Genomic DNA, 288358 nt, shown 5'->3' on the forward strand with positions numbered 1-288358 from the left:
TGTTTTCCTGGACTCTTAGCCTTCCTTCTATCAATCGTGGCATTCCATATTTTCTCCCCCATATTTCTTTCCATAGGTTTGTGCCTCCCTGAATCCATCTCCACCATAGCTTGGCCCCCATGACCTAGTTTAGAATATAGGGGTCTCTAAGGCCCAACCCTCCTGCTTTGATCGGTTTTCTTAGTCAATTCCAAGATAGAAGTGCCCATTTTTTTGATGTGTTTGGCCCCTGCCACAGGAATTTCTTGAAGATGTCTATCATCCCTAACATAATTTTTTAGGGACAGCTTGACTTGATAATTGGTATATCGGGATTGACTGAAGCAATGCTTTCAGCAATATTACCCTACTCACCATGTTCAGAGTCCTGAAAGTCCATTTCTGCAGCCTCCCTTGGATTTTCACCAGAAGAGTCTTCTAGTTTGCCACTCTGATTGGGTGAAGACTTAACGGGATCCCTAAGTATTTCGAGGGTATATTACCTATGCGGAAGCCCATGATTCTCTCTAGGAAATCTTGGGATTGGGTTGTTGTATTGAAAAAGAAGATGCCTAACTTCTCTTTATTAATATTCATCCCTGAGGCACTCATGAAATCATTTAAGATTTCCATCGGGGCTCTGACTTCCTTGATGGTTTCTTGCCTAAACATCATTATTTCATCAAAAAATTGTTGATGTGTTAACGACAAATCATTACCCCACATTCGCAGACTTGTAAATTGATCGCCTTGCACTTTTTCTTTTACATATTTTCCTATTCCTTCAGAATCCAATATCAACAGGAACGGGGACATTGGATCGCCTTATCTTTGCCCCCTTATTTCATTAAAAGCCTCCGTCGGAGCTCCATTGAGAAGGATTGAGAACACAGGGGTGGATATCATCGAATAGATCTAGTTTATCCATTTAGGATCGAAGTTGAACACTTTTAGGATTCCTTGCAGGTAATTCCAGCTCAGTCGATCATAAGATTTTGATAGATCTAATTTTATCATCATTCCTTTAGCTTTTTTTCTTTTTAGGGAGTGAATCGCCTCTTGGGCCATGACTATTCCATCCACGATTTACCTCCCTTTGGCAAAGTCAGTATGCTCTTGAGACATTAATCCAGGTAGGATAGGTTTGAGGCGGTTTACCTTGATAGTGGCCATAATTTTAAATATTACATTGCAGATATCTATTGGTCTAAACCCTCGAGGCTCTTCTGAGTGGTCTGTTTTGGGGATAAGAGCTAGGAAGGTGGAGTTCAGGGCCAGATGCATCCTTTTATTGCGTCGTGACTCCTCCACTACCACCATGATATCTTCTCCTATAATCAACCAAGTTTCCTGAAAGAACTCTGTTGTAAAACCATTCGACCTCGGAGCTTTATTCTTCGCTAAGCCTTTGATTACTTCTTCCATCAGAGACTTAGTGATTTCCCTTAATAGGGCCAGGTTCTGATCCCTACTCACTAGTTGAGGAATATGCAGAGTTATTCTGTTTATGTTTTCTGTCCTGTCTATATTAGGTTTTGTCAATAATTTTTGGAAGGGTTGGACCAGAAGATTCTTCATATCTTCCTTTTGAGTGAGGCGATTTCCTTCTTGGTCCACTAGGGAGAAGATCCTATTATTCTGACGATGTTGAATCATCGCTTTATGAAAAAATCTAGTGTTTCTTTCCCCCTCTCTCAGCCACTGAATTCATGATTTTTGTTTCCACAGGATCTCTTCCTGTTGCCTCCTTTCCTCCAATCTATTTAGCAGTTGTCCTCCTTCCTTCACTAGGGTTTCAGTTCTTCCGTCATTTATTCTTTTGTTGCACCTTTTTCATCTTTACCTGTAGCAGTTCCTATTCCCGTTGGATATTACCAAACTCTTCCTTGTTCCATTTTTTTAATTTTCTCTTTGAGTTATTTAAGACGGAGTTGGAATGTATGCATTAGGTTTCTTCCTTCTTTCTCACTTTCTTTCCACCATTCCTTCATTTTTCCTAGGAAAGTCGGATCTCTTAGCCAAAATGCTTCAAACCTAAAGGGTCTCTTAGTTTTCCCTTATTTCATATCCACTTCTAGTCTAATTAGCCAATGGTTTGAACCCATACATGGCAATATGGATGCCTCATAGTATACATCTATTTTGATTAAGTTTTCAGTTGCCAATAATCTGTCTAGGTTAGATGTTATTTTCCTGTTCCTCCTCTTCTATTGTTCCACATGTACACTTCATTGATTGTCAGCATATCAACCAGTTATAGCTCTTCTTGGATGTCCCTAAATTGTTCCATTTCGGGTTCCTCCCTTCTAATCCCTCATTTTTTCTACTCCAAAGTTGTTATCAAATTAAAGTCCCCTACAATCAGCCAAATCTTTTCATCATGCATTTCGTTTAGGGTCCTTATGTTTTGTATGAAATTTTCCTTTTCTATTGGAATATGTGGTCCATAGATTGTTGAGAACATAAACCATTCTTTGGACCCTATGTTTCAGGAGTGACCTGTGAGGATTCGTTGCATCCATATCCAATAATTTTCCTTTACCTCTGCTAGGTTCTAGATTATTGTTATGCCTCCTACACTTCCTTTCACATCCACTACTACTACCTCGTACCTTGGTTTCATCTTCCTTAGAATCTCTTCTAGCTTTTCTCCTGTTATCTTGGTTTGTTGAAGAAGCATTATTTGAGGCTTTTCTTTTTTCAAACGATCGATTAAATGTCTTTGTTTTCCCTATCTGTTTAGGCCTCTTATGTTCCAGGATATTAATATCATTAGGTAACTTTGTTGAGTTGTTGGTAGATCGTTGATAGCAGTACCACTCTCCGTGTGTTTACCAACATCTCTCCCATTATCTGGATCGATTCTTGTAGATTTCTCCTTCCTCTTTTCTTTCCTCTTTTTGTTTTGTTTTGAAATTCCTATGGGTTTTCTTGTTGCATACCCAGTTGTTCTGCAATCTCTACTTGTCTCTGTCCTTGGTTGGCCTTATATTGTTGGCAGGTCTGTTTGTACAGTTTCTTTTCATCATCTGGGACAAATCTTTCGTCTAGGTGCCTCCATTCATTTAACAATTTTTTTAGAACTTTGACTTCCATGCTTAGCTCTTCCCCCTTGCTTGGGTCGATTTCCATTATAGTGGTTTCCATCCCTGCCTGTTCTTCTTTATCTGTGAGATCTATTTGAGCTTTCATTTTTGGTGTTGTTTTTGCATGGATTGAACTACTTTCTTTTCCTTTTTCCTGGTAATCCATGAGTTGGGTTTCATTTTCTGTTTCTTCTTCCTCTTACAGTACCTCATATCTATTTTTACTGCTCGTCTGAGATTTGTTTACTGTTTCTGGGTTGTGGGTTCCCTTTGGTGGCCTTCTCTTGTTCTTCACTTCTTGGAACCCCTCATTTCCTTCCTGTGGGGGTTTTGGTTGTTTTTCCTTTAGCTCCAAGCCTCCCTGGTTCAATGGGAATTCTCTGAATAAGTGGCCATATTCATGGCACCTTTGGCATCAAAATGAGATATGCTCGTAGTCCAGGGTCTGTTACGAGATGTCTTCATGGTATTCTAGCTCTATCGATTCAAATATGGGCTCTTTTATATTCATATACACGCAAATTCTAGCTTATGAACTATAGTGGTCTCCTCTTGTGGATTCAGCTATTTTAACAAACTTTCCTATTATGTTCACAGTTCCTTCCAATATTTCTAGATCCTAGAAGTCCATTGGGAGCCCAAAGAGTCGTACCCAGACTGGGGTTGCCAGGAATTTCTCTTTATCTAGGTTGTAACATTCTTCCCAATATCGCATGAACATGCCTGCATTATAATGAAAATAGGGACCATTTTCAAATACTCTTTTCTTTTCTTACAGGTTTGAGAAGATTACCGTGAAGAATCCTCTGGCTCCCAGCTTGAGTTCGATATGGCCTTTGAGTTTCCATTTCTGTTGTATCCACTTGATCAGGTCCTTCTCTGTTGGCCACACACCTATGAACTTGCAGATCATTGCATGGTCCTTCATGAAGTTGCGGTATCTTTCCAGTTTGTTCATCGGGATTACAAATATGGGTTTCCCTGTTGCACATGGCAGACACTGCCCTCTGCTTCTTCCCAGATATCATGCTCCGAGGACTGGGCCATTTGTCGGATTTGTCGTTTCTTGGGAACTGTGCTGGTTTTTGGTTTTCCGTCTTGATTCTCCAACTGCTGCGTCCCAGTAGGAGGGGATCTCTCGCCCCTCATTTGCCTCTGTCATCTCATTCTATCTAACGGTTTGTTGTCTGTTGTTCCTACTATGTTTTTCAGAAAATGCAGGTTTCAGACCTTAGGGTTTGGACATTCCAATAGGGTGGAGCTCCTAGGGTTTTTCAAAATCCTATGCCAATCAACTGAATTTCTCAATTTCTTAGGAAACTCAATTTACAAAGATAAACCTTAGACAATCCAAAATTAATTATGATTGCATATATATGTGTTAGTTAAATGTAGTTGTATGCATTAATTAAATATAGTTTATGTGTTTTGGGAAAATGTTGTTTTGCTCTCTACCTAAGTTTAATTCACACATTCAAAAAATTACATTTAGTTTTAAAATTAAATTTGTGAGATTCAATTCACACATGGAACTAAAAGTCTTGGTTAGTAGACCTTTTGGTTAATATGTTAACATTTAGGATAAAAAAATTTAAAATTTTCAAATTATCTAGTAGATCATGGCAAAAGGATTTTGATATTATATAATCTGGCATTACTTTAATAGAAAGAAGCTTATTTACAAAAGAAAACACATATATAAGTTAATGTTCCAATAAAAAATAATAAGCATACTTTATAATTTCAAATATAACTTTTTGATATGATTTATATACATTATTATTAATAATAATTCATAATCATTAATTTATTTTTACGAATGTGAAGATGTTAAAATTAATAATATAAAATTTATATTTAAAAATTAAACATTTATGTGAACACCAATAATAAAGTAAATAATTTATGTACCCACATAATGCAAGATCACTACATCTTATATTCATATTTTGACCATACCCCATCCTACTTAACCATGAACTTCATGTTCGTTCTAGATTTTATTATAAAATAATAAATTGTAATTTATTTTAAGGCTTTTATTGAAGGGTGATAATTCTACTATAAAATATTATAAAGACAATGTAAAGACCCTACTTGTATTTTAGGCCTCTAGGAACATCACTACATCTATCACTTATTATTTAAGTTAAGATGCTTGTGATTTAGAGATGTCCGATATCACTGGAAACATGAAACTAAATAAAATTACTCACTAAGAACATAAATATATTGTTGTTATTGATAATTTATTTTACCTCTCAAAACATGCAAAAATACATGAAAAAATAAAATGTTTAAAACAATATCAATAATCTAAAGTTTAATGATAATAATAATTATGTTACCTTTTTCCTACATTTCATTAAAATTCCATCTAACTTCAAAAATGTCATTTTAGGAATTAATGCTACAAAGATATCTCTCCTTGATGTGGGGCTTGAGATCATGTTGTTGGGGGGATAGATATGTGGGGCATTCTTTAAAAAAAATTCCAAACTATCATTATAATAATATCAATGTTATTAGAAATAAGAAGAATAATGTAAAGCTATGCATTATTTTTATTACGATCTTCACCAAACTTGTAAGAAATTGTTGGATTCTTGAGGGATTATATTCAATTCTTAATTGCGTTTCATTATCATTATCTATTCTATCCGTGGAAATTTGATGAATGATAGAGAATAAATTCTTGCTAAACAGATTTAGTATTTTAAATTTATATAGTTTTAGATTCTGTCTATGTATTTCTCATCTATTTGTAATATAAAACTAATATGAATGTAGCTTTGTGATTTCCTAAATTAAATGATAGTTGAGATATTCATGGAGATAATTAAGATATTTTCTCTCATAATTTCTTAGATCTTAAGAACATATTTATCTTATATATTGAATTCGTTTTTTCAGTAAAAACAAACCTTCAACTCAATAAAAAAAAATAAAAAAAATAATTTTCTTACAATACTCAAACAACTATAAATCAACCATTTCGATATCATCTATTCATTTGAAATAATCTTACTAATAAACCTCTGGTCCAATATTATTATGATAAATATCTAAAACAAATATGAACAATCAAATAGCATTATAGTATATATAAGATTTAAAAACATAAAATATATAAACTCAATGCATTTAACTATTTTTATCACATGTAAAATAGTAATATTGCTTATTAAATGATACATCATGTAGTAATCAAATCAATAAAATGGGAATAAATAAAATAAACCTATATTTAAAAATTTCCATGTATCACACCACCCATGTTCACTAACCAACCAAAACAAATTTAAGCCTTTAGCTTTTTTATTATTTTCATAAATAAATGAACATAAATTCCAAAAAATTACCTTGTAACAAGGGTTTTTAAAATTATCATTTTAAAATGAGCCATTTAATCCAGTACATGAGTCTTTCAACCCGATGAGAAATGATTTATTGGACTCTAGATTGCGAATAATAAATATGAAAGCCGCTTCTCCAAAATATGCCTGTACAAGTTTAAGGCATTAACATCCTCCCATAGATATTGCATGCATGGATGTCCATACATTATTGACTATGTTGCGGGGGCAGAGAAATCCTGAGTGGGGGTTTATACACTTCGTTAGAGTGAACTGGATCGTCGTGCAGATGCAGATCTGGTAGCCCCTTCTCTCCTTCCAGCATCTGCAGTACGTCCCTCATCGAAGGTCGAGAATGGGGATCCTCGTGTATGCACAGAAGACCGATCTTCAATACTCTGATCGCTTCATTTCTATCAAAATCATAATCGCCAGCAATTCTCGAATCAATCACATCTGTCTCTCTACCATTAACAGCCATCGAGAACGCCCAGGCAGGGAAATAAGACTTACCGGACTCACCCATCTCAATGTAGTTCTTGCGCCCTCCGATAATCTCGAGAACCACCATGCCGAAACTGTACACATCGCTTTTCTCAGTGATGGCGCATTCCATAAGCCACTCCGGAGCTATGTACCCGGGAGTGCCGCGCATCGTTGTCACAATGCCGCTATCTTTTCGGCTCATGAGAGTCGCTAACCCGAAGTCGGAGACCTTGGCCACGAAATTCTCGTCGAGAAGAATGTTCTGAGGCTTTACATCCAGATGAATGATCTTATACCTGCATTCGTGATGTAAGTAGATCAGGCCGCGTGCAGTTCCCAATATGATATTGAATCTAATGGGCCAAGTCAAGAAGCTTATCTTACTCTCGTCGAAGAGCCATTCGTCCAAGGAACCATTGGGCATGTATTCGTAGACAAGCATTTTATTATTACCCTGCGCACAGAAACCCAGGAGTTGCACCAGATTCCAGTGATGGATTGTGCCCAATATTGCAATCTCTGAGTAAAATTCCTTCTCGCCTTGCTTTGCGATGTCCAGCCTCTTCACAGCTACGATTCGCCCATCTTCAAGCACGCCCTCGTACACTGTTCCGAACCCGCCGTATCCCAACACCTTATCAAAATTGTTTGCCAGCTTCCGAATTTCCTTGAACGAGAATTTCCTCGCCGTTACTTCCGGAATATTGTACTTCGATGGTCTTAAACCTTGTGACGGTGACTCGTCTGATTCTGGTTTCGAATTTCGGCAAACCTTCAAAGAACAAAATACAATCAAAACCAGAACTGCCACGAGCAAGCTCACTCCGACCCAAATAGCTTTTATGTAGGCATTGCTGCGCCTTTCCTTTGAAGGATTTGAATTCTTGATTATATCTCTGCTTAGCACTTTGATAAAAACACCATTTTTCTTGTTCAAGCTCTCTGCAACTGTCCCGAGCTGAGACGAAACGACGAAACAAGATTTGGATTCGTCCACATAAAAGGAAGCCTTGCACGAACAATTGTTAAGACAGTAGTCTGAACATTTTTCCACTGTGGGCATATTAAGAGGAACGGCATACCGGTTACGATAATATTCAATTCCTGCTAGAGCAAACATCTGCCAGCTTCCATTAACATTGGTACAGCTGGGTTTCTCGGATAATTCACAGCTTGATTCATTAAATTTGTATTCACTTCCTAAGTGATGTGTACCATTGTTGGGACATTTACAATGTCGATTCTTCAGAGAGCAAACCCCATAGTTACCACAAGAGTTCGGCAATTGACATTTACTCATCGCTTCAGACAAGAGTTGGAAGGGATCTGCAAGTCCGGATGCATATCCTCTCAGATTTCCATCGTAATCCAGTCTTATGTACACGGTATCCGACGATGAATTGGGCTTGGCTTTGACAGTGCGAGAGAAATAATAATTCGGGGTAAAAGATGAAATATTGGATGCACTGGTTGTCGTAGATTGTACAAACTTCAAACCGAGACTTGAATCCGGCCATGAAATAGACACGTTGAAGGAAATACCTGTGCAGTTTGGGTTGAGAGTGAGGGCTCTCTTTTGCAGATATTCCACATCCAGTAAAGCTCGGAGGACGCAGGATCAGATCCGCCGACATAGAGTCCTATACTCCCGGGATTCACTTGCAGTCTATAGTTTCCCGATGACAGATTATGAGCGGACGATCGGCTAACGAGCACTTCGTGTACGCGGAGGAATTGACCAAGCAGAAGCGTATCGGTGGGATAATTGCTGCTTTGCCAGACAGTCGCGTTTTCCTCGCCGACAATTTGGAGCACACCGCCACCGAACAGTCTCATCGCCGTTACCCCCTTCCCGCCCGTGTTCGTCGACCATATGATTATCCTACCAGAATTAACCGATGACCCGCCATTAATGGAGTCGGATAGAACCAAATTCCCATCACCCTGCAACTCTAGGATCCCGTTCCGCGAAACGGGCTTATCTCGATTTGCAGTCCACACAACCTCACCAGTTTGCTGCAAAGACGATCCGCATACCACGATGGAAACAACAAACTCGTTCTCCCTGGTTTCCACGAAACTCAAGAAAGACCACGATGTGATTAGAGAAGAGAGATTCTGATGAAGAATATGCGTGATCAGAATTGCATTGGCGTTGTCTTCGTTCTCGAGAATCAAGGAAGCTACCGTCGTGCCGACGTCGGAAATAGACCAACTTGTGTCATTGCTGGGGAATCCATCAAACTCCTGGGCATTTACAGAGCAGTGGACCAGCAAAAGCATGAACGAGACAGTAACGAGCAAGCTGCGATAGAACCTAAGGGATCCCTCCATCATCTTCATCTTCAGACAACTCAACAGACGGAAAAAGCTGCCAAATCGCCGATGCGCCGCTGACACAGCGCCTTGAGAACCAGAAAGGAACGCCGTTATAACGCAGAAGGCGTTAGGGTTCTGGTCCAAGCTCTGTCCAGTGCCAAAGGCATATGGTAGTATGCCACATGTTCACCACAGTACAAATTTCTGGTCCGTCAAAAATGTATAGCAATATGCCACATGTCCACTCCAATACAGCTATCCATGATCAAATTTCACGGATATTTATTCGTTTTCCACTCTATCCAATTGGCAACTTATTTCAAAACCTTCAAATTAACGAGTCAACTGGATGTCATCAAATATGGGCTTCATTTCTAAAACCGTTCAAAAAATTAGACATAATTTTTTCAAGCTCAGTATAATTTAACTTCCTAAAAAGATAAAAAAAATCAATATTGCAACAAAAATTATGAAACTGAAATTTAATATACTAATAATTTGTTTCATAAATTTAATATAATTCTAATCCTCGCACTCTGAGGAAAAATATTTTTAATCTTCAAAATTCATATATATATTTTATAAATATTTTACATATTGAAAATTTAACAAAAAAATTTTGAAGTCACCAAATAAATTAATCGAGAGACTTTACCTTACCTTCGCTCTGGTAAGACCTAGACCACCGTAGCGAAGGAAAGGCAAGATGTATAGTTACAAAATTACGGCACTATGGATCGATCGTTGTTGCCGTAACAAATTGACACATGATTTTTAGATAGTGCCGAATTTAGAGCCTTGCGGAGGGACCGTAGCTCCGGGAATATTTGGGGATCTGCCGAACAACCAACTCGCTAATCCTTTTGCTTGCAAATGCGCTTTTATTCACAGTGAAAGGAGGCAACCAACCACATGACTAGTTTGCTCAAATGCCCCACCAATTGCTTGCCTCCCTCCGGATGCCGAGATAAAGCTAATGGTACTAAATTTATTAGGTTGTATTTTATAAAGTATGATTAAATTTATTAAATGGTATTTCATAAATTATTAAAAAGTTTATTTAAATATATAGATAATTTTCAATTTTAATATTTAATTTTATCAATTTATATACCATAATTATCATTTTTTTTCCCATAAACTTTATTAATATTAGTAAGTCATTTAACGTGTATAACTAAGCTAATGTAACTAAAAAATCAAATAAAAAAAATAGTAAAAAACTTGTGAAATTTTCTATAAATTTAAACTATATATTCAATTTAAATTATTTCATATTTTATAAAAACAATCTTTTTAAAAGGTAAAAGTACAAAACAGTTTTGTGGAATAAATTAGTGAGGCCTCAAATTATTTGTAAGTCATTTGTTCAAACAAGTATTGACTTTACACGTTTTTCCCTAATATTTATATAATGGAAAAAGATGAAAACATTAAATATAAAATATTATAAATGATTAGTTTAAAAACATTATTACTTTTATTAGAGATATGTAAAAATTGTGTTTTGATGGTGTATTATTTTATTTTGGATCAAATATTTTTATTATTTATTCATAATTTAATACTAGGAATTGAATTTTTGCATTTATTATTATTATTTAAATTTATTTATTTGCAAAGTGAGAGGTAGAGATTTTATTATGGGTTGTTTTACTAACTTTCATTTCTATTAGTTGTTAATTTTTCGTTTTTTGTTTTATTCCTTCCTTATTTAATGTTTTTATTTTTCTTTTTTTTCTTTTTTTCTATTATTTCTGTTGAAAAGTATGCAACAAGAAATGCTTGTTGAGAATGCAACAAGATGATGGAGCTTAGTGGAAAGGAGTCGCCTTTACTAAGTGGACCCGCAGGCAAATTATGGCGCAAGTTCTATTTTTGGATCCCAGCAAGGATGATCACAGCAAGAGTGACCACAATAGGGATGATGACAGTAGGAGTGACCACAGTATGGGTGACCACAGTATGGGTAATCACAGTATGGGTGATCACAATATGAGTGATCAAAGTCTATTTTTAGACTCACTGTCAAAAATAGAAAAGTCAAATATCATTGTCTCATAATAATATTTGGACTATAAACTTGATCTTATTCTCTTGGAGCACTTCAGGATGAGCTACAGATGTGGTACATGCAGATCCCAGAAGGAAATACGTGGTTACCTATGGGATGAATAATATTTACATGCATGACTTCAGTTAGAACTCAAGTGAGTTGAGTTTAGTGGACTAGAGGTGCAGTTGATGGAGTTGTGTTCAATTTAACTTTGTTAAACTAGTTGTATTTAGTCTAACTGATCAATAGACTAGAGATGAGTTAGGTGAATTAGTTATTAATTAATTCACAAGTTATTAACTCATAATGCAACTATAGAATACATCAGTTAACTCAGTTGCATGTCAGTGCATGTTCATTTCAGCAGGGACACGTGTTAGAGGATCAGATTGATATCAGTTCTGACTATAGCTATGCATGATGATTTGCACAATCAGAGGGATTGAGTATGCCAATGAATTGGCCAATACCAAGAATTGTAGCCTGTGCTCATGTCCAACACAGTGTGAGTGATTATTTGTGGTCAAATACGAGTTTGGTAAACCATTCTCATCAATTCTTGAGCAAGTATTGAGCAGTGGAGGCAGGCAAGCAGCGGGGGAGATTTGGAGATCAAATCTGAGCTGTATTCTGTGTAGCATGTGGAGATAGTACTGAGTACTTGTGAGGAGTATTGTGCTATGTATCGTTACATGATTCAATCACTATAATATAAAGATAGTTGGGGTTTTTAGCGAGATGTTTTTAGGGAAAATACTGTGTTGACATGTGTGATTGATGTTTCTATGTACGCCTGTGAATGTTTCTGCTTCTGTAAATTGATGATCAACGTAGAGGAGGTTATGTATTATGCATGTTCCGCTTATAAGTGTATAATTAGGATAATCTTTGTGAATATGTGTCATATTATTCAAAATTTCTACATGGTATCAGAGCTGCTTGATTTGTAGAAGAGATTTTTACAGGATATCAAGCGAGGATTGATCATCGGATCTATTATTCAGAAAGTGTTTACATTTTATTTCTTCAAGCAGAGTCTGTAATCGGGCCAGGTAGCCTCTGGATTCATCCTTCTTTTGGAAGGTGAGATATTCGGTGAATGCCCAGACAGTCAATCTCTGTACAAGAAATACTTTGTTCTTACGAATTCTAGATCGGAAGCGGTTGAGTTTTGAGCTGGTGGAATTCGAATTTAATTCCAAAGCAAGAGCGAAACTCAGAAACATTAAGTGTGAGAATGGAGACAGTATGCCCCAGTATCTCACGAAGTTCACCCAATGCTGGGATGAGCTGGGAAGTGTGGCGGTGACTGTCAGATGAGGATGGTGAGTCTAGGACTCCTTGACCTTCCTAAGAGTTGGCATAGCTACCAGGACTCGGTGAATGGAAGGGAGAAACTGCCAGGATGGGAGAGACTTTAGTCGGATCTTGTGCAGGAGGAGATTAGACGGAGCACCAGAGACAGTTCTTCATCTATGCATGATGAGGAGAACTGTGACTTAGCGAGTAAGGCGAAGAAGGGGAAGGGGCAGGTTTCTCTTTCCGAATCAAGTTCTTCCAGTGATGGGAAGAAGGTTGACAAGTCGAAGGTGAGATGCTTTCGTTGTCATGAGATTGGTTCACGGGTCAAGAACCTGTATGCTCTTGAGGTTCAAGATGCATGCGAAGCCTTGAGTAACAAGGCAATTGATGGAGACTTGGTGGTTGAGAGGGAAGGTATGTTACCTTTCAACATGCAGAGCCAGAAGAAGTTTGAGACAATTGTGGAGGAGCCACGATTGGTGCAGTAGCTTCGGGAGGTTGTGGAGGAGCCACAACAATGGAAGCTGAGAGGAGATCGAGTAGAGACATCTACTAATGCAGATACCTCCAGTAGGGGGAAACTTCGAGCCAGGTGGGCTGAGGGATCGCATGCAGCCATGCCTCCAGGTAGGAGGTGGGGTGATGTGGATTGATTGTCCCAAGGAGGAGGGGCAGGATCCTTGAGGTACCAAACCTCTTGGATGAGACCTTGCTACGGAAACCCCAATGTGTAGTAGCAAGAATTGACTGATTGGGTAGAGATAGATGCGGATGGAGCGGTAGAGAGAGTGACAGTGTAGGGAATCCCAGGACAGTGCATAGCTAGAAGGCTGCAGCAATGCGAGAGGCACAAGTGTTTTGCACAGTGCTAGGTGGCACAGAGAGGTGTTCAATGGTGCGAGATGCATGAAGATGTTGCAATAGCGCAGATGTCAGAGAGGGAGCACTTGTCAGCAGCCGGTAGAGCTTCAGCATCAGAGGGTGTTTCTAGCCCAACAAGGAGGTCAGTTGGGAGGTGCAGTGCAGATGCAATGCTGGGAGATAGAACTAGCAGCAGCACAGATGCAGTCAGAGATCAAAGTGACAGAGGCTAGAGCAGTCAGATACTGAAGAGCACAGAGATGCAGAGTTTTCAGTCGACAGAGACAATAGCAGTCAGAGATTTTGATGACAGAGCAAGTGGACCGGCCAGATGTGTTGCATGGAGAACATTCCAGAGTTACAGGATTAGGTTTGAGAGGAAGCCTGTTATGCTCTTAACCTGCAAAGCAATACCCAAACATAGAATTTGCGAAGAAAAGATACCGAGAACACAGAATATGCGAAAAAAATATACCCAGAACACAGAATAGCAATGATTTTATTATTCAGAGAGAAATGTTCACAGGCCTCTTCGAGGGGGCAACCTCCAATAGAGCAGAGCTCGATTACAAAACAAGACACGATGCTCCTCGCAGGGAGTCTCTATCCTTTATATATGATTCATACATGCAATACCACGGGCCAATATCGTGGGTTTTATTAATACCATCTATCTAATACTACCGCCCATTTGCAACTAACTGTGGTCCCGTCATTAATTGCGGGTTAACCACTTACAAATATTAATATGGGCTTTATTGACTCTTGACTATGACGTGATCCCATGACATAAATAAGGGGGTTAGGGTGGGACCCTAACATGCCCTCCCCCTTAAGACTAGCCTTGTCCTCAAGGCTGAAGCTGCGGAAAGTGCTGAAGAATAGTGGTTGGTTCCCAAGTTGCATCTTCCGGAGAGGTGTCTTTCCATTTGACGAGGACCTCCTTAAGCATGCGGCTGCGCAGGTGCTTGTCTCGTGTGTCTAGAACCTGTTCAGGTTGAAACCAGATTGACCCTTCTTCGTCCAATTCAGGTAGACTGGTTTGAACTCGGCAATTGTTCCCAATCACTTTCTTGAGGCACGATACATGGAAAGCTGGGTGGATTTTTGCTGTAGGTGGCAAAGCCAACTTGTAAGCCACTTCTCCAATGCGCTGAAGTACTTGGTATGGTCCGTAGAATTTTGGAGAGAGCTTTTGACAACCCTTGTCTTTGAGTGATGTTTGCTTATATGGTTGCAGCCTCAAAAAATCCTGATCCCCTTCTTGAAATTGGCGCTTTGAGCGATGTTGGTCAGCCTGTTGCTTCATATGGTTCTGAGCTTGATGAAGATTCATGCGCAGATGGGCAAGCATGGTTGCACGGTGTTGTAGGAGTTGATCCACAGCTTGTACTTTGGAGCACCCCGTGAGATAAGAAGTAGGGGAAGGTGGAAGTTGTCCATAGACTGCTTCATAGGGAGTCATTTTGGTGGTGGCATGATAGTTGGTGTTATACCACCATTCCGCCAGAGGTAACCACTGTACCCAAAGGTGTTGTTTTTCTGAAGTGAAACACCTAAGGTAGGTTTCTAGACATTTGTTGACGGCTTCGGTTTGACCATCTGTTTACGGATGATATGAAGTGTTGAGTTTGAGTTGAGTGCCTTGTATTCTGAAGAGCTCCTGCCAAAAATTACTAGTGAAGATTGGGTCGCGATCGGACACAATAGAAGTGGGCATGCCATGCAATTTGAAGATCTGATCCATGAAAGTTTGAGCAACCAAAGTGGGTGTGAATGGTTGGGGTAGGGCGCAGAAATGAGCATACTTCGACAGTCGGTCCACAACCACCATGATGACTGACTTGTTCCCAGACTTTGGAAGACCTGTAATGAAATCTATGGAGACCTCCGTCCAAATTGACGCTGGAATGGGCAATGGTTGTAATGTGCCTGGTGTGTTGACGGTTTCCCCTTTGTGGCGTTGACAGATGTCACATTCTGCTACGAAAGTAAGGATGTCCTGTTTCATGCCGGCCCAAAAAAATGATCTTCTGGTGCGAGCATATGTCTTCTGAAAGCCCGAATGTCCTGCAATGGGAGATGAGTGCAATTCTGCCAAAATGCGACTTTTGAGGGTGGATGTTGGTGATATGACGACTCTGTCCTTGTAGCGAAGAATATCATTCTGCCACGAGTAGCCCTTGGTGGAATTAGGATCTACCTGCAATTGAGAAATGAGTTGGGAGAGCCCAGGATGTGAAAACCATTCCCTGCGAGCCTCTTCAATCCAGTCTGGAATGGGGAGGGAAATTGCGAGCAGAGTACTTTCCTCCTCAAATTGGCGCGACAATGCATCTACTACCCTGTTGTCTTTCCCTTTCTTGTAAATGATCTCATAATCATATCCCAGCATTTTGGCTAACCATTTATTTTGTTGTGGGGAAGATAGGCGTTGCTCCAAAAAATATTTAAGACTGTGATGATCTGTGCGGATTTGGAAACGTCGCCCCAACAAGTAAGGTCGCCAGGTCTCGACTGCATGTAAGATGGCCATCATTTCCTTCTCGTAGGTAGATTGGCCCAGATTCCTCCCACTTAGTTGTTGGCTGGTGAAGGCCAATGGTCACCCTTCCTGCATTAAGACCGCTCCAATACCTGTTCCCGAAGAATCACATTCAATGACAAATGATTTGGTGAAGTCCGGTAGTGCTAAGACAGGAGTGGAACACATGGCGGTTTTGAGAGCGGTAAATGCCAGTTGTGCTTCTTCGTTCCAGAAGAAGGAATTTTTCTTTAGGATTTGCGTTAGGGGCTTCGCTATGCGGCCATAGTTGCGGACAAATTTACGATAATAGCCTGTGAGACCCAAAAATCCTCTCAAGCTTTTCAAGGTCTTAGGTTGAGGCCATTCTTGCATTGCCTGGATCTTTTTTGGGTCCACCTTGACACCTTCACGCCCCACAATGTGGCCCAAATACTCAACTTCTTCCATGCCAAATGAACACTTAGACATCTTGGCAAATAATTTATGCGTGCGGAGCAGTTGCAAGAGTAGATCTACATGCTGAAGATGTGCCGCCCAAGTGCCACTATAGATGAGGATGTCATCGAAGAAGACAAGGACAAATTTTCTGAGATATGGTTTGAGGAGGTGATTCATAAGGCTCTGAAAAGTAGAGGGGGCATTACAGAGACCAAATGGCATGACCAAGAACTCATAATGACCTTCATGAGTTCTGAAAGCTGTCTTGGGAATGTCGACTTCCTTCATGCGAATTTGGTGGTAGCCTGAGCGAAGATCCAACTTAGTGAAGAATTGAGCCCCATTGAGTTCGTCCAACAAATCGTCAACCACTGGGATGGGAAATTTATCTTTGACTGTTAACTTATTGAGGGCCCTGAAGTCGGGACACATCCGCCACTCCCCATCTTTCTTGAGGACCATGACCACTGGAGATGAATAAGGACTAATGCTGGGACGAATGACACCTGCTTCCAACAATTCCTTGATGATTTTTTCTATTTCATTCTTTTGGGTGAACGGATATCTGTATGGCCGCACATTTGGGGGTTGGGCCCCTGGAACCAATGTGATGCTATGATCATGTTCCCCTCGCGAGGGTGGAAGCTCATGAGGCTTGTCAAAGACCGTCCGATGTTTATTTAAAATCTGTTGCATCTTAGGATGAATTGGCGAAGACATGGTGTCTACTACCTGGATGGCATTAAATTGAGCTACCACTCCATGATGGCCCTTTTTTAACAATTTTTCCATCCTATGCGAGATGATGATAGAGGGGGCTCCCGCCTGTAGTCCACGGAGGGTATGTGTGGAGTTGTTCTGCTTAAAACTAATATATAACTCCTGGAAATCCATTGTGATTGGCCCAAGAGTGCGGAGCCATTCCGCGCTTAGGACAATGTCGCAACCCCCCATGTGTATTGCAAACATGTGGGTTTTCAATTGATAATCCCCCATTTGAATTTTGACATTTTCACAGCGACCTTCACATTTCATTGTGCCCCCATCTGCAATCTAGACTTGGAAGTTAGAAACTACCCAGACGAAACAATGTGCTGCTTCAGCGATCTTTTGGTGGATGAAATTATGGGTACTTCCACTATCAATCAAGACTACTACTGGGCGATGTTTAAGAAAACCCCTGATTTTGAGAGTTTGAGGGGAAGAAATTCCTGCCAATGCATTTAGCGAAATAATTGCTTCATCAGATACAATCTCCTTTTGGTTATATTCTTCGATCGCCTCCGGTTCCTCAAGTGGTGGATCTTCCTCGGTGGAGCTGTAGTCAGTGGCATCTATTTGAAAGAACTTGTGCTCTTTGCATTTATGACCCGGGGAATATTTTTCATCACAGTAGTAACATAGTCCTTGCTTCCTTCTTTCGGTCATTTCCGCAGGTGACACCTTTTGAATCTTAAGTGTCTGAGTCATATTGGGAGCCTGTGAGGGACGACCTTTAGCGGGGAAGTTGGGGCGGCTGGATTGGGCTGTTAATGCAAGTTCCACCTTACGGGCTACCTGGCAAGCCTCTGTCCATGTGGGAGGGTGGTGGAGTAGAACCTGAGCTTTGATGGCTTCTTTAAGACCGCTGATAAAGCATTCCATGTAGAACTCATCTGTGAGACCCTTAGTGCGGAAGGCTAAGGCTTCAAAAGCAGTAATATATTCCTCCACTGTACCCGTCTGTCGGAGCTTAGTGAGATGCCCCAAAAAAGAGTCTTCCTGTTCAAAGCGACTGCAAAGAGTTTTGGCAAATTGGGCCCAATTCTGAAAATGTCCATTGCAACGCTAATGCCATTCCTTCCATTGCCATCGTTCATTGTCCAAGTACATGGTGCCCACCATAAGCTTAGTCCCCTCATCTGTGATATGATTCAATTGGAAATACTGCTCCATTTGTGCTAGCCATGCGGACGTGTGAGAACCGTCAAATTTATGCATATCCAACTTGGGAGGTCACTGACTGGGTGGTGGATGGGAGTGCCAGACGTGATGAGAGTGGCTAGACTCACCCTCATGGTATTCATGGCCATTATACGCCTCCTCGTGGGCTGGCTCCTTGCCCTTTGGGAGTGCATCCTGTATCTGGTTACTTATTCCTTTAAGCTCAAGTTGTATCTGGTTACTCATTCCTTTAAGCTCAAGTTCGATATTGTTCACCGCAGTTTGGAGGGAGTGCACATGGTTTTCAATTTTGTCGATCCTTTCATTGGCCATCGCTTGAGCGCGAGTTTCTACCATACACCAACCTGATGAAAAATTGGGACCGCCTAAAAATTTTTACTAAGAAATTGAATGGTACCACCTTGCTCAGCTCGTCGTCCTGATACTGATGGGCTAGGTCACCAATAAGCACCCCGGAAGATCTCCGACTCTTTTTTTTTTTTTTGGAAAACTCCTAACGGAGTTTTACTCCTTCCTGATCAATACTGCAGTTGCCAAATCCTCAAAATGTCAATGCCGCCCAAAGTCCTGTGAAAATTATATCCAGGTACAGGAACCCTTCACAACTACTCCAATCTGGTGGATCTGAGAGATCTGAATGGTGGAACAACTGCTGCTGCTGATCTGGAATATCCGATCTGGTGGGTCTGAGAGATCTGAATGGTGGAACAACTGCTGCTGCTGATCTGGAATAGATGATGTGTGATCCCCCGATAGAAAGGGAACTATGGTCTTGGGGAGTGTCAGGTGCTACAGATCGTAATATACATAAGGGTCTGACAGTAGTACTCGGCCCAATGTTTCAGGGCTCTAACTAAGGAGGATCGACCGTACCCTTAGCCGTACAACCCGACTACCCTATCGTACGGGCGAGTAATCTCTCCGAGTGCTGTTCTCGGTGTACTGTAGCCACAAGACGGCCGAAGGTTTATCTATGGCGAGGTTTCAAGGGAGCTAGGGGGCTTCCTATATACCCAGAGGGTACGTGGAAGACAGTCCGTGCGCGGTTCTGTCTAATGCGCTACTACTCGAAGGGGTACCCACAGGGGTTACAAGGGAGTCCAACAGATGTGACCACCTCTTGTATTTCCTGCGTGCATGCCTCCCCAAATCCGCAGGTTTATGCGCTTAACGACAGATCCCGTGGTTTAAAGACGCCGGAACACGTCTCTAGCCAAAAATTTTTTTGCTAAAATTTGGAGATCCCACCGAGCCCTGGAAAGTGCTCTGATACCACTTGTTATGCTCTTAACTTGCAAAGCAATACCCAAACATAGAATTTGCGAAGAAAAGATACAGAGAACACAGAATATGCGAAGAAAATATACCCAGAACACAGAATAGCAATGATTTTATTATTCAGAGAGAAATGTTCACAGGCCTCTTCGAGGGGGCAACCTCCAATAGAGCAGAGCTCGATTACAAAACAAGACACGATGCTCCTCACAGGGAGTCTCTATCCTTTATATATGACTCATACATGCAATACCACGGGCCAATATCGTGGGTTTTATTAATACCATCTATCTAATACTACCGCCCATTTACCATCTATCTAATACTACCGCCCATTTGCAACTAACTGTGGTCCCGTCATTAATTGCGGGTTAACCACTTACAAATATTAATATGGGCTTTATTGACTCTTGACTATGACGTGATCCCATGACATAAATAAGGGGGTTAGGGTGGGACCCTAACAAAGCCTTTCTTGTTGAGAGGGAGTGTTGAAAAGTGTGCAACAAGAAATACTTGTTGAGAATGCAACAAGATGATGGAGCTTAGTGGAAAGGAGTCGCCTTCACTAAGTGGGCCTGCAGGCAAATTATGGCGCAAGTTCTATTTTTGGATCACAGCAGGGATGATCACAACAGGAGTGACCACAACAGGGATGATCACAGCAGGAGTGACCACAACAGGAGTGATCACAGTATGGGTGATCACAGTATGAGTGATCAAAGTCTATTTTTAGACTGGCTGTCAAAAATAGAAAAGTCAAATATTATTGTCTCATAATAATATTTGGACTACAAACTTGATCTTATTCTCTTGGAGCACTTCAAGATGAGCTACGGATGTGTTACATGAAGATCCCAGAAGGAAATACGTGGTTACATATGGGATGACTAATATTTGCATGCAGGACTTCAGTTAGAACTTAAGTGAGTTGAGTTTAGTGGATTGGAGGTGCAGTTGATGGAGTTGTGTTCAGTTTAACTTTGTTAAACTAGTTGTATTTAGTCTAACTGATCAATAGACTAGAAATGAGTTGGGTGAATTAGTTATTAATTAATTCACAAGTTATTGACTCATAATGCAACTATAGAATACATCAGTTAACTCAGTTGCATGTCAAGTTCAGCAGGGACAGGTGTTAGAGGATCAGATTGCTATCAGTTGTAACTATAGCCGTGCATGATGATTTGCACAATCAGAGGGATTGAGTATGCCAATGAATTGGCCAATACCAAGAATTGTAGCTTGTGCTCACGTCCAACACAGTGAGTGATTATTTTCAGATCAAATACGAGTTTGGTAAACCATTCTCATCAATTCTTGAGCAGGTATTGAGCAGTGGAGGCAGGCAAGCAGCGGGGGAGATTTGGAGATCAAATCTGAGCTGTATTATGTGTAGCATGTGGAGATAGTACTGAGTACTTGAGAGGAGTATTGTACTATGTATTGTTACATGATTCAATCACTATAATATACAGATAGTTGGGGTTTTTAGCGAGATGCTTTCCCCAGGAAAATATTGTGTTGACATGTGTGATTGATGCTTCTATGTACGCCTGTGAATGTTTCTGCTTTTGTAAATTGATGATCAACGTAGAGGAGGTTATGTATTATGCATGTTCCGCTTATAAGTGTATAATCAGGATAATCTCTGTGAATATGTGTCATATTATTCAAAATTTCTACAATTTCTATTTTCATGACTTTTAATTTTTCTCTTTATTTTCAATTTAAGATGACTTATTATTATATTAATAAGATATTCTAATAAATTTAATTATAAAAGATTATACATATTAATAAAGAATAAAACACACACACACATATATAAACAATATTAGTTAATCATATTTCTTTTTTAATTTTTGGTGATAACATTTAACAATATTTTATTTTATTAGTTGTTTTGTTTGTGTGATGAAATTTTTATGTCTCTATTGTTTTTTAATTTAATAAAGCTATATTTAAGCTAAGCGACAAGTATTAGTTACTATGTAACCTTTGTTTTATATATATATGATAAATAGGAGTTCTTGTCAAATTCATATCTTGCTCTCAGTTTATAACATGTATCACATCCACTTTTAGACTAATTATTAGTTTTTTCATTTCTAAAACTATTGCATTAACATAAACTCCAAAGTCCATCATTATTTCTAGACCTTATTGGTCTTGAAATTTCAAACATCAGTGAACTCTCTCAATTTAAATTTTATATAAATTAGGAATTTTCATGTAGATTCAAGTGTTTAGTTCTAAAAAAAAATCTAAGTGATTAGAGAAGTTAGATGAGTTAGCATTATTATGCATGTGGCACATTGTAGAAAAATCAAATAATTCGACTAAGATATTTTGTAACTTGTAACTTCTAATTGGAGCATAGTTGGCGAACCACCTCCCTCAAGTAACATATATTTTTGATTTGTTAAGGAATAGTGCACGAGTTGGTTGAGTAAGAATAGAGGATAATAGAGAAAGCAACCTAGAGTGGCTAAGGTCTCAAAGAGAGGTTCGAGAGAGGGAGCGGGCCAATGACTATGTAGTCTAGCTTATTTGTATAGATCAATGTGTTAATGAATTTTGTGTGAAATTATCCTCCAATCTAGTTTGATATTTGATTGATATTTGTTCAATCACTATGTATTATAGCTTATTTGTATAGATCTATGTGTTAATGAATTTTGTGTGAAATTATCCTCGAATTTAGTTTGATATTTGTTCATTGAAACTGGTAAAGTGTTCCCCCTAAATGTTGTCCATGTGTAAATCATGATTCTAGCGCTAGTGTATGTTCTAGACTCTATGTGGAGATAGTTGAGCCCCCACACCCACACCCATCCAAAAGTATGCATGAATGCTTTGTGAGTGAACTATATCGATCATGAGATAAATTATAGCCAAAGTAGCTCACCTTGTTATCAACTTATAGGATAATCCTTTGCTATCAACACCAAAGATTGTAGTAGGACGCGGCTTTAAGTCTTGATTAACAGAGAAATCTGGGATTAGAGCGATTGAAATTTGGCGCAAGAGAATCCTTTCGAAAGAGTCCAAGATCCAATGAGAATGGATCGCTACGAAAATTAACAGAGCTGAGATAACGAAGAGAACCCCATCCTGTGTATGTCTATTGGCTTTCAGCCAACCTGGGGAAGCAACGTAAAATTGTGAGACTTGGTGACGGGCGAAGGGTTGGTACAGTCAATTAAAGGATTGGTACACAGAAATATCCATGTTGGTAGACATTCTTTCTAGTATCGGGACCGTGTGGTGATTCAAGTAGTGGAGCCCACAAGTCATGATCATGGGGAGGTTGGAGTAGTGGAACTCGAAAGTTGGGAGCATAGGGAGATTGAAGTAGTAGAACCAGGGAGTCAAGACCATGAGGAAATTAAAGTAGTGCAGCCAAGAACCCATTGTCGGACTGAGACCCGAGATCCCTCCATTGCGATCTGTTAAGCGTGAACGGGAAAGTGGTTGTTAACTAATAGTAAGCGGCATCAAGAAGGATTGTAAGGGTGATTCCAGGTAGCAAAACGATTTCCAACTGATGAGTGACCGATAGGCACTCAGTTCTTAGCACAACTATGTAGCGGAAGCGTGATAAAACCTAGGTGCTTAAGGGATGTCGAAGTTAGGGATTGTGTGGGGAGATCACATTTGTAGCATTAAAACTCCCTTAAGCTTTGACCAGGCGTGTTATCAAGGTAAATAACAATAATGTTGTGTGTTGAACAAAGTAAAACCGACCCATAAAGCTTGGTTTGGACGAAGAAATAAGCCTGGGTCGTACTTGTAAATGTGGGTGAATAGTGGAGTTAAGGGGAGAATCATAAGCCTAAGTCGTTTATTCCCTATCAAGTGGTATGAGAGCATATAGTGGGGTTCATGAAGGATTAAAAATTTGAGAAGGATATCACAGCGAGAGATTAGAGAAATAAATCAAAACAAATTGTAATCGAAGGAAGATATGAGAATGAGAAATCAAAGCAAGAGATCAGAGCATAATGGTGCTCTTTAAGGAATGAAAGGAAATTAGGGCATAGTTAAAGAAATGATTGAGATAACTGGAAGGAAACTAACACAAGAGGTTAGAATTGCATAAGACATCAATGGAATGTTTGAAACATTGAATGGGAGCATACAAGTATAAAAGTGTTGAAGGAAGAATATAGATAATGGGTTTATTCTGCTTAATAATAAATTTCAGTGTGTGTTGATTGGTGAAAGCACAAAGCTATGGAGGTTTGGTGACGAGATGTCACATAGAGGATCTAGCACAGGTGAGAGGAAAATTCTAGCCAAGGAGAATTGTCAAAGGAAGTCACATAAGAGCGATAACAAAAAATCCTTGCAGCGGTGTCAAGAAAGAACTTAAAAAGGTTCTTGAAAAAGCTGATCCAAAGAGATTTGATAGGTAAATGGTCTTAAAATTGTCTTTGAAATTAATTAATGTGCAACTAGAAATAGAGAGAGAATGAAGTTTATGGTAATCGTTTCAGCAAAGGGAGGAGAACAACCTCCACCTGAGATTGGGTAGAAGTCGTTGAGATAGCTCCATAGTTGTGAATGTGGGTAGATTTTTCTAGAGGAGGTGAGTAGAGTGAAGAACCCTAAGAGGAGAAGAGCAAGCTTAGAAGGTTCTAGAGGAGAGAACTAGTGATACAAAAAGACTAGGTTAAGGAGAATCTTGGGTCTCATATATCAAGGTGAAATATACCTTTTGTTGCAAAGGCTTGTTTCGAGCTCATAGTTGACCATGGAGAATATCATAGAAAAGGAGAGAGAGATTATTACTATTGATGGTAATGACAAGGGTTCAAGTGGAATCCATCACATAATAAGGGATGGTGCTAAACTAGATGACATAATGAGAAGAAGGATGAGTCAAGAAGAAATTGACAAAGATGTTGTCGAGTTGAATGCACAACTTAGTGTGTTAAGGATGTTGCTACATGAAAGTAGAGAAGACCAGAAATGTGGATGGAGAATGAAGAAGTAGGTTAAATGGCATGTTAAGAAGATATTTGCAAGAAAGTTGAGAAAGAAGGTGAGGTACATGATGAGAGCCTAGTTGAAGGGAGAAGATACTTAGAGTAGCTAAGTATGATTACGAGGAAGAGGAAGAGAAAATTCAATACTATGAACTTGACCAAGGAAGTATCCTTGGAGAGGATGATGATGAGGATGAGGATGCGAGACTCCATGAGAGTCTCATAGTATGTTTGGAAATTTTATACCAACATCATGAGATGATGCCCGAAGCATCAACAAAGACCGAAGAGTCTTGCGTTTTTAAAATTGATATTTCATGTATGGTTGTAGTTCACGAGAATGATTAACCATCCATAACTATTATGAATATGGAGACTTTTGAAGGAGAAGAATAAAATCTAAATTATTTTTTGATGGGAGATGAGGCAACATTGCCTCATAAATGTGATCAAAGGGAGGCCCATATAGAGTCAATAAATGTAGCTATTGGAGAGTAGTTGCAAGGACCTATTAGTGGAGAGAGAAGGAACTCATGAAGACAACCAAATGAAGCATGAAGGAGAAAAAGGAAAACATTTAGATGCAATGTTGAATGGATTTTATGTGGGAATCAAATTAATGAAGATGTTGTTGAAAGAACCTAAGAATGGAATATTTTTTACTCAAAGGAAGGGGATGCCGAAATGTATGAGCATATTCCAACACACGAAATGAAGTATGACATCCTTATAAGTGAAAATTTTAGAAATGGAAAGAAAATTGCTACTACTGATGAATTCGAACTGAATATAAGAGATACAAATTTCTTCTAAAATCTATGGAATAGAAAATAACAAATCACATGTAATTACATGCAACTATCAAAACACAAGGAATAAAACGATTTTACAAGGGAAGAAAGCTAAGAATAACCCCTCCACTACTTTTCATTAATCAGATGAGAATGAGAAATTATTACAATGTCTTTCTTCAACTCTGAAGCACACCCTGCACTATTAACATGTTCTCCTGCTAACTCACTATTTCTAGCCAACACGTAGCCTATTCAAGCCCCTAGCTTCCTCTTATTTCCTTGTGCAATCTAGGAGAAGTTTAGCTCCTAAATAATAGGGGAATTCCCAATTTACTTGTTCAATTCCAAGGGAATTGATTACCTGCTTAATTACCAAGACTATTCACTCAACTAGTATACAATTGATAATTACAATATGCTTTTTCCTAAACTCCAACTAGGCAATTCAAATTCCAAGCATGTCTGGGCTAGTTTTGGTTGATTGATTAGTAAAACTGAGATATCAATAAGTTAACAACAACCATAACTACTCAACTGACCTTCAACTAACTTAATTAATGACTAGAGCTTAGTTAATTGAGTTCAAATGAAAATAATTGAACTAGATTGCTAAATTTTAGCAATCACATGTACAACTCTACTCCAAGCCTACAAACTTGAATTTCTTGATCTAACTAAGTGACAAGGACATGTCACTCAAGCTAACTACAATCCAAGTCATCCTATTGGTGTGCAAAATCAAATTTCTCCATTTGACTAAGGAAAAAGTATGGAGGCTTTTCTTGCTACATTTCTAACACTCCCTCTTAGCAATAAAAGGGTTTGGCACCACCCTTATCTTGCACCTGTGGAACTCGAATTTTCCTCTTGACGATGATTTTATCAAAATATCTACATCTTGCTCTTCAGTGGGAATGCAATGCAACATCATGATTCTCCTTTCCACACAATCTCTCAAGTGATGGTACCTGATATCAATATGCTTGTATCTATCATCAAATACTAGATTCTCAAATAGTTGGATATAACTTTTATTATCACAATAAATCATTATCGGATCCATCACCTGTTTGAAAAGAACAAAAATAATTTTCCTCATCCATATGGCCTTGCATGTTACTTGACTTGCAGCCATATGCTCAACCTCTACTGAGTTGAGTGCCAAAATCCTATGTTTCATGCTAAACTAGGAAATAGTTGTAGACCCAACGCTGAATATTGTTCCTGAAGTAATCTCTGTGTCTGATGGAATCCCTGCCCAATTTACATCAGTGAAGCCTTGGAGCTTCACACCATCTATCCTCATGTACCATAACCCATCATTAGTTGTGCCTTTGAGGTATATGAGCACATGCTTTATTGCTTTTGAGTGAATCTTGGCAGGCTTCTCTATAAACTAACTTAGGTGATTAACTTCTTAACATATGTCGACCTTTGTGTTCACCATATACATCAAGGACCCCACTAACTATCTATAAATGGTAGCATCTACTTCCTCTCTAGAAGAAGCACCCTCCTTCCTCTAGGTTGTATCTTGAAGAGTGTCTATAGGCTTGCAATCTTACATATGAAATCTATGAATTATTTCAGAGGAATACTTCCCCTAAATAATAAACAACTCTCCATATCCCTGCCATACCTCCAACCCAAGGAAGTAATGCATCAAGCCCATACCCTTCATCTCAAATTCTCTTGCAAGGTCCTCCTTGCAAGAGTGGATCAACTTCTCATCCCTTGTAAGTATGAAGTCATCAACACACAATACGAAGATAAAAAACTTGTCATCTACCACAATGTGATAGATATTGGCATATGCTTCACTTTTGGTGAAGCCCAATCCACTGAGATATGTGTCAGTTATAGTGTACCATTCTCGAGGTGCATGTTTGAGACCATAGATGGTTCTCTTGAGTCTGCATGTCATATGTCTCAAACCCCTATGGTTTCTCTATGTAAATCTCTTCGTCAACCACTGTACTGACGAAGGAAGTGTTCAAATCCATCTGGTGGATCTTCCACCCCATCTGCATAACTAATGCTATAATGGTTCTGATTGAGGAATATCTTGGCACAGAGGCAAATGTTTCCTCATAGTCAACTCCCTTTACCTGTGAGAAGCCTTTGGCCATAAATATAGCCTTGTACTTCTCAATACTCACATCAGTTGCATGATTCACTTTGTAAATCCATATAGAACTAACCATTGACTTATTCTCTAGCCTTGACACCACCTTTGATACATTTTTCCTCATGATGGAGTCATAATCCTCCACCATGGAAAGAATCCACACTAGTTGAGAAACTACTTCCTAAAATTAGGAAGGCTCTCACTCAATGAGTTCTATCATGAGAGCCATATAATCAGTGTATCTATCTGGTGACATCCTCTGCTTGCACAATTATTTAGGAGCTCCCACATACTCCCTAGAATCTTTCACTAACCTGTCATCCTCTTTGCTTCTCTTCCTCCCCTCTCTAGAATATTTTGGTTGAGTGGGTGTCTGCACTCGGCCTCCTCTTTTCTCCTTCATATGTGGCTGCTCCACAACATCTTGAACCTTTATCTGAGGCTCCTCCTATGGAGCTAAAATCTCCTCCTCTAGTGGGATACTCAACTCTCGCTCTAGAGATCATATGTTAGCCTTCTCCTCATCAAATCCGACATGTCTCCTCAACACTATCACCCTGAGTGGGAAAATACACCCAATAATTATGCGATGTCTTTGTGTATCCTACAAAGACTTCCATCTCAGTTGTAGGCTCCATTTTCTTCCTGCTATCCTCAGACACATGATAATACACAGTAGCTCTATAAATTTGAAAATGGGATGCATACGATTTTCTCCTAGAGTAAGCTTCTTCGGTTGTTATTATGCCAAGTATTATGTGAGGGATCTTGTTTTGCAAATAAACTATGGTGTTGCATGATTTTTCCAATAGATGTAATGGCAACCCTTGATCATGTAACATAGCTCGTGCTGCTACCACTATGTTTATGTTTATCCTTTCATCCACCCCATTTTTTTTTGGTTACGAGCTATTATCAATACTCGTCTAATACCCTCTTTGGCAAAAAATTCCTTGAAGGTGTTAGATACAAATTCTCCCCCATTATCACTCATGGGCCTCCAAATTAGACACAAATTCAGGGCCATATAACCTTTATTAGGCACATAAATCCTATATTAAATCTCTTCTTCTACACTTAATGATGTTTTTTTTTTATCTTTAATACGTTCTTAGGAAGGTTTAGATATAATTGCATATTATGTGCCTAATAACATTTATTTTTTCATAATATTGAGATAATATTGAGTAAATCATGAATGATATAATATAGGGACTTTCTCCCAACTATAGAATGGACCAAGATTGGATAATAAATGAGCAGGATATCATGGAATTATTGAAAAGTTCTAGAGCTCCACTAATTGAGAAAATCTATGGATGTGTTGCATGTCATTTAATGAAGATTCCTAGTGATGGGAACTATATCCACTTTTTGAGGGATTTTGGAGGGGAAAGTTTCCTCCTTTCAAGGAGAATGCTTCCTCATTTATTTGTATATGTACCAATTTTAATTTTCATCAAGAGGCATGTATTTCTTAGTCTTCTTGTGGAGAAAACTTGTTATTTAGCAGGTCCACTTTCATTTCTAGCAGGGATGTACTTAGATTGATTTAAATAATGAATTTTGGTGCCATTTTTAGCTTCTAAAGCTTGGTTTCCTTCATAGGACTTTGATTTTCCTTGGGCTTTTTGCATCCTATGAGCCTCAAATTCCACTTGTGCAATTCCTGTATGTCCTTTGAATATCTTTTTCACTTGCATCTCTTATTTCTGCATTTAATATTCATGCTTTTTGTTGTAGGTCTTATTGGTTAAATTATTGAAGTTAGTTATTTTGTAGGTTATTTATAGATTCAAACGAATTATTTATCCATAGAACAAATTTGGAAATACATATTCATCATTGAGCTACTTGGATTGGTTTACTAGTTCACAAATCTAGAATTTTTGGAAGTCCCTTATAGAAAAATAGTAGTAATTTTATGCTATTTTTTAGAACATGTTAATGAGATTCATTTGAGTTTATTACACTTGCATTGGGTCATAAAAACCTTCAATTTAATAAAAAAAATTACCCCATATAATTTTCACTTAATGAGGTTGGGCATTTGGCAGGTTAACTAGCTCAATAGTTATTGAATTTCTAATTTTTAGAGTAGTAATTGTTTGCTACTTTTAGCACATGTTAACAAGGGTATTTTGGAGTGATTCCAATTGGAATGGAGTCCTAATACATGCTACTTAATAACAAAATTTATACCATTCCATTTTCATTTGATTTACTTGGTCATTCAGCAAGTTATCTCCTCCTATAGCGAAACAAGGCCTCCTATGGTACTCATATAGCCCTCCTGTAACACATGTAAACTTAACCATATCTGCTCCAAAATCTTGGGTTTTGTCCCTTAGGCTTGAATAATGACCCCTAAGCTCTAAATCCATGATTGAGGAAGAATAAGCACCACTTAGGACTTGCCTTTTGATGAAGTAGATTAGGCCTATTTATTAGAATTCATGCTCTTAGGATTTCAATTACAAATTGTTGTACTTGCATAGGATTAATTTCTTTCCAAGGTAACTTTTCACATTCTGCAATTAGACTAATAGTTCATATTGTTGCCAGTAGAATAAGGCTTACATTTTGAAAGTAGACAAGTACCTTTCATTCCTGCAAATAACACAGCCTTTACCTTCTTGCAATTAGGATTAGTCTTTACATTTGAGCAAGTATCATTTCCATTTCTGCAATTAGATTAGTCTAGTGTTTGGTTTCATGATATTCACTTCAATACATTAGACCAACGAAAATACACATTGCATGTTGTACATATAGTGTCGAAACCTCTTAAGTTTGTATGAACTCCAAGTTGATAATTCAGGTTGGTAGCCTTGGGAGTTGTAGCATTCTTGTTGCAATACTAGGGCTCATCACTTTTTGGAAGCACCGCGGGGGAGGTGTCAAATTATGCATTGTTATCTTACCTAGTTGATTGATTTATTTTACATTCTGCAAGAAAAAAATCATTAGGAATATTTCATTTCAAAGACAGGAAAAATGCCTTTCAATAAAATTCTTATGCAATTTTTTTTATATAAAAAATACTTCTCTAACACCAAACCCCTCCATTTTATCACGTGGTGTAGTAAGAACCACATCACCATCAACTTTTGTAGGTAGAAGAACAAGAAGTGGAAGAGAAGGTAGAATAAATGAATGGAGATGATGAAAATGAAGAATATCCTCTTGGATTTCCCATTCAAGATACTAATATCAGTGTTCATATGAATAAATCCCTCCCTTCCCAACTTCCATGGTATGAAGCCAGAGGATCTGGAAACCTTTCTCTTTCTATTTGAAATCCTTTGTATATCTTATGGTTACTTACTAAAAACTCGGAAGTTGAGATTGTTTCCAGAAAGATTGAAGGATAGAGCTCTTAAATGGTTCAAAATTCAATAAGATCATGGAATGAGATAAAAAATACATTTCTAGAAAAATATAAATATCATGATCTTAGAGAAGAAATATTTAGAATGACTCAAAAATTAGATGAGAGATTTGAGGATCTAAAAGAGAGGTTCATGTATAATTTTAAGAGGGAAAAATTACATCATTTAGGATCTGACACACTAAAAACCCTCTTACTTAGAACAATCAGACATGAGCAGATTGATCTCCTTGATCACATGAGTAGAGGTGATGTATACCAATTATCATTTGAAGAAATTTGTGAAACATGCAAGCAAAAATCAAGAGGAAGGGAAAGAGTAATTAAATCAGCATCAAGATTGGTAAGTCAAGCTAGACGTGGAAATTTGCTTGATAACTTAAAAAAAAAAATCCTTGCAATCTAAGTGAACGAGTAGAAAGGTTAAGAATTCAAAATGAGAAAAAATAAGATGATGATATTTGTGTTGTCCATGCAGAATAACATGTTATTAAATATTGTCCATCATTACTGAGGTTGAAGGAAGTTTACCAAGAGGACAATGGAGAAAGTCATTCACCAAAGAATTTATGTTATTTAACTCCAATTCACAATTTGAAGCTTATGCACATCCATCTCAAAGTAATTGGAGTACACTCCTTCCTTGCCTACCTTGGCCATCTCAACCCCAAAACCAATCTTGGAAAAAAAGTTGGAAAGGAACTTATTGGACAAATCCACAATATCCTCAATATCCTCCATACCCAACTCCATGTTATCCCTATCGTCCACCTCCACCACAACCACAACCTAAACCACATCCATATCAAAGGTCCACTCCATCTCAACTACGTGTACCACCATTTCCAAACCCACAAAATGAAGTAGCTCAGCCACTTACAGTGTTGAGGTACAACACTTCCAAACATCTCCTCTTGATCTAAATGATATTCATCTTAACTTAGGAAAGAGTATTGCAAAAATGATATTCTCTTGATGTCATTGAATGAAAAAATTCAGAACAAGAAGATTCAAATGAGAAGACCAAGGAATCATGGGTTGCACTTGATGAAGTGCAGACACCAGAATCAGAGATTGAGAAATTTCCCTCATGTTTACCATCATATCATCCATGTGTTTAAGAGAATAACCAATAAAAATAGTAAGCGAACAAAGGGCATAAAAACTATATTGAGGTTTGGTTCTAGAAAATCAACAAGATGGAGCATCACTCTCTTCTTCAACAGTGTTTTATATTCATCAAAGTCAAAGCATTTGGTCTCTAATATTCAGGTACATGTCATAGCATATGTTTTGATCCTACACATGAGCTTGAAAGTATTCCTACACTTGAAGGAGAAATTTTTTTCAAGTAGAGTATGATAGAAAAATTAAATAAATAAAATGGAAAAAAAAGAGAAAAGGAATAAAATCTTAGGTGAAAACCTCTTTTTAGGCACCCGAGATTGGTTTGTTGATTGAAAACCTCCAAGAGGTCGTTAATGGGTTGGGAAAGAAAAAAGAAAAAAAAAATATCTCAGGTGAAAACCTCCTTTGAGGTGCCTAGGCAAACATAATAGTTGAAAACCTCATTGAGGCGGCTAGTAGGTCTAAGAAAAAAGAGAAAAATTGAAAAACTAAAAACAAAAATTATTTTCTCCATGTATCTCTCTCTGATGAATGAAAGTGCTCTCCAACCTTTGCAAGCAACAAAAACAAGTTAGCTACCAAAAGAAAAGTTGATCAAAAACCTAGTCAAAGAAAATCAAATTTGGGATTTTTCCTCCTTTGCTCAAATGCTCCAATAGGAAAAAGGACATGTCAATCTATCACCCTCATCCATTTACAACATCTGCCCATCATTTCCAAGAATTTCCCATTCATTTTCCTCGCGGTCCTAAAATGCTACAAGAGGGTTTTGTTTTACTGCAAGAGGCCAAAATACATAGAGCATATAATTATTTTTACCATATCTCAAAAAATATGTATCCATTGGCCAAGTTGTTTCATGGGGAGATGCATATGAATGATGATAACATGCTCAAACAATTTCAGCAAATTCCAGCACACAATTTTCACGAAATTGACCTCCATCACCTACAACCATTTTTTATTTTTCTCGCGATTCGTGCATCCATTGGCCAAGATTGTTTATGGGGAGGTGCATAAAGATGATGAAAACATGCTCAAAATTGTTCATGTCAATCCAATCTACCGTGTGATAGATATGGATAAAATAATTCTACTACAGGAGACTCTCCTGAAATGCTACAGGAGCAACCATAATTGCTATAGGAGGGACCATAATTGTTAGAAGAGTGTGATTGACATGGAAAATCGGTTGATAGCTTATGTTTTTCATATAGGAACAAGAGGAGGGGTCCACCATAGCCTCATCATTCATTTTACACACCACTTGACCTCATCTCCACTCTCATTTTCATCTTTGTCCATGAAAAGAACCCATTTTTAGCCCTTCTTCCATGCCTTACACCACAAAAAGGGTTTGTGATCCTTGTCAACATATTACTCATGAATTATAAGTATTTATAAAGGAAAAACCTAAAGGAAATTATGACCTTAGCAGTATACACATCCCCTGCCATACCATATCTAGAGTACCAAATCTAGAAGTCAGCCCCCATGGAGAATTTGGAGATGATAACTTTGATCCTCAAGCAGCTACAAGACCTTCTGTTAGATGCTACAAGATTCTTGATCACTCAGCAAGTAACAACATTTGGTCCAAAGAACATATGCATGAAGGACATACTTGCATCATCAAACATAACCAGGAAGAGAACATAAAAAAAATTATACATATTTCTCAAGAAATTGCAGAAGACATGCACAACAATGTTGCCTCTATTTAGAAATCACATATGATCAACTGCAACACTCACATCAAGATTGTCTCAGGAGAAGAGCCGTAGAAACAACAAGGAAACCTCGAGGACCTCTAGTAGATTATCACATGCGGCTTCAATATCATCAAAGGAAACCTCCACAACTACAACAACATCATGAGCTAAAAAACACTCATGGTAAGGCAGAGGTATGCAAATCTCTAACCTCGCCCTTTCGAACCTATTCTAGCTTGAGAAAACAGTAAATGTGTGAGAAGGAAAGTTCTTGATAACAAAAAAAACATTAATTTTATTTTTCATGCATGAAAAAGAGAGAAAAATAATTGAAAAAAATAATAATAAAAAACCAAAAATATAAAATAAAAGGTGGATCCACCCTCTCTTGGCATGCAAATATGAGTTGCTACGGGAAGGGAAAAATTTGCTACAAGAAGAACATAACTAATACAAGAGGAACAAAACTGCTACAGGAAGAAAAAATTACTACAGGAAGAACATATTTGCTACAAGAAGCTAAAAGAGTGCTACAGGAAGGAAAATTTCAGCCAGAACAACCACTAGAGCCTTGGGAAGCAAGGAAATATTCAAAGGAAATTTAAATAAAAATTCCTTCTCTCCAACGGTTGGCATAAGGATTTCAAAAGCACCTCAATAAACAAGAAAAAGTACACTGCAAATTTACAGTTTGGAGTCTAGTAGGAGAAAATAGTTGAATTGAGAATATGATGTGTTAAAAAGGGAAAGGGTGCATGTTGCAATTTTTCTTTCCTAAACCTTGAAACAAGACCATCAAAAACTTATTTTTCTACAACAATCTCCACTGCATAGGAATTTACCGAGTATGCAAAAAGTGCTACAGGAAAGTCACAGGCTACTACTGGAAGCTTGGTAGTAGAAAAAATTTCCCTCAAACCCTAAGAAGGAGGAAAAAATCATGAGGGAAATCGAAAGTACAAACTTTCAGCACCAATACTTGGCATGAAAACACTTAAAAATCTCTCATTTTAAAAAAAAAATACTTTGTAGTTGCCACATATTTAAATTTGAGTAAGAAAGATCGGTGAATTTGTGTCACTGAGGATAAAGTGTCTTGGGTTGCACGTTGAATTCTCCCTTCTCCTCAAAATAAAAAAAAAAGAACATTTATTCTACCTCTTTTTCCATAAAAACTCTCACTCTTGTAGAAGAAAAAAGAAAATCCTTGTTCTTATTGAAGTCATGAGAGGAGGAGAATCGACATATACTTTTGAAATACTAAAACTAAGAGGGAGAATCAAAGGAATGATGGGAAATTGAGATAAACACAAATATTATCCAACAGGGGAAACTAAATCCACATCAGTATGAGACATTATAAATGTCATTTGAGGCATAATTGAAGAACAATAGGAACAAGAAGATGGATAGGTTTCTCAGAGGATGAACAATAGTTTCAATAGGGGGTATGATGGGCCTCCAAATTAGAAAACAATTAAGGTCCATCTAACCTTTATTAGGCACATAAATCTTATATTAAACCCCTCCTTCTACACTTAATGATGTTTTTTAAGCTTTAATATGTTCTTAGGAAGGTTTAGGATAATTTCATATTATGTGCCTAATATTACTTATATTTGAAGAATATTGAGTAAATTCTAAATGAGATAATATAGATAATTTCCCCCTACTACAAGATGGAAGAAGATAAGATAATAAATGAATAGGATACCATGAAATTATTGACAAATCCTGGAGCTCCATTGATTGGGAAAATCTATGGATGTGTTCCCTATCATTTAATGAAGATTCCTAGTGATGGGAACCAGATCCACTTTTTGAGGTATTTTGGAGGGGAAAGTTGCCTCCTTTCAAGGAGATTGCTTCCTGATCTATTTTTGTGAGTACCAATTCGAATTTTCCTCTAGAGGCATGTATTTCTTAGTCTTTTTGTGGAGAAAACTTGTTATTTAGTAGCTTCACTTTCATTTCTAGCAGAGATGTACTTGGATTGATTCAAATAATGAAGTTTGGTGCCATTTTTAGCTTCTAAAGATTGGTTTCTGATGCAAGAGCATGAGGCTTGATGACAAAAGGCTTTGAATTTATTTCAAAAATACAAAAAAAGTTTATAAGAAAAGGAGTGGGATCCTTTAACTGTCAATTTACAGAGTCTCCTAGATAGGACTTGAGCTAGAATTTAGGGATTGAGTGATTTTATAATTAATTCAATCTGTTTAGATTCAGTTGAGATTCTCAAGGAAAATATCAACCAGATTAGATATCATCTAAGATTAGGTAGATTCAATCCATTGATTGATGATCTGATTGTTAGAATGAAATGGTATTTATGTAAGTTTTGAATGATTGTAAAGGGATTTTGACTGATTTGGCTTGATTAGGCCGTATAAGATTAAGTTACAAAAATTGTATCTTTGTGTATTTGTGTATATTTGGTCAATCCCAGAGGCATTTTATTCCTTCAAAATATCTCTTAGTTTTGTTGATTTACAATTTGGTTTTTGAATTAGAGTATGCAAAATTTGTATTGTATCGCACAATCTTGCGTTTTCCCGTGTTTTGAAATAATTTGCTTATGTTCTAAAAACATCGGAGAATATGGTTTGAGACAAGTTAAATGTAGTGGAGATGTTAAGGTTGGTAGAACAGAGAAAGAAAACCTAAAAAAAATCATGTTAACCAAAGAAGTCTAGAACCGTCTGACCTACAGATCCAATAGATCTAACGGTCATATCATGCCAATAAGCTCATGTGTTAGTCAAGGAAGAAAAGTGGTTTTATCAGTAAAGTTGTTTATCAGGTGAAGAAAAGGTGGTAAGCTATCTTTTGAAATTCCAAGAAATTCCATTTATCGACCGGCACGGAGCACTCGGGTGGAGAGAGAAAACCACTTTATCGGGTGGGTAAACATTGTGCAAGATCTCTGTCTGATATCACTGCTAACCGTTGGAACAAGTGTGCTTTAATTAATAGTGGAGGATCACTGATTAGTTTTGTTGAGTGAGTGAACCAACAACCATCAGATTGAAAGGTAAGATCAACAGTGGAGAATTAGTGTGATAATGTTTAAGAAAAAGTTGGACATGATAAGGAAATAACCCAAAGTTTGAACTCCTTTTTTATTCCATGGCAATTGAAAGTTTTGTCATATTGCGGTTAAAATTAAGTAGTTCTGCTAATTTAGCAAAATAGACAAGTTTGGAGGTAGATGATTGATACTCCAAGGGAAATCCAAGAAGAAGTTCCAGCTGAACTTGTAGAAATCGTTTATGGATTTGAACGATTATCCATTACACCTACACCCAGACCACCATTTGTGGTATTAGAGCCACCTACTGACACTGAACAGGATCTCAAGGATCAGAAAAAGAAATCCAACATGGTTTTCAGAGTTGGAAGAGGACGCGGTAGAAGAGGAAGACCAATTGCAAATGTGGAAGTGTTGGAAGCTATGCAACAGATGCAAGCTAGATTGGAAGCAATGGAAATGGGAAGAGATGAAAATGTTGGAGATGTCAGTGAACCTGAAGTTGGAGTTGCAGAAGATGAGGAACCTACAGATGTAACTCCTGAAATGAGATTCTTTAAGTCAGTATTGAGATCCACATCCAAGCCTAGACTTGAAGTTTCAATCTACACAGGAAGCCTAAGCCCTGAGGAATTGATAGACTGGACAAATGACATGGAGAAATTCTTTGATTATGAAGAAACATATGAAGGAAAGAAGGTGAAGTTTGCTGTCACAAAATTGAAAGGACATGCAACACTTCGGTGGGATGGAGTGCAGGCAGAAACAAAAAGACTTGGCAAACAACCAATTAAGAATTGGAAAAGGATGGTGGAAAAACTGAAAAGTAAGTTTTTACCAAGTGATTCTCAACAAACATTATTTAGACAGATGCAAAATATTAGACAGAGGTCTATGATAGTAAAGGAGTACATAAAGGAATTCTACAAAGTGAGTATAAGAGCAAGAAAAATCCAAGATACAGATGAGAAGGTTGCAAGATATGTGAATGTTCTTAGAATGGACATTCAAGATGAAATAAGTGTACTGTCTCCTAAAATAGTAGAAGAGGCTTATCAGATGGTATTGAAGGCTGAAGAAAAACTCATGAGGAAGCAGTCTGCCAGAATAGGGTACTTTCCGAGGAAGGGCAAGTCAAGGTGGTAGAGGAAGATATACATCACCTAGAGATGGAGCTAGCATCAGATCAAGTCAGCATTCACCCACAGGAGGTGATGCAAGTGGGAGAGGGAGTTTTTATAGAGGAAGAGGAGGTAAAGGTAGAGGAAGAGAAATCAGATGTTACAGATGCAAAAAGCTGGGACACAGAGCTTATGAGTGCCCAGAAAATATAGGAATGAATCAGAGGAATGAAATTGTTGCAAAAAATGAAGAGGAAACAACAAAGGTAATAGAAGAAGAGAATGTACTAGAGAAAGGGGAATATTTGGTAGTCAACAAAATTTTGTTAAAGCCAGCTAAGGAAATTGTTGAACCAGCACAGAGAAAAACCTTGTTCAGGACTGTGTGTAAGGTTCAAGGGAAGTGTTTTCAGATGATAATAGATAGCGGTAGTACACATAATTTTGTCTCCACAGAAGTGGTGGAGAAGTTGAAGTTGAAAACAAAGAAACTTCCAACACCTTACAAGGTATCATGGCTTCAAAAGGGATATCAGTTGGTAATGAATGAGAAATGTGAAGTGGGGGTGTAGTTGGGTAAATACAGAGACAAAATTATGTGTGATGTGATGCCTATGGATTTGTGTCATATATTTTCGGGTAGACCTTGGCAGTATGACAGAGGAGCTATGCATGATGGAAAGAAGAACACATACAAATTTAGCAAAGATGGTGTCAATCATACATTGCTGCCAATGGAAGAAGAGGATACATCAAAGGAGCCTGATCCAAAGACCCTTTTGCTAAGAGGAAAGGAGTACTTGCAGCAGATGGAAGAAGATGAGGTAAGTTTTGCATTGGTTTGCAAACCCAAGGTAATAATTACTTCCATAAGAGTTTCTGATTTACCAATTGAAATTCAAGAGATGCTGGATAGTTATTGTGATATCATTTTAGATGATTTGCCTCATGGGTTACCACCCATTAGAAAAGTTAGTCATCACATAGATTTGATTCTAGGAGCAAATCTACCTAACAAAGCAGCTTATAGGATGACTCCCACAGAGAATGAAGAGACTAGGAAATAGGTTTAGGAACTGTTAGACAAGGGACTAAATTAGAGAGAGTTTGAGTCCTTGTGCAGTGCCAACAATGTTAAGTCCAAAGAAAGATGGAGGCTGGAGAATGTGCACTAGTTCAAGAGAAATCAATAAGAAAACAATCAAGTACAGATTTCCTTTACCTAGAATCGAAGATTTGATGGATTGTTTGAGTGGAGATAGATATTTTACAAAGTTAGATTTAAAAAGTGATTATCGTCAAATCAGAATTAGAGAGGGAGATGAGTGGAAAATTGCTTTTAAGACCAATGAAGGGTTGTATGAATGGATGATAATGCCTTTTGGACTATTGAATGCCCCTAGTACATTTATGAGACTTATGAATGAAGTTCTCAAGGAATTTATTGGTAAATTTGTAATAGTTTATCTAGACGATATATTAGTTTACAACAGATCTAAGGAGGAACATATGGGACATATGAATTATGTCTTACGAAGCTACAACAAGAAACATTACTGATAAATTTAAAGAAATTTTAATTCATGAAGAAGGAGTTGGTGTATTTGGGCTTTGTTGTTTTTGTTGAGGGGTTAAATATGGATCCAGAGAAGATCAAGGCTATCATGGAGTGGCCTTCACCAAAAGGTGCCATTAAGGTAAGACGTTTTCACAGTCTTGCTAGCTTTTACAGGAAATTCATAAGCAATTTTAGTAAGATTAATGCTTCAATTATTGACAAAATAAAGAAGGACAGACAACCATTTAAATGGATTGCTGAAGCAGAAAAGAACTTCCAACTGTTGAAAAGGAAGATTACTGAGAAGCCTATTTTGATTTTACTTGATTTTAGTAAACCTTTTCAAGTGAAGTGTGATGCCAGTGGAGAAGCCATTGGAGCTGTTTTGAGTCAGGAGGATAGGCCTGTAGCTTATTTTACTGAAAAGTTGAATGAGTCAAAGAAGAAATATTCTTCTTATGACAAGGATTTTTATGTAGTAGTGCAATCTTTGAAGAAGTGGAGACATTACTTGATGTCCAAGGAGTTCGTACTATATTTAGATAACCATGAATTACAGTACATTATGCAACAACCAAAGCTTAACCAGAAGCATGCAAAATGGGTAGAATACCTTCAAAGTTTTAATTTTGTGTTAAAACATAGAACTGGTCAATCAAAAAAAGTAGCAAATGCCTTAAGTAGAAAAAGAATTTTTGTTCAAGAAAGTCAATTTCAAGTGTTGGGTTTTGATTTTCTTAAAGAGTTATATAAGAAAGATTCATATTTTAAAGAGGCATTTGAAGCTTGTAGAAATCCTATTTTGTTAGACAGAAGCAAGTGGCTGGATTATTTCCTGCAAGAGGGACCGTTGTTTAAAAGAAATCAATTGTGCATAACAAGTTGTTCTATGAGGTGGGATTTAATCAACAAGAAACATAGTGGAGGACTTGGAGGAGATTTTGGTGCAGACAAGACTTATGAACAGTTGAACAAGTTTTATTTCTGGCCAAAAATGAGGTCTGAAGTGGAAAAGTATGTGAAAAATTGTAAAGTCTGTCAGTATGCAAAGGGAAGGAGCCAAAACATAGGTTTGTATGTTCCATTACCTATTCCAGATAGGCCTTGGGATATGGTAAGTATGGACTTTGTTTTGGGTTTATTGAAAACTCAAAGGGGACATGATTCAATTTATGTAGTAGTTGACATATTTTCAAAACTAGCACATTTTATTCCATGTTATAATACCAGTGATGCTACTCACATTACTAATTTGTTTTTTAAGGAGATTGTAAGATTACATGGGTTACCTAAGAGCATTGTTTTAGACAGAGACAACAGATTTTTCGGACATTTCTAAAGGACATTGTGGAAGAAGCTTGGAACTAAATTGAGTTTCAATTTTTCTTATCATCCTCAGACTGATGGACAGACTAAAGTTGTAAACAGAAGCTTGGGTAATCTTCTAATAAGTCTTGCAGGTGAACACCCAAAATAGTGGGATCAAATATTGGCACATGCAGAATATGCTTATAATGATTCTCCTAATAGGAGTACAGGGTAGAGTCCATTCCGTATAGTTTATGGAATGCACCCAAGGGGAGTGTCTGAATTGAGAGACTTGGGAAAAGCTGAAATGAGAAGTGCTAAAGGAGAAGATTTTGCTACAGAAGCTCAAGCAATACATGAACAGGTAAAACAACAATTACAGGACAACAACATAAAATACAAGAGCAGAGTAGATTTGAATAAGAGAGAAGTTAATTTTGAAGTTGGAGATTTGGTTTTAGCACACCTGAGGAAGGAAAGATTTCCAAAAAGGGAGTATAACAAGCTAAAGTTTAAGAAAATTGGACCATGCAAAGTTTTGAGGAAATTTTCTGCAAATGCATATGAAATTGAATTACCCCTTGATATTGGAATATCTCCAACTTTCAATGTTGCTAATTTTTATAGGTATGAAAGTGGAAATGCAGATGACACAACAGAGGATCAAGAATAACAAGAGATTGATTGGGTAAAACAATTACCTATAGCAAAGGAATTGAAGCCAGAGAGTATTTTGGACAAGAAATTGTTGAAGAAGACAAGAGGACAGGAGTACTTTCAGTATTTGGTCAAATGGAAGGATCAACCAATTCCTTATGCTACTTGAATGACAGGTGCCATGCTACAGAAGATGGGCATTTCTGTAGAAGAGATCATGGACAGGAGCCCATGAAGAGTTTTGTCCTCAGGAGTTTGATGCAAGAGCATGAGGCTTGAAGACAAAAGGCTTCAAATTGATTCCAAAAACACAAAAAAAAATTACAAGCAAAGGAGTGGGATCCTTTAGCTGTCAATTTACAAAGTTTCCCAGATAGGACTTGAGCTAGAATTTAGGGATTGAGTAATTTTATAATTAATTCAAGCTGTTTAGATTCAGTTGAGATTCTCAAGGAGAATATCAACCAGATTAGATATCATCAAAGATTAGGCAGATTCGATCCATTGATTGAGGATCTGATTATTAGAAAGAAATGGTATTTATGTAAGTTTTGAATGATTGTAAAGGGATTTTGACTGATTTGGATTGATTAGGCCGTATAACATTAAGTTACAGAAATTGTATCTCTGTGTATTTGTGTATAATTGGTCAATCCCAGAGGCATTTTATTCCTTCGAAATTTCTCTAAGTTCTGTTGATTTATAGTTTGATTTTTGAATTAGAGTTTGCAAAATCTGTATTGTATCGCACAATCTTTTGTTTTCCTGTGTTTTGAAATAATTTTCTTATGTTATAAAAACGTCAGAGAATATGGTTTGAGACAAGTTAAATGTAGTGGAGGTGTTAAGGTTGGCATAGCAGAGAAAGAAAACCTAATAAATTCGTGTTAACCAAAGGATTCTAGAACCGTCCGATCTACATATCCAATAGATCTAACAGTCATTGTGGGCCAATAAGCTCATGCGTTAGTCAAGGAAGAAAAGTGGTTTTATCAGTAAATTTGTTTATTGGGTAAAGAAAAGGTGGTAAGCTGTCTTTTGAAATTCCATGCGATTCCATTTATCGACCGATAGGTAGCAGGTGGATGGGTGGGTAAACTTCGTGCAAGATCTTCGTCCAATATCACTGTTAACCATTCAATCAAGTGTTCTTTTATTAATGGTGGAGGATCGTCGATTAGTTTTGTTGAGCAAGTGAACCAACAATCGTTGTTGTTGGGAAAAGTATCCAATACGGAATGACCCTATCCCACTCTAAGGGTGATAGTACCTCAGCAACAACTGAATGCAAAGCTATTCAAGATTACTTCTTTATGAGATGTAAGAGAGAGGAGAAAGGGATCCACTAACCGTTATCTTCCGCTAATGGTTGATCCAATCTTCCCTCTTTGCTGCTTGCTCCCAGCTCCTTGCTCTTTCACTGGCCCAGCTACACGAAGATCCTACAAAAGCACAAGAAAGGGAAACTACAAGAAGCATACATCCATAACTGATTCAAGGATTAGAATAAATCAAATATACAAGTATCAATACGCCACAGAGACACATGCATATAGAAGAACCTCAAATTCTTTATTAATGGAAGAAGTAAAGTTCTGAGAGTGTTACAACCATAATAGGCCCAATCCAGCAACACCTCCCAGCAGAAAGAAATCTCCTCTTCACCTCCTTCAAGCAAATCACCCAATAGTTCTATGCACAAACCAACAACACTTCCTTACATTCACAAGATTCCAGCCTCCATAGACCTCATGAGAGAGCTCTATATATAGGAGTTTTGGAGAAAGGATGAGTCAGCTTGAGGCTGGCATAAAGCTGACTAGTGTCCTCTCCCACTTCAGTTATACTTCAGTTCTTGAGTCCACTTGGAGGTTCTTGCTTCCACTTGGAGATCTAGATCCTCTTACTCATCACAAGGCGAATTCCTTGATCCAAGTGTCATTTTGGAAGCTTCCTGGGCATTTGACACCTTGCAGAATGACTGTGCCACTTGGCCAATCTCGCCCAGCGCAGGTAGCCTTCATTACTATTGAAATTAAGCGCAGGTACAGAGTGGAGCAGTTGACATTCAGCGCAGATGCTCAGTGGAGCAGCTGACATGATCCAAAATTAGCTTATTTTTGAGTGTTTTCAGGTGGAGAACTGATATTTAGTGTTGTGGTTTGCTGACCTTGTTCCTCTAGGGGTAGGAACAACATGTTTAGGGACTTTGGATCCCTTAGATTATTGAAATTTCATGCTTCATGCTGTAAGGCACAAAAATGTCTATAACAATCGTCAGATTGAAGGACAAGATCAATGATGGAGAGTTAGTGTGATAATGTTTAAGGAAAAGGCGGACGCGATAAGGAAATAACCCAAAGTTTGAACTCCTTTTTGATTCCGTGGAAATTGAAAGGTTTGTGATATTGCGGTGAAAATTAAGAATTTCTTCTAATTTAGTAGAATAGCCAAGTTTGGAGGTAGATGACTCATACTCCAAAGGAAATCCAAGAAGAAGTTCCACCTGAACTTGCAGAAATCGTTTCTGGATTTGAACGATTATCCATCACACCTACACCCAGGCCACCAATTTCTTTCATAGGAATCTGAGTTTCCTTGGGCTTGGACATCCGAGGAGCCTCAAATCCCTCTTGTATAATTTCTTTATGTCCTTTGAATGTATTTTCGACTTGCATCTCTTATTTCTACATTTATTATTCATTCTTCTTTTGTTCTATGTCTTGTTGGTTGCATTATTGAAGTGAGTTATTTTACATGTTATTTATAGAGTAACAATCATGATTCATCCTTAGAACAATTTTTGAAATTTATATTCATCATTGAGCTACTTGGATTGGTTTACTAGTTCACAAATCTAGAAATACTGGAAGTCCCTTGTTGCAAAAAAGTGGTAATTTTCTACTATCTTTTAGAACATGTTAATGAGATTCATTTGAGTTGATTCCAATTAAAATGGGTCATAAAAAGATTAAGGTTAATAAAAAAACTAAGCCATATAATTTTCACTTAATTAGGCTAGTCATTTGGTAGGTTAACTAGCTCACTAGTTCTTGAATTTCCAGTTTTTAGAGTAGTAATTTTCTGCTATTGTTTATCATGTGTTAACATGGGTAGTTTGGAATGATTCCACTTCTAATGGAGTCCTAAGACATCCCACTTAATAAAACAAAAATATCATCCCATTTTCATTTGGTTTACTTGGTTATTCGACAAGTTATATCCTCCTGTAGCAAAACAAAGCCTCCTGTAGCACATGTAAACTTGACCAAATCTACTCCAAAATCTTGGTTTTTGTCCCTTATGCTTGAATATTGAACCCTAGTCTCTATATCCATGATTTAGGAAGAATAAACATTTCTTAGGACATTCCACTTTACAAGGTATATTAGGCCTATTTATTTAATTCATGCTCTTCGGATTTCAAATACAAATTATTGTTCTTGCATAGGATTAACTTATTTTTAAGGAAAATTTTCACATTCTACAATTAGACTAATGATTCACATTATTACAAGTAGCACAAGGTTTATAGTCTACAAATAGAAAAGTACTTTTCATTCCTGCAAATAGCATAACATACCTTCTTGCAATTAGGATTAGTGTTTACATTTGAGCAAGTAACATTTCCATTTATGCAATTAGTTTAGGCTAGTGTTTGATTTCATGATATTCATTTCAATGTAATAGATCAATGAAAGAATGACACATTGTATGTTTTACATATAGTGTAGATACCTATAAATTTTGTATGAACCTCAGGTTGATAATTTAAGTTGGTAGCCTTGGGAGCTGCAACATTCTTGTTGTAATACTAGGATTCATTAATCACTTCTTGAGGTTTTTAATTTCTAACAAATATTTTTTTTAACCAATGCTTTGAATTCAAAAAAAATTGAAAAAACTTCATCCTTTTTCCTCATGAAGAATATCTAGCATTTTTGAGAAAAGTCACAAACAAAAATCACACAGTACTTGTGTTTTTCCATAGAGGCTTTAGAAAATGTCGACATACATCAGAGTGGACTCACTCCAAGATTTCTCTAACTCTACTATCTCAGCCTTGGAAGGTGGATTTGACATATTTCCCTAGTGTGTATCCCTTGCAGACATCATGATGGTCAAGGGTACATTTCGAGAGACCGGTGGTAATTTGTTGCATGATTTTTAAGGCCCAGGGTGTAACTGTCCCATGCATCTGTGCCATATTTATCCAACATCTTGATTTTACACATATTCTATCTTTCTACTCATTGTAGGGTGTTATAGGCCATTTTTATGCATCTGGTCAATAAGACTATGAATCGGATCAATCCACATCCATGAACATGATGTCATCATCCCTACACAAATCCCTAAGCATGACCTTTCTAAAAAGTTTGCATTTTTGGGATTAACTGCTCAAAATCAATGATTTTAGCCCTAGCGCACCCTTCTCCTTAGTCACCTATGTTCAACATTGGTTTCTCCTTTCTGTACCAGTGCTGAAAAGAGTTGGTTGCTCCCTTTTACAGGTGCACTGATTGTAGAAATTCAGGAAAATTAAAAATATTTCCAAAGCTTCCTCTTATAAAATCTTCCATGGGTTGTTTTAACCATTTAACATGGATAAGAATCTCAAGTCCTATCTGATCCTACCTTGGAGACTTCACCTCTTATCCCTTGAGCTCATCCTCCCATCATAAGGGGATCTCAAACTCATTATGGTAAATCCTAAACTCTCATCTCCTATAAATTTATTTCCATCCATAACATCAAGGTTGGTTTTTGGAGACTGATCACGCCCTCATGTTGTTGCTTTGAATCTAAAGGAGTCTTCATATTCATGCATTAGGGTAACATTGAGGTGTGCTTTTTGATAAGGAAAGACAAGTCAAACTACAAAGATCTCTACAAGATCAGCTACTACTCTTTATTGTAAACTCTCTATTATTTCTATCAATACAAAGAGTATCTCGTTTTCCTATATGTGTTGTGTTACATTTACATTCATGTATTTCCATGCCTTGTTTGTTCATTGAATAAAGTAATTGAATTGTGTTATGTAGATGTTGTGGATCCTTAATTTGTCTTAGTTGTATGTGTAGGTTCTAATTACAACACTCGGATCTAATATTGGAGGTTACAAGCAAGGAGGAAAGTAAAGCTTGTGATGGATTCCAAGTAGGATTCTTTCCCATTCTTCAATTTCTCTAACGAAAACTCTATATTCATTTCCTTTTGTTGTTATAGGCCACTCCACTATGTTTAGGGGAATTACTTTTTTCTGAAATCGTAAATTCCACATGACAAATTGGGGACTCCACTAGGGAATGTTTTATTACCTTAGTGGTTTCCTTGACCTTAGCACCTTTTTCACCTTTTTAACTGACCTTGATTGCCTCACTTAGGCCTTGATTGACCCTAGGAAAAACCTTCTCTGAGCTTGATTTTATTTTTTGTGTTGTAAGTTGGCTAGATCCACTTTATTGCACCTGTTTGTCTGGAGATAGAGTGCTCTGGTGCACCTCCTCCTTCTGCACCTATGTTGAAAAGCACTAGTGCTTGTTATACACCTGTGTTGATCCCTGTAAGATGCAAAAAATTTTCCTCTCTTGCCTTGCTCTCTGATCTTCTTTGTTCTAGTTGGTTTTCCTTCTGTCCATAAGTGTGTCTTGGTCTCTTGAAAACCTTCACTTTGTTTTATTTTGATTTTAATACCCTTTGATAAGATTCTTTTTGGATTTTTTCTTTATCTTGTCAATTATGTCATCGTAAAACTTTTGTTTGATCTTTGATTTCTTGAAAATACTGATATTCCAGTCATGATTCTATATTGTTTCTCATATCAGTGATTTAACAAGCATCTTAGTTTTTCATTTCATTTGGAAATTAAGAGGATTGAAAAGAAAAATTTGATCATTTGGCATTTTGCATTAAATTTAGTTTTTTGTGTGTGAAATTAGAAATTGGAACAATTGCATTACGAGAATATTGTTTTTTTTTGCATTTTGTATGCTGCATTACTCCTTTTTTTTTCTCCCTCCTGTACATAGATTTTCATTGAAAATCAAACTTCATTTTATCATGCTAGACTGCATTCTTAGGATATTCAAGTGAAATTCGTGGTGAGCCTTGAAAATTGAAACACAATTCAAGGTAAACTTTAAAACTTGTTGAATCAATCTTAAGGAGCATTTGAAACATTAATGTAAACATCTAGAGGTCTAGGATAGAGACGTGTTCCAATGTCTATAAACATAGGAGTTGTCGTTTTTTACCGGTGTTGCATTCTATGGATGATATCTTGTTCCACATAGGTAAGTGTATTAGACCGTTCTCCATGTACCTTTGGTTATATCAGATGATGCTCCACGCATGAAAATTATATGGGAACACTCTCATCATATGGTTATGCGTTAAAAAATAGTAACACAGACGGTGCTTCCACGTACCTTCGGGTATATTTTGGAAGTCCAAACTAGGTTTCTATGTTCACCTTAGGTAACTGAGTCAACCGCCCTATATACTATGATACACCAAACACAACATTCAGGGAGATTGCTTGCCCATACGTAAATCCTTGGCTCTTAAAGGTGGTATATTGAAGCTCATAGTTGTTTGGTAAACCCTTTTTCCTAGATTATCCTTTTTTGATTTATTTTTTGTTGTTAATTCAAAATGTATTAAACCAACATGGAAGAACAACCTCCTCAACCCCAACATTCACGTAGGATGCAAATATTTCCTTCTCTTCCCACTAAGGAAATTCTTGGATGTCGTCGGAAGAATAAAGAAACATAGACTACCAAATCTAGTACTTTATGAGCTACTCCTTCTCATCCTCCATATGAGATCGATCCCCCAGGATCAGCTCTCCCAATGAGTACTAAATCCGAGATTACTTCTTCATTTTCTAGTGAGTCTCACACATTCAAAACAAAAGCACCTGAAATTTTATTACCCGAGGTTATTGAACCTACGTATCTTTAATTAGATACATTACAACTCGAGGTTATATAACCTAAGGCACCTCAGTTAACTACACCTGTTACATTAGGAACTTATTCTTCTCTTCCTTTTTCTCATACCTAACCACAACCTATATATCATGGATCTGGTAGTGAACTAGTTCCACCTGGTCTTGTGAGCATTGAGGAGATTGCTAAAAATAACCTTGACCCTCCTCTCCAATCCATTTGAGGGGGACACCTCTTTACCAACCCCATCCTTTTCCTTCTCCTGATTATACTACATCACAACCTCCTTTATTTGGTTCATCTCCTTTCAACTCACCCTTGAATTTCACAAGACAATTCTTTTTGGGAAAATGAACCATGAATAAGTCTGCTATGGTTCCTCAACCTACATCTACCACTATGACCGAGACAACCCATGTTGCATCTTCATCCATGTTTGCTTCATCCATGTGTTATTGCTGTTACAACCACCCTCCAAAATTTCGGCCTGCACCAATTTTAGAGCCTCCCTTGAAGAGTTTCACTTGATGACTACACACACTCGGGTTCACTCTGTGAGCTCATGTGAGTCTTTACATCTGCCTTGCTTGTTCATTGCATTCAAGTCTCTGCATGCTGATGTCTAAGTCATGCTTGTGACAATGTTCTGGTTATTCTCAAAGTATTCGCTTCGTATGTGCTTTTTGTGCTTGCTATGAAAGCATCTGTCGCACTCACACATGGAGTCACATTCAATCTCGTGCAAGCGTCATCTCAATCAATGAATGATCAATCATGAGTGTCGCGCTTGTCACTTATACCGTCGGTCAATCTTGTTCAACATGTGTGTCTAGATGGTTTGGTTGTTCTGTCGTCAAGTCATGCGAGTGTGTGTTCGTATGATCACCTATGCACCTTTTGATTGTTCACATACTTATCCATTTTGCTAAATGTTTTGATGACTAGACTCTCCTCTGACAGCTGGACCATCACGTTTCCATTGACTCAATTGACTATCAACCAAAACAATGTAGAAGGACCAAGCTAGTCTTTTCAAGCCGCACTACCCGCAAGCAATTCAATCAGCTCTCATGTTGGCCACCTGGATAGTTGGACCTGATAGAAACCCCTGGCTGATTACCCTAAAAAATTGTGCAGAGGCCACTGACATCCCCCACTCAACTGATTGAGGATATTGTGTAGACAAGCCAGACAGACACCAAGTGCTCATCCCTATCTCCGCGAAGTTTTCTGGGTCAGTCATCCCGATAGTAGACCAACTGTTCATCTCATAAATTTCACAGTGTTCATGAGTAGGCATTACACTACCAATCAGTTATATCAGCTTAGAAATTTCATAGAGATGATCAGCAGGCGGCATCCGAGCCTCAGTGCAGTTTTCTTTGTCAGCAGCCCTTAGCAACAGACTTCTAATTCCCTTCAGGAATTGAAGAGTTTCTGCTGGCAAAGGCCCCAATATATAACTGGAAATTCCCTCTAGGAATCGAATAGTTTTGGCTTCTAGTGACCCCAACAGCCAATTGGCAATTCCCTCTGGGAATTGTGCAGTTTTGGCTTCCAGTCTCCCTGGTAGTTCCCCAAAAAAACTGCGCAATCCCTACCTGCTGACCCTTCATGCAGCCTGACCCGTTCCTCTGGAAAATTGTGAAAATCTAGTTGTCCAGCCTTGCTGCACACTCATTCTAAAAAATTCATAGAGCATGTCTATCTTGCCTTCCAGTAGCTCAGACTATTCCTCCCAGCCGAGCCAAACCTCGCAAACAGTCACTATCGACTCAGATTTCCCGTCTCCATCACTTAGTGACTCTTTCACATTTTTCATCAGCAGTTCCTAGAGCCATCATCCTGTGTCACAGCCTTGCTACCTCTCCTTGTCACGTGCATCTGAAGCATTCATGTGTCATGGTATACTAGGAGGTTTTGGATTTGACGTCATCTCTTCATGATTGACTGCAGGTACAGGTACACCAACAAACATCACAAGAAGACGAATGGGATGAACAAAGGGAGAACATGCAGAAGGACAGGTTCACCAATGGATGAATGAAAAAAGCATGCGAAGTGGATGAACGCGACGAACATGCACCTTCGCAAATAGATGCGCCTGTCAAGCCTTCCAGCATGTAAGCAAGGAACAACATGCTAAAGCTTCATCAAGCGAACCAAGGACCATCAAAGCACTTCGCTATGCAGAGGTGAAGTTATGATACACCATGAAGACATCCATCACATAGCAGCACTATAGCTCGACATTCACTCCAACAACAGCACAAATATACCAGCATTGTCATGTCAAGTCATTTCGAGTCATGTCATGAGTCATGTTGCCCACATCTCCACTATGGGCTTGTTGTCAATCACTGTGATGTAACGTGGAAGTCCAAGAGACCCACTTGTTGAAAAAAGAGTCATGTAAGTCTAAAATTCATGGAAGTAAAATGGTCATGAAGGTAGTCGAATTGCCACAAGGGTCAATTTTACTCTTGGCTATAAATACCCCCTCATTTGTACATGCAAAGGACATTTTCACCTCAGCTCCTCCCACATAGCCAAGAGAGTTTGTAATATTTTCTTTGAGGAGTAAGTAATGGCTCCAACACCCTGCACTTGGGATTAGTGATGTATGGTGTAATGATGTGTCTTGTAACTTTCACTTAATTCACACATGTATTGTATTTGTTGTAAGAATGATCTTTAACACTTGTAATTCATGTTGCTTTAAGCTATGTTCTACATCTGAACTGCTTCTTTTGTTGTAATGCATAATCTATTAATGGAAATGTGTTGTATATGATGTTAATGTTGTCTCGCCCATGTAGACTGCTCTACTGGACATCAGACAGATCTTTCACATGAAGCTTGCCGTAACAACCATTGCACTCATTCAGATTGCTTCGTGAGTGTTGTACATGTTAGTTCACCTTGTATGTTGTGACCGCACATCTGTGTGTCCTGCTCCGCTAGAAGTTGTGCATGTCCTGTTGTGTTGTTTGTTTCTAGAAGTGTTGGGGCTGCTCCTAATTGACCTGGAACTCAATCTCACCCTCTCCCTCGACAGTGAAAGAACCATTGACACAGGTAACACTTACACTCACCAGGCAAGAGGACCTCACTTCTCGAAGACAAAGCAGACCACTCTCCTGAGCTGACAAGCAAGAGTTGAGGCAAATCCTTAAGAAAATGGCAACCAAGCCATCATATCAGATGGGACTCCCACACCAAACGATGTGAGTTCTAGTTGGGACTTCATACCAGGGTGATCCCATGAATGTTGGCAGGTCTAGTACTATCAACATTTCTAGCGCTAGAAGGAGGGAAGCGAGTTTTACATGGCTGAAATTCCCCTCACACTCACTCATCAATCTTATAGTCAAGGTAGTAACTCGCACTCCCTCTCATGCGACTCTGCAGTTGGTTACTCCTCACCTCATAGAACTGAACACGACATTTCATATTAACACCTTCGCTCCATTTGTCTCGTCACTCGGTAGTTCGCGAAAGCAGTCAGATTGATACCAATCATACAACATCTTCCACAGACATCTAGGAAGCCAAAAGCAACTCCCATGGGAGTTTTTGTATCATCGGTGGAAGAATCAGTTCTTGCTACGCTTGAAGGTTTAGAGGAAGTTATTAAATATGGAGAGGAACCTCCAATCTTCCTCGAAGATGAACAAGGCAATCTTGTGATCTTGGGATTGAACTCTGGTATAGGAGGTGTTAGAGTCGGTCTTTTCATCCCACCGTCAAAGATCAAAATCTCATTTATTGCATTTCATCTTAGGTGTCTCATTCAGTCCTATGAGCTGCATTCCGCTAGGAGCATCAATCATCTGATGGAGGAGGATTTTCACTCATGTTCCTCATGTCTTGTACCTACTGGTCTAATTTAGTTCATCAAAATCATTTTCAAGTCAGTTGCAGTCATGCTTGGTTTTCTGTTTGCCAAAGAGTCATTTTAAGGTTTTAGTGTTCATTAAGTCTAGGGTTTCACTTAATTCAGTCTGCAAAATGTCTAATAATGCCAACAGGCACATGAGGGAGTTTCAAATAAGATTTCATTGTAAAAATTTCATCGTAATAATGCTCGATCATGACTTTTCTTCAAAACTCTGTTTTGAGGAAACATCATCAATTTCGTCTTTTGTAATAAATGCCATGTAATTTCAAAGATTTTTCAATCTTCAAATTCTTCAGGTGTAGCCCTGGTCACCTTTTCCAAATTCCATGTCAGCTATCCTTGTGAAAAATAGACAAGAATTTCGTCATTCAGCTCAAAAAATTAAGTGGAAACAAGATCAGAGTTTGTATTAAAAGTGAAAGTGCCAAAGTTATGCAAACATTACAAATTGGGTTATTTGAAATTAAAAATCAAAGTCATTGAGCATATAAGATATTGGTGGTGTATGAAAAATCCAATTATATGCGAAAGACATCATTAAGCCAAGTCAAATTATGGAGGAATGAAAACATGGTTTTGAGGAATCGACTGTGGGTGAAATTCAGTCACGGCGTATTGGCAAGTCGCGGTGCATAGAGCCGCACATCACTGTGTAAATTACAAAGTGCATGGCGCACATACTGGTCGTGGCGCATTGGGTTGTGCGCACGAAGCATAGAGCCAACAAGCAGATTTTGTCACTGCCTTCAAGGAAATTTCAAATATTCGCTCCCATTTGCCCCGAGTAAGTCCGATTGATCTTGCAATTGATATTGAATAATGTATGGTGTGGTTTCGAAGTTTGATTTGGAGAATTTGAATGTCGAAATTTAAACCCTATCCTCTTGTGAAAAACTGCTCTTAGGGTTTGAATTTGAGTATTAAAATTTGACTTTGGTGCCAAAATAATCCAAGTCCTGTTTCCCTTTCCCATCACTGTAATCATATCATCATTTTCAATCCCCTATTGCATTATAATCCCAAGTCACTCATTCCCATTTATCCCTATCCCTAAACCCTACAATTTCCCATCACTATCACTTTTCCATATCAAATCCCAGATTCCTAAATACAGTCAAGTGACTGTTATTACATTTGACTGTAATTACATTTTAAATCTCACTTGACAAAGCTCCACTACACCCACTGTCCATATTTCCCACGGTCCTTTCCTATTTGGCACACATCTGGAAATTGGAAACAAAACACCAAATTCTCATTTTCAACAAGTCAAACATTCACTTGGCATAGACTTGTGACACCATGACAGACACTAAGTCATCATATGAACAGGACAGTGATTCTACCACAGAGCTTCATGCATCGAGGAGGCCTTGTAAGGGTGGCAAACATGTCAGAGAAGAGCCCACCTCATTGACTCAATTGCAGGCCTACCCACTTGCCATGGCATGTTTCCAACAACAGTCATGCTTTTAGTATTGTGAGATGATTGCTCAGATTCAGCATCATCAGGAGTTGGCTCGGTTGTTTGTTTTACATTTGCATGATGGTCAGGTAACTCTTGCTGGTGTAAATTTCACCTTGACACTAGAGACCATTTCTCAAGCAACAGGAATACCGAATGTAGGTGAGGAGTGGAACAAAAGACAGCAGGTAGAAAGAGTACATTATGAACCATACATCAGGCCTACCTATGTGAGATAGCTCAGTAGGGTGTTCCCATTCCGGTTTTGAAAGAATCCTATGCGCCATTGATGAGACTCATTATCAGATACTTCAGTTGTGAGGGCCGCTTCTCACGCCTCTATGCATACCATATCAGATTATTGATGCATTTCACAAGAGTGAAGATGATGAACATTCCATATTTCATGTGCCGAAACATTGAGAGGATGACTACTCTTGTACAGAAGAAGACTCCTGAACAGCAGTACAACAACATTTACCACTATGCACTCATCAAGATCATTGTTGTACATCAGCTTGGCTTGCAGGGTATCACATGGGGAGACTTCATTTCCCGTGAGTTCTTCACAGCTTCAGCAGCTCATCAGGAGGTTTTCCATGATGCGGGTGAACCTTCACATCAGTATGGAGGTCAGGAGGCGGAGACTACTAGTGTGCCGACATATGTCACCTATCAGAGAGGCATGAGAGGATTGTTTGCAGAAGCCCGATGAGTACTATCTCCACCTGGCGTTGAAGGGGTCTCGCTGCTATCATCAACAGCACAGGTACAGGTACAGGACAAAGGCAAGAAGACCATGTAGGATGAGGGCCCTTCAGGAGGCCAAGACACTGATTTCATACTCATCGATGATGATGTGAGCTCTCCTAGCTCAAAGCTGAGGGAGATTATTCAGGAGCAGAAGGTCCAGATAGATGCATTGACCAACAAGTTTTAGAGAGCTCAATGGGTCATAAACTATTTGGAGTAGAAAAAAAAACAATTGGAGAATCAGCATACAGTCATGGAGTTGCAAAACATCAGTGAAGACCGGCAGGCTTCCCAAAGAAGCCTAAATGAGATGACACCCATTCAGCAGGAGATAGAGGCTGATCGAGAGATTTGGCTTGAGAGGGACAAAATCCATCTTGAGAAGCTGTTGGCAGAGGTAAACAAGGACAAGGACATGCTTAGGCACATGAAAAACCATTATTGGGCACGAACTCATGTTTACAAAGGAAGGATCAAAATCTTGAAGGCAAGACTAAGGAGGGCACTAAAACGATGCAAAAGACATGATAGGCTCCAAATCTTGGCCAAAGCTTCTTTGGCTGAGCATGATACTTGATGATGGACCTTTAGTCTAAATTTCAGCAAATTTGGAGAAAATTTTGTCAATTTTGAATTTTTTTGGCTTCAAAACAGATTTCCTGCCCAATGCGTAGTGCCACTTGGTGCGTGCTTATAATTGGGAGATCCTCTGGAGGAAAACTTTGCATATCTGGATTTTTTATGAAAAGTTATGCATGCTCATGAATTACCTAAGGATTTCATCAAGTTCTGGGTTGCCTAAAGGGTCAAAAAGACACAAAAAATGACCTCTCTGCCACCTTTTGCACCCACAAGAAGTAGTGTTGGGAGATTGGACTTTTGCAGGGGCAAATGGACACCAGATCCCGAAATTCCACTTGGGATGGAAAGTAGAAAGGCAGGGCTTTCCAATGAGCTATCATGAGCTCAATTTGGACTATGGGAAGAACCTCAAAATTAGCCTCAAAGTTGTGCTACGCATACAGGTTTCAGACGGGGTGCATAGGGAAATTTGGCCTATTTTTCACTCAGCAGCTCAGAATTTCACATAGTTTTAACTAGTTTCACTTTTTCATGTAACTCTTGATTTATCTTGATTTAAATTCATGACTTTGATGTAATTTTGGCACATTGTTACTCATCCATGTAGATTCATTCACTAAAAAGTGAAAAGATAGTGAATGAATCAGTTTCCTTTTATATAGAGGCAAGTTGTTTCATTGCCTATTTTTCAGTTCCTTGTTTAGATATGGTTGAAACAACTCCTAGAATGATGAGTTCGACCCCTAGAGGCATGGGAAGGAGTTAGGATTGTCTATATCATGTAATTTCTTAGTCATTTTCAGGGTTGGACACTTGGGATTGCTTGGCACTCCATTGTACATTTGATTTCTGCATTTTTGGCAAAGGAAAGACTAGGGTTTGCAGCACTTTTTGGGATCCCTGTGGCTCTATGTTTTGATGGTGTTTTTCTCTATGTAATTTGTAATTTCACTGATATTTGTGTGTACCATTTCCTTTCTCTTTTGCTTCTGAAATTAAACAAATGAGTGTAGAATTCATTAGCTTGTTGTGCTCTGCCTTTCAATTTTGTTTAATTTTCAATGTTTTCTTCAGTTTGAAGAGGATTCTTGATACCCTATTTCCCTCTTTAGCTTCTCACCAGTCTGAACCCTCCATATTTACAAATCAAAGCATCAAAATGATTGCCTTTCTTGCCCCAATGAGATCTCTGCAAAACTGGCCTTCATCCCCGGACCCAAATTTGCCTTTCACTGGATTCCAACAAAAAACCCCCAAAAAATCAAATCAAATCCTTGCACTTCATACCTAGCCTAAAATTAGAAGATATTTCAGTCATCTCAAGCCCCCCATCGATCATTATTTGCTGAGATTGACCTGGAGAGAGCCCTCTCCTGACCTGGTAGGGCTAGCTACCAGGCTGAGCGTGGTTTGATGTTGGCCCTGGATCCTACCTTTTAGCCCGAGGTAAATCTAAGCACTAACATAGTGGCGACCATACTGGGGAGAGAAACATTCATTTGTTTGTTAGTGTTCTTTGTTTTATTGACTACAGATGGAGCCTGAAGTTAGTCAGGTAGCATTCAAAATGCTCTTTCTTTGCATTAGCGAAAGTAGATAAAAACTACTTCAGTCAATCTCCGATCTAGTCTTATAAACAAAATATCTAACTTGCAAATTGCCCCAGTAACATGTATCAAGTTTAGATTTGATTGTTGATGGTGGGCAATGATCAAACAAGGGCAAGGCTGAAATAATTCACCTAGCGACTCTAAATTAGTTTTTATATCAGATCCAGAGACTCCACTGGAGGATGATCCTGACCAGCAGAAACATGAAAGGAAATATGGAAAGATCAGGTATTCAAGTTGGAATTTCATCCAAGACATTTTGTTCTTTGTTTTAAATTATTTCTTCTCTTTTCCTGAGAATGTCAAGAAGGCTTTGCAAAGTATATTATATTTGAGAAAAGATCCTCGGCCTGCAGTTGACTCTTTCCCTATGAAGATTGTAAATACCAAATATTTGCATGCCTTTGAGCTTGATCAAGACCCATTTTCTGAATCTTGTGATGACCATCTTCAAACTGATGAGCCTCAAGAGACTAAGACTAATTCTATACCTTCTGTGCATACCCCTATACCTTGTAAAATTCTAGATCGATACAAGCCTCTGATTTTACCTCCTATATCCCATGCTTTCCCTAAAAATCATGACCTATATCTATGAATATTTGATGTTGAATGCGACAACATCACTGCTGAGAAACATGTTCTGAATTTTGAGTCTTTTCTTGATCTTTTTGAAGTTGATGAAGAAGATGTTAGTATTAGGCTTTTTGCTCTTTCTTTGCAAGGCAAAGTCAAGAGTTGATTCAAAACCCTGCCTAATGCGAGCATCTCATATTTCCAGCAGTTCATCAAAGTTTTCCTCGATAGGTGGATGGTAAGACAGAACCCTTTCTTGATTATAGAGGAGTATAATCAATTGAAAATACTGCTAGGGGAGACAGTACAACAATTTTCTGCCAGATTTAAGCAAGTTTATTATTCGATGCCTGTTAATATAAGACCTCCTCCTGGATCCACTCTCTTGCACTACCCAGGTGCTTTTGATCCGGAAATGGAGTTTCAGCTGAGAGAAACGAACCTTGCAACACTTGAAGAGATGCAGAATAGTGCAGTAGATGTAAAGGCTCATTTGCTAATCAAAAGGGCAAATTTGAAGGAAGAAGAGATGAAAAACACAGATCCGGAGGAATCGACATCTCTAGAGGTAAAACTTGACATTTTGGCAAGTGCAGTGGAAGAGATGATGCAAAATATCACCGCAAGGAATGATTATGATGTTCAAGTACATGGTTCGCTGATTGAAGAAGAACAAGTTGTTGATCCAAAACATTTTCTTTCTTATCCGAGTTGTCATAGATCTGATAATGATTGTTTTATAGGTCATCTTGGAGAAGAGAGATATGTTTATATGACATGTATGCTTGATTATGTCTTTTATACTGATGATTTGCCTCAGTTTTATCAGTATGATGATGATTATGTTCTCCAAACAGAAGCTAATCTTGCAGACAAATTAACAGCTGGTTTGTGGGAGGAAGAAGTTCACTTTTAGTAGCTCAAATACAATGTTCAGTCATCACATATTAGCTATGGAAATGACGAGGAAAGTGCAACAAATTTTGAAGTAAGTGAAGGGTCTTTGCCTTTTTGCTTTTCTTCATTTCAGTTCGTCAGAGACAACTTTCATGCAATCCGAAATCAATTGTCGACAAGTTTTGTTCTGGATCATCTTGAGGACAATGAAACCCTTGTTCAAGACTTCTCATATCCAGATTTGCAGCTCCCGAATGCCATTGATTGTCAAGTTGTAGATGAATACATGGAAGCCGGCACATATGATCAAATGATACAAGATGATTCTGTACCATTTTGTTTTGAATCATTTCAGTTTTTGAAGGGTAAATTGCATAGTATATCTTCAAATGAGCAACCTGTAGGAAATCATGGAATCTCATTGGAACCAATAGAAAATGGATTGCAACAGCCTTTTCGAGTTTTTCATGATCCAATAGCTGATGTGTTGGATGATGTCTGCAGTCAAAGTCCATCTCCATTGACTACATGTGAGCTTGAAATGTTTACTGATACAAACTTGATCCGGCAGCTGGTCTCTTTGTCATTTTCAGTAGGAGTCTCATCAGAAAGCTCAGATCAAAGTTTGCATTCATGGTATGAAGAGAAGAGAAGTAATTCATTGGATGAGCTAAGTCCTAGTGTGCATGAATTTCAAGATCCTTATGCAGTGTTTTTGGAGGCGGATAAAGAATCCATAGTATTCAACGGATCTGTTCACAAGTTCTCATGAGAGTTGCCTTTCAGTAGTTCTCTCTTGTTTTTCATAAGCAAGCACTTGCAAAAAATTCAAACAGTAGTTAGAATACTTACTTGGTTGCATTGGTTGTTTCATTTCACTTGATTAGGTGATGAATGAAACTGTTAGAGTAGGTTTTGAAGAATAAGCTCTACTTTGAGCATTATTTTCCAGTTTGTCGGTTGTGTTTAAGTATCGAGTCCTTTTTTAGTTGAGTGAGAGTCAATTTGTGTCGTTGAGTCATCCATTTTCAGTCATGCATTTCAGTTTGAGCTTTTGACTCCATTGCCCAATGGATGAAGGCACTGTCTACTCTCCCAGAGATCTGTTGTTCTTGGCACCTCCAAGGAGCTACCATCCCCATTGGAGCCAATGTTAGAGTCAGTCTTTTCATCCTTCCGTCAGAGATCAAAATCTCGATTATTGCATTTCATCTTAGGTGTCTCATTCAGTCCTGTCAACTGCATTTTTCTAGGAGCATCAATCATCTGATGGAGGAGGCTTTTCACTCATCTTCCTCATGTCTTGTACTTGCTGGTCTAATTTAGTTCATCAAAATCATTTTCAAGTCAGTTGTAGTCATGCTTGGTTTTCTGTTCGCTGAAGAGTCATTTTAAGGTTTTAGGCTTCATTAGGTCTAGGGTTTTGCTTAATTCAGTCTGCAAAATGTCTAATAATGCCAGCGGGCACATGAGGGAGTTTCAAATAAGATTTCATTGTAAAAATTTCATCGTAATAATGCCCGATCATGACTTATCTTCAAAACTCTATTTTGAAGAAACATCATCAATTTATCTTTTGTAATAAATTCCATGTAATTTCAAAGAGTTTTCAGTCATCAAATTCTTCAGGCACAACCCTGGTTGCCTTTGCCAAATTCCATGTCAGCTATCCCTACAAAAAATAGACAAGAATTTTGTCATTCAGCTCAAAAAATTAAGTGGAAACAAAATCAGAGTTTGTATTAAAAGTGAAAGTGCCAAAGTTCTGCAAACATTACAAAGTGGGTTACTTGAAATTAAAAATCAAAGTCATTGGGCATATGAGATATTGATGGTGTTTGAACAATCCATTGGTATGCCAAAGACATCATTAAGCTGAGTCAAATTGTGGAGGAATGAAAACAGGGTTTTGAGGAACCGACTGTGGGTGAAATTCAGTCGCGACACACAGGAAGAAGGTCTCGGTGTATTGGCAAGTCGCGGCGCATAGAGCCACACATCACTGTGTAAATTACAATGTGCACGACGCACATACTATTCGCGACACACAGGGTTGTGCGCGCATCACACAGAGCCAACAAGCAGATTTTGTCATTACCTTCAAGGATATTTCAAATCTTTCGCTCCCATTTGCCCTGAGTAAGTCCGACTGATCTTGAAATTGATAATGAATAGTGTATGGTATGGCTTCGAAGTTTGATTTGGAGAATTTGAATGTCGAAATTTAAACCCTATCCTCTTGTGAAAAACTGCTCTTAGGGTTTGAGTATTAAAATTTGACTTTGGTTCGAAAATAATCCAACTCCTGTTTCCCTTTCCCATCACTATAATCATATCATAATTTTCAATCCCCTATTGCGTTATAATCCCAAGTCACTCATTCCCATTTATCCCTATCCCTAAACCATACAATTTCCCATCACTATCACTTTTCCATATCAAACCCCAGATTCCTAAATACAGTCAAGTGATTGTTATTACATTTGACTATAATTACATTTTAAATCTCACTTGACAAAGCTCCACTACACCCACTGTCCATATTTCCCTGTCCATATTTCCCACAGTCATTTCCTATTTGGCACACATTTGGCAATTGGAAACAAAACACCAAATTCTCATTTTCAACAAGTCAAACATTCACTTGGCATAGACTTGTGACACCATGACAGACACTGAGTCATCATATGAACAAGATAGCGATTCTACCACAGAGCCTCATGCACTGAGGAGGCCTCCTAAGGGTGGCAAACATGTCAGAGAAGAGCCCACCTCATTGACTCAATTGCAGGCCTGCCCACTTGCCATGGCGTGTTTCCAACAACAGTCATTCTTTTAGTATTGCGAGATGATTGCTCAAATTCAACATCATCAGGAGTTGGCTCGGTTGTTTGTTTTACATTTGCATGATGGTCAGGTAACTCTTGCTGGTGTAAATTTCACCTTAACACCAGAGACCATTTCTTAAGCAACAGGAATAACGAATTTAGGTGAGGAGTGGAACAAAAGACAGCAGGTAGAAAGAGTACATTATGAACCATACATCAGGCCTAGCTATGTGAGATAGCTCAGTAGGGTGTTCTCATTTTGGTTTTTGAAAGAATCCTATGCGCCATTGATGAGACTCATTATCAGATACTTCAGTTGTGAGGGCCGTTTCTCACGCCTCTATGCATACCATATCAGATTATTGATGCATTTCATGAGAGTGAAGATGATGAAAATTCCATATTTCATGTGCCAAAACATCGAGAGGATGACTACTCTTGTATAGAAGAAGACTCCTGAACAACAATACAACAACATTTACCACTATGCGCTCATCAAGATCATTGTTGTACATCAGCTTGGCTTGCAGGGCATCACATGGGGAGACTTCATTTCTCGTGAGTTCTACATAGCTTCAACAGGTCATTAGGAGGTTGTCCATGATGCGAGTGAACCTTCACATCGGTATGGAAGTTAGGAGGTGGAGACTACTAGTGTGCCGACATATGTCACCTATCAGAGAGGCATGAGAGGATTGTTTGGAGCAGCTCGATGAGTACTATCTCCACCTGGGGTGGAAGGGGTCTCATTGCCGTCATCAGAAGCATAGGTACAGGTACAGGACAAAGGCAAGAAGCCTATGCGCGATGAGGACCCTTCAGGTGGCCAAGACAGTAATTTCATACTCATCGATGATGATGTGAGCTCTCTTAGCTCCACACTGAGGGAGATTATTCAGCAGCAGAAGGCCGAGATAGATGCATTGACCAATAAGTTGCAGAGAGATAAATGGGTCATAAACTATTTGGAGCAGTGAAACAAACAATTGGAGGATTAACATACAGTCATGGAGTTGAAAAACATCTATGAAGACCGACAGGCTACCCAAAGAAGCCTAAATGAGATGACACCCATTCAGCAGGAGATAGAGGCCGATCGAGAGATTTGGCTTGAGAAGGACAACATTCATCTTGAGAAGCTATTGGAAAAGGAAAACAAGTACAAGGACATGCTGAGGCACATGAAAAACCATTATTGGGCATGCACTCATGTTTGCAAAGCAAGGATCAAAATCCTGAGGCCAAGACTAAGGAGGGAACTAAAACGAAAAAAAGGCATGATAGGCTCCAAATCTTGGCCAAAGCTTCTTTGGTTGAGCATGATACTTGATGATGGACCTTCAGTCAAAATTTCAGCAAATTTGGAGAAAATTCTATCAATTTTGAATTTTTTTGGCTTCAAAACAGATTTTCTTGCCCAATGCGTAGGGGCACTTGGCGCGCGCTTATAATTGGGAGATCCTCTGGAGGAAAACTTTGCATTTCTGAATTTTTTATGAAAATTTATGCATTCTCATGAATTATCTAAGGATTTCATTAAGTTCTCGGTTGCCAAATGGTAAAAAACACACAAAAAATGACCTCTCTGCCACCTTTTGCACCCACAAGAAGTAGTGTTTGGAGATTGGCTTTTTGGAGGGACAAATGGATACAAAATCTAGAAGTTCCACTTGGGTTGGAAAGTAGACAGGTAGGGCTTTCCAACGAGCTATCATGAGCTCAATTTGGACTACAGGAAGGCCCTCAAAAGTAGCCTCAAAGTTGTGCTATGCATACAGGTTTCAAGCGCGGTGCATAGGGAAATTTGGCCTACTTTTCACTCAGCAGCTAAGAATTTCGCCTAGTTTTGACTAGTTTCACTTTTTCATGTAACTCTTGATTTATCTTGATGTAAATTCATGAATTTGATGTAATTTTTGCACATTTTTACTCATCCATGTAGATTCATTCACTAAAAAGTGAAAAAATAGTGAATGAATCAGTTTCCTTTTATATAGAGGCAAGTTGTTTCATTGCCTATTTTTCAGTTCCTTGTTTAGATATGGTTGAAACAACTCTTAGAATGATGAGCTTGACCCCTAGAGGCATGGGAAGGAGTTAGGCTTGTCTATATCATGTAATTTCTTAGTCCTTTTCAGGGTTGGACACTTGGGATTGCTTGGCACTCCATTGTACATTTGATTTCTGCATTTTTGGCAAAGGAAAGACCAGGGTTTGCAGAACTTTTTGGGATCCCTGTGGTGTGGAGCACTGGAAAGGTATGTTTTTAACAAACAATTTAGTGACTTTTCAGTAACAATTGTAACCCTTTCTGCATAATGAACTTAAAGAAATAAATAATTTTAATAGAATGTGTGAGAATTAGTATGGAAAGCTTAATCGCTGATAATTGTCATTTTTCTATGCAGAAAAAGGTGGAAACGAAGAGCTGCCGTCCAAAAAGCAAAGACAAAGGAGGAATAACTGCTGTCCCTCTAGAAGGAAACTGGATGCAAACGAGATCGAACAGATCGAAGCAGAATGACCCAGGGAAGAAAGAAGGGTTACCAATTCGGCGGAACAGGGAAAGAAAAGTAAAGGATTAACGACTTGGCGAATCCCTCAGGATATTTGATCCTGAGGGATCGCTATTTTTCTTATTTTTGTTACCTAGATACCTCCGTCGTTACCTTTATAAAAAGGAACAACACCGTTAAGCAAAAGGGACTTTTTTATCTAATCTTAAGTTTCAGATTAAACTTTGATCATCGATTCTCACTGAGACTTGGTTTGCTGTACGTTTGTTGATGCGTTAATATAAAAGACTTGGTGTTTATTTCATCTCTGCGTCTGGAGTAATCTAAGGTAGTGTACCATTGGAAGCTAAGGTCCCGACTCTGAAGGAAACTTGCTTTTGTATCATTATAATTTGATTTCTGTGTGATTTGCTTATCTTTATTGCTCAACAATCTGACATGCTTTTTATATGTTATTCCATGCTTTGTTCCGACTAATTCATTAATGGTTTCTTTAGGAGATTTATGTAGTGACTCTGTATCATATGAGTGAATCCTTTCAGAGTTGATTGCATGTTATCAGTCTAAGCCAGCTATTTCTGTTACAGAGCATTTGTACTGAGTATTACTGTTATTGGATTTGTGTGAAATCCCAATCATTGGAATTCGGAAGTAATGTTGTTCTATTTGGAAACATAGTCATATCTTCTTTAACCATCAGATTGCTATATTAGTGTGGTGTGTGTATATATGGTTGATGCTTGCTATTCCATAATTTATCAGTAAAGTATATTTCATCCAATTTTCTTTAAGAGAGAAGATTGCTATTTTATTGCAGAATGTGAGTTTGGCTCAATAGAGCAAGTTTAGTTCTGACTCGCGAGACTTTGTTTATTTGATTGTTGTTCCATTTACTATTGTTCTATTTCAGACTTGTTGTTCCATTTCCTATTTGCTGTTCCATTTTACTTTCTGCCATTCTATTTACTTGCAATTGATGCTTTGGTGTGAGAGAAGGTCTAAGGCTGTAGAGAGCCTCAGCTGTCGCTGCCTAGCTCCCAGACCTATGGTCCATGCTCTAATTTCCTTTCCATCAGTTTCTAGAGGGATGGGTTATCGCTTCCGCACCCTTGACTGATAAGCTGCCTTGTGCGATTTTATGCCTTTAAAGTAATCTAGTCTAGCATCCGTTTATCCTTGTATTTTCTGAACACTGTACTACTAAGCATTACTCTGACGAATAGTCTCGGATTGAGATACTCTTTACAATAACAAAATGTTCCCGGATTGACTTATTAATGTGGCATAACTAGAGGTGAAAGAGACCCTTGTTACAGCTCTACATTTTGGCGCCATTGCTGGGGAAAGAGTATAGCCATTTGTCTTTTACAGAGTAGTGTACGAATCTGCTAGGGGAGAGTTGGATTTTAAAAACGGAAGGTAAGAACCTGCGTACGGAGCATGTAAAAGCCCTGCTCCACCTTTCGCTTTCCTGGCAGAATTGTGGGTTGAATAGGATCTGGTAGTTTATAGAGTGCATGACTAAGCAGAAAAAGCCAGAAAAATTTATCAAACCTCCATTCAAACCCGAAAAAGCCAAAGGGTCGGTGACCCTTGGCCGAACAACCTTCATAGATGAAATCTATAAGAAAACTGAATCTCAGCCATCAGTAGGGCCCAGGAAAACCAATTCTAAACAGCCTACTAGTTCCCTTCATGCCGTAGGATCACCATCTGTAGCCTTCACTGAGGTGCATAGTCAGACTGATGAACAGGACTTTCAAGAAATTGAAAATTCTATTCCAGAACGACTGCAAGAAGGGAATCTAAGCAATCTTTGTGAAGGAGAAGGGGAAACAGGGGAAGTTGAGGAGCCAAGATCTCCTCCTAGGATAATTGAGCCATTAAATAGCCCAGATAAAGGGAGCGCTGCAAAAATCATTTTTGGGAGGATTCAATCTCCTCAAACAATAGGGACTTCTATTATTCCAGACAAAGGAAGTGCTATTAAAACAATCCCTGTCAAGTTCGTTCCTTCTCAGCCTAGGAATACCCTCCTAGAAATCCCGGAAGATTATTGGCACATATTCGACCCTATGGCGCAGAATCAGCCAAATACTCAAACTTCTACATTACAATATCCTATAGTGGATTCCGCAGCAAATTCTCCCATGAAAGAAATTCCTCTTCAACACATTCCTACATTTCACAGACTTACATCAGAGGACCCTGATGCATTCTTATTTGAATTTGATGTGTTATGTAGGGGATATGATTACACCACTGACCCTCAGAAATTAAAACTGTTTCCCTCCACCTTGAAAGGGGCAGCTTTAAGATGGTTTATGGGTTTAGGTGGTGGAGTTATAAATAACTGGGAGAAAATGAAGGAATCTTTCCTAAAGAAATATCAAGATTACTGTAGGTCTAGAGAACTGAAAGATGAAATATTTCAGATGATAGCTAGACCAAATAAAACATTAGAAGAATATGTAGAACTTTTTCAGTATAATTTACAAAGATCTCCATATGCATCACTACCTCTGCCTCATAATGTGTTAAAAACAGCATTGATCAGAGGCATGAAGGAACAATGGATTGAAACATTGAATATCATGGGAAAAGGGGATATTTATCAAGAGAATTTTGCTGACATCATCGACTTATGTATCAGGAGCTCGAGAGGCAGCACAAGGATAAAAACAGCAGAGTATGATCGGTTTGTCAGAGATAACAGAATATAAACAGAAGGAGTAACACGTGTAGAACTTGGAAATTTATTAGAAAAATTTAAAACTGATATTCTGGGGACATTAACTACACAACTTGATATTGTGCAGGCTAAACAGAAGCAGATGGAGGCAGAACAGAATTTGGCGATCTTCTGCCCCTGATGTAGAAGAAAACATAGTCATAAGGAATGTCCACTGGATGCAGTTCAAACATGTGCTATCTGTACAAAAGACCACCTTACTGAGAGCTGCCCCTCACTTCCTGGATTGAAGGCAGTATATAAGGAAGCGGAAGAAGAGCCAGAATCAGCATTCTTCATTAACCAGCGTCGCCAATGGCAACCAAGGCAATCTGGTATGTTTTCAGACCCAACTTCTTCTTTCCAGCCTCCACAGTATAATACTCAACAATATAGTATGTGGAAAAACCAACCTCAACCCCCATTTCCAAACTGGTCATCACAACCCTTTCCTTCTCCAAATCCATGGATGAATCAGACAAGCCAATTTGGTTGGCCAAATTTTCCCTACGCTCCACCATATTGGCAGAATAACCCATATCCTCCACAATGGACCCCCCCTACTTCACAAGGTTCACCCTGGCATACAAACTGGCCAAAATTTACATATCAGCCAACAGGAACTATTCCGCTCCCTCAACCAACTCTGCCTGCTTTACAACAAAATCCCCAGTCTAATCTGAGGCCGCAACTCCCAGCCCAACCCAATCCCAATCCAAATAATAGACTGGTCCAATCCCTCCAAATCATAGAATCATCAGAAATCGGACCTGATCTGAGGGAGTGCAATGATCTTCAGTTAAGATCTAGACGTATAATAGAAACAGAGGGAGATAAAACAGTTCACATTGAAGATCAGTTACCAACAGAACAGCCGTTACAACAAGAGGGTGTAAATAGGGAGCAGACTCATCAACAAGCAAGTACATCCTCCCCTCCCTTCCTAGAACGATTAGTCATACCACGACCTGTACAATATCCAGACTTTGATATTCTGGGAGAGTTACAAAATCTGTACATAAGAATTCCTTTCCTCCAAGCCATTCAAGACATCCCTATATATGCAAAAACTATAAAAGAATTGTGCATAAAAAATTCAAGGAGGAATGCAACCACTAACCCAAGAGTCCAAGTAGTCGGTACTTTATCTGACCTGTTATCAGGAACACCCATTAAATATGAAGATCCGGGAAATCCAATCGTAACTGTTCAAATCTATCGTCAGACACTGACTAATGCTTTAGTTGATCTAGGAGCTGCAATTAATATTTTGACAACTTCTACTTGCCAAAAGCTCGGCATTACATCGGTGGAACCCACTTCTACTTTGTTAGAATTGGCCGACCGATCTGTAGTTCGACCAGAAGGTACTCTATACGATGTCATGGTTTCTATAGATTCTTGGGAATACCCAACCGATTTCCTGGTAATTAATCCAAAAACCCGACTGGATGGACACCCGCTAATTTTAGGTAGAGCTTGGCTTGCTACCGCCGATGCTTACATTGGTTGCCGACAGGGAAACATTGTTGTGGGGGAAAGTATCCAACTCGGAATGACCCTAACCCACTCTAAGGGTGACAGTTCCTTAGCAACAGCTGAAAGCAAAGCTATCTAAAGTTTCTTCTTTATGACATGCAAGAGATAAAAGGGAGAGATCCACTTACCGATGTCTTGCGCAAATGGTCGATCCAATCTCCTTTTTTTGCCGCTTGCTCCCAGCTCCAAGTCTTTTCACGGGCCCAGCTACACGAGATCCTGCAAATAAGACAAGAAAAGGAAACTACAAGAAGCATGCATTCATAATCGATTCAAGGATTAGCATAAATCAAAGACGCAAGTAAGACAATACACCATTGAAACACATGCGAATAGAAGAACCCCAAATGCTTTATTAATATATGGAAGTAAGGTTTAGGCGGTGATACAACCATGAGAGGTCCAATCCAGCATCACCTTCCCGACGGAGAGAAATCTCTTCTTCACCTCCCTCAAGCAATCACCCAATACTCTCGACTGTAAACCAACAACAATTCTTTGCACTGAATTCCGCCCTAAGATCCCATGGGATGAGATCCTTATATAGAGTTTTGGAGTGAAGATAAGTCAGCTTGATGTGTGACTTGTTGTCCTCTTCAACTCCAGTTGTTCTTCAGTTCTTCACTCGGAGTTTCTGTCTTCCTCTTGGAGTTTTAGAAGCTCTTAACTCATCATTAGGCGAATCTTTTGATCAAGTGTCTTTTTGGAAGCTTCCTGGGCACTGGCACATTGAGAAAAAGATTCCTCCACATGTCAAAGTACGCCCAGCGCAGGTAGCCTTTGTTGCACTTGCAATGCAGCGCAGGTACACCATAGAGCTCTTGACATTCAGCGCAGATGCTTAGTGGAGCAGCTGCTTTGATCCAAAATTGACCTGTTTTTGAGTGTTTTTCAGTGGAGAACTGATTTGCAGTGCTGTGGTTTGCTGACCTTGTTCCTCTAAGGGTAAGAACAACATGTTTAGGGACTTTGGATCCCTTAGATTATTGACATTTCATGCTCTATGCTGTAAGGCACAAAAATGTCTATAACAGTTTCCCCCTAAAGTATGAGGTCGTTTATCGGGTGAAATGCTTTATTAGGAGGATCTGAAGTTCATTCAATCGTCGGGAGGTGACCTGTAACAAAATACAATACAATACATTATCTTTTCATACTTTATTTTCATGATCTAGCTGATGCGGGCATTTCCCATGCTCAGCTTTATAAATACATTTGTTGTACATAAACAGACGATCGTCTGATAATAGACCGATAATTCTCTGCTTTTAATTATCATCCTTTTAGTAGGATGATCATCTGCTGCACATGTCTATGTTTTTATCTCCTGAATATATATCGCAGCCCGGATGGATGAAACTAGATCCGGGGTCTTCAAACTTGTCCGATCTTCACTCTAGTACAAGTCGATCCATGTGAGAATTTCTTGAAGTCGAACATGGAAAGACATCGCTTGATTACCAGTCAATAATGTAAACTGTTAACAAGCGCGAGAGGAATCACCGATAATGATGATGACCCTCAAGGTACTGCAGCACAATTCACGTGGTGTGAATATAGGATCTGACGTCGAACACCACGCAAAGTCTCCCGGTCAAAGGTCATTAATGTATACCTATCGCCGGGAGTGAGAAACTTGCCATGGAGGCATGCAAGCTTCAAAGTACTGAGGGGGTGTTCCTAGATCAACTTCTTGGATAATGAGCTGATGTCGACAAGAAGTGATCCGTCAAAGGAGGGCCTTAATGAATCCCACATCAGTGACACGGAACGGAGCTAGTGATGATGGTGAAAACGATCTGTGAAATATGATTCAGGGTGGTGGTCATGGAAGGATGAAAGATGATGTACGGTAGTGGATGGGACCCGGTTGACACTTTCTGAATGACATCTCTTGAACATATAACGACACTGATGTGATGGATCGGTAGCATTACCCCATGTATGGATGGTATGGCGAGACCATGGTGAAGGGACCGGTGAATGATAATAACCCAACCCGATATTTACGGAGGCAAAAGTGTCATGTTCAAGAGCGACTTGCTACCATTAAGCTTTGAGGTTCTTCCCAATTTTTCCCCAGTCATTTCTGACCAGTACCTCTTTATTTTTGTCAAGCTTGAGGAGGATAACATATGCTTGATCTATAACCTGCCCTTCGGGCAAGCCCATCGCTATGTTTTAACAAGCCTAGCGATAGGGAAACTCGTTCTCGTCTAAAGACAAGTTTGTCGCTATCAAATATTTTTAACGAGCCCAGCGACAAAGACAACTCGGTCCTTTTCATTTTTAGAGAGTCTGAAAAGGGTACATAAAGTGGACTCCAGGGGTCCTTTTTCGTCATCTAATCCCTTAAGTCCGAAAAAGTATAAAACAATACAGAAGGGATGAATGTTCGATATCTTTATCGAGCCGAACTAGACAAGCGCTCGATCTTTTTGTGCAATAATCCCTCAGGTCCAAAAAGATTAAAATCTAGAGGAGGGATAGCTCCTCCGGTCCTTTTAACGAGCTGGAAGGCCAAAACTCGGCAAACTTTTCATATTTTACGAGTCAGTGAAAAGAGCTCAAAGAAGACTCGTATTTTGAGGAACGAGTGATAAACAGGGATAGCAGCAGATTCCAGGTACAGGTTGGAATTTTCCAATCACGGCAGTATTACAAGGATGGCTAGGTGGGATCACTCTTCGCAGCTGTTCCTCAAAATAGGTAAACAATCAAGTGGATGTGAATGATCGGCCAAATGAAAAGTGGAGGTGACGGTGCACAAACACGACCAAGGCTTTTATGGCTGATGAATTTATGGTCTCAAATGGTTATTTACCAGTTCATTTTTTCTGGATGAGCTTGAACTCTGGGGGAAGCCTGCTCACTAGCTTATGTTTATTTTTTAACGAGCATGAATTTCCGCATTAAAACTGCTTGGATCTTGCGTTTATTTTTTAACGAGCATGAACTTTGCCAAAACTGCTCGTTTGATAAGGTCAAATTCATATTTTACCATGACTAGTTTTTCTTTTCCAGAGATAGTACTGTTTCATCTATTGCTGCAACAAACTTGTTAGAAACGGATAACATGAAGTAAAAATACTAATATTTCACTTTGAACTACGTAAAAAGCAATTTAAAAGATGTTTTTACCTCTCATTTTACCATTTCATGTGCATTTGGTTTGTTGGAGCTTTGGAGGTGCCTCTTCCTCTCGATTTTTCACCAGCTGATTTCGGGAGATTCTGTGGACGATTTTCAGCGCCGTTTCCACCAGGTAGGAGCTAAACCCTAGCTCTATCTTTTCATGGTCTTATTTCTCAGTTTTATGCTTGTTTTCCTGCCCCCATGAGCCCCTGGGGTTTCTCTAGGGCGCTCTGCCATCAGCGCAGGTGCCCTATATCGAAACCTGCGTTGGGGGTTTCTCTCTTCAAAGGCAGTTTGTCTCCCAACGCAGGTGAGACCCTTCCCTACCTGCGTTGGGCGCAGAAAACATCTTGGTTGCATATTTTTTCATGAGAATTTTTCCATTTTCTTTACTGAGTCAGGGATCTTACTCCTCCTCTTGTTTGTTTTGCAGAGTTTGTTGGAGCAGAATGACTCTTACGTGGCGAGAACGAGAGCATGAAGAGGAGGACATGATTGCCCTCCATGATCCTGTTACCGTGAGCGCGTTGCGGAACTGTGGCTTGCTAAAATTCTTCCGCATATCTAGCATGAGGGCACAGATATGTTTACTGCAGTACCTGCTTGATGCTTGGGATCCTGTTAACCAAGTGTTCCAGATTAGGGACAAGTCCATCCCTTTGACCATAGTGGACATTTACTTCTTGACTGGGTTGTCAAGGCGGGGTGCCCCCATTTCCTTGTCCGGTTCGGCCCGAGGGAGTGATTCCGTGAAAGATTATATCCGTCAGTATTTCAGGGAGGGATCCCAGCCGAGCAGAGACGGCAACATTTCTATCTGTGATGTTACTGACAGGTCTCTCAGGTCTATTCTGTACACGATTTGTAGGATGGCCGGTAGTGCATCCCCTCATGTTGCCAACAGGTCATATGTGCAGCACGCCCTGGAGTGTCTTCAGCCGAAAGTTTTTAACTGGTGTGATGCAGTACTGGTTCAGATGAAAAACCAGTTGACCAAAGTAAAGGACAGGAGACTGAAGAATTTTGGCTTTGGTTCAGTTTTGACTGCCTTTGCTTTGGAGAAGATACCCCTGATGCAACCTCAGTACATTGTCCTCGACTTGCCATCTCCTACTGAGCCACGCATGCAGAGGTGGGTTGACCACATGGCTAGACATGCAGGTCAATCTCGGATTACTTTTACTGATGCCTTCTTTAGGTGGTTCGAGCGGCAGGATATGGCTTTTTCCGAGTATCCATATATTGGCATGGATTTCCGAGGTGATCCGGATTTGGTATTACCGGATGGCGAGCAGTGGGGTGATCTTGGTAAATATTTTGACCTTATCACCGTTTACTGTTTTTTATTTATAATGTCCTTGTGCTTTACTCTATCAAGACTCTAATCAAACTCATGTGTGCATGCAGATGTGGGCCCCGTCCGTCCAGCAGTTCGTCCAGGAGTTCCGGCCGCTGCCCCCGTAGGGGAGGCTCCAGGGAGGGCTATTATCCGTGACCTTGACTTGGCCGAGACTCTTGCTGCTGTGCAGGAACAGGTCGAGGGTCTTACCTTTGGGATTCCGGATGTACGGATTGACGAGTTGCCTCTGCGATTGCAGCGACATACTGCTGGTGTTCCTAGACGATGGTCTCGCCTTCTGCGCATGATCGCACAGGCCGTGGCATGTTATCATGAGCATCACTAGGCTAGGGTGCCCCCCAGCCATTTTGAGTTTTGGGGTCGTATGACCGATTTTGTCTTGGTTACAGAACATTATATGTAAACCGTAAACAGTTATATATATTTTTGATTTTCGGGGTTTATCCCAGTTTTTATGTGATCCATGTATGAAACATCGATGATGCTTCTCTTTTTATCAAATTTTCAAATGTCTATCTAACACATAATTTGCTAATGAGTCGGTTAATGTGTTTAAGTTTCTGGAAATGTGTTGATATTGGATAAAATCAAACTGTCTTTCAAAGATTTTAACTCTTAGGAACTTGCGATAAATAGCTGGATTTCAGACAGAGTAGGTACCTTTGAGCTGTAGTACCACGAGCTGTGAGTCTAGCCTGACGACTAGCCGGCGTATGCCATGGGTAATGGCATCAGAGAGGAGCTCTATCAACGCGCTATACTCAGCGATATTATTTGTTGATTGACCAATACATACCCCCCTGAAACTCATTAACTCGCCGCTTGGGTTAAAAATGGCCCATGCTGCTGAGGATAGGTTCCTCGAACTACGATTCGCTCCGTCAGCATATCCAACCCATGGTTCCAATGGATTTGACATCTGCAATAAGTGTAAAAGGTGGATTACTTAAACCGGAACAAACGCTTTAGCGAAAACAAAAATGTAACAAAAGCATACAGGTTACTATTAGGCATAGTAACGCTTAAGGTACAACCCGTTGCGGGGTTGCACCAGTGGAATTCCGTCATAATCTACCAACTCGTAGGCACCTTTTGCTAACACACTTTTAACAATATAAGGGCCCATCCATAAGGACTTGAATTTCCCAGCTCCCAATTTATCGGATTCTTGGTCATAAAGCAAGACCAAATCACCTTCCGAGAAGACACGGGGTTTGACATTTTTGTCGAACTGCGCTTTGACTCGCTTCTTATGGGCTTCGTTGGCCAAGGCGGCATCACGACGAGTTTCATTCAACTGGATTAACTCCAAGAAACGAGCTTCTTCTTCTGAGGTTCCGGGGAGGAGATCAATTGCGAGTTTAAGGGACGAAATTTCACACTGGATTGGTAGGATCGCTTCCAGGCCATACACCAGTTGAAACGGTGTGAACCCAGTGGCATTCCTTACCGATGTTCGGTAGGCCCACAAAGCCGAGTACAGGATCAGATGCCATCTTCTTTTGTGAACCCCCACCATCCTTTGCAGCATGCGCTTCAGGACTTTGTTGATCGCTTCAACTTGTCCGTTAGCTTGCGGATAGTACAGAGTAGAGCTGTCGTGAGACAATCCTAGTTTGGCAGTTAATTCAACCATCATGTGATTGCGAAAATGCGATCCATGATCTGTTACTATGGCTTGTGGCACGCCGAATCTAGCGACCACATGATTAAAAAAGAATAGGGCTGTTGTTTCACCAGTGTTATCCAATGTAGGCATCGCCTCGGCCCATTTGGTAAAATAGTCAACTGCGACTATAATATACCCATGCCCCCCGGTCGAGGTGGGGTTACATTGCATGAAATCGATGCCCCACTTGGCGAAAGGCCCCACAGCTATTATTGGCTGTAGAGGAGCGGGGGGTCTTCTGGTTTTGCTATCAAAAATCTGACATGCATGGCAACTTCTAACTGCGGTTATGCAATATTTGAACATGGTTGGCCAGAAGTATCTTGCTCGTAAGATTCTTTGTGCTGTAGCATATCCAGATTGATGCCCCCCACAGGTGCCCGAATGACATTCATTCAGGGCTTTTTCGGCCTCCTCATGGGTTAGACACCTTCTCAGGACCGTATCGACACCACGACGGTAAAGCGTATCACCGACGATCATGTAGTCTTTTGCTTGGTATCGAATGCGTTTTTGTTCTGAGTGAGAGGTGTCTGGCTGAAACTTTTGGTTTTGGAGATAAACTATTATATCTCCATACCACTCATCACTTGCTGATATCAGAAACAAACTTTCGTCCACGATCGATTCTTTGGACATTTCATCGTTGGATGATGATGGGAGATCGCATAATAATTCTGCGAAAACTAAAGCTTTCTTTGATTTGGATTTCACAAATTCCAGATCAAACTCTTGAAGGATAGCTATCCACTTTGAATATTTGCCCCCAAGCAATTGTCGCGACAGTATATAAGTCATGGGGTTGCAATCTGACAATACAGTGGTCTTCCTAAAGAGGACATAATGCCGAAATCTTTGAATCGCTTGAACAGCTGCCAATGCCAGCTTTTCAACATGAGAATATCTACTTTCCGTATCATTTAAGTTTTTACTTAAATAATATATAGGGTGTTCAATTCCATCGACTTCTTGAACTAAAACCATCGCAATGGTCGTATCTGTTGCAGCCAGATACAGGTTAAAATCCCTTAGATAGTCTGGGGCGTACATTAATGATGCTTTGACTAGCGCTTCTTTCAAAGCATCAAAGGAAGCTTGTGCAACCTGGTCCCAGACGAAAGGTACATCCTTTTTCAGGAGACGGGTATAACCTTTAGCAAGTTCTGCGTAATTCGGAATGAACCTCCTCAGAAAGTTTGCTTTCCCTTGGAGTTTTTGAATCTGAAGCAAGTTCGAAGGTGGAGGCAAATTAAGGATTGCCTGCACCTTGCAAGGGTCGAGACGAATCCCATCCTTGGAGACTATAAATCCAAGTAAACGACCAGAACCGACGCAAAACACACATTTGTGCGGATTGAGTCTTATCTTGTAGTGTCGGCAACGTAGAAATATCGCTCTTAAATGATGCGGATGATCAGTCCGCTTTTGCGAATGAGCCGGAAGATCGTCGAGATAAGGTTGAACGATGTTCTTGATGTCATGGAAAGCATAATTCATTGCTCTCTGAAACGTCGCCCCTGCGTTCTTTAAACCAAAGGGTAATTTTCGATAAGAGAATGTGCCCCACAGACAAATAAATGCAGTCTTTGACTGGTCCTGTGGGCGGATATTAATTTGATTATACCCGGAAAATCCATCCATAAACGAAAAGATTTCACATCCGGCGCATTCATCAATTATCTGGTCGATGAAGGGTGTAGGGTAGTTGTCCTTTGGACAAGCTTTATTTACATCCCTATAATCAACGCACACTCGTATTGTTCCTTGTTTTTTCATAACAGGGACAATATTCGATACCCAGTCGGTTAGAGGAACCGGGTAGACGAAACCAGCATGGAGGAGCTTTTCAACTTCCGCCTTAATGGCAGCGGCTTTCTTGGGGTGCACCTGCCGAAGCCGTTGTCTTACTGGTTTGACATCAGGATACATCTTAATTTCATGTTCAACGATACTCGAGTCGATGCCTGGCATTTCATCATATGACCAAGCAAAGACATCTCTAAATTCACGGAAAAGAGCTTTATATATTTCTTGTTCTGAAGGGGAACAACCTTTGCCAACATAAATATTCTCTACAATGTCTGTTTTGGTCGAGATATTTATGGCTATAGTCTCTTCTATATTGGATAGGTTTCTCTCAGAATCCACCGTATTTACAATATTTGTTAGGAATTCAAATATTGAAGGGTGATACAGGTCGCCTTGAGTATCTTCCTGAGGAAGGGAACGATGGTGGTTATCATCCCATGGTGCCCCCTCAATCAACATTGACTGCAGGATCCCTTCGTCACTTGCATGCACTCGTGACCAAGGATCCAAAGGGGTACCACATTCTCTTGACCTATCTACCCAAACGCTTGACGAGCATTGATTTGGGCTCGCCTCCCATGCCTGAAACATTGATTGCTACAATATTTCGATTGGGCTCGGGTGCAACACCATTGCCCGACCCATGACGACTTTATCTTTTGCGACTTTCGTGGAAGATATCATGTTGCAGGTAGCCACCAATGGTACATTTCCTATGTACATATGATTTGGTAGCGAGAAAGTCCCCATCATCGTGGGGTCTTTCAACAAGCCTACTCCTATATCTTGAATTGAATGGTCGCTTTCATGGATCATGGGAATGCTTCCCGTAACTTGCGAACCATTAAGGAGGAAGTTCTGTTGGTCGACGATCGTAATCCCTCCTTCAAACGGGAATGCGATCTTCCTAAAATAATTCGACACTACAGCTGCCATCGCATAGATCCATGGTCTTCCCAGTAGGATGTTGTAATCCAGATTTCCATCTATGACTTCAACATCAATCTCTACTGTTTTTCCACCTAGTTCAACTTTCAAGTTACTTAGGATACCGTAAGGGGTATATGTCCTACCGTCGAAAGCCTTTAGTGTTGTCGAAGATCTCGACAAGGTTGGTGACCCTAGCGTTTTCCAGCAGCTCATTGACATAATACATGTCGATGCTCCCTCGTCAATAATTGTTCTGTGAACAGTTTTGTTGAGGGCCTTCACTTGAATAAGGAAAGCTAGCTGAGCTGGTAACTAAGGGTCATACCCTTTGTGATCAAAGGACACAAGATTGGAATCCTTAGGATCAACCCCCCCTATTGCCGATAACAATGCCTGCCTTTGGGATGGACAATTTTGTAGTACTTCTAGAGTCGACATAGCGGATGGCGATTGAGCCAAATCTTCTACTATGTTATAATGCTGCGCCGCTCTGGCACGAGGATTAAACGTCGACTTGTGTACTACACCCTTAGGTGGTTTTATCGTTAATTCTGGCATTATGGGTGGGACAACTTCTGTCGAAGTTGTTGTCGAACTACTAGGTTGATCTTTACCTTTTTCGTTTGACAGTTGCGGATTCCCATAATCTTTGTTCCTTGTAGAAATCAAAGCATCATTTTGCTGCTTAGAGATCGACAACATCAGCACTTGCGACGGGGAAGCATTTCCATTATCAACCATATTTTGACCTGGATTGGGAAATGGATCAGTCAACACAGCTGGGTTATTTGGACTTTTAAAGAATCTCTTGAGTTCAGCTTTGTACGGACACTCTGATGTCTTGTGATCTTCGTCACATATCATACAGGGCCATTTCTTATTCCCTTTCTCAGGAGAGTTAGAAGAAGTTTTTTCAGGTGACGGATCATCCTGTTGCTTCTTCTTCCCTTTGTTTTGCTTCTTCTTGCTTCCTGGTTGATTGGTTTCTTTGCCTTTATCTGCTGATATGGCATTTACTTCCGAAGCAAGAATCTCTTCATGGGCATTTCGATCTGAAGTCTTACGGGCTTTCTGAGGTGAAGCCTTTTTCGACTTCGCGCTTGCAGTGCCAATCACACCATCTCTGGCATGAGAGTCAATATTCGATTTAGGGGGGGGAGGAATTGAAAATTCAGGTCTGGGGGCATCAGGTATTTTGTCATAGAGCGTGCCAGACTGAGTATATACCAAGTCTAAATATTGAGCACGAGCAATGACTTGCTCCTCTGTTACGACTCCCCCCTTGGCCACATCCTCCGTTATAGCTGGAAGTAATGACTTTATAAACCATTCAGCTAGTAGCTGATCAGGAACGTATGTTTTCACCATCCTACGACGGCGACGCCACTCATGTATATGATCAGATATGTGAGTAGCTGTCGTCTGTTTGAAGTTGGTCAGTATCTCGGTTCCTGTTTCATACCTGATAGGTAATTGAAAATGGGTTAAGAAAGTCGTGGCTAAGGAGCTGAAATTGTTGAAAGAGGCTCTTGGCAATTCTATATACCATTTGGCTGCCGGACCTGTCAATGTCCTCTGGAAGAGGCGAAGTCTTATCGAATCATCGTTCAGAGTGTTCGATGAACACCATAGATGAAAGTTCATGACGTGATTCGACGGGTATTCGCCTGGATTTCCATTGAATTTAGGAATGTCGGAGGGAAGTTTGTGAGGAATCGCTGGCCACCAAGGGGCATAAGCAATCGGATCGTTTGTCAACCGATGTAAATCGGGTAACTCCAAAGTTGCCACGAATGGCAGCTATTGACTCAGGTTAGGTGAAGCGTACCCAGGATACGATGGAATCGCCTGAGCAGTTGGTCTTTGCATACCAGCATAATGTAATTGATGCTGATATGATTGATACGGTTGATGGACTACTCCACCATAGAGTGGTTGGTTTTGACCATATTGTAGGTACGGTTGTCCATTGTTCGCAAAAATTTGCTGCTCGGTACCTTGGTACACTTGCTGGAACTGCGGTTGTTGATACTGCACCAACCATGGTTGTGATACCATTGGTTGTTGTGCGATGCTTACCACTGGGCCAAGATGAGGGGTAAGGGTACCCGTTTGTGCTTGTGTCGCCCCGCCAGTCGGTGATTGTGGTTGGGTTGCAGGGTCAAAGGGTTGTTGCATTACAACCTGAGAAAACTGAGGTTGACATGCAACAGGTATCGTTTGAACTTGCGACACAGTCACAATTGCTGGTGTCGTCGGGATGTTCGTCACAGGCATCTGTTGTTGCATGGAATACACAACTCTTGGTTGCTGGGGTAGCATAGGTATCCAACCACTTGTAGTTATTCCAGTATAACTTGAGTATGGTTGTGAACTCCCGTATGGGTAACCTCCCGGAGGGGGTAATGAAAGAGCATATTGCCCCCCATACGGTGGTGGTCCGGAACCGAGAGGATTTATTACACTTCGAGGACCGGATTGCCCAAACTGATTCCCGAAAGGATCAATTTGTTGAGTTCCAACATAGGATTTACCGGGTATTATCCCGGGAGAACAAACAGGAACAGACCATACTGTCGTCATGGCCCCCGAAGGGACCCCCTCCAGCTGTTGAGAGTTAGGGACAGATGGTATGCCGGCGAACATTGTCGGAATGATTGCAGGGAGTTCTGCCGTCGCTGTGTCATTCGGCACAGTCCTAGATGTTGACGGTTGTTCAGAAATTTTGAGTCTATCCAAAATATTGCCTAGTGATTCTTCAGGAACTTCTCTGGGTGATAGGCTAGCTTCTGATGCAGTAGGAAGTAGATTGATCCCTGCTCCCAAATGTGTTGGAGTAGTTGCTTGCGGATCTTCTACAATTTCTTCTATTGCGATCAGACCGGGTGGAAGAGGAAGACCGTCAGGTCCATAGAATATTTCTGGTGCCGAAGAAGGGGTTGTTTCGACAGCGACAGTTGTTTGAGGAGCAAGACTCTCTGAACCGATCACTGATGGAACTGATTCAGTAACACAAGTATTTTCTCTCAAACTAGGATCAGTGTTACTGTCCTTCTGGGGCTGTTGAACTTCTTCAATAGGGGCAGGGTTTCCAGAAATGTTTGGAGTAACCGGAACCTCAGATGTCGTCGGAACACTTGTTCTAACTTTGACAGGAGATTTGGAACCAGTTGAACGAGATCGCTTTGCCCGGGTTGTTTTTGATTCCGGAGACAAAGACGGTTGACTCGTACGCCTCCGCGAACGACGGTTCATCGATTGACTTTCTTCCACGGTTGCGGATTACTTGATCAACCAACAATGCATAGGGTAAAATGTGTTTTCGAAATGAATTAATTTTAGATGCTTTTTAAGACACAACTTGCTTTTTCACTTTTTAAGAGTCGAGAAAAAGCTAAAGATGACTCTAGTCTCCTTCGATGTATTAACGAGCCCGAAGTGACAAATGCTCGGATGGACTTTTTCAGTTATAGAGTTTGAAAAAGGCCAAAAGAAACTACTCTGGAGTTCTAGGCAGAGGGTGTGCCAAACCTTTCACGAAACCACAGAATACGTTTTACGGTACGAGTGGTCGATCTTCGTGAATGCTGTGTTCACTGCATCGCGATCAGTAGGGCGGCCGACACGACTTCCTATGGATAAAGGCTTTGTTCCTATAGGGGTCCCCCAATATACGCGACGGTACGCGGGGGCACAAGTCCGTATTAGTGCTATCGTCCCTCAGGAGGAATCACCCACCTTCGTAGAGATCGACAGTCACTATGTTTAAAGACGCCGGTTCACGTCTCTACCTAGACCTCTACTGTGTTTCGTTATGTTTCAAAGCATTGTTAGATAAATTCAGTTCTTTTTAGGTTGATCTTGCTTAGCAGTTTGCCTTTATGGATCACCACGTGATGTATGATACAACTCCTAAATGCAGTCTAAGAATGATAAGCAAGCTTTTTCAATTCTTTCAACTTATGAAAACCTTAACTACTGAAGGAAAAGAAAGACATCATCTTTTCAAACAGATCATAGAGCACACACTGATGCACTTTTCCTAAATCGACATGCAAGCTGTCAAAATGCACATGCACAATGCAAGTATTTCTTTTCTTCTTCCTTAATGTCGATGTATTACAAAAAGAAAGCTGTTGTATAATTTCGAATTCAATTTCAAGCGAAAGAAAACAAGTTTTCGTCCAATAATCAAAAGAAAACCTTAAGATTCACTCGTTTCAACACAAGAAATACTGAAATTCGAACCATATAACGAAAGCAAATGCTCAAGCAGCTATGAACAACAATAAACTAGCTCTTAGAATCACAACGACACTTTCTCATAGGTCTAGATCCAAGAGGTCATAGCAAGACTACTTCACTTTCGCTACGGGAAACTGTGAATGACAGCAAGAAATACAATAAGAACAATCACGGTTTCTTCATACAACTGAGGCGGAATGAAGGCAAAGAGAAGTGGTTTCAGCTGGGTATACAGGTTGACAACAGGCTGCAAAAACAATATTGAAAACTGGGCAACAGACAGTGGTGAATCCCAGTTGCACAAGGCAAAACTGGATCAGCGCAGGTGCTGCACTGTCAATCTAACATGCAGCGCAGGTAGCCCCTTCGGGACCTGCGTTGCAGTGCAGGTAGCCTTTGTTGCAGCTGCACTGAAGAGACAACTCTCGTCTCTCTCAGATTCCGGGTCACAGTTTGCTCAAAAATCAATGGTTTTTGGCCAAATCAGAGGCTGTCAGTCAAGTATACACTAGAGGATGATTAAAGGAAGATGAACACTATCACAAAGAGCTAAAAAGAGTCCTTGTGGATCAGCTCTTCAAATCATAAACATGCCCAGCACTGGGCTAGAGTAGCTGCCCTCTACTTTGCATTCGAAGGACTCGAATGCAGTTTGATTCGGTACTCCCTTTGTTTAAGAAATGAATAGCAAGAAACACAAGCTACCAACAAGACACGATCCCCAGCGGAGTCGCCAGTCTGTTGTGGGGGAATGTATCCAACTCGGAATGACCCTAACCCACTCTGAGGGTGACAGTTCCTTAGCAATAGCTGAAAGCAAAGCTATCTAAAGTTTCTTCTTTATGACATGCAAGAGATAAAAGGGAGAGATCCACTTACCGATGTCTTGCGCAAATGGTCGATCCAATCTCCTTTGTTTGCCGCTTGCTCCCAGCTCCAAGTCTTTTCACGGGCCCAGCTACACGAGATCCTGCAAATAAGACAAGAAAAGGAAACTACAAGAAGCATGCATTCATAATCGATTCAAGGATTAGCATAAATCAAAGACGCAAGTAAGACAATACACCATTGAAACACATGCAAATAGAAGAACCCCAAATGCTTTATTAATATATGGAAGTAAGGTTCAGGCGGTGATACAACCATGAGAGGTCCAATCCAGCATCACCTTCCCGACGGAGAGAAATCTCTTCTTCACCTCCCTCAAGCAATCACCCAATACTCTCGACTGTAAACCAACAACAATTCTTTGCACCGAATTCCGCCCTCAGATCCCATGGGATGAGATCCTTATATAGAGTTTTGGAGTGAATATAAGTCAGCTTGATGTGTGACTTGTTGTCCTCTTCAACTCTAGTTGTTCTTCAGTTCTTCACTCAGAGTTTCTGTCTTCCTCTTGGAGTTTTAGAAGCTCTTAACTCATCATTAGGCGAATCTTTTGATCAAGTGTCTTTTTGGAAGCTTCCTGGGCACTGGCACATTGAGAAAAAGATTCCTCCACATGTCAAAGTACGCCCAGCGCAGGTAGCCTTTGTTTCACTTGCAATGCAGCGCAGGTACACCATAGAGCTCTTGACATTCAGCGCAGATGCTTAGTGGAGCAGCTGCTTTGATCCAAAATTGACCTGTTTTTGAGTGTTTTTCAGTGGAGAACTGATTTGCAGTGCTGTGGTTTGCTGACCTTGTTCCTCTAAGGGTAAGAACAACATGTTTAGGGACTTTGGATCCCTTAGATTATTGACATTTCATGCTCTATGCTGTAAGGCACAAAAATGTCTATAACAAACATGACTATAACCAGAGGACCAGATATTAAAAATCTTGTTCTATACCCTCCAGCACAGCCAAGTCTGACAATGATAAAAACTAACCAGCACCCTGTATCATATCTTACTGACAATATCAGATCACCATTGACTATACAGAAGGCCATGGACTTTAAAGACCAAACTGAAGACGATGCTATCAATAACTTCATTAGTCAAACAGAATCTAGACCTCACACACAGTGTTTCATGATAGAAGCTGCATTCGATAGCGAACTAGAAGAAGATCCCTTGAAAGATGCACATGACCAAACGATACCTGTGACTTCTGTTGCCAATGGTAAAGTAGTGGAAATTGAACCGGGAAAAACTCTAAACATCAATGCCCACCTTACACCGGACCAAGAAATAAAACTCATCCATCTGTTACGGAAGTATCAAGAAGCATTTGCGTGGGATTACCCTGATATGAAAGGGATTGATCCCCAATTGTGCACCCACCATATTTATATAGAAAAAGATGCAAGACCTGTCCGTCAACCGTAAAGAAGACTCAACCCTCATCTAAAAGATGTTGTAAAAGCTGAACTTCAGAAACTTTTATATGTTAATTTTATTTACCCTATTTCTGATAGTAAATGGGTCTCTCCGCTTGTGGTTGTACCCAAGAAGAATGGGAAATGGAGGATTTGTGTGGATTATAGGGAGTTAAACAAAGCCACACAAAAAGATCACTTCCCTCTCCCATTCATAGACCAAGTATTGGACACTTTAGCAGGAAAGAATTTTTTTTCTTTCCTGGATGGCTTCAGTGGATACAATCAGATTCAGATTGCCCCAGAGGACCAGGATAAGACTACCTTTACTTGTCCTTGGGGAACGTTTGCCTATAGAGTTCTACCCTTTGTCCTATGTAATGCTCCTGCCACATTCCAAAGGGCTGTTCTTAGCATCTTTGCAAATTTAATAAATGATGGACTTGAAGTGTACATGGATGACTTTACACCATATGGAGATGATTTTGACCCAGCTTTAGATACTCTAGAAAAATTCCTACAGCGTTGCATTGCTACCAGGCTTTACTTAAGCCACGAAAAATGTTATATGATGATGACTGAAGGGCTTATTCTAGGACACTTTGTCTCAGCAACTGCATTCAGGTAGATCCGGCCAAAATTCAAATACTTTTGCTTATCCCCACCCCAACTACTCAAACAGAGGTACGCAGTTTTCTTGGATTTTCTGGGTATTATAGACGATTTATAGAACATTATTCACACATTGCTGCACCTCTATATGCACTAACTGGTAACGTTGATTTCATGTGGACAGAAAAAATGTGACCGCTCTTTCCAGGAATTAAAGAAGCTTGTATCAACAGCTCCAGTCCTTCGAGGACCTGACTGGAATTTACCATTCCAAATCTCGTCTGATGCCTTAGATACAGCAATCGGTGCAGTCCTTGGGCAAGAAGAGGATAAAAAACCATATGCTATTTATTATATCAGCAAAAATTTATCCCCTGCTGAATTGAATTACACTGTCACTGAGAAAGAATTCCTCGCTGTGATACATGCTGTCAATAAGTTTAGACATTATATTACAAGCTATCTCATTATTTTATATACAGATCATTCTGCTATTAAATATTTAGCAAATAAGCCTGTTACAAATGCTAGAATAACTAGATGGTTGATCTTATTGCAGGAGTTCGATATCACAATCAGACATCGACCCGGCAAGGAAAACCCTGTAGCTGATTTTCTCTCACGAATACCATAATCAATTGAGGCAGCAGCAGGAGAAGACCAATTTCCGGATGAGCACCTGTTTTCCATTGCTATTCAAACACCCTGGTATGCTGATGTTGCCAATTACCTTGCAGTAAGTAAGCTACCAAAACACTTAACCCCTAATGAACATAAACAGATTGTTCAGAAGAGTACTTGATTTTCGTGGATTGGGGGCCATTTGTTCCACACAGGGGCAGACATGCAAATTAGGAGATGTATTCGAGAAGATGAAATTTTCGACATCTTAAAAGCCTGTCATGACGGACCATGTGGGGGACACTTTGCTGAAAAAAGAACAACACATAAAGTATTGCAAACAGGATACTACTGGCCTACAATTTTTAAGGATGCAAAGAAATTTGTCCAAGCCTGTGACAGCTGCCAGCGAGCAGGACGACCTGGTCAAGCAGACGAAATGCCTCTGAGGCCACAATTAGTCATTGAACCATTCGAACGATGGAATCTTGATTTTGTTGGACCCATCAAACCATCATCAAATCAGAGAACATATATCTTGGTAGCCACAGAATATGTCACTAAATGGGTTGAGACCGAAGCGTTGCCTAGAGCTACAGAAGATTCTGTAATACAGTTTCTGTTCCATTTGTTTGTACGTTATGGCCTTCCGAGAGAAATAATTACAGATGGAGGACCACAATTTGCCGGAAACAAATTAGCTGCAACACTTAACAATTATCACGTCCAGCATAAAATTACTACCCCATATCACCCACAGGCGAATGGGCAAGTAGAAAGTAGCAATAAGGTAATAGAATCAATTTTAACAAAAACCATTGCTTCACATAGGCGTGATTGGGCTGCCCGACTACCTGAAGCACTCTGGGCTTATAGAACCACATGGAGAAGTACCACCGGTTATTCACCCTATCAATTAGTGTTTGGAAAACAACCTATTTTCCCCATAGAATTCGAAATACAAACATTACGAACTGCACAGGAAGTTGGCCTAGATTTAAGTGAGGCACAAATTAATCGATTACAACAGATAAATGAATTGGACGAAATAAGGCTCTCTGCATTACAGAATAAAGCACTTATTCAACAACAGCGAGCTAAATGGCATGATGCACTTATCAAGAACAAAGTCTTTCACGAAGAGGACTGGGCTCTGTTATATGACTCTCGGTTTCAAGACTTCTCGGGGAAACTGCAGACTCGTTGGTTGGGACCATATGAAATCCAGAAAGTACATGATAATGGGACCCTTACTCTGATCACAATCGACGGTTCTAGATATGCATTCAAGGTAAATGGCCATCGAGTTCGTCTCTATCGCAGGCCACTCACTCAGGAATCCTTCTGTCAGCAGCTACGTCAAGACACTGATATGGAATTTTTAGGAGAGGAAGTAAAATCTTCCTCACCTGTAATTCAGTAAGGAATGCATTTTTTTTCCTATGACTTGTACATAATTTCTTGTATATACCTTTTCTTAACATTTCTTTGATCTTTCTTTTTTAATTTTGATTTTTGCATTTAGCGTGTCTTTGCTGTTCCTTTTTCAAAAGGAACAACATTTGCTTGTTTTTGTGTTTCTACTGTTCCTTTTCAAAAGGAACAACATTTCTGAGTTTTTGCTGTTCCTTTTGAAAAGGAACAACATTTGTAATTTTCTGCTCTTCCTTTTCAAAAGGAACAACTTTTGTGAGTTTTTGCTGTTCCTTTTCAAAAGGAACAACATTTGTGAGTTTTTGTTGTTCCTTTTCAAAAGGAACAACATTTGTGAGTTTTTGCTGTTCCTTTTCAAAAGGAACAACATTTGTGAGTTTTTGTTGTTCCTTTTCAAAAGGAACAACATTTGTGAGTTTCTGCTGTTCCTTTTCAAAAGGAACAACATTTCTGAGTTTTTGCTGTTCCTTTTCAAAAGGAACAACATTTCTGAGTTTTTGCTGTTCCTTTTCAAAAGGAACAACATTTGTGAGTTTTTGTTGTTCCTTTTCAAAAGGAACAAAATTTGTGAGTTTTTGCTGTTCCTTTTCAAAAGGAACAACATTTGAGAGTTTTTACTGCTCCTTTTTCAAAGGAGACAACATTTATGATCTTCACTTGTTCCTTCTCAAAGAACGACATCTCAACTATTTGTTTTGCATGGATTCTTCTCTCCTGTTCCTTTTTCAAAAAGAACACCATAGCCATGTTTTTGCTCTTTGTGATGATTTATATTGAGGATGCTTTTAGCCATGTTCTCTCCAGTCTTTAAGATACAGCTATGCACTTATGCAATGAACATAAATTACGACATACCGAAGTCAGCAGATCATAAGATCGCTATCCTTATAGAGCCTAGTATTGATAAGAGGAAAAGAGGAGGGACATACTTACCTCTCATCTCCGTTTTCATTGACTTATTCCCATTGTTTTGATTGGTTATCTTTATCATGGTGATTTCCTTAAAAATTTTCTTTGATTATTACTTAGGGATAAGAGCAGAGGATTCATATATTTCTATTGGGATGATAAGACTTCTTCCACCATTCCCACTCTTAAGGAGTGCTGAACCACCCTTATGTGTAAATAAATAAGAAAAAAATTGTTTTGCAAAAAGAAAAAAATGAATATGGATTGTCCAATGCAGGATAGGGGGTCTCATCACGAGCCAACCTACCATGATCATCAGGATGGAAGCGAAGTGGCATTCCCAGTATGGCCACCACACCAGGATATGGTCCAAAAGGTATACTAAATAAACAGACCATGGAACAGGGGGTCTCATCACGAGCCGGCCTGTCCACGTTTCGCACCTTCCTTGTGAATGGCATTATGGCTACCTGGTTACCAAGCCAGCATAATGGCCTGCATTTCGACAAAATATTTTTCAAAATACACACAAAGGATCATGGTTCCGAGGGTGAAATATACAACTCTGCCAAGGTTATGAACACCTATCGGCAACAGAGCTCTGTTAATGGTATCGAAGTCATAATGGCTACACCAATAGGTATGATATTAATACCTATTTGTCTCTTATATCCTATAAATAATTCATATTTTATGTCCTAATGAATATATCGCATGAACACTCATTACCACCAATCATGGCAAAGGAACTGACAATGACCTCTGGAGACTTCGTACGATTGCCAGACGTCCCATCCCCCAGCCTCGCATCATATTACGCAGGCTCTTATGTAAAGCGAGATCCACCTTTTGCCTCGATTTCGGTATTTAGTTGTCCATCTAAAACATGGCGTAATTTTATATGCTGTTCCTTTATGACTGGTTACACGATGGCTGCTGCTCCTCTATTTGACGGCTGGGGCAGCCTATCACATCACGGGGGGGAAGGTAATCTCATTACTCCATGAGTTACGTGTCAGCACACCATTCGGGGTAGATAGTGTACGAAGGTATGGCATGGTTTAACGGTATGGTAATTCTATTTTACGCAAAGTTGCCATCCACAATCCATTTTTGTTGCATACTCTGTTTTTTTTGTGACGATTACCCTCTCTGCGTCTCAAAACAGCACAGGCAGCTGTTGTTCCATTGGAAATTCTTAGTGGAACCATGGGAGGAAAGGCAATCTGAAGCGAACCTTAGGAATTGACAGTCTCTGCTGCTGCCCGGGAAATCCTGGAAAAGGCCGGATGGCTGAATTATTTCAGTCGCCTACAAGAATTAAACGAGACAGTGGCGTTGTAATTTATGCAAAACTTGCAGGAGGACTACTCCATAATAAGAGAAAGGCGGATAGTGGTCACTGATGATGTAATTGCAGAAGTCTCAGGACTACTAGCCACCAGACCTGTATGGACGCTAAGGAAAGAAAGACTACAAAAGATTATGGAGATTTTCTAGGATGAAGGCCAAAGCTTGACAGTGAAGGGGAAGGGAGTTCTGCCAGCAACGTTAGGAGAACCCTGGACCGAATTAGCAAAGATAGTATAGAGCTACATTACTTGCGAAGAAAGGAAAGACGTGGTAAGACCACGTCATCTTAAACTCTTAGTTGTTTTGAAAGAAAAATTTTCTGTAAATCTGCCTGCACTTTTAAATTCACTATTGCATGATGTGGCTCGAAGCCTGAAAAAGGCACAGCACATAGAAGCAATTGTTAGCCACCATGGATAGATTCGATTGATAGTGAGCCATAGTCTCACTCAACAACAGAGTAGCTGGGAGGAGCTCATTGCATTGATTGAGGGGGGATTGGCTGCACCATCCCCAAAACCTAAACATTCCTCTAGCACACTGGAACGATCAGAGAAACGCAGAGAATTGGCAGCAGAAAAATGTATTGCTCCAAAACGTAAACATTCTTCAAGTACACCGGAGCAACCAGGAAAACGCAGAGAATTGGTAGCAGAAAAACCTGTTGCTTGTACACCTGAACAACCTGAGAAACCAAGAAAATCAGCCCGGCTAGCTCGAATACGAGGGAGGCTGGAAAAGATTCGGGAAAGCACCAGCCAGCCAATCGAGATTACAGACGAACCTCCAGAACCAGAAGGAGGACCTTCCGAAGAAAATGCTGGACAATCTGGGGGTGAGGCTGAGCAAGCCGGAGAAGGAGGCGAGGAGGGAGAAGTGCACTCCGAAACAGAAACAGAAGCTGAACACTCCAAGGCAGTCACTGAGTAGGACAATCAGGAGGAGGAAGTAGTACAGCCAGAGAGCAGCCCGCTGCGAGACCCTGTGGGCAAAGATGAATTGGCCGCAATCCTGGCCAATATGGGGGAATATGGCCAACCCTCCAGCCCAGCAGGACCTCCCGATGGGCCTCCAGAGGAAGACATACCTGAGAAATCACATGCAGAAAAGGAAGGAGAAGAAAACCCGCCCATTCATGAGGAAGAAATAAGGGACACCAATTGGGAACAATCTGTTCCCAAGGCACCAGAAGAAATTCTAGATGGAGTAGGAGCAGATTTAAGGGCCAGTCATAAGCCCTCTGCTGAGGCAAGGGAAATCAAGAAATTAAGGAGAAAACAGCAGAGGCTGCTGAGCACTATAGCCCGGCTCCGACATCAAATTTGGATTCTGAAAGCCAATCTGAGGATACAAAGGACCACAAGGAAAAGAAAAAGGGCCACTGCAGCAAAATCCCGTAGGACAAGAAGACGAAGGACTTACAGCTGCCCTGTTGGTCAAAACCTTGCTGGAAGACCTACTGCTGTTCCAAATGACGTTGAAGAACAAACTGCTGTTCCAAACGATGTTGAAAAACAAACTGTTGTTCCAATTGACACTGAAGAACAGACGACCATTCCAAACGACGTTGAGGAACAGACTGTTGTTCCAATTGACACTGAAGAACGGACTGCCGTTCCAATTGAGACAGAGGGACGGGATGATGTTCCATTGACAGGGAACCTCAGCAACCTTTCATTTGTGTTAAGAAAGAAAAAGAGAATAAAGAGATCCAAACAGAGGCACCACCCTCAGGGGTAATTCGGGTTCTAAACTCCAAACAGTATAACAAAACGGTTCAGGTAAAACTCCCGGCCTCTACGGCTCTATGGAAAAAGGACCCGAAAACAAGAACTTTGCACAAGATGATGAAGCAAGCTCAGCAAGAAACTGAACAGCTGAGAGAACAAACAGTCCCTCGGGAGAAATATGAAGAGTTGCAACAGCAACTTCGGGATATGAGTCAGTCCGAGAGCCAGGCCTTCAAAGGTTGGCAAAAGGAGCAAGAAAAGGTTGCCAAGTTAACTCGTCGATTCGATATTGTTGTTAGGTAGATGGACACTGTGTGTTCTTTGTATAATGACGTTCTGGCCTATAGGACCCCTGCTAAAAACTATGCTTTATTTTTGCTTGAACGATATTTACGATTAAAGATAAAAGCTGTCAGGGCGGGTGCCCCTATACAAATCAATACTGTTAATGATTTTATAGATTGTTGCAAGCATTATGGAATTAAGGTTCAAAGATTATTGTGTGAATTTTACTTGCATAACCTCGTGCTAGACCAGGAAACTGATTTAAATCCTGGCCCTTTTGTTGGGGACATACAATTGCAAGCCTTTGTTTCATTCGGGGTTAATCAGCTAAAATGGCTTAGGGCTTATAACACTTTTTCAGAGACAGGAAAATAGCCTAGACTTGTGGGTAAGAGCCGAGCCTATAGACCCAGTGCTGTTATGGAGAGCACATAGGAACCTTATGAGAACCCCGGGTGTTATGGAGACATTATGACCCATGCACGAGGACCTAATCCGACATAGTCTGGAATATTTTCTGACTATTAAAGACCTCGCCATCGATGCTGCAAAATTCTGATACCGGACTTCTAACCCAAACATCCAGCTCAGGGAACTGTTCAAATATGAAAATTTTGAGCTAGCTGCCAGCCGATTGAACCTTTATGGCGAGAGTATTTTGCAAGCAGGGCCATCCTGTTTAGGGTATCGATTTCGTAGTCCAATCATTTGGCAGCCTGCACCCTGGATATCAGGCCTTGTATGAAATGCCTGAAGGTCAAACAAATCAGTTCTTTGATGATATAGTTACTCATCACGGTTGTAGGCCTCCGCACGAGGTTCCCTCTCCAGCCTATTCTCTTACCGCCTTGCATGTCAACTATAATGTTTTCATGAGGGCATGAAACAGGGTAAGCAGGGGGGTGTGTGGAGCACTGGAAAGGTATGTTTTTAACAAACAATTTAGTGAATTTTCAGTAAAAATTGTAACCCTTTCTACATAATGAACTTAAAGAAATAAAGAATTTTAATAGAATGTGTGAGAATTAGTATGGAAACCTTAATAACTGATAATTGTCATTTTTCTATGCAGAAAAAGGTGGAAACGAAGAGCTGCCTTCCAAAAAGGAAAGACAAAGGAGGAATAACTGTTGTACCTCTAGAAGGAAACCGGATGCAAACGAGATAGAACAGATCGAAGCAGAATGACCCAGGGAAGAAAGAAGGGTTACCAATTCGGTGGAACAGGGAAAGAAAAGTAAAGGATTAACGGCTTGGCGAATCCCTCAGGATATTTGTTCCTGAGGGATTGCTGTTTTGCTTATTTTTGTTACCTAGATACCTCTGTCGTTACCTTTATAAAAAGGAACAACACCATTAAGCAAAGGGACTTTTTTATGTAATATTAAGTTTCAGATTAAACTTTGATCATCGACTCTCACTGAGACTTGGTTTGCTGTACGTTTGTTGATGCGTTAATATAAAAGACTTGGTGTTTATTTCATCTCTGCGTCTGGAGTAATCTAAGGCAGTGTACCGTTGGAAGCTAAGGGCCCGGCACCGAAGGACACTTGCTTTTGTATCATTATAATTTGATTTATGCGTGATTTTCTTATCTTTATTGATCAGTAATCTGACATGCTTTTTATATGCTATTCCATGCTCTGTTCCGACTAATTCATTAATGGTTTATTCAGGAGATTTATGTAGTGACTCTGTATCATATGAGTGAATCCTTTCAGAGTTGATTGCATGTTATCAGTCTAAGCCAACTATTTCTGTTACAGATCATTTGTACTGAGTATTACTGTTATTGATTCGTGTGAAATCCCAATCATTGGAATCCGGAAGTAATGTTGTTCTATTTGGAAACATAGTCATATCTTCTTTAACCATCAGATTGCTATATTAGTGTGGTGTGTGTATATATGGTTGATGCTTGCTATTCCATAATTGATCAGTAAAGTATATTTCATCCAATTTGCTTTAAGAGAGAAGATTGCTATTTTATTGCAGAATGTGAGTTTGGCTCAATAGAGCAAGTTTAGTTCTGACTCGCGAGACTTAGTTTATTTGATTGTTGTTCCATTTACTATTGTTCTATTTCAGACTTGTTGTTCCATTTCCTATTTGTTGTTCCATTTTACTTTCTGCCATTCTATTTACTTGCAATTGATGCTTTGGTGTGAGAGAAGGTCTAAGGCTGTAGAGAGCCTCAGCTGTCGCTGCCTAGCTCCCAGACCTATGGTCCATGCTCTAATTTCCTTTCCATCAGTTTCTAGAGGGATGGGTTATCGCTTCCGCACCCTTGACTGATAAGCTGCCTTGTGTGATTTTATGCCTTTAAAGTAATCTAGTCTAGCATCCATTTACCCTTGTATTTTCTGAACACTGTACTACTAAGCATTACTCTGACGAATAGCCTCGGATTGAGATACTCTTTGCAATAACAAAGCGTTCCCGGATTGACTTATTAATGTGGCATAACTAGAGGTGAAAGAGACCCTTGTTACAGCTCTACATGTGGCTCTGTGTTTCGATGGTGTTCTTCTCTATGTAATTTGTAAGTTCACTGATATTTGTGTGTACCATTTCCTTTCTCTTTTTCTTCTGAAATTAAACAAATGAGTGACAAAGGTATAATTCATTAGCTTGTTGTGCTTTGCCTTTCAGTTTTGTTTAATTTTCAATGTTTTCTTCAGTTTGAAGAGGATTCTTGATACCCTCTTGCCCTCTTCAGCTTCTCACCAGTCTGAATCCTCCATCTTTACAAATCAAAGCATCAAAACAATTGCCTTTCTTGCCCCAATCAAATCTCTGCAAAACTGGCCTTCGTCCCCGGACCCAAATTTTCATTTCCCTTGATTCCAACAAAAAACCCCCAAAAAATCAAATGAAATCCTTGCACTTCATACCTAGCCCAAAATTAGAAGATATTTCAGTCATCTCAAGCCCCCCATCGATCATTATTTGCTGAGATTGACCTGGAGAGAGCCCTCTCCTGACCTGGTAGGGCTAGCTACTATGCTGAGCATGGTTTGATGTTTTCCCTAGATCCTACCTTTTCAGCCTGAGGTAAATCTAGGCAGTAATAGGAGGCAGAGACAAACCGACAGACTGAGATCCAGAACCATTAGACTCCGAAAGAGAGGAAGAAGACGAATAAGATGAAGGGATGGCTGACCCAAATCTTGAAACAATGACTCAAGGACCATTGACCCTCTCGACTATTCTGCACAAGATTGCAAAGCAAGCAGAGAGGATGAACATCAAGTTCAACCCTGACAACGCAGTGAAGGCAGAAGACCACTTAGACAACTTCTACATACAACTGCAAACCCTTGAGGTACATTATGAAGATGTGGCATGTAGATTGTTCCCATGCACCTTGGAAAATCGCGGGAGTTTCTTGGTATCACAACCTTCCACCCAACTCCATACAGAACTGGGATTCTTTCAAATGTATGTTCCACGAAAAGTTTGTTGATGACAGGACCCCAGCCATGCTGCTCAAGGAATTGGGAAGGCTCAGGATGGAGAGAAAATAGAAAGTGAAAGATTTCAATCAAAGGTTTATGCATATTTTGAACAAATTTGTAGGACACACTAAACCTCATGACTCCATCAATATTGACTATTACACGTCTGCACTACCGACTACCATTGCATAGTTCCTCAAGCGAGTTGTGAAGCTAACACTTTTAGAAAGTTGTGAAGAGGCTATTGTTGTTGAAAAGGATTTGCCTGCAATTGGAGTCATCAAGGATAGAGCCCCAAGCAATGGAAAGCAAGGGTAGAGCCAAGGAAGCAGCTAATATTGAGACCCTCACTCACCTTGTCAAGAACTTGGCCACGAAAATATCTGAACTCAAGCAACAGGAAACCAACACATTCGCAAGCAGCCATCTGCCCAGACAGAGACAGGAAAGAAGTTCATCAACCAGCTCATCAAGCAATACTTGGTTTGCTTCCAAATTTACGTAGAAGCCTATGTTCCAACTTGATCAGTGTGATGATCCTAATTTCTGTTCCTTCCATGAAGAGATCCATCCTGAGAACTCTTGTTCAGATTGGAAGTGAGTCATTACCTCTGTCTGCAGTCATACACTCGATGCGGAAGGCAATATGCAGGAGTAGCCAAAAGACACTAATGATAACGAAGAGGTTGCACTTTATGAAAGACCAACTTCTAGGCATGTGGTGAATGCATATCAGTTCTCGCAAGTAATCTCGAAGATGAACACTGAGAAGCAGCCCCAAAAGCAAAATTATTGTTACAATCTTAGGAGTAAACGAGCTCCCCCTACACTTGGAGAAATGCAAGATAAAGTGAGATAGATGATAAAGAAGGCCGATCCATCGGCTACCTCAAAGCAACAAACACAAAGCAAGTATAGGAAGACAACGTTGGATAAGAGTACATCCATAAGCAACAAGTTACAGAACACTCCGCTGGACAGCAGGAACATCCATTCCACCCCGGACACCTCAGTGAGTCTACTACCTCTGGACTACAACATAGTCAATGACATGAAGAAAACCTAGGCAAACATCAATTTGTTCGAGTTAGCTAAAGTCTAGAGTCAGCGAGATATCCTGTTGCATGCATTAGGACAAACAGTAGCGGACAATGCAACCTCTACCAGTAAAGGAGCATGCACACCTCCCGGATCACTATCTATTGTGCTCAATACACTCCGGATGGAAGACGCAAACTCAAGTTTCCCCCCATTCGTACTTTCATTCAAATTTTTCAACTACGATGTCCACAACTGCTTGGTTGATTCTAGCGTGGTAGCCAACGTCATGCCATTCTCCATTGCTAAGAATATCAATGCACGATGGAACAAAACATCCACAAGAATCATCCAACTTGACAGAACCTCAGTACCAGCCATTGGTGAACTTCGAGATGTGATCATCCCACTATCCCATGATAGTCGAGTCCACCAATGCATTAACATATTTGTTGTGGACATACCGGAAGCATATGGCCTTCTACTCAGTAGAGAGTGGGAAAACAAGCTAGATGGATATTTTCCTACAGATTGGTCTCAAATGTGGCTTCCATACCAGGTAATATGCAACCAAATCCATGTGTTATCCGAAAGGTATATGAAACACAATGTCACTCCCCTTAATGGTGAGAATGAACCGTTGGCATTCGCAAAACTTATATTTGGCAACTTCCTCCTGGAAAAGATGCTGGAATGTTATCCTGCGTGGCCAGCTCCAACCTCATCAGACAAGAAGTTGGGACTCCTTCCTCACCCAACTGATGAAAATGAGACTTGTACAATTTTCTTTTCCGATAGTAGCACTAGTAACAACAATGATAGTAGTAGCAGTACCAGAACGCCAAATGGTCCATGTACAGATGAGCTGTGGGCTATGAGTTTTGACAAGTCTGGAACACATGATGGCTCAAGGACAGAGTGTATCTCAGTAATCTAAAACAATGGATAATGCATGATTTCGAGCTTTTTGAAGTTTGAAGGCACAAACAATGATGCTGAGTACGAAGAAATCATGCTGAGCACACAAAGGACCAACACTACGAACGAACAAAGCAACCTGGGAACCTACCACAATCCAAAGATGGCCAATTTCAGTAGAAGCTACAAACTACAATAGTGACAAATCATTGATCGCTTGATCGAACAATATCGGGATGGGTCTATATGAGTAGATGATGACCTAAGTACACGCTACACGTGAGCAATCCAACATGTGATTCCAGGTAAAGGAGGAAACAAACCATTGCAACAAAGAATAGGTAACATATACATGTTGTTTGCACTCCTTTCATCGAAAATATTGACTAACACTTCAAGTGTTTGGATTAATTGAAAAGTTCATCATCATACTTAGTTTTCTAATTTAAATCATGCACGTAAGAAATCTAGGAAAATCTACTTACACATCGGCTTTAGAAACTTGAACCCTTCCCGGAACAAAAAGAACTACCCTGTGCCATCATCCAAGCCCATGTTACACATTGTACCTGAAACAATGGTGTTGTCTTCACTTGAAGGTCTTCTGGAATGCCACCATGTTCCGGTAGCAGAGCCCGGTGGACTTGCACTGGTCTATGAGAAGCTTGGCCCACACACGTATCATTTGCAATCACTAGGCAGGAGGGTTGATAACCTTCCTGCCAATGGCCAAGATCTCAAACATTATTTTCAATAGGTTGGGTAGAACCCATGCCATCCACATGGTCTTCTTGCTTCTTGTTGTTTCATTTGGTTTGTTTTTCTTATTATGTTTGCTTTTTCTTTGTTTGATTTTGCTTACTATTTTTGTGCACGTTAGTTTTTTTTGTTGATATATTACTATTTTTGTTTCAGGAAATAAGTATTTCCAACTACTATGCCCTAGCTTTTGAATAGTATGTGGCTGAAATTTGAGGAAACTCGTGACACTACAACACTTGGCCAATATTGTGTATGCCTTCCCTGTACTTGGTTGTAACTTTTGGTCAATGAAGACCTGACAGAAAATACGAACCGTCTGCAAGGGAAGTTTTGGTCCAACCATGAACCTGTTTCCACACTGGGAAGCCCCATGCCTATACTTAGCCTTCTGCTCTGTGTGTTCAATCTCACCCAACTAGTAGAAATGGCGAAGGAGAAAATCTAAACGAGCAAACCTATGTCAGAGGTCTTACATGCTTCTCTGAAGGAACAACCTCTTCTACTCTCAATAAGTCGGGATCCCTCTTCAACCCCAAAAATAAATAAGTTCTTATGCACAGTCCTCTTCAAAAGTACAAAGGAAAAAAAAAGAGAAAGGCTTCCTATGCAGAGAGGTGATGCATGTTGTTAGTGTCGGTATCTTCATCCCTCGATCAATGATCAAATTCTCTTGTTGCATTGCACGTTAGGTGTCTCACTCGATCAACTGCATTCCATTAGGGTCATGGATCATTTGATGGTAGTGGCATATTATACATTTTCCCTCATGTTCTTTACCTGTTGTCCCATTTTCATACATATAGATCATCTACAGTGATTTTTTGTCTTTAAATCTACAAAAGTCATTTTTATGGTTTTAGGTCTCATTAGTTCTAGGGTTTCGTCAATAAGGTCTTGTAAATGCTCAATAATGGTTAGCAGGCACATGAGGAGGTCTTGTAAATGCTCAATAAATGCTCAATAATGGTTTCGTCAATAATGCTCAGTGATTGATTTTTTCCTCAAAACCTTGTTTTGAGGAAAAACAAAGTTTTTTTATGTTTCATGTACTACAATCTTACGTAATTTCATTTTTCCATATGTAATAATTTCAGAGGTAGCCATGGTCACCTTTCCAAGCCTCTACAACTCCACCACCTGCAAAACAAACAAAAATTCAAAGCATTCAGTCCATCAAAGGCAAAAGTAAAGAAAACTACCCAAAACAGAGTTTTAAAAAGCAAATGAAGTCAAACATTAGCAAAGTGGGTTTTCTTGAATGAAAAATTAAATCCATTGCAATATAAAGTGTTTTCAATACAAAGGAGGCTCATTTGTGTCCCCAAGTGAAAGAGAGCAAGTCCATTTGTGTTTTCAAGAGCCAAGGGAGCAATTTCACGTTTAAAGGGTGAAAATCACAAGTGCGGCGCACTGAGTCAGCGCGGCACACACAGAGCCCACAACCTATTGAAAATTTGTACTGGCGTGGCGTATCAAGGCAGCTCGGCGCACTTGTGAGGTGGCGTGGTGCACAAGACTACAACACTCGAAATTGCTAACAACTTCCTCCAAACTCTCAGAATTGCTAAATTCTTCATTGCCCAAGTAAGTTCACACTCCAATATGCTCGATGCACGAGTTTGTCTCAGTCTTCTTGGTGATTTAATAGGGAAATTTTGAAGCCCTAGTTCCTTGCAGTTTGATGAAGAAACATTACATAGGGTTTATATATTGCTATTTTGCAGATAAATTCCAACCTTATCATTTTCATTCCCTCACTCCCTCATGTCATTTTCTCCCTCCCTTTTCATTCTTATTTACCCATGCCATATTCCCCATATCCCTAAACTACTAACCCTAAATCCCTAATCCCACTATCCAAAACCCTAGTCAAATATCCCTAAACCCTAATTGCTATCCGAAACCCTAATATCATCCCCTAAACACTTCTATTCCCAAAAAACTTATCAGCAGCATTCCCAAAAAACTTATCAGCACATTCCCTCCACAGTCCCTCATAAATTCATATCTTTGGCAGCAAAAACCTATTGACACCATAAAATCTCTTCATACTCATCTAAGAAAACTCAAACATTGGCAAACATGGAGTCAGATTCTTCCTATGACGGAAATGAGGAAACAGTCAGTGACTCTTCTAGAGAAATTCATGCACCAAGGAGGCCTCATAAGAGTGGAAAACATAACCGAGAGGAGCCTACTTCACTTGCCGATTTGTTGTCCTGTCCTCTTGCTGTCACATGCTTTCAGTATAAATCCTGTTATCAATTTTGTGAGATGGTGGAAAGAGTCAAATACCACCATGAGCTGGCTAGGCTGTTTGTGCTCCATCTTCACAATGGCCAAGTCAATTTGGTAGGTGTGACATTCAGCTTGACACCTGAGACTATTGCTCAAGCAACCTGTATTTCAAATGTAGGTGAGCAGTGGAATAAGGGTAACTGGTAGATAGAGATCATTATGAGCCTTACATCAAGGATGGTTTTCAGAGACATGTTGGTAGAGTCTTCCCATTCAAGTACCTACAGGACACATATGCTCCCTTGATGAAACTCATAATTAAATATTTCAGCTGTGAGGGAAGATTTTCTCGTCTGTACACCTATCATATCAGATTATTGATGCACTTTACTAGGGTGAGAATGATGAACCTCCCCTATGTTATTTGTTGGAATATTGAGAAGATGACCACCTTAGTGCAAAGGAAGCCTCCTCATCAGCAATATAACAATATCTATCACTTTGCACTAATCAAAATTGTGGTTTTGCGTCAGCTTAGTCTACTGCATGTTTCATGGGAGGATTTCATTTCACACAAGGTCTTCACTAGTCCTCAAGTGCCCCCACCAGTTTTTCATGAGGTAGGAGAGCCTTCACATCAGCAGGAGGTTCATGAGACACAAACCACTAGTGTGCTAGTGTTTGTCACATACCAAAAGGGCACTAGAAGATTATTTGCAGCAACAAAACGAGTACTATCTCCACCCGATATGGAAGGGGTCTCATTTCCTCCATCAGCAGAGTAGGTACAGGACAAGGGTAAGAAGCCCTTGCATGGTGAGGGACCTTCAGGAGGTCAAGAGGCAGATTTCATCCTCATTCAGGATGATGACATTGATTTGAGATCAAAGCTCAAAGAGATCATTTGGGAGTAGCGAGATGACATTCATCATTTGTCCCTCAACCTAGAAAGAGACAAGTGGATAATTAACTATTTGGAGTAGAGGAACAAGCAACTAGAGGATCAACAAACCATCACGAAGCTCAAAAACATAAAGAAAAACTGGTAAGCTGCCAAGAGGAGGAAAACGAAGTTGACAACACTTGAAAAGGAAATTCAAGCCGATCGTGAATCTTGGCGTGAGAGGACAAAATTGCACTTGGAGAGGATGCTCGAGAAGGCAAACAGAGAGAAAAATATGTTGAGTAACATGGCATACCACTACTTGGCAAGAAACAAGGTGTGCAAAGTGAGAATCAGGATTTTGAAGGCCAAGTTGAAGAAAGCCATGAGGAAGAGAAAAGAGCAAGATAGACTCTAGATCATGGCTGAGGCTTCCTTAGCCCAACACAACACCTGCTGAGGAACACTCAGCCCAAATTTCAACAAATTTGGGAAATTTTTTACAAATGTTGAATTTTTGGCCTAAAAAACAGGTATTTCTGCCTGGTGCGCTGCGCCACTTGGCGCGCACTTTTGCTAGAGACCTCCTTTTGAGGAAAACTTTGTATTTTTGGATTCCTCGTGGAAAAATATGAATTCCCTCACATGGCCTACAAATTTTGACAGTTTTTGAGCTTCCAAAAGGGTAAAAAACACCTCAAAAATGACCTTTCTGCCCCTTTTTGGACACACAGGAAGCAATGTTGGGAGAACTCATCTTTGGAGGCACAAATGGAGACTAAATTCAAAAAATCAACTTGTTCTGGAAAGAAGACAGGTAGACCTTTCCAACACGCCCACTTGGAGAAAATTGGGTGCAAGGAAAGGCCTCCAAATGTAGCTCCAAAGTAGCACGACGCACAGGGATAGGAGCGCAGCGCACAGGATGAAATTTTCTCATTTTGGCCAAAAAACTCTATTTTTCGCCTAGTTTCTTCTTAGTTTGACTTTTCTCTTTCTAATAGTAAAACCCATGATGTAATTTGATGTGAATTGATGGATTATGATGTAAATATGCTAAATTTTCACTCATAGAGGTAGATTCATAATGAAAATGTAGTTTGCAATTGAATGAATCAGTTTCCTAGGTTTTAGAGGCATGTTGTTCCACTACCTACTATTCAGTTCATAGTTTAGATCTTGTTGAAATAGCTCCTAAACTCATGAATTCGACCCCTAAAGCCTATCATGAGTTGTTTTATGCCTATATCTAGTAGTTTTTTAGTCATTGGTAAAGGTTGGACTCTTGTGAATGCTTTGAGCATTATTGTACATTCATTTCTGCAGTTTGGCAAAGGAATAGACCAGGGTTTGTAGTACTTTGTGGGATTCTTGTGGAAACTTGATTTGGTATTGTGTTTCCTTCTGTAGTTGCAAGTTTATATGTGTTTTATGTATGCCATCATCTCTCTTTGTTCATCTTATCTAAATGAAACAAGGATAAAGGGTAAAATTCATTGAAGTTGCAGTGCTCTACCTAGGGTTTGTTTAGTTATTTATGTTTTCAGCTGTTTGAAGAGGATCCCTGAGACTTTCATGCCATTTCCAACTCCTCACCAGTCTAAAAGCTCTCCATATCACTTAATTTGAAGTACTAAACCATTTTCCTACCTCGCCGCATAGAGATCTCTGCAAGACTGTGTCCATTCCCCAGACCCAAATCTGCCTTTCACATTTGAGCCAGCAAATCAAAATTAAATTCAATCAAAATCCTCTGTGCACATACCTAGCCTAAAATTAGTCTTTACATTAGTCATCTCAAGATTTATTGGACATCTTTTTTGAGATTGAAAAGGAGAGAGCCCTCTCCCAACTTGGTAGGGCTAGCTACCAGGTTAAGCATGGTTTGAGGTTACCCTAGATCCTGCCTTTCTCATCCTGAGGTAGTTTAGGCCATAACACATGCAACTCCACCGGGGTACTGACTAGGCTCATTGGTAGTGGATCAATGTGTGTTCTTGCGTGACTCCGCTGGGGTACTATACAGGCTTGCTGGCAGTGGAGCAACAACATAGATGAAAACTTATACTCTGAAAATCTTCAACTTGCGAGCTAAACTACCCTTCCCAAATTTGAAACACTAAGATCTAAGCTAAACTTTTGACTGAGGTTGAAAAGGGTGAACCACATATGTCCATGGGGTAAGTGGGGAAACTAAAGCAACCTACACAGCGATTCAATTCTCCCCAAATACCAAGGCCATGTGCTAGAATTGAACTGAAGTAAAGAAGATGGAGTTCTACGAGTGTGTCGCCAAGTGTTGTAGCAGCTACAACCACGCTCCAAAATTTTCGCCTGCACCAATTTTAGAGCCTCCCTTGAAGAGTTTCACTTGATGACTGCACACGCTCGGGTTCACTCCGTGAGCTCGTGTGAGTATTTACATCCACCTTACTTGTTCATTGCATTCAAGTCTCTGCATGCTGATATCTAAGTCATGCACGCAACCATGTTTTGGTTATGCTCAAAGTCTTTGCTTCATATGTGCTTGTTGTGTTCGCTATGAAAGCATCTATCACACTCACACATGGAGTCGCATTCACTATTGCGTAAGTGTCGTCTCAATCAATGAATGATCAATCATGAGTGTCACACTTGTCACTTATGTTGTTGGTCAGTCGTGTTGAACATGTGTGTCTCGATGGTTTGGTCGTTTTATCGTCAAGTCATGCGAGTGTGTGTCATATGATCACCTATCCACCTTTCTACTATTCACACACTTCGCCATTTTTGTTGAAGGCTCTAATGACTAGACTCGCCTCTGACAACGGGACCATCACCCTGCCATCGACTCGATCGATTGTTAACCATAACAATGTAGAAGCACCAAGCTAGTCTTTTCAAGTTACGCTACCTGTAAGAAATTCAGTTAGCTCTCATGTTGGCCACCCAAATAGTCAGACCCAAAAGTCACCCCGAGACTGACTCCCCTAAAAAATTATGTAGAGGCCACTGACCTCACCCACTCAACTGACCGAGGAAATTGCACAGACAGGCTGAATAGACACCAAGTCCCCATCCCTATCTCCTTCGGAAAATTGCACATTTTTCCTAATCAGTCATCCCGATAGTCGACCAACTATTCATCTCAGAAATTGCACAGTGTTGATGAGTAAGACTTCTACTTCCCATCAGTCTACTCTGCTCATAAATTGCGCAGAAATGTTTAGTAGGCGGGCCTCTCGACCTTAGTGCAGTTTTCCTTGCCAACAACCCTCAACAACAGACTGCCAATTCCCTCTAGGAATTATGTAGTTTCTGCTGCTAGTGACCCCAACAACCAACTAGCAGTTCCCTCTATAAATTACACAGTTTTGGCTGCTAGTGACCCTAGTAGCCAACTGGTCGTTCCCTCTGGGAATTGTGCAGTTTTGGCTTCCAGTCTCCTAGGAGTTCCCCAAAAGAACCGCGCAATCCCTACCTACTGACCATTCATGAAACCCAACCCATTCCTATGGAAAATTGTGCAAATATGGTTGTCCAGCCCCACTGGCTACTCATTTTTAAAAATTCACAAAGCATGCCTGCCTTGCCTTCTAGCAGCCTGGACTGGTCCTCCCAAAATTTGCACAATTTTTCCTCCTAGCCGAGCCAAACCTCACAGACAGTCACTGTCGACTCAGATTTCCTATCACCATCTCTCAATGACTCTTGTGTTTTTTTCATCAACACTGCTCGGAGCCATCATCCCGCATCACAGCCTTACTGCTTCTCTTAATCACCTGTATCCGAAACAATCATGTGTCATGGTATACTAGGAGGTTTTGGATTTGATGTCATCTCGTCATGTGTGACTGCAGGTATAGGTAAACAAAAAAACATGGCAGGATGATGAATGGGATGAATGAAGGGAGAACATGTAGAAATATAGGTTCACCAATAGACAAATGAATGAAGCATGCAAAGAGGACGAAAGTGATGAACATGCACCTTTGTGAATAGATGAGCCTATCAAGCCTTCCAGCATGCAAGAAAGGAACAACATGCTAAAGCTTCATCAAGTGAACTAAGGACCATCGAAGGCTCTGCACACTTCGCCATGCAGAGGTGAAGCTATGATACACCATGAAGACATCCATCACCCAGCAAAACTATAGCTCAACATGCACTCCAACAGCAGCACAAATGTACCAGCATTGTCATGTCAAGTCATGTCAAGTCACTTCATGATTCATGTTGCCCACATCTCCACTATGAGCTTGTTGTCAATCAATGTGATGTAACTTGGAAGTCCAAGAAACCCACTTATTGAAAAAAGAGTCATGTAAGTCAAAAAGTCATGGAAGTCAAATGGTCATGAGGGTAGTCAAACAACCACAAGGGTCAATTTCTCCCTTGGCTATAAATACGCCCTCATTTGTACATGAAAAGGACCTTTTCACCTCAGCTCCTCCCACATAGCCAAGATATTCTGTAATCTTTTCTTTGAGGAGTAAGTAGTGGCTCCAACACCCTACACTTAGGGTTAGTGATGTATGGTTTAACAATGTATCTTGGAACTTTTGCTTAATTCAGAAGCCTGCTAACAGACCAGCATGTTTTCACACATGTATTGTATCTATTGTAAGACTGATCTTTAACACCTATAATGCATGTTGCTTTAACATGTGTTCAACATCTGAACTGCTTCTTTTGTTGTAATGCATAATCTATTAATGGAAATGTGTTCTATATGCTATTAACGCTGTCTCGCCCTTGTAGACTTCTCTCTCGGACATCAGACATATCTTTCACATGAAGCTTGCTGTAACAACCGTTGCAATCATTCATACTACTCCATGAGTGTTGTATGTGTTATCTCACCTTGTATGTTGTGACTTCCGCATCGATGTGGACTGCTCCACAGGAAGCTGTGCATGTCCTGTTGTGTTATGTGTTCCTAGCAGTGTTGGGACTACTCCCAATCGACCTGGAACTCACTCTCACCCCCTCCCTTGATAGTGAAAGAACCATTGACACAAGTGACACTTACACTCACTAGGCATGCACAACTCAATTCTCGAAGACAAAGAAAACCACTCTCTTGTGCTGACAAGAAAGAGTTGAGGCAAATCCTTAAGACAATGGCAACTGGGACGTCATACCGAATGGGACTCCCACACCAAAAGGTTTGAGTTCTAGTTGTGACTTCATACCAGGGTGATCCCCTTAATGTTGGTGGGTCTAGCACCATCAACACATTAAAAATTGAGGTTATATAACCTGATGCACCTTAATTTAGGAACTTCTTCTTCTCTTCCTTTGTCTCAGACCCAACCACGATTTATATATCTTGGACCTGGCAATGAACCACTTCCACCTAGTCTTGTGAGAATTGAGGAGATTTCTACAAAGGAACCTCGACCCTCCTCTCCTATCCATTTGAGGGGGACACCTATTTACCAAGCCCATCCCTTTCCTTATCCTGATCATACTCCATCACATGTTCCTTTGTCTGGTTCATCTCCTTTCAACTCACCCTTGAATTTCACACGACAATTATTTTTGGGACAATTAACCATGAATAAGTCTGATATGGTTCCTCAACCTAAATCTATGACTATGACTGAGATAACCCATGGTTCAGCTTCATCCATGTTTGCAACATGATTGGAGACATATTTGAATAGTTTCCCGTCTATCTCGCCTAGTTACCAATCATTATCTGGTACCTTTTCTAACATGACATCCAGTCCATGGACTTCTCCCATGTCATCCTCTTTTGGAATCCTATATGGCACTTATTTGATGAGTGCTACACAATCTTCTCCTTCTCCTCCATATCAACCTACAACTGAGTAGCAATCTCATCATTAGGTAAGTGGGTATGGACACCTACAACAACCCAATCCACCTCATATTGGGAACCCTTGTCTTGGGGGATAGATGCCTTCATATTTCCCTCCTCTTCCAATATGGGGGGAACTTGTTGTTAGAATCTTCACATCTCCTCATAAAATATCGCAAGTTAGTGCTCAGCCTCATTCAACTTCTCCACATCTAGGAATGGTTTCCAATTCTTAGCAACCTAAATTTCTTATACAACCTATCTCAGTTGTGAATAAATTTCAAACCTCTCAACCTGTTCCATCTACATCTCAAATTCCTACTTATCAACCTATACCTTAACATGTTCAAGCTCAAGTTAATGTAAGTCAAGCTTTGTAAGATGCATCTTTGACTGAACCTATTCTACTGGTATTTGGAGCCTCTCAGACCCCATTTACCTGGCCTCTTAAAATTATCCTATAACCCCCACCGCTTCGTTAGGCTATTCATTAAATCCAAGTGGGTCAACCTATATATGGTATTGTGTTAGAGCAACCTAGCCAAACTCATTATCCATGCTTAATTTTTAATCAGGATCATTTCACTCAAGATTGTCCAAATCGGACAAAAGTAAATCAATTCCTTAAATCATTTGCTGCACTTTTTGTGCTGACATACCCCTTTCCTAATCAGGAGACTAACATGGTTGCTTAGGATCCTGCTTCCTCTTACTTGTTTATGATGCTTTCCTCCAATAAGATGAAAAATGGCGTTATGTTGGTAACTAGGAATAAAGACTATGGTAATTTGAATCCATCCATTAGTTAGGAAACTGATCAACTAGCCAGTTCTACCACATGTCCACCGGATCCTACTCTAAATGTGGTTCCTACTAAATTACCCATCAAGCCTCCCAAGAGCGTTATCCATAAATCCACATTCAAACCTCATGTGAGTGTTGCTTAGAATTATAACATAGTTGAGGATATGGTTCAAGCTCCTTCAGTTATTTCAACTCTCGAGGTGTTGCAAAAATTTTCTTCCCAGAAGAAGGCTTTATTTTCTGCAATCGGATGTATTCATCCCTCAAATTCTAACCTTGTAGTTTTTAACCATGAGAATCATATGGTTCAACTTCCAAACCAATTAGATTTCATGATTTGGGTTTTCTCTAACACCCTCCTCCCACATCTACCTAAGAAACCACCCAATTGGGGTAAACATGCGACGAGAGACCACTATGATATGATTCAACCTCCTAAGTCACATTAAGGAGGTCGAACCAATGGAAACACACCATACAAACATCCAACATCATCAACAGAACCCTCAGAAGACAAGTCAGCCACTCAGATAGCTTGTCCATGGGTCCCACTGTTGTTTTAGGTCTCTTTGGCCATAGTTGCTCTCATGCTATGGGCAAAGTAGTGACCAACAACCTAAATTCGCTCTCACTGGCTTGCCTGCCAGTGACCGTGGACCAAAATTGTCAGTGTTGTGCTAGTGACCCCAATATTTAAACCACTTTCTTAGGCTTAGATCCCCAGACACCTCCCATAACTAATTCATCTCTTTAAATCAATAAAGTACATGGACATGAAAGTACTAAAGCAAATACTTTCTCAAGACCATGACTAGATCCGTACTAGCCATGACAGGCATTTCATCAAACATATCATAGACATGTAATCTGCAGGTGTAAATAATAGAGTTAAGTGTAGGGATCTCATACTTATCTGAGAATCACTATGAACCATTGTTCCCTTAATCCATTTGTTGCATTATCATCTATTAGGTCATAGACACATTATCCATTCACATACAATTAAAAACATGCTGAGAGCCATACATATATGTTGTCATAAAATACATACATAACCAACATAATAGGGATATAAATATCAATGAAATCACAACCATATACACCACATATAATCCATCATAATAATCCTAGAAATACTAGGATAAATAAGCTTTCATTAATGATGCAAAATCCAAACCTGGGATGGGACTTCCACGTTCCACCTGACCGTAGAATGGCTGAGCCAAATCTCTCTTCATTCATTCAACCCTATGCCATATTCCAAGCATGAATGTGGGACCTCATAGAACACATCAATCAAAACTCATCTAGGGTTTCCAGAGGCCATCCACCTCAACCCATCAAATAGTGATTCCACCTCACAGTTGTACATCACCAAAACCATCATCAAATTGGTCTCTATCCCTAGGGCGCCAAATCATTTTTCCAACCTGACCACGGGAGTAGTAACTCAACCCACAACTTTTACCAAGTTCTACAATGTTTTTCCAACCAAGGCTCCAGGAATAGTAACTTAACCCACAACTTATACCAAGCTCCAGAGTGTTTGTCTAACCAAGGCTACGCGACTAGTATCTCAACCCACCAAGGGCTCCAGAGCATTTATCCAACCCAAGATACGGGACTAGTAACTCAACCCAAGTTGTTCTAGGGCTCCAGAGAATTTGTCTAACTAAGGCTACGGGAATAGTAACTTAACCCGAGCTGTTACATGACTCCAGAGCCTTTTTCCAACCAAGGCTATGAGACTAATAACTCAACCCAAGCTAAGGAAACATGAGAACTAACCAAAAACACAACAAGGAAATAAACCCACAATCACCATGGCTATCTAGGAAATGGAAAGGCTAGGTAAATCCACTGTCAATCCATGAAAATCCTCCATGCCAATGACAAATCATGACTAAGAAACCACATGCATGTGCCATGCATGCCAAGACTAGTGATAAAACATACATGCAACTTGATACGTGCAATCAAAAACTGTTGTAGTTGTTGATACCGATGCCCTCTTGCGCTTTCCCACTCTTCCTTTTCCTTCTTTCTCCAAAAATATGAGTATGCCACACCCTCCAAGAGTGTTCCAAGAAAGTTCTAAGTATCCAACGTTATGAGAAAGAGAGAGAGAGAATAATCAAAGAGCTCCAAAACTGAATTGATCAAGTCTTGCTCACTGATCCTTAGAAGCTTTTTTATGGATGAGGCCTCTATTTTGTTCATTTTCCATTATTTTCCTTCATTTTCCTCTTCACATCTAACTTGTGACCTTTCACCTTCCTTTTCTCCTAATTTGCTTTCTTTTCATAAATAAATGTGCCAAAATACTTGTTTTCCTTTTTAATGCCTTAGCCATTGCCTTTGCCAATTTCCTTAGCCATAAACAACCAAATCAACACCCATTAGGATGTTTCCCCCACCATTCGGCTTGGAATATGTGTCCCATCACCGTGGCATTATATATTTTACATGGATTTTTAACTAGGTTTGTTACAAAACCCTCCCCCTTGGGGGGACACTGTCCTTGGTGTTCAATGACTCCTATAACCAATAAGACTACTGAAAACAAAGCATACTGCCCATGGAGCTTTATAACATAGTTGGTTGCAGTACTTACAATGACCACGGTTGAAACATGACAAACATACCATTTCATGGATATTGATAACATAGTTCATTACGATATTTACAATGCACATATACACATACACATTTGCTTCAACCATCAAATAATTATACTATCTATGGAGATTTATAAATCCGTATCGATACAAAATTTACAATAATACACACATATACACATATGCACATTTGTTCAACCATAAAATAGAAAGATATGATGTCTGCATCCACAAAAAGGTAATCCATAGGCTCTCACCTCCACGCTCAAAGTAATACCAGGATTCACCTCCTTCCTAGGAAGTCCAGGTTCCACTGCAAAGTCAAATGTACATCCAATGTCCAATGATACAATATTATGGCAATTGTCCTCTTAGTGAACAATTACCGACTCATTGTTCTAGTGCGCATTCCCAATGTGCATCTGATTCCATTTGGAAATGCTAATGACCAAAACAAATCCATCCATGACCTTCCCTTCTCTACTACACAGTCCCTCGGGAAATCTGATCACCCCTTCTGTGAAGTCACTCACCTTCCAAGTTCCATTGGTACCCCCATCTCGAAATGTCCATCCCTTGGCAAGGCTTCCTCACATTGGAAGATACAAAAACCAAGGTATATCCCTGCCTCAAAACCATCATACCGGTCATAGAATGCTCATGGAAATCAATGGACACTATTGGGTACTAGTGTCCCACAATGGCCCTACTCCTGAAGGCTTTATTAACATACTACTTCCTATTTCAATTTCTTTTTTGTTGTTGTTAATTCTTGCAGTCGATTTCAACCACCCAACTGGGCATGTTCATGATTTCCTATACCAGACACATAATTTCCATTAGATTCAAAATAAATTGAAATAACTTCAAATCGTACCTCATTCAGGTAGCTCGTCAATAAGGTACACTTGTAATCATTTTTTCTTCCTGTCACAACAAGTCAAACTAGCATATTTGACCAAATCAACATGTATAAACATATCAGATCATGTTAGCTCAAAAAATAACCATCAAAATCATAAATCACATGTAATCATCATAGACCGGAATCACAAATCACATGCGCAGTAAAATTGAAATACAATATCGATACTTATCCTTCATTGATCCTTACTTCTGCCTTTGTTATGTTTGTACACACACTGGATCAATTGCTGCACCCGACAAACACCTAGTGACCTCTCCTCAATCGTGTGCATGAACACATAGTGTACCTCCCACGCATACAACCACACATGGCATAACACACCATTCAATACATGCATATACACCTGATATACAACATATGCACCTACACCTAGTGTACAACATAACACAACACGTATACGTACACAATATACATCACCAGACATGAATCTGCACTCAACGTGTGACACCACAAAATTCATACACATACATTTGATATAAAACAAAACTTGTACATTCATTCTCGATGTACAACACCACACAATACATGTACCCACACAGAGTACAACACAATGAGTACGTGTGTTGTGACATGACACTACACAATACACATACATAGTACCGCATGCCTAAAACATATCATGTACGACATGCACTCAATCACACATGTACACCAATACCATATGTACAATACGTACACGATACCACCTGTACAAATTACCACCTACACAATGTGTGCACCACATCACATGTACAAGGAACCATCTGCACAACGTGTACACAATGCCACATGTACAGCGCACCACCTGTACAATGCGCACACAATACCACATGTACATAGTACCACATACACAATATGTACACAACACCACATGTACACAACACCACATGCACGACATGTTCACAACACCACCTGCACAAAATGCCACTTGTACAAAATACACAACGCCACATGTAGACAACACCATTTTTACAACCATGCAGACCACACCCTATATACATAGCACCACATGTACAAAATGCACGCAACACCATATGTACATAGCACTGCATATCCAACATGCACATAGCATCATTTATACATAGCACCACATATCCAACATGCGCAAAGCACCATATGCACACAATGCCACATATCCGTCATGCATAGAGTACAATATGTACACAACACCATATATCCAGCATATACATAGCACCATCTATACCAAACACTGCATATGAAACATTCACACAACACTATATGTACCACTTTATACATAATCATTGCATAAACAACATGTACACACATTATATATGCACATCACCCCATGTGCACGACATCACATATGCAACATATACAACATATAATACATGTGCACAACAGTAGTACCACACATCCAAAACCACACTGTCTCTACCAAGCAACCTTGCTTCCAGTGTCTTATCCATGCTTGTCCCAACATGCCGCAGAAAATGCTTCCTTCATTTCGTTGATATATCTTTCAGAGTTACCTGTCATAACATAAACATAGACATAATATAATCACATAATACCCATTCATATCCACATTATACTGACCTCATATGTTTGTCATGACTGCTCTTCCAGTTGATTCATCATAAACCAGGAACATCTTCATGTCATTTTCTTGCGTAAGCAATCATTCCTCCAAATGAACGATCCCTGAAAACCCTACCAGAGAGTGACATACATACATAATGATTAGCATAAAACAATCATCATCCTATCATAGAACAGCATACATAGATACATGTATACATATAAATGTTAGCATTAATAATCATGATCCATGACGACCCTATCAAACATGACATACATACACACCTACATGTATAAACATCAACATAATCATGATCATAATATAATTACTAGATATCAAGGTCAAAGTTAAGATAACTTCCTTTATTCATCCACAACATTGAGAACCACAATTCCCAACTTAGTCAAGCCATCCGATATCTCAGGTCCATTTACTTTACCTTTTCTGGTTACCTTTCTCATGTCCGTACTACCACTGTTTGTTTACCACAATGGACCCAACCAGTCCAACTAGAAATCATATTCTTACCTTTTTTTTCACTTACTCATGCATCGAGATTCATCTGAGTCCTTACATTACCTTTCGGATACCACACAACTCTCCCGAGCTCCATCAACTTTCCTCTTTCCAAAAAAATTACCAAGACTCTTAAAAGAAAAGGCAAGATGAATAAGTGGAAAACCATGAAACCAATAATGACATCACAACCCAATTGGCATGGCCATGTACAATATTAAAAAAAACTGCAATCAAGCACAACAAAGCACCAAAATACTGAAAGCACAAGAGTAGCAACAAACACCATGACTCAATCCCATGGTTCCCAAGGAAAGCTCAACCCAAGCCTTCTTCAAGATTTCATGGCAACCTCTCCTTGCCATGTAGTCCCCTATGTCATATTTCCATAAACACATAACTATCATTGTATAAATAAACATAAAAATACATCAGTTATGTTGTGCCAAGCATGTTGCTTGCAAGTGAACACATCCATGCCATCTCTCAAGGGACTTCAATCCTTTGACAGATCCACCTGTAACTAAATATTAGCTAATATACATGTCAAGTACATGTTCATGAATCTAGCACATATCCACATAATGTCAAACAAAATCAAGGTTAAGAAGACTCTCTGTATGAAAAGCACTCATTTGTTTGGAGTTAGAGTTTCCAAATATAGCCAAAGGAATAATTTCCCACTTCCTTTATTTTACCCTTTTACATTGTTGCAACTGAGTCTTACTATATATTGTCACGTCACCCAACTGTTAGTTATATAAACACATCAAATATTGTTGTGGGGAAAAATGCCTATGCAGGACGATCCTATCCACCTAAGGTGTGACAGCGCCTTAGCAAAAAACGAATACAGCTATCATGATTTCTTCCTTTATGAAATATGAAAGAGGGGAGATTGGTAGACTTACCGTTGTCTTCTGGTTGTCCCTCGATCTAGATCCTCTTCTCTTTGTGTGTCCACAGCTACTTGCCTCCTCGCTTGCTCAAGAGAACAACTACTTGAATCCCACGAGATCACAAGAGAACAGCTACCTGTGACAAGAGAACAGCTACTTGCGGAGAGAGAAGAACACAATACAAAGGCAAATATACATATTCATAAATGATTCAGGATTAGAAGTAAATCAAATATACTAATGCAATCATACAAAATACACCAGCATATAGGAAAGAATCAAGATAGCTTTATTGATAAGTAACAAGGTTCAGGAAGAGATACAACCCACAGGGCTCCAATCCAGCATCTCCTTCCCAGCAGAATGGAATTCCTTCTTTAGCTCCCTTCAAAGCATTACACACCCAATGTTTCCAGCCACAAACCAACAACAATTCTTTGCAATTACCAAATTCCAGCCCCTAGATCTCATGGAGGAGAGATCTATATATAGTTATTTTGGGGAGAGGATGAGTCAGCTTGAGAAGTGACTAGTGTCCTCTCCTTCTCTCAGTTCTTGAGTCCACTTGGAGGTTCTTGCTTCCACTTGGAGATTTGGAACCTCTTACTCATCAGCAGTCGAATTCCCTGATACAAGTGTAATTTTGGAAGCTTCCTGGGCATTGACACATTGAGGAATGAGCCTGCCACTTGTCCAATTACGCTCAGCGCAGGTAGCCTTTGTTGGAGTTGACATTCAACGCAGGTAGACAGTGGAGCAGTTGACATTCAGCGCAGATGCTCAGTGGAGCAGTTGACATGATCCAGAATTGGCTTGTTTTTGAGTGTTTTCAGGTGGAGAACTTCTGTGAATTGCTGTGGTTAGCTGGCCTTGTTCCTCTAGGGGTAGGAAAAACATGATTAGAGACTTTGGATCCCTTGATTATGGACATTTCATGCTCAATGCTGTAAGGCACAAAAATGTCTATAACAAATATTACCTCATCATGCTAATACCCGCATGTTTCTTGCAACTTCTCACACATGTCAACCACATGTTCCAAATATCAAGACAATCATATCTATCAACTGAAATCAATCTTTACCAAGGCTAACAAACATGTCATAATCCATAGTCAACTCATAGTCATTAGACATAATGCCACAACTTTCACCTACTACACTCAAGTACCTATCAACTGCCTCAACACATATGTATTAGTACAATAATCTTAAAACAAGATCATTGGAACACATACTTATATTATGCAATTCATCAAACAATCAACCAACTTACAAACATACCATGTTAAATAAGTCAACTAGATGATGTAATAAACACCAAACACTCGAACATCAAATAAGTGACATAGTCAAACAACTAAGCACCAAATATACGACATAAGAAAACTTGCACCTTAATCTATCTTAGGGGAGGTTATCTTGTCTTCATAATCTATCTAGGTTAACACGATACAAATTCACAACATATCAACTCAAACGTAAATCATGATATCCATAGCAGTAACTAACTAACTAACATGTTCACATCATAAGCTCATAAGAATTTGTCGTTAATTCACAGCAATCACATATGTATGATCAATATAGATTATTATGCAACATATCACAAATATGTTGCTCATACCTGAATATCGCAACCATAACCATAGGCATAGGTCAAACAAGGTTAACACAATACATATAACATCAAGATCTCAATGAAATAACCCTATTTATCAAGTTAACTAACATATAACAACAATCAGTTATATATCATGCCCATCAACAACATAAAACCAAATCGTCAAGCTAATTTTCATATAGCAACAACAAGTTAACCTATAGCATACTCATCAACAACATATAACATTATCATCAAGTTATCTAACATAAAACAAAAATAGAAATGCATACAACCACAGGTTAATACCACCCTTGACTATCTAACACATGTGCATATAACTACACTGATTAACTAACATCTATCATGAATGTAACCATAACATCAAAAGACATGTACATAATTCTAATGCATATAACCATCTTTAACATGCATACATGCATGGCAACAATACTTGTATGACGATCTGGTCTTACCCCACAGTCTAATGCTGCAACCTCATTATAGTGATTTGCATCTCTTGCTTTACCTCATTCAACACATTAGCATCATAGTATACCAATATCACCGTGATGACCTAAATTTCATACCACGACTTCACAAGGATTGTTTGACCTACTATTCATGGATAACTATAACCAATGCCATCCATTCATCCTAGCTAGAGTCTAATCCTTAATGAATAACCCCATAAACTACACAAACCATGATCTCATCCATGAAAAAAACAACCACACCACATGCACTTGATAATATGTGAGCACTGATGTGCTTAACACTGCATAATCAACCATACACACATGAAGACATACTCCACAACAACACCTTAAACCTTCACATGGCAACATCACTATGACAATGATCAACATGAACTACGTGCATAAGGAAGACATATGAAACGAACATGAATGCATGATCAACACACATCCGAAGGAGTGCACAACCATGCTCTGATACCATTCTATAACACCCTCCTCCCACATCTACCCAAGCAACTAACCAGTCAGGGTAAACATTTGAGGAGAGGACACTATGCTATGAATTGACCTCCTAAGTCACATTAAGGAAGTGGAACCAACAGAAACACACCATATAGACTTCCAACATCATCAAAAGAATCCTTAGAAGATAAGTCAGCCACTCATACATTTTGTTCCAAGGTTTCACTATTGTTTTAGGTCTCTTGGGCCATAATCACTCTCATGCTATGGGAAAGGGAGCGACCAACAACCTAAAGTATCTCTCACATGCCTTCCTGCCAACGACTATGGACAAAAACTGTCAATGTTGTGCTAGCAACCCCAATATTTAAGCCACTTTCTTAGGCTCAGAGCCCAGAACACCGCACATAACTGATTCATCTCTTCAAATCAGTAATGTAACATGGAAATGAAAGTACTAAAATGCAAATACTTGTTCAAGACCTTGATTTGATGCATACTAGCTATGACAGGCATTTTGTCAAACATATCATCGACATGTAATCTACATGTGTAAATAATAGAGTTAAGTGTAGGGATCTCATACTTATCCGAGAATCACTATGAACCATTGTTCCATATGCCATTTGTTGCATTATCATCTATTAGGTCATATATACATTATCCATTCACATACAAGTAAAAACATGCTGAGAGCCATACATAGCTGTTGTCATAAAATGCATACATAACCAGCATAATAAGGACAAAAATATCAATTAAATCATATCCATATACACCACATATAATCCATCATAATACTCATAGAAATACCAAGAGAAATAACCTTTCATTAATGATAAAAAAATCAAAACTTGGGATGGGAATTCCACGTTCCACTCAATCGTAGAATGGCTGACCCAAATCTATCTTCATCCATTCACCCCATGCCATATTCGAAGCATGAATGTGGGATCTCATAGAACACATCAATCAAAACTCATCCAGGTTTCCAGAGGCCATCCATCTCAATCCATCAAACTGTGATTCCACCTCATGGTCGAACATCACCAAAACCGTTATCAAATCGATCTCTATCCCAACTATCGAGGGCTCGAGAGTGTTTGTCCACAACTCAAACCACAACTTTTAACTAGCTCCAGAGCGTATGTCCAACCACTGCTCCAAAGTGTTTATCCAACCAAGGCTACGAGACTAGTAACTCAACCCACCAAGGGCTCCAGAGAATTTGTTCAACCCAAGCTATGGGACTAGCAACTCAACCCAAGCTATTCCAGGGCCCCAGAGCATTTATCCAACCAAGGTTATGGGACTACTAACTCAACCCAAGCCGTTACAGGGCTCCATAGTGTTAGAAAATTATATATTACAAAGAAATGGAACACATAAAATATATTGTAGAAATATAAAAACATAAAACAAGAGAGACATAGATATACGTGGTTCACCCAATTTGGGCTATGTCCATGGAGAAATAGCCAGTCCTTCCTTTTATATTATCCAACAAAATAAAGAGATACAACCTACAACAAATCCGTTGTAATTCCTTCTTCGTTCTTGCATAATATCCTCTCCCTTTCTTGCTCAGAATACAACATAGACGCAATACAATTCCCTCATATATAGATGGGGGTTTCCTTCTGGGGAAAATAACCCTAAATTAAACATAACTTATACCTTCAGATATCCGCCTAATGAACGACCCAGATTGACTAGGAAATTATAACATTTTACAAGGCAATTTTACATCTATTTTTAGCTTCAGGGGTGCTGCCCCTAATCCCCAGCCAAGGGGGGTGCTCCCAAATATCACAGCCCCCTGAACCCCCCTTGTAGTGCAAATATTACCGGCGGTGTTGCTGCCACATTACGAACTTGGGTCCAATGCGGTGATACCTCTGAATAAAGAAGATAATCAAGCTCCACACCCAAAAATCTCCCACTTAGAGACTGATTATAGGAACTCCATCACTACATCATTTGCTAGAAAATGACTCCACTTTGGACCTGGTTGTTTCTCATCTTCTTCATTATACTTGAAGACCAATTGAAACTAAGCAAAATCTCAGTTTCTCCCTGGTTACAACTTTTGTTAACATATCTGCAGGATTCTGGCTAGTGTGTATCTTTTCCAGCTTCAACTGCCATCTTCCAACACTGACCGTATGAAATGGTACTTGAGATATATATGTTTAGTCTTGGAATGAAATGCAGAGTTCTTTTCAAGATGTATGGCACTCTGGTTGTCCCAATATAACTTGCCCATCTCGTGCTTCTTACCCAATTCATCTAGAAACCTTTATAACTAAATCATTTCTTTACTAGCCTCTGTAGCAGCAACATACTCTGCTTCCATTGTTGAGAGTGCAACAACACTTTTCAATTTTGAAATCCAATTGATAGTTGTTCCAGCTACAATAAACACATACCCTGTGGTGCTCCTCCTGTTATCTTTATCACCCGCCATATCTTCATCAATATATCCCCATAGAGCAATGTTTGAACCACCAAAGCATAACACTTGATTTGTGGTGCCTCTCAAATATCTGAGAATTCACTTCACCAGCATCCAATGTTATTTTCCTGGAATTTTCATGTACCTTCTTACAACTCCCACTGCATCTACAATATCAAGCCTTGTGCAGACCATTGCATACATTAAGCTTCCAACTGCTGATGTATTTGGAACTTTAGACATATAAGCCATTTCTTCTTGAGTCTTGGGACACACCTCCTTACATATTTTGAAATGGCTAGCCAAATGTATACTAACTCGTTTTGCATTCTGCATATTAAATCTTTTCAACACCTTTTCTATGTACTCACTCTGAGACAATGTTAATTTTTTATTCTTCCCGTCTCTAGTTATTCTCATACCAAGGATTTGTTTTGCAGCACCCAAATCCTTCATTGCAAATGAGTTCGCTAGTTTTCTTTTAAGCACATTTATTTCCTACATGTTAGAACCTGCAACAAGCATGTCATCTACATACAATAAAAATATAATATAACTACCATCATTTTGCCTTTTGAAATAAACACAATGATCAGAGTGACATCTAGTATAACCTTGTTTAGACATAAACCTGTCAAATTTTAGATGCCACTTCCTCGGAGCCTGTTTTAAGCCATAAACGCTCTTCTTCAACCTGCACACTAGTTTCTCCTTCCCATTTACCTCATATCCTTGTGGTTGTTGCATATATATCTTTTCCTCCAAATCCCCATGGAGAAACGTTGTCTTTACATCTAACTTCTCAAGATGCAAATCTTCAGCTGCTACTAGACTTAAAATATTTTTGATTGAAGTCTTTTTAACAACAAGATAACATATCTAATCAAAGTCTATACCCTTTTTATATGCAAACCCCTTCACCACAAGTCTAGCTTTATACCTTTTTCTACCTCCATCTTCTTCCCTCAACATGTAAACCCATTTATTCTACAATGTTGTTTTACCTACAGGCAACCTGACTAAGTCCCAAGTCTGGTTATGTGCTAAGGAGTCCATCTCTTCTCTCATTGCTTGCTCCCACTTCTTCCTAGTTTCTAGCTGCACTACTTCATAACATTCTGGTTCACCAGAATCAGTTAACAATACATAATATATTGAAGGAGAGTATCGTTTAGGGGGTCTACTTATCCTGGTAGATCTTCTAACACCACTTTCAGGCATTTGAGGTGCTTGTTGCTGTTGTGGTTGTTGTTGTTGTTCTGGTTGTTGATCATTATGATTTTCAAGCACCTTCACTTTTTCTGTGATCTCATCAAGCACTGTGTATTCTATGTTTTCTTTTTCCTGTTTCTTTTCCTACAACTAATCCTTATACAAAATCTTTTCATTGAATATGACATCTTTGATCCTAATGATTTTTTGTTTTTCATAATCATAAAAGTGATAACCAAAATCATTAAGACCATATCCAATAAAGGTACATTTCTTTGATTTTTCCTCAAGCTTTGTTCTATCTTCTTTATTAATGTGGACAAAGGCTTCACAACCAAAAGTCTTTAAAAATGAGTAGTTTACCTTTTTACTTGTCCATGTCTTCTCTGGAATACCGCCATCCAAGGAACTTCAAGGCCCTATGTTTATTAGATAAACAACAGTATCTACAACATCTACCCAAAATTGTAAAGACAATCTTGCATGCAATATCATGCACCTTACACGCTCCATGATTGTTTTGATTATCCTTTTTGACACACCTTTTCTTATGGTGTTCCTGGAACTATCTTCTCTCTACGAATTACATTCTTTGAACAGTACCTATCAAACTCTTTGCTGCAATATTCACCTCCATTGTCTGATCTAAGACACTTCAAACTTTTTCCTATCTCATTTTCGACCAAAGCTTTCCATTTCTTGAAAGCATCAAATACATCAGATTTATTTCGAATAAAATAAATCTAGGTTTTTTTGGTTGCATCATCAATAAAAGTAACATAATAACGAGAGCCACCAAGAGATGATACTTGAGAATTTCCCCATAAATTTGTATGCACAAGCTCTAATTTTTAACTCTTCTTTTCTTTGCCAACTCTGGGGAATCTGACTCTCTTGTGTTTTCCATAAACACAATTCTCACAAAATTTTAAATCAACATGCTTCAAACCTGGCAACAAATTTCTTGAGTGAAGAATCTACATCCCTTTCTCACTCATGTTCCCAAGACTATGATGCCAACATGTTGTATCTTCTCTTGTATAGGTTAAAGAATTAACAAAATTAGAAATAGCATTTCATAAATACAATGTACCATCCTTTTCTCCTTTTGTTATTACCAGGGATCCTTTAGTGACCTTCCAAGTTTTATCTGTAAAAGTAGTCACACAGGATTCACCTCCCAACTATGCTATTGAAATTAGATTTTTCTTTAGATCTAGAACATGCATTACCTCCTTCAATATCCATTGATTTCCATTCTGTTGTTTTATGAAAATTATACCCATTCCAATGATTTTACAGGGTTTATCATCACCCAATTGAACCTGTTCAAAATCTCCTTGAACATAATCATGAAAATGTTTCCTATCAGGTGTGGCATGGAATGAGGCCCCTAAATCTACCATCCAGGCATCAATAATATTTTCTAATGAAAGAATCAAAGCATCTTACAACACATCACCTGTCACATTCACTTCATGATTGTTTTCTTGTTGTGCGTCTCCTTCTTTTCCCTTTTGAGACTTGCAGTCTTTCTTCAGGTGCCCTTTCTTCCTACATTTCTAGCACACTATCCCCGAGTTGGACTTGGATCTACCTTTCCTTGACTTACTGCGATATCCTGGGATCTTTCCTCTTTCCATTTTTCTTCCCCTAGTCTCTGTAGTCAAAGCATTACCTGATGTCTAACCGAAGCTTTTCCGTTGCATTTCCTCGCTAAGGATTGCACCAACAACATCATCAAACTTTAAAGTACTAGATCTAGAGACAGAGTTACTAATGGCCATAACTAAACCATTCCAACTTTCTAGCAATGAGCACAGAAATAACAGAGCCCTAAATTCATCATCAAAAGTTACCCCTACAGAACTTAACTGACTAGTAACTAAAATAAATTCATTTAGATGATCAACAACAGATCCACCTTCTGACATCTTCATATTAAATAAACTATTCATAAGAAATACCTTATTTAAGGCCGAGGGTTTTTCATATAGTTTGGCTAATGTTGACATTAAACCCTCTATTGTCGTTTCCTTTGAAATATTAAAGGCTACCAATGCTGCTAAGCATAGCTGTATTGTTCCAAGTGCCTTTCTGTTGAGAATATCCCATTCTATCTCTGTCATACTCATCAACTTCTTTGTCTTTCCACTTAATGGTTGGTGCGGATCTTTCTGGTACAAATAATCTTCCATCTCCATCTTCCATAGCTAGTAGTTTTGGCCATTAAAGTTTTTGACCCTAAACATACCATCTTCTGCCATTGCTCCCACTTGAACCAGGAACCCTCCTCTCCTACAAGTTTACCAGCCAAATAATCCTTCAGCTCTAATACTAGTTGTCAGAAAATTATATATTACAGAGAAATGGAACACATAAAATATATTGCAGAAATATAAAAAAAGAAAACACATAAAACAAGAGAGACATAGATATACGTGGTTCACCCAATTTGGTCTACATCCATGGAGAAACAACCAGTCCTTCCTTTTATATTATCTAGCAAAATGAAGAGATACAACCTACAACAGATCTGTTGTAATTCCCTCTTCCCTCTCACACAATCTCCTCTCTCTTTCTCACTCAGAATACAGATCTACATAGACGCAATAAAATTCCCTCATATATAGCGAGGGTTTTTCTTTTAGGGAAAAAAACCCTAAATTAAACATAACTTCTTTCGTTAGATCTCCGCCTAATGAACGGCCCAGATTGACTATGAAATTACAACATTTTACAAGGAAATTTTACATCTTTTTTTAGCATCAGGGGTGCTGCCCCCGATCCCCCACCAAGGGGGGGATCCCAAAGATTGCAACTGCCCCCCCTAGACCCCCCTTGCAGCATAAATATTACAAGCGGCATTGCCGCCACATTACGAACTGGGGTCTAATGTGGTGTTACCTCTGAATAAAGAAGATAATCAAGCTCCAAACCCAACACATAGCATTTGTCCAACCAAGGCTAAGGGACTAATAACTCAATGCAAGCTAAGAAAATATGAAAACCAACCAAAAACACAACAAGGAAATAAACCCATAATCACCATGGCTATCCAGGAAATGGCAAGGCTAGGAAAATCCACTATCAATCTAGGAAAATCCTCCATGCCAGTGATAGATCATGACCAAGAAACCACACGAATGTGCCATGCATGCCAAAACTAGTGAGGGAAACATACATGCAAATCGATACTTGCAAGAAAAAAACATTTTAGTTGTTGATACCAATGCCCTCTTGTGCTTTCCTTCTCTTCCTTTTGCTTCTTGCTCCAAAACTCTGAGTATGCCACACCCTCCAAGAGTGCTCCAAGAAAACTCTAAGTATCCAAGGGTATAAGAGAGAGAGAGAGAGAATAATGAGATATCTCCAAAACTATACTGATCAATTCTTGCCCACTAATCCTCATAAGAATTTTTATGGATGAGGCCTCTATTTTCTTCATTTTCTATTATTTTCCTTCATTTTCCTCCTCACATGAAACCTGTGACCTTTCACCATCCTTTTCTCCTAATTTCCTTTGTTTTCATAAATAAATGTGTCAAAATACATTTTTGCCTCTTTAATTCCTTAGCCATTGTCTTTGCCAATTTCCTTATCCATAAACAACCAAATCCAAACCCGTTAGGATGTTTCCCTCACCATTCGGCTTGGAATGCATGTCCCCATCACCATGGAATTATATATTTTACATGGATTTTCAATTAGGGTTGTTACATTGTTCTTTGAAATAAGGCCATCCATTGCATTGTTGTGGACGAAGGAGATTCAACCTGTATCATGTCACTTTATTTTTGGAAGGCCATTGGTTCTCCTTAATTAAATCAATGTCTGACTTATTTAAGGTCCTTTGATGGAAGAGGCTTCAAGCCTTATGGAACTTTGAATTCATTACAAGCTAAATTAGGTGGAAAGACAATGTCACTAGAAGTAAAAGTTATCGACAGACCATTAGATTATAACCTTCTACTAGGTCATATGTGGGTTTATGTTATGGCTGCTATTGTTTCAACATATTTTCGGACAATAGATTTCCCTCATAAGGGGTGTATAGTAGCCATTGATCAAATCACTTTCTTTTCCACCAATTCGGAAGTCATTGGAAGAATCCCTCTTGTGGGAGAATCCCCATATCCATATTAGCGTGTTGGGGTTGGACTGCTTAAGGATTCTTCTCTCATGGGAATGCTTTCACTTCCTCCTCCTTTTCCTCAGCCCCTTATTGACAACTCTCATCTGATTTCCTATGTCAACATGATATCTCATTGTGCTACTCCATATGATCCTTGGGTAGTACTAGATAAACATAATATTGATACCTTTGGTGATCGCATGTCACTTAGTCCCATTGATATCGACTATGAAGTCATCTATTCATCCTGTGTGGCACATTCTAATTTCTTCTCTTTGATAAATTGGGTTGATCATTCCTTACATTACAACACATCCACTGATCCCTTCTCTAGTACATTTTCTACTGATGAGAAAATTATGGAGATCATGATGCCAGATGATGTGCCATGGGACAACCATCACCATCGTTCCTCATTACCATATTCCTCTGAGGAGGTTGCTTCCCCTTGTAACAGTTTCAGCCTCAACCAACTTATGACCGTGATTTGTGCCCAGTTTCTTCCTTATAGATGTTACCATGAAATGGGCATTATCTAAGGTGAGGTAACGAAATCTCGACCATAAGGATGCTACATCAGGCTCGACTGATAAGGCCGCATGATCTCTATTGGCCCAATGTCATTGATATGTCTATGAATTCCATATCTATCCATGATATCGATTATGAGAAGAATTTTTTGAATCTTGAAGAGACTATTCGTCTCGATATTTTGATCCAGCCTAGAATTGTTGAGAATGTATATATTGGTGCATCTTTATCTCCTAATGACATTGATACCTATAATGCCCTTTTCTAGGATTTTAGAGACGTTTTTTCCTGGACTTATGAAGAGATTCCAAGTATTGACCCAAACATTATTGTACATGAAACCAAAACATATCCTTATTCTAAGCTAGTTCAACATCACCCACATCAGGTGTAACCTAAGAAGGTTGCCGCTATTAAGTCTAGATTTGAAAAACTTCTACACGCTAGTTTCATCTACCCAGTACCTTTAACTAACTGGGTGTCGAATATTGTTCTTGTCCTAAAGAAACATGGAACTATTCATGTATGTGTTGATTACCGGGACATTAATCGTGCTTGTCCTAAGGAAAATTATCCTACCCTATTTATTGACCATATTGCTAATGATTGTGCTAGCAGTGAAGTATTTTCGTTTATGGATGGATTTTCCAACTACAATTAGATCACCATTCTCCCATCATACTGACATAAAACCACATTTATCAGTCCATGGGGCACATTTTCATATCAAAAGCTCCCATTTGTATTGAAAAATGTTGGGGAAACTTTTCAGAGGGTAATGAATTATGCCTTCCATGCCATTAATCACATTGTACAACCATATTTAGATGACCTACCTGTTCATTCAAAACATTGTGTTGATCATCTCTTGCATCTTAAGGCTACAATTTTACGTCATCAGCATTATAACATTAGGCTCAATTCACACAAGTGTGTGTTTTTTGTAAGCTTTGGTTGAATTCCTAGCTTCGTAGTATCAAAGCAAGGAATTCATATTGACCCATTAAAAGTCTAGGTGATCCTAGATCTTCCTACTCCTTCTTCTCTTATTCAACTTCAACGACTCCAAGGAAAGGCTAACTTTCTATGAATATTTGTTCGCAACTACATGGAATTGACTAAAGGATTTACTTTCTTATTAAAGAAAGGGGTTCCCTTCCATTGGGACAACACTGGCCAAAAGGTGTTTGATGCCTTGAAAGATGTTCTAATTCGGGCATCATTGTTGTATCCCTCATATTACCAACGTGATTATTTCTTATACCTCACTGTTGTAGTTACAACCATAGCTATGGTATTAGTCCAAGAGGAAGATGTAGGGAATGAAAATCATATTTATTATTTGACTCAGAACTTAAATGATACCAAGATCAAATATATTCATGTTGAAAGGTTAGCTTTGGCAGTTGTCCAAGCTATCCAAAGGTTTAGTCAATATATCCTGCGTTTTAATATTATGGTTGTTTCTTATTGCAACCCATGACATGCATCATGTCATGACAATTGTTGGGCGGAAAGTAATCCAAATTTATTGTCATCCTCTAGGAGTTTGATTTGGAGTTCATCAAATCGAAGTCGAAGAAATCCTTAGTCTTTGCCGAATTGATCTGGGTCCTTCCCACTGATGAAACATAAACCACGTTTGGCAATTTTATTCTAGACAAGAAGTGGTTATTGATAGATTCATCTCACTCTTGGTATGGAGACATCATCATATATCTCTAGGCCCAAACCTTCCAACCTAATACCTCTCGCTCTGACCAACGACGTATCCAATATTAGGCTAAAAACTATATTATAACTGGCAACACCCTTTATCATCATTGTATCGATATGATTTTTTGAAGGTGCCTCACCCATGAGGAGGTCGAGAAAGATTTAAATGAATGCCATTCTGGGTCATGTGGTGGACATATCTATGGTTAAGCCACTACACATAAGGTTTTGTGTCATGGCTACTTTTGGCCTACTATGTTTCATGAATGCATCATCACGGTCCAAAAGTTTCATGCCTGCCAGATATACGACCGTAAAACCCGTGCTCCACTAGCTCCTTTACACCTTGTTATTGTCATCAGGCATTTTTTGAAATGGGGCATTAAATTTATGACATTTAACCCTCACTTGGTCCAGGGGCATGGCTACATCATTGTGGCAGTAGACTATTTTACCAAGTGGGCTAAGGTAATGCCTACATATAATAACATCGAGGAAACAACTACTCTCTTTCTCTTCAATCATGTCATTGCAAGGTTTGGTGTACCACAACCTATAGTGACAGACCATGGGAAATATTTCTGTAATCACATGATATCTTACCTCACTACCAATTTGGGCCTCCACCATGAAACCTAAACTCCCTACTACCCTCACGTGAATGGGCAATTTGAAGCAATCAACAAAGTTTTGAAAATAATTCTTTAACACATGATAGGGATCAACAAATCATATTGGCATCTTATCCTTTATGCAACCTTGTGGGCATATCGAACCTCTATTCAGACTACTACTGGATTCACACCATTTCGATTGGTGTATTGTATGGAAGCAATCATTCCTATTGAGTGTGAAATTCCATCTCTGAAACTTGTTGTCAAAGTCCTCCCTGCTACCTCTATAGAAGAAGAGATTCTCTTACATCTGACATGCTTATATTAAATTTGGTGTGATGTTGCGATGGCTAATGTGGCCCATACGAAACACATTAAGGCACAATATGATAAGAATGTCAAACCTTGTGCCTTCTTAGAAGGTTACCTTTTAATTTATATGTCCAAGAGTCTAATAAGTTAGGATCTGGGAAGTTCAAACCAATGTGACTAGGCTTGTACATTGCTAAACATGTTCTTGCTAAAGCGGCCTATGAGCTTGCTGATTTTAGTGGAGTTCCATTGGCACAACCTAGAAATGGGTTGTACCTCAAGGAATACTATTCTTAAGTTATTTTTGCATAGTTTACAGTGTACATGCTATATATAGGTGTGTTGAGTGTGTTTGAAGTGTGTTCCCTTCAAAGTTTCCTAAGTTTCTGTTAATCCTCTTTACATTTGGTTCACAGATGTCAGCATCCCTTCAAACATATGTTGGTTATGTTGATGGCACTAGTCTTAGTACTCAAAATATTTCTTCTGCAACATGGGCTTTATATGCTCTAAGTGATGAGTTAGTGAGTTTACAAGGGATTTTTATCGGTTTCTCTACCAATAATATTGTTGAGTATAGCATAGTGGTCAAACTATTATCTTATTCTCTTTCTCATACTATCTGCCATATAGTTATCAGACTTGACTCACAACTTATGTTACTACAATTAACTAGTGTATATTCAGTTAGAAGTCCAACTATGAATCATATGTTCTTAAGGGTTCACCTTTTAAAAATACATTTTGATTACATCCAATATCAACACATTCCTAGAAGTCTAAATACATTAATAAATGCATTAGCAAATCATGTTTTAGACAGAAATTTGTGACATATGTAAATTAAAATTCAATTCACATCACATACATTGAGCAAAACAATCACTACAAGAAAAAAGGACATTGGTGAGGGGCAAAAAATGTCACCATAAGTTCATTGGTGATGGTCAAAAGAGCATTCGTCACCAAAAACTGAATGTCACCAAAGATGGTGTCGCCAAAAGTATAGGTGTTGTAGTGACATACAATGTCTATCACCAATAATGATATATAATGATGGATAACGACCATCACCATTTCATATGAGAAATGGTGATGGACCATAGCCTCCATCACCAAAAACTGAATGTCACCAAAGGTGGCATCACCAAAAGTATAGGTGTTGTAGTGGCATTCAAATTTCGTCACCAATAATGATTTATAATGATGGATAGTGACCGTCACCATTGCATATAATCAATGGTGACAGACCATAGCCTCAGTCACCAAAAACTAAACGTCACCAAAGTTGGCATCGCCAAAAGTATAGGTGTTATGGTGACATTCAAGGTCCATCACAAATATTGATTATAATGACGAATAGTGACTGTCACCATTTCATATGAACAATAATGATTTATTGTGATGGACCTTTAATGGCTGTCACTATTGGTGCATATATATGGTGACGTTCATTGACCATCACCAAAAGCCGCATTACTAGAAGTATAGGTGTAGTGGTGACATTCAATGTCCATCACGAATAATGACTATAATGACAGACAATGATCATCACCATTTCATAACAACAACAATGATTTATGGTTACGGACCTTTGAGGGTCATCACTATTGATGCGTATATATGGTGGCATTCGTTAACCATCACCATTTCATTTTTTTGGTGAGGGTCGAAAAATGTCACCAAAGCTCATTCGTGATGGTCAAAGGAGCCTCTATCACCAAAAATTGATTGTCACCATTCCATATGGATGTCAGGGCACGATGGAATCAAACTGCCAACCTCCTGCTTGTAAAGCAGGTGCTCTTCCATTGAGCTAGCACCCTTTAAAGAATTATATTTTTTAAAATTAGAACTTGAAACTTCATAAATTTTAAATTCTACAACTTTCAATAAATTAAAGTCTCAGCAATATTTTACTAAACAAGCAAAGAAACATCAAATATATATGTCCCTACCTAATGGTTATTGAAGTTATGAAAATTGGGTGGAGGGAAAAATAGTTAAGTATAAGAGAATAAATATGTTCAATTGAATACTCAATTAGAAGTGAAACTCTGAAGACATTGATAACCTATAAATGACCTATAACTATCAAATGCACCAAATATTTCAAAGGAAATGTCATAAGTGGATATCATATGGAAGAAGAGGAGGCAGGGACTTAGAACCCTTGTACATCTTGGCATGCATTAGCACTTGGCACATATTATCTTGTTTGAAATGTCTTCGTACTCTCTGGAACATCTTAGCATGCCCTAGCATTCCCTAAAACACCTTGGCAATCATGACCTCACAACTAGAATTGCAATTTTCCATGACTTGGAAACCTTACACTAGAACACCTTGGCACTCCCTAGTTGTCATGCCCTCTATTATCCTCCATAATGTCCCAGGCTGATGAAGAGATCAACAAAGGTAACCATAGACCAAGCTTTTAGTTTGGTAGCTAACCCTACCAAACCAGAGAGGGCTCTCTCTATGAAATCACAGCCAAGAGATGACTGAACTATAAAGGATTTTAGGCTAGATAGCTAGGGTCAGGTGGGTTTTTGGAAAATTTAAGGACTTGGAACTCTATCGATGAGTCTCTTGTTTGGCAAGGACTTTGTCAAGGAGGCAAGGAGTTGGAACTCCGTCTAGGATAAAGCACCTAATATGCATGACAGAAGCTCCATAGAATATAATACCTCCTACCTAGAAGAGTGTTCCCTACTCAAAATATAGAACCCTTCTCTACTGTGCACTTTTCTTAAAGATAAATCTGTGCATAAAATAGTGTTAAGAAAAACACCTAAATTAGGAAAAGTGAGCATCTAAGTTAAACTACAAAAGTATAATAAATATGTCTCTATATAATTTTGGGAAACACTAGACAAGCATGCTTTCATACAACAACAATAATATGCCTAAAATCGATGCGATTATTTCATCGTTGCTGTACCCTCATAGCAAAACTAGAATCTATAGCATGCACCCCAAGGCCGTATGCATTTGTTGAAGGTGTAGATTGAAAGGATCTGTTGAGATGAAGTACTATTGAAGGAGAAACACCTTCAAAACAATAGATAAAGTCTATTATGAATTCAACCCATTTGCACACAGACCAAGGCTACTACTGGGTACACTTCTTCGTTGAATGGAAACTACAATGTATTGTAGTGCTGCGGAAGGAAAAAAACCTTTAGTGCAACATGAATAAAACTCTAACCGATATTGTCATTGTTCCCTCGATCATTGATGATCTCATCAATATAGGTAACAACTTCGATAATTGAAAAACCAAAAGGTGAGATGCATAGATCATTTGAAATGACAGATTTGGGCATACTTTATTATTGTTTGTAGAAATTTTGAATATAAACACTTATTCACAGAGATTATCCTGATTATACACTATTGCAGAAGACATGCATAATACATAACCTCCTCTACGTTGATCATCAATTTAGCAACATTAAAAACAATGAAACATCAATCGCATGCACACATTAACATAGTATGTAACCCGGGGAAAGCATACAACTGAAAACCCCACACTATCTGTATATTATAATGATTGAGAACATGTAACAATACATAATACAATACTCCTCACAAGTACTCAGTACTATCTCCACCTGTTACACACAAAACTAGCTCAGATTTGATGCCTCAAATATCCTCCATTGTTTGCCTGCCTCCACTATGCAATCCTGCAAGAGAATGAATGAGTATGGCTGATCCAAATTCGTATTTGTCTTGGCTGATCCAAAATCACGTGAGCACAAGCTACAATTGCCCTGGTATTGGCCCACACTGTGCAGTCCTCATTGGCATAACTCGATCCATGCATGTGCAAATATCATGCACCACTGATAGTCACAACTCTGTTGAGATTGCAACAAGATGATGGAGCTTAGTGAAAAGAGTCACCTTCACTAAGTGGGCCCGCAGGCTATTTTTGGCGCAAGTCTATTTTTAGACTATGTCTATTTTTAGACATATGGATCATGTCTATGGATTGCAGGTTGTTGTTTATGGATGATTGGTCAAGTTGGGAAAAATAGATGGACTTCTATTTTTGATCAAAGTGTGAGTGATCACAGTGTGAGTGATCAAAGTCTATTTTTAGACTGGCTGTCAAAAATAGAAAAGTCAAATATTATTGTCTCATAATAATATTTGGACTATAAACTTGATCTTATTCTCTTGGAGCACTTCGGATTGAGCTACATAGGTGGCACATGTAGCTGCCAGAAGGAAATATGCTTTTCTTATGAGTCAGTTGAGTTGTTGCATGCATGACTTCAGTTAGAACTCAATCAGTTGAGTTTGGTGGAGTTGATTGTGGAGTTGATGGAGTTGTGTTCAGTTTAGCTTTGTTAAACTGGTTGTATTTAGTCTAACTGGCAAATAGACTAGAGATGAGTTGGGTGAATTAGTTATTAATTAATTCACAAGTTATTAACTCATAATACAACTAATGAATACATCAGTTAACTCAGTTTCATGTCAGTGCATGTTCAGTTCAACAGGGACAGGTGGTAGAGAATCAGATTGCTATCAGTTGTGACTATAGTTGTGCACCAGATCTTGCACAATCAAGGGATTGAGTATGCCAATGAGTTTGCTCACGTATTTGCCCACATTATAGTTTGTTCTCACGTCCAACAAAGTGTGAGTGACTATTTTGCAGGTGAAAAACGAGTTTGGTGAGCCATTCTCATCAGTTCTTGAGTAGGTATTGAGCAGTGGAGGCAGGCAAGCAGCGGAAGAGATTTGGAGATCCGATCTGAGCTGTAATGTGTGTAACAGAGGTGGAGATACTTGTGAGAAGTATTATGTTGTGTAATGTTACATGACTCAATCATTAATATACAGATAGTTGGGGTTTTTAGCGAGATGCTTTCCCCGGGTTACATACTGTGTTAATGTGTGAATGCTCTTGATGTTTTATCGTTATTGATGCTGCTATATTGATGATCAACATAGAGGAGCTTATGTATTGTGTATGTATTCCGCAATAGTACATGATCAGGATAATCTCTGTTGAATATGTGTTAAATTATTCAAAATTTCTACATGGTATCAGAGGTAGATAATTGTAGAAAAAGTTTCTACATGGTATCAGAGCTGTTGATCATCAGATCTACTATTCAGGAAGTGTTTATATTCTATTTCTTCAGGCAGAGTCTGTAATTGGGCCAGGTAGCCTCTCGATTCATCCTTCCCTTGGAAGGTGAGATATCCGGTGAATGCCCATACAGTCAATCTCTGTACAAGAAATATTGTGTTCTCACAAATCTTAGATCCGAGGCGGTTGAGTTGGTTGCTGGTGGAATTCGAATTTGCAGCAGTGTTTTCTTGGTGACAACGCAACAATGTCTTTCAACGGATTGCAATTAGAGTATGCTCTTGAGGGCAGCTCAAACTATATTGCATGGATGGACAGGATGGAGGCAGTATTGGATGATAACGGTCTGAAGGAGTTCATAATACGGATATCCCAAAGGCTACTGATGCTACTCAAGCTGATGCTTGGCAAAAGAAGATCACAAAATGTCGAAGGATTCTGTTGGAGGGCGTGAAGGATCACATTGTGTCCAGCCTCCATGGAAAGGCTACTCCATATTTGATGTGGAAATCATTAACAGAATTATTCCAAAGAAAGAGTGATCAGAGGAAGCTGGCGCTCAAAGATAAACTCAGAAACATCAAATGCGAGAAGGGTGACAGTATTCCCAAGTATCTCACGAAGTTCACTCAGTGTCGAGATGAGCTAGGAAGTGTGGGGGTTACTGTCGATGACGAGGACTTGGTGAGCTTGGCTCTCCTTGGTCTTCCGAAGAGTTGGCATTCCTATCAGGACTCTGTCAATGGTCGGGAGAAGTTGCCAGGATGGGAAAGACTATGGTCAAATCTTGTGCAGGAGGAGATCAGGCGGAGTACCAGGGACGGATCTTCGTCAAAGGGAGCTGATGAAGAGAATTGTGCTTTGGCTGCCAAAGCAAAGAAAGGGAAGAGCAAGAAAGCTTCTCAGTTTGGTGCGAAAGGCAAGAAGCAGGATATGTCCAAGGTGAAGTGTTTTCACTGTCACCAGCACGGACACTATGCCACAAATTGTCCGCAGAAGAAGAAGAACAAGCAAGCTGCTGGATCTGCAGGGGGAGAGGCCTTAGCTTCTCAGTTTGAGCTTGATTTTTCATTGATCGCATGCTTGGTTTCAAGTGTGATGGGATCAGTGTGGTTCTTGGACAGTGGTGCGTCTTTTCACATGACGGGAGATAGAGATTTGTTCTCTGATATGGAGGACAAAGATCTTGGAGTGCACATCGAGATGGGCGATGATGGTAGATACAGTGCGACCGGTATCGGTACCATTTCCTTTGAGAGGGAGTCTGGTAAACCCTTTGTATTGAAGGAAGTCATGCATGTTCCAGGATTGAAGAAGAATCTCATCTCAGTGGCGATGTTAGAAGACAAGGGGTATGATGTTGTTTTCAGCGAGGGAAAGGCCTTCCTGTGCAGTAAGACAACTGGTGAGACCCAGAAGATAGGGGTTCGAGTGAGGAACCTTTATCAGTTGCATGTAGATGGATGCGCAGCAATGGCAGGCAAGGCAGAAGGATTGGTGAGCCGAGATGATGGCGAGTTGTGGCACAGGAGATTGGGTCACGTTCACCATGGAGCCTTGAATATACTGCAGCAGATCACTACAGGGCTTCCTAAAGGCACACTTGCGCAGTCAGATCAGTGCAAGGGGTGTACTTTGGGGAAGTTTGTGAAAGCCACCTTTCACGAGAAGGATAGTCGCACCACAACGATCCTTGAGAGAATTCACACAAACGTGTGTGGACCTTTCTCAGTTGCTTCGACAGCAAAACACAGGTATTATGTTATTTTTGTTGATGATTTCTCTCCTAAGTGTTGGATCTTCTTCATGCAGAAGAACAGTGAGACATATTCAAAGTTCAGTGAATTCAAATCACTGGTCGAGAAGGAGTTGGGGAAGAAGGTGAAGGCTCTTAGGAGCGATAATGGTGGTGAATACATCTCGGATGAGTTCAAGGATTTCTGCAAGACAGAAGGGATTCGTAGAGAGCTCATAGCTCCCCATAACCCACAACAGAATGGGGTAGTTGAGCGGAAGAACAGAACGATTGTGGGTGCTGCACAGGCAATGTTGCATGATCAGGGCCTACCCCTTCACTTGTGGGCGGAAGTATGCAATACAGCAGTTTATGTGCAGAATCGTTGTCCTCATAGGATACTTGGCATGAGTACACCTGAGGAGACTTATTCTGGTAAGAAGCCTGATCTTTCTCATTTGAGGATTTTTGGTGCTAACGTTTACATGCATGTGACGAAGGATGCCAGGAAGAAGTTGGAGCTGACCACAGAGGTTGGGATATTTGTGGGGTACACTGATACGCCCCACAACTATCGTGTGTATTTGCCAGACAGTGGTAAAACTGTTGTGCGACGGGATATAAAATTTCAGGAGGAGAAAGCCATGAAGTGTCGCTTGAGAGGGAGCTACACTTGCATGCAGATGAGGAGCTATTAGTTCCTAAGGATGAGCTTCAGGACATGGATCAGCCACAGGACGAGGTTCATGGAGTGGACGAGACCACTCATGCAGCGCCAACCATCAGAGGGCGAAAGCACTTGACAGAAGCTAAGCGACTGGCTCAAGATGCAGAGAAAGTTGTAGGACCACCTACAGCCCAACGCAGGCAGAGACAGTCACCTGATCGGTACACTGGATACATGGCTCTTATGAGCAAATGTGTTGTGACTGAGCCATCCTCTTTCGAGGAAGCTGTGGAGGATCCCGCATGGGTAGACGCCATGGTGGAAGAGTATGATTCTATTGTCAGAAACAGTGCATGGGAGATTGCTCCTAGACCGGAAGGGAAATTAGTGGTGGGTTTGATATGGATCTACAAAGTTAAGCAGGCAGCTGATGGGAGTGTGGAGAAGTACAAGGCAAGATTTGTTGCCCGAGGCTTTTCACAGATCGAGGGGATCAATTATGAGGAGACCTTTCCACCTGTCGCAAGGTATTCTTCCATATAGACGATTATTGCTCTCTCAGCGCAGATGGGATGGCACATTCATCAGATGGATGTGAAGACTGCATTCCTCAACGGAGTCATTGAGGAGGAGGTGTACATTAAGTAGCCCGAAGGCTTTGAGGTCTTCAGCAGCGAGTTGCATGTGTGCAGGCTCAAGAGAGCAATGTATGGGTTGAAGCAAGCACCACGTGCTTGGTACACACGGATAGACAGCTATTTCACAGGACTTGGATTCTCCAAGAGCGAGGTGGATCCTAACCTATACCAGATTGTGGTGAAGGGTAAGTTGCTTATCATTGTACTGTATGTTGATGATTTGATTCTAACGGGTGATGAGCTGTTGATACTGTCATGCAAGAAGGATCTTGCTACAGAGTTTGAGATGAAGGATTTGGGCCTCCTTCACTATTTCCTGGGATTTGAAATATGGCAGCGCAGTGGTGGACTGTTTGTTTCTCAGGGAAAGTATGCTCGGGAGATACTGGAGAAGTTCAACATGCATGGCTGCAAGCCTGTTGATACTCCTCTTCCTGGAGGTTGGAGGAAGGAGGATGCCACTTCGGGAGAAGAAGTGGATGCCACTGTTTATCGACAGTTGGTGGGGTCATTGATGTATTTGGTCAATACATGACCTGATATATGCTATGCAGTTAACCAGCTTTCACAAGATATGGTTAAGCCTACCAAGCTCTCTGGAAGGCGGGAAAGCATGTATTGCGCTACTTGAGAGGCACATCGGGATATGGTTTGTGGTACAGACAGGAGGATGAGGTGAAGCTATGTGGCTTCACGGATGCAGATTGGGCAGGGAGCCCAACAGACAGAAATAGCACATCAGGAGGGGTCTTCAATATTGGATCGACAACAGTTTCTTGGTACAGCAGGAAACAGGGATCCGTGGCACTCAGTTCAGCGGAGACCGAGTATATGGCAACAAGTTTGGCTGCATGCGAGGCTATATGGATGAGGAAGATCCTGGTTGGTTTGTTCGGTTCTCATTTGGATCCTACTGTGATTTACTGTGATAACCAGAGTTGCATTAAACTCTCGGCTAATCCTGTATTTCATGATAGATCTAAACATATTGACATCAGGTACCATCATATCAGAGATTGTGTGTAGCGGAGGATCATGTTACTTTCGTACATTCCAACGGAGGATCAGGATGCTGATATTCTGACGAAGGCTCTCACCAGGAGCAAATTTGAGTACCACCGAGGTAGGATAGGGGTTGCTGATAATCCATATCTTGTCGAGAGGGAGTGTTGAGATTGCAACAAGATGATGGAGCTTAGTGAAAAGAGTCACCTTCACTAAGTGGGCCTGCAGGCCATTTTTGGCGCAAGTCTATTTTTAGACTATGTCTATTTTTAGACATATGGATCATGTCTATGGATTGCAGGTTGCTGTTTATGGATGATTGGTCAAGTTGGGAAAAATAGATGGACTTCTATTTTTTATCAAAGTGTGAGTGATCACAACGTGAGTGATCAAATTCTATTTTTAGACTGGCTGTCAAAAATAGAAAAGTCAAATATTATTGTCTCATAATAATATTTGGACTATAAACTTGATCTTATTCTCTTGGAGCACTTCAGTTTGAGCTATAGAGGTGGCACATGCAGCTGCCAGAAGGAAATAAACTTTTCTTATGAGTCAGTTGAGTTGTTGCATGCATGACTTCATTTAGAACTCAATCAGTTGAGTTTGGTGGAGTTGATTGTGGAGTTGATGGAGTTGTGTTCAGTTTAGCTTTGTTAAACTGGTTGTATTTAGTCTAACTGGCAAATAGACTAGAGATGAGTTGGGTGAATTAGCTATTAATTAATTCACAAGTTATTAACTCATAATACAACTAATGAATACATCAGTTAACTCAGTTGCATGTCAGTGAATGTTCAGTTCAACAGGGACAGGTGGTAGAGAATCAGATTGCTATCAGTTGTGACTATAGTTGTGCACCAGATCTTGCACAATCAAGGGATTGAGTATGCCAATGAGATTTCTCACGTATTTTCCCACATTATAGCTTGTGCTCACGTCCAACAAAGTGTGAGTGACTATTTTGCAGGTGAAAAACGAGTTTGGTGAGCCATTCTCATCAGTTCTTGAGCAGGTATTAAGCAGTGGAGGCAGGCAAGCAGTGGAAGAGATTTGGAGATCATATCTGAGCTGTATTGTGTGTAACAGAGGTGGAGATACTTGTGAGAAGTATTATTCTATGTAATGTTACATGACTCAATCATTAATATACAGATAGTTGGGGTTTTTAGCTAGATGCTTTCCCCAGGTTACATACTGTGTTAATGTGTGAATGCTCTTGATGTTTTATTGTTATTGATGCTGCTATATTGATGATCAACGTAGAGCAGCTTATGTATTGTGTATGTATTTCGCAATAGTACATGATCAGGATAATCTCTGTTGAATATGTGTTAAATTATTCAAAATTTCTACAAACTCACCCTTTCACTTACCTCTAACACCTATCTCTGTTGAACTGTCCATGCACTGAGTTAACTGATGTATTCTTTAGTTGCTTTATGAGTTAATAATTAGTGAATTAATTAAAAATCAATTCACACAACTCATCACTAGTGTATTCTTTAGTTAGACTAAATACAACTAGTTCAACTAAGTCAAACTGAACACAACTCCATCAACTCCACATCCAACTCCACAGAACTCAACTGCTAGAGTTCTAATTGAAGTCCTGCATGTAATAGCTCAACTGACACATAAGAAACCACATGATTCCTTCTGTAAGCTGCATGTGCCACATCCGTAGCTCGAACTGAAGTGCTCCAAGAGAATAAGATAATGTTTAGAGTCCAAATATTACTAAAGGCTAATAATATTTGACTGTTTCTATTTTTAGCCGGGCAGTCTAAAAATAGAAGTCCATCTATTTTTCCCAAAATGACCAATCATCCATAAACAACATCCTGCAACTCATAGACCATGATCCATATGTCTAAAAATAGACATAGTCTAAAAATGGACTTTGCGCCAAAAATAGCCTGCGGGCCCACTTAGTGAAGGCGACTCCTTTCCACTAAGCTCCATCATCTTGTTGCATTTTCAACACTCCCTCTCAAAAAGATATGGATTATCAGCAATCCCTATCCTGCAACTCTGGAATGTTCTGCATGAAACACATTTGCCCGGTACACTTGCTCCAACAACACTTGGAACAAAAAACAATCCCAACTGACCACTTTGTTGGGCTAGGAACATACTCTGATGTTGAAGCTCTACCTGCTGCTGACAAGTTCTCCCTCTATGAAATTTGCGCTACTGCAACATCTCCATGCATATCGCACCATTACACACTTCTCTGTGCCACCTAGCACTGTGCAAAACACTTGTGCCTCTCGCATTGCTGCAGCCTGCTAGCTATGCGTTGTCCTGGGATTCCCTGCACTGTCACTCTCTCTGCCGCTCCATCCGCATCTGTCTCTACCCAATCAGTCAGTTCCTGTTACTCCACATCGGGGCTCCCGTAGCAAGGTCTCATCCAAGAGGTTGGGTACCTCAAGGATCCTGCCCCTCCTCCTTGGGACGATCAATCCGGATCACCCCACCTCCTACTTGGAGGTATGGCTGCATGCGATCCCTCAGCCCACCTGGCTCGAAGTTTCCCCCTACTGGAGGTCTCTGCATGAGTAGATGTCTCTACTCAATCTCCTCTCAACTTCCCTTGTTGTGGCTGCTCCACAACCTCTTTAAGCTGCTGCACCAATCATGGCTCCTCCACAATCGTCTGAGACTTCTTCTGGCTCTGCATTTTGAGAGGTAATATACGATCCCTCTCAACCACCAAGTCTCCATCAGTTGCCATGCTGCTCAAGGCTTTGCATGCATCTTGAACCTCAAGAGCATACAGGTTCTTGACTCGTGAACTAATCTGCTTCACTTGTCTAGTGATGATGTGTCTAAGGAAAACATTTCCCTTACTGAAGACTACATCATAGCCTCTGTCTTCCAGCATTGCGATCGACACAAAGTTTCTCTTCAGTCCTGGTACATACTTGACACCTATCAAGGTAAGGCGAGCTCCATGCTCCCTCTAAAAAATAACCATGCCTACACCTGAGACACTATACTTCTCATCATTACCCATCGCTATGAGTATCTGAAGATCTTTCTCCTCCAAAGTACTGAACAAATTCTTGTCACCGGTCATGTGGAAAGAAGCTCCACTATCAAGAAACCAACCACTTCCCACCATGGATGAAACCATGCATGCGAAAAGTGTGAAATCCAACTCAAACTATGAAGCAAGTGCCTCACCTTCAGATCCTTCCCTGGATCCCTTCTTGGATTTCTTCTTTGGGCAATTAGTAGCATAATGGCCCAACACATGACAACGAAAGCATTTCACTTTCGATTTCTCAACCTTCTTCCCATCATTGGAAGAACTAGATTTGGAAAGAGAACCCTTCTCCTTCCCCTTCTTCACCTTACTCACTAAGGCACAGTTCTCCTCATCATGCATGGATGAAGAACTGTCTCTGGTGCTCGGTCTGATCTCCTCTTGCACAAGATCCGACCAAAGTCTCTCCCATCCTGGTAATTTCTCCCGACCATTGACAGAGTCCTAATATGAATGCCAACTCTTCAGAAGACCAAGGAGAGCCAAGCTCACCAAGTCCTCATCATCAAAAGTCACCCCCACACTTCCTAGCTCATCCCGGCACTGGGTGAACTTCGTGAGATACTTGGGCATACTGTCTCCATTCTCACACTTAATGTTTCTGAGTTTATCCTTGAGCGCCATTCCACCAGCTCAAAACTCAACCGCTTCTGATCTAAAATTCGTGAGAACAAAGTATTTCTCGTACAAAGATTGACTGTATGGAAATTAACCGGATATCTCACCTTCCAAAAGAAGGATAAATTCAGAAGCTACCTGGCCTGATTACAGACTCTGCCTGAAGAAATAAAATGTAAACACTTTCTGAATAATAGATATGATGATCAACAGCTCTGATACCATGTAGAAATTTTGAATAATAAACACTTATTCACAGATATTATCCCGATTATACACTATTGCGGAATACATGCATAATACATAACCTCCTCTACGTTGATCATCAATTTAGCAGCATTAAAAACAATGAAAGATCAATCGCATGCACACATTAACATAGTATGTAACCCGGGGAAAGCATACAGCTGAAAACCCCACACTATCTGTATATTATAATGATTGATAACATGTAATAATACATAGTACAATACTCCTCACAAGTACTCAGTACTATCTCCACCTGTTACACACAAAACTAGCTCAGATCTAATGCCTCAAATCTCCTCCACTATTTGCCTGCCTCCACTGCGCAATCCTGCAAGAGAATGAATGAGTATGGCTGATCCAAACTCGTATTTGTCTTGGCTGATCCAAAATCACGTGAGCACAAGCTACAATTGCCTTGGTATTTACCCACACTGTGTAGTCCTCATTGGCATAACTCAATCCATGCATGTGCAAATCCCATGCACAACTGATAGTCACAACTCACCCTTTCACTTACCTCTAACACCTGTCTCTGTTGAACTGTCCATGCACTGAGTTAACTGATGTATGCTTTAGTTGCTTTATGAGTTAATAATTAGTGAATTAATTAACAATCAATTCACACAACTCATCACTAGTGTATTCTTTAGTTAGACTAAATACAACTAGTTCAACTAAGTCAAACTGAACACAACTCCATCAAGTCCACATCCAACTCCACAGAACTCAACTACTTGAGTTCTAACTGAAGTCCTGCATGCAATAGCTCAACTGACACATAAGAAACCACGTGTTTCCTTCTGTCAGCTGCATGTGCCACATTCGTAGCTTGAGCTAAGGTGCTCCAAGAGAATAAGATAATGTTTAGAGTCCAAAGATTACTAAGAGCTAATAATATTTGACTGTTTCTATTTTTAGCCTGGCAGTCTAAAAATAGACTCTGATCACTCCACTGTGAAGCAAAAATAGAAGTCCATCTATTTTTCCCAACATGAACAATCATCCATAAACAACATCCTGCAACTCATAGACCATGATCCATATGTCTAAAAATAGACATAGTCTAAAAATAGACTTTGCGCCAAAAAAAGCCTGCGGGCCCACTTAGTGAAGGCGACTCCTTTCCACTAAGCTCCATCACCTTGTTGCATTTTCAACATTGTTTAGGAGTGTTAGTATAGAAAGCACAAGGTAACTTTTTTCGTCTTTATGTCATAGGCCAAGGATGTGAAGAAATACATAAAGCACAAGGTAACTTTTTTCGTCTTTATGTCATAGGCCAAGGATGTGAAGAAATACATAAAATATTAAATAGCATGGTATAATTCGATTGCAGGTTATTTTGAAACAGGAATGGAATTCTCCTTGTGCGGGTTCTAATCTAGTGGGTATAATTTTAAATAATAAACTGATAGTTATGGGGATGAAATTGTCTCACAATTCGTGAAAAGTCCCAAATTTGTTCACTAGAAAGAAGTAGAGTGAGTCGTTAGGTTTATGGAAGGGAACACCGTATTAGCAGGAAGATAACTTGAAATTAGTCGGGCATATTATTTCTTGTCTTCTTGTACGTGTGCGCTTTAAAAGGATAACCACATCCAAAGATCAATAGCAACTCTGGTAAAGTTTATAGATGTGAAGCACTTCTAAGAAAACCCATCGCTTAATGACAATTGAGTGAGGAATATGTCGAAGGATTCAATCTTGCACTCAGTCATAAAAAGGAAGTTGGGGTATCTAGCATCTTGCCAACAAACCGACTCCAACCATAATGTGAAAGGCAGGTTAACTACGAAAACTCTTTCCCACTTTGTAGTATTGTTCCCTCTTGAATTCCAGCAGGTATCTGGCTTCTTAGATCCACAGAACGCGTGCCAGGTAAACTCTGCATGATACTATTGTGACGTGAAATCTTGAAACACACTCTAGTTTCCCTCTAAAAGAGGGTAAGTCAAAATATTATGACAATATTAACTGTAATTTGATCATACAATATTGAGGTATTGCATGGAATAAACAATATACTATCAATGCACTAATGAAGAACTCAAAATAAATGAATTTCTTATTGCTACAATAGCGCCTCTTGGGATTCTTAGATAAAGCATCTAACTTGCATGGCAGAAGCTTCATAGAATAGAGTACCTCCTACCTAGAACTGTGTCCCTTGCTAAAAATATAGAACCCTTCTCTACTGTGCACTTTTCTTAAAGATAAATCTGTGCATAAAACAAAACTAAGAAAAACACCTAAATTAAGAAAAGTGATCATCTAAGTGAAACTATAAAAGCATACTAAATATGGTTGTATACAAAATTGAGGTATTGCATGGAATAAACAATATACTATCAATGCACTAATGAAGAACTCAAAATAAACGAATTTCTTATTGCTACAATAGCGCCTCTTGGGATTCTCGGATAAAGCACCTAACCTACATGGAAAAAGCTTCCTAGAATAGAGTACCTCGTACCTAGAAGTGTGTCCCCTACTCAAAATATAGAACCCTTCTCTATTGTGCACTTTTCTTAAAGATAAATCTGTGCATAAAACATAACTAAGAAAAACACCTAAATTAAGAAAAGTGAGCATCTAAGCAAACTATAAAAGCATACTAAATATGCCTAAAATCGATGCACTTCTTTCATTGCTGCTACAATCTCATAGGAAAACTATAATCTACAATGTGTATCCCAAGGTTGCATGCATCTAATAAAGGTGCAGACCGAAAGTATCTACTAAGATGAACTATTGTTTAAGGAGAAACACCTTCAAAACAATAGATAGAGTCTAATGTGCATTCAACCCATCTGCACATAGGCCAAGGTTGCCATTGGGTACACTTCTCCCCTAAATGGAAACTACAGTGTATTGTTTCTCTACTGAAGGAGAAACACCTTCAGAGAAACACGGATAACACTATAACATACATTGTCACTATGTTATTGGTTGTAGAAGTTCTCATCAATATAGGTAACAACTTCGATAATTGAAAAACCAAAAGGTGAGCTACATAGATCATTTGAAATGATAGATTTAGGCATACTTTATTATTTTTTAGGAGTGTTAGTATAGAAAATGCAAGGTAGCCTGTTGCATCTTTATGTCACAGACCAAGGATGTGAATAAATACAGAAAAGATTAAATAGTATGGTACAAGTCAATTGGAGGTTCTTTCAAAACAAGAATGGAGTTCTCCTTGTGTAGATTCTCATCTATTGGGTATAGATTTAAATAAGAAATTTATAGTTATGGGGTTGGAATTGTCTCACGATTCATGGCAAGTCCCCAATTTGTTCACTAGAAAGAATTAGTGCGAGTCGTCAGGTTTATGAATGGGAACATCCTATTCACAGGTAGATAAATTCAAATTAGTCGGGCATATTATTTCTTCTCTTCTTGTACGTGTGTACTTTGAAAAGATAACCACCTCCAAAGACTCAAGAATAACTCTAGTAAAGTTTATAGGTGTGCAACACTTCTGAGAAAACCCATATCTTAATGACAATTGAGCGAGGAATATGTTGAAGGATTCAATATTGCACTCAGTCATAAAAAGGAAGTTGGGGTATCCAACCTCTTGCCAACAAACTGACTCCAACCATAATGTGAAATCCAAGTTAATTGTGAAACCTCTTTCCCACTTTGTAGTATTGTTGCCTCTTGAATTCCAACAGGTATCTTGCTGCTTAGATCCACAAAACTTGTCCCAGGTAAACTTTGCATGATAGAATTGTGAAGTGCAAGCCTGAAACACACTCTAGTTTCCCTCTAAAAGAGGGCAAGTCAAAATATCATGACAGGCTTAACTATAATTTGATCATACACTGTTGAGGTATTGTATGGAATAAACAATATACTATCAATGCACTAATGAAGAACTCAAAATAAACAAATTTCTTGTTGCTACAACAACGCCACCCTTGGGATTCTCTAAGGAGCCACTAATTTATACACATTTGCAATCTTTACTTGGTCTACAAAAATATTAAGTAATGGTAGTGATCACTCTTTTCCCTCCCATGGAAGATCTATACAGAGTCAACAATAAATTGATTTAAAAGTTAGGTATATGCCTGAAGAATAGGAGTCTGACTCTTCAACTCTAATTTAGTGGCAAGGAAATATTCAACTATAAATGCTTGATCTTCTACAGTGTAAATTTCTAGATAAATGGCTAGCGTAAATCTGTCCATTGTCCACATATCCCAAAAAACCATGTATGTATGGACTCTGGCTGTGTGTAAGAGAGGGAAGATCACATAAATAATCCATTATCAAAAGAAAAAGTTAAAGCACAACACTCTATGGAGATTTTTTTCTAAATTTTAGTACATACCTTAGAAAGTTTGAAAGGACATAACTGAAGCTTCCCTCTCCTTCCAAACTTCATTAAATATGCCCCTTTTCCAATGTAGATGTGGCTTGCAGAATTACAATCAATAAATAGAATATGAAAAGTAAGTTTAATGAATTAAAGTAGCTTTGTTATACCTCAAGCAAATGGACTATGAGAAATTGGATTCATTCTCTACAAAAGATGATATAGCAAGATCTAATTACATTTTTAACTGAAACAAAGGTAAATTGGATTCATGCTCTGCAATAGACAATATAATGAGATCTAATGACATTTTCAACTCAAACAAAGGTAAGTTGAGTAAGCTCAAGCTCCAAAATGATGGCATCCAACTTCTGAGTGGCAGTTACTGTATATATCTAGCTAAAGGCTATAACATAAAGATATTTGTTATATGTGAAGATAAAAAATTGAAAGGAATGTGAAATTTTGACCATCAAATATAAGTTCCTTACAAGGACTAGATCAAACCATAACATTTTTATCAAGATAATCAACTCACCCATTCTAGTACGCTTCTAGCAGTTTCATGATAAAACTCAAACTCAATAAACTTCAAACAACATAAATTAACCAACAATATGTCTGATGTTGGTTACCTAAGGATTATATCATACTAAATTACATTTTGCATCTAACATGGAAAATGACTGTGAAAGAAATGAAGACAAATCAGTGATTATGATGGATGCATGTGATGAAATAAAAATAAAAAAGACCTTTCTTCTTATTACTGATGAGCCTTCTAGGGGATTCTTGGATGAAGTTGATCCTGATCTGCTTTCTAAAATCAAAGAGACACTTTCTAGCTACTCTGATTTGATGGAAAACAACCCTAATGCTTATGAAAATGAATATGGAAAGAAATAAGAATCGATGAACCTAGTTTTGAAGAAGGTGTCTCAAAGTCTAATATGGATAGTATTTTAAATTTCTACAGCTAGTAGAGGGTTTTCCCAGTTAGGTTCCATAGAAAATTTTGTTTTTTTGCTATAATGTGACTATTTTATTTTTGTTCTATTCCACTACAAATTGGTAGAGATATTTTTTGTCTTCATGAAACAATTAGTTTCAGATTTATTCATTCAAGCAGTAGCAGAATTTCAAGGAAATTCTACACAAGGGACAATTAATCTATATTTTCACTTATATCTTTTGCAAGTAAAATTCACAACTAAATTTTCATCCAAAATGTTTAGGTTACCAGCAAGTGGTATCACAACATATCTCAACATTGCAAGGCATAAATCATGCTATTCAAAAAGTTTGAGACTTGAGATACAAAAATATTCTCAAGTTATGCAAGCAAGAAAATTGCTGATTTTTAGTTCTAAATCTATCCAACCAGAACAAAATTATGCCATTTTCAACACCCTGTGGTCAAAGTTATTCCTGGCCTCATTCACCTCAATTAAGAATATGTCAATCTTGTTAAGATTTCTTCTTCATTTCATGCTTCTAAGTTATATATTTATGCAACCTAATATATCATTTATGTTAAGTGATTACTCAGTAAAAATTATTTATTCCGTCGAGCGCAACTACCTAATTTTCTGATCAGTTTCTGGGAATACTCTATCAATCATTTGCAACAGAAAATAAAAGACTATTTTAGTACCTAGTGTTATAAAACTCTAATCTAGAAAAAGTATTTTGGGTTGTTTCCCTAAAAATATTTACAAAATTTTCAATCCCAAAGCCATTTCAGGGAGAATTTTAGTCAAGGAGAAATTTAGTATTATTTTTGGAAAATTTGAATGCAACTACAAGAATTTCTTCCAATTTTCTCAAAATATTCCAACACCAAATATGAGTGAATTCATAGAACTTAAGATTTGGAAATAATTAAATTTTACTTCGCTTTTCCAGGACCATATATGAGTGAATTCACAAAACTTGAGATTTGGATTCTGCAAACACTTAAATTTCACCTCATTTATTAGGATTGGAAGTTCTCTGAGATACACACATGTAGCATTAAGGATCTACCTTCCTTGTTTAAGGACAATGTTCAATTTATAAATAGTGATACAAGAATCCTTGTATACATGCTTGACACAGTTCTTTGGTCACAACTATTGAAACTGAACTCCATCAATACATAACAAACAAGGTAGAGTGTAAGAGAGCATCTACTTTTCAACATATACTCTGACAAAAATAAACATCTATACAGTCATATAAAGTTGTCACCACACCAAAGAAGGAATTAAAAACCAAAATAAAAATAGGAACATGCTTGGATTATTATGGTTACTCTAACAAAATGTTAAATAGGATCAATATGTTAATATGGAAAATAGTGTAGTTGATTATGATTTATTGAGCCCAAGGGGTTAGCCCAACTGAACGTCATTAATGTTACTAGGCATTTGGCTAGTTCTATGCTGGCAGGTGCCTTGTTTGAAATCCCTTGGGTGAGGTGCACTAGTCAATACCAATGGGTTTACCAGGGATGCCATCCATGAATGTGGGGAAACATCCATTGGGATTCCCTAGAGATTTTTTCTTGGAAAGAATAAAAATAGGATTTCCTAAAGACAGATTTTCAGATGGATACAATGCACACCTAGTAAAATCAACTCTATAGAGACAAACCATAAAAGAAGGAAAAATACATATGATTTTACCTATGTTCCCTTGTTTTCCCTCCCGCCTTGTGAAAAGTGAAAATATGCTACTCTTAAACTTAAAAGAAAGGATGAAAAAAATAGTGAAATTTGAACCAATCCTCCTTTTGTGGAAGAGGACTAAAAGTGGGGTGGAAATGCATCGAGGTTAGAAATGAAACATACTTGGGTACCATTAACGGATTGAAGAGGTAAAACCTTAACTCACAACTCTCTTTAATCTCATTTTCCCTCCCGCTTGTGAAAAGTGAAAATATGCTACTCGTAAACTTACAAGAAAGGATGAAAAAAATGGTGAATTTTGAACCAAAGATCCGAGTTGTGTGTACTCCTCCATGTGTGGAAGAAGACTAAAAGTAGGGTGTAAATGTAGCAAGGTTAGAAATGAAACATACATGGGTGCCATTAATGGATTGAATATCCAATGGTTGGGGATTTGAAGTGTGTACTCCTCCTTGTGTGGAAGAAGAGTAAGAGTGGGGTGGAAATGTAGCGAGGTTAGAAATGAAACATACCTGAGCGCCATTAATGGATTGAAGATCCAATGGTGGGGTTCGATATTAGTCTACTACTGGTAAAACCTTAATTCACAACACTCTTCAATCTTATTTTCCCTCCCGCCATGTGAAAAGTGAAAATATGCTACTCTTAAACTTAAAAGAAAGGATGAAAAGATAGTGAATTTTGAACCAGTCCTCCTTGTGTGGAAGAAGACTAAAAGTGGGGTGGAAATGTAGCGAGGTTAGAAATAATGAAACATGTCTGGGCACCATTAATGGATTGAAGATCCAATGGTGGGGTTTGATATTAGTCTGCTACTAGTAAAACCTTTATTCACAACTCTCTTAAATCTCGTTTTCCCTCTGGCCCTGTGAAAAGTGAAAATATGCTACTTGTAAACTTAAAAGCAAGGATGAAAAAAATAGTGAATTTTGAACCAAAGATCTGAGGTGTGTGTACTCCTCCTTGTGTGGAAGAAGACTAAAAGTGGGGTGTAAATGTAGCGAGGTTAGAAATGAAACATACGTGGCCACCATTAATGGATTGAAGATCTAATTTGGGGTTCGATATCAATCTGCTACTGGTAAAACCTTAATTCACAACTATCTCCAATCTCGTTTTCCCTCCCACCCTGTGAAAAAGTGAATATATGCTACTAGTTTTCCCTCCCTCCGCCTTATGAAAAGTGAAAATTTAATTCACAACTCTCTTCAATCTCGTTTTCCCTCCCACCCTGTGAAAAGTGAAAATATCTACTAGCTTTCCCTCTGCCCTATGAAAAGTGAAATAATACTACTTGTTTTAGAAAATAAATGAAGATTGGAATTAGGAGGGCTTTGTTACATCATAATTAAGGCTGATTTTTTTCAAAAATGATAAAATTTCCCTCCCTAAAAAATAATAAAAACAATAATTATTGAGTATAGAGTAGATGTGTATGTGTAATGTAAGTAAGTAAACAATTCTAAATATGGGCTTAGTTAAATAATAATATTAATAATAATAATAAAATTCAATAGTATGGGGATGAGTGCAAAAATCTAAATGTTGGCTCAATTAATAATAAAAATAATAAAATTCAATTTGTTATATTTTGATTTTGTTATTAACTTGTGAATAGGTTTTGTTACAATACCATGAGCCAATACCATGGCTTATCAATACCTCAAGCCCAAAAACCATAACTTATTTCACAACCAAAATATTTTATAACAATATGACAAGATTCTTAACCATGGATATTCACCCCCCACTTTACAGTGGATATTATTAACTTGTAAAAAAAATGATTTTGCTATAAAACCATGGGCCAATACTATGGCTTATCAATACCACATGCTCTAAAAACATAACTTATTTCACAATCAAAATATTTTGTAACAATATGAAAATATTATTAACCATGGATTGGATATTGTTAACTTGGAAATAGAATTTGTTACAATACCATGGGCCAATATCATGGCTTATCAATATCACATGCCCAAAAAACATAAATTATTTCAAAATCAAAATATTTTATAAGAATATGACAGGATTCTTAATCATGGATATTCACCCCCGCTTTGTCATTGATACTATGAACTTGTGAATAGGCTTTGTTACAATAGCATGGGCTAATACCATGGCTTATCAATAAAAATATTTTAATTTAATTTAATTTTATAACATTTTTTATTTGAAGCTAATAGGAAAAGGGTTGTAATTAGTTTTGAGATATATATAAACCCTCTATCCTCAAGACTACTAAATTTATTCCCATATAAATTAAGTTAAGGTTTTAATAAAATTAAAAATGAGAATACTTTTGTATTTAAAGATGTCAAATTTATATAATACAAATATTAGTAAGAGACAACATAGATATATATTATCTAAGAATCCAAGTGATGATAGCAAGCAAAGTGAAGGGAAGAGAGGGGGAGGGAGATAGTGACAAAGATGGAGGGTGGAGAGAGAGAGAGAGAGAGATAGTGAGAGAGTGATGGGGGGGGGGGGGGAAGAAGAGGAGGTAGGGAGAGAGAGAGGTGAGAGAGAGAAGAAGAGAGTGGGGCAGAGAGATATGGAGTTGGAGGGGGAGAGCGGAGGAGAAAAGAACTAAGGCATAGGGAGATAGAGGTGGAGAGAGAGAGAGGGAGTGATAAGGGATAGATGGATATAGAGAGAGGGAGAGAAGAGAGGAAGGGAGAGAGAGAATAGGTGGGGATAAAGATAGGAAGAGAAGGGAAAGAGAGAGAGAGAGAGTGATAGGGGGGGACAGAGGGAGGTGAGAGAGAAAGGAAGAGAGAGGACTAAGGGAGAGGAGAGAGAGATGAAGTTAGAGGGGGGGACAGAGGGAAGGAAGAAGAAAGACATAGAGGGAGAAAGGTAGAAAGGGAGAGGGAATGACAAGGGAGCGAATGACAAAGGAGAGATAGAGGGAAGAGAGAGGGGCAGAGAGGAAGAGGGTGGGAGAGAGATATATATATGGAGAGAGAGTGTGTATGTTTTGGGGGTGAGGTAGAGAGAGGGAATAAGAAAGAGACACATAGATACAACTATATATATATATATATATATATATATATATATATATATATATATTAGTATTATATAATTAGCCTAGATCCATCTTAACCTGGATCTACCAAGCGCCAAAAAAGAGGTTTTCACATCGAGAGATTGGATCCCTCTCGGCGCTTGATAGATCCGGGTTAAGATGGATCTAGGCTAGCTTAATAAGTTTGTAGTTGTATTTGATAAACTAACACTTTTTTATGGTTGTGTTTGAAAACAATTTTTCCATATTTGGTGTATTTATCAAAATAATAATAAACTAATTTTAATTTAATTTTAAGCCTACCTTTTATATGTAATTATTTTGTTGTTAGTTTCTAGAGATAGACATGCTATACTTTTGGAATTTGAAAAGGAAACACATGCTCTTAACTTGGTTGTATTGAAAACATTTAAGTGTAAGAAAGAAACATGCCCTATTAACTTGGTCGTATTAAAAACATAAGTGTTCTTGTATACTAGGTGGGTGCAAACAAGAGAGACTATACGGTAAGTGGATTAAGTAGTTAAAAGCAAATGTTAGTTAAGGAGAAAGTTACAAAAGTCTAACAAATAGGCTAGGGTTAAGTTATTACTGTTTTGGGACATCTAAAGTTGAAGGTGCATTTTATGGAGGTTTAGTCTAAGCCCTTGGGTGTAGGGCACATATTATGGGTATCTTGGACTTTTGGTGTGCGTTAGTGGTGTCAACTAGTGGTGGAGTGTCCAACCAATGAGTAGGAAAAAATTTTCATTTACAAGGTTGGCATCAATCAAGTATTCTCCCTCTCTACCTAAATCTAAGATAAGGAGTGTACATAATGGACTTATTATTGTAATAAATTGCAAATATTTGATTATCTTTAAGTTCAAGGGCTTGAAGTGGCTGCCTCAACCTACAAATCTTTAAAGGAACTAAGGGTTTTTCAGTTAAACCCTTGTGGTCAAGGAGCTACAAAATAAGAAGGCCTTATGGGTATTTTTAAGGGGTTCTAGTGACCCTTGTCTTGTGGTAAATATGTAGATATGATGCTTATGGTCCTCATCTTAGTACATTCACGTATATAATGTAAATATTTTCCAATCACCTTTCATTGTGTAAATATGATAAATATTTTGTGGTTACCCTGATGTACATGTTGAAGTTCCACTTGCATGATTATGGGAAACACTTCTCAGTTATCCTTGTGTACAAGGGGAATATCATATTTACTCTATGCGATAAAAACACCTAGTAATATTTTCACACCGAACACTATACAATAAACTTAACCCTAATATCTTAGTGAAGAACAAGTAACTAGCTAGACTTTGGAAGGGTTTTTGGATTGACTGTTAGTGAAACTCATTACAGTTAGGTGTGGCAATGTGTGGTGAGTGTTAGTGAGTGCTAGGGAAACACAAGGGAGCACTAGGTCAAAATGCATGGAAATAAATGATTAAGAGTGTGTGACAGGGAGTGTTAATGAGTTCCAGGTGTGGTAAGAGGGGAGTGACATGGTATGCTAAGTAACGCTAAGTCATTCTAGCATGCTAGAGCGACATGCAACCAATATGTGCTAGGTGCCAAGGTGTGCCAGATAGTGCTAGGAAGTGTTAGGGAGCATTATGGAAACACAAGGGAGCAGTAGGTGAAAATAATGCATGCAAATGAACGATTAAGAGTTTGTGATAGGAAGTGTCAGTGATTTCAGGGTGTGGTAAGAAGGGAGTGACAAGGTATGCTAGGCAGCGTTAAGGCATTCTAGAGGCTAGGGAAACATGACAAGATGTGTTAGGTGCTAATGTGTGCCAATGCATGTGAGGGAGAGTTATGGAGCGTTATGGAAAAACAAGGGAGCACTAGTTTCAAATGCATGGAAATGAATGAATAAGAGTGTGTGATAGGGATTGTCAATCAATTCTAGGTGTGCTAAGGAGGGAGTGACAAGGTATGTTAGGTAGTTCCGTGGAATGATAGAGTGCCAAGGCGGCATGCCAAGATGTGCCAAGTCCTAGGGTGTGCCAATGTGTGCCAGGGAATGCCATGAGAACACAAGGGAGAACTAGTTCAAATTGCATGGAAATGAATAGATAAGAATGTGTGATAGGGAGTGTCAGCAAGTTCCAACTGTGTTAAGGAGGGAGTGACAAGGGTATATGCTAGGTAGTGCCAATGCATGGTAGAGTGTCAGGGCATGTTAGGGAGTGGTAGGGTCTGTTAGGGAGTGGAAAATCATGCCAAGGAATGCAGGGGATGATAATGTGTGCCATGTAGTGCCAATGGATTGTTATATGTGCCAGATGTTATGGCATGTGAAGATGTAAACTATGTTGCTTAGTTTTTTTATGGGCAGTGTTGGATGTGAGCCTTGACTTGTTAACTTGTTAAGTGGAATGAGTTAGTATTGGACATGAGAAGCCTAAGGTGATTTATAGTCCATTAGGGGAACAAGGCCTAGTCTAGTTTTAGTAAATGTAAATTGGTAAAGTTGTTGTAGTCAGGGCAGGACTTGCTTGGGTTCCTAAGTCTAAAAGAAAATAAGGGTAGTTATGAGGGAATGATAATTAAGGATTTCCATGGCACGCCAAGGAATGAAAAGGCGTGCTGACATATGCCATATAGTGTCAATGCATGTCAAGGAGTGTTTAGGAGTGTCAGGGAACGATAAGGGAGAACTAGGTCAAAGTGCATGGAAATGAATGAATAAGATATTATGCCAGGGAGTGTCAGCGAATTCTAGGTGTCCCATGGACGAAGTGTGTTACAAGAATTTAATATTAGGACTTGTAGAAGGAAAGCCTACGATTGTGAAAAGGGTATGGAAAACGCAGTTTGAGACAAAGGGAGACTTTGGTCTAGGCACAACACTAATTTTTCAATGACTTGGTTGGGTTCCCAAGTCACAAAAAAAGTAAGGTTATCTATGAAGGCATGAAAACTAGAGAGTGCAAAGGTGTGCAGGGAATTTCAAGAAGTGATAACACATGTTATAAAGTTCCAAGGAATGTTAGGCATGTCAAGACATGCTAAGTGATAAGGCATGCCAATATGTGCTAGGTTGTAGGATGTGGCGCCAACACATGCTAGGGATTGCCAAGGAAACACAAGGGAGGACTCATTTCAATTACAGGTAAATGAATGAATGTGCGTGTGTGATAGGGAGTGTTAACAAGTTATAGGTGTGCTAAGGAGGGAGTGACAACGTATGATAAGCAGTGCCAATAGATGATAGAGTGCTAGGAAATCCTACTAAGATGTGAAAAGTGCCATGGTCTTCCAATGTGTGCCAAGGAGTGTTAGGGAGTGTTAGGGAAAGACAAGGGAGAACTAGGTGATAATGCATGGAAATGAAGGAATAATAGTGTGTGGAATGGAGTGTTAGTGAGTTGCAAGTGTGTTAAGGAGGAGTTACAAGGCATGCTTGGCAATGCTAAGGAATGCTAGAGTTCTAGGGCGACATGCGGACAAGATGTGTCAACGCATGTAAGGAAGTGTTAGCTGGGAGTTCCAATGAAACACAAGGGAGAACTATGTAAAAATGAATGGAAATGAACAAATAATAGTTTGTGATTAGAAGTTTCAGTGAGTTTTAGGTGTGCTAAGGACACATTGACAAGGTATGCCAGGTAGTGTTAAAGCATGCTAGAGGCTAGGGTGACATGCCAAGATGTCATGGGTGCTAGGGTGTAACAACACGTGTCAAGGAGTGATAATAGGTGCTAGGGAAACACAAGGGAGAACTAGGTAAAAATGCATGGAAATGAATGAATAAGAGTTTGTGACCAAGAGTGTCAGCGATCTCTAGGTGTGCTAAGGAGAGAGTGACAAGGTATACTATGTAGTGCTAAGGAATGCTAGAGTGTTAAGGCGGTAGGCCAAGATGTGTCAAGTGCTAGGGTGAGCTAGGGACTGTTAGGGGGTGTCAAGGAAACATAAGGAAGCAATACTTCAAAATTCATGGAAATTAATGAATAAGAGTGTGTGAGAGGGAGTTTCAATGAGTTCTAGGTGTGTTAAGGAGGGAGTGACAAGGTTATATGCTAGGCAATGCCAAGGTATGCTAAACTACCAAGGCATGTCAGGAAGTGCCACAGTGTGCTAGGGAGTGTCAAAGCATGCCAAGGAATGTAGGGGATGTTAATGCATGCCACATAGTGCCAAGGCATTCTAAGACATGTCAGGTGCCATGGCATGTCAAGATGTAAATTGTGTTGCTTAATTGTTTTAAACCAAGGTTGGATGTGATGAACCTTGTCTTGGTAACTTGTTAAGTGGGATGAGTGAGATTGTCCATGAGTACCCTAAGATGAGTTACAAGTAGTTCTTAGGTGAGCAAGGCATATGTTGAATTTCCATGACACATGAGGATCCAGGTTTGGCCTTAGAATTTTTTATGCGAACACACTCAATTTCCACAACACATCTACTATGCAGAACAAAATTTGCCATGAAAGAAAAAGTAATGGATTGAATGCACATAGTTTAGGGTATGCACATATTCATATGTTAATGCTTATTATTGTGATATACAATAGCCATTTATATGTCTGGTGTAAGACTCATATGGAGAATTCTATCCAACAACATCTCTGTGGTAAAAGGTGTACTATCAGAGGTTGCTCCATTAAAAAAAGCAACCAAAATGGACCTTACTGTGCACACAGATGAAGAATTAAGAATATTGTTATCTATGAGTGATGATGTGTAGGTATGGGACAAAATTACCTAGGAAGCGAACCTTTTTGTTCAACCAATCAAGATCTAGAAATGAAAATGTGTGATTATATATACATGTGTGATAGTATTTGGAGAAATGCCAACCTAACCCACAAATTTGTTGACATTTTGCTGGAGTTGACCTATAATTGTTCCTAAATTTAATAAACATGTAAAATAGGATTGACTTTTCAATACAAAATATAAATTGATAGGAACATGGCCAAATTGTGAAAGTGTAAAAATTGGTATTGTTTAAAGGGACCGATCCCTTTGAAAAGTCTTAAATGTGGTAATGAAGGTTGAGCCTTGTTCTAGAACCCCTTTGGGCATCCATCTTAGGAATTGGTGTAGGATGCAACACTTCAGAATAATTTTTTTAGTAGTGATGTCAACACTTGTATCCTGACATGGGGTTGGAGTTGGCCTGTCAAAGCTCATTGGTCTACTTTGGAACTTCTGTAGGGTGATGCCTTAGATGATTTAGAGTAGAAGGGAATGATTTTATATTTAGTTTTCATTGAAGAAGCTTTGGAGGCTAGATACTGCAGAAAAACCCCTTGTTATGAACAGGGAAGCACATGCCACTGAAGAAAGTAGCAACAAGTACACAAATTTGAAACTCAAATCACATTAATATTTATTACTCTTTGAAACAAGAAATAACTAAAAATTTCAAACACTACTATTCACTTTTCCTTTAGTCTAGAAGGTAAAATGAATCTAGAATCATGTACAACAATGTCTCAACTTTCTTAAATCCTAATCCTAAGGCAGCTTCCTTGCATGGATAGATAAGACAATTAAAGTTTGTGGCTAGTGAATATGATATGAGATATGTGAACATGCTTCCTTAGCTAAGGCTGAGAATTAATAACTAGGGAAGTGATCCTTTTAACTATGCATGCAAAAACTAAATAAAGCAAATCATTTCACTACTCCAGGTGCCAGAAATGAATTCACTACCTACGGTAAGTGCTTTGCCCAGAACAAGATTTTAAGGACTCAGAAACTTTGTTGCTTCCTTCAAGAGAGGTGTATTCTAAACAGAACTAAGCTATCATGCACTATCCTCCAAAGTCATTCACCATTAACATAAATCTTGTGCCTAAAAAAAGATGAGAGACCAATATCCAGTAGAATTCGCTGACCAGCCAGAAACCCTTGTGCTCAAACAGTGAGATAATAAGGGAATGTCAACTAGGGTGGAATATTTCACCACCGAAATTGACAAGAGATAGAAGGGGTCAAAAACTATCAGACCTAATGCTCAAGAACAAATGAATTAATCCACACTTGGTGATCCAAAATGAATTCAATCCTTCTTTATTTATATATTTTCCTGAGGGGTTTCATATTCTTAAGTGATTGAGTAAACCTTACTCCAAACCCCAAATTTGGGTTTTTTAAGCCTAGTTTCCCCAAAAATTGCCCAACAATGGGTATTTTGGGGTTTTCCCCCCTTTATGGAGGACTATAGTCTACGGGGATGGATAGGATATTACGTCCCATTCGTCCTCAATTTGTAGAGGACGTTACATGGCACCTAATAAAAGAAACAATGGTTTAGTTTAGGAGGTAATAACTAAATTCTTATTTCTTTCCACATAGGACATACATCTTGAAAAAATGATCATGGGGTACAAATGCTACAAAAGCCTAAATCTTACTAGCATTGTCATAGTCCAGGAATAAAAACCCTTATAGGTGAAACAAGGTCAATACCACATACTACAAGCACAAATGACAAATTCAAAAAAAATATAATTATTCAATGAAAGAATGACAAATCATATTAGTGCACTTTAAATTTAATAGCTCTTGGTTTGCAGTGTCAATAAAAATTTCTTAGATTGGATTATAATTAAGTACTCAATGTTCTTTTGGGTACAATTTGGGGAAAAGGAGGAGCTCTTGGTGATAATGGGATGATCAGGCTTTTCAGAAGGGAGATCTGCTATAATTTTCAACATGCAAGCCATTCATTCTAGTGGAGGAGATATAGAGAAGCCGTTAATAAGGAGCTTTCCAAGATAAATTTGGAGGAAAATCATTTTCAAAGCTTAAACATAGTTCTAGATTAGAATACGATTAGTCATTTTTCAAAACAATTATTAATTCCCAAGAAATTGGAGCGAAGCTGACATGTTGACCATTTATTCTTCTACTCGACAAGGAAGCATTTATGAAAATACCTTGGCCCTTTGATCCAGTATTTGATGTAAATCTCTTCATTAGAAATGTAATAAGAGATGCAGTTTATGTTAAGGAAAAGGGAAAAGTAGAGGGCTACTTAATAATTATCTCTAAAAACTCTCAATAGAATCCTAACATATTTGAAATGGAAAAGGATAACTCCATGGTTATTTTTTTCTTTAGAAACTTTGCTAACTTCCATGATTGAAGCATGTATTCATGACTTGAAAGAAGCTCACAAATGCTTTTGATATTGTTTGAAGCAAAGAAAATGTGCAAAGTTACACTCACATAGAGGTATGGAAAAAAAGTATGTGGAGCTTGTTGTCCCAGACTCCAAACAAAGAATGGAAAAAAGGTGAAGAAACCAAGTCAAAAGTTATGTGTAGCTTTTGTCATGCAGAGGTAGGTGTTAACTCCACACTCTATAGCGAAGGCTTTGTGGCGCAAGTGACATAAAGGTTTGCATGTAAAACTTTGGATTAAAAGGAGTGGAGCTTGATGCTACATGTCCACTATTACCCCACTTTCTGTATGAGTTACAGGAGATAAAAATAATGAGATACGGGAGATATAGAGTAGATACTATTGTTATTCAAATTTAATAAAAAAAAATTACTATGTTTTCCTCGACATAAAATAAACATCTTCCATAAAATATTTTCTTCGCGAACTTGATTGAAAATGAATCTCTTCCATTGATGCACCCAGCTGCAAATAGCAATGATGTTGATGGGCCAATATTAGTTTAGAAAATTCACAATTAGTTTCAATTGTAAGATCTCCTATTTTCAGTTCAGATTTCAGTTACAAGCAGTGAAACAGGACTCGTCGATCAATCACGATTAATCACGAGTCGGAATCTGCTCGCTCTCCAAACAATCTGATCTAAATATTTGCGAGTCAAACTCATGTTGACCAAGTTTAACTCATGATCAATGCAATTTTGACTTGAGACTTTCGATTAAAGTAGATTCCTATGATTGATTCCAATTTATTTGAATTTCAACCTTAACTTGATGAGCACGAGTTTTTCAAGTTTAGGTATGCTGCATTGCTAAAAACTAAATGTCAGTCATTCCAAAATTTATTTCTCATTTCTTAGGCCCAAAACTCATACGTCGAGACCTTCAGTAATCAATCACTACTCACTATTACACAGTCCAGACTCAATATTGGGGTACCACGAAGGTGAACCTAAGTCTAGACTCCATATCGGGCAGTCTCTAATGTGTGCTCTATCCATACTCCATATTGACCCTCGGGCAGTCGCATGTCACCTTTAGCGTGTGTTACCTTTAGGATTAGCTGCCTCACTATTCAACAATTGAGGTATATTGTCAATCGAGGTACTATATTGAAGCTTCAATGTCGTTTTCAAAGGCAAGTTTCAAGTTTCACTATTCAGCAATCGAATGTTTAGTGTATTCCTTTGGTTATGACTTTTCAACCCTATAAATGGGGCTTAAATAGATTTTAAAAATGCACTAAGAAATGGTTTCATACCAACCATCTACCAAGTCATCAAGAATTCCTTCCTTGGTCGATCTCTTGTCGACTTCAAAGGCTTTAACCATGCATTCACAACTTTGGGTATTTTTGTTCTTCCAGAAATTGTTATTGATGTATTGGTTTAGTTGTCTTATATTGCTAAACAAACTTTCAAATTCAACATTACAATGCAATACATGTTGATAATATTTCCTTTAGGTAGCATTTCCTCATATATACCTAATTATGTTTCAAGGTCATAATGATACATTAGGTCGAAATGTCCTTGTGTTAATGGACATAATCCTCTTTGATGCTTAACAAAACCTCACATCCTTTAAAACCAACCCTCTTATTTGCGAATTTATATATAGAATTTTTAATTTTAATTTTTTATTGTATTTTACAGGAGCCAAATTAAATAGAAGGCACAACTCCAAATCTAAACAGAAGCCAAAATTTAAACACAAGTCCAAAACAACAACAATGCTGAGGGAGAAGGACTTTGCTTAGGCTTATTGAGACAAGATTCTTAGAGACCCTAAGCTCCTTTGTAAATTTTGCAAAGTGAAATGTAGTGGAGGAATTTATAGATTCAAGTACCACCTTGCACAAATACCCAGCCATGATATAGGTCTTTGCAAAAACGTTGACGAAAATGTCAAACACTAAGCAACCTTGGTCATTGATATGTTGAGTCAACATAATGTAAAGAAAGAAAAGCAAAAAAAAGAAATAGGAACTCCTGGAGTTGAAAATTTTTCTTCCACTACCCCACTGTCATCTCCCTCCATTGAATCCTCAATGTATTTCCCAAGTTTCCCACACATGCCTCCAAGTCCAAGTCAAACTCAAGGCCAAATGAATCCTTCTGCATTCAACATTGGAGGTGGAAACATAAACACCTTTTTTTCTCCCCGAACAGAACCTGGTTCCCAACCTACCTTGGAAAACACTAGTTGGAAAAAAAATATCCATAGTCAGGCAAGGAAGGCCATTGCTAAATTTTGGTACTATTCTGACATACCTTTCCACTGTGCCATAAGTCTTTATTGGCAAGCTATGATTGATGTAGTTGTTGTTGTAGGCCCAGGGTTCAAAGCTCCTTCATTACAGAGCATTAGGACAAATTTATTATTAGAAAGTGTTGAAGATGCCATGCTTGTGCTATCTGAGTTTCGTTCATCATGGGTAGAAACAAGGCGCACAATCATGAGTGATGGATGGATAGATCAAAGGAATAGAAATTTAATAAATCTCCTTGTATCTTGGCTAGTAGGTACATTGTTTCTCAAATCAGTGGATACCTCAGATAGGTTAAGACTGCACAACTTATTTGTGAAATGATGGAGGAATTCGTTCAAGAGGTTGTAGAAGAACATGTTGTACAAATTGTCATCGATAATGCAACTAATTATATGGCTGCTGGTAGACTTTTTGAGATTAGGCACCCCACTATGTTTTGGACCTATTGTGTTGCCCATTGTATGGATTTAATGCTTGAGGACATTGGTAAGCTTCATTGGATACATGAGGTTGTGGAGAAGGAGAAATCCATAACCAAATACCTATACAACCACATTATTGTCCTAAACACCATGAGAAAATACATTGAAGGTAAAGAAATTGTTCGACCTGCAGTGACTAGATTTGCAACAAATTCCATATCTTTGCAACTTGTGGTTGAGAAAAAGATAAATCTTAAGAGGATGTCCTTGGGACATAATTTGATGGCATCTAAACATTCCAAGACCCTTGAAGGCATTGAAGTTGTTGCATCTGTGTTTAATGACGATTTCTGGAAAGATGCCGAAGAGATTATTGTTGTGATAATGTCCTTGTTAGACTTCTCATGTACTTCAAGTCTTTTAACCTTTTCATGTTTTAAATTTCATTTCAAGCTTCTTTTTATTTTCAATGTTTCATATTAATTTAAATTTGAAAGCTTGAACTTTCAGGATGGTTGATGGTGACAAACCTTCTATGGGTTACATTTATGAGGCAATGGATCTCGCAAAGTGTTGGAAATAATACTGAGAGGGAGGGTGAATCAATATTATCAAATCAAACACTTTTTCATTTCCATGCTCAGATTCATATACGCTACTTCAGTTAAGGGAACCTGCATGTACACGCAACTGTGTCTAATGCAACTAGCGTATATCCAGTAAACTTATGATTCAATTAATCCATTAAATGTTGAACTTTAGTTAGCGCATCAGAACTTTATTAACCATATGAACAGTAAACAAGTGTAGTAAAACATAACAGATCATCACACACAAGAAGCACACATGAACACCATGATGTAAGGTGGAAACCCAATGTGGGTGAAAACCACCTGCTGCAAGTCGTCTCTATCTTCTTTTAATAAGAAACCTCTTTTTACAATATTTCTGTACTGGTGCAGCCTTATACCAGTACGCAGGCTTCTACCTACAGAAGGTTACAACCTCCTCTTTCTCTAGCTTCTCCTAGAAGGGAGCTATAACCCCCTTAGCTCTTGTACTAGCTGATCCTTTTAATAGTACGTAGGCACCGGCCTACTGAAGGCTCCAACCTTCACTCGTTTTCAACTGCTACTGGAAGGGAGCTACAACCCCCTTAGCTCTTGTACTAGCTGATGCACTAGTATGTAGGTGTCGACCTACAGAAGGCTACAACCTTCTCTTTCTTCCATCAGGTACCACGTTTCATAAATTTTCAAACTGGATACTCCTAAAGCACAACATCATAATCTGAAGGCCACATTTCATCCAATTTTCATACTGGACCCATCAATATCATTGAAGCACACAATCAATCATCACTAGCATCATCAATCTCTAAATCACCCAATACTGAATCACTGAAACCCTGTCAACAAATTGCAGTCACCAGAACACAGAGCAAAACACAGAACTCTGCAACAATGTTTAGATCTAAAAAAATCATGCATCAGAGTGCATACACTACTTAGAAGAGCCGAACCAGTGTGTATACGCAACTTCAAACATACCCAGATCATTACATATACAAGGATAATACATATGTTAGCAACCAGATCTAGTCCATCAAATCACATAAAGATAAGTAATTGTGATCCTAATCCATTATTAAATCTCATCCATCAACACTGAAGCTAAACATAATCAACCAAACTGAATATGCAGAATACTGACACCAGTAAATAGCCATCAGAACTCATCAACAACCAAAACCACATGTAACTTCAAACATCATAGTTCATATTGTATACGCTACTTAGATTTATCTAACCTGCGTATGTATGCGCTTTTATTATAGTCAACCAGCGTATACATCTGTAAATATTCATTCATGATTTGCATATATTCCAAACTTGAGTTATACCCAGATCATAATATTTACAGAACATTACATGCGTCAGTATACAGATCTAGAATAAGCGTGATCAAACCATATAGAGATGATTCATTCCAAGCCATTAGATCCCAATCTATCCTTTGATCTCGGTCTCCATCAACCGCTGAGATTCCTCCTTAGCTCAGATGAAGCAAAGCATTATGAGACCATAACCTGCATACTAGCTCTCATACTTCATTAGATATTCAAGAATTTCTGAGTGCCCTTGCCTAATGATCTTCTCCTCCTTTTATAGTATTAGGCCTTACTAAATACCATGGTCCAAAACCATTTAGAACTAATACCTTGGACCAAATACCTGGGGTCAACACGTCGGACAAGATACCTTGGACCAATACCATGGATCACAATACCATGGTCCAAATACCATGGACCAAAACCCAATGTACACGCCTTCCTTTGCATGAAAGTGTGTGTATACGTATATGCACCTTTTGGTCGGCTAACCCACGTGTATATGCAACTTTATCAAGGGGAAACTGTGTATGTATCTTTTTCTTCATTCTGTGAGCCTGAACTGTGATCTGTCATCTTAGTAAGTTGCAATCAAGGACAACACCTGTATCATAATGCCAACAATCTCCCCCTTTGGACTTGATGGCAAAGTTATCTTGCCATACTGAGAACTACCGTCTTAATGAGGTGTCTTTGTACATTACATTTGAACTGATTCCTTTGAGCTGCCCTGCATCCCATGTATTCTGTCACATCTGATATCTCTTCTGTAGATTCATCTAGTTATATATAGGTGAGATGTTTTGTGTGGGTTTCCATCAAGTACAACACATGCATCATAATGCCAACAATCTCCCCCTTTGGACTTGATGGAAACAACCATACCACGTCACTCTCTTCCTTGATATACATTTCACTGTCCATACTCCCCCTGAGTACCTACTGAAATCTCTGATTGAGCTCCCCCTTTGTACATGCCAAGGTGTACCAATCTGTCCATGCTCCCTCTGAGTACATGCTGAAATCTCTACTCTGTTGAAGTGTGCTATTCATGCTCCCCCTAACTGTAAGCAAGGTCTACAAAAAGATGTTCTACAACAAGAACATGACTCTATACATCATAAATGACCTTCCTATCACCAAAGGCTCATACATACATCCATCTCCCAACCAAGTGGGGATATACCAAATACCAATAGTTTATACATGACTGAAATATTACATCATCCTTCCCATGCATAGTGGGGGTACAAATTACATCATATGACCAAAAGGGATTCATAAAATGACTACAATAGATAGAGACAAACTATTACAGAATGATATATATGCCATTTATAACAGAGACCAAATATCTCAATAAGACCATGATAGTCATCAACGACTATCATACAAACTGTATGATCTGCTCCATTCTATCAACAGCATCCAGACAGCAACTTGTATATGTCCATTAGTGTAGAAGTCATCAACCTGTATTCAAGGTATGTTTGCATATAGATATCAACTCATCCTCTTGATCTTGAGCATTATCATAACCTTCCATGAATTAATTCTGCATATGTCATACAAAATCATTCACATCATATGTGAAAAACACCATAGTCATCACATCATCATCAAGATCTGCATGATCTTATATACTATCCATGTATCATCACTCGGGAACATCCCTCATCTACATCAATCAACATATGTAAGTATCAACCTATCATCATATAGGAAAGAATTCATCATCCATGTATCCAGCATACTGTATATAGAAGTATGTATCTTGAGCTCAAGATCTTTTGTGAAGACTTCTTGATATCATTAACAACAACAATCCTCATCCATGTGAGAGCCAAGAACTATAGGAATCCTACACCATAACTGTAGCATATGAGTGACTCATCAATAAGTAATGAAGTTGTGTATTCAAGCTTTGTACTTCTCCTTGTCCTTATGAAGCTCACAATGTAAGCAACATATATGCATCATCAGAGAATCATCCACAAATCTGATCTGAACACCAACTATGTAACCCCAAGAGTCATATGAGATTTTGTCATGGACAACTCATAACCATATCATAGCAAGATGTATCATTTAGCCATATAAGCATCATCACCAAGGACTTCCAACCATAATGCCAACAATTCATTATTCAAAGTATATGCTCCCCCAAAACCTGTGCCATATGTTATTGTCAGATCTGATCATGCATATATCAGTAAGAAGTATCAAGGCATCATCATCATCAAATTAGGATCAAAACACTTTTAAACATCTTACAAGTCTCAAGACATTTCTACACATCATCAACATATTGTAACCATTATCAAACAGAACAAATAATGGACTGAATCATATCAGACCCTTTTTCTTGAGCCTATCCCACTGCTTTTCCTCAAACTAACATATACGCAAATGTGCAGTGACTAACTCGCATATATACGATACTACCCTTTATGAAACTTGCATATGAGCTTTAGGACACTAAAGTTTTACACTTTCATCTCCCTCTGAGCCTATTATGTCTGTATATTGTGTTGTGCCACATCTTTCTGATTGTACTTCCTTCTTCTTCCATATCTTCAAGTGTGATGATGTTTTCTCCTTTTGGTATGGTGCTCGTACTTTGTTCCTGCATTCCATTGCTATATGTCCAAGCTTTTTACATGCATAAAATCTTACATGTTTCATATTCCTTTTGTAGCAATCAACAACTTTGTGACCAAACATATTGCAAGAAAAAAAATATCCCTTAAAGTACCTAGAATGTGATGATCTTTCTATGTGATGTTCTTGAACCATTCTACTTCTACATCTGGCTGCAACATGTCCAAGATTATGACATACATAACATTCAACATTATTCATTGGAGGAGTAAAAGATTTTCTTTGAAGAATTTCTTTCCTTGGTTGTTGATGGGATTGAGCTCTCATCTCCTTGTTGAGCATTTCAGATTTTGCTGTAGAGTTCCTTGTCTTACTTTGTGAACTAGATTCACCTTTAATAGATTCATGAAAACCAAGACTAGTTTTGATAGTAGGAGACCTTTGACTACTAAGAATATCATCCAAGATCTTGGTACTATCTTGAAATCATAAGAGCTTATCCTTTTCTTCTAATTTATCTTTTAGAATATTTACCTCAACTTGATGTTGCTCGTCCTTTTCAAGATACTGCTTCTTCATGATTCCTTAATCTTTTCTTCCTTCTTCCAACTGATGTCTTAATTTAAGAACTTCATTTACTTGTTTCTCAAGAGCTTGGAGTAGTTCTTTGTTCTGTTTATTTGATTCTTCAAGATCTTCTTTTAGTGAGAGGATATTAGCTTCAAAACTTTCATAGTAACTGGATCTATCTCTGAGTTTCTGGATTGTTGTGCTCCTTTCATTCACTTCATTTCTTAATGATGTCACTTCATCCTACAACTTTTGACATTGATCTTCCTTTTCCTTAAATAAATTCCTTACTTTGTTTCCTTCCTCTAGTTGAGCTTTTAGTTTGGTAACTTCTTCTTTGGAGACACATTCCCTTTTGTGCAATAGATCTTGTTGATCTCTAATTTTGTCTGTAAGACTTTTAAATTCTGCCTCTATTTGATATCTTTCTTTCTCACCCATAAAAGCAAATTCAATTGTTTCTCTATCACTTTCATCATCTTCAAATGGATGGAGAAATGTATCACCAGAGGATGACAAATTCATACCTAATAGTTCTTTTGCTTGTTCATCTTCATTCTGAAGTGATTCTAAATCTGAGGTGTTTCTTCCACATATTCCCCAATTGATTCTCCCATTGTCATAGTTCTTCTGAGATGTCTTATTCTTCTGAGGTACTTTCTTCTTTAGCTTCTTTCCCATTTTTCCATGGATCTCCTTCAAGCAATCAAGCTTCTACCAAAGGACCTGCTCTGATACCAATTGTTGGAAATAACACTGAGAGGGGTAGTGAATCAGTATTATCAAATCAAACACTTTTTCATTTCCATACTCAGGTTCATATACTCTACTTCAGTTAAGGGAACCTGCGTGTACACGCAACTATGTCTAATGCAACTAGCGTATATCCAGTAAACTTATGATTCACTTAATCCATTAAATGTTGATCTTTAGTTAGTGCATCAGAACTTTATTAACCATATGAATAGTAAATAGGTGCAGTAAAAAGGAATAGATCATCACACACAAGAAGCACACATGAACACCATGATGTAAGGTGGAAACCCAATGTGGGTGAAAACCACCTGCTACAAGTCGTCTCTATCTTCTTTTAATAAGAAACTTCTTTTTACAATATTTCTGTACTGGTGCAGCCTTATACCAGTAGACAAGCTTATACCTGCAGAAGTTTACAGCCTCCTCTCCTTCTCCTGCTTCTCCCGAAAGGGAGCTACAACCCCCTTAGCTCTTGTACTAGCTAATGTACTAGTACGTAGGTGCTGACCTATAGAAGGCTACAACCTTCTCTTTCTTCCTCCAGGTACCACATTTCATAAATTTTTAGATTGGATACTCCTGAAGCACAACATCATAATCTGAAGGCCACGTTTCATCCAATTTTAATACTAAACCCATCAATATAATTGAAGCACACAATCAATCATCACTAGCATCATCAATCTTTGAATCACCCAATACTGAATCACTGAAACCCTATCAACAAAATACAGTCACCAGAACACAGAGAAAAACACATGACTCTGCAACAATGTTTAGATCTAAAAAAAATCATGCATCACAGTGCATACGCTACTTGGAAGAGCTGAACCAACGTGTATACGCAACTTCACCAAAGTGAACCAACGTATATGTCATCAATTACTTACTTATAACATCGCTACACTTCGTGACTTCAGACATACTCAGATCATTACATATACAAGGATAATACGTATGTTAACAACCAGATCTAGTCCATCAGATCACATAAAGGTAAGTCATTATTATCCTGATCCATTATTAGATCTCATCCATCAACACTGAAGCTAAACACAATCAACCAAACTAAATATGAAGAATACTGACACCAGTAAACAGTCATCAGAACTCATCAACAACCAGAACCACCTGTAACTTTAAACATCATAGTTCATATGGTATACACTACTCAGATGTATCTAACCTTCATATGTATGCGCTTTTATTATAGTCAACCAGCGTATACATATATAAATATTCATTCATGATTTGCAGCTATTCCAAACATGAGTTATACCTAGATCATAATATTTACAGAACATTACATGCCTCAGTATACAGATCTAGAATAAGAGTGATCAAACTGTATAGAGATAATTCATTCCAAGCCATTAGATCCCAATCTATCCTTTGATCTTGGTCTCCATCAACCGCTAGGATTCCTCCTTAGCTTAGATCAAGCAAAGCATTATGAAACCATAACCTGCATACTAGCTCTCATACTTCATCAGATATTCAGGACTTTCTGAGTGCCCTTGCCTAATGATCGTCTCCTCCTTTTATAGTCTTAGGCCTTACTCAATACCATGGTCGAAAACCACTTAGAACCAATACCTTGGACCAAATACCTAGGGTCAACACGTTGGACAAGATACCTTAGACCAATACCATGGATCACAATACCATGGTCCAAATACCACGGACCAAAACCCAATGTATGCGCCTTCCTTTGCATGAAAGTGCGTGTATACATATACGCACCTTTTGGTCAGCTAACCCACGTGTATATGTGGCTTTATCAAGGGGAACCTGCGTATGTCTCTTTTTCTTCATTCTGTGAACCTGAACTGTGAGCTGTCATCTTAGTAAGTTGTTGTCAAGGACAACACCTGTATCATAATGCCAACACAAACGAGGCCATCAAAATAAGATATGGGGATGAGGAAGCAAAGTATATGCCTCTTTGGGACATTATCGATGCACATTGGGATAGGAAATTGCACTCCCCCGTACATGCTACTAGGTACTTCTTAAACCCATAGTATTTTCATGATAAGAGAAAATTTAATGAGGATGGGGAGGTTCACAGAGGAATTATGACATGCATGGATAGGTGCTTCCTTGATCCAGAATTTCAAAGTCGTGTATTTTCCCAACTATAGGATTATAGAGCACCATCTAAATTATTTTCCTATACCAGTGTTATACGAGAAAGGTCTAAGGTGTTGCTAGGTACCCTTTGAGGCTTGAAGGCTTTATCAGTTCATTAAATTTGTTTAGACTTTATTTTGTATGGTAAATGTTTTATTAAATTTTGTTGTCTTTTTAAGCTTTCACTATTTATTATTTAGTACGTCTACTCACGAACCCTTGCCACTTTCTAGGTCTTTGGTCACAAAACTTTTGTAGTGATACGCCAGATTTGAAGAGATTTGCCATTCGAATCTTAAACCAAGCATGTAGTGCTTCAAGTTGTGCGTGCAACTGGAGCATGTTTGAGAAAATACATTCTAAGAAGCACAACTGATTGACACAAAAGCGTTTAAATGATCTTGTATTTTTCCATTACAATCTACAACTTTGCAACAAGAAAATACTAGGTGAGAGCTTGAATTTGAAGGTTTCATAATCTAATTTGGAATTTAAAGTTTAAACTTTAAAGTTCAAAGTCAAACTTAAATTCACATTCCAATGTCTCATGATAATGATAGGTTTGGATCATTCACCAATAGACCTTGAAGAGATAGATTTGTAAACTACAAATGCAGCAGATTGGGTCCAATTAGAGGAGGCTCCTCTTTTAAGCCTACATGATTTGAAGAACTTTGAGAGTCAAGCAAGCAAAGGAGTGGGAGGAATCGCTTCTAGTTATCACTCTTAAGAGTCTTAGACTCTTAGTTATTGATTTTTTCTAATTAGTATGCAGTTTTTTGTAAACTTTTAGAAGCAGTTGCTTCTAGTTCTATGTAGTCGCTAGTTAGGAGTCATGAATCAGTACTTTGGATCATGTTTGGACTCATAACATATATGAGATGCTTATTCATTCATCATATTTTGGACATGTATTGTTATTATGAGTTGATTGGACATGGATTTACTAAATATCAATGAATTTCTTTTTTTTTTAAATTCAATATATGTGTATATTTTTATTTATTGAATTCATTGATTTTTTCCCAATTTTTTCCCGATTTTCCCCCAATCTGATTAAAACTCTTAGCTCTTTCACCTCGCCGATTTATTGTTTATTTCGAGTCTGGTAACGTTGGTTACAAGTTTCATTCTTCTCTTATGACTGCTAAGGTGTGCTAGAGAGTGCTAATGCATGCTGAGGAGTGTTAGGGAGTACTAGGACAACACAAGGGAGCACTAGGTCAAAATGCATGGAGGTGAATGAATATGAGGGTGTGTTGGGGAGTGTCAATCAGTGCTAGTCGTGATGCCAAGGAGGGAGTGACAAGGTATGCTAGGAACGGGTAAGGCATGCCAGGGAATATCAAGGAATGTCAAGAATTGCTAGAGTGTGCTAGGTAGTTCTGGGGTGTGCTAACATGTTCCAAATAGTTCCAAGGCGTTCTAGATGCTAAGACATGCTAGGATGTGTAGGGTGCCAGAGTATGCCAATATGTGTCAAAGAGTTTCAAGGAAACAAAAGGAATAACCAAGCTAAAATGAAAATAATTGAACACATAAGAGGGTTATTAAGTCGGGACTTTATCTTTTTCAAAAGGGGCATGCTAGGCACACTAATAATATGTTCTAATACATGCCAAATGCCAACGTGTGCCAAGTGCTAATTTTTTTCAATGCAATACTATGCCAAGGCATTTGAAGGCATGCTAGGGACTATAGGGAATGCCAACACATGATAGGGGAGTGCTATGCTATGCTATGGCATGCCAACATGTGCTTTGACATCCTACTCATGGCAAGATGTTCTAGGTACAAAGATGTTCCAAGACATGCGAGGTGCCAAGGAATGTTAGTGTATTGTTCCAAAGCATGTTAAGGTGTGCCATGAGTGTTGAGGAGTGGTAGGTCTCTCTCATTAATATAATTGAGAGAGCTTGATTATTTATTAAAGAATATAGTTCCTACACACACTAGTGGAACTTTATTTAAAGGAAATTTGCTAGAAAATAAACCTAATAGAGATGAATCATGTGTTGACTCATAGGAAGACTATATTCTTATGACTTGAGGGAAATGATACACGCCAATTACTTCTTAACAAATTGATTAGATATTATAACCACTATGACCTTGGACACATAATTAAAAAGACTCCAGAACAATGGTCTTAAATCATTATATTTCGACAAAAAATATAGTAATAGGTACATAGCATCATCAAAAACTCATTGGAATGATCAATTATGATGAACATTTTTTGACTGTCACCAAAAGTAACCAAAAAGAGCATTGGTGAGGGTCAATAAAATATCGTCACTCGAAGTGTCACCAAAGGGAGAATTAGTGATGGGCCTTTAATGACCCTCACCAAAAGTGTCACAAAAGAGAGAATTAATGATGGGAAATTAACGACCCTCACCAAAAGTGTCATTGAAAATGGCTTTGGTGACAAACCTTAAAGGACCATCACTATATACACTTACAACAATGATTTTTTAAAGACCGTCACCATATGTGACATTGGTGATGGACCTTAAAGGTCCGTCACAGGCATGAAGTGTCATAAAAAACTCATTGGAATGATAAATGATGATGAACAGTTATTGACCACCACCAAAAGTAACCAAAAATATCATTGGTGACGGTCAATAAAAGATCGTCAATAGAAGTGTCACCAAAGAGAGAATTAGTGATGGGCCTTTAACGACCCTCACCAAAAGTGTCACCAAAGAGAGAATTAGTGACGGGCCTTTAACGACCCTCACCAAAACTGTCATTGAAAATGGTTTTGGTGACAAACTGTAAAGGACCATCACTATATACACTTAGAACAATGCTTTTTTAAAGACCATCACCATATGTGACATTAGTGACAGACCTTAAAGGTTCGTCACAGGCATGACCCTCACCAATGACCTTTTTTCTTGTAGTGAATAGAACACATAAGAAACATCAATAGGTAGATAGTTGAATATATGGAAAAGTTTGGTTTTACAAAAGGTTGTGCCCAAGACACATATGGCCACATGAACTATCATATCAAAAAATATACATGGTGTCAAAATATGGCTATGCATCTTCCTAGTAGACTAATCCTAATGATGCTCATGATAATAAGAAAATTCTCAAGCCACCTTGCACAAAAAATGGTTGGTACGGTCATGCAAACCAATAGTATGACATTGCAATCTCATAGGGATCTTATCGAACCAAGTCTCAACAATGCCTTGGGTCAATCCCTCCATGTGTTTCTCGACCTCTAAAAGAGACTCAGCCACATTGAGATCCTGCAATACCTCTTGTCCCCCTACAACAATTTATACCAATTGGTGCCTGTTATGGGTCTCCATCATGTTGAAGATAAGATGAACCCATTGGCCGAACGGTTCCAATGTTTGCATGCAAAAATCGATAGTTGGTCTCACATAAATAAAAGATAAAAAAATTGTAAAACTCGAAAATCAAACAAAAATGATCAAAATTATTTTATTTTACCTATGGCACCCCATCACTCACCATAAGGAAGAAAAGCCTCTAGGTCCCCATGCAAATCCATCCTGGCATATGTATAGTCTTAGATCATAATAAGCTGCATGCATAACCATCAGAAGAATACTGGAGTGAAACTCATGGAATATGGACCAGCATGTTTGGACATGAGATCGACCCATCGCCTCATTCGTGGAATTCTCAGATCTGTGATACCAAGAGAGATATGGTGTGGTCAGAGTAATGGAATCCACTCCAAAGAAAATTAGATCAAAGTGCAGCCATACCCAAAATTTTTCAATCATCAATCCTTCACCTTGGTGATTTATTCCTTCATGTTTTCTAGTACTCCCTCACTCTAGTTAAATATTATCAGCTCTATGCACTCTAAAGCATACTGCATTTGGGACCTGTTAGCCAAATGCAAGGTAGTGATATCGACTAATCTAGGAATAATAAACAAGATTGTCCTCAAAGGCAAACAAACCACATCCTTTATCTCAATTTCCCATATTTTGTTGGTTGGTGTGTAGTGATATAGTATTTGATAGTGTCTCTAGTCCTTCCTAAACAAGATAATGAGATAAGAGCACCTCTCTTTGATAAACCTATCAAGAAATAAATTTCCTCCACCTATATGCTAAGCATATGTGATCTAAGCCTGAAATCCTATGCCTGAACATCCCATGCCCTACCAAGATACTCCAATATTTCCATCTGTTGTCTCATCCAAGGAAGCCAAAAGAACTTGAGAAGCCCACAATTTCTCATTGCCTAGATGGTTGATGGATCATTGGCAACATCCATGTCTTGGACTTCATGTTCTATTTTTCACCAAATTAAAGCCATTTCATTCTAATAGATACTTGAAACATGACAATAAAAATCATTATAGTAAATCCCATGCAAAAAAGGGAGAGAAATTTGAATGAAATAAGAAAAAAAACTTTTTGAAATATGCCCAACAGACCTTGCCAAAGGGAGACAGTGCACTATAGTACACTTCATAGTTCAAATATCGCTTTCCTAGCACACTATTTGTAAAAATCTCCTCCCACATCTACCCAAGTAACTGGCCAACCAGAGTAAACATGTTACGAGAGGCTACTATGATTTGATTCAACCTCCTATGTGACCTTAAGGAAGTGGAATCGATGGAAACACAACATACAGACCTTCCAAATCAGATACATGACTCCTAGGAACCATCCCAACCAATCAAGCATCTAGCCCCTGGGTCCCAATAATGTTTTTGACCACTTTACCTCTAGACGCTCCCATATTATAGGCCTCCCAGTTGTTTCTGGGAAAACTATTCCTAAAGAATGCTAGCCCTCTAGGTTTTGCAGCTACCCTAGAAACAACAATTTAAAGCAATTCAATGATTTCTCCTATGTGTAACAGATAAGAGAAAGATGATGGAACCAACCTGGAAATTCTGCTTAATCCCTCGCTTGATATCTCTCTCTCCTTTGAAAGATCCTACAACTCCTCCCCGTACATAACACGCTTGGAGAGTACCTGCACAAGTACAGCAACAAAGAACCATTAAAGCATCGTGATCTATTACAACATAAACATTACAAAATCAGATATATAATGAACAAATTATAACATTCACAAATGATAACATTCACAATTTCACAATCATATGGGAGAAAACCTGAAGAGATTTATTAATAGAAAAGAGAATTACAACCTAGTTGTCTGATCCAGCATCATCCTCCCAGCTTCAATCCTTCTTCACCTCATGAAATAGAAAGATCATACCAACAAGAATACAATGATCTTTCCTCAATTACAAACTATCAGCACTTCCTTGCAATTCACCATATTTCAGCCTCTAGATCTCTTGGATGAGGGATCCATTTATATATGTGTGCAAGGGTGTGAGTCATCCATGGGGTTTGATTAGTGTCATTCCACTTGTTACAATTGGTTCCACAAGAGAAGGGATTGGAGATTTTCTTAGATCCCTTACTCATCCTTAGGCAAATTCAGAGAGGCAAGTGGCACAGAAGATGTTTCTAGAAGATTCCATGAGCAACCACTTAGAAAACTATCCTGGACATTTGTTCATCCTCGTCAATTGCAACCTATAGAAGGCCTAAACAGTATGCATCGCACCCTGGCAGTGGACCACTCAATATGCATCTTACTTTGCTAGTGGAGTAGTCAGTATGGTTCAATTTAGGTAATTTCTGGATGGTTTGTCAGATGGAACTTTTGGGGAATGATGTATTCAGATGACTATGTTCCTTTCAGGTATGAAACAAATATTTTAGGGGTTGATGAGCCCTAATACATTGACATATAAGCTTGGGGTTGATGTGCCCAAATATGTCTATAACAGTTTCCCCCTAAAGCATGAGGTTGTAAATATTCATGTCGAGTGAAATGCTTTATCATGATGATCTGAAGTTTTGAACTAGAAGGTGACCTACATCAGTTACGATATAATACATTATCATAATATGATTTTCATGATCTAGCCAGGGGAGGCATTCCCATTCTCAACTTTATAAATTTCATTTCATGTACATAGATCAGATAGTCATCTGCAGATATAGACTGGTGATTCTTCTGATATAGAGTCATCATCCATGATTTGGATGACCATCTGTGCAGAGCCTTTGTACATTTGATGTTTTTAATATTACTGAATATATCACAGCCTGGGAGGATGAAACTAGATCTCGGGTCTTCAAACTCCTTCAATCTTCGCTCGATGTACATGTCAATCCATGTGAAGAGATGTTTTGAAGTTGAACATGGAAAGACATCTCCTGATTACCAGCCAATGATGTGAGTTGTTAACAGACGCAAGAGGAATCACTGATATTGATAATGATCCTCAAGGTACTACAGTACAATTCACGTGGTGTGAATACAATGATCCGAAGTTGAACACCATGCAAAATCTTTCAGTCGAAGGCCATTAATGTCAACCTATCGCCGGAAGTGAGAAACTTGCCATTGATGTATGCAAGCTTCAAAGCACTAAAAGGGTTGTTTCTAAGTCAACCTCTTGGATAATGAGCTGATGCCGACAATAAGAGACTCATCGTAGGATGGCCTTGATGTATCCCACATCTATGATGCGAAATGAAGAAAATGATTTCTGGAGGTGAAAAAGAATTGATGACACAAGGTTCAGGAATGGTGGTCATGAAAAAATGAAGATTGAAGGTATTGCAGTGTATGAGACATTAATTGCATGGTGATTTTTCAACTGAATGACTTCTCTTGAACATGTCGGCGACGCTGAGATGAATTGGTAGCGTTAACCCCAAAATATGGATGTTATGAAAGACCAATTGTGTGATGACCGATGAACGGAATAACCCAACCCAACTCAGTAATGGAGATGAAGTGAAAGTGTCATGTTCAAGAGCGACTTTCTACCATAAATTCTTCAACCTTTCCCCTTTTTCCCCAGTCATTGCTGACTAGTACCGCTTTATTTTTTTCAAGCTTGAGGAGGATAACATATGCTTGTTCTATAATTCACCGTTTAGGCAAACTTGTCGCTATTTAATGTTTTAACGAGTCTAGCGACAGTGAAACTCGGTCTCGTCTAGATGGACAAGTTTGTCGCTATTGTTTTAACGAGTTTAATGACAAGGATAACTCGGTCCTTTTCATGTTTAGAGTGTTTGAAAAGGGACAAAAAGAAAACTCCATAGGTTCTTTTTCGTAAAGTAATCCCTCAGGTCTGAAAAAGGATAAAATAATACAAGTGGGATGACATTTCCAGTACTTTAACGAGCTGGAAAAGACAAGTGCTCAATAATATTTTCATGTTTAACAAGTCTGAAAAGGGTTTAAAGAAGACTCTATTTTGAGGAATGAGTGGTGTCTAGGGTAGCAAGTGGTTCGTGTGATGTTGGAACTTCTCAAAACATGTTGATTTATGTGAAGAGGTTGGCTAATAAGACCACTCATTGCAATTGTTCCTCAAAATGGGTAAAACAACTAAGTGAAAGCATATGATCAGCTAAAGAGATGGCGGTGATGAGATGAAAACAACCAAGGCTCAACTGATAGAATGGCAATCACAAGGGTTAGAAAATGGGTTCATTTTTAGACCCTTGGTTTCATTTTTTAATGAGGTTGACACAAGACAACGAACTATCCTCGGAGACCCTTGGTTTCATTTTTTAATGAGGTTGACACAAGACAACGAAATATCCTCTGATCTCCTTATCACAACTCATAAGAGGTCATGAAGGAGAAATCTGGTTCCAATGCCCCTAGTACATGATGTACAACATCACCGAATTGATCGTCAGTTGATGTAGGTATGGAACAGGTTGCCACATAATTAACCCATGGGGGGGATGATACCATTGATATAAGTGGACAATTTTGGGGAGGATTATTGACTTGGAGATATGTTTGGACCGGGAAATGAAAGTTGGTCAATGGTGACAATCTTGCCTTCATGCAGGAAACACATCACTCGAAAGAGTGTTGAAAAAATAGCTTCCATGTTATAAACATAGTCACACCCAAGAAGTAAATTGTAGTCTAAAGGTCCTGGGACTACCATCATATTTAGATAAACAGTCTTTCCCCCCAAAGTAATAGGTAACTTAGGAAGGATCCCTAATGGTCGACTGGTTCCTCTGTTAAAGCGTAACAAATTCTCTGTAACAGGCACAAGTGGTGGCGAACCAAGCACTTTCCAAGCAGTTGAAGAAAGGATACTCACTAATGCACCTTCATCTATAATAGTGCTAAATACAATCATTTCATAAACATGTAATATGATCTAGAAAGGCACATAAGAAGGAAGGCGGGATCCTGCTAGTCGATTCCAATCAAAGGAAGTGACTAGACTACTTGGAGAGGGTACCATAGAAACAGGAGAATTAACCCTTTGAGTTACGAGAACTGGAGGATTTTCCTCCTGTCTTGATGGAATAGGTGGATTTCCCCCAAGCTCATTAGAATCTGAAGTAACAAAAAGAACTTGAGTGGTATCATTTTCACTCTCTTCGGAAAAGGTATGATTTGCTGAAGATGAAATTAAGTCAACTTTTGTTTCGACCTGTTGATTTGGGTTGGGAATAGACTCACTGGATTCACTTTCAAAGAGAGTGGTTTTGACCAATAGTTGATTTTGGCTAGTCGGTTCATCAACTAGTGAAGGATTTAGGGAGAGTTTCCTGTAACCAGATGGAAGTTGCCGCGGTGAAGCTAGATGGTTATCCAACACTCTTTTGGCTTCATCCAAAAAGGGACAAAGGTGAAGTAAATGATTACCTTCACATAACCTACATGGAATCCTGACCTTTCCCTTCTGTCCATGAACTTTACTATCACTACTTGATGTTGTGTTACCAACATGATCCCCAAAGGTTGATGACACGGGATGGTGTGAATGGGAAATTCTTTCAAGATCTGAGGAAAGTAAGGGAAATTTCGATGAAAATGGTCTCCCACACAAATTATGCGTGGATATTTGGCTTTGTGAAGCTTAATGGATGGATTTTCATCAGATGTTGCATCCAGAGCAATGGTTTCTTGGTTGCCCCCTTGCTGAATTGGCTCTGCTTCTTCTCCTGCCCTTTCTTCTTCTTCTTAGCCACATGGTTACTAGTATCAATACTTTCATCAAGAAAAGAGGAAGAAGGGGAGGAAGAGAAAAATGAGGAAGAAGGCAAAGAGTCAACTTCAAGATCAACTGGAGGTTGATTTTGTCCAGTTGAAGGTGTACTCGATTGTGGAGAAATCATGACATTTTGAACCAAAGAGGTTGAAAACAGCCATACTGGCAGGCCAATGGTAAATCCTGGAAGGGATAATGTAGCCATATAAGGAGCACCAATATTTCTGAAAGAAGGAAAAGGACTAGGATTCCCATCAAAAAGGATTCCTTGATTAGTGGACTCCAGATTTGTCGCCATATGTCTCAACCTAAGATCAAATAAGGAATAGGGATGTTATTCGTAGTCAATTAATTTTAACGACACTTTCGACACAACTTTTCTTTTTCAAATTTTAAGAGTCAAGAAAAAGCTAAAGATGACTCTAGTCTCCTTCAATTTTTAATGAGCCGGAAAGGACAAGTGATCAGATGGCCCATTTCTTTTAGAGAATCGAAAAGGAATGAAAGTGACTACTCTGGAAAATCTAGATAGAGGGATTACCAAACCAATCGTAAAATTGCAATATACACCTTGGTGATAAATTAAAAAGAAATTACCAAGGACTTATGTATGACAGTCAATCTTCCCGAATGCTATGTTCAGTGCATTGCAATCAATAAGGCTGCAGACTCAGTTTCCTATGGATAAAGGATTTAAGCCTATTGTGGTCTCCCAATATATACGCAATGGTACAAGGAGCACAAGTCCATGCTAGCACTTGTCGTATCAAGGAGGAGGAATCACCCAACCTTCAATGAAAATGATAGCCACTGGTTTTAACAACGTTGGAACACGTCACTAGCCTAGACCTCTAGATATGTTGCGTTAAGTTCCAAAGTGTTGTTAGGTTCATTGAAATTCATTTTAAAGTTGATCTTGTTTAGAGTTTTCCTTTCAAAGGTTCATCACGTGAGGATCTGAAATTCGTAAGATGCAATCTACAATGATAAACAATCTTTGCTTATTTGAGCAATGAAACTACTAGCTACTAGGGAAGGAAGATAATAGTGCTTTTAAGAAAGGAGCAAAGAGCACACTCTAGTGCATTTCCCTAAATCCTCTTTTCGCACACAAATCAAAAAATAAAAAATTCAAATGCATGCATTTGTTTTCACTCTCCTTAATGTGAAAGATGCCAAAGGAAAAGTTAAATGCAGCAACGATCTGAAATACTTCACTCAAAATGACATTTTCCACAATTTCTTCTTCAAAAGAGAAAGGAAGACTCCAAAACGACACCTTCAATTTTGAACAAAAAATTATTTCGACGCTTTGAATGTAAACAAATCAAATCAAATGCATTAAGAAAAGTTCAATCGATTATCAAGGAAAGGAAGAATTCACGACACTTCTCTTTTCGACAAAAAACAACAATTACGACACTTTTTGTACCAAAGCGACAAATTGACTACAACAACTTTTCGACAAAGGATTGTAAATGATGAAAAAATACACAAAAAAACACTCACTAATCCTAATGTAATTGAGGCTAATCTAAGTGATGTAAGTAAGCTTAAGTAAAGAGGCACTGTTCATTTGTAGCAAAACAACCAAACAAAATTGAAAACAAGGTCAAAAACCCTCAATTTCTAGATGGAGAAAGAGTTCAGTCAATCATCGCACCTAGACTTCACGTAAATTGAGATTAATCACACTTACTACACTTTGGAGGTGCTATGCATACTGAGTCATAGTGGAGGACAGTGCGATGGTCTAGGGAGCGCAACTGAAATGGGTTTTGGCTCAAATGTGAAGCTGTTTTCAATGAATTAAGTTTGGTTTTGATGAATAATGATGAGCAAAGTATGATGGAATGTCTTTAGAGGTTAATGAGCTACCAAAAAGGCATCTAGATGTGCTTGCAAGTCAAATTTTTAATTCATAAACTAAACCAGAGATCGACTAAAGCAGCATTCATCTACTACACAATTGCAAAGCAAGAGCAGTTCTAAAGCTACCTGGCTGACTTCAGACTCTGTCTAAAGTTTATCAAATTGAACATAAAACCAAAAATAACAACAAACAAACATATATTCAATCCCCGGCGGAGTCGCCAATTTGTTTCTGGGAAAACTAGTATTCCTAAAGAATGCTAGCCCTCTAGGTTTGGCAGCTACCCTAGAAACAATAGTTTAAAGCAATTCAATGATTTCTCCTATGTGTAATAGATAAGAGAAATATGATGGAACCAACCTAGAACTTCTGCTTAATCCCTTGCTTGATCTCTCTCTCCTTTGACAGATCCTACAACTCCTCCCCATACTTAACACGCTTGGAGAGTACCTGCACAAGTATAGAAACAAAGAACCGTCAAAGCATTGTGATCTATTACAACATAGACATTACAGAATCAGATATATAATGAACAGATTACATCATTCAAAAATGATAACATTCACAATTGCACAATCATATGGGAGAAAACTTGAAGAGCTTTATTAATAGAAAGGAGAATTACAAGCCAGTTGTATGATCCAACATCATCCTCCTAGCTTCAATCCTTCTTCACCTCATGAAATAGCAAGATCATACCAACAAGAATACAATGCTCTTTCCTCAATTACAAACTATCAACACTTCCTTGCAATTCACCATATTTCAGCCTCTAGATATCTTGGATGAGGGATCCATTTATAGATGTGTGCAAGGGTGTGAGCCACCCATGGGGTTTTATTAATGTCATTCCACTTGTTAGAATTGGTTCCAAAAGAGAAGAGATTGGAGATTCTTAGATCCCTTACTCATCCTTGGGTGAATTCAAAGAGGCAAGTGGCACAGGAGAAGTTTCTAGAAGATTCCATGAGCAACCACTTAGCAAACTATCCCAGACATTTTTTCATCCTTTCCCATTGCACCCTATAGAAGGCCTAAACAATATGCATCGCACCCTGGCAGTGGACCACTCAATATGCATCTTACTTTGCTAGTGGAGTAGTCAGTATGGTTCAATTTAGGTAATTTCTGGATGGTTTCTCAGATGGAACTTTTGGGGAATGATGTATTCAGATGACTATGTTCCTTTCGGGTATTAAACAAATCTTTTAGTGGTTGATGAGCCCTAATACATTGACATATAAGTTTGGGGTTGATGTGCCCAAATATTTCTATAACAGTCACCCCCTAAAGCATGAGGTTGTAAATATTCATGTCGAGTGAAATGCTTTATCATGAGGATCTGAAGTTTCGAACTGGAAGGTGACCTACATCAGTTACGATACAGTACATTATCATAATATGATTTTCATGATCTAGCCAGGGGAGGCATTCCCATGCTCAGCTTTATAAATTTCATTTCATGTACATAGATCAGATAGCCGTCTGCAGATACAGACTGGTGATTCTTCAGATATAGAGTCATCATCCATGATTTGGATGACCATGTGTGCAAAGCCTTTGTACATTTGATGTTTTTAATATTACTAAATATATCACAGCCTGGGTGGTTGAAACTAGATCTCGGGTCTTCAAACTCCTTCAATCTTTGCTCGATGTATAAGTCAATCCATATGAAGAGATGTTTTGAAGATGAACATGGAAAGACATCGCCTGATTACCAGTCAATGATGTGAGTTGTTAACAAACGCGAGAGGAATCACTGATATTGATAATGATCCTCAAGGTACTACAGTACAATTCACGTGGTGTGAATACAATGATCCGATGTTGAACACCATGCAAAATCTTTCGGTCGAAGGCCATTGACATCAACCTGTCACCATTAGTAAGAAACTTGCCATTGATGTATGCAAGCTTCAAAGCACTTAAAGGGTTGTTTCTAAGTCAACTTCTTGGATAATGAGCTGATGTCGACAATAATTGACTCGTCATAGGAGGGCCTTGATGTATCCCACATCTACGACATGAGACAAAGAAAATGATTTCTGGAGGTGAAAATGAACTGATGACACAAGGTTAGGGAATGGTGGTCATGAAAAAATGAAGGTTGAAGGTATTGCAGTGTATGAGACATTAATTGGATGGTGGTTTCTCAACTGAATGACTTCTCTTGAACATGTCGGCAACACTGAGATGAATAGTTAGCATTAACCCCAAAATATGGATGTTATGAAAGACCAATGGTGTGATGACAGATGAACAAAATAACTGAACCCAACTCAGTAATGGAGATGAAGTGAAAATATCATGTTCAAGAGCGACTTGCTACCATAAATTCTTCAAGTTTTTTCCCCTTTTTCCCCAGTCATTGCTGACCTGTACCTCCTTATTTTTGTCAAGCTTGAGGAGGATAACATATTCTTGTTCTATAATTCACCCTTTGGGTAAACCTATTTCTATTTAATGTTTTAACAAGTCTAGAGACAGTGAAACTCGGTCTTGTCTAGATGGACAAGTTTGCACTATTGTTTTAACGAGTCTAATGACAAGGATAACTCGGTAATTTTCATGTTTATAGATTTTTAAAAGGGATGAAAAGAAAACTCCATAAGTTCTTTTTCATAAAGTAATCCCTCAGGTTCGAAAAAGGATAAAATAATACAGGAGGGATGACATTTACAATACCTTAATGAGCTGGAAAAGACTAGCGCTCGACAATCTTTTCATGTTTAACGAGTCTGAAAAGGGTTTAAAGAAGACTCTATTCTGAGGAATGGGTGGTGTCTAGGGTAGCAAGTAGTTCCGATGATGTTGGAACTTCTCAAAACATGTTGATTTATGTGAAGAGGCTGGCTAATAAGACCACTCATTGCAACTATTCCTCAAAATGGATAAAACAACTAAGTGAAAGCGTATGATCAACTAAAGAGGTGGTGGTGATGAGATGAAAACAATCAAGGCTCAACTGATAGAATGGAAATCACAAAGGTTAAAAAATGGATTCATGTTTAGACCCTTGGTTTCATTTTTTTAACGAGGTTGACACAAGACAACGAACTATCCTCGGAGACCCTTGGTTTCATTTTTTAATGAGGTTGACACAAGACAATGAACTATCCTCGGAGACCCTTGGTTTCATTTTTTAACGAGGTTGACACAAGACAATGAACTATCCTCGGAGCTCCTTATCACAACTCATAAGAGGTCATGAAGGAGAAATCTGGTTCCAATGCCCCCAGTACATGATGTACAACGTCACTGAATTGATCGTCAGTTGATGTAGGTCTGAACGGGTTACCACGTAATTAACCTGTAGCGGGGATGATAGCTTTGATATAAATCGACCATTTAGGGATGATGATTGACTTGGAGCTATGTTTGGACTAGGAAATGAAAGTGGGTCAACGGTGACAATCTTGCCTTCATGCAGGAAACACATCACTCGAAAGAGTCTTGAAAAAATAGCTTCCATGTTATTAACATAGTCATGCCCAAGAAGTAAATTGTAGTCTAAAGACCCAGGGACTACCATAACGTTTTGATAAACAGTCTTTCCTCCCAAAGTAATAGGTAACTTAGGAAGGATCCCTAACGTCGACTGGTTCCCCTATTAAAGCCCAACAAATTCTGTGTAACAGGCACAAGTGGTGGTGAACCAAGCGCTTTCCAAGCAGTTGAAGAAATGATACTCACTAATGCACCTTCATCTATAATAGTGCCAGATACAATCATTTCACAAACTTGTACTATGATATGGAAAGGCACATAAGAAGGAAGGCATGATCCTGCAAGTCAATTCCAGTCAAAGGAAGTGACTAGACTACTTGGAGAGGGTACCGTAGAAATGAGAGAATTAACCCTTTGAATTACGAGAATTGGAGGATTTTCCTCTTTTCTTGATGGAACAGGTGGATTTCCCCCAAGTTCATTAGAATCTGAAGTAACAAAATGAACTTGTGTAGTATCATTTTCACTCTCTTTGGAAAATGTATGATTTTCTAAAGATGAAATTAAGTCAACTTTTGTTTCGACCTGTTGATTTGGGTCGAGAATAGACTCACTGGATTCACTTTCAGAGAGAGTGGTTTCGATCGACAGTTGATTTTGGCCAGTCGGTTCATCAACTAGTGAAGGATTTAGGGAGAGTTTCCTATAACCAGATGGAAGTTACCGCGGTGAAGCAGGACGGTTATCCAACACTCTTTTGGCTTCATCCAAAAAGGGACAAAGGTGAAGGGAATTATTACCTTCACATAACCTACATAGAATCCTGACCTTTCCCTTCTGTCCATGAACCTTACTATCACTAGTTGATGTTGTGTTACCAACATGATCTCCAAAGGTTAATGACATGGGATGGTGTGAACGGGAAGACCATTCTTTCAAGATCTGAGGAAAGTAAGGACAAATTTGATGAGAATGGTCTCCTGCACAAATTATGCATGGATATTTGGCTTTATGAAGCTTAATGGACAGATTTTCATCAGATGTTGCATCCAGAGCAATGGTTGCTTGGTTGCCCCCTTGCTGAATTGGCTTCTTCTTCTTCTTCTCCTATCCTTTCTTCTTCTTCTTAGCCACCTGGTAACTAGTATCAGTACTTTCACCAAGCGAAGAGGAAGAAGGGGAGGAAGAAACAAATAAGGAAGAAGATAAAGAGTCAACTTCAGGATCAACTGGAGATTGATTTTGTCCAGTTGAAGGTGTAGTCGATTGTGGATAAATCACGACATTTTGAACCAAAGAGGTTGAAAGCAACCATACTGGCAGGCCAATGATAAATCCTGGAAGGGATAATGTAGCCATATAAGGAGCACCAATATTTCCGAAAGAAGGAAAAGCACTAGGATTCCCATCAAAAGGGATTCCTTGATCAGTGGACTCCAAATTTTTCGCCATATGTCTCAACCTAAGATCAACTAAGGAATAGGGATGTTATTCGTAGTCAATTAATTTTAACGACACTTTGGACACAACTTTGCTTTTTCAGTTTTTAAGAGTTGAGAAAAAGCTAAATATGACTCTAGTCTTCTTCAATTTTTAATGATCCTGAAAGGACAAGTGCTTAGATGGACCTTTTCTTTTAGAGAGTCGAAAAGGAATGAAAGTGACTACTCTGGAAAATCTAGTCAGATGGATTACCGAACCAATTGCAAAATTGCAATATACACCTTAGTGATAAATTAAAAAGAAATTACCAAGGACTTATGTACGAAAATCAATTTTCCCGAATGTTGTGATCAGTGCATTGCGATTAATAAGGCGACAGACTCAGTTTCCTATGGATAAAGGATTTAAGCCTATTGTGGTCTCCCAATATATATGTGACAGTACGGGGAGCACAATTCCATGCTAGCACTTGTCTTACCAAGGAGGAGGAATCACCCAACCTTCAATGAAAATGATAGCCACTAGTTTTAACATCGCCAGAACACTAGACCTCTAGATATGTTGCGCTAAGTTCCAAAGCATTGTTAGGCTCATTGAAATTCATTTTAAAGTTGATCTTGTTTAGAGTTTACCTTTCAAAGGTTCACCGCGTGATGATGATTTGAAATTCCTAAGATGCAATCTACAATGATAAACAATCTTTGTTTATTTGAGCAATGAAAATCCTAGCTACTAGGGAAAGAAGATAACAGTGCGTTTACGCAAAGAGCAAAGAGCACACGCTAGTGCATTTCCCTAAATCCTCTTTTCGCACACAAATCAAAAAATGCTAAATGAAAATGCATGTATTTGTTTTTTCTCTCCTTAATGTGAAAGATGTCAAAATGAAAGCTAAATGTAGCAAAGATCTGAAATACTTCACTCAAAATGACATTTTCGACAATTTCTTCTTCAAAAGAGAAAGGAAGACTCCAAAACGACACTTTCAATTTTGAAAAAAAAATTCTTTCGACACTTTGAATGTAAACAAATCAAATCAAATGAATCAATAAAAGTTCAATCGATTATCAAGGGAAGGAATAATTCACGACATTTCTCTTTTCGACAAAAAACGACAATTATGACACTTTTTGTAACAAAGCAACAAATCAACTAAAACAACTTTTCGAAAAAGGATTGTAAATGATGAACAAATACACAAAAAACACTCACTAATCCTAATGTAATTGAGGCTTATCTAAGTGATGCAATAAGCTTCAGTAAAGAGGCACTATTCATTTGTAGCAAAACAACCAAACAAAACTGAAAACAAGGTCAAAAACTCTCAATTTCTAGATGGAAAAAGAGTTCAGTCAATCATCACACCTAGGCTTCACAGAAATTAAGATGCATCACAATTACTACACTTGGGAGATGCTATGCATACTGAGTCATAGTGGAAGAGAGTGCGATGGTCCAGGGAGCGCAACTGAAATGGGTTTTGGCTCAAATGTGAAGCTATTTTCAATGAATTAAGTTAGGTTTTGATGAAAAATTATGAGAAAAGTATGATGGAATGTCTTGAGAGGTTACTGAGCTACCAAAAGGGCATCTATATTTGCTTTCAATTCAAATGTTTAATTCATAAACTAAACTAGAGATCGATTGAAGCAGCATTCATCTACTACACAATTGCAAATCAAGAGCAGTTCTAAAGCTACCTGGCTGACTTAGACTTTGTCTATAGTTTATCAAATTGAACATAAAATAAACAATAACAACAAACAAACATCTATTCAGTCCCTAGTGGAGTCACCAATTTGTTTATGGGAAAACTAGTATTCCTAAAGAATGCTAGCCCTCTAGGTTTGGCAGCTACCTTAGAAACAACAGTTTAAACCAATTCAATGATTTCTCCTATGTGTAACAGATAAGAGAAAGATGATGAAACCAACCTAGAACTTCCGCTTAATCCCTTGCTTGATCTCTCTCTCCTTCGACAGATCCTGCAACTCCTCCCCGTACTTAACAAGCTTAGAGAGTACCTGCACAAGTACAGCAACAAAGAACCGTCAAAGCATCGTGATCTATTACAACATAATCATTACAGAATCAGATATATAATGAACAAATGATAGCATTCACAAATGATAAAATTCAAAATTGCACAATCATATGGGAGAAAACTTGAAGAGAATTATTAATAGAAAGGAGAATTACAACCCAGTGGTCTGATCCAACATCATCCTCCCAGCTTCAATCCTTCTTCACCTCATGAAATAGCAAGATCATACCAATAAGAATACAATGCTCTTTCCTCAATTACAAACTATCAGCACTTCCTTGCAATTCACCATATTTCAGCCTCTAGATCTCTTGGATTAGGGATCCATTTATAGATGTGTGCAAGGGTGTGATTCATCCATGGGGTTTGATTAGTGCCATTCCACTTGTTACAATTGGTTCCACAAGAGAAAGGATTAGAGATTTTCTTAGATCCCTTACTCATCCTTGGGTGAATTCAGAGAGGCAAGTGGCACGGGAGAAGTTTCTAGACGATTCCATCAACAACCACTTAGCAAACTATCCCGAACATTTGTCCATCCTCAACCATCGCACCCTATAGAAAGCCTAAACAGTATGCATCGTACCCTGGCAGTGTACCACTCAGTATGCATCGCACTTTGCTATTGGAGCAATCAGTATGGTTCAATTTAGGCAATTTCTGGATGGTTTCTCAGATGGAACTTTTGGGGAATGATGTATTCAGATGGCTATGTTCCTTTTGGGTATGAAACAACTCTTTTAGGGGTTGATGAGCCATAATACATTGACATATAAGTTTGGGGTTGATGTGCCCAAATATTTCCATAACACCAGTGTCTAAGAGACTCTAAATGCTCTCATGAAAAGGCATACCAACATCGAGGGACTATTTTTCTTTGTACTGTGCCAACATCCTCACAATTTGAGACACTTTTTCTGGCCCAAAGCCCAGGTCACTAACCAAAATTGAATGACACCTTTAAAACAGTAAGATAATAGGGAAACAATGATGCAAAAGTAAATACTTGAACATGCCCTTAATTGAACCCCTACTGGCCATGACAGGAATTTCATTAAACATATCACAAATATGTAATCTACAACTGTAAACAATATATTTAATCATAAGGATCTCATAATTGTTTGAGAATCACTAAGAACCATTGTTCCCTCATATCATTTACGGCATTATCATCTATTAGGTCATAGATACATTGTCTACTCATTGACAAGTAAAAACATCATGAGAGCCATACATATATACTGTCAGAAAAAACATACATAACCAACATAGTAGCAATACAAAGACCAATTAAATCATAGCCATATGATCCACATATAAACCAGTATAATACTCATAGAAATACAAGGGGAAATAACGTCATATTGATGATGCAAAATCCAAACCTGTGATGGACTACCATGTTCCACCTGACCATAGAATGGGTGAGTCAAATCTCCCTTCAGTCATTCACCCCCGTGCCATATTCCAAGCATGAATGTGGGATTCAAACCAAAAGAACCAACTAGGGCATCTTGAGGAAAAAATACCTCACCCTCACCAACAAAAACCAAGCTTTATCGTAATCCATCCTAGATCACTAGGTCAACACAATGAAAATGTAACAACAAGCTTTACCATGATCTCCACTAGATCACAAGGCCAAAAAAAGCATGGATGCCATTGAATTTCTCATCTACACCATGAGGAATTTTCCTGTCTGCTAGTCTCTCAGGCTTTACCGTATATCCCACCATTCACCAGGAAGGATTCCTAGGCATAATCAAGGGCAAACACCTCCAGGATTTGCCATATATCCCTCCATTTAGTTGCAAGGATTCCTAGGCCCACAAAGGCAACAAAATCATGGTTTTACCACAAGCCACAGTCTAAGGGGTCACTAGCCCAGTGGATTTACTGTGATCCACAATCCAGTTTAGGGACCACTAGGGCATGTGCTCTATCATCAGAGATCCACCTCACTCAGCTTCTAATTGATTCAGAAATCCAACTCAACAAAAGCATGAGAACCCCATCACACCAAGGCTATCTGAAAAATCAAAAGTCTAGGATGAAAACACTATCACACCTAGAAAACCCCATGCCATATGTTATGCTCTTAACCTGCAAAGTAATACCCAAACATAGAATTTGCGAAGAAAAGATACCGAGAACACAAAATATGCGAAGAAAATATACCCAGAGCACAGAATAGCAATGATTTTATTATTCAGAGAGAAATGTTCACAGGCCTCTTCGAGGGGGCAACCTCTAATAGAGCAGAGCTCGATTACAAAACAAGACACGATGCTCCTCGCAGGGAGTCTCTATCCTTTATATATGACTCATACATGCAATACCATGGGCCAATATCGTGGGTTTTATTAATACCATCTATCTAATACTACCGCCCATTTACCATCTATCTAATACTTCCGCCCATTTGCAACTAACTGTGGTCCCGTAATTAATTGCGGGTTAACCAATTACAAATATTAATATGGGCTTTATTGACTCTTGACTATGACGTGATCCCAAGAAATAAATAAGGGGGTTAGGGTGGGACCCTAACATGCCCTCCCCCTTAAGACTAGCCTTGTCCTCAAGGCTGAAGCTGCGAAAACTGCTGAAGAATAGTGTCTGGTTCCCAAGTTGCATCTTCCGGAGAGGTGTCTTTCCATTTGACGAGGACCTCCTTAATCATGTGGCCGCGCAGGTGCTTGTCTCGTGTGTCTAGAACCTGTTCCGGTTGAAGCCAGATTGACCCTTCTTCGTCCAATTCAGGTAGACTGGTTTGAACTCGGCAATTGTTCCCAATCACTTTCTTGAGGCACGATACATGGAAAACTGGGTGGATTTTTGTTGTAGGTGGCAAAGCCAACTTGTAAGCCACTTCTCCAATGCGCTGAAGTACTTGGTATGGTCCGTAGAATTTTTGGGAGAGCTTTTGACAACCCTTGTCTTTGAGTGATGTTTGCTTATATGGTTGCAGCCTCAAAAAGACCTGATCCCCTTCTTGAAATTGGCGCTCTGAGCGATGTTGGTCAGCCTGTTGCTTCATACGGTTCTGAGCTTGATGAAGATTCTCGCGCAGATGGGCAAGCATGGTTGCGCGGTGTTGTAGGAGTTGATCCACGGCTTGTACTTTGGAGCACCCCGTGAGATAAGAAGTAGGGGAAGGCGGAAGTTGTCCATAGACTACTTCATAGGGAGTCATTTTGGTGGTGGCATGATAGTTGGTGTTATACCACCACTCCGTCAGAGGTAACCACTATACCCAAAGGTGTTGCTTTTCTGAAGTGAAACACCTAAGGTAGGTTTCTAGACATTTGTTGACGGCTTCAGTTTGACCATCTGTTTGCGGATGATATGAAGTACTGAGTTTGAGTTGAGTGCCTTGTATTCTGAAGAGCTCCTGCCAAAAATTACTGGTGAAGATTGGGTCACGGTCGAACACAATAGAAGTGGGAATGCCATGCAATTTGAAGATCTGATCCATGAAAGTTTGAGCAACCAAGGTTGGTGTAAATGGGTGGGGTAGGGCGCAGAAATGAGCATACTTCGACAGTCGGTCCACAACCACCATGATGACTGACTTGTTCCCAGACTTTGGAAGACTTGTAATGAAATCCATGGAGACCTCTGTCCAAATTGACGCCGAAATGGGCAATGGTTGTAATGTGCCTGGTGTGTTGACGGTTTCCCCTTTGTGGCGTTGACAGACGTCACATTCTGCTACAAAAGTAAGGATGTCCTGTTTCATGCCGGCCCAGAAAAATGATCTTCTGGTGCGAGCATACGTCTTCTGAAAGCCTGAATGTCCTGCAATGGGAGATGAGTGCAATTCTGCCAAAATGCGACTTTTGAGGGTGGATGTTGGCGATATTACGACTCTGTCCTTGTAGCGAAGAATATCATTCTGCCACGAGTAGCCCTTGCTGGAATTAGGATCTACCTGCAATTGAGAAATGAGTTGGGAGAGCCCGGGATGTGAAAACCATTCCCTGCGAGCCTCTTCAATCCAGTCGGGAATGGGGAGGGAAATTGCGAGCAGAGTACTTTCCTCCTCAAATTGGCGCGAAAATGCATCTGCTACCCTGTTTTCTTTCCCTTTCTTGTAAATGATCTCATAATCATATCCCAACATTTTGGCTAACCATTTATTTTGTTGTGGGGAAGATAGGCATTGCTCCAAAAAATATTTAAGACTGTGATGATCTGTGCGGATTTGGAAACGTCGCCCCAACAAGTAAGGTCTCCAGGTCTCGACTGCATGTAGGATGGCCATCATTTCCTTCTCGTAGGTAGATTGGCCCAGATCCTTCCCACTTAGTTGTTGGCTGGTGAAGGCCAATGGTCGCCCTTCCTGCATTAAGACCGCTCCAATACCTGTTCCCGAAGCATCACATTCAATGACAAATGATTTGGTGAAGTCCGGTAGTGCTAAGACAGGAATGGAACACATGGCGGTTTTGAGAGCGGTAAATGCCTGTTGTGCTTCCTCGTTCCAGAAGAAGGAATTTTTCTTTAGGAGTTGCATTAGGGGCTTATCTATGCGGCCATAGTTGCGGAAAAATTTACGATAATAGCCTGTGAGACCCAAAAATCCTCTCAATCTTTTCAAGGTCTTAGGTTGAGGCCAGTCTTGCATTGCCTGGATCTTTTTGGGGTCCACCTTGACACCTTCACGCCCCACAATGTGGCCTAAATACTCAACTTCTTCCATGCCAAACGAACACTTAGACATCTTGACAAATAATTTATGCGTTCGGAGCAGTTGCAAGAGTAGATCTACATGCTGAAGATGTGCCGCCCAAGTGCCACTATAGATGAGGATGTCATCGAAGAAGACAAGGACAAATTTTCGGAGATATGGTTTGAGGAGGTGATTCATAAGGCTATGAAAAGTAGAGGGGGCATTACAGAGACCAAATGGCATGACGAGGAACTCATAATGGCCTTCATGAGTTCTGAAAGCTGTCTTGGGAATGTCGACTTCCTTCATGCAAATTTGGTGATAGCCTGAGCGAAGGTCCAACTTAGTGAAGAATTGAGCCCCATTGAGTTCGTCCAGCAAATCGTCAACCACTGGGATGGGAAATTTATCTTTGACTGTTAACTTATTGAGGGCCCTGAAGTCGGGACACATCCGCCACTCCCCATCTTTCTTGAGGACCATGACCACTGGGGATGAATAAGGACTAATGCTGGGATGAATGACACCTGCTTCCAACAATTCCTTGATGATTTTTTCTATTTCATTCTTTTGGGTGAACGGATATCTGTATGGCCGCACATTTGGGGGTTGGGCCCCTGGAACCAATGTGATGCTATGATCATGTTCCCCTCGCAAGGGTGGAAGCTCATGAGGCTTGTCAAAGACCGTCCGATGTTTATTTAAAATCTGTTGCATCTTAGGATGAATTGGCGGAGACATGGTGTCTACTACCTGGATGGCATTAAATTGAGCTACCACTCCATGATGGCCCTTTTTTAACAATTTTTCCATCCTATGCGAGCTGATGATAGAGGGGGCTCCCGCCTGTAGTCCACGGAGGGTATGTGTGGAGTTGTTCTGCTTAAAACTCATATATAACTCCTGGAAATCCATTGTAATTAGCCGAAGAGTGTGGAGCCATTCTGCGCCTAGGACAATGTCGCAACCCCCCATGTGTATTGCAAACATGTGGGTTTTCAATTGATAATCCCCCATTTGAATTTTGACATTTTCACAGCAACCTTCACATTTCATTGTGCCCCCATCTGCAATCTGGACTTGGAAGTTAGAAACTGCCCTGACAAAATAATGTGCTGCTTCAGCGATCTTTTGATGGATGAAATTATGGGTACTTCCACTATCAATCAAGACTACTACTGGGCGATGCTTAAGAAAACCCCTGATTTTGAGAGTTTGAGGGGAAGAAATTCCTGCCAATGGATTTAGCGAAATAATTGGTTCATCAGATACAATTTCCTTTTGGTTATCTTCTTCGATCTCCTCCGGTTCCTCAAGTGGTGGATCTTCCTCGGTGGAGCTGTAGTCAGTGGCATCTATTTGAAAAAACTTGTGCTCTTTGCATTTATGACCCGGGGAATATTTTTCATCACAGTAGTAACATAGTCCTTGCTTCCTTCTTTCGGCCATTTCCACAGGTGACACCTTTTGAATCTTAAGTGTCTGAGTCGTATTGGGAGCCTGTGAGGGACGACCTTTAGCGGGGAAGTTGGGGCGGCTGGATTGGGCTGTTAATGCACGTTCCACGTTACGGGCTACCTGGCAAGCCTCTGTCCATGTGGGAGGGTGGTGGAGTAGAACCTGAGCTTTGATGGCTTCTTTAAGACCGCTGATAAAGCATTCCATGTAGAACTCATCTGTGAGACCCCTAGAGCAGAAGGCTAAGGCTTCAAAAGTAGTAATATATTCCTCCACTGTACCCGTCTGTCGGATCTTAGTGAGACGCCCCAAGAAAGAGTCTTCTTGTTCAAAGCGACTGCGAAGAGTTTTGGAAAATTGGGCCCAATCCCGAAACTGTCCATTGCAACGCTGATGCCATTCCTTCCATTGCCATCGTTCATTGTCCAAGTACATGGTGCCCACCATAAGCTTAGTCCCCTCATCTATGATATGATTCAATTGGAAATACTGCTCCATTTGTGCTAGCCATGCGGACGTGTGAGAACCGTCAAATTTAGGCATATCCAACTTGGGAGGTCGTTGACTAGGTGGTGGATGGGTGTGCCAGACGTGATGAGAGTGGCTAGACTCACCCTCATGGTATTCATGGCCATTATATGCCTCCTCGTGGGCTGGCTCCTTGCCCTTTAGGAGTGCATCATGTATCTGGTTACTTATTCCTTTAAGCTCAAGTTCGATAAGCTTCACCGCCGATTGGAGGGAGTGCACATGCTCTTCAATTTTGTCGATCCTTTCATTGGCCATCTCTTGGGTGTGAGTTTCTACCATACACCAACCTGAGAACAAAAATTGGGACCGCCTAAAATTTTTTTACTAAGAAATTGAATGGTACCACCTTGCTCAGCTCGTCGTCCTAATTCTGATGGGCTAGGTCACCAATAAGTGCCCCAGAATATCTCAGAATTCCTTCCTGATCAATACTGCAGTCGCCAAATCCTCAGAATGTTAATGCCGCCAAAAGTCCTGCGAAAATTATATCCAGGGACAGGAACCCTTCACAACTACTCCGATCTGGTGGATCTGAGAGATCTGAATGGTGGAACAACTACTGCTGCTGATCTGATGGAGCTGCGGGACTGATGTCTGCTACTGTTGCCCTTGCTGATCTGGAATAGGTGATGTGTGATCCCCCGATAGAAAGGGAACTATGGTCTTGAGGAGTGTCAGGTGCTACAGATCGCAATATACATAAGGGTCTGACAGTAGTACTCGGGCCAATGTTTCAGGGCTCTAACTAAGGAGGATCGACCGTACCCTTAGCCGTACAACCCGACTACCCTATCGTGCGGGCAAGTAATCTCTCCGAGTGCTGTTCTCAGTGTACTGTAGCCACAAGACGGCCGAAGGTTTACCTATGGCGAGGTTTCAAGGGAGCTAGGGGGCTTCCTATATACACAGAGGGTACGTGGAAGACAGTTCGTGCGCGGTTCTGTCTAACGCGCTACTACTCGAAGGGGTACCCACAGGGGTTACAAGGGATTCCAACAGACGTGACCACCTCTTGTATTTCCTGCGTGCATGCCTCCCCAAATCTGCAGGTTTATGCACTTAACGATAGATCCTGTGGTTTAAAGACGCCGGAACACGTCTCTAGCCAAAAAAAAAAATTGCTAAAATTTGGAGATCCCACCGAGCCTTGGAAAGTGCTCTGATACCACTTGTTATGCTCTTAACCTGCAAAGTAATACCCAAACATAGAATTTGCGAAGAAAAGATACCGAGAACACAAAATATGCGAAGAAAATATACCCAGAGCACAGAATAGCAATGATTTTATTATTCAGAGAGAAATGTTCACAGGCCTCTTCGAGGGGGCAACCTCCAATAGAGCAGAGCTCGATTACAAAACAAGACATGATGCTCCTCGCAGGGAGTCTCTATCCTTTATATATGAGTCATACATGCAATACCACGGGCCAATATCGTGGGTTTTATTAATACCATCTATCTAATACCACCGCCCATTTACCATATATCTAATACTTCCGCCCATTTGCAACTAACTGTGGTCCCATCATTAATTGCGGGTTAACCACTTACAAATATTAATATGGGCTTTATTGACTCTTGACTATGACGTGATCCCAAGACATAAATAAGGGGGTTAGGGTGCGACCCTAACACCATAACATCAAAAGAACCACATGAAATACCATGCTTGCCAAATCTAGAAAGGAAAATACACATGCAAATCGATCCCTACAAAGAATAATGTTCTAGCTACTTGATCCTGCTCTTCCTTGCTTGATCTTTGCTTCCTCTTGTCTTCTTTGCCTTTCCTGATCTAATGCCAAAGTCTCCTAGAAAACTCAAGTGTCCAAGAGTGAGAGAGAGAGAGAGAGAATAATGAGAGAGGTCCAAAAATGAACTGACAAAAGGTTACAAATTGATCCTTTGAAGGTTTTTTATCAATTAGGCCTCCATTTTTCTCATTTTCCATTATTTTCCTTTAATTTCCTCCTCACATGCAACCTGTGACCTTACACGTTCCTTTTCTCCTAATTTCCAGTTTTTTCATAAATAAATGTGCCAAAATGTCATTTCTTTTTGCGAAGCCTTAGCCATTGCCTTTATCAATTTCCTTAGATATAATAAGCCAAATAAACACCCTCTAGGATGTCTTGCCCAACGTTCATCTTGGAATAAGTGTTTCATCAACCTTGGTTATTATTTTTAACTTTATTACATGGAATTTTCACCAGGACTGTTACAGAACCCTCCCCGTTGGGGGACACCATCCTCAGTGTTCAATTGTTGGCATTATGGCATAGGTTTGGAGCTATGGCACAGGTGTTGTCCTTGATGGCAACTCTCTTTGATAACAGATCTCACTTTAGGCTTTCAGAATGAAGGAAAAGAAATATATGCAGGTTCATCTAGACGAAGATGCGTATACACGCGGGTTAGACATTACAAAGTCATGTATGTGTATACACGCACTTTCACGCAAGGAAAAGTGCGTATATGTTGGAAAACTTACCTTTGGTCCATGGTAGTTAGTCCTTGGTACATGAACCTATGGTTTTGGACCATGGTATCTCATCAGAAGTGTTGATCCCAAGTATTGGGCCCATGGTATTGTGTTATTATGATTTTGGACGGTGGTATTGAGAAAGGCCTAAGACTATAAAAGAGGAAGGAGATCATTTGGAAAAGCATCTTTGGAATCAATTGAATATCTAACATGTGCTAGATCTGAAACTTTTGTGACTGGGGTTATGGTGTAGATCTGGATCTGAATGAAGGAGGAACCTAAGCGCATAAAGAAGGATAAGATCTATTGATGGGTCATAATCTTTAAAGCTTGAATGATAGTATCTTTTTTGATCTGTTCTGTGAGGCGCACACTTGATCTATAAATCTGATAATCTGGGTTATTTAGCATTTGACTGTTTGAAAGAGTAAATTCTCCTTTATAGATCTGTACGCAGGTTCAGTGAAGCAAAGGCGCGTATACACGCAGGTTCAGTAAAGGAAAACTACGTATACGCAGGTTGCTCCACACACAGGAGCGTATGCATATAGGTTTCAGGTTGTTTAAGTAGCGTATACATATTTTATTGTGATCTAGCTGCCTCTGTTTGTTGCTGCAGTGTTCTGGGTTCAGAATTTGGTATATGGTTACTGTTGCTGTGTTCTGGGTACAGCTGTCAGAGAAGTGTTTATTGTGAATCAGTTTTGTTCGGTGGAAAGGAGATTGGTTGAAGAAGAAATCTTGATGATTGATTGATGTTCATGGATCCAGTCTGAAAATTTATGAAACGTGGTCCCTGGAAGAAAGAGAAGGTTGTAGCCTTCAGTAGGCTAGCACCTACGTACTAGTATCTTGGCTAACAAGAGCTAAGGGGGTTGTAGCTCCCTTCCAGGAGAAGATAGAAAATGAGAGAGGGTTGTAGCTCTCTGCAGGTTGTAGCCTGCGTACTAGTAAAGGACTGCACCAGTACATTGTAAAAAGAAGTTTCTAATTAAAGAAAGATAGAGACGAATTGCAACAGGTGGTTTTCACCCACATTGGGTTTCCACCTTATATCTTGTGTTCTTGTGTGTGACTGTCTTCTGTTCTGTTTTACTAGTCTGGTTACTGTTTATTTCACTCAGATACACAGATCAATAATCAACATCTGAAAGATAAAGTAAATCATAAGTTTGCATTGTATACGTGGGTTTCCTTCTACATAGTTGCGTATATACGTGAGTTTTACTAACTGAAATAGCGTATATCCTCTGATTTTTAAAAGGGAATATTTGGCTTGATAATACTGATTCACCCCCCCTCTCAGTATTATTTCCAACATCAACCACATCTATACCTCAACAAACTTGCTGAAAAGAAAATATATTATCTATATATCCCTATAGCATAGCTCGATGCAATATTTACAATGATCACCCTGCTGAAAAGAAAGCCAACATGACAACATAACAAGAATAACATCATAATAACATGACACCCATACTGCTTATTGGAGATTTATAACATAGCTCATGGTGGTATTTTCATCCATATACCAAAACATCACCAAACATGTATTGAAACATATACCAAAGGCATATACCAAAAAACCATGCCAAAACTACTTTGCATTAACTGGAAAATTATGAAAGATACATAGCCCGCATCTGATCTTCCATCTCCCATAAAGATTTATCAGGCCCAAAGTGCTTCCATTGCATTTTAACCTGCTCGATTTCTTAGTTCTAGAGCATGAGCTCCTTTTTCTGCAATATACAGTAAGCCTCCGGCTGGAATTCTCCATCTGGTTCCACCTCCAATACAAACTAGTCAATCACATGATAAACATATTGAACATACTTCTTAAGGAATGACACATGGAAAACATCATGGAAGTTCATTTCTAGAGGCTGTTTAAGTTGATAGGCTACTGGCCCAATCACGTCCGTGATATTTAAGGGTCCACAAAACCATGGTGCTAGATTGGCATATGATCCAATCCACAAGGAGATATTTTTTGGTTTGATGCGCAAGTACACTTGTTCCCCAACCTGGAATTCCTTGAACAACATGTTCCGATATGAATATCTCTTCTGCCTATCCTATGTTGCCTTTAGATTCTTCTTTATTACCTACATTTTTGTTCCTTTTTTTCCATCATGCCTGGTCTAATCAACACTCTATTCATCGGATCACTCTAACTAATGGGAGTATTTCAACTTCACCCATACAATGCCTCAAATAGACTCATTTTCAAAGATTCGTGACCCATTGTTATAAGTGAACTCTACCAGTGGAATATACTCTTCTCACTTTCAAAGCTGATGCATCACACACATCCTCAACATGTCCTCCAATATCTAGTTGACCCTCTCTATCTGTCTGTCCGTCTACGGATGATAAGCTATACTAAAGGCCAACTTTGTACCCAAACTTGCAAATAACTCCTTCCAGAACTTGGAAGTAAACTTTTCATCCCTGTCTAACATAGTCTTCTTTGGAACACCATGCAATGTGACCACATCTCGAATGAATACCTTTGCTACATCACTAGCTGAGAATGTAGACTTCACTGGAATGAAGTACGCGACCTTTGTCAACCTACCCACAACAAACATGATGGAATCATGCTATATCACTGTCCTCGACAAACCTGTGATAAAGTCCATGCAAATAGCCTTTCATTTCCACTTTGGAATCACAATTGACTATAGCAGTTCACCTGGATGCTTACACTCTGCCTTCACATGCTAACAATCAAAACACCTAGCCATAAAATCTTCTACATCCTTCTTGAGATTCAACCAATACTAAAATTTATTTGCTGCGGCCAATGTATTCTGATAGCCTGGGTGACCTGAATATGGTTTCGTATGAAACTCCCTCAAGGTCACCTTCTTGAATTCACTACTATCTAGCACATATATCGTATCTTGGAATCTAACCAATCCATCTATTGTAAGGTAATAGTATACATACTATGCACCTACACCTGTACCTGTACTACTACCTGTACCTGTACCTGTAACACCACATGTACCTATACTTGTTCTCTGCTGCAACCTGTGGATAATCTCCATATACTTGATATCCTATTATCCAGCCTGGAAGATCCTATCCTGTAAGTCTGTCCCATAATATATCATAGATTCTAAGTGATTTACCTGTACCTGTCTATTAAGAGAATATTCCACCTTATTCTCCTTTCCTTTGATGTACCTGATCTCGAAGTCATACACATTGATCATGGCCAACCATCTAGCCTGCTGGGCATTCATATTCGGTTGGTCAAACAAATACATCAACCCAATTTGATCATTCATCAACACAAACATCTTGCCAAGAAGATAGTGCCTCCACATCTTCAATGCATGTATGATCAATGCTAGCTCAAGATCACGCATCAGGTAGTTTTTCTCGTGCTCATTTTATTTTCGTGAGTCATACCATACCACATGTCCATCTTGCATAAGAACATCACGTCCTCTTTGCAAGCATCTATGCATACTACAGACTCTTTGTCTGTATCGTTAATCCTTAACATAGGTGCATGTGTCAACAACTTCTTATGTTGCTCAAAACTAGCCTCACACTCCTCGATCCAGTCAAACTTCTTACCTTTCCTATGCAATCACGTAATAGGATAAGAAATCTATGAGAAGCTTCTAATGGACTTGCTATAATAGCTTGCCAACCTCTTGAAAGATCTCACCTCATCCACATTTCTAGGAGCTGCCCACTCCATGATGGCCCTTATCTTTTCTAGATCTACTACAATGCCCTCCTTGGAGACAACATATCATAAGTAATGTACCTCAGTCTAAAAGAAATTGCATTTGTTGAGCTTAGGATACAACTGATGCTCTCTCAACAACCTCATGACTTTTGCTAAATGCTCATCATTCTATTCCTCATTTTTATAATATACCAATATGTCATCAATGAACACAATGAAAAACTTGTTCAAATTAGGACACAACAGATTTTTCATCAAAGACATAAATGTAGCTCAAGAATTAGTCAAACCAAATGGAACAACAAGAAACTCATAATGTCCATACCTGGTCTAGAAATTTTTCTTGTAAATTTCCTCCTCTTTGATACATACCTGATGATATATGGATCTGATATCAATCTTCAGGAACACTACTGCTCCCTTCAATTGATCGAACAAGTCATCAATCCTCAGTTTTAGATACATGTTCTTGATGGTCACTTTGTTCAATTTCCTATAGTTAATGCATAATCTGAGAGAACAATACTTCTTCTTTACAAACAATACTCGTGCAACCCAAGGTGATACACTTGGCCTAATGTATCCCATGTCCAACATTTCCTTCAAATGCAACTTCAACTCTACCAACTCAAGTGTGCTCATCTTGTAAGGTGCTTTTGATGCTCGAGCTACCCCTCGCACTAACTCAAGAGAAAATTCTACTTTCCTGTGAGATAGAAACTCTGAGATCTCTTCAGGAAACACATCCTAAAATTGTTGTAGAACTGGGCATCTCTTCAAAACATCTACATCCTCAACTTCGTTACCCTTTTCACTAGAAGTATTGATGTAGTGAAACTGCATCTTAACATAATTCGGGAATTTTAAATTAATCACGTGCAATTAAAACCCCTGTTTACCAAACTATCAGACCTCGATCTCTTTAGCAGAAAAAATAAATAAATAAATTAATAAATTAAAATCTCGTTCAAACCTTATCGTGTCTGAAAACTATGATAACCAGCACGCATCTTCTGGAGTGATATCTGTTGGATCTCGTCCATACATAATGAACAACTTTGATTGATCCAGAATTCTACTGGATTAAATCATAGTCCGTAAGATATTGCATCTGAAATTTAAATTAAATCTCGTTCACTTTCCGACGTGATTACTATCCAATCTGACCTCTTCAAACAGACGGTCACGATTAACTGAGCTATTAACTCAGTTTTATAAAATATTGCATCTGATTTTGGAATTAATGTCTGTGCTTGTTGGCATGCAATGACCGTTAGATCTGTTGGATTTGTCGATCAGACGATTTAGATATTCTTCTAGTTTTCTCGTGAATTTGTTAGGTTTACTTGTTCCGTCAAGTTTATTTAGTCTTTGTCTGTTTTCAATCGGTGATAAACAAATTAACACCTTTGTTCAGACGATCCTCAATCATCAGGCTCCACTAAAGGTTTTAATTTCACAAAAAATTTATTGTAGTTAACAGAGGATTCAACCTACAATTTAAAGAATCAATGAAACCAAATCACATAATAAAAGACCACATAGAAACAAGTTTGAACACAAAAGTCCTTTCATTCATAACAATATTTACATATATATTTAGAACATCTCATGCTCTAATCTATTCTCTCCACTACTTAGCTCTCTAACACACTTGTTTTTCACTCTCCTCGCAGGCTTACATTTATAGTTTAATTACATAATTATGGATTATACTAAATCCATGATTTTTTTCCATAATTTACTCAACTAATTCCTATTTGAGGATATTGTAATCTCTAAGATCTCTACGAGATTTACACGTATCAATTATCCCTGATATTCTCACACAGTTGAGAACATTTCACAAATGAAAACCTCACACATAGATTTCTCACTCAATCTATACAAGATTCCTAAAAATAATTAAAAACATCACCCTCTAAATCAACCAAATGGACAATAATATTCTGAGCAGGATGCTCCTGCATCAGACTCCCGATGTAGAAAACAAAATCATAGACTCCTGTCTATGAGGTCTGTCACTTTTCTGTAGTATTGTGATAGCTACAAGTCTGAATGACTTGCTACCTCGAGGATTCCAAACTCTGTTTTGTTGATGGTCCTTCAAAGGAATAACTTCATCATGTAGTCTGGCATTAGATTCATAGAATAATATCTTTAGAGAATTATGAAGCATGATTCTTGACTTTCCATACCTCATCATCCTCTATTCTGGAAATATAGACTCGTGAACTACATGTGGAAACTTGAATACCCAATTTCCTGGTTTCCAAATTTTGAATGAGTCTCAAACTAGTTCACCATCTACACCTTTAACTTTGTTAGGTAACTCTGTTGTGCTGAGATCAGTAAGAACTAAACCTGAAAGTTCACCATCATCATCACTTGCACTGTCAACCAAATTTTGTATATCTATAAAGCAATTTTCTCCACCATGCTCTAGGAGTAATTCCTATTTGTTAATCACATCAACATAGTTGATGTTCTCTATGGTGTCCTTTCCTCCTTTTGTTACAGTTTCTCTGGTCTCAACTACTTTGGCTTCTATCTCTTTAGCTACTGTTTCCTTCTCTAATTGAGCTGCAAACTCAACTTCATGGAATGAAAAGCAATCATCCCAATTTCCTTCAAGTTCACAAAAGACTTCTTGATCATAAAAATGTTCATTAGCTTTCTCTATAACAACAAATTCCTTATTTAGTACCATACCTCTATTCATAGACAAACTATCAGTTTTAAAAATACCAGACCTTTCAGTCCCTTTTGATGCTTCAAGCACCAAATTCCCACCATGGAATTTCTGGGTTTCAAAAAATGCTCTTTTTTGTGACTCAATTCCTATGAGTCTCTCCTTCTCCAAAAAAGAAATATGTATTTGTTCAATTTTGTTCATCAACATAACATTCCTTTTCTATTGTAATAGATTCCACTTGACCGGTTTCCTTATTCTCCATCCATGTCTTCAGTCTTCATTCTCTTTCTCTTGAAACCATTCCTATAATATATTCAACTATGCTCTCATCACTACAATACTTATCCTATGCTCTTCATGACTCATCTGACATTTATTTGAACCTTTCCTAAGTTTCTCAATGTTCATTTTCACTAATTCTTCAAACTCAAATCAATATTCAAAATTCAATAAAAGAAAATATTTACCACGATCAAATTCTAAAACTGACTCCTCTTGTTTTTCCTTTTCTTCCTTTGCACCTCTGATTTTCCTTGTCATATGCTTTCTTGGTCTCTCTTAACAAAATTCCTGAGCTACAACAAAACCTTGGCAGTAACAAGTCCCCCTTCCTACATGATACCTCACTAAGCTTTTCTCCTCTGAGCTTAGTCTTTCGGCATCGCTTTTGTTCTCTTGTCTGGAACCATATGAGCACTCCTTGCTTTAGGCTGCTGCAAATCTTCTCACCTTCTTATGCCGCTACCTTCAAGACCTCTCACCTACAATTCTTGTTCTACCATTCACCTGCAATTTCAATGGATTGTTCTCTATTTCTTTTGCATCTACAAATTTTGCTACACTTTATCTCTGTGTGCCTACTGTTTGTCAGATTTAAAATCCAATCTCCTCTTTCTTGCATACACACCTCCAAAACATAACTCTATTCTAAATTTTCTCAAAAAAATCTTACACATAGAATTTCCTTATTATGCTTTGATACCATTATGATGCAGCAAAACTGCATCTTTACATAATTCGGGAATTTTAAATTAATCATGTGCAATTAAAACCCCTTTTTACCAAACTATCAGAACCCAATCTATTTAGAAGAACTCAAAACAAATTAAAATCATGTTCAAACCTTATCACGTCCGAAAGCTATGCTAACCATCACGCATCTTCCGGAGCAATATGCGTCGGATCTCGTCCATACATAATGAACAACTGTGATCGATATGGAATTCAAGTGGATTAAATCACTGTCCATAAGATACCACGTTTGAAATTTAAATTAAAGCTCGTGCACTTTCTGACGCGATTACCGTCTGATCTAACCTCTTCAAATAGACGATCACAATTAACTGAGCTATTAAATAAATTTTATAAAATATCGTGTTCGATTTTGGAATTAATGTCTATGCTGATATGTTCAGGAGAAGTCCTTCAGTTGATATCAGTTATGATAATCCTAAGCATTATTCATGTTTGACATTCCTGGACCAGTTCCACATAAGCATCATTTTGTCTTAAATCTTGATACCTGTTTAGTGTCATTGATGGGGGATATGTCAAGGCCTTCGTGTGACGGGTCACTTCCTACCGAAATCATCTCATTATCCAGGAAGTTGACTTAGAAAATCCCTTTGGTACCTTGGGGCTGGCATACATTAATGGCAAGTTTCCACGCTCATGGTGAAAAGTCTACATCATTGGACTTTGACAGAAATATTATGTGTCGTGTTTAGCTTCAGCTCATTCACTTGTAGGATACCGATTATACTATAGTACCTTGAGAGCCATTATCATCATCGATGGTTTCTCTCACGTCTATTAACGACTTACATCATTGGTTGATAATCAGATGGTGTCTACCATGTTTGACTCCAACTCATTTCTTCACATGGTTAGAATTGTAAATTAAACGATCAAGTGAATGAGATAGAAGATCCCAAATCTATTTCCATCTATTCAGGTTGTGCTTTCAGGATTAATTCAAGATTACAAAGTATGATGGTTATGATCATACAATCAGTTATCCAAACATGGGTCAACACTTTGTCATCAGTGGACGAGACTTCTTGATCATTGTATATGTAATTTTTGCTTATGTGTTGAGCATGGGTATACCTCCCTCAACAAATATATCATGATGAAAATGTATTTTAACAAATGATGGTCTCAACCAGTTGTTGTTGATCCAGACTTGTCACAAGGTAAATCACTTCAGTCATCATCTACCATTTCTAACTTTGTGCTTTAGGGGGAAATCTGTTATAGGCCATCTTGTCGCATCTGGTCAATAGGCCTACAAAACATATCAGTCCACATTCATGAACATGTTTTCATCATCCCTACACAAATCCCTAAGCATGACCTCTCCAAAAAGTCAAAGTTTCTATGATTAACAACTCAAAATCAATATTTTAGCCCCAACACACCTTGCCCCTTTAGCCACCTACATTCAACGTTGGTTGATCCTTTTTGTACCAAAACTTATCAGAGTTGGTTGCTCCCTTTTGCAGGTGCGCAGATTCTAGAAATTTAGGAAAATTAAAAATATTTTCAAAGCTTCATCTTCTAGAAGCTTCGAGGGGTTATTTTAACCATTTTCCATGGATAAGAAGCTCAAGTCTTATCTGATCCTACCTTGGAGACTTCAACTCTTACCCCTTGAGCTCATCCTCCCATTGTAAATGGATCCCAAGCTCATTATGGTAAATCCTAAACTACCATCCCTCTTCTATAAATTTACTACCATCCATAGCATCAGGGTTGGATTTGGAGACTGATCATGCCATCATGCTATTTATTTGAATCTAAAGGAGTCATCATCTTGATGCATTAGGGTGACATTGAGGTGTGTTTTGTGACAAGCAAGGGCAAGTCAAGTTGGGGAGATCTCTAAAATATCAAATATTATTCTTGGTTGTAAACTCTCTCCTAATTATATTAATACAAAGTGTATATTGTTTTCCTATATGTCTTGTGTTACATTTACATTCATGTATTTCAATGTCGTTTTGATTCGTTGAATAGAGTAATTCAATCATGCTACATAGATGTTGTGGATCCTTCATGTGTTTTAGTTGTATGTGCAGGTTCTAATTATAGCACTCAGAGCTACAATTAGATCTTACAAGCAAGTAGGAAATTAAAGCTTGCTATGGATTCCAAGTAGGCTTCTTTCCCGTTCTTGAATTTCTCTACGGAAAAATCTATATTATTTTCCTTATGTTGTTCTAGACCATTTCACTAGGTCTAGGGAAATTACTTTTGTACGTAATCATAAATTATGGATAGCACAAGGAAAGCATCCACTTCAATTTTGTAAATATTTTTCTCTCTAACTCTAATATATTTCACTTTTCCCATAGCTACATGCTTTAGAAAGGATTTTCCCTTAATAAATGTAATATCTTAACCTCTGTCCTCCAATACAACTACAAAATATCAAATTATTCTTTAGCCTAGGTACATACATAACATATTTCAGATGAACATGGGAGCCTGACTCCCTCTTATAGGTGACAATACCAATTCCTTTGGTACTATACTTCCCATTATCTCTAAGTTCTATGTGAATCTAGAGATCCTTCTCCTTTAGGATGCTGAATAATTCTTTTCATCCTGGCATATGGAATGAGGCACTAGAATCTAAGTACCACATACTCCCCATTACAGTGCTTTCCATGCATGCAATTAGGGTGAAGTCCAATTCAAATTCTGAGGTGATAGATTCACCTCCTACTCCTCCTAAAACATTCTTGTTGCATTTATTGTGCAAACACTCGGTTGCATAGTGTCCATATTAGTGGCAGTGAAAACATTTTATCCTTTTGGGGTCCTTCTTCTTTCCATTTTTCTAATTGGAATCAAGCTTCCCTTGGGAATTCTTTCCATTTCCTGGAAAGGAAAAATTCTCTTCCTCATCAACCTTGGATGTTACTCCATCTCTAGTGTTCCTTCAAATTTCTTCCTGCACCAAATCAGACCAAATTCTCTCCCAGTTTGGTAAGTTTTCCCTTCCATTTATAGACCCTTGATAGTTTTGTTATGATTTTGGAAGGCTAAGGAGAGCCAGGGTCACTAGCTCATAACACGACACATTTTCTCATACTCCTCCAAGTTCATCTCAAACCTGAGTGAATCTGGAGAGTTAGTGTGGAATGGTTTCACTTTTTGGCATTCTGATATTTCTGAGCTTGTCCCTCAATGCCATTTTCCTGGCATCACTTATATTTTCAAATAATTCATTGAAGGTAGAAAATGGAGTTTCTGTTCCATGTAAATTTGAGACTATGTGGTCTCTCACACCCTCTAGTATGATCCTTGTGGTTTTTATAGTATCCTTCTTCCATTGGGCTAATTGTTGTGCATATGATGTTGATGGTTTTGCAATGTCAGTTTTGGTGTAATCCAACACTCCATTATCATCAAGTATAACTTCCATCATGTCCTTCTAAGATATTAAATTCGAGGTTCCTTCTAGGACATACTCCAATCTCAATCGGTTGAAAGATAATTTCCTGCATTAAAGAAAACCCATTTGATTGAATCTGCAAATCAAAATTTTTGAAGGAGAAGATCTATTGACTAGTGTCTATTGTATTTTCAGGATATGATACCATGTACAAATGGCAAGAAATTTGATACTACTAATGAATTTGAGCTAAATACAAGAGATACAAATTTCTTCTACAATCTGCAAATTAGAAAATCACAAGATAGAAAGACCATGTAATGACATGCAACCATCAAAACAAAAGGAAAGATGATTTTACAATGGAAACCAACTAGGGAAAACCCCTCCGCCACTTTTCATTAACCAAATGAGAATGAGGAACTATTACAATGTCTTGCTTCAACTTTGAAGCACACCCCACACTGTAAACCTATTCTCCTACTGAGTGACTATCTCTAGCCAACACTTAGACTATTTAATCCCCTGACTTCCTCCTATTTCCTTGTGAAATCCATGATAAATTGAACTCCTAAATAATATGGGAATTCCCTATTTCATTGCGCAATTACAGGGGAATTGATCACTTTCTTAATTGCCAAGCCTATACACTCAACTAATATACAATTGATAATTACAATGTGACTTTTCCTTCACTCCAACTAGGAAATTCGAATTCCATGCATGTGTGGGCTATTTTTGGTTGATTAACTAATTTACTGAGTGATCAATGAGTTAACAACAATTTTAACTACTCAACTAAACTTCAACTAACTCAATTAATGACTAGAGCTCAATTAACTGAGTTCAACATGCACAACCCTACTCCAATCCTACAAACTCACAATTTATGATCTAACTAAGTGTCAAGGAAATGTAACTCAAGCTAACTATAATCCAAGTCATCCCACTGATGTGGAAAATCAAATTTCTCTATTTGACTAAGGCATAATTCAAATGGATGATTTTCTTGCTACATTTCTAAAACAAACGTGAAGAGTGAAGAGGATGACAATGAGAAATGTCACTAACAGGTTGTGAAGGATCAAGAAAAGGATGAAACACAAGTTAATATAGAAAACTAAAATTTTGTAGACAACCATGTGGAGGAGAATTCAATCTTGCTTGTGACTGGTAATAATATTTGGGAAATTAATGATTGATTTAACAATTTTATTTTGTGTTCAGATACAAGTTTGGAAAATGAAAGGAAATCTTTCTTGTAGAAACCATGAAGGATGCAACTGAATGCCTTAAACATCCTTGAAGAAGTCCTTGGTTAAATAGAAATGCATGCCATAAAAATTTTAAATTTTGAAGTTGAGGTATAATGGGTCAATGTCAAGATCATGGGTTAGCATAAGAGTATGTTGGATACTAGAATCAGGGACATATATGTGATGATTGAGAAGTTTCTTGAGAATGGACATCCTGACAGAAGGAAGATATGCAACAAAAATCAATTATTTGTTAGAGAATACATCAAAAAAGAACATGAAGTGGTACATAACAAGGTATGGAAACTTGGATGATTGAGGACAACAACAAAAAATCAACAATTATAGGAGTTATGTATCCAAATCAACATAACATAGAAAGGAAAGAAAATATAGATTAATGAATTGATAATAAGCCACTTCAAGGGATAAACATCCCTTTACATCACATGAATTAACAATTATTGGATGATTCTTATCACAAGACCTCCGTGGTATATATAGGATTCTAAAGGGTCAAAATACAATTAGGGCCCACAAAAAATTAATAATGTAAGGGCACAACAATAAAAAATAGTGGGCTTCTATCGGGAAAAATAAAAATAATATAGGGGCTACACTAGTATTGTAGGGACCAAACATGCCCCTTGCTTCAGTATATTTTTATGCTTTTGTATAAAATACTCATCCTCACATTTGGAATCTTCAGCATGTAAGTTCTTCCACTTAGTGAGATACTTTGTAATTGATCGCTTTTGTAGTTGTCAAACTCTTGTTTTCGTGATTTCTTCATGTTCCAATATTATTTTTCCTTCCTCATCAAGTTCTGGCAATATAGTTTGAACTAGGATCTTGTCACTTATGCCCTTCTTTAAGCATGAAATATGGAAAAGTAGATGTACTCACAAAGATGTAGACAACTCCAATTTGTATGCCATAGTACCAATATTGTAAAACACCTTGTAAGGGCCATATTACTTGGGTGATAATTTATTATCCTCCTTATCTTACTTGAGGGAGATTTTTTTGTATGGTTGTAGCCATAAAATTACCCAATCAACCACGTGAAAAATTCTTTCACTACAATGTTGATATTCATGTTGTTTCATTTGAGTATGTTCCAGAGTTAGGCTATTATTTAAGAGTTGGAGAACTTGTCATTGATGCTCAATGTGACCTTAGAATGGTTGTATAAAACTTCCTCCCAAACATTTGTTCATTATCTTAGCTTGCCCATTAGATTGAGGATGATAAGATGAGCTATGAGCTAATTTAGGATACAGCCAAGAAAACACTTTTGTCAAAAAATTTCTAGTGAAAATCGGATATATGGTACTTGAAAATTATTTGGGTTTCCATAAATGCAATAGAGACTGTATTGGCTTTGAAATGATGAGATAGTGCACACAAGTGTACATACTTGTTAAGTTTTCCATATCACCATGATGACACTCTTTCCTTCACATTTAGGTATAGTTGTGATAAAATCCATTTATACCTTCTCCTAACACTTAATTTGAATGGATAATGGTTGTAAAAGACTTGGGGTCTTAATTTTCTCAACTTTATTTTGTTGGAAAAACCAAACATTCTGCTACAAACTTCTGAATATTATATTTAAGGCCATCCCAAAAAAAAATCATTCATGACCCTGTGGTAAGTTTTTTTTAAATCTTGAGTGCATTCCTATAGGAGAGGTGTGAAATTCCAAAAGAACCTTTTGTTTGAGCTAGGATTTCTTACATAGATATAAGGAATCTTTGTACCAAAATGAATCATTTTTCCAAATAAATGTATTAGAGGCACTAGGATATTGTTATAGATTCTGAATGAGTGTCAACACTTATTTGCATTCTTCCATTCATCGCTTGCCTCAGTTATCCAATCAGGGTGGATAATATAAATTGCATAGAGAAATGCCTCTACATCCTCATCCCTCCTTGAGAGTGCATTTATAACAAAATGTTTCTTACCTATTTTGTAGATGGTTTCAAAGTCATAACCTGACATCTTTGTGACCCATTTTTGTTGCTCTTCTTAATATAATATTTATTCAAAGAAGTATTTAAGACTATCATGATCTAGTTTTACCTTGAAGTGTCTTCCCATTAGGTAAGGGAACTATTGCTTTAGTAAATGTAGTACTGCCAAGATCTATTTCTCACAAATAGGTTTGTTTAAATTATTTCCTTTGATTGGACGAATTTTAAAAGAAATGGGTCTTCCTTCTTGGATTAAAATAACATGAATTCCATTTCCTGAGGCATAATGTTCCACAATATAGGTTTTTGTGAAATCAGGTGTAGCATAGACCAAAGCTTCATGCATTGATTCTTTAAGATGTTGAAAGGCCTTAGTTTCTTCAGGAGTCCAAAAAAAAGCATCTTTATTCAGTAATGTTGTTAGAGGTGTTACTACTTTGTGTCAATTATTAGAGAACTTGCTATAATACCCTGTCAACCTAAGAAATCCTCAAATATGTCTTAAGGTTGTGGTTATTTTCCATTCCTTGATGGCTTTCATTTTGTTATTATCTACCTTAACACCCTCATGAGTTATAACATGACCCAAATATTCCACTACCTATAGCCTAAAGAAATATCTAGAGGGTTTTAAATACGATTGTTTCTCCTCCAATAGTTTGAGCACCCTGTCAACATGTTGAAAATGATCTTTCTAAGGCTGGTTGTAGATTAGTATATCATCAAAAAATACTGACATAGATTTTCGAAGGGTTTGAAAGTGGAATTCATCAAACCTTGAAAGTGGAAGGTTCATTAGTAACGCCAAAAGGCATGACTAAGAATTCATACTGACCTTCATGAGTTTTGAATGTTGTTTAAACAATGCCCTCTGTCTCCATTCTAATTTGATGATATCCTGAATGGAGATCCAACTTGGTGAAGTACATTGCTCCATGTTGTTCATCCAACAATTCACTAATGATAAGAATCGGAAATTTATATTTAATAGTGAGATTATTGAGCTCTCTATAATATGGAAGCATACACCATGAACCATCCTTCTTGTGCACCAATACTACTAGAGACTAGAAAGAAAATTGGCTTGGTTGAATTATAGCTACCTATAGAATTTCTGGACCATACATTCAATTTCACTCTTATGGGCATAAGGATATCTATAAGGGTTAATATTTGGAGGAACACTTCCTGGAATCAATTCAATAGCATGATCATGATTGTGAACACGTAGGAGACCTTTGGGAGTCTCAAATACCTTGGAATTATTATCAAGGACTCTTTGGGGATATGGATAAATGGACGACTTAGATGTTTGAACATCTAGCGACCATAGTTGTGTAATTACCCTTCATTTCTCCTTCTTCAAAAGATTTTTAATTGCATTAGAGCTTATTATATTCCCAAGTTTCCCTGTGATACCCCTTAATTCAATTTCATTTCCTTTCAATAAAATTTTGAAGAAAAATTCTTGAAAATTAAAAGTAATCGTCACTAAGGATTGTAACCCTTGGACCCATAATACAACATTGGCACCACCCATTAAAATGACAAGCATTGGAATATTCAATACATATACCCATGGCTATATTGATAGTATAAATCTTCCTTGAGAAATTTATAGTTCCTCCATTTGCAACAATCACTTGACTCCCTCGTGCTAAATATAGAAAGCACTTCCAATCCTTGGCTATCTTTTAATGAATAGAATTATGGTTACAACCTAAATTAGCCTATAATATTAACTTTTTCTTCTTGATATATCCTCTTATCTTGAGATTTTGAGGAGTGGTAATTCCCTCCAATGCATTACAAGATATGGTAAGATTTATTTATTTTCTTTCAACCCATAGGAATGGCTCCTGGTGTTTTGTGTTCCTTTTCTTCCGTCTCTTAACAATTTATGTAAAATGATTTATTCTCAACACATTTATGAGATTTAGTGTATGTTCTATCACAAGTATAAATATTTTTTTTTTTAACTTTTTCCTCCAGTTCTTGTTGTGACAACCTTGTAGGGTTGAGGGAGGCTAGGAGTGGCAACACTTCCATATTTATAGTTGTGAAAGGTAGACCTATTTGTTGCCATAATTTTGATTTCAACTTTTCTTACGAATTTGAATTCATTCTCCAATGACTTAGGTTCCCAAAGGAAAACCTCATGTTGGATTTTATTCTTTAAAGTACCTAGGAAGACATCAATTAGATGCTCCTCTAGAATATCGATTACCTTGACATTCACTCTTTGGAAGTCCTCAATCTTCTCTGTGACTAAACCCATTTGTTTGAGATTTAGTAATTAGATGAAGAAGGTATTTTTCTTTGTATCTTCAAAATGTGCTAAGGATTCCTTTGTAAAAATTGTCCAAGTGCCAAGTTATTTAGAAGAAAAAATTTATCAATACCACACAAACTGATTGGGTTTTGAATATAAAGATTCAATGGATACCTTTTGTGTGTGTTACACATCATGCAGATTAAAGAACTACTCCATATGCAGTATCCATGTTGCTGGATCCTTGCAATAAAATTCCTAATATCAATCTTTGGAACAAGGTTGTTATTCAACCCAAAGTGAGAGTCTCTAAAATCATTATTCACATTCCATTTGTTCTCATCATGAGTTTCATGAAATACCTTATAACCACTAGGAATACTTTCTTGTCCTAACTTTGTCAACCCTTCCTTGAACCCTTCCATTTATTCTTTTAAATATTCCATGCTCCATTTTATGTCCAATTTTATGTCTTCTATCATCACTTTTAGTTCATCCTTGGTTTCTCTTTGTGAGAGGGAAATTTGTTGCACTTGGTATTGTAATTTTGATATATCACGTTGCATTTCTTCCTCTTCTTCATGTGTCATAGTAGAGCTTTCTAAGCACTTAATGGGTGTAGAATTTTTTTTAGAGGAATTTTAGGACCAATTAATGATATTTATGCTTCATTATGCCATTTGAATCACTTCAAACTGGTTTTTCAAACAAACATTATGCAAATTTAAAAATACACACATTTTAAGAGCTTGATTTTGAACTCTGTTGGATCTATGTGATTTTGGCCTCCCAAGATATAGAATTAGATCCTAAGGTATCTATCTATGTCTTCTTTCAAATTCCACAAGTCAAATTGAGATTGCATTCGTCAAGATAATGTTATGGAAAATCTCCCATCATGACCTGATTACAGACTGGTTTAGTAGAGAAAATTTGTGTGGGATGCCAAATATCATAGTTTCAACCTTCAACCCTGAAACTCATACCTAAAAAAAATAATTCCTTGCACTTTCTATCAATTTTTATGAAATTCAAATATGATGCTCGAAGTAAAAGTTATGAAGATTTCCTTGGGACACTTGTTTGAGACTAAATTATAACTTCCCTAGATCATATCTCTGAAAATATAGTGAACCAAGTCCTGAAATTTTAACCAGATATTCATCAATATTTTTCCTCCATGTGGTAACAATTTCACAACCTTAAGCTTCATAGTAAAAAAATTATAGGAAAAAATCCAGGATGATCTATTTGGAGTAGAAAAACCCTAGGATCGAGATCTCTAATACCAAATGTTATGTATCCAGATCAAAATAACATAGAAACATATGAAAATATAGATGAATGACTTTATAATAAGTAGCTTCGAGGGGGAAACCTTACTTTAGTACATGAATGAGCAATTCTTGCATGATTCAAATGAAAATACCCCCTTGGTATATATAGGAGTCTAGAGGGTCAACATATAATTGGGGCCTACATAACAATAATAATGTAAGGGAACAACAATAACAATAGTGGGATTATATGGGGTAATATAACTATAATATAGGGGCTACACTAGTATTATAGGGACCTAACAATAGGAAGAGAAGGAGACATAGTTAAGGAAAAGGTTTAGCCTTGAAATAAATTTGTCTAAAGATGTTCACACTAAGGAAAGTGGAAAACAAGAAATCAAAGGTGTCAAGAAGTAGCAATAAAAATAACACAAAGCAACCAAGCAAGTGGGTAATAAAAATAAATTTGGGATCTTGGACAATTCAACAATCAAAGGCACATGACCAAGGGGTCATGAAATTTTTCAACATAGGATGTCTGATGCGAGAGAACAAACCCCAAATACCATCATTATTTCCTACACCTAAGGGGTCTTGAAATTTAAAAATTAAAGAAAACTTCCTCAGTTTAAATTTTGTATAAATTAGGAATTTTCATATAGATGCAAGTGGCCTAGTTCTATAAGGAATCTATTATTTTAGGGAAATTTGATGTGTTATCATTATTGGTCATGTGACACATTTTAAAAGAGCCAAATAATTGGGTTGAGATATTTTGTAACTTCTAGAAGGAGGACAATAGTAGAACAACCTCCCTCATGTAATGGATATTTATTTGTTAAGGAATAGGGTACGTGCTAATAGACTAAGAATATAGGAGAATAGAGAAAATAACTAAGAGAGGCTATGGGCTAATTGAGGTCTATGATAGAGGGAGCGGGCCAATGAATGTGTAATCATGCCAATTTATAAAAATTTGTGTTATTGATTTCTATGTGAAATTATCCTCCAATTTGGTTTAATCTATGTGTGTTAGAACTAGTATATTATTCCCTATGAATTTATTCCTCTGTAAATCATGATTCCAGTGTTGGTTTCTGTCCCCAACCATGTGTGTATGGTCCAAACTATGTGTATACAATTGATTCCACACAACCATCCAAAAGCATACACGAAGGTTTAATGATTTAACTAATTTAATTGATAGATTAATTATATTTGGATTAGTTCTACTCATTATTGGATTACAATATAATCCTTTGATATAATCCCCAGATATTGTAGTGGATCCTATGATAAGTGTTGATTAACATAGAAATCAAGGGTTGAAGCAATGAAAATTTGGTGCAAGGAGAATCATTTCGAAAGAGTCCAAATATAATGAGCATGTGTTGTTCTTGTAATTAATGGAGCTGAGATTAGAAGAGAACCTAGTTCCCATCTACATATATAAACCTTCGATCAATAAAGGGAAATATTGAAAAAATGTGAGACTTCACAATGGGCGAAGGGTTGATCCTATTAATTATTGACTTGGTAGATGGAAATATACTCATAAATAGACATACGTCATGGTATTAATATTGTGGGGCTATTGTAGTAGCAAAGCCTAGGAGTGGAAATTGCAAGGTGGTTGGAGTAGAAAAAGCCATAAGTTAAGACTACATGGTGGTTGAGGTAGTAGAACCCAAGGATTGGGACCACATGTAGGTTGAAGTGGTGGTGCCTAGGACCTAGCATTGAGCCGAAACCCAAGATAAAACCATTATGATTTCTTACTCGTGAATGGGAAAGTAGTTGTTAAGTAATGTTAAACTGAATCAAGTTATATTTTAAGGGTGACTCAAGGTAAAGAAAAAATTTCTCACTAGCAAGGGATCGATATTTTCCCAGTTCTAGGCACAATCACATAACAAAAGCATGATAAATCCCTAGTGCTGAAAGGTTGGCAAATTTAGAGATAATGCGCGGAGAGATCACTTATTGTGGCATTGAAACCCTCATAAGGAGTTTTGGGGTGGTGTTGTCATCAAGTTGTGATAAGGTTGCTATCAAAGTAAAGCGCAAAAATGTTATGTGTTGAATGAAGTGAAACAAACCCATACAACTTGGTTGGGAAATAGAAATAATCTTGGGTTATGGCTGTAATTATGCATGAATAGTAGAGATAAAGGAAAATGATTGAGTCATGGTGTTATTTTCCCATCTTAAACTAGCTTTTGTGCTAGTTGTTCCATGTCAAGGTAAAGTAGAATGTCATCCGACAAAGCTAGTTCTAACCCCTAGCATGGATAAAAAAACTAGCATAAGTAGCAATCCCATAAGTGGAAGAAGAAAAGATGAATGATGGAAATATAGTTCCATTTGATGAGATCAACACCCAAAATGAGGAAAAAGGATAAAAAGGAATAGAGTTTCATGTTGCTTCTACTTGCAAGAAGTGTTAATCCAACACCTCAAAGGATCAATGTTGATTTTGTACGTAGAGGAAATATTTCTTTTAGGCTCAAATATCTCAAATTATGGACATGGTGATGGTTTTTTTGTAGAGCTCAAAGTCATGACCATAAATTTTGTGGCCTAGATAATTGAAGTACGTCATGCATATGTGTATTGCGACAAAGCTTTAGAATTATGACACTCATTCAAATGTGTAAGCTTAAATATTTCTAATTTTCCTGGTGGTTTTACATTTATTGATCGCCACTCAATTAAAAATTAGGTTATAGGGTATGTATTATTTTAATTTTAATTTTCAAATTTTAAGTTTTTATTGCTCCTTTTTTTTAGGACCTCATTTATTTATATGTTCAAACTTTTTATTTCATTTCTAGGATACTTACCTTAATGGCCAAGTAGCTATATTTCTATTTTCATAGTTTGTTGATCATTTTTTATTTTTTATTTTTTCCTTTCTTTCTTTATAGTATATAGTTCATAATACGACCTTCTCGTCTATTTTCACCTCTCTACCTAATGTCTCTTTTCGACTACTTTCCTTATTCATGGTTTTTTTATCCCTTGGTACCATGTAGGCTTCCCAAAGTGAAAATTTAATAGCATGGCATGGGTTCATATTAGTATTGGATATTTGGGTTTCTTATGTTCTAGCAAATTCTAGTAATTCTTATTTCCAAGTTGAAAATAAAAGTTGGATTTAGGTCTTCCATTTTTCTTAAAGGAGGATTGGAATTGTATAGGGGAGACAAAATTTAACAACATGATTTTATTTGGCATTGTTATTAATCCTTATGCAAGGGTAACCCTAGGAGAAAATATTTCTCCTATGATGCAGTTTTCTAGCCAACAACCCCCACCATAATCGACAGATAGCTAGATTCAAATTCCTCTCACCTATTATTTGGTTGGTACATTCCTTTACCTATCATGTTCATCAAATGGAGTTTTGGTAATTTATTGTGAGGTACATCAACCATTCTTGCATGCAAGTGTCTTAATTTAATTTTTAATGCATTATAGTATGGAAAACAAGTTGATTTTTTTTTTTTTTATATACCACTTTGGGTTGTGTACTTGATATGTTATTTCACCTACCTGATTATCAATGCCTCTATTATAGCAAGACCTTCCTTAAGGCCTTTTTTAACTTCCTAGTAAGGGAAAAATTATAAGGCTTTCATGGTGATAGCATTCCATGATATTCATACTTAATTCTTATCATAATTTCCCTTATTTCATTATCCCATATTTTGATTGGTTGCTTTTAGTCACTCATACTAGTTCCCTGTTGACCTTGTCCTATGAGAAGAAGGTGGTGGAAATAATCAAGGTTGATGTAATTGTAAGAAAAGAAAAGGCATCTGAAAAATCAAGATGAAATATAATGGAAATGGGTAGAAATCAATCCAAATTTGATTATATCTTGATCTTTCCCCTTCTTATATAACCGCTCATCCCTAAGAGTATCTTTGTATATCCCACCTATCAAAGTAAATGGAACTCTCGAATAACAACCCAATATTGCTAAAGTGATAAACTAGCCACCATTGAACGGGGGAATCTATTATCTCTATTGCATGATAATCAATAAAGCTTGTTGAACAATTCAAATAGAAAAAAAAGGTAAATAAGGGGGCTTGGAAAAACAAAGGTGAGGAAAGGTAACTCAAGTAGCTAAGCACTCCATCTATGAATGCTCTCATGTATCATGGTCTTTGCACAACATAATATAAGATTATGACATCTTTCATGAAGTAAAAACCAAACCATGACACTTTCTGTTTGCACCTATCATTTAAAATGGTTAGTCTAGGAATCAGTTCTCCCCTTAGTGTTGGAAGTCCCTAATAACAATACATGGTAACTCTCACATAACTAATTATGGTAGCACATATAAAATCATAAGATAGTAAGACATTTGAAGATGATACTTTTGTGAATTACTTTGATGGATTTGACATTGAATATGGTCCATATTGATGTTATTATGGTTCTTTTAGCCATGATGTTGATCTCATATGACTCCTTGAGTGTGTGCTAGATGAATCTTTTAGGTGTATCTAGGACCCCTTGAGGGATGATATGATAATTCTCCAACACTTCATGGATGGCATCTACCACGTTGAGGATGAAATAGAGCACTTATCCATAGGGAATTGAACATGTTTTATAAGTGTTGACCTTGATTTTGATTTGGAACATTTGAAGAGACCCTCGTTCATCCTCATGACCTTATACATTCATGATGTAGGCTAGAAGATTACTAGGAGATCATGTTTACCAAAGAGATAAAAGCTTACCCCAAACTTGGAATTTGACCTTCTTGATGAACACTTCATTCCTCTTGATGATGAATAATGATCATGATGACTTGGAATCCATTTAAATGGGATTTTGTACACCTTAGGACGATGATGTATATGAGGATGATGTCAACCTTATAGAGGATGATGTTGTGTTTGAGATTTTTTTTTTGGTTATGAGATTTGTTCATCAGGATTGAATCGTTATATAATTTTTCATCCATATTTTAGGGTGGAAAAATTAGAGAAATCAACTTCCAAGTGCAGTTTTAGTAGTGGGGCCTATTTTGAATACTGGGATCGAAAATAAAAAAAATGTTTTGGGGCATTTTTGAGTCCTCGAAAAATGCCTTTTATGGGTAAAAAATTTAAGCTAATTTTTTTCCCTATTTCTATCCTACACTTTAATACCTTTCCATTGATACAAGAATCATATCAATTACACTTTAAATTAAAAAAATTTCCTCCTAAAAGTTAACCTATCTTGATAGACCACCATTATTTCAGAGGATGCCACATCAGTCATTATTATTCATGGAACAAGGGTTAGCTACATGGAAACTATTAATAATACTCTATAAGGGTAAAGTTTTAACTCATATTGAGCGTTGAGCGAGTAAAATTTAACCCCTAGTTGGCTATTTGACTATGCTATAGCCATGCCACTATGAAGAAAAGAGATATAATCTAGTGTAGATTGTTCCATAGTAGAGAAGAGTAGCCAAGAGTGGATAAGAGGGTAGAAAAGAGAGGGATTGTGTTTTTTAGCATCCCATAGGCTAGAAGTCTAACTCATTTGTATATAAACCATTTCCATTTAGAGAAAGAGAGAGTAGAGTAGACTAACCTTCTAGTTGGGTTTTCTCTCTAAAGGGTTTACTAGGACATATTTTGGTGTTATTTTAGTTGGTGAGTGATTACTTTATTTGTTCTTTATTTTTTACATTTTATATGTTTCATGTATGATAATAAAAAAATTATTTAAATAAATTAGGAAATGTAAGGAAGAATTAACCCTCATAATATTTATTTCATAATTCAATATATTATTATTATATCTGTTATGATGAATATTTCAATGGAATATCCATTACAGTATATGGATCATGTTGATATTAGAGAAGGTTTCTTTAGGTATATTTTGGTGACTTGTAAGGGAACAAATCATTTTAAGTCATAAAACCCTAGCCATGGTTGATGAATCTAGTTTTAATAACCCAGTGAGATATAGCAGAGGATATATTTGCAAGGCTAGAGGAGAAGGTTTTAGATGTAAACCATAATATGAACCCGCTTATGGCAGATCTTTCGAACAATCTTGGAATCAGACAAGGAAGAGGTTCTGACTTAGAGGTTATATCAAATGGAAAATTAGGGGATTGGGAGGAACCAAAGAAGGAGTCTAAGAAAGAAATCAATAAAGAAAAACCTAGTTCAATTTTTATGAACCATTCATAGTCCCTATTTAAGATGGATTTGAATATCAACAACAATATATGTCAAGGTGATATTGACACTTTGAAATTCAGTCACTAGTTGCAGTAGTTAGAGGTTTATTTTTGTGTCCACGCATAGAGGAGGAGTAGAAAATTTATTTTTCTCATTTGAAACTAAAGTTCTATGCTCTAAATTTGTGGGAAATACACTTGAAGACGATGAGTATGGAGGGGAATTCCCTAGTAACTAGGTTGGAGGATTTCAAAACTCTCATAATGTCTCAATTATACCCTATCGAGTATGTAGAGGACCATTGGACCTAGTGGCATTATCTGAGGCAAAGATAGGGGTAGAGTGTACATGAGTACTCCAAATAATTCAAGAAGTTGGAAATAATGCTAGTTATGTCTCCTAAGAACCAATACATACTAGTCAAGTATCTGGATATTATATTAAACCATCTATAGAAGCAAGTGATGTTATTCATACCCAAAATGGCGGATGAGGTTTTTGTACAAGCACAATACTTGGAAAACATTTGATAAAATAAAGTGTACTCAAGTGGTTCAAAATAGAAGGAACACTAAGAAGACTCAAAGGAAGGGAGGAAGAAATGAAAAGTGGGGATGGGAGAAAACACAAAAACAATAGAAAGTTAATGCAAATATCACAAAAATTGTTGCAACCATTATAACATTAATTTTCACAAAGAGGAAGTGTTGGAAAATACATTTAGAACACAACCCAACTAACTTGAATAAATATGGAAAGAAGAAAAATCTTTGGGCCACAAATTTGAGCAATCAAATCGAAGGTAGTTCAAAGATGGATGATAAAAAAATTTCATATTAGTGTGCGAGGAGACGAATTTGAATAAGCATCAATAAATTAACTGAAGGAGATGACCAAACTCTTCCATATAAAGATACAAGTTAATAAGGCAAAAGTAGATTCTCTATTATACTTTGGATCACAAGTGAATCCCATAAAGGTGAAGCTAGCCAATATGCTAAGATTAGAGGTTTGAGATCATCCAAGCCCACATCCAGTGGGGTGGGTAAATAAGGATGAAAAAATCAAGGTAATAAAATAGTCTAAAGTCAAATTTTCTATCACTATTAATTTTATTGAATGAGTGGAGTTGAATGTAGTTCCACTTGATGCATGTGGATTGATGTTTTGGAGTTCCTATATGTACATGAAATATGAAATATTGATGAGTACGTACAATCAATTCCACCTTATCAAGGACAAAAATGCTTCAAATCAACATGAACAAGGGAAATTCTAAAATTTCACTAGAAATTGCCAACCAAGCCAAGAAACTAATTACTTCTAGAAAGAAGTGTGTTTTACTATTTTTAAGAGGAAATAAATGTGTGGAAGAATTAATGAGAACAAAGTAATCCCTAGTGTGGTACACTAAGGAACAAAGATAAGAAAATAGAAGTGTTTCTACAAGCATACATGAGAGTGTTCCAGGAGCCTAAAGGGATACCAATTGAGAGGGAAGTGAAGCATAAGTTTGAGCTATAGTTGAACTCTCCATTGGAAATATTGGGATGTATATGTAGTTTGGAATTAAATAAAATGAGGTGAGTGATCCAAATCTTGTGGCTAAGATTTGAGAATCTTGAAAATCGAGAGAGAGGAGAGAAAACATAAAATATTCCCTAAAAATATTCTCAAAAACATTGATAAAAAAATGCACACAATGAATACATCACAACATATGAAAAGTAAGCTATAAATTTATCAATTGAGGAAATGTTTTTATACTACATCATAACATATGAATCTATGCTTTTCAAAAGTGAGGCCCCCTATTTATAGTGTTCTTTGGTGCCCTTTCGAGTTACATCCTTTTATTATTAAATACCATGGGTGAATACCATGGGTGGATACCATGGTTATATACCATGGATAAATACCATGGGTGGTTTTCCACTTTCCAATCAAATCAATCCTCCCCCATTAAGTAGCAATGGTCCTCATTACTTTAAGTTTCCTCGTGAGGAGCTTTTCTAAATGTGGCTCCCGGTGAGCCAATTTTCTTGATGAAGAAGATATGAGCCAATGAAGATAAGGGTGTGGTTAATTCATAAACATGTGTTTGTGGATAAACCATAACCAAGTCGTTCTGAATAAAATGGTTTTGAGTAGATAAGCCACAATTGTGGGATTGTGGATGACCCATAACCAAATTCCAAATAAAACAAGGGTTTCGTGTGATCAACCCATAACCATGGGTTTGTGTATGACTAATAACCAAGTTATTAAAATGTGCCAAGTGTCAATGAAGACATGGGTTTTGTGGGGTTGACCCATGACTTTGGGTTTGTGGATGACCCAAAATCGAGTTGGTGATGACGAGCTTGGAAAGGGTTTTGTGAGATTTACCCATAATTGTGATGATTACAATGTATCAAGTTATAATGAAGACAAGGGATTTGCGTGGTTAACCCATAACCATAGTGAACAAAAGTATGATGATAGCTTCACCCTATAATGTTTCTTAGGCCAACTATGATAGTTATAGTGTATGGCCCAACAAATGGAATTTGAGAGAGTTTTTCTAGATCATGCTATGGTTACAAGGAAAGTCCTCCCAGCCAAATTACTAACTAAACGTGAAATGTAAGGTTATTCCATTGAGAAGTAAAGCATTCCTCATGGAAGGAAATAATCAAGGATACAAGGTTTACCAACATAGATAAGTCATCTAAAGGAATATTCATTAGCCATCAACTGTGAGGATACAATACAAAGTTGAGTCTTCTATGAATAAAATTCACAAGCTTTCCAGGTAGCAGTGAGTAAGTTGATTTAAAATGATGCCAACAATGTCAATGACAAAGTAATTGTTTTAGATCTTGCAACTCCCAAAGGCTAGAGGTTTTCATTATTCGAATAATACATATATATAGGCTAGATACTACATGCAATTGGACACAACCATCCATTTAAATATTTAACACAAACTTACCATCAACATATTCAATCACCATAGCTTTTGAAGCTATAATTGCAACTATTGCAAAAGCTCCAAGCCTAACCTGAATTTTTTTTCTTGGAGCTATCCAAGAATGGTTGTAGATGAAATGGATTCTTTGACATGGAATTCTTAGAGATCATGCTCTTTGTTTCCATGCTTGGCATGCTTGATCTTAGTGAGTTTTATTTGGGTTTGCGTGAACAACTACATTCCCTACAATTTTAAGTCCTTGGTGAACACCATGCAATGTTTCTCTACATCAATAATCCACACGTGTCTACTTGTACAACTCATTGAACTTGAGGATGGTGCCTGGCAACTCCTTCAATGGGATTCTAAAAAGATTCTCCACCATTGTTAGCTTATGTTTTCTTATATTCAAATTGATATCCTAAATTAGTTATTGGTGACAATAGAGGTAACACAACCGAAGGATTTAAAATATATCCACAAGTGCTTCAGGTGGTAGTATTTGATTCATATTTAGATCCTGTAAAAATTATTGGGGATCCTTTTTGCTTAAAACCCTTTCGATGAATAATGACATCTTCTGTTGTGCCAAACCACTCAAATAATTTATTAATCCTCTCAAAACTATAATCGCCACATCTAGATAATGAATTCCATATTAGTTTCACCATATTTTCATTGTTCATGGCTTTCCTAGATCTCCCCTTCATCTCCTTCTTCACAACATCATCAAAATACTACACAAAACTAAACGATTTCTACACATTCTTGGCTTGAATCTTGGAAATTCCCTCTTGGATATTCTTCATGGACCTATTCTCCATGGCCTTGTGATTCTCTTCCTCTTTCTTCCATATGCCTAAGTCCTTTTCTCACTCATTAAGCTCGGCCATCATTTTCTTGCACTTTGAAGAAACACTAGAGGTCCTCTAGCATTCCCTACTTAGCCTTTCATCCCTCAAGTGCTTGAATTCACCTTGTGGGAAGGCTCATTGATGAGAAACCCATTTTCGGTCTATATTCTACCAAAGTGGGTGGTGGCGTTGGGCTTATTGGGCCTTTTTTGAGGATGACATGTGAGGGCTCGGGCTCTATAGTCCTTACATATATTAGCCATCAAAATTTCTAACACTTGGAAGTGATCATCCTCCATAACTTCAAACCATTAAAGCTCTCAAATAAATGAAAATATTTATAATGGGAGTAGTGTTCTCCATGAAAAGGCCAGTATAGGGTTCATATTTTCCCTTTTGTTGAATCACTGCATCAAATAAACAAAACAAAATAAGTGATATGACAAGAAGTGGAGAAGTACAAGATCAAAGCTTTTGGGACCATGGAGTAGGTCAATTTCACAATCAAGGATGATTGCAGGGTGATGAGAGATTCTTGTCTCCTTAGTGAGCTCGACCATGTAATTGTCATTGCGTTTATCTTGGTCACATGGCAATTTTAGTTTTTTTGTCTTGTTGATAGGTTTGATGACAACTTCATTGATAAAATATTCTTTGAGATTTATAAATCTACAAGATATGAACAATATTTTAGAAACCACCCTAATAATACTAATCCAAATCTTGTGGGATAATATATGGGAGGATTGAACACTAAGAGAGATGATAGAAAACACATAATATTCCCTAAAACTATTGTAAAAAAAATAGCTTAAAAATTTCACAAATTGAATACATCAAACCATTCGAAAATAAAGATAAGTCTTTATTAAAGGAGGAAAATGGTTACAACTTGTTGAAGGCTCAAAGATCTCTACCTACGACATTATAAGGGAGACCACCAGGTCGAGAACTTAGAGAAGCTCCTTTTTTGTTGAAATGGTGGTTCCTGCTAGTTAAACTAGTTCTAGTTACATTCTCTCTATCTTTACTGGTTTAAAATATGACTTTCATCCAAGACACAACTAAAGTTTTCCTCTTTGAGAGAGGACTTGATGAAAACCAAGATGTAGATGTAGAACTAAACTAAAGCATGAAAAACCTATCTTGAACTAGAATGGGATAACCATCTTCTAATCCGAGAGAAAGCTAACTAAAACAGGGAGGAGGAACTGATATAATCCATTATATGATTTTTTATTAATTAAAGGAAGTATTTCACATTAACTAATACAAGTGAAAACAAAATAATATTACAAATGATGATAAATAGTTATCAATTAGCGTAGGAATACCTCAACGAATTAATATTGATTTCAATACCATTCTACCCTGCAAAGATAACTTTAACAAAGTTTCAAGAATAAAATATCAATGACATAGTAATAGTGCATGATATTGAATAAACATAATATTGTTTAGAATAAATATAAGAACCAAAAATGAACTTTAACAGTGAGCCAATAATCCTGCATTCCAGTAATATTAAACAAGAACAAGAATCAATTAAAACCATGTCAAAGTTAGATTACCATAAATCTGAGAGTAGCTCTAACCCTTAATAAAACTGCCTGCAATAGTGTAAAGCAATTATAGTAGAGCCATAAATCCTCTACAATTTCTACAATAAAACTATTTGCGCTCTACAATAGTGTGAAAGCCCAAATAAAATTATTATAGAGCCCCTTCTGTGTGATTTTGGACCTCTCTCTAATTCCTGTCGAGGAGATTGTATTTATAAAGAGCTTAAGGTGAAATCATGAAAATAACAGTAGCTCCATGTATCTCTTAACAATTAAGATAACAATAAAAGTAATTAAATTAGGTGTCTTATTCTATAGATAACCATTGAGCAGATTGCCCGACAAGGTCATGCTCTTCATGGTATTAGTCTTCATTTAGGCTTTTGATTTTACTTCCTCTATCTATTTTGGTTTGGATCTCGACACGTGGTTGAGTGAATTTTGATTGAATGTTCTATTCGATTCAGCCCAAGTGTTTTCTTGTAATAGAGAAAACAAAATTAACCATTAAAAATAATGAAAAACTCAATACACATACAACTTTTAACTATGCCCTAAGACCTTTTAATTTTAATTAAGTGGAATTTTATAATAATAATAATAGTGACTGGAGCAGGAGTGACATGTGGAAAGAACCATGTGGTATCAGAGCAAATCTCAGTGCAACTTTTAAAATGAGACAACATAAATTATTCGCGATATTGGGTAGCTTCGTGTTGCAGCCTCAAAATTCTACTGCCGAAACATGGGGGATAACCACTCGGTCCAGACCTTAAGAAAACTCCTTTTCCATTTAAAGTGGTGGCTCCGACTGGGGATAATGGGACCAGTTTCCCAGTGTGGGTTTTAAGATGAGAGTGGGTGGTTGATGAGTGCTTTGGAATAGAATAATGATAATCTAAGTGACCTATTCTATAATGCAATTTCTCTAACTAACTTATTCTAATATAATCCCGGGTGTTCCTGTGTGGTATGCGATCTACAAAGATATATGTTTAACATGTGATAATAAAAATTGAACACAACTGAACATAGATGATAACATAAAATATAATTCCTTTGACTAAGTAGTTAGTCAAAGGAATTTATAAAATATATCGCATATATGATGATTTATATATGAAAATCACAACTTCAACTAGGCATCATATAAAAGTGTGATTAGCGCTTAATAGAAACAATAAATCTCACAGATAATTCATGAAAGTAGAATTTTACCACTAACTAAATGTAAATAGAATCAATCATACACGACAATAGTACCATATGTGTGAAGTCCTGATCATTTGAAAAATGACATAGACCAACTTCTTTCTTCAAATCAAATTGTCTCCCAAGAATATAAAAGTGCATCAATAAAGAAAAGTAGTTTGATATCTAAAAGAAATGATCATGTTCCATAATTTCACCAAAGCATTCACAAACTTACAATACTGCATTCTTTGTAAATGTTTTTGATAAAATTATGGACCCTTCTCTAAATGCATGAGAAGGGTATCAATACTATTCTAACTAAATGTGTAAAAATAGATTATACAAAATTTGAGGAGGTTTCAAACAACCTTCCTCCTAACTAGGTAACTAACTCCAAAAATAAACAGAGGCTAAATAAACAAAACTAAGAGGACGACTTGATGTCTGCCAGCTTGTCCTTTAAATCAAAAATATTTGTTATCAGTTGAATTTAAAGAGGTGGCTTGAAATGAGTCCTGAGCTATCCTGTGAAGATTGCATTGGTGAGCGATGGCAACATCCTCTCAGTTGTGTGAAGGGAACAATTTAGAGTCATAATCTGGCTATGTGGCTTAACAAGATACTGCCAATATGACTCCTAGTTGGTCATGGTCAGTTTTGTAATTGCCTCTCATTGACTCCCCACCTTTTCTTGCCAATCTTTGTAAAGAGTAGTTAAATTGGGCATTTATTTCGTATTGCCTTCTTTGATGATATTGGTAGCGAACAAGATGTGATTCACTGCTTTGATGATATTCTTTGATACAACAGTTGCCCTTGCAGTTGCTATCTCTCCCTATTTGATTCTAGAATCCAAATTTGTGAAGAGGATGTCTTTATGAGTTTCTTCAATATTGAGTAGATTGGATTTCCTTCCATCTTCTTCCATTCGATGAACTCAGAGATTATTGTGTTTAAATCATTAAAATCCATTTTCTGGTTGATTGCCTTATCTATCGTTTGGTCGCTAGTAGTCAGATAGGGAGTAATGTGTGACATCTTCTGGCAGAAACGCTCCTGTTGTTTCACTAAAATTTAATTCGAGGGCCTCTTTGATGAACTATTTAGTATTGGGAACGTCCTTGTATCTTTCCATGGATTGCTGTATTTCCTGGAATTGCATATTTTTGGTTGATATATTGGCCTCATGGCTTATTTTCATGACCTCCATGTCTTTCTGCAATTGTGTCAGTTGCTCTTCCACCTACTTGTTTGCGCTTTCTTTCTCTGCCTCGAGCTCTTGTTCAAGCAGCACAATTCTCTCCTCTTTCTCCCTTAGTAAATTAGAGACCTCTGTAGCCTTGTACATAGTGTCCGATGCATATAATCCCATGAATTGTGATAGTTTAGTCATGTTCTCGGCCGAATTGAAAGGAATGTCCTTCCAGACAATGTCCATGGGCTCGTTTCCATGTGGGAATTTAGGTGTATCTACCTTTCCCCTTTTTATCTGCCTTCTAACTACAACCTTATGGAGAGGGCTATAGAACACATCAAGTGGAGGTACTTTAGTTACTTTTTGGATAATTTCCGATGTGGATAGAGCAGGGATAATTTTAGTATGCTGGGATGATGTTGCTTGTTCCTCCATAGGTGTATATTGTTCGCCGATAGACTTAGGCTCTATATCCTTATGAACATGCAGAGGAGCATTGCATTCCTCTGTTTCTTGGGTATTTGAGGCTTTGGAAGTGACTTGCGATTTCTAATTAAACTGATCCCACTCCTGCTCCAAACTACCTCCTTTGAACTCTGAATAGATCTCCAAAGTCAGGATGCTAATTGCTTGCTTCTCAGCTGAATTCATGCTGGACTCAGCTATGTTGTCAGCGTCTTGGGGTTTCCTTGTGTCTAGTGCCTTCTTAGTGTTTAAATGAGAGTCTATTTGAGAGCCAGGACCTCCACTATCAACAGTGACACTTGGAGTAGACTTATCCTCCAGCTTTAATAGATGCATTGGGATCACCCAGAGCCTCTCATCTCTGAATTCCTGAAATATTTGAAAATATTCAAGTTTCAAATTTGATTATGCCCATTTGAATGCTTGTTCGAAGGACATGGCTGACTGTAACAAATCCTCAAAATAATTATCATCATGATTGTATGGATTGATCTTTACTCCATTAGTGACATTATATGCCACTTTTTTTGGATCAAATTGCCTCTTAGGCAATGTATGAAGCCCGAGGGCTTCCATATGTGTTGATTCCTTAGTAGCATGAACAAAATTGGCTAAAGCAAAAGAACCGCATTTGATAGGGAAAATGGGCCATAATGACTTCTTACCATCTTTGAGAACTTTAGTCAGGCCCTTTCCCACAGTCTAGTAGGAAATATCTCTTGCTAATAACTTATCAGAAACATATAAAGGAAGGACATGTTAATTAGTTGTGCTACCAAAAACCCTAAAGTAGGTGAACCACTCTTCAATAAAATACTTTCCAACAATAAGCAGGTCTGTTGTGGCTCCTTGGGAAAGCCTAGGGGCTTTCTTATTGAAGATTATTTGATGTAGGGGTAACACAACATCATGGAATATCTTATAGAAGTGAGGCATGTAATGTGATTCCAATATTTGTTTATGACTAAGATGGATTGGGTAAGGATCTTGTCAGGTCCATTTCCAACACATGGTTGGAAATGTCATGCAAAAACAGATAGCATCCATAATGTAGGCACTAAAATAGAAGGGAGGGAGGTTATCTGAAAATGAAGCTTTTTTCTATCGATATTCAATAATGGTGGTGGCTAGGTTGTTAGATAGGATGGAAGGCCAATTCATGATATGGGAATTGACACAAGCATCAATTAGAGGAATCCATTCTATTGAAAACTTAGTATTATTGGGTATCCCATACAATCTACATAACATGGTTGCTGCATAGTTGTAGGTGTTTTCCAAAGAGGCTATAGCATACATACCCGATTTTTCATACTTGAATTTGTTGCCCAACACCTTCCAACCCTGAATTAGTTTAAAGGGTTCTAGGTTCTTCTTTGTGAAGTTAGCCACAAATGTGCTATCGTAGATATCTTGCAGATCAAGTACGTGGTAAATCTTCTTCAAATCCTCTGCTCTGAACGACCCTATGAGCTCCATCCTTGACTTCTTGAACTGCCTATCTTCAATGATAAGGTTTTTTATCACCCACCTGATCATATCTATATAGGGGAGGATTTTAGCTCTTGCTCTTATCCTATGAAGGAATGAACAGGAAGCATCTCTACATTGAAGTTCTGAAGGCCTTTTTGAGTCAGTTGTTGGTCTCGTAACAGTGATTTTAGGATGCTTGTCCTCCAACCTATTGTAAATTACTTCCCAAGCTGTTGCGCCTCTGGCACCATAATAAATAGTATCAACAAAGGTAGGAGCCATCCCTGTAAACTCAACTTCAATAATGGTTTGTTTGCTCTATTTTTGCATCACCTTTCTTAGTGACATGTCTTTTATTGCTTGCCTGAAATAGATAAGATATATTAGTGCAGACGATATATAGTAATTAATATTGAAAGCTTCTCTGAAATGAATTTGGATTGTGAGAAAGGTTTTAATGAGATACTCGATTATAACTACCCATAACCTAGAAAATGATTATCCTTCCTCGGGCTGCTAGATATTTATTAACCTTTCAACTCATTTGTTTTGGTGTTTAAAATGTAATTATTCCACACGTTTTACTACTCTTAATTGCGCATCGTTGTCTTAAAAGGTATACAGTATAGCTCTACCAGATGCATCAAGAGAAATGTGATTGCAGATATTGCAATATTGTATTTCACAAATCGTTTGTGGTTGTTCTAATGGCATTGTTAAGTTTCTTGCGAACTATGTGAAGTGCAAAATGCGACTACGAAATGACAAGGTGAAGTTATCGCAGCGGGAGATTTAATCGCATATCACAATTTTTAAAAGGTGTTTTAACATAGTCATGTGGAAAAGTGCGATTTATGATTTTCCATATGGATTTCATCCTTAGTTAGTTTTGCAAGTCTTTGCTAGGTATTTTCTTGGAGTTAGCCATTATTATCCTAAGCCTAAAATTTTTAAAGGGTCCCCATTTATAACTCTAACCCTAACTATTGTTCTTTATAAATCGGGGGGTTGTTTCATAGTACAACAATTGGTGATTCACTTGGGAGAACGAGTTATCTCTTAGTAGTTTTCTGAAATTTCTAAAAACTTTCAAAGTAATTGGAGTTATAAGAATAATGATTACATGAATTATAAGTTGAAAAACATTTTTATGGGATCATCATTATTTGCTCAACTTATTTATTTAATTACTTTACCCTTATAATGATAGAATTACAAACGTTCGGATTAGCTTATAAAGTTTAAAGTAATATAGCAAGTTTCTTCAGTAGATTAGTTTTTTGGTGTTTACTCATTTATCAGAGATAGAGCCTCTACTGCCAACAGGCATTCATAGCCTCGATGGGGTTATCTTTTAACCAATAATGGTTCATTATCCCATCTGTATGAATTTTCAAATTTCAAAATGATATTCACTTAGATTGAATCTCACTTGGACCTTGTCCCTTTTTTTCCCTTTTGAATGTAATCTTTTTTCTTTTTTGGCTTCTTAAAAGACATTGTCTAGGCATGGTAACCTAGTAGTGACAATGCCATTCACTAGTTGTAACTAAACTAAACAAGATGGCTCTTGATGAGGCCCCTTGTCTTCTGATCAAGGAGATCATTTGCTATTACCCTGATATGCAGTATTGTAATATCAGTTTTAATCACTTCCCTATGAACATGGTAAACAAGCTCGTAATGAGACTTTTTATCTTTTAAGTTTATATATTTTAGAATTACACCTTGAAAAAGGAAATTTTAATAGATGGGGTGGATCATTGGCTCTTTTGAGAGTTTTAGGTGATAATGATAGAGTTTTTTAAGATACGGATCTACAGAAAGTCCTTACTAGGTTAAAGATTCTTTTCTTGACTGATAACAAAACCTTCATATTCTATAAAGATAAGAGTTTGTTCATAAAATAAATATTTGAAGAAAGGTCAAGTTTCTCCAAAGAAATCAAGTTTAATTTAGTACTCAAATGTCCTAATTATTCCTATTAACTCTTAGCTTTCTTATAAAAGCGAAAAACAAAAATGTTATCAAAGATTTTATTTTGAAAAGACAAAAATAAATACTAGTTAACCATTATTTTCCTAGAAAGCAATATGCTACAAAATTGGAAGAGGTTATCTCCTAGGAGAAGTACTTTTTCAAAATTTTCCCATTGACAGGCAAATAATCCTTCTTACCTGACAAGTCTTGTAAAAGACACGTTGATTGTCCAATTTTTTCAATGATCTAAAAAGGGCCAAGCCATAGTCTTTGGAATTTGGTATGGCTACCCTTTTCCTCATGTCCTTTGTCCCATTTCAGAACCAAGTCACCTACTTCAAGATTTTTATGACTAGTAGAAGTTGTGTCAAAAGAAGATTTGACTAATTGTTGATGATGGAAGTGGGTTGCTTTAAACTTTTCTCTTTCTTCTTCAATCTTGAGAATTTGAAATTGTCTAGCCTAGAGAGAAGATGAATGGTTTTCATCGATAAATTGTACTAGCGAAAGAGGTGGGATTGCTACGTTTGTGGGAAGAAAAACTTCTTTTCCATAAACTAAAGCGAAAAGAGAAGAACCAATAGAGGATTTCTGAGTAATCATGTCTGCCCATAGAGAAAATGTTAATGCTTTGTGCCAATTCCTGTGATTTTGATCAATAGTCCTTCTGATAATTCTAATGAGGTTCTTGCTTGTTGATTCTACTAATCAATTACCTTGAGGATAATAATTGGTTGAATATTTTAACTTGAAACCTTGCTTAAGAGAAAATTCTACCATTGTATTTCCAAATAAGTAAGATGGATTGTCAAACATTAAAGCTGAGGGTAACCCAAACTTGGTAATTATGTACTGATCAATGAAGTCTGTAATATTTTTTGTATTAGCTATCTTTAATGGGACAACTTCTACCCACTTAGTAAAGTAATCAATAGTTGTAAGGATGTACCTATTCTATTTGGAATAGTTAGGAACAATCTCACCCATTATGTCTAATCCCCATTGTTCGAATGGTTGTTGGATGTTAACTAGTTATAAAGGGAATGCTAGCTTTTTTTCTCTTCCGGTTGTGGGTTGACAAGTTTTTCACTTTCTTGCATATTCATGTGCATCTTTAAATACGGTTGTCCAATAATACCCTGCATGTAGTATTTTGTGAGCAGTGGTATTTCCTCCAAAATGTCCTCCAACTCGTCCATCATGTAATTCCTGCATGACCTTTTCGGCTTCAAGTTTCTCTAGGAATCTCAACAATATTGAATCATAATTCTTCCTAAAAAATACATCATTGACTAGTTCATATTGATTTGATTTCAATCTTAAAGCTCGTTTTGTTTTATAATTAAGATGCATAGGAGCATATCCATTTTTTAGATAAAATTTCAAATCAACTTATTGTGATTGCGTATCATAGAGGCTTACCTCTAATATTTTCACTTCATTACATTGATCTTCTTCTAGTTGTAACTGGGAAGCTCTTGTTAACATCCTACAAAATCCTTGGCCCCTGACAATTTTAGCTGGCTGGATTTCTACATCATATTCTTGGAGTGCAGTTACCCAATTAACTCTTTTCTCCCCTACTTCTCTTTGGATCAATAGTTGTCATACTGTAGGGTAGGGTACAACTATCTTTGTATGGGTTTTAAGAAGAAAAGCTTTGAAATGTTTTGAAGTTTTAAAAAAAGAAAATTCTTGTTTCTCTATAGTTGAATAATTTAATTCGGCACCTTGCAAGTTAGAACTAAAAAAGGAGATGGGTGCCTTGATATTTTCATCTTTCAGGTGTGTCAAAATAGCTGCATATGATGTATCCGATGAACAAGTATGTAATACAAAAGCTTTGAGAAAGTCCGAGTTTTTCAATGAGGGAGCATCAATAATGGATTTTTTAATCAACTCAAATGAATCTCTTTCATTCTTGTTCCATCTAAAAACTGCATTTTTTCTTATCATTACTTGAAGGGGTAGAACAATTTGTGAAAAATCTAGGACAAATCTTTTCACAAAATTTAATTGGCCCAGGAATGATTGCATGTTCTTCTTGTTGTGTGGGAGGGGGAATTTTTCAATCTCTTGGACTCTATCAGGATCAATGTAAATTCCTTTCTTGGATACTATAAACCCAAGGAGTTTTTCTTCTAGTAAAGCAAAATAGGATTTTTTGGGATTTAAGAAATGCTATACTTCTTGAATCTTTTGAAAATGTGTTTCAGGTCACTTAAATGATTGTTCCTATCCTTGGAATAGACTATAATATCATCCAAGTAAATAACCACTGATTTATTGATTATACTTATGGAGGCATTGTCCATAGCGCTTTGAAATGTGGCACCCACATTAATGAGTCTGAAAGGCATCTTCTGATAGGCATATGTTCCCCACTTGGTCCTGAATGTTGTCTTTAATTTGCCATTTGGATGCACAAGTATTTGATTATATCCTGAGAATCCATATAGAAAGGACATTAATTCAAAACCTGCGATTGATTACAATATCTGTTCCATAGTAGGCAAGGGATAATTACCTTTTTGGCAAGCTTGATTTAGGTTCCTAAATCAATACAAATCCTAATATCTCTGTTCTTTTTCCTTACAGGTACCATATTTGATACCCACTCATAATATCTAATAGGGAAGATTATTTTGGCCTTCAGAAGCTTGTTCAATTCTGATTTGATTTGACTTTCAAGGTTTGGGTGAATTTTGCGAAGCTTCTATTGAACTGGATTTTCATTTGAAGTCATGGGTATGGTATGTTGAATTATAAAGGCATCATAAGTATTGAGATCTGTATAATCCCAAGAAAAGATGCTTTTATATGTTTACAATAACCTAATGAATGATATTATTTCTTCAGATGATATGCCATGACCTACGTTGACATTTTGAGGTTTTTCATTTGACCCTAGGTTTAATACTTCAAATCTCAAAGTAGAACTTTGAGTTTTGGAGTTAGTAATTTTCTTGAATCTATCCTTTATATCATAAAGATCTTCCATTTTAACCACAAACTTTGGGATTGGGTTATGATCATGATTATGCTTGATTTCTAGATCATGCTCATGTTCATCTATGATCTGTTCTTCATATGATCCCTCTAATGTAAGGAAATTAACTATATCTGCATCGTTGTTGAATACTCTCCAATTTGTTACATTATCGAGAATAGATGGCCTAAATATTAATTCTATTGAAAATTTGTCTGGACTAAAGTCTTCCGAGGGTATAAGCCTGGATGCCACATTAGCAAGTAAGTAGCACTTGCGTTTTGTAGTCTAGGGACTGCAGATATGTTGACAGCAAAAAACTGAGAAGTCAATTGCTGAGCTAAAGATTGATAATGTTTAAGGTGCCCAGAGACACAATGGATTGTATTTCTCACATGTTTCACAATTATGTCCGAATCACCGTAGACTTGCAGGTATTTTACATTAAGACATATGGCTTTATACAGTCCTTCAATCAATGCTTCATATTCAGCGACATTATTAGTGCACTGGAATTCAAATCTGGAGGTCACCATGGTTTTCTCTCCTTGCAGATTGATCAAAATGCATCATGCACCTGCGTCGTCTTCTGATTTAGAACCGTCAAAATAAAGAGTCCAAAAAATAGAGTTATTAGAAAATTTATCTACTAAATTTAGCCATTTGGAAGAATCTGTTTGTGAAAAATTTTCAATTTGAGAAAATACAATGTTATCTAAAAAGGGAGACCTCTGAGCATTGAAGGATCCTAAAGAGGACTCGCCTGAGTAATTTCCAATGATATTATTAGTGAAGGCAATACGTTCGTTGCTTCCCTCGAGGTCAGTGACTGTATATTTCATGAATTTCTCTCGGTCTACCTTGATTTGGTTTGGTTTACCATTGTGTGGCAACCACATGTGAGACCAATCATTTGCGAAATAATCGTGAAACTTTTCAGACCAATCCCTACTAAGAATCAAACCATAAAATTCAGGGATATCGGCGACCACAATATCAATTATTTGTGAAACTTTTGGATTAGAGGAAAGCCTAATTGAAACTGATGCTATTTCTCCAAGCACCTCGACTTTTTTCCTATCTAACTGAACTATGTGCACTAAAGATTTTTGAGGTGTAATGTTCAATTTGGTACACACAACTCTTGGCATTATATTTGAGGAGGCTCCTGAATGAACAAGGCAGTTGTGAACGTTCCTATTGAAAATTTCATAAGTGATCATAAATGGAGGAACATGAGAAATAGACCTATCACCAATCAGAACTAGATCTGAAGGATCTACTTTGTTTGAGGATGAGGAAGCTTTTCTGATATTGTAGGCAGCTTGAGTAACTACAATAGATGGTATAGGAGATACTAGAACTGCTTTCATCTCCCTCAATAAAATCTTTTGTTGCTATTTGATTTTAGTGAGATCATGCAACAAGATGTTAGTTCTAGTATTTTTCATGTCTTCCACTATATTGTATTCGACCGTATCTGAGATTACCAATGTTTTTGAGGCATTTGGGGTATCTAGAGGGATAGGATCGTTTTGGCTAGTCTTAGATTTTTTAGCTACTGTTTTCTCCTTTGCAGAAGTAGCAACTTTTTGCTTCTGGTTTGTGATAGACATGTCAGAATAATTTTTACTTCTTGTATGTAGGTTTCAATCCCATACAAAAATTACCTGCATACAAATTCTAAAACACAAAAAATAAACAATGCGAGAGCATATCATATAAAACGCATATACACAGAGATTTCCCCTGGATCCCAAAACCAACACTACTAGCTTGATTTTTCATTATGTTCCTTTCAATGTTACAATACGTATTTATACATGCTGAAGCATTTAATACCATGGACTGAAAACCATCGCATCCAAAACCATGGACCGAAAACCATCACATCCAAAACCATGGACCAAAAAACATCACGTCCAAAAAAAAAATTCCCCGGGGCGCTGCCCTAGACCCCATAGAGGTGGGCTACCTACCCCCCTCAAACCCCCCTGTGACCCCCCCGCTGCTCAATTAGTGCAACGAAGGGGGGCTCCACCTCCCCTCTAACCCCCTGGTTAACTTCGAGGGCTAGTCATGGAAAGAATATAACACAATCCAACATTCTCCCACTTGTTGTTTTCTTTCCACAGGGGGCCACAAGAGAGCTTAGTCATTTATCGAACCTTGCAATGACCATTGTTTCTCTACACCAAGAGAACTTCTCAAAGCTCACAAATTTTGTCAATGCATCTGTAGTATTCTTCAATGTATCCACCTTTACCAACAACACCTTTTTGTCTTCTATCATATCCCTCACAAAGGGATACTGAACATCAATGTGTTTTGTCTTTGAATGATAAGCGGCGTTCTTTGCCAAGAAAATTGCACTTTGTTTGTCACAGTCTATCCTTATAGCTCCCTGTACTAACCCCATCCTTGAAATCAATCTCTACAACCAAACTGATTCCTTGCTTACATGAGTGGTTGCCATGTATTCTGCCTCTGTAATTGATAATGCCACTACAAATTGTTTCTTACTCATCCAACTAAATGCACCTCCATATAGGTTAAACATATACCCACTTGTAGATCTTCTTTGATCCAAATCTCCAGCCCAGTCCACATCAACAAAGTCATGAATATCCAATGCTCGGTCCAATCCTAGTCTTCCTTGGTAGCACAAACCATAATCACTAATTCCATGAAAATACCTAAAACCTCGCTTCACTATTTTCAAATTCTCCTTTCCTGGTTTTGACATAAACCTGCTCAATACTCCCACTGCATGTGCAATGTTTGGTCTAGTACATAGCATTGCATACATCAGGCTACCAACTGCACTTGAATATGGAACATGGGACATGTCCTCTTCCTCTTCTTGTGTCTTTGGACACTGTTCAATAGATAACTTCACACCTACAAGAATAGGAACCTTCACCGATTTACTATCCTGCATATTGAACCTTTGCGGTATTGTCTTGACATACTTCCTCTAGTTTAACCAAAGCTTCCTCTTTTCCAGATCTCTTTTAATTTCCATGCGCAAAATATAGTTTGCAGCACCAAGACATTTCAGGTCGAATTTGGAGGACAATTGGGTCTTCAAATCTTGGATAATTTCTTTGTCATTTCCAATCAACAACATATCATCCATATACAAGACCAGATAAATAACACAGTCACCAATTAATTTAAAATACACATAGTGATCTGCTTTTCTTCTGGTGAAGCCAAGTCTCCATATTAATGTATCAAATTTCTCATACCACATCCTTGGTGACTGTTTTAACCCATACAGAGACTTCTTTAGCTTTCATACTAGTTCTTTCTTACCCTTCACCGCAAAACCTTCAGGTTGCTTCATGTAGATCTCCTCTTCTATATCCCCGTGAAGAAATTTTGTCTTCACATCCATCTATTCTACCTCAAAATCAAAAGTAGCAGCAACTGATAGAAGTAATCTAATAGAAGCTACCTTAGCAACAGGAGAAAAAATATCACCAAAATCAATTCCCGACACTTGGGAATAACCTTTTGCTAGCAACCGAGCTTTGTATTTCTCCACCTTTCCTTCTGCATTTGTCTTCTTCTTGAACACCCATTTGTAACCAATGGGTTTCCTTCTAGCTAGCAACTCCAGTAGATCCCATAACTCATTTTTGTGCAGAGATGCCATTTCATCAACCATGGCCTCTTTCCAGATTTTTCCATCCTTTGAATCTACTGCTTCCTTCACAGTTCTGGGATCATCATCAACAATAGATAAAGAAAAAATTGAATAGAAAGAATATGGACTATACCTTTTTGGCTACCTTCTTTCTCGAACTGATCTTCTCACACCTGGAGTTTGTGGCTCTTCATCTTTTGATTCCTCCTCTGTTGTAGAGTCTGATTCTTCTTCCTTTAGTTCAAACTCTATCTTCTCAGGTTCCTTTGATGGGACGTCATGTTTAATAACATATTTCACCTCTCTGAACACCACATCTTGGTTGTAAATAGCCTTCCTTGTTACTGGGTTCCAAAGCTTATAACCCTTTAAACCATCCTTATACCCAATAAAGATGCACTTTTCAGATTTACTATCCAACTTGGTTCTTTTCTCCTTTCGAATATGTACATATGCATCACATCTAAATATCCTCAAATGTGAAAGAGAGGGTTTCTTACTAGCCCATACATCTTGTGGAGTCTTATCCTCCAATGCTGATGAAGGTGATCTATTGACCAGGTAACACGATGTCTCCACCACCTCTGCCTAGAATTCTTGTCCTAACCAGACACCACTGAGCATGCTTCTTGCCCTTTCCATAAACGTCTTGTTCATTCTTTCTGCAACTCCATTTTGCTCAGGTGTGTATGGAGTAGTCTTTTGCCATGCTGTACCACACTTCTTATAGATTTCTTCAAATTCCTTACTTCAAAACTCTCTACCGTTATCTATCCTCAACACCTTTATCTTCTGCTCTACCTGGTTTTCAACCAGAGCCTTAAATTCTTTAAATATATCAAAGACTTTATATTTCTTTTTAAGGAAATATATCCATGTATTCGTTGAGAATTCATCTATAAATGATACATAGTACATAGACTTACCCAGTGATGGAACCTTCACAGGCCGAAACACATCACTGTGCACAAGATCTAATATATGTTTCACCCTCTTACCACTAGAGGGGAAACTCACCCGATTCTGCTTCCCATATACACAATTTTCACAGAAATCAAAATCTAGAGAGTTATTCCTCATACCTTCTACCAATCCTTTACCATGAAGTATTCGAAGGCCCTTCTCTCTAATATTTCCATGCATTTGATGCCACAGCATGGTCTTCTCTCCATAGATCACTAGATTTTCTGCCCCACTTTCAGGAACCACAGAATAGTTGCACCCATCAACAACAATGCTACCTTGTAGCTTGTACAAAGTTACAATCCTAACTCCTCGCATCAATATCAATGCTCCCCGAACCATATTGCAGGTATCCTTCTCGAACATTGTTTTTAAACATGCATCATCCAACTTACTTACGGAAATTAGATTTTTGGACAATGCAGGAATACACAGAACACCCAGAAGTGTTGTAACCCTTCCACCTTGCAACTTCAACTTTACTTTTCTGCGACCAACAATTCTAGCCTTCCTGTTATCCCCCAAGAAGACATCACCACCATCATATTTCTCATACTCGTAGAACCACTCTCTATGGGGAGTGAGGTGAAAGGATGCACCTGAGTCAATCAACCATGCCTCACGATCTACATGTGTACTTGAAGAAGCCAAGCACACATCCGCACCTTCATCTAAGGTGGTTTTTGCCTCTATAGAATGAGCATCATCAGATCCCTTTCCTTTTTCAGGAGCTTTAGATTTACAGTCCCTTTTTTAGTGCCCTTCCTTTCGACATTTCCAGCACACCACCTTTACAGATTTTCCTGGAGATTTAGATCTCCCTCTAGATTTAGATCTCCCACTCGATGACTTATTTTTTGTTTTTGTTCTGGGACTGTCCTCATATAGACGAGGAATCACCATTCTGGCTCTCCATATTTTTCCGTATCATCTCCTCCGTTAGTAAGCATGAGACTATTTCATCAAACTGCAAGGCAGTTGCATTGCTACCTATTGCAATAACCAGACTATCCCACAAATCTGGTAGAGAACACAACAAACTAATTCACTTATCTTCATCTGAAATTTTAATATCAATAGAAAATAACTAACTTACCACAATATTAAATGCATTAATATGCTTTATCACTGAGCCTCCATCTTTCATCCTCAGGTTATACATCTTTTTCTATAGGAACAGTTTATTCAAAAAAGACTTAGATTGGTACAAAGTCCCTAACTTGTCCCATAAAGCCTTCACTGTAGCTTCCCCTGATGCATTCAATAATATTGAATCTAAGACACACAATCGTATTGTGCTCTTTGCCTTCCTATCCAACTTCTTCCATTCTTCATCAAACACTCCTGTTGGTTTAGTACCCAGTTCTACTGCGATCCACTAATCTTTACCCACCAATAGATCCTCCATCTTGAGCTTCAACAACTCAAAACTCTGACCATTAAATTTCAAAATCTCTATCTTTCCATTGCTCACCATCTTCTTTCACCACCAAAACCGATCTCGCAGATCTCCCACTGAATAGGGTCTACCACAGGCCTGAGCGAAACCCCTCAACAGCAAAGGTGTCCCCTTGAAGCCAAAACAGCTATGATACCAAATGTAGGTTTTAACCCTGTACATAAATTACCTGCATACAAATTCTAAAAGAGAGAAAATAAACAATGCGAGAGCAGAACACATAAAACACATATACACAAAGATTTTCCCCTAGATCCCAAAACCGAGACTACCAGCTTCATTTTTCATTATGTTCCTTCCAATGTTACAATACATATTTATACATGCCGAACCATCCAATACCATGGAACAAAAACTATCGCATCCAAAACCATGGACCCAAAACCAAAGCCATGTGTGAAAACCATGCACAAAACCATAGGTAGGTCCGCCCAACCTAATATAGGGTCCAATTTTTTTTTCCCCCGGGCATTGCCCCAGTCTCCGTAAAGTGGGGCTACCCGCCCCCTCAAACCCCCTGGATAGGGGGGGCTGCTGCCCCCCCTATGACCCCCCCGCTGCATAACCGGTGCAACAAAGGGGGGGCTTCGTCCCCCCTCTAACCCCCCGGTTAACTATGTGGGCTAGTCGTGGAATGAATATAACACAACCCAACATTGTAGTCAATGGCATTGCTTGTGCCTCTTCTTCAGTTGGGAGGATAAAATCCCACATCCTGTTTAGTTCAATTTCTTCTTCTTCTTCTTGGTCAAATTCAACATTTGAAATGGTGTTTGGGGGTTGTGATGCAGAAGAAGGGTTCCTTTTGAACGATCGAAAAGGTTTCTTATGAGTAGAGGATTTTGCGACTTGTTTTCTAATTTCAACCATTTCATTAGACATTGTTTTTAACACTTTCTTAAGGCCTTTAAGATCGAATGGGTCCTTTGAAGCTTTCTTCTTAGAGTCATCCTTAAATGTTACTTTTTTGGTCTTCCTTTCGTCTACTTGTGATCTCTTTTCCAAAGCCAAGATTCTTCTTTCTACACACAGGGCTTCTTTCATGTTTTCTGCAAGGGTACCCTTATTGGCTCGATCTACAAAAATTGTAATATTAGAAGGAAGAGATGATATATACCATTCTATTTGTACATCTACAACAAGTTTAGAGGCAATTAGGATTTTTTTTAGCAATTTGTTAAATCTGGAGTTGAAATCTTTGATCTTTTCATCTTGATTAGCTTTCAAATTGGAAAGATCATTGATTAAGGATGCTATGGTCCTACCATCGCCAAATTTTGAAAGAAATACTTCTTGAAAAGTATCCTAGTCTCTAAATGATCCTGCTAGGAGGGAAAAATAACAAGACCTAGCAGATCCTTGGATAGTATAAAGAAAGTGTCTGATTACAACATCTTCATGTGCAACCCCATTGAGTTTCATGGCTAACATAAAGTTATTTAGATGTTCTTCGGCAGAGAGAGCATCGCCAAGATTATACTTAGGCATCCATTTTTCTAGGTTTTTTGGGAGTGCATTTGGATTTGCAACTAGGACAACAATAGGATTTGTCCAAGGTTGACTAGCCATAAATTGAGTTGGGGACTGAGAAAAAGGGAAGGTCAGTCAAGAAGTAGGTATAGATGGTGAAGAACTTACTATTGAATTAGTACTGCTAATTGTAGTAGTAATTGGAGAAGTGGATGGAGGAGTAAATGGATGGAAAGGTGATGTGATGTTGTTGGTATCTGATTTAGATGTTGATGAAGTGACCTTCCCATGTCGTGGAGGAATGGGGAACTCGAAAGGGGTAACCCAAACTCTCTCACTTTATAGTCTATTCAATACACTAGTTTGTTGTAATAAGGAGGTAACACTTTCTTCAGACACTTCGGGCCTCTCTATTTTCTCTACAGAAATGGATATCTGTTCCAATTTTTGTATCAAAAAATGAACTTCGGGAGACTCGAAAGTGTAATCTGGAGAAGGTGGTTTCCTTACTGTTATCACTCCAGGAAACTCTCCTAGGTTGCAGATGGGAGATGCCTGGTAACATATAATCTTCAATATTGTTCTTTGAACTATTGGAATGAATGATGGTTTGGATCAAGCCAGATAACCATTTCAACTCTGTTTTTACTCAAGACATGCATGAACACCCTCAGCTTTCTAAGGCTTTAGACCACTAATGTTCAATAGTTTGTAGATTCAATGGATAGATGGAAAATACTGACCATACCGGCAGAGGCATATATATAAATGCATACGAATGGCTAGCTACAGGCAATAAATGAAGAATACTGACCATACTAGCAGATGCATATATAAAACACATATGAATGGCTAACTACAGGCAGTAAAAGAAGCTTGCAAATCTAATTTATCAAAGAAAAGATAAGATGACAGTTATCTGGCCTTAGACACAAAAGAAACATGAACAACTTGTTCAAGTGCAAGCTTAGAATAGAAGAGAAAATGGACATTGAACATATAACAACAAAAGAAGCTTATATTTTATAGAATGAAGATGAGAAGCTTGAGTAGAAAAGTCTCAATAGTCCTCAGAAGTTGAAACCTTGCTACATTTTGTTTTCAGCCTTTTATAGGCCCTTTACAATGCTCTTGAGCTCTCAAAGGCTTGGAGTCTTAATCTGCCTTATCTGTCTTGTTAACTGACAGATGCCCTAATTAGGCAAGCATGGATAAGAGGTTTTCTCCTTTTGATAGATGAATAACTACCTTCAAGTAGTTTGATGCACTTTCTGGGAGCTCTCTCATGCCAGAGATGCCCCATGAGGTTTGTTTTCGTGAGCTGCGTTGGGCTGTTGATGCTTCTATTGTTTTGGGTAAGTTGCACTGTGTGCTCCATGACCACTCTTTTTGTTTGGACAATCTGTGCATGTTGTGACTCCATGATCACTTTCCGGCCTATGTTTTCCTTGCAAATTGTCTCCCAAACTATGCTATGTGGTGGAAAGGCTCCTCGAGCCTCAGTTTTCCATTTTAAAGGCTGAGAGTGATTGTTTTCTCTATTAAATACAGAAAAATATAGCAACACAGTAAAAATCCCGCCAAGCTATTCCTTTCGGACTTCAAAAGTCCTTAAACATGGCTTATCCTCCTATCGGGTCCGCCCTCTGGGTCATTGTCACATATCGCAGGTGGCCTAGGCCCTTTATATTTTCCTCGTATTCAGAAATAAGTAAAAACACTGAAAGCACATGAAAATTGCCTTGTGCTAACTTCAAACATTATAGATTTCATTCCAGAAGCCTTTCAGGTCCGAGACTCATTGCTATCGGCACTGCCCTATTCCCCTTTGTATTTCGTTATATAACGATAATACATTGAGAATGCATTAAAAGTGACCTTTGTGAAGATCTCAAATAATATATATTTCACTTCTCGGATCCTTTTAGGTCTGGGCTTCATTGTTATCGGCACTGCCATGTGCATAGGCCTCGCCCCTTGGTGCTACTCCACTGCGATATAGCGATGTGATCTAATCATAATCTCTTATTGCTCATGCCCAAGGCCCTTACTTTAATCGTCGATACCCCGCTGATGTGACTCGCCGATCCGATCATCAGAGATCGCTGATCAGCGGGGTCTTGTACCCATCCTTAATTCATCCTCTCTACTGTGCTGATTGTGATTAGCCACTTAGATCTGGGTCGTTGATCGGCTAGATCTAACGGCTGCTATTCTTTTAATGTTTAAGCCTGCGATTTTGGTTTTGTATGGTTTTCAAGTATTTTTTGCCTCCCGATAGTGTATTTCCACCCTTCCAAGGGCTCTTTTCTTGCACTGATTTTGACCTTTGGATGATCTTGAGCAAATCTTGAAGATTTCAAGAGAATATTTGGATCCATTGGAATGATTGTAAGAAAATTTGGAGACTTTGGGGCATATTTGGATCCATTTTTGGGTCATTTGTCAACAAAGCTAACACTAGCTCCTTCTACGGATGAAAGCCTCCTTGTGAGGTTTCAAGAACTATAGAACAATGCCTTTGTTGTGAAAACAAGATCAAATCTTCCTCCTGGTGTTGCATTGGGCATGGAGTCTATTTAACATGAAAATAAAAACTTGAAAAAACATATTTTCAATACCAAGGCTTGAAAGCCTTAACTGAAATAAAGTTTGAAGAATAGCCCATTGACTAGGCCATCAAAAACATCTCCTCCTTCCTTTAATGTATCCCTTTTGAGAAAACGGTCACCAAACTAAAAATTTACCCTTTTTACCTTTATATCAAATATTTCTTTGTCTTGGTCAATGTGCATATTAGAAAATTCATTAAAGACTTGCAAAATCCTATTAATTTGATCATCTACTTCAAAAAATTTCCAGCATTTAATATTATTAGGCAGAGATGGTCTATATTTCACCTCTTCTCTATATGCTTTCAACCTTAGATGTTTTCCTTGGAAGGTTTTGTACACCTGCTGAATAACAAGGTATGTTTTATACTCTACTGTGTCATTTGTGACCTGAAAAGTTAATATAAAAGATGAATCAATGCATTCTTTTGTGGGGGACATAAGGAATACACCTACTCCTACGGCTTCTTTAGAGGAAGCTCCTTCAAAGAACATGTCCCAAACATGTAGGCCTTCCTCCTTTGTGATCTAGCAAACTGGTTTTTAAAGCTGCAAGGAGGCCAACTTAGATTCTTCAATCTGAAGAAAACAACCTCCAAAATCAGTATCAATAACATAAATGGGATGATTAGTGGGATTCCTCTCATCACTGATGGTATAAGCCAATTGAGCTTCTCTGTATAACCTCCTACTTTCACCCCTAAAAACTGGGATAGTAGCATAGGATAGATAATTTTGCAATGTTCCACCTAATCTCTTGATCGAGCCTCTGGAAAGCAACATGCCAAACTTTGGGGGTACATCTGCTGCCACAATATCCATCATCATGCTTTTCATGGGCAGCTGAGACAATGTGATGGCTAGGTCCTTGATTAATCCCAGGCATTTCACTTTTCTAGAGTCAAAATAAAATAGGTCATGATAAGGCTTGGTAATGTCAAGACCCATTTTGTCCATGACAGCCTTGGGCATTAGATTATGGCTGGCTCTAGTGTCCAGAAGGCAGTTGTGAAGGATTTTGTCATGAATAATCAAAGAGACATAGAATGATTGGGAGTTGTCTTCACAATTTTCAATCATTGGGCTGAGAATGATAGCTGGTTGGTCATCTTGAAAATTTACATAGTCAGTAGAGGCTTGGATGGATTAGGCTCAAGAGCCTCAAGCATAGATTTATTGAAGGACTCATTCTTCACTAATTCAACCAGAGGCATAGGTATTCTTAGCTTCTAAATTTTTGATTGAAAACTGAAAGGAGAAGGAGACTTGTCAAGGCCTCTTACCTCTATGGCTAGAGCTTTGAGGATGATAGGATCAACGGCTCGTTGCCTCTGCTCATTAGCTTGTTGTTCTACAGGGACAACAACTTTATGAACAAGAGTTTCCTTGGAATTAGCCATCTTTGACCTCAGATTATATTTGTGTTGATCTTCAGTTTGTAGAACAGCTTCACCGTCCCACTATTGGCTGATCTGATCATTAAATAATAACCTTTCATAGGAAGATTTGGTCAAAAAGGGGGCACTACCTTTGTCTTCAAAACGATAGATCACATCATCTTCCTCAAACTGCTCTTCTTCCATGACTGCATTTTGGAAAGGTGTCTTCACCCTTTGGTATTTATTGGCATCTTTACTTTTTTGCAAAATATGCAACTATTCATTTGCTCTTCTATATGGATTTGGAGGAGCAAAGGTGTTAGGAACTCTTCCTTTCCCATGGTGCTGCTCAACATTTATTTTGGAGATCTCAGAGGCTATTGACTCTATCATCTTAGTAATTTTATCGATCTTGGGATCTGAAGATGATGAAGACTCGCCCCTCTGTCTTCTTCTATCAACACTTCCTTTGAGCTTCTTAGCAGCCATGATGTTTGATTCTACTTCCAAGGCTGCATCTTACATATCAGCCAAAGTAGCACATCACCTCTCCCTCGATTGTAAATAGAAGTCAAAATCAAAGGCACTAGCATATATGAGTCTAGCAGAGGTAGAAGTGGGTTTTACTTCAGCTGGTATCTTGCTGTACATATGGTTAAATCTGTTATTGAAATCAGACAACAACTCAAAATTTTCCCTCTTTAAGTTCCCAAACTTAGTGTGGTAGTAGAGGAGATCCTTCTTATTCCCCAAATGCTTTAGAAATGCATCGTCTAAATCCTCAATATCTGTTATGGATCTTGGGGTTAGTTCTCAGAACCATTTCCTAGCCTCTCCATCTAGGCTTTGGACAAATACTCACATCCAGACATCATCTTCACTAATGTCCACGTTATCAACATAGCTATAAAATGACTCAAGATGTTCTTCTGTTGTAACACCTTCTATCCCAGTGAACTTAGGCATACAATTCTTATATTCTCTAGTAGGCATGGCATTCAAAGGAGTGGGCAGTACTAGAGGTCCATACTTAGCAGCTATGGTTCTTTCCATTTTGGTGGGAGATTGTGGTCTTGCCATAGTTGTGGTGGCTAAAAGAGTACTGGTAGTCTGAATGGTAGAGGGTTGAGGAGTGACTGATAGGACTGAAGGAGTATGATGGATAGGAGGTGAGGTTTCCTTTGGGCTTACAACAAAAGGAAAACTTAAAGAATAAGGAGCTTTATTAATCTCTGAGATTTTTTCTTCGCTGCTAGTATTAGAAGCTATACTCTCAACATGTATGTGTTCTATTACAAGCCTTTCTTGAAGAGATATATAATATTTTTTAGGTTTACTTGAACCTGATGCTCCTTTCTGTAATACCTTTCTCTCTTTGATGCTTTTTTACAGGGTCAGGTACTGGGTCAGCTTGTGACTTCGAAGGATATCTCCGAGTATGCCTCACAAACTGAGCCAGACTATGAAGTGGAGTCACCAAGAGGTTCACCCTCCAGTAGAGTCGCTAGATAGATGATTACAACCAAAAAAGTGCCCAAACTTTGTCTATCATCAAAATTGAATCTGTGTCATTTCACAGGGAAGCTGAGCTTCAGTTTCCTCTCCCCGGAAACAGCGCCAATTATGTTATCACTCCAGGAAATTCTCCTAGGTTGTAGATCGGAGATTCCTAGTAACATACAATCTTCAATATTGTTCTCTAAACTATTGGAATGAATGATGGTTTGGATCAAGCCAGATAACCATTTCAACTTTGTTTTTACTGAAGACATGAATGAACACCCTTGGCTTTCTAAGGCTTTAGACCACTAATGTTCAATAGTTTGTCGATTCAATGAATAGATGGAGAATACTGACCATACCAATAGATGCATATATATAAACACATATGAATAGCTAGCTACAGGCAATAAATGAAGAATACTGACCATACTAGCAGATGCATATATAAAACACATATGAATGGCTAGCTACATGCAGTAAAAGAAGCTCGCAAATATAATTTATCAAAACACAGATAATATGACAATTATCTAGCCTTAGACACAAAAGAAACATGAACAACCTATTCAAGTGCAAGCTTAGAACAGAAGAGAAAATGGACATTGAACATATAATAGCAAAAGAAGCTTACATTTTCTAGAATGAAGATGAGAAGCTTGATTAGAAAAGTCTTAATAATCCCCAGAAGTTGAACCCTTGCTACATTTTGCTTTTAGCCTTTCATAGGCCCTTTACAATGCTCTTGATCTCTCAAAGGCTCGAAGTCTTAATTTGTCTTATCTTTCTTGTTAACTGACTGATGCCCTGACTAGGCAAGCATGGATCGAAGGTTTTCTCCTTCTGACAGAGGAATAACTACCTTCAGGTAGTTTGATGCGCTGTCTAGGAGCTCTCTCGTGCCAAAGATGCCCCATGATGTTTGTTTTGATGAGCTACGCTGGGTTGTTGATGCTTCTATTGTTTTGGGCAAGCTGCGCTATCTACTCCATGACCACTCTATTTGTTTGGACAAGTTGTGCATGCTTTGGCTCCATGATCACTTTTCAGCCTCCGTTTTCCCTGCAAACTGTCTTCCGGACTATGCTATGTTGTGGAACGGATCCTCGGGCCTCTGTTTTCCCTTTTAAAGGCTGAGAGTGACTGTTTTTCTATTAAACATAGAAAAACACAGCAACACTATAAAAATCCTACCGAGTTGTTCCTTTTGGACTTCAAAAGTCCTTAAACGTGGCTTATCCTCCTATCAGGTCTACCCTTTGGGTCACTGTCGCCTATCGTAGGTGGGCTGGTCCCTTTATATTTTCCTCGTATTTGGAAATAAGTAAAAACACTGAAAACACATGAAAATCGCCTTGTGCTGACTTCAAACATTATAGATTTCATTCTCGAACCTTTTTGAGTCTGGGACTCATCACTATCGGCACTGCCCTATTCCCCTTTGTATTTCATTATATAACGAAAATACATTGAGAATGCATTAAAACTGGCCTTTGTGCGGATCTCAAATAATATATATTTCACTTCCCGAATCCTTTCAAGTCTGGGCTTCATCGCTATCAGCACTGCCATGTGCATAAGCCCACCCCTTGGTGCTACTCTGCTGCAATATAGCAATGCGATCTAATCGCAATCGCTTATCGCTCATGCCCAGGGCCTTTACTTTAATCATTGATACCCCGCCGATGCAACCCGTAGATCCGATCATCGAAGATTGTTGATTGGCGGGGTCTTCTGCCCATCCTTAAGTCATCCTCTCTGTAGCGCCGATTGCGATTGGCCTCTTAGATTTGGGCCATTGATTGGCTAGATCTAACAGCTACTGTTCTTTCAATGTTTAAGCCTACAATTTTGGTTTTAATTATGGTTTTCAAGCGTTTTTTGACTCCTAATAGTGTATTTCCGCCCTTCCAAGGGCTCTCCTCTTGCATTGATTTTGACCTTTGGATGATCTTGAGAAAATCTTGAATATTTCAAGAGCATATTTGGATCCATTGGCATGATTTTAAGAAAATTTGGAGACTTTGGGGCATATTTGGATCCATTTTTGGGTCATTTGTCAACGAAGCTAACACTTACTACTTCAGGAGGCAAGGGAGATGTTTCTACAACATCAGATTTCTGATTGGGAGATTCTAAATGAGTTTCAGAAGGTTTAGAAATGGTGGAGGGGTTTTGACTCTTATGAATACTTTTAGAATGATTTTTAGCTTCATCTACCATTCACATTTAAAGGCCCTCCTTCTAATGCCAAAATTTTGTGGCCTCAAAATTCTGCTACCGAAACATGGGGGATAACCACCGGTCCAGACCTTAAGACAAATCCTTTTCCATTTAAAGTGGTGGCTCTGACTAGGTATAATGGAAACAATTTCCCAGTGTGGGTTTTAAGATGAGAGTGGGTGGTTCATGAGTGCTTTGCAATAGAATAATGATAATCTAAGTGACCTATTCTATAATGCAATTTCTCTAACTAACTTATTCTGATATAAACCCGGGTGTTCCTGTGTGGTATGTGATCTACAAAGATTTCTGTTTAACATGTGATAATAAAGATGGAACACAACTTAAAAGAGATGATAACGTAAAAGATAATTCCTTTGACTAAATAGTTAGTCAAAGGAATTTATAAAATATGTCGTATATATGATGAGTTATATATGAAAATCACAACTTCAGCTAGGCATCATACAAAAGTGTGACTAACGCTTAAAAGAAACAATAAATCTCACATATAATTCATGAAAGTAAAGTTTTTCCACTAATTAAATGTAAACATAATCAATCATACGTGATAATAGTACCATATGTGTGAAGCCCTGCTCATTTGATAAATGACATAGACCAACTTATTTCTTCAAATAAAATTGTCTCCCAAGAATACAAAGGTGCATCAACAAAGGAAAGTAGTCTGATATCTAAAAGAAACAATCATGTTCCATAATTTCACCAAAGCATTCACAAAATTACAATAGTGCATTCTTTACAAATGTTTTTGATAAAATTCTGAACCCTTCTCTAAATGCATTAGAAGGGTATAAATACTATTCTAACTGAATGTGCAAAAATAGTTTATAAAAAATTTGAGGAGGTTTCAAACAACCTTCCTCCTAACTAGGTAACCAACTCCAAAAATAAACAGAGGTGAAATAAACAAAACTAAGAGGATGACTTGTTGTCTATTAGCTTGTCCTTTAAATTGTTAATATCGGTCATCGGTTGAATTTGAGGAGGTGGCTAGAAATGAGTCCTGAGCTATCCTATGAAGATCACATCAGTGAGCTGTGGCAACATCCCTTGAGTCATTTGAAGGGAACAATTGAGAGTCATTATCTGGCTATGTGGCTTAACAAGATACTGCCAATACGACTCCCAGTTGGTCGTGGTCAATCTTGTAATTTACTCTCTTTGACCCCCCACATTTTCTTTCCAGTCTTTGTATAGAGCAGTTAAATCAAGCATTTCTTTTTTATTTCCTTCTTTAATGAGATTCGTAGCAAACAAGATGTGATTCATCACTTTGATGATATTCTTTGATACAACAGCTACCCTTGCGACTGGAACCTTTGCCTATTTTATTCTCGCATCCCAATTTGTGAAGAGGATGCCTTTATGAGTTTCTTCAATCTGGGGTAGATTGGCTTTCCTTCCATCTTCTATTTCCTTCCATTTGATCAACTCAGAGATTCTAGTATTTAAATTGTTAAACTCTGTTCTGTGGTCGATTTCCTTATCTATCAGTTGGTTGCTAGTAGTCAGATAGGGAGTAATGTGTGACATCTTCTAGCAGAAATACTCTTGTTGTTTCACTAGAAGGGAATTTAATTTCAGGGCCTCTTTAATGAACTCTTCAGTAGTGGGAACGTCCTTGTATCTTTCCATGGATTGCTGCATTTCCTAGAGTTGCATATTTTTGGTTGATATATCGGCCTCATGGCTTATTTCCAGGACCTCCATGTCTTGCTGCAATTGCTTTAGTTGCTCCGCCACCTACCTGTTTGCGCTTTCTTTCTCTGCCTCAAGCTCTTGTTGAAGCTGTGCAATTCTATCCTCATTCTCCCTTAGTAAAGTAGAGACCTCAGTAGCCTTGTCCATAGTGGTTGATGCATATGCTCCCATGAATTGTGATAGTCTAGTCAAGTTCTCGGCTGGACTGAAAGGAATGTCCTTCCAGATAAATTTCCATGGGCTCGTTTCCACATGGGAATTCAGGTGTATCTACCTTTCTCCTTTTTCTCTGCTTCTAACTACATCCTTGTGGAGAGGGCTATAGAACACATGAAGTGGAAGTATTTCAGTTACTTTTAGAACAATTTCCAATGTGGGTAGAGCAGGGATAATTTCAGTATGTTGGGACGTTGTTTCTTGTTCCTCCATAGGTGTAGATTGTTCACCGACAGACTTGGGCTCTGTATCCTTATGAACATGCAGAGGAGTCTTTCATTCCTCAATTTCTTGGGTATTTGAGGCTTTCGGAGTGCCTTGGAATTTTTTATTAAACTGATTCCACTTCTGCTCCAAACTATTTCCTTTGGACTTTGAACCAATCTCCGAAGTTACTTGTTTCTTTGCTGACTTCCTACTGTATTTAGCTGTCTTGTGAGTGTCTTGGGGTTTCCCTATGTCTAGGGCCTTCTAAGTGTTTACCTGAGAGTCTATTTGAGAGCTAGGACCTCTATTATCAATAATGACACTTGGAGTATACTTATCCTCAGGCTTTAATAGATACATTAGGATCACCTAGAGCCTCTCATCTCTGAATTCATGAAATCTTTGAAAATATTTAGGTTTCAGATTCACTTTTTACCATTTGAACGCTTATTCAAAGGACATGACTGACTGTAACAAATCCTCAAAATAATTATCGTCATGATTGTATGGCTTGATCTTTACTCTAGCAATGACATTATATGCCACTTTTTTTGGATCAAGTTGCCTCTTAGGCAATGTATGAAGCCTGAGGACTTCCATATGTGCTGATTCCTTAGTAGCATGACAAAATTGGCTAAAGCAAAAGAACCACATTTGACAAGGAAAATGGGCCATAATGACTTCTTACCATCGTTGAGAACTTTAGTGAAGCCTTTCCCACAGTCTAGTTGGCAATCTCTCTTGCTAATAACTTATCAGATAAATATAAATGAAGGATGCGTGGATCAGATGTGCTACCAAAAGCCCTAATGTACATGAACCACTCTTCAATAAAATACTTGCTGACAATAAGCAGGTCTGCTACGGCTTCTTGGGAAAACTTACGGGCTTTCTTATTAAAGATTATTTGATGTAGGGGTAACAAAAAAACATGGAGTATCTTATAGAATTGAGGTATGTAATGCGATTCCCATATTTTTTTATGACTGAGATGTGTTAGGGCCTAAATCTACCTTAGGCTAAGAAAGGCAAGATCTACGGTAACATCAAACCATGCTTAACCTGGTAGCTAGCCCTACCAGGTCGGGAGAGGGATCTCTCCTTGTCAATCTCAGAAGAATATGGTCAATAGAGATTGAGATGACTAATGTAAAGACTAATTTTATGCTAGGTATATTCTTAGAGGAGTTTGATTTAGTTTAATATTTGTTTGTTGGCTCAAATGTGAAAGGCAGATTTGGGTCCAGGGAATGGACACTGTCTTGCAGAGGTTTCAGTGGGGCGAGGTAGGCAAATGGTTTAGTACTTTGAAATAAGTGAGATGGAGAGTCTAAAGAATAGTGAGGAGCTAGAGAGGGCATGAAAGTCTCAGGGATCCTCTTCAAATAGTTGAAAACATAAATATCTAAACAAACCCTAGGTAGAGCACTGCAACATCAATGAATTCTACCTTTATCCTTGATTCATTTAGTTAAGATGAAAAAAAAGAGATGATGGCATAAATAAACACATGTAAGCTTTCATTACAGAAGGAAGAACATACCAAATCAAGTTGCCACAAGAATCCCACAAAATGTTGCAAACCCTGGTCTATTCATTTGCCAAACTGCAGAGATGAATGTACAATAATGCTCAAAGCATTCACAAGAGTCCAACCTTTACATATGACTGAAAAAATACTAGATATAGGCAAAAAAAAACTCATGCTAGGATTTAGGGGTCGAATTCATGAGTTTAGGAACTGTTTCAACAAGTTCTAAACTAAGAACTGAAAAGTAGGCAGTGGAACAACTTGCCTCTAAAACCTAGGAAACTAATTCATTGAGTTTCAAACTACCTTTTCATGATGTATCTACCTCCATGAGTGAATTTTTAGAAAATTTACATCAAATTCCATCAATTTACATCAAATTACATCATGAGTTTGACTATGAGAGAGAAAAAAATCAAACTGAGAAAAAACTAGGCAAAAAAGCAGAGTGTTTTTGGCAAAAAAGTTGATTTGCCATCCTGTGCGCCATGCCACTATCCTTGTGCATAGCTTCCTTTTGCATCTGATTTTGGAGACCTTACCGTGCACCAAATTTTCTCCAAGTGGACTTTTTAGAAATTTCCTTCCGTATACTTTCCAAAATAGGTGGAATTTCTAAATTTGGTGTCCATTTTCCCCTCCAAAAGTGAGTTCTCCCAACACTGCTTCCTGTGTGGCCAAAAAGGGGCAGAAAGGGCATTTTTGAGGTGTTTTTGACCCTTTTGGAAGCTCAAAACTTGACAAAATTTCTTGGCCATTTGTGGGAATTCATATTTTTGCATGAGGAATCCAAAAATGTTGAGTTTTCCTCCAAAGGAGGTCCCTAGCAAAAGCGAGCGCCAGGTGGCGCGGTGCACCAGGCAAAAAAATCTGTGTTTTGCTCCAAAAATTCAAAATTGACAAAAAGTATCCCAAATTTCTTGAAATTTGGGCTGAGTTTCCTGCATCAAGTGCTATGTTGGGCTAAGGAATCCTCATCAAAAATCTTGAGCTTGTCCTGCTTTTTCCTCTTCCTCAAATATTTCCTCAACTTGGCCTTCAAAGTCCTAATTCTCACTTTGCAAACTTTGTTTCTTGCCAAATAGTGATAGGCCATGTGCCTCAACATCTTTTTCTCTTTTTTGGCCTTCTCCAACATCTTTTCCAAGTGCATCTTTTCCCTCTCAAGCCAAGATTCATGATCAGCTTCAATTTCTTGTTCAAGTGGTGACAACTTGTTTTTCTTCCTCTTGGCAGCTTGTTGGTTTTCTCTTGTGTTTTGGAGCTCCATGATAGTTTGCTGATCTTCCAACTACTTATTCCTTTGCTTAAGATAGTTGATTATCCACTTGGCTCTTTCCAGATTGAGAGACAAGTCGCGAATGTCAGCTTGTTCCTGGATGATCTCCTTGAGCTTTGAGCTTTGGGAGCCCAAATCTCTCTCTTGACCTTCTGAAGGCCCATCATCATGCAATGGCTGCTTACCCTTGTCCTGTACCTGCTTTGCTATTGAAGGAAACGAGACCCCTTCCACCCCAGGTGGAGATAGTATTCGTTTTGCTGCTGCAAACAATCTTCTTTTTCCCTTTTGGTAAGTGACAAATACTGGCACAGTAGTGGTTTGGGTTTCATGCACCTCTTTCTAATGTGAAGGTTCTCCTGCCTCATGAAAAACTGATGGGGGCACTTGAGTACTAGTGAATACCTCATGTGAAATGAAACCCTCCCATGAAACATTCAGTAAATTAAGTTGATGCAAAACCACAATCTTGATCAATGCAAAGTGATAGATGTTGTTATACTACTGATGAGGAGGTTTCCTTTGCACCAATGTGGTCATTTTCTCAATATTCTGGCATATGAAATAGGGTATGGTCGTCATCCTCACCGTAGTAAAATGCATCAACAATATGATGTGATAGGTGTATAGGTGAGAAACTCTGCCTTCACAGCTAAAATATTTGATTATGAGTTTCATAAGGGGAGCATATGTGTCCTGTAGGTATCTGAAAGGGAAGACCCTACTGATATGCCTCTGAAAACCAGCCTTGATATAAGGCTCATAATGATCTCTGTCCACTAGTTGTCCCTTGTTCCACTGATCACCCACATTTGGAATGGCTGTTGCTTTAACTATAGTCTCAGGTGTCAAAGTGAATGTCACACCTGCCAAATTGACCTGGCCATTGTGAAGATGGAGCACAAAAAGTCTAGCAAGCTCATGGTGGTATTTGACTCTTTCCACCATCTCACAAAATTGGTAGCAAGATTGATGTTTGAAGCATGTTATAGCAAGAGGGCAATCCAACAACTCAGTAAGTGTAGTGGGATCCTCCCGGATATGTTTTCCTCCCTTGTGAGGTCTCCTTGGTGCATGAATTTCTTTGGAAAAGTCACTTACTAATTCCTCATTTCTGTCATAAGATGAATCTGACTCCAAGTTTGCCATTGTTTGATGTTTCTTAGATGAGTATGAAGAGATTTTATGGGAACAATAGATATTTTCTACTAAATGATAGGGATTGATGGTGGGGGGCAGTGAATGAGGGTTTGGGATGCTACTTGTAGGGTTTTTGGGAATGGAAGGGTTTGGGGAATGATGTTTAGGGTTTTAAGATATCAATTAGGGTTTGGGAGTAGTGGGATTAGGGATTAGGGTTTTCATTTTTAGGGATAAGGAGATAGGTGAGTGTGAATGAAAGACAAGAGAGAAAGTGATATAAGTGAAGCGTAGTGAGAGAAAAATGAAAATGGGGATAAAACAACAGAAACTGCAATTTTGCAAACCCTAGGCAACTTTTTTCAACAACTGTGCAAGGAACTAGGGTTTAATTTTTCTCTTATTGAAACACCATAAGAACTGACAAAAATCCTTACAATGGCACTTGGGATTGTTAACTTACTTGTGAAAGAGGAATTTTGCAAGTTTTGAAGGCAGATGAGGTGATTTGGATGAATTTCGAGCTTAGAAGACTGGTGCGCCACGCCCACTAATAGGTGCGTCGCACCTCTCTGGTGCATCGTGCCTGTTGCAATCCTAATGTATTTCCTACGCTACGTGCGCCGCGCTGGCCAGGTGCACCATGCCTTGACCCAGGTGCGTCGCGCCTCAAGAATTCTCACAGTTTGCAGCAAATTCACTCCTTCGGCTCAAAAACACGATTTAGCACTTGTTTTTTCTTCTTTGGCACACAAATGAGCTCTTTGACATGAAAAAGGCTTTATATACAAAGGATTTTAATTTTTCACTTATAAAAACCCACTTTGTAATGTTTGGCTTTTCACTTTCTTTTAAAACTCTGTTTTGGCAGTTTGACTTGTTTTTTGCCTTTGATGGACTAAATGCTTTGAAATTTTGACTCTTTTGTAGGAATTGGAGTGCAGGAGCTTGGCAAGGTGACCAGGGCTGCATCTCGAAATTATTACATATAGGAAAAATGAAATTACATGAAATCTTGTACATAAAACATAAAAAACTCTGTTTTTCCTCAAAACAGGGTTTTGAGGAAAAATCAATCACTGAACAAGTGATTATTGAAATTTTTGTTGCTGAGACTTTATTTGACTTCCTCATATGCCTGCTAACCATTATTGAGCCTTTACAAGACTTCATTGACAAAACCCTAGACCTAATGAGACCTAATACCCCAAAAATGACTTTTGCAGATGTAAAGACAAAAAATGACTGCAAATGACCTAAATGTATGAAAATGGGCCAGCAGGTAAATATCATGAGCGAAAGTTGATAATATGCCACTACCACCAGATGATCCATGACCCTAATGGAATGCAGCTGATCGGATGAGACACCTAAAATGCAATGCAACAAGAGAATTTTGATCACTGATGGAGGGATGAAGATACCGACACTAACATTGGCTCCAATGGGAATGGTAGCTCCTTGGAGTTGCCAAGAACTACATATCTCTAGAAAGTAGACATTCCTTCTTCCATTGGGCTATGGAGTCAATAACTTAGACAAACCAAAACCAATATCTTAACTCAATTTCAGAATTGAAATCCAACTCAAAACTGACTCAATTTCAAGACTAAAATTGACTAAAAAATTAACTCAAACAATCCAAACCAAAACTGAAATCAAACATTCAGTTTCATAGCCTTCACTTCAGGCCCCAAACTAAATGAATGATAATAGTACACACTTGAAATGAAGGAAATAAAACGCTATGTACAACGATACATATGACAGTAGGAAGCATTTCAAAGATGGTACCATTTTAGCAGCCGACCATTGACTGGCCCACCTGGACAATCTACTCCATCCATTTCTTTCAGCAAGAAAGCATTTTGACCCTGATATGTAGCAATTTTGAAAGGTCCTTTCCACAGATTCTCGAACTTGCCATGCTTGCCTTTGTCTTCATTTCGAGCATCCCATTTCAGCACTATGTCTTCAATTTGAAACTTGTCCGCCTTTGCTTTTCGATCATATATTTCTTGATTCTCTCTTGCAGCTTGAAGGTATTCTGAAAAGCCTCCTCTCTAGTCTATTGTAAATGGATCATTTGATTGATTCTTCGCTGCAAATGATCTTCTTCGCTGCTAGCTTCCTGCAGAAGTTTAACAACTGGGACTGCGAGAGATGTCAAGAACACCATGTCAACACCATACACGATCTCGAAACGGGACGTGCCTATTGATTTTTTCTGACTTACTCTATCTGCCCATAATGCATTGACCCATTTCTTGTGCCAACTCTCCTTGTTTGTTTCCAACAGCTTTTTGATAATGTTGACTAATGATTTATTTGAGGATTCCGCCAATCCATTACCTTGTGGATAAAATGCAGTCGAGTGCCCCAAGGTAATTTGATATTTATTACAAAAACCAATCATCTTTTTAGATTTAAAAGCTACTGCATTATCTGTAATCAGCTTGTTATGATAGCCAAAATGTGACAAAATATTGTTTTCAAGAAACTGAATTATTACCAAATCAGTGGCCTACTGAGTGGGAATCACCTCAATCCATTTAATGAAATAATCCGTCACTATGAGGATCCACTTATGTTGTGCTGAAGAAGTAGGATGGATCTCGCCAATGAAATCTAAACCCCACTACTGAAACGGAGCACTTACTTCAATCGATTTGAGTGACAAAGGATGTAATTTTCTCTTACCTTGAAAAATTTGACATTCGTGGCAGCTTGTAACAGTTTTGTACACATCAGGAAAGAGGGTTGGCCAATAATATCCCGATCTCAAAATTTTATTGGCTGTTGTCTTCCAAAATAGAAGACCTCCACAATCTCCCTTGTGAAAATCATCCGTGACCTGTTTTGCTTCTTCTTCAACCAAACAATTCAGCAAGACACCGCCGGGATCTTTCCAATAGAGTGCATTATTCATTACAAAAAACTTGGCAGCCTTTAATTTTAGGGTCCTACTTTTGTTCTTAGCAATTCCAAGTGGCGGTGAAAGATGTTGGAGCACATAAACAATATCCGAATACCAAGGAGAAAAAAGAAACATTTCAGATACCTAAAAAATCAAACTTTCTTCATCTTCTTCGGACATAGCAGCAATCAAATTATGTCCAAGGCATGCAAATTAGACTCCGCCATTAGTTTGGCCAGCCCCTGACCTTTGATGAGCTTTGTTGGTTTGAACTCCACATCATATTCTAACAAAGCTACGATCCATTTTCCTCGTCTCCTTTCCGGATCTGTTTGCACTAAGACATCTTTAACAGTAGTGTTAGGGACATAAGCAGGGATGTGAGAATGCAGAATATAGAATCGAAAGTCTTTCAATGTCGTTACTAAGGAAAGAGCTTGCATTTCAATAATATTGTACTTTAAGGTTGCATCCCTTATATGCCTTCAAATCCGAATAGCCCCATGAAAATACATCAGTAAATGAAGATAATAAACTAATGTATTTTGCCTTTACCTGTGGAGGCAATGCCTTTGATAACTTCACCATTTTAGGATTTTCTGTTGATCCAATGTTTACATCCTCAACTCCTTTCTCGGTTGGTACCAAGCTCAGTTTCCGGGCTACATCATCTTGATCAAACAACTCTTCTGAAGGTATTAGACCTTTAGGAATGACATTATCCTTGAGTTGCAAAACTTCCATCTGATTTACTTCCATATCTGCTTCACCATCATCATGTTCTCCATCTATAGAAGTGTCTTTGTATTTCCATTCATTTTACAGAAATTATTCGAATCTCTTTATCATCTTGAAACACCTGCCAATATCTTTGATTATCAGGGACAGCAGGGCGATGTTTCACATGAATTTCAAAATTATTTTTTGAATTCATCGGAATTTTCAAATTACTTGCAGTTGTTGCATGGGAATCTACAATAATATTCTGTACATGAGGGACACATGTCAAAGTGTAATCTGGAAACAATCTCAAAATATCTAATACCGCATTACGGTAAGCCCGCGTATGAGGATGCTTAGCTTGGTATTCACCTTTCACTTGCTTGATAACTAACTCGAAGTCACCATATACTGAAATTCTTTTAGCATTTAACTTCTTAAGGATTTTCAAACCAGCAATTAAAGCCTCATATTCAGCCTCATTATTTGAACAATCAAAAGCCAATTTATATGAGCAAACCCTTACATTACTTGGCACTTTGTTTGGAATAAATGTAGGGCTGCATATCCAAATGCCAATTCCAGCACCTTCCTTACCTGCTATGCCATCAAAATCCATGCTCCACAAACTAGCCTCGTCCTCCAAATGCTGAAATTATGTTTGCTATTCTTCTTTTGCTCACTGTCCATCAATTTTTTGCTATTGTTGGAAGGCTAATTGTACTATCAATATTTTGTCTTTATTTATCTAGTACAGCTCTGAAATTTTCAGTGATCTTTGGAATATCTTCTATTTCAACTACTTGACTATTTACATCATTAAAACTATCAAAATTTAGAACAAAAGATTCTAAATCAGTATGTACATAATTGATTGGATGATTTAGAGGTTTCTCCTTGCTATTGATCATGTACTTCATCTTTTTCTCCCGATATAATTTCCTCAACTAACCAAACACGGGAATAGTAGCATAGGATAAATCAAGCTGCAATGTCCCTTTGAGCTTTGCTCCCCAAGATCTGGAAAGAAGCATGCTAAATCTAGGAGGAATATCAGCCACAACCACATCCATCAAAACATTCTTCGCCGGAATCTGACCTAAAGTGACAACCAAATCTTTAATAAGCCCAATGCACGTTACCCTACCATAATCAAAGGAATATAGATCATGGTACTTGCGAGTGACATCTAAACCCAAATTTTCAATGATTTCTTTAGGCATGAGATTATGAGAGGCTCCTGAATCAAACATGGCATTGTGCAATACATAATCATGCAATCTAAGGCTGAGGTAAAAAGGAGCTACATCACTATTCTTAGACTGACCTTCTAATGCTGGACCAAAGATTAGTTCGAGTTGGTCATCCTCCACATTTACCATATCAGATAATGGATCCAAATTCAAAATCTTTGACACATGACCTTTATCGCTGCTATTCTTCATTAATTTGGTTAAAGGAATTGACACTTTTAACTTAGCAATTTCATTTTCTAAGCTAAAGGTTGATGTTTTTTCTACCTCTTTGACTGGAGAATCCTTCTTTTTAGTCTTCTCCTTTGATACAATTGGCTGATTTGATCTTTCATTTGCTGATTGTGTTTTGCTGGTGGTAGGATCAGCTGGCTCCTTTCCCTTTTTCTGAACTATTGAAGAATCATTCTTTGGCGGTGTCACTTCCTTCCTCTTCTGAATTGGATTGATAGGTACCTCTCTACTCCTGAGTGAATATTGTTGCTAGTGGGCTATCAAAGCATTCATGTATCCTCTCTTATATTCATCAGATTATTCTTTAAGAATTGTTTCATTGGCCAAGATGAAATCTTCATCCTTTTGTACAACTGGGCTTTCTGAATACTGTTATAGACAATTTTGTGCCTTACAGCAACAAGCATGAATTGTTGATAATCCAAGGGATCCAAAGTTCCCTAAACATGATGTTCCTACCCCTAGAGGAACAAGGTCAGCAAACCAACAGCTCTCAGATCAGTTCTCCACCTGAAAACACTCAAAAACAAGCAATCCTGAAATCAAAGCAGGTGCTCCACTAGGGTTCTGCGCTGAAACTCAGTTGCTCCATGGTGTACCTGCGTTGCAAAGCAAGTGGAACAAAGGCCACCTGCGCTGAGCGAGAAAGGACAAGTGGCACAGTGAGTCATTGCTTTGGAATCTTCCAAAAATGACACTTGGATCAGGTATTTCGCCTTGTGATGAGTCAGAGGCTTTGTTTCTCCAAGTGGAAGCAAGGTTCACCAAGTGGACTCAAGAACTGAAGATCAACTAAAGATTAACTGAAGAGAGAGAGGACACAAGGCAGCTACACATCAGTTGCAAGCTGACTCATCCTTTCTCAATTCATCTATATATTGAGCTCTCTCCTATGAGCTCAGGAGGCTGGAATTTTATGCAAAGTAATGGTATGCTATTGGTTTCATCATTGAGTTATTGGGTGATTGTTTGAGAGAGGTGAAGAAGAGCAATTCTTTCTGCTGGGAGGTGTTGCTGGGTTGGAGCCTGCAATGGTTGTAATACTCTCAGAACCTTTATTTCTTCATTAATAAAAGCTATTGAGGTTCTTCTATGTGCTCTTGTTTCAATTATATTTTGTGATGATTGCATGTTTGGTTTACACTAATCCATGAACCAGTTATGATTGCATGCCTCTTGTAGTTTCCTTCTTTGTTATTGTGCAGGATCTCATTGTAGCTGGGCGAGCAGAAGAACAAAGAGCTAGGAGCAAGCGGCCAAAGAGAAGAGTTTGGATTCGACATTAAGCGCAAGGCAACGGTTAGTGCTTTCTCCATTCTCTTTTGCTTTCATAAAGAAGTAAACCTTAAGTAGTTTGTTTTACAGTTGTTGCTAAGGAACTGTCACCCTTAGAGTGGGATAGGGTCATCCGAGTCGGATACTTTTCCCTACAACAAACTGGCGACTCCGCTGGGGATCGTATCCGTTTGATTGTGTTTGTAGTATTTTGCTATTCATTTCCTGAACGAAAGAGTACCAAATCGAAAAGCTTTTGACTATATCAAAAGCGAAGTAGAGGGCAGCTGCTCTTGCTCATTTTCTGAGCAAATTCATGATTTGAAGAGCTGATCTACAAAGATCCTTGTAAGCTCTTAGTGATAGCTTTGCACCTTCTAAATCATCCCTTTGAGTGTGCTTGACTGATTGCTTCTGATTTGAGCAAAAACCGTGCATTTTTGAGAAAATTATGACCCGGAAACTGTGAAAACGCAATTCTCGTTTTCCAAAGCAGGTAGTACACAGGCTGCCTGCTTTGCAACGCAGGTCCCGAAGGGGCTACCTGCGCTGAGAGCCAGTTTGGCTGTGCAGAGCCTGCATTGGCCCAAATTTGCTTAGTGCATTTGGGGTTTCCTCTTTTCTCTTGCCTGTTTTCACTTAGTTTTGCTGCTAGGTGTCAGTCTTGTGCCTGTTTTGAAACCAATATTACTTGCCACTATTCTGCCTCTGTTATATAACGAAATTGTACTTGTTCTTTGTATTTCTTACTCATTTACAATTTCCCATAACGAAAAGTAAACTAGTCATGCTTTTGGCCTCTTAGATCTGAACCTGTGTTAGGCATTTTGCTGGTCTAAAGAGTTAGCTTGTTTGCTGTCCATAGCTGATTAGTCATTTTACTTTCATTAGTATGGTTTGATTTCATGTATTTCCAGTGATTAAGCAAGTGAATCTTAAGGTGTCTTTTGATTTTGGACAAACTTGTTTACTTTCGCTTTAAATCGAAATCAAAGTTATATAACCACTTTCTTTTTGTATCCATCCACATTAAGAAAGGGAAAAGAAAATACATGCATTGTGCATTTTGCATTTGACTGTGTGCTTGACGATTTAGGAAAAATTTGCATTTTAGTGTGTGCTCTATTATCTGTGTGAAAAGATTTGCCTTTCTTTTCCCTCAGTAGTTAAGGTTTTCAAAGTTGAAAGATTGAAAAGTTTGCTTCTCATCTTAGACTGCATTCAGGAATTTGTTATATACATCTCGTGGTGATCCTTAAAGGCAAACTGATAAGCAAGATCAACATTAAAATAAATCCAATTTACATAACAACGCTTTGTAACATAACGCAAACACATAGAGGTCTAGGTAGAGACGTGTTCCGGCGTCGTTAAACATAGTGACTGTCGATCTCTACGAAGGTGGGTGATTCCTCCTGAGAGTCGGTGGCACTAATACGGACTTGTGCTCCCACGTACCGTCGCGTATATATTGGGAGACCCCTATAGGCAATTATCCTTTATCCATAGGAAGCCGTGTCGACCGCCCTACTGATCGCGATGCAGTGAACACAGCATTCACGAAGATCGACCACCCGTACCGTAAAACGTATTCTGTGGTTTCGCGAAAGGTTTGGCACACCCTCTGCCTAGATCTCCAGAGCAGTTTCTTTTGGCCCTTTTCAAACTCTATAACTGAAAAGGTCCAACCGAGCATTTGTCACTTCGGGCTCGTTAAAACATCGAAGGCGACTAGAGTCATCTTTAGCTTTTTCTCGACTCTTAAAACATGAAAAAGCAAGTTTGTGTCTAAAAGCGTCATTAATAAAATTTATTTTAAGCGGAACATAATCACCTGTTATTCCCACGTTGATCTTTCAGTTGAAAAGTATGGAGCCCACCAACCAAGGAAGTAACCTTGGCGGAAGTCCAAATCCCTTCTCCTCTTGGGGAGATGTTGGTGCGCCTCATATGGCAACATTGTCACTTCCAGGATTGACAATTGGCCTACCTGTATGGCTCTTTTCAACTAATGTAGTCCAGATCGCCACTAATCCTGAGCAGTCGAATCAACAGTCAGACCAATCTAGAGTTACCCACCAGCCTTCCACTTCTTACAATTCTTCCTCTCATCCTTCATCTTCACAAGGTAGAGCCGGCAAAAGTCAGCCTCCCATGGAGAAGAAGGAAAAGAAGAAGAGAGAAAAGAAGCAGAAGGGGCCTATGGCGAAGGCGACTGGGGGCAAGCAAAAGACAGCTGACAAAAACCCACACACTGCACCGACCGGGCCTAAATCGCCATGTGTCATTTGCAAAGGGGCCCACTTCCATCGTGATTGTCCTTGTATTCCCCGGATACTAAGGGACTGGTCCCCAAGGTTGCACAATCCGGTAGCATCAACCTCTGGTAGTCATGTTGATTGCAGTCCGTCAACTAGCGAGAGTGAAGGACGAAGAGGGAGACCAAGATCACCCTGTATATTGTGTGAAGGCGAGCATGCCATCCACCGATGTCCATTCTTAGATGAGGCAAAGAGAGTTTTAGAAGATCGTCCGGTTTCACCGTTACGGCTTCCTCCTGGATACCAAAAACTCGCGCCTAATCCCTCAATAGTTGAAAATCCAGCTGACCCGCCCAAGTGGTCAACTGAAGTGTCGGTCATTGAGAATGAACCTACTGAATCCAGACCAGACGAAAGTCTAAAGGTCGAAACGGCAGTTGACCCGGTTCTTCCTTCAGAGGTTTCATCGTCCAATGACTCCGTCATTGAAGACCCATCTTCAAATGACACCCTCACTGAAGAGGATAAGGATGACACCGTCCATATTCTTTTCATCAACACAGACTCTGATGAGCATCAGGGCAATGCGCCCATTCCTTTATCGCAGGAAGAAACATCATCAGGGTCGTATCCGGCCGTATATTCGGTCCCACCACCAAGCAACCTAGTTGTATCCTTTGATTGGAATCAACTAGGCAGACCCCGGGTACCAGCCAGTATCCCATTCAGAATCATAGTCCAAATCTACAGAATGGTGATGGATGGAACTATCATTGATGAAGGGGCATCTGTGAGTATCCTTTCCTCTGTTGCTTGGAAAGCACTGGGTTGCCCGGCGCTTTTACCTGAGATGAGAAATCTATCAGGTTTTGATAAAGGAACCAGTCACCCGTTAGGGATTCTCCCCAATGTTCCAGTTACATTGAAAGGGAAGACAGTTCATATGAACATCATGGTCGTCCAGGGACCCTTGGCATATAACTTACTCCTTGGACGAGACTATATATATTGCATGGAGGCAATAGTGTCCTCGCTCTTTAGAGTCATGTGTTTTCCGCACGAAGGAAGAATGGTCAAGCTCGTAGACCAACTTTCATTTCCAGGATCACGCATTGCAAATAGTCAAATACCATCCCTTAACGGTTTATTCACTCAAGGAATGCCACCGCCCCCGGTTCTACTTCCCGATGAATGCGAGTAATTCGAGAAGAAAAGAATGGGGACCCAGGGGGCATGCACCCTGGCCTGCCTCGGACAGAGAAAACCTTAGGTATAAAGTTAATTTCCGCAGAAGGATGGACTAGTCCGTACCCCGTCCGGCAGAGGAAGAGAGGGTTGTTCTAGGATAAAATTCTTTTGTCAAAGTTATGTGAGCGAAAAGATCGTCTCCCTTTGTCTAAAAAAGTAGGCTCTCCTAAGGAGGAGATCCATTTGTGGCAGCAAGTAGCCACCATCTTTGAATGTCAAGCCTCACCCATTAAAACAATATGTTTTGAAGGATAAGTAGGGGCAGTCTCCAAAGAAAGAGATGAAATTGCTGCAACAAGTAGTCACCATCCTTAGCAACCTAATGATAGACATCGCCGAAAAAAGAGTTTAGTTTGTGGCAGCAAACAAAACCATTTTTCGGATAATAAGTAAGATGGCAGAATCTCGAAATTATACTTTATACCTGGGGGCATGCAAACCTTTTGAAGTGCAAGCACGGGACGACTATTTATTTTTAAAATTTTTAGGTCCTCCCTTTAAACCCGTAGGTCTAACCCGTTAAACTCGTAGGATTAGCCGTTTCCAGCTTGCATAAAGAAAGGATGAAAGGCAAAAGTTAAAACTTGCCAAATTGGAGTAATTAGTGAGGTATCGCTCCTTAAATAAGATTACCTCACCTAAAGCATTCCTTGTATTAAGACTGGTATAGAATCGAGCAGTTTTAGCAATGTTCATGCTCGTTAAAAAATAAACGCAAGAATCGAGCAGTTTTGTACAGAGTTCATGCTCGTTAAAAAATAAACATAAATTGTGAGCAATCTTTCCCTAACAGTTCAAGCTCACCCAGAAAAAATGAACCGGTAAACAACCTCGAGAAATGTAACCTTTGAAAGCCATATTAAAAGCCCTTGGTCGTGTTTATATGCCATCACCTCCATCCGTTCATTTGGCCAATCGTTCACCTCCATATGTTTGTTTACCCATTTTGAGGAACAGCTGCGAAGAGTGATTTCACTTAGCCATCCTTGTGACACTGCCGTGATTGGAGAATTCCAACCTGTACCTGGAATCTGCTGCTATCCCTGTTCATCACTCGTTCCTCAAAAGACGAGTCTTCTTTGAGCTCTTTTCACTGACTCGTAAAATATGAAAAGTTTGCCGAGTTTTGGCCTTCCAGCTCGTTAAAAGGACCGGAAGAGCTATCCCTCCTCTAGATTTTAATCTTTTTGGACCTGAGGGATTATTACACAAAAAGATCGAGCGCTTGTTTTGTTCGGCTCGTTAAAGCAATCGAAAACTCATCCCTTCTGTATTGTTTTATACTTTTTCGGACTTAAGGGATTAGAAGACGAAAAAGGAATTTTGGAGTTAACTTTTCGTACCTTTTCAGACTCTCTAAAAATGAAAAGGACCGAGTTTTCCTTGTCGTTAGACTCGTTAAAATGATTAAATAGCGACAAACTTGTCTTTAGACGAGAACGAGTTTCCCTATCGCTAGGCTCGTTAAAACATAGCGATAGGCTTGCCTGAAGGGCAGGTTATAGAACAAGCATATGTTATCCTCCTCAAGCTTGACAAAAATAAAGAGGTACTGGTCAGCAATGACTGGGGAAAAATTGGGAGAACCTCACAGCATTAATGGTAGCAAGTCGCTCTTGAACATGACACTTTGTCCTCCGTATCACATAGGGTTGGGTTGTTTCATTCACCGGTCGCATAACCATGGTCCTCGCCACACCATCCGCAATTGGGGTAATGCTACCAATCCATCACATCAGTGTCGTTATATGTTCAAGAGATGTGGTTCTGTAAAGAGTCAACCGTGTTCCACCCACTACCATACATTATCCTTCATCCACTTCATGACCGCCACCCTGAATCATACATCACAGTTTGTTTTCACCTCATCACAATCACTAGCTCCGTTCCGTGTCACTGATGTGGGATTCATGAAGGCCCTCCTTTGACGGATCGCTCCTTGTCGACATCAGCTCATTATCCAAGGAGTTGATCTAGGAACACCCCCTTCAGTACTTTGAAGCTTGCATGCCTCAATGGCAAGTTTCTCACTTCCGGCGACAGGTATACATCAATGACCTTCGACCAGAAGATTTTGCATGGTGGTCGACGCCAAGTCCTTTATTCCCACCATGTGGATTGTACTGCCGTACCTTGAGGGTCATCATCCTTATCGGTGACTCCTCTCGCGCTTGTTAACGGTTTACATCATTGACCGGTAATCAAGCGATGTCTTTCCATGTTCGACTTCAAGAAATTCTCACATGGATCGACTTGTACATCGAGTGAAGATCGGAAGAGACTGAAGACCCCGGATCTAGTTTCATCCATCCGGGCTGCGATATATATTCAGGACATAAAGACATTTGATATGTACATCATTACAGCAGATGATCATCCTTCTCAAAGGATGATAACTTCGGCAGAGAATTATCAGTCTACAATCAGACGATCGTCTGTTCTACGTACCAAAATGTATTTATAAAGCTGAGCATGGAATGCCCGCCTCAGCTAGATCATGAAAAATGTATGAAAAATAATGTATTGTATTGTATCTTATTACAGGACACTTCTCAGCAGATTGAATGAACTTCGGATCCTCTCAATAAAGCATTTCACCCGATAAACGACCTCATACTTTAGGGGGCATCTGTTATAGACAATTTTGTGCCTTACAGCAACAAGCATGAATTGTCGATAATCCAAGGGATCCAAAGTTCCCTAAACATGATGTTCCTACCCCTAGAGGAACAAGGTCAGCAAACCAACAGCTCTCAGATCAGTTCTCCACCTGAAAACACTCAAAAACAAGCAATCCTGAAATCAAAGCAGGTGCTCCACTAGGGTTCTGCGCTGAAACTCAGTTGCTCCATGGTGTACCTGCGTTGCAAAGCAAGTGGAACAAAGGCCACCTGCGCTGAGCGAGAAAGGACAAGTGGCACAGTGAGTCATTGCTTTGGAATCTTCCAAAAATGACACTTGGATCAGGTATTTCGCCTTGTGATGAGTCAGAGGCTTTGTTTCTCCAAGTGGAAGCAAGGTTCACCAAGTGGACTCAAGAACTGAAGATCAACTAAAGATTAACTGAAGAGAGAGAGGACACAAGGCAGCTACACATCAGTTGCAAGCTGACTCATCCTTTCTCAATTCATCTATATATTGAGCTCTCTCCTATGAGCTCAGGAGGCTGGAATTTTGTGCAAAGTAATGATATGCTGTTGGTTTCATCATTGAGTTATTGGGTGATTGTTTGAGAGAGGTGAAGAAGAGCAATTCTTTCTGCTGGGAGGTGTTGCTGGGTTGGAGCCTGCAATGGTTGTAATACTCTCAGAACCTTTATTTCTTCATTAATAAAAGCTATTGAGGTTCTTCTATGTGCTCTTGTTTCAATTATATTTTGTGATGATTGCATGTTTGGTTTACACTAATCCATGAACCAGTTATGATTGCATGCCTCTTGTAGTTTCCTTCTTTGTTATTGTGCAGGATCTCATTGTAGCTGGGCGAGCAGAAGAACAAAGAGCTAGGAGCAAGCGGCCAAAGAGAAGAGTTTGGATTCGACATTAAGCGCAAGGCAACGGTTAGTGCTTTCTCCATTCTCTTTTGCTTTCATAAAGAAGTAAACCTTAAGTAGTTTGTTTTACAGTTGTTGCTAAGGAACTGTCACCCTTAGAGTGGGATAGGGTCATCCGAGTCGGATACTTTTCCCTACAACAAATACTCTTCATCTTCAGTTATATAAATGGGCACATCATTAGGTGTAAAGAAATGATTCTCCTCACCTATTTTGTTCTCATCATCATCTGATTCTAGACCATGTACAAAATTCTACTGTAAGGGTGTCTTTACTTGCTGTTGTGCTACTTGGTCTTGTGCTCTTTGTTCTCATTGCTTGATTCTAAATTGTAGTTGCTGCTGACCACAGAAGTTTGGATTTCTGACTTATGCTTCAGGCTTATCAACAATTGTGAGTCTATCAAACATCTTCTCGATCTTGCAAAGAAAATGATCTGAGGAAGAAGATTCTTCCTTCATGGTCACCTTCTTTTCAGCTTTTGTTGTAGCTCGCTTGGCAAGCAGATTTGCCTCAATGCTAACTGCAATTTTCTGCATGTCCTCCAATGTGGCCGGATCTCTTTCTCTCAATTGATATGCCATGTAGAGATCGAAGCCATCAGGAAATTTAATCAAAGCTAGCCCCATAGGTGGCTTTATATCAACAGGAATGCATTGTAAACAGTATTGAATCTGACACAATAATCTTGGACACTCTCACCAACATTTCTCTTGATGTTTTCATATTCAGAAAGAATTTGAAGAAGGTTTTTCATTACCTCCCAGTTGATGAGCCCCAAAAATGTACAATTATTTGGGCTCATTCAACCTCCTAATTTGAATTAATCCACCATTCTCATTGGTTTATTACATGTTTTTGATTATTTTTATGCTAATAGAGTGAATTTGGTTAGTCATTATGCCAACAAGTCTAATGGGTGCTTTGTGTAGCCTTTTTGGTCAATTTGGAGACAAAATTGAAGGTCTTAATGAGCACTTGGCAGCCAAATTCATGGGAAGACAAGCTAGAGGATTTGTAGGAAGGTGTCCCCTTGCCTCGAATTCTCCACCATTAGCTCGGAGTTCAAGGGCCACCGAATCAATCAACACAAGGGAAGCCAAGCAAGTCAAGTAGGACAGTTGTTAACTCCAAGTTTTGGGCAGCCGAGTCCCTAAATTTTAGGAGGACTGTTGGGTCCTCAAATTGTATAAATAAGAAGGCTTAGGGCCTCATTTTGGGTTAGCCAGTTAGTCATTTTGTTAGCCAGTGGATGTTAGCTAGTCAGCCAGTAGATAGTAGCTAGTAGTTAGTCATTTCATAGCCTTGTTGTAGTCATTTTGTAATTCGATTTGTATGCAATAGATTAGCTTTGCTTTCAGCTCATTCTCAAGCTCTCCTTGTGGACAATTTTGATGTAACTCTTCATTCTTGATTAATAAAGATGAATTCAGCTTTGCACCAGCTCTAAATCTCTCTTGCGAGGCTGTAGCTCTTGGGGTTGGGCCCATCTCAAGCGCCCAGTACCTCCCCTGTTTATCTTTATGTGTGTTTGCTGCGTTCTTAAAATAAAATCTGCTCTTTAGATCTTGCTTTGTTATTTTGGTTGTTTTTGTTGGTTAAAGTAGCTTTTTATGTTTGGGAATCGATTGGTAGGAGTTTGTCATGCATTTAGATCTTTCGGAATGTTCTTGCTCACGTGATGTACATGGTTCTCTTTCCAAACGAGGCTGTTGTTTATTCATTTCATTGACAGTTAGATTAAGTTAGTTAGGACTTAGTTTGTTTGCAAGAATTCATTGATTCGGTTGAATGTGCATTGTGCAGGGCATCTCTATCACTCACTCACATGGTCAAGCTTCATCAAAGCCATCTGATTCATCCCATATCTAGGCTTCTCGCTTCACACCCATCTTCTTGCCCACGTAACCCTACCTTCTTCTCCATTGTTGTCTCAACTACCTTAAGGCCAAATCAGCCTTCCACATATCATCTCACCACTCCATCCATCAGTTCCTGGGTTACTTCAGACCCCCATCCTACCTCCATAACCATCCATGCATCTTCCATCAATCACCCATGCTCAAAAATCCCATTTCGAAACATCCTGTAGAAGAATTACAGAACTTCCTGTAGAAACCCCTGCAGACTTCCTGTAGAAATTCATAAACATGGTTGCATGGCATCCAGACTTTGTGAAACTCTCAGAAAGAATGTTAGGGATCCCTTAGACCCTCTCTGTACCATCCCAACCTTTCCCAAAGCATTTGATCCCTTGATCCATCCCTGCACAGTGGAAAACTAGTTAGAAGCACATGCATGATAATTTCAACAACTTAAGCAAAAATAAAAAAAGATGTTTTCTTCAGATAGTGATAACTTAGACACATACATTTTACCTTCCTAGAAGTAATGGCATCTCTTCTCGTAGTTTGCATTCTGATTTTTGCATCAGTAGGACTAGTTGGTAGAATTAGGGTTTGCTAGGGTTTGTATTTCTTTCTGGCTTTCAGTTTCTTTCCGCAAGTAGATTAGGTTCCTTTGAGTTAGCTTTCGTCCATCAGTTAAAAAGCTTCTTCTAAGAGCTCATAGAAGTTGGCTTGAGCCCCTAGCGGACTTGTGCCAGCTGACCAAGTGACAGCTGCGGCAAGAGCTAATACTTGTGCATACAGCACCGTCGCTTCCAAGTTTGTTACGAACTACCGGGTTGATAAAATTAAAGAAGGGAGTTCCAGGAGTTGTAGCATTATTGCTACAATACTGGGGCCCACCATATTTTTTGCGCCACTGCCGGGGAAGCGTCAGAGTATTGGTGATTGTCGCTTTTCTTCTATTTTCCACTACAATCTTCTGCTAAGTAGTTTATTTCATTTCCATTATGAAATTTCATTTATGCAAAAGTAGATTAACATTTCCTGCTTTCATAGATTAGCATTTCAATTTCGCAATTTCATTTCTGCAAGCGTAGATTAGCATTTCAATTCCGCAAGCATAGGCTAACATTTCATTCCTGCAATTTCGTTTGAGAAAAATAGATTAGTCCTTTCCTGCTTTCATTTCAATTCCGCATTTTCATTTTAGCAAGATAGTTAGTTGCAGTTCAATCTATTTCAGTTTTGCAGGTAGAAGTAGAAAAAAAGAAAAAATCAACCAAAAAGATTTCATTTCATGCCTTGTAGGAGTAGAGATAAGTTAGAAAATGATTGCACAACACCCCCATTGCTTCACACAGTCAACCTTCTCTCTTCTTCGATGGCTGTGATTAAAGAACCCTTAGGTGGACAGCAAGGCATATTTAAAGAACCTCTAGGGGAGAAGAAGAAGAAAACATTCCTCTGGAGCAAATGGCTACAAGTAGAAATGTTGGGAGCAATACCTTGTCCAAGAATGAATTTGCAAATCAGATCGAAGATTTCAAGAGTGATATGAGGCAGTTTCTTTCCATGCAACTGGATACCTTGCGGATCCAAAAGAATAAAGAAGAAGCCAAGAGGGCTTTGGCCATTTTTTGTCCTAGGTGCACTAGAAAGCATCCTAGGAACGAATGTCCATTGTACTCTATAGAAGTGTGTTTTGTATGTGAAGAATACCATCCCATAGATCAGTTCCCTTCCTTACCCAGAATCAAAGCTGCATACCAGAGAGCCAAAGGAGCCATTGAATCACTCTGTTATATGAACCAAAGGAGGCCACATGGACCCATACCCTACCAGCAGGGAATGCAAGGTACATCCCAGACCTATTATGACCCCTATCAAACCACTTCCATACCCTGTTGGGGTCCCCCTACTCATCCTTCCTGGTTCACACCTCCTCCTTGTTCCTTCATAGATCCATATTATGCCCTACCAGTTGCTCATTCATTTCACTCTTATGCTCAGCCACAACCTCAGTGGAATGCACCTTATCAGGAGTGGAGGCCCCAGTACAACTCTCATCCCACTCATTTTCCTCCACCACCTGCTCATCCACAACCATCGCCTCCTCCTCCACCAAGGCAACCCCAAATGCCTACCCAACCACAATGCCATCCATCTCCATCTCAATTTCACACCTCCACTCAACTACCCATACCACCATTTCCAAAACCATGCCATGGAGCAGCTCAACCCAATTGCAAAGCTGAGGCACAACATGTGCAAATGACTCCTTTTGAGCTCAATGATGTTCACCAAAGCTCAAGAAGAGTGTTGCAAAACAGATATTATATTGACAACATTGAAGGACCAAAGGAAAAAGAAGATTCCAAAGAGGAGATCAAAGAACCATGGGCTGCACTTGATGAAGAGAAGAGATCAGAATCAGAGATCGAGAGAGTTCCTTCATGGTTACCATCAAATCCTCGATGTACTCAAGAGAAAGATCAGCAAAAAGAGGAAGATGAGAAAGTCATGATAGAAGGTGACATGAAGAATGATCCAGATCAGCAAAAGGACCAAGGATATCAAAGCTATATTGAGACATGGTTCCAGACAGTCACTAAGTTGCAACAATACTCTCTTCCTCAGCTATGTTTCATCCCTTCAAGGTCAGATCATTTGGTCTCTGAGATCTGGATACCTATCCGAGCATGCATTTCGAGCCTCCACATCATTTTGTCTCTAATCTCGATGTGCACATGGCTCCATTGGAAGTATTCTTATACTTGAGAACAATTTTGTTTTTCAAGTAGGGTAGGGTAGAAAAAAGAAAAAAAAAGAAAAAAGAGAAAAAAGAAAAAGAAAAAAATGAAAAAAGAGGAAAATAGAAATCTAAGGTGAAAACCTCCTCGGAGGCGCCTTAGATTGGCTCATTGATTGAAAACCTCCATGAGGCAGTCAATGGGTTGGAAAAAAAAAAGAAAAAAGAGAATAAGATCTCTGGGTGAAAACCTCCCTTGGAGGCGCCCAGGGTAGGCAATTAGGGTGAAAACCTCCATGAGGCGCCCTAGTTGTTTTTAAAAAAAAAAGAGAAAAAGAAAAATAAAACTAATTCCATTGGCTAATTGCAGGTTGCAAGATGGACGTTTCATGATAGGAGGAGCACTCAAATCAAGGTTAAAGGAATTTTTCTTGTGCCTTCTACAGGAAACTCTGTATTTCTACAGGAAACATCCTGTAGAACCTTTGGATGAACCAAATTAAAATTAAAAAAGGAATCTGATGGTGGGAATCTGTTGATTAGACCTGCAAGCACTTGTGTGGCCATCCCTTGCCTTTCTCCATCATTTTTTCCACCTCATTGTGCTTCTCATTGTGCTTCTACAGGAACTTCCTGTAGAAATTGTGGGAAACCAGACATGAATTTCAAAAAGTGGTTTGGAGAACATGGTAGCTTCCTCAAGGGTTCAAAAGTCCTCATGCAATCTTCCAACTCCTCCTCCATCATCTCCATACCTGCATCACAGCCCAAGCTCAGTTTTTCCTTCCATGCAAACATTTGCAAAAAGCCTTGAGGCAAAAAATCCATAGAACAAAATTTGTTTTTGCCATAACTTGAAAACCATGCATCCATTTGACAAACCGTTTTATGGGAAATTGTACAAGGGTGATGGCAACATGCTTGAGCAGTTTCAGCCAATTCCGGTGCACGGTTTCCAAGAAATCAGCCTCCATCACCATCAGCCATTTTTGCATTTTCGCCATAACCGTGCATCCATTTCAAAACCTGTTTCATGGGGATATGCATATGAGTGATGGTAACCTACCCAAGAAGTTTCAGCCGATTCCGATGCACGGTTTCCGAGAAATCGATCTCTGAAATCTTCAGCCATTTTCCATTTTTCTCGAAATCCGTGCATCCATTGATCACGATTTTGCTATGGGAGATGCATAATGATGATAGAAACATGCTCAGCAAGTTTTCGATCGATCCTCTTTGCCATTTGGGAGAAATGGCGGAAACAAGTTCTGGTTCTGTGACATTGCAGCAGCAGCAGCTTGAAGGTGCAGATCTGAAAGTGGAAACAATTGCATGCAGCTCAGATCTGGCCAGAGGACACCTGCACAAGGAAAAGCAATCAAAAACCATCAGCCAAGCCCTCATGCAATCAAAGGATCCAAGCACGCAGCAGCAGAATCAGAGCATGCAGCAGCAAAAATCTTCACAAGCAACCGTTTGACTTCAGGTACATGACTAAACCTTGTTCATCTATTACATGAATCTAGTCTAAGCATTGCATGAACGAATGGAATGGTGAAATTAAGCCATGAATGTAGCAAGACACCCAGTTCTCTAGCACTCACGAGAAAGTCACCCAGCATGCATGGGTCAATCATGCACGTGAAATTTAAAAAACACAGATAGTGTGGGCAGTCTAACTCCAGTGCAATTGATGGATGAGATTACAGGCAGAGCACACATAGTTAACCACTGCAGTTCATGATAGCACAACAGTTGCATGGGCCAGCACACGTCGTTGCCACCTCACTCCACCAACAATCACGCAGACATCAATGAGCGCTCATCTGTTAGTCAACTTGCACACAACTGGAAGTGTGGATTTTGTTGGTAATTTTTATTAGCACAAGAGCAGCCGCCATCAAGATTGCTACAGAAAGCTCTGATGCCATTGCAGAACTACAGTTTGCAAAAACACACAAATGAGGGGGATATGGAGCATATACAGCGGAAGATTGCCAGACCGGTAAATGCAGATCCATCTGCAAAGTTTTGTTCAATAGCAATGGAAAGTTCATTTGGAACAGAAGAAAGAGAAGCTAGAGCCGTTGATTTTGCAAACAAAAATGTGATGGCTATGACTGGTGCAAAGGTTGAAGAAGAACTTTCTGTGAAACAAGGGCCGGTACTTATTTGACTGTTGAAGAAAAGAAGAAATTGAGATCTGGTGTTAAAGTGAATTTTGACTTTCTTTCTAACCACAAAAAGCTGCAGTTTACACTGACTTAGGCATTCAGCCTTCTTCCTCATCACTTGAAAGCAGTAAAAGTCAGATGGATTTGATTAAAGCAGAGAGCCTCCCTGATTTGAGTACTTTATCTATTATTCAGGCAGATTATAATGTCATATCAAGTATCTGGTGGTTCTATTCTTTCATTTCTTCATAAAAGTCTCTTTGAAGTATCAACACAAAAGGATGAACCCGCTAGAAAAGACAGTACAAGCATAAAGAAGCATCCAAAGTAACTGTGAAGGATTTCCACAGAGATGGTGCAAAACATGCCATGAAAGATCAAGCTAATGACAGATGTTAAGAAAGAAGTCAATGTGGATGCTGCAAGGATACCTTGAAACAAGCCAAGTTCAAGCGCTTTGACAGAGAGCGTTCAAAGGAAACGAAAGGGAAATGAACAGAAAGCTTGTCAAAATATAATTTTAAGAAAAGAAAAAATGCCTCTGAGCAAAGACTGCGTTTCAAATATTGTTGATACACAGCTTTTTCAAGACCAAACTGCAGGAGTATTATGTCGGTTTACAGTATCCACAGACCCCGATTTACAACTCAAAGCTGCTGGAGCTGATGTTATATCAATTCTTGTAAGGGTTCTTCAATCTGATACTCCTTTAGCAAAGTGCAGGGCAGCCATTTCGCTTGAGCAATTTTCACAGAATTCAGGAAATTTGAGCCCACTAGTCAAGAAAAAGCAAGGTTTTTTATGTTTCTCACCTTCTTCTGTTAGGCGGCGTAGAGTTCATAGAGGTGTCTGTTCAGATTAGAACTTCTTTCTGTCTTGTTGAGGCAGAGAAACCAGTTAAAGGTCTGGAAACACTTTTTCCCATCCAGCTTTGGCATGCAATATCTATTCTCAGGCAGTTCATTGTACTTGTGTGCTTTTATAATACATTAGACTTGTCATTTGTGTTGGATTCGTCAGCTTTTAGGCAGCACAGTTCAAGGAGAAAGCACCCTCAGCCAAGAAGGCTAAGACAGTGTCGATTGTTTCTACAGGAAGACAGAGAACTGTTAACAGACTGTTTCTACAGGAAGTTAGCAGACTGTTTCTACAGGAAGCTAGCAGACTGTTCCTACAGGAAGCCAGCGAACTGTTTCTACAAGAAGTTTGAAAAGAGGGAATCCAAAGGAGAAATCAGCCGAGATGTTAGCCAACGAAGCCACCAGGTCCATCAAAGATGAGGAGAGAGATTGGTTGCTCAGAGGATGAGCAACACTTTCAGTAGGGGGGGTGATGATGAGCCCCAAAAATGTACAATTATTTGGGCTCATTCAACCTCCTAATTTGACTTAATCCACCATTCTCATTGGTTTATTGCATGTTTTTTATTATTTTTATGCTAATAGAGTGAATTTGGTTATTCATTATGCCAACAAGTCTAATGGGTGCTTTGTGTAGCCTTTTTGGTCAATTTGGAGACAAAATTGAAGGTCTTAATGAGCACTTGGCAGCCAAATTCGTGGGAAGACAAGCTAGAGGATTTGTAGGAAGGTGTCCCCTTGCCTCGAATTCTCCACCATTAGCTCGGAGTTCAAGGGCCACCGAATCAATCAACACAAGGGAAGCCAAGCAAGTCAAGTAGGACTGCTGTTAACTCCAAGTTTTGGGCAGCCGAGTCCCTAAATTTTAGGAGGACTGTTGGGTCCTCAAATTGTATAAATAAGAAGGCTTAGGGCCTCATTTTGGGTTAGCCAGTTAGTCATTTTGTTAGCCAGTGGATGTTAGCTAGTTAGCCAGTAGATAGTAGCTAGTAGTTAGTCATTTCATAGCCTTTTTGTAGTCATTTTTTAATTCGATTTGTATGCAATAGATTAGCTTTTCTTTCAGCTCATTCTCAAGCTCTCCTTGTGGACAGTTTTGATGTAACTCTTCATTCTTGATTAATAAAGATGAATTCAGCTTTGCACCAGCTCTAAATCTCTCTTTGGAGGCTGTAGCTCTTGGGATTGGGCCCATCTCAAGTGCCCAGTACCTCCCCTGTTTATCTTTATGTGTGTTTGCTGCGTTCTTAAAATAAAATCTGCTCTTTAGATCTTGCTTTGTTATTTTGGTTGTTTTTGTTGGTTAAAGTAGATTTTTATGTTTGGGAATCGATTGGTAGGAGTTTGTCATGCATTTAGATCTTTCGGAATGTTCTTGCTCACGTGATGTACATGGTTCTCTTTCCAAACGAGGCTGTTGTTTATTCGTTTCATTGACAGTTAGATTAAGTTAGCTAGGACTTATTTTGTTTGCAAGAATTCATTGATTCGGTTGAATGTGCATTGTGCAGGGCATCTCTATCACTCACTGACATGGTCAAGCTTCATCAGAGCCATCTGATTCATCCCATATCTAGGCTTCTCGCTTCACACCCATCCTCTTGCCCACGTAACCCTACCTTCTTCTCCACTGTTGTCTCAACTACCTTAAAGCCAAATCAGCCTTCCACATATCATCTCACCACTCCATCCATCAGTTCCTGGGTCACTTCAGACCCCCATCCTGCCTCCATAACCATCCATGCATCTTCCATCAATCACCCATCCTCAAAAATCCCATTTCGAAACGTCCTGTAGAAGAATTACAGAACTTCCTGTAGAAACCCCTGCAGACTTCCTGTAGAAGTTCATAAACACGGTTGCATGGCATCCAGACTTTGTGAAACTCTCAGAAAGAATGTTAGGGATCCCTTAGACCCTCTCTGTACCATCCCAACCTTTCCCAAAGCATTTCATCCCTTGATCCATCCCTGCACAATGGAAAACTAGTTAGAAGCACATGCATGATAATTTCAACAACTTAAGCAAAAATAAAAAAAGATGCTTTCTTCAGATAGTGATAACTTAGACACATGAATTTTACCTTCCTAGAAGTAATGGCATCTCTTCTCGTAGTTTTCATTCTCATTTTTGCATCAGTAGGACTAGTTGGTAGAATTAGGGTTTGCTAGGGTTTGCTAGGGTTTGTATTTCTTTCTGGCTTTCAGTTTCTTTCCGCAAGTAGATTAGCTTCCTTTGAGTTAGCTTTCGTCCATCAGTTAGAAAGCTTCTTCTAAGAGCTCATAGAAGTTGGCTTGAGCCCCTAGCGGACTTGTGCCAGCTGACCAAGTGACAGTTGCAGCAAGAGCTAGTACTTGTGCATACAGCACCGTCGCTTCCAAGTTTGTTATGAACTACCGGGTTGATAAAATTAAATAAGGGAGTTCCAGGAGTTGTAGCATTATTTCTACAATACTGGGGCCCACCACCAGTGATCCAAGAATTGTCTCTGAATAACAGGTAATGTAGTGATACTTGCAGCCGACAACGCTCTGAACCACTTCCGCACTTCACCTCCAAAGGTTTGCACGAATAGTCTCATAGTCACATTTTCTTCATCAATCTCTTGAAGGTCACAGAAATCAGTCATGCTATCCACATGCTGCTAAGCTGTAATACTTTGGTGGGTGCCATCAAATAATGGGATTTTGCTTTGATAATCTGTGGGCATGGCATCCATGTTTTGAGGCAACACAGGGGGTGCATATCGGGCAGCCATTGCTCTATGTGGATTTGAAACTGGCCTAGGGGATGTAGGAGGTGTCGGAACAACGATAGTAGCTGACGATGTAATTGGTGTATGAGGTGTCGAAGGAGGACAGAAAATATGAGATTTTTGAGGTGTTGATAGGGTTGATGGGGGAGATGAGACAGGAGGTCTCTGATCTGATATAGTGGGTTGCACAGGAATGGTGGGAATGAAAGGAGGTTCGGTAGGAATTTCTAAACCAGATACAATAGTGGGTGAACCAAGAGTTGCAGATCCGAATTCTAAGAACTTGGGAATGTTTGAAGCCACAATGGAAGTTTGAAGATTCAAGACGTAACTGTCAATTGATCTATTGGCCTTTTCAGTTTCAAGATCTTTAACAAACTCTAGATTTAGGATAGTAGAACCAACAACACTTCCAGATTTAGTCTCAAACAATGACAAATCAAAATGTTCGTCAAACTCAAGATCTTCAAGATATTCAAAAACAAATGGACATGAACGAGATCCGAACACAGGAATCACAGAACTTTCTTGTCGGAGAATTCTTGGGATGAGATTTGGGTTTTCATGCACAGGAGGAGGATCAGGATCAGGATTGGCTCTGGCCTATCATTTGGAAGCTAGTGGGTTGAATTATTTCCAAAAATCAAACGGACATTATCAACTTGTTCAGCCTATCAAATTTTAAACTCATCATCCAAAGTCTAGAATTTCTTTATGATAATGGGGAAATCCTTTAGATCAAATGTTCAGTTTATAAACTAAACCGGAGATTGACTGAAGCAATATTCATCTACTTTCACTAATGCAAAGCAAGAGCGTTTCAATGGCTACCTGGCTAACTTCAGGCTCCATCTATAGTATACAAAGCAAAACAATGATAATAAACCATTCCCCCCTGTGGATTCTCCAATATCCTAGGGCCTAAATCTACCTCAGGCTAAGAAAGGCAAGATCCAGGGTAACATCAAACCACGCTTAACGTGGTAGCTAGCCCTACCAGGTTGGGAGAGGGCTCTCTCCTTATTAATCTCAGAAGAATATGGTTAATAGAGCTTTAGATGACTAATGTAAAGACTAATTTTAGGCTAACTATATTCTCAGAGGAGTTTGATTTAGTTTAATACTGGTTTGCTTGCTTAAATGTGAAAGGCGGATTTGGGTCCGGGGAATGGACACAGTCTTGCAAAGGTTTTTGTGAGGCGAGGTAGGAAAACGGTTTAGTACTTTGAAATAAGTGAGATGGAGAGTCTTAATACCGGTGAGGATTTGGAGAGGGCATGAAAATCTCACGGATCCTCTTCAAATAGTTGAAAACATAAATAACTAAACAAACCCTACGTAGAGCACTGCAACATCAATGAATTCTACCTTTATCCTTGATTCATTTAGTTAAGCTGAAAAGAAAGAGATGATGGCATAAATAAACACCTATAAGCTTTCATTACATAAGGAAGAATAATACCAAATCAAGTTGCCACAAGAATCCCACAAAATGCTACAAACCCTGGTCTATTCCTTTGCCAAATTGCAGAGATGAGTATACAATAATGCTCAAAGCATTCACAAGAGTCCAACCTTTACAAATGACTGAAAAACTACTAGATATAGGCAAAAAACTACTCATGCTAGGCTTTATGGGTCGAATTCATGAGTTTAGGAGCTATTTCAACAAGATCTAAACTAAGAACTGAAAAGTAGGTAGTGGAACAACTTGCCTCTAAAACCTAGGAAACTAATTCATTCAGTTTCAAACTACCATTTCATGATGTATCTACCTCCATGAGTGAAGTTTTAGCATATTTACATCAAATTCCATCAATTTATATCAAATTACATCATGAATTTTTCTATGAGAGAGAAAAAAGTCAAACAGAGAAAAAATAGGCAAAAAAACAGAGATTTTTGGCAAAAAAGTCAATTTTCCATCATGTGTGTCGCGACACTGTCCCTGTGCATAGTGCCTTTTTGCAGCTACTTTTTGTGGCCTTACCATGCACAGAATTTTCTCCAACTACACTTTTTGGAAAGGTCCGGTTGTCTGCTTTCTAGAACAGGTGGAATTTCTGAATTTGGTGTCCATTTGCCCCTCCAAACGTGAGTTCTCCCAACACTGCTTCCTGTGTAGCCAAAAAGGGGCAGAAAGGGCATTTTTGAGGTGTTTTTGACCCTTTTGGAAGCTCAAAACATGACAAAATTTCTTGGCCATTTCTGCGCATTCATATTTTTGCATGAGGAATCCAAAAATGCTAAGTTTTCCTCCAAAGGAGGTCCCTAGCAAAAGCAAGCGCCAAGTGGCACGACACACCAGGCAGAAAAATTTGTATTTTGCTCCATAAATTCAAAATTGACAAAAAGTATCCCAAATTTCTTTAAATTTTGGCTGAGTGTCCTGCATCAAGTGCTATGTTGGGCTAAGGAAGCCTCAGCCAAAATCTTGAGCTTGTCTTTCTCTTTCCACTTCCTCAAAGCTTTCCTCAACTTGGCCTTCAAAGTCCTAATTCTCACTTTGCAAACTTTGTTTCTTGCCAAATAGTGATAGGCCATGTGCCTAAACATCTTTTTCTTTGTTGTCCTTCTCCAGCATCTTTTCCAAGTGCATGTTTTCCCTCTCAAGCCAAGATTCACGATAGCCTTCAATTTCTTCTTCAAGTGGTGTCAACTTGATTTTTTTCCTCTTGGAAACTTGCCGGTTTTCTCTTATGTTTTGGAGCTCCATGATAGTTTTCTAATCTTCCAACCGCTTATTCCTTTGCTCAAGATAGTTGATTATCCACATGGCTCTTTCCAGCTTGAGAGACAAGTCATGAATGTCAACTTGTTGTTCCTGGATGATCTCCTTAAGCTTTGAGCTTTGGGAGCCCAAATCAGTGTCATCATCCTGAATGAGAATGAAATCTCTCTCTTGACCTTTTGAAGGCCCATCATCATGAAATGGATGCTTACCCTTGTCCTGTACCTACTTTGTTGTTGAAGGAAATGAGACCCCTTCCACCCCGGGTGGAGATAGTACTCGTTTTACTGCTGCAAACAATCTTCTTGTGCCCTTTTGGTAAGTGACAAACACTAGCACACTGGTGGTTTGGGTTTCATGGACCTCTTGCTAATGTGAAGGCTCTCCTACCTCATGAAAAACTGATGGGGGAACTTGAGGACTGGTGAATACCTCATGTGAAATGAAATCCTCCCATGAAACATTCAGTAAACTAAGCTAATGCAAAACCACAATATTGATCAATGAAAAGTGATAGATGTTGTTATACTGCTGATGAGGAGGTTTCCTTTGCACCAATGTAGTCATTTTCTCAATATTATGGCATATGAAATAGGGGATGTTCATCATCCTCACCCTAGAAAAATGCATCAACAATATGATGTGGTAGGTGTATAGGTGAGAAAATCTGCCTTCACATCTGAAATATTTGATTATAAGTTTCATAAGGGGAGCATATGTGTCCTGTAGGTATCTGAACGGGAAGACCCTACTGATATGCCTCTGAAAACTAGCCTTGATATAAGGATTATAAGGATCTCTGTCCACCAGTTGTCCTTTGTTCCACTGCTCACCCACATTTGGAATGCATGTTGCTTCAGCTATAGTCTCAGGTGTCAAAGTGAATGTCACACCTGCCAAATTGACCTGGACATTGTGAAGATGGAGCACAAAAAATCTGGCAAGCTCATGGTGGTATTTGAATCTTTCCACCATCTCACAAAATTGGTAGCAAGATTGATGTTTGAAGCATGTTACAGCAAGAGGGCAAGCCAACAACTCAGTAAGTGTAGTGGGCTCCTCTCGCATATGTTTTCCTTCCTTGTGAGGTCTCCTTGGTGCATGAATTTCTTTGGAGGAGTCACTTACTTTTTCCTCATTTCTGTCATAAGATGAATATGACTCTAAGTTTTCCATTGTTTAATGTTTCTTAGATGAGTATGGAGAGATTTTAAGGGGAAAATAGGTATTTTCTGCTAAATGATAGGGATTGATGGTGGGGGACAGTGAATGAGGGGTTGGGATGCTGCTTGTAGGGTTTTTGGGAATGGAAGGGTTTGGGGAATGATGTTTAGGGTTTTGAGAATGAATTAGGGTTTGGGAGTAGTGGGATTAGGGATTAGGGTTTTTAGTTTTAGGGATAAGGGGATAGGTGAGTGTGAATGAAAGAGGAAAGGGAAAGTGATATGAGTGAAGTGTAGTGAGAGAAAAATGAAAATGGGGATAAAACAGCAAAAACTATAATTTTGCAAACCCTGGGCAGTTTTTTTCAAAAACTGTGCAAGGAACTAAGGTTTAATTTTTCTCCTATTGAAACACCATAAGAACTGACCAAAATCCTTACAATGGCACTTGGGATTGTTAACTTGTGAAAGAGGAATTTTGCAAGTTTTGAAGGCAGACGAGGTGATTTGTATGAATTTCGAGCTCAGAAGACTAGTGCGCTGCACCCGCTAACAGGTGCGCCGCACCTCTCTGGTGTGTCATGGCCATTGCAATCCCAACGTATTTCTTGTTCTGCGTGTGCCGCGTTGGCCAGGTGCACTGCGCCTTGACCCATGTGCGCCGCGCCTTGATCCAGGTGCGTCGCACCTCAAGAATTCTCACAATTTGCAGGAAATTCACTCCTTCGGCTCAAAAACACAATTTATCACTTGTTTTTTCTTCTTTGGCACATAAATGAGCTCTTTAACATGAAAAAGGATTTATATACAAAGGATTTTAATTTTTCACTTATAAAACCCACTTTGTAATGTTTGGCTTTTCACTTGCTTTTAAAACTCTGTTTTGGCAGTTTGACTTGTTTTTTTTTTACCTTTGATGGACTAAATGCTTTGAAATTTTGACTCTTTTGTTGTAACTAGAGTGCAGGAGCTTGGCAAGGTGATGAGGGTTGCATCTCGAAATTATTAGATACAGGAAAAATGAAATTGCATGAAATCTTGTACATAAAACATAAAAAACTCTGTTTTTCCTCAAAACAGGGTTTTGAGGAAGAATCAATCACTGAACATGTGATTATTGAAATTTTTGTTGCTAAGAATTTATTTGACTTCCTCATTTGCCTGCTGACCATTATTGAGCCTTTACAAGACTTCATTGACAAAACCCTAGACCTAATGAGACCTAAAACCCTAAAAATGACTTTTGCAGATGTAAAGACAAAAAAATGACTACAAATGACCTAAATGTATGAAAATGGGCCAACAGGTAAATATCATGATGTAAAATTGACAATATGCCACTACCATTAGATGATCCATGACCCTAATGGAATGTAGCTGATCGTATGAGACACTTAAAATGCAATGCAACAAGAGAATTTTGATCATTGATGGAGGGATGAAGATACTAACACTAACAAGATGGATTGGGTAAGGATCTTGTAAGGTCCATTTCCAACCCATGGTTGGAAATGTCATGTAAAAATAGATAACATCCATAATGTAGGCACTAAACTAGAAGGGAGAGAGGTTGTCTAAAAAGGAGGCTTTTTTCTGTCGATATTTGGTAATGGCGGTGGCTAGGTTTGCAGATAGGATGGAAGGCCAATTCATGATATGGGAATTAACATGTGCATCAATCAGAGGAATCCATTCTATTGAAAACTTAGCATTATTGGGTAGCCCATACAATCTACATGACATGGTTTCTGCATAGTTGTAGAGGTTTGCCAAAGAGGCTATAACATACATACCTGATTTTTCATACTTCAATTTGTTGTCCAAAACCCTCCAACCTTGAGTTAGCTTGAAGGGGCATGAGTCTTCTTTGCGAAGTTAGCCACAAATGTGTTGTCGTAGATATCCTGCAGATCAGGTATGTGGTACATCTTCTTCAAATACTCTGCTCTAAACGACAACATTATTGGGTAGCCCATACAATCTACATAACATGGTTTCTGCATAGTTGTAGAGGTTTTCCAAAGAGGCTATAATATACATACCTGAATTTTCATACTTGAATTTGTTGTCCAACACCCTCCAACCTTGAATTAGCTTGAAGGGGTATGACTCTTCTTTGCGAAGTTAGCCACAAATGTGTTCTCGTAGATATCCTGTAGATCAGGTATGTGGTACATCTTCTTCAAATACTCTACTTTGAACGACCCTATGAGCTCTATCCTTGAATTATTGAACTTCCTATCTTCAATGATAAGGTTTTCGATCACCCACTTGATCATATATGTATAGGGGAGGATTTTAGCTCTTGCTCCTATCCTATGAAGGAATGAACAGGAAGCATCTCTACATTGAAGTTCTGAAGGCCTTTTTGATTCGGCTCTACTCTTGTAACAATGATTTTATTACGCTCGTCCTCCAACCTATTGTAAATTACTTCCCAAGTCGTTTCACCTCCAACAACATCACAAACTGTATCAGCGAAGATAGGAGCCATATCTGTAAACTCAACTTCAACAATGGTCTATTTGCTCTGTTTCTGCATCACCTTTCTTAGTGGCATGTCTTTTTTTGCTTGCCTAAAATAAACAAGATATATCAACACAAACGATATCTAGTAATTAAGATTGAAAGCTTCTCTGAAATGACTTTGGATCGTGAGAAAGGTTTTAATGAGATACTCAATTATAACTACCCATAACCTGGAAAATGATTATCCTTCCTTGGGCCGTTAAATATTTATTAACTTGTCAACTCGTTTGTTTTTGTATTTAAAATGTAATCATTCCACTCGTTTTACCACTCTTAATCGTGCATCGTGGTCTTAAAAAGGATACAGTATAGTGCTATTGGATGCATCAAGAGAAATGCATTTGCGGATATCACAATATCGCATTTCGCAAATCGTTTGTGGTTGTTCTAATCACATGGTTAAGTTTCTTGCAAACTATGCGAAGTGTGAAATGTGATTCCAAAATGACAAGGTGAAGTTATGACAGTGGGAGACTTAATTGCATATCACAATTTTTCAAAGGTGTTTTAACATAGTCACATGGAAAAGTGCGATTTGTGATTTGCGATATGGATTTTATCCTTAGCTAGTTTTGCAACATTTTGCTAGGTATTTTCTTGGAGTTAGGTATTATTATCCTAAGCATAAAAATTTAAAAGCGTCCCCATTTATAACTCTAACCCTAACTATTGTTCCTTATAAATGGGGGGGTTGTTTCGTAGTACAACACTCTGATATGCAGTGGATGCGAAATCATATTCAACTCTTTTTTATAACTATATCAGATCAGTAATATTAGAGGTTTTACAATTGTTCTGATTAGATAGTTGCTATATTAAGTTGGACATGAAATTCCAATAAACCATAGTTAATACGCATATCGGATCCGAATATCAGAGAGAATAGCATGTCAGAGATTAGAGATTGGCAGAGTGATATATTGGCATATCAAAGCGGAGGCCTTTAGGAATATCGGAGGTGAATGGTTATCGGAAGTTAGAGGTTGGAGGCAAATGGTTATCGCATATAGGAGATTAGAGGTTTTGAGTGGTGACACATAAGAAAACTCTGATATGGTACTCTTTGGTATAAAGGAGAGGAGGAGGATTATGTGGCATGTGTTATTTGGGTTCTCCATCCAATAAACTACAACCACTGATAAATGGGGCCAATATCAATAAGTTTTGAGGTTCGATATGTTACAGCTGCTGTATGTTATAAGCCAAAACCACTTTTTGGAAAATATAGCCACTAATAATAATAATGAAGATCTTGGTCTCAGGGTCTATGTTTTATTAATTTAAGACATTTTAAACATAAACTTATTTACAAAGCTTAATAATAAACAAACTTAGGAAAAATATAAAAAAAAAACAAGTGTAAATATAAAGCACATTGGACTTGAAATGAAGTAATCACACTCAAAGCCTACATGCAATGCAAAAAGGGTCCCAATGACAATTATGATAGAATAAAATTGGGGTGTTGTGTTTTCACTACAACACAACTGCATTGTGACAAACAAATTCAAAGTGGGAAACCCTATTTATAGTTTTTTTAGATGCCCCTTCAAGTTACATCCTTTTATTATTAAATACCGTCGGTGCATACCATAGGTGGATAACATTGGAAAATACCACTTTCCACTTGGATTAATGAAGAATAAGTTGCAATAGCTACTGCGACAGGGACTTGTTTGGCCATGTTGTTGATAAATCCAATAGGGTGACAAGTTAATCGATCTATCTTATTATGACATTACCTTGTGATGTTCTATTATTAGTTTTTCTTATTTTAATTTATTTGGTTCTTATCATCAAGGCTAATGCCAACCAATAAAATAAAGGAGGACACAAGATGTAGGCATGCATCCAAGGAAAAACCCCACTCTAGGGGAAAACTTGGTCAAGAATTATTCCTTTAGTAGATTCAAAACAAGATGAGACAACTCAGTCTCTCAAAACCTAGACTAGAGACTCCCTCCATCAAGACATCCTTGTTTATTCTTATTTAGTTCAAAGTCCTGTGTGTAGTATTTCATTCTTTAATGTGTACTCAACACATATTTCTTGCAACAATGAGACAATCCTTGAAAAATTTGGTGTGATGCATCGGTGATACTTCTGTCCTCTATGTAATGACACATTCTTGCAATAGGATTCATGCTTTTGGTTTTGTATAGGTATCATACATATGATAACTTAGTCTTGTAACAAAATTATTCCTTGGCCCTGTAATGAAAGCCCTATCTTTGGTCTTTGGTTATGTGTTAGCTTAGCCTATAGTCATATATATACTTCTCATATGACTTCCTTTCACTATGACTGCACTAAACTTTTACTTTGAGATATACTGAACTCCATTTCTCAAATGTATCAAATTCATCTTTGAAATTGCATCGAACTCTTATATTTACAATGTACTGAATGAATATATGTAATATCCAAACTTCTCTTTGAAATTTTTACCGAATTCATCTCTATAATATCCAAAATTTTCTCTAAAATTTGCACCGAACTCTTCTCTGTAATATCCAATCTTCTCTCTGAAATTTGCATTGAACTCTTGTCTTCCATTTTGACTGAATCTTCATGCCTATATATAGTTCTTTTCCTCTATAATGATTCGATATGATTCCAATTAGTGAAGCCAACTTGTTGATAGTTAATTTGAAGGGAGACTTGAGAGGAGACTTGATGAAGGAGTACTTTGACAAAAAAAACATTGATTTTTGACTTAAATAAAAATCCTAAAGCCTTTAATGGAGGCTTTACCTATGACAAGTTGACCCATCCATGAAACCCATGCTTTAACAAGTGAGTCAAATTACTAATAAAAATTTCTTTTTCCTCCTTTTGATAAATATATATCATTTTGACTCAAACAATTATGAAGACTGAACCTAGTTACATTCTTCAACACTCCCTCTTAACTGGGGAGGAATTCATAGTTACATATATCTATATTGGTAAATGGAATATCTCAAAACACATTATCTATGAAAAATTTAGGCACCAAAATGCTATGGACTAGATTCCTGACTATGGTAATCTATCTAAGATCTCTCAATAGTTTCGACACTACAATGCCATGGACTAGATTCCTGACCATAGAAATGTATTCGGGTGTGTAGTGCAGGAAATACTTTTTTTGGATAGAAACGATCCCTCTAGTCCTATGGGAGGATTTAGTAATAAACTAGACAAATATGTGTAAACTTTCCTATTTTATACTAGAAAACACAAAGGAGGATAGATGACCTACCTCACTCTAATGCTAACATCCATTTGTGTCATTCACGATCTTCTCACTTTCAATCTCAATTCTCTCTACACCATTGTCGATGAATACTTGCAAGGGAGATCAAACATAGATGACAAAGGCATACGTAGCATAATTGATTCTAACATAAACTATGTGATAGGTCAAGGAGTACCACACTAAATGAGTAATGATTTACACAATTATACAAAGAAAACAGGTAATGTATTAGTAATAGGAAGTAAAGGAATCATACAACTACTTAAGCCTTGATGTTGGAAGCCTCCTTTTGATGTGTTTCCAAGTCTTAGCCAAGACCTTCAAGCACTCCTTTCTACATAGCAAAATAGCCAACATTTAGGCATAGTTTCAACATAGTAGGCAACTAAGTAATAACCAACCAATTGTGGCTATTAGGGATCTCATTTATAGGGAAGGAGAGGGAGTTAAGGACCCATAAAAGAAGGTAGAGGTACCACATATTAATGGAAAGTTACATTAAATTATTATCAAGGACCAAAAATGGGAGATCTCGTTCCAATCCTTATTCACCTGTAACCAACTCGTCATTCTTGATACTTCTAGTAAGAGAAGCTTCTCCTCCAATTTAGGAAAAAATGGCTAAAGAGGTTCAACGCAGGTTTTCCTTATAAAATTTGTGCTAACGAAACTAGGACAATATAATGCAACAAGGTACCAGCATGGGTCACCAGTGGTTCAAAATGCGTTGATCCTAAAAACAAGGTTTTTTGACAAGTTTCTTCACAATTCTTTGAAGGCAAGTTTTCTTCTTTTTTTAATGATGATTCTGAACATGTTTCATTGTGAATACACTGACAAATTTCATCATTTTGAAACTTTAGGATACAAGACGGGGAGTGTGACAAAATATTGTATAACACATGCTCCCTAAAGCATGAAGGCAGAATGAAAAGTGATTGGTGAAATTCTTTACAAGTCAA

The 288358-nt window shown here is 38.6% G+C and overlaps 1 protein-coding gene across 1 annotated transcript; it reads right to left on the reverse strand.

Moving 5' to 3' along the window:
• Positions 1 to 6586: 6586 nt before the first annotated feature.
• Positions 6587 to 200473, reverse strand: LOC149167241 (G-type lectin S-receptor-like serine/threonine-protein kinase SD2-5). Its single transcript, XM_089430421.1, is given in 4 exon segments — positions 6587 to 6716; positions 6718 to 8467; positions 8470 to 9373; positions 200234 to 200473. Coding segments are annotated over 4 exon segments (3024 nt in total).
• Between the last annotated feature and the right edge of the window lie 87885 nt (positions 200474 to 288358).

This window comes from Pinus tabuliformis, chromosome 5_1 (genome assembly GCF_031772625.1).
Source record: "Pinus tabuliformis cultivar Carrire ecotype Pingquan chromosome 5_1, CPIR1, whole genome shotgun sequence".
NCBI classification, from domain to species: domain Eukaryota; kingdom Viridiplantae; phylum Streptophyta; class Pinopsida; order Pinales; family Pinaceae; genus Pinus; species Pinus tabuliformis.